At 44.2% G+C, this 288,358-nt stretch overlaps 5 protein-coding genes across 7 annotated transcripts; 3 read left to right on the forward strand and 2 right to left on the reverse strand.

The window, feature by feature from the left end:
- Positions 1–2,441: 2,441 nt before the first annotated feature.
- Positions 2,442–117,094, forward strand: LOC121532314 (solute carrier family 45 member 3-like). The gene is made up of 5 exons (XM_041838181.2): positions 2,442–2,519; positions 99,054–99,387; positions 105,070–105,903; positions 108,652–108,917; positions 114,934–117,094. The coding sequence occupies exons 2-5, from the start codon at positions 99,240–99,242 to the stop codon at positions 115,375–115,377; spliced, it is 1,692 nt and encodes a 563-aa protein (XP_041694115.1). The 5' UTR covers positions 2,442–2,519; positions 99,054–99,239; the 3' UTR covers positions 115,378–117,094.
- A 1,444-nt stretch (positions 117,095–118,538) lies between these two features.
- Positions 118,539–133,318, forward strand: LOC121532315 (fibroblast growth factor 6). Its single transcript, XM_041838183.2, has 3 exons — positions 118,539–121,222; positions 121,741–121,844; positions 129,788–133,318. The coding sequence occupies exons 1-3, from the start codon at positions 120,913–120,915 to the stop codon at positions 129,962–129,964; spliced, it is 591 nt and encodes a 196-aa protein (XP_041694117.1). The 5' UTR covers positions 118,539–120,912; the 3' UTR covers positions 129,965–133,318.
- Positions 133,319–134,008: 690 nt separating this feature from the next.
- Positions 134,009–159,650, forward strand: LOC121532318 (fibroblast growth factor 23). Of its 2 annotated transcripts, XM_041838187.2 has the most exons (5): positions 134,009–134,352; positions 138,537–138,640; positions 138,797–139,090; positions 150,318–150,410; positions 159,564–159,650. In XM_041838187.2, the coding sequence occupies exons 1-5, from the start codon at positions 134,145–134,147 to the stop codon at positions 159,606–159,608; spliced, it is 744 nt and encodes a 247-aa protein (XP_041694121.1). In that variant the 5' UTR covers positions 134,009–134,144; the 3' UTR covers positions 159,609–159,650. The 2 variants fall into 2 exon arrangements, with proteins under 2 accessions (XP_041694121.1, XP_041694122.1); XM_041838188.2 differs by lacking the exon at positions 150,318–150,410 and having other exon boundaries at positions 134,014–134,352; positions 159,564–159,646.
- tigara (TP53 induced glycolysis regulatory phosphatase a) lies at positions 145,921–150,322 on the reverse strand. Of its 2 annotated transcripts, none has more exons than XM_041838185.1 (6): positions 150,197–150,322; positions 149,659–149,696; positions 149,155–149,276; positions 147,298–147,375; positions 146,819–146,929; positions 145,921–146,629 (listed from the first exon to the last, which is right to left on the reverse strand). In XM_041838185.1, exons 1-6 carry the CDS (start codon positions 150,226–150,228, stop codon positions 146,261–146,263), a joined length of 750 nt encoding a protein of 249 aa, XP_041694119.1. In that variant the 5' UTR covers positions 150,229–150,322; the 3' UTR covers positions 145,921–146,260. The 2 variants fall into 2 exon arrangements, with proteins under 2 accessions (XP_041694119.1, XP_041694120.1); XM_041838186.1 differs by lacking the exon at positions 150,197–150,322 and adding an exon at positions 149,918–150,190.
- Positions 155,282–199,438, reverse strand: LOC121532316 (G1/S-specific cyclin-D2). Its single transcript, XM_041838184.2, has 5 exons — positions 198,655–199,438; positions 197,079–197,294; positions 191,255–191,414; positions 170,619–170,767; positions 155,282–159,736 (listed from the first exon to the last, which is right to left on the reverse strand). Exons 1-5 carry the CDS (start codon positions 198,847–198,849, stop codon positions 159,566–159,568), a joined length of 891 nt encoding a protein of 296 aa, XP_041694118.1. The 5' UTR covers positions 198,850–199,438; the 3' UTR covers positions 155,282–159,565.
- Between the last annotated feature and the right edge of the window lie 88,920 nt (positions 199,439–288,358).

The following is a 288,358-nucleotide window of genomic DNA, read 5'->3' on the forward strand; positions in this document are numbered from 1 at the left end:
GACTCTTTGTCATCAGCCAACTCCACCCCAGTAACAGCAGAGGGCACTGTTTACAGTTACAGTTTAGTCATTTAGCAGACGCTCTTATCCAGAGCGACTTCCAATTAGTGAGTGCATACATTTTTCATACTGGCCCCCGTGTTCTCAGAGATAAAGACCCCACACTGAAAGATGATGTTTAATCTACTGCGTGCCAAAACATTGACTTAAACATTTACTATGAGACACAGAAAGTTGGCTTCTTATGTTGTTGCAGCTTAAACTCTATAGATCATACCCCTGAATGTTTGCCAAACACATTTTCAGCACTTCAACTTATTTTTGATGTGCCATTCCAATTGACTGATCACGACGCACTGTACACTGATCATAATGTACTGTTTACACCGATATCTGTACTATATGTTTTTAGTAGAAATGTATGTAAAAAGTGTTTAAACTTTATATTACTGGTCAATGCGACTCTATCCTGAATCTCTGTGAAATAATGTTTCAGATTTTACATTCATTTGTTTTTTTACTGGGCCTGTAAACATTGGAGTATAGCCTACTGCATATTGCAGTTTGTGCACAATTTAATTAACTGTTTATGAGTAATCCACGATCGGCTAATATACCTGAAGCTAATATGACATAGTAATTACATTCCTCCATGTCTGTTTGAATTAAGTCATTTTAGTTGGATTAAATCATTTCTGCTTGTCAGAGGTTTGCCTGCCATGATGATCAGCGACAGTATTAAGATGATTAAACGGATCAAGTGCACCATCAAAAGTGTCTTCTTTCAAGTGAAAACAGATGGCTGTGGCTGTGGGCATTCTCCCCAGAGCGCCCCAGTCGGTGTCGTGTTAAAACCTGCTGCACTGTTAATACCGTACTGCACTGGTGAGAACCCGCAAAATGCTACGGAAATGTGTCACCGAATGCCTAGCATTCTTGGCATTGGTCTCGGTGGCCTTAAGTATTGGGTTCCCTGGGGCAGAGGGACCATGGTGCCGACTCAGCAGCATCATGCCCCGGCCGGACCCCGTGCCTGTCCCTCCTCCTTCCTGGTGTTGTGTGCAGCAAGGCAGCCTAGATGTCAGAGCAACACACACACACACAGGTTCTTTGACGAGGACAGCAAATCCCTGGAACAGCTGACCCCCTAGGGGGCTGATTGGCTGATCAGGTTCCTGGGTTTAGGTACACACCAACAGTGAAACCTACAGTACAGGGCCCTATTCAATCAAACCTACAAATAATTGTTTCCGAAGACATGATTCCTCTTGCACAGCAAGAAATGCATGAATTTTAGATTATTTAAGTTTCACACTGTTGACTGATGGGAAAGTGGGGCTTCTTCTCTACCAAGCAGCGTTCATATATAACCCTCTGAGTATGAACTTGTATCTTGGTCTTATATCATTTTAGTAACACAATTTAATAATTGCTTTGTTATTGTGTAGAAATTGAGTTTAGGGGTTATTGTTACTACAAGTTGAATAAGGACCATTCAACAATGTGTTAATACAATGTTATTCCTATTGAATTACTACACAGATATGAGCTACTCAGTGAAGTTGTACCCCTTCTGAATAGCACAATATATCCTGTCTGCAGAAGAGACTCCTCTATTGGCTCAGAGAAGCCAACAACAGTGTTTTGTGTTCTGTTACTGTGCCCATGTGGATGCTTGACACAAGCTTATGATGGTCATGCATATAAATGATAAGAAACTAGAACAATTATACAGTGAAGATTAATTTAAATGGAATGTTCCCAACCTCACCAGCTTGTAATTGAAGTCTAGGGAATGGCCTCCGGGGGGCTAGATGTGAATGCATTACACAAAGCATGGAGGTGACCACAAAGCTATTCAACTCTGCCTACTTTGGCTTAATTAATGTTAAATAAAGACTATAGGCTAGTCTATTATTAATATTAGTAGTAGTGTTAGTAGTTGCCCAACTCCTTAAACCTCTGGTCAGGCAACATGATGGTTCAGATGGCATTCAAATGTCTTCTGAACTTGTTTGACAATGAAGTAGAGGGAGTGTAATAGAAAATAGTTGTGAAATACAGTATATGTCCCCTCTCTTTGCGCTTGAGTCAGTATTTAGAAATAATGCAGAATGTGTCTGTTGAGTTCAACACACATTTCACCCTAAAGATAAAGTGATTCAACTGTCCCTGTTACATTGAGTCAGTATCTGATACTACATTGTATAATTGATAGTTGATACATCGTGTCATCATGTTATTACAAGTGGACTGAAAAATAAACAGGAGGATACTTTGTAGAAAAGATATCGGCTCCATAGAAACCAGCATGAAGTCTAGCATACCACTGGGCGTCCCCGCATTCCTCAGGAAAACAGACGCCTCCATCCTCCCATAATCTCTCTACTCTGTTCCCCGCTCCATAGTATCCTTCAACGTCACAGCAGAGTCCCAAATTCCTACAAGTTGGGCAACGACTGAACATCAAGAAAAGTGGACAAGTTGCTGCATGGATTTACGGGAGTTTTGTAGAAAAGGTAGGCCTACAGTATTTCGCTATTCTATCTAAGAATTTGCCGTTCTTATATTTTTGGGGTGTGCAATATACTTTCTGCTTGTTTCCAGATGTAGCGCCGCATCTCGCTATAACTGAACTACTAAAATGTAAAACGTATTCATTGTGTCTTTATAACTTCCGCTTTATATAATGGAAATTTGGCGACTGCGTGGGTTTGCTTTTGAAAAACATAATGCTTTGAAGTCCTCTTGCGGTTATGGTCTGTCTATCGAACCTAAATCAATGTGATGATGATGTTCCACAGTCGAAATGATCACAACGTTGTGGCTTTTGACGTCCTGAAGTTTTATACAGTCTTAGTTGGCATATAGGCTACTTTGATTTATATTGATTGATATTGTGCCAAGTGCCATGGTGGCAACGATTGCGTACATTTAGTCTTTGATGTAAACATTTGGTGCTGTTGGCGAGAAACCTGCTGTTTTGACACATGAATGTGGTGGAGGACCCATTTGAAAATACACTATATATACAAAAGTATGTGAACACCCCTTAAAATTATCGGATTCGGCTATTTCAGCCACATCCGTTGCTGACAGGTGTATAAAATTGAGCACACAGCCATGCAATCTCCATAGACAAACATTGGCAGTAGGATGGCCTCAGTGAAGAGCTCAGTGACTTTCAACGTGGCACCGTCATAGGATGCCACCTTTCCAACAAGTCAGTTCATCAAATCTCTGCCCTGCTAGAGCTGCCCCTGTCATCTGTAAGTGCTCTTATCTTGAAGTGGAAATGTCTAGGAGCAACAACGGGTCAGCTGCGAAGTGGTAGGCCACACAAGCTCACAGAAAGGGACCGCCGAGTGCTGAAGAGCATAGCACATAAAAAAGTCAGTTCATCAAATCTCTGCCCTGCTAGAGCTGCCCCTGTCATCTGTAAGTGCTCTTATCTTGAAGTGGAAATGTCTAGGAGCAACAACAGGTCAGCTGCGAAGTGGTAGGCCACACAAGCTCACAGAAAGGGACCGCCGAGTGCTGAAGAGCATAGCACATAAAAATAATCTGTCCTTGGTTGCAACACTCACTACCGAGTTCCAAACTGCCTCTGGAAGCAACGTCAGCGTTGCAAAATACATTTACACATACATGTTATTCAATCATTGCATCCAAACTGCTCGCGTGTGTCAATGAGCGTCTGCGTAGCCAGGGACTAAAATAGAACTTGGTTCTATTTGTGACGCTTGACGTGCTGCAAGTCCCGCCTCTCCCATCTCCTCATTGGTTTTTAGTAGCATAAACCCACCTGGGTGATTGAAAGATGAACTGAGGTCCCTACTCCAGTCCAGTTGGTGGTGGAAATGCACCTTAAAGTTGGTTGCCAACCGCCATATAAAGTCAAAAGAAGAAGACTGACGGAGGAGAGATTACTAGAAACTAACTCGGTTTACCCTTTTATCTGTGGATTAATTGTCGGAGTAGAGGACCTTGTGCATTTCAGTTAAAATAACAAGCCAATGTTTATATCCCAGGACAAATTAGCTAGCAACAGCAATCTAGCTAGCTAAATTGCCATGAATGTTTAATGCATTTAGACCTGTCCCCAAATTAATATAGTTGGTTCAGAGTTCGTTTTGATATTTCAACCTGCGTGTCCTGATCTTGTCTGGTGTGGATGGACAAAATCAACATGCGCGGGAAGGCGCACGTGGACGCCCGCACTCCTGGTCTAGTCAGCATGAGTGGTGCTCTGTCGCAAGGGGGAAAAAAACGCTCTGTGCTCACAGGAAAAAAAAAACTCCCGCTCCAAATTTGCTCCATTCATTAAAATCACAATAACCAACACCTATCTATTTTTGTGACTACCTGGACCTACAATTGGTTTTTATGTTTAGAAACCAAACCATATGGATTTGAATTAAAAGTATTTGAATAAACATGAAAAGGTGAATGTAAGAAGCGAACATAATTTCAAATGTCATATTAAACAGCATATAAACACTCTAAATAGGTCAGGAGCCAGACAGGGAGCCTAAGAAGGAATGAAAATGAATTATTTAGGCTATATTATTTCAAGGCTATAGCCTACAAAGATATACACACTAGGCTGGTAGGGACATAAAACGCTCAGCATTTAAACAACATTTCGTTGTATTAAATCATTATAGTCTATAAATTGTGCATATAGACTGTGACTTACTTAGAATTAAATACAAATTAAACAAAAAATGACTTAGTGCCTTTGAATTAATTTTTAGAATTAATTTTTAGTTTGGCCAGTCTGTGGCTTCAGGCTCATGTGATGGTGCCTGGAGAGCCGGCCAGCAGCGGAGAATATCCTCTCCACACTTGCAGAGCCACTGGGGATGCTAAACATCCTTTTGGGCACTCTTGCCAGGCTGGGCAGAGATGCAAAGTTTTTTTTTTTCTTTCTATAGGTAGGCCTAAAGGTTATTAGGCAAAATAACCCAATCAAAATGGAAAGCTCCTTGAACGTGGGAATATGCCAGGCATATTGGGCCAAAATCAATTATGGCCTATTGTATAGATAATAGAACGAAAATTAACGAAACGTTTAAGAGATCTGATTTTTAGTTTATAAATACTTTACTACAATGACACACCCACCTCGTTCCTTTCTTTTAGCATGTGCACATAGTAAGTACACCATGATTATTTAGTTGTGGACACTACATCACCACACTCCATCTCTTGCTCTTGGTCCTCATCTTTGTAAGTCACCTTGATTTAGCACCTGTGTGTTTTATCAGTTTCTTTATGAAAATATTTTGTGAACTCCATGACAGTAGCTAAAGCAAGGGGCTATAGCAGCACACAAGTAGACTGCAAATGCTTGCTGGGGCGGGCATGCCCTGAGCTCGTGAAGTGATTGCTACTGGAGCGCTACTGGAGCGAAATTGGAGCAGGCGAGAAGGCCGACGCTCCAGCCTTTGGGAATCTCGCTCCACGCTCCAGTCAAATTGGGCACGCTCCGCTTCTCGCTCCGCTCCAGCTCCTCTCCGCTCACATACTCTGGCCCCAATGCATAGTGCCAACTGTAAAGTTTGGTGGAGGAGGAATAATGGTCTGGGGCTGTTTTTCATGGTTCGGGCTAGGCCCCTTAGTTCCAGTGAAGGGAAATCTTAACGCTACAGCATACAATGACATTCTAGACGATTCTGTGCTTCCAACTTTGTGGCAACAGTTTGGGGAAGGCCCTTTCCTGTTTCAGCATGACAATGCCCCCATGCACAAAGCGGGGTCCATACAGAAATGTTTTGTCGAGATCGGTGTGGAAGAACTTGACTGGCCTGCACAGAGCCCTGACCTTAACCCCATCAAACACCTTTGGGATGAATTTGAACGCTGACTGCGAGCCAGGCCTAATCGCCCAACATCAGTGCCCAACCTCACTAATGCTCTTGTGCCTGAATGGAAGCAAGTCCCCGCAGCAATATTCCAACATCTAGTGGAAAACCTTCCCAGAAGAGTGGAGGCAGTTATAGCAGCAAAGGGGGGACCAACTCCATATTAATGCCCATGATTTTGTAATGAGGTGTTCGACAAGTAGGTGTCCACATACTTTTGGTCATGTAGTGTATTTTGAGGTCATAGAGATATAACGTTTTTAAACGTCACTCATTGGCAAAGTGAAAAACTGTATTCTAACACAGTAGTAGACATATTATTTTCCAATTACGAGGAATAGTTTTTAATACATTTCCATATAGGGGTAGGCTTAATACAATAACAAATCATTCACCAGGGAAAGTCAATTGGATACCAGTGCCACATGACACAAATGTCCAAAACAATTTCTACCCCATAAATCTGTAGATACAGTGCCTTAGGAAAGTATTCAGACCCCTTGACTTGATTGATTTTGTTACATTACAGCCTTATTCTAAAATGGACTCCGAGACAGGATTGTGTCGAGGCACAGATCTGGGGAAGGGTACCAAAAAATGTCTGCAGCATTGAAGGTCCCCAAGAACACAGTGGCCTCCATCCTTAAATGGAAGAAGTTTGGAACCACCAAGACTCTTCCTAGAGCTGGCCTCCCGGCCAAACTGAGCAATCGGGGGAGCTCCAGAGTTCCTCTGTGGAGATGGGAGAACCTTCCAGAAGGACCACCATCTCTGCAGCACTCCTCCAATCAGGCCTTTATGGTAGAGTGGCCAGACGGAAGCCACTCCTCAGTAAAAGGCACATGACAGCCTGCTTGGAGTTTTCCAAAAGGCACCTAACAAGATTCTCTGGTCTGATGAAACCAAGACTGAACTCTTTGGTCTGAATGCCAAGCATCACGTCTGGAGGAAACCTGGCACCATCCCTACTGTGAAGCATGGGGGTGGCAGCATCATGCTGTGGGGGTGTTTTTCAGCAGCATGGACTGGGAGACTAGTCAGGATCGAGGGAAAGATGAACGGAGCAATGTACAGAGAGATCCTTGATGAAAACCTTCTCCAGAACAATCAGGACCTCAGACTGGGGAGAAGGTTCACCTTCCAACAGGACAACAACCCTAAGCACACAGCCAAGACAACGCAGGAGTGGCTTCGCGACAAGTCTCTGAATGTCCTTGAGTGGCCCAGCCAGAGCCCAGACTTGAACCCGATCTAACATCTCTGGAGAGACCTGAAAATAGCTGTGCAGCGACGCTCCCCATCCAACCTGACAGAGCTTGAGAGGATCTGCAGAGAAGAATGGGAGAAACTCCACAGATACAGGTGTGCCAAGCTTGTAGCGTCATACTCAAGAAGACTCTAGGCTGTAATCGCTGCCAAAGGTGCTTCAACAAAGAATTGAGGAAAGGGTTTGAATACTTATGTAAATGTGATATTTCAGGTTTTTTATATTTAATAAATTTGCACAAATGTCTAAAAACATGTTTTTGCTTTGTCATTATGGGGTATTGTGTGTAAATTGATGAGGAGAAAAAAACTATTTAATCAATTTTAGAATAAGGCTGTAACGTAACAAAATGTGGAAAAAGTCAAGGGGTCTGAATACTTTCCGAATGCACTGTAACTTCACATTTTTAATGTTAGGCCTGCTGATGCAAGACTGTAGGCTACAGAGTAGCCACTTTTTTCTTCTTTTAGAGTAGGTGTCAAGGTGTGCTGTATGTGGAAGGTGCGGGAATCAGGCGCAGGACACAGAAGCTTCGTACAACAGTCTTTAGTGAATAAATACGAGCAAAAGTGCCCGGAGACGAGCGATACGCACACAGGCGTAAACAAACAGGAAAAATACTAACGTGCACACCAAGTGCGAAAACCTCTCCTAAAACACAAGGAGGGAAAACCAATACCGACACGAAGACAGGAAGCTCAATAACACACAACACATGACTAACAAAACGAGAACTTATAGGACACATAATCAACGCTAACTAACCACAGGTGTACAACAATCAGACAAAAGCAAACGAACATAGAAACATACAACGGTGGTAGCTAGTACTCCGGGGACGACGACCGCCGAAACCTGCCCGAGCAAGGAGGAGGAGCAGCCTCGGCAGATTCCCTGACAGTACCCCCCCCCCTTGACGTGCGGCTCCAGCCGTGCGCCGACCCCGGCCTCGGGGACGACCAGGAGGACACGGTGCAGGGCGCGTAGGGTGACTACGGTGGAACTCAGTCAGGAGAGACGGGTCTAGGATGTCCCTCCTCGGCACCCAGCACCGCTCCTCCGGGCCGTACCCCTCCCACTCCACAAGATATTGGAGACCCCCATCCGACGTCTCGAATCCAAGATGGACCGAACTGTGTGCGCCGGAGCCCCCTCGATGTCCAATGGGGCGGAGGAGTCTCTGCTATCTCACCTTCCTGGAGTGGACCAGCTACCACTGGCCTGAGAAGAGACACATGGAACGAGGGGTTAATATTCTTATACTCAATAGGTAGTAGTAACCTGTAACACACCTCGTTCAATCTCCTCAGGACTTTAAAGGGCCCTACAAACCGCCGACCCAGCTTCCGACAGGGCAGGCGGAGGGGTAGGTTTCTGGTCGAGAGCCAGACTCGATCTCCAGGTGCGTACACCGGCCCCTCACTGCGGTGGAGATCGACGCTCGCTTTTTGTCAACGGATGGCCCGCTGCAGATGGACGTGTGCAGCGTTCCACGTCTCCTCCGAGCGCCCTACCCACTCATCCACCGCAGGGGCCTCGATCTGGCTCTGATGCCACGGTGCCAGAACCGGCTGGTAACCTAACACACATTGGAAAGGGGTTAGGTTGGTGGAGGAGTGGCAAAGAGAATTCTGGGCCATCTCTGCCCAGGGAATATACCTCGCCCACTCCTCCGGCCGGCCCTGGCAATACGACCTCAGAAACCTACCCACATCCTGGTTCACACGTTCTACCTGCCCATTACTCTCCGGATGGTACCCCGAGGTAAGGCTCACCGAGACCCCCAGGCGCTCCATGAACGCTCTCCAGACTCGGGAGGTGAACTGGGGACCTCGATCAGACACTATATCCTCGGGTACCCCGTAATGCCGGAAGACGTGGGTGAATAGTGCCTCAGCGGTCTGCAAGGCAGTGGGAAGACCTGGCATTGGGAGAAGACGACAGGCTTTAGAGAACCGATCCACAACGACCAGTATGGTGGTATTCCCCTGAGAGGGGGAAGGTCTGTAACAAAGTCCACCGAGAGGTGAGACCAGGGTCGTTATGGGAACGGGCAGGGGTTGTAACTTACCCCTGGGCAGATGTCTGGGCGCCTTACACTGGGCGCACACCGAACAGGAGGAGACATAAACCCTCACATCCCTGGCTAACGTTGGCCACCAGTACTTAGCGCTAAGGCAGTGCACTGTCCGGCCAATACCTGGATGTCCAGAGGAGGGTGACGTGTGAGCCCAATAAATAAGTCGATCCCGAACCTCGAGCGGAACGTACGTCCGACCCACCGATTTCAGCATCGACCTCCCACACTACCGGTGCCACTAGACAAGACTCCGGCAGTAAGGAAGTGGGCTCAACGGACCTCTCCTCTGTGTCATACCGCCGGGACAGGGCGTCTGCCTTACCGTTCTGGGACCCAGGGATGTACGTGATTTTAAATACAAACCGGGTTAGAAACATGTTCCACCGAGCCTGGCGAGGGTTCAGTCTCCTAGCTGCCCGAATGTACTCCAGGTTACGGTGGTCAGTCAAAATGAGAAAAGGGTGTTGAGCCCCCTCAAGCCAATGTCTCCACACCTTTAGGGCTTGAACCACGGCTAACAGCTCCCTGTCTCCTACGTCATAATTCCGCTCCGCCGGGCTGAGCTTTTTAGAGTAGAAAGCACAGGGGCGGAGTTTAGGTGGCGTGCCGGACCGTTGTGATAGCACGGCCCCTATACCGGCCTCAGACGCGTCTACCTCTACCTGAAATGGTAAGGCGGGATCCGGATGCGCAAGCACTGGAGCCGAGGTAAACAGGGCCTTCAGTCTCCCAAATGCCCTGTCCGCCTCCGCTGACCACTGCAATCGCACCGGACCCCCCTTCAGAAGAGACGTTATGGGAGCTGCCACCTGTCCAAAACCCCGGATAAACCTCCGGTAGTAATTAGCAAAACCCAAGAACCGCTGCACCTCTTTCACGGTGGTTGGGGTTTGCCAATTAGGCACGGCTGACACCCGGTCAACCTCCATCTTCACCCCTGACGCGGATAACTGATAACCCAGAAAGGAGACCGACTCCTGGAAAAACAGACATTTCTCTGCCTTGACATACAGGTCGTGCTCCAACAGCCTACCCAACACACGACGCACCAGGGCTACATGCTCGTCTCGGGTAGGCGAGTAAACCAGGATGTCATCTATGTACATGACCACACCCTGCCCCTGCATGTCCCTGAAAATCTCATCCACGAAGGATTGGAAGACTGAAGGAGCATTCATCAACCCGTATGGCATGACGAGATACTCGTAATGACCCGAGGTGGTACTAAATGCTGTTTTCCATTCATCGCCCTCCCTAATGCGCACCAAGTTATATGCGCTCCTGAGATCCAGTTTCGTGAAGAAACGGGCTCCGTGCAAAGACTCAGTCATGGTCGCAATCAGAGGGAGTGGATAACTGTACTTCACAGTGATCTGATTGAGACTACGGTAATCTATGCACGGGCGCAACCCTCCATCCTTTTTTCTTCACAAAAAGAAGCTCGAGGACGCAGGAGAAGTGGAGGGCCGTATGTATCCTTGTCTTAGAGATTCGGCTATGTAAGTTTCCATAGCCCTCTTCTCCTCTTGGGACAGAGGATACACATGGCTCCGCGGAAGCGCTGCTCCTGCCTGGAGGTCTATCGCACAATCCCCCTGTCTATGAGGAGGCAAACGCGTCGCCCTCGATTTACTAAACACAAGTGCCAAATCCTCATACTCAGTGGGAATGCGCAGTGAGGACACCTGGTTTGGACTCTCCACCGAGGTCGCCCCCACGGAAACACCCAAACATCTCCTCTCACACTGGGCAGACCACTCCTTAAGAGCCCTCTCTTGCCACGAAATAGAAGGATCATGGGTACTCAACCAGGGAATTCCCAGCACCACCGGATACGCAGGAGAGTCGATAAGATATAGCTGGATAGTCTCCTCATGACCCCCCTGCGTACACATCCTAAGTGGCGCTGTGACTTCCCTGATCAACCCCGATCCCAACGGACGGCTATCTAGGGCATGAACGGGAAATGGGATGTCAACAGGAAGTAGGGGAATCCCTAATTCTAAACAAAATTTACGATCAACAAAATTCCCAGCTTTGCCTGAATCTACTAGCGCCTTATGCTGGGAATGAGGTGCAATCTGTGGAAATCGCACAGGTATACAGAAGTGCACAACAGAGAGCTCTGGGTAAGTGGGACGCCTACTCACCTGGAAGGACTCCCCAGTGCAGGGCCTGCCGTCCTCTCCCCTAGGAGACCCTCCCCAACACCTGGCCGCGGTGTGTCCTCCACGGCCACAGTTGGTGCAGGGGATGGCCCCCCTCGTGCTCCTTCCCCTCTTCTCTCTAGCGCCAGCACCCCCAAGCTCCATAGGGCTCGGCTCGGAGGTGCTGGAGGGTGGAATGGACGAACCCCACTCAGAACGTCCGCGGGTGGCCAGCAGGGTGTCCAGCCGGATGGACATGTCCACCAACTGGTCGAACGTGAGACTAGTATCCCTGCAGGCCAGCTCTCGACGGACGTCCTCCCGAAGACTACAACGATAATGATCGATGAGGTCCCGCTCATTCCACCCTGCGTCAGCCGCTAGAGTCCGGAACTCCAGTGCAAATTCCTGGCGCTCCTCCTCCCCTGCCGGAGGTAGAATAGACGCTCCCCCGCCGCTTTCCCCTCAGGTGGATGGTCGAACACAGCCCTGAAGCGGCGGGAGAACTCCGCGTATGTGATCGTGGCGGCATCTATCCTCCTCCATTCGGCGTTGGCCCACTCCAACGCCTTGCCGGTGAGACAGGAGATGAGGGCGGAAACGCTCTCGTGTCCCGAGGGCGCCGGGTGTACGGTGGCCAGGTATAGTTCCACCTGCAGGAGGAACCCCTGACACCCGGCAGCGGTACCATCATACGCCCTCGGGAGCGAGAGCCGAATCCCACTGGGTTCCGGAGCTTGGATGGGCGGACTGGCCGATGGTGATGGCAAGGTAGGGGGAGATGTGGGTGCCCCTCTGTTCTCCCATCGGTGCAGAGTGTTTATTACGTCCTGAAGGGCGGTCCCGATGTGGTTGATCTGGTCGTTCTGCTCGCGGACGCGCTCCTCCAGGAACTCGGATGCTAGTGCTGCTCCTGCTGATTCCATCTTGGTGTGTTATTCTGTCAAGGTGTGCTGTATGTGGAAGGTGCGGGAATCAGGCGCAGGACACAGAAGCTTCGTACAACAGTCTTTAGTGAATAAATACGAGCAAAAGTGCCCGGAGACGAGCGATACGCACACAGGCGTAAACAAACAGGAAAAATACTAACGTGCACACCAAGTGCGAAAACCTCTCCTAAAACACAAGGAGGGAAAACCAATACCGACAGGAAGCTCAATAACACACAACACATGACTAACAAAACAAGAACTTATAGGACACATAATCAACGCTAACTAACCACAGGTGTACAACAATCAGACAAAAGCAAACGAACAAAGAAACATACAACGGTGGTAGCTAGTACTCCGGGGACGACGACCGCCGAAACCTGCCCGAGCAAGGAGGAGGAGCAGCCTCGGCAGATTCTGTGACAGTAGGCCACAAAAAGGGACATTTTCATAGTTGTCCTCCTATCTTACCTACATCAAAAGTAATTAAGGCCAATTTCATACGTTCCTGGAGATCAAACATACTTTTTTGATGGTGGATCCTAGACATTCAATCCACCTGTTGATGCTTAGGCCTATAGTTTCAACTCAGTGATTGGAGTGACACATTTTCTCTGTTTTAGATTTGAGAGAACTGCACCCTTAGCTACACATAGGACTCATTACACATAGAGTCATTAGTCAAATGATCTGTTTCTATTCAAACTGCCCTGGCCAGAGAACAAAATAACAAAATAACAGGAACTGTGTTTTCCATTAGGCTAATTCTGTAAACAGAGGTTGTCACATTACATGCATATAAATGGCAATTACAGCTAAAAGTTTCCCAAGGTTTTTTCTAGGCTATATCTGGTGCTTTGCTCTTACCAGGAACTGAATGGCCAAACCCACAGTACTTACAAAGAGGATAAAAAAGGTAAACAACTTCAAATGATGACAGAGGGACTTGTATTGTCTTTGTGGCCATGATTCTACCTTCATACAAAGGCTTCTTTCCCTCTGCAAAATCCACTTGAGTGTGTTATTCATGTTTTAGCGAAATACAGACTTCCTGTCAGTCCTATATCCAGAGTCTATCTCTCCTCTTCTGTCCTTATCTGTTTTGCTCTGTTCTCGGCTAGTTTCTGTACAGCAAATTAGCATCTCATTTCTCAACCTATTCTTCCTTCCTAGCATTTAACAAGTATTGAAATTAACTAGGGTTACATTTTATGATCCTGTTATTAACGTGTATTAGGCTAAGCATCAACATCCAATAATCACTCAGCCTGCTAAGTAAAAGCTGATTATCCCCTTGTAATAACACATTGGGATTTTTTCAGAATATGCCTGCAGGGCCTTCACTCCATATGTATGGCACAAATTGGTAGACACTGACAGACACAGTATGTACAGTACCTTGAGCTATGGTTGTTCACCAGAGCCTGTAGCAGCTAGTCAGAGAGCCTTAGGGCCACATCTGCTCCATCCTGGAAAAACGTCCTTCACCCCGAATGCTCCTGCTGGACCAGCTGCAATCTGCTCCCTGTTGCTGTAGAGAGCAGGATAATCACACACCACCCGGCAAGATACTTAAAGCTACTCAAGACCTTTAAGCACACACATATTGGCCTAGCCCTAGGTCTATATCTCCTGATGTTAACTGTAGCTGCATTTATTAGTGAAGTCTAAGATAAGTTTAGCATGACCACTGTGAGTGAAATTAACTCAATGCCTTTCACTAAGAGCAGCTGAAAAAAGTGTTTCGGTGGGCTAAGAGGCTATTCACACCACTAAGCTCTTCCTCCTGTTTAAAGCATTGTATGCTATGCTCGTATCATACACTACATGACCAAAAGTATGTGAACACCTGCTTGTCGAACATCTCATTCCAAAATCATGGGCATTAATATGGAGTTGGTCCCCCCTTTGCTGCTATAACAGCATCCACGCTTCTGGGAAGGCTTTCCACTAGATGTTGGAACATTGCTGCGGGGACTTGCTTCCATTCAGCCACAAGAGCATTAGTGAGGTTGGGCACTGATGTTGGGCGATTAGGCCTGGCTCGCAGTCGGCGTTCCAATTCATCCCAAAGGTGTTGGATGGGGTTGAGGTCAGGGCTCTGTGCAGGCCAGTCAAGTTTTTCCACACCGATCTCGACAAACCATTTCTGTATGGACCTTGCTTTGTGCACGGGGGCATTGTCAGGCTGAAACAGGAAAGGGCCTTCCCAAACTGTTGCCACAAAGTTGCAAGCACAGAATCGTCTAGAATGTCATTGTATGCTTTAGCGTTAAGATTTCCCTTCACTGAAACAAAGGGGCCTAGCCCGAACTATGAAAAACAGCCCCAGATCATTATTCCTCCTCCACCAAACTTTACAGTTGGCACTATGCATTTGGGTAGGTAGCGTTCTCCTGGCATCTGCCAAACCCAGAAACATGCGTCGGACTGCCAGATGGTAGAGCGTGATTCATGACTCCAGAGAACGCGTTTCCATTGATCCAGAGTCCAATGGCGGCGAGCTTTACACCACTCCAGCCGACTCTTAGCATTGCGCATGGTGATCTTAGGCTTGTGTGCGGCTTCTTCGCCATGGAAACCCATTTCATGAATCTCCCAATGAACAGTTATTGTGCTGACGTTGCTTCCAGAGGCAGTTTGGAACTCGGTAGTGAGTGTTGCAACCGAGGACAGACGATTTATACGCGCTACACGCTTCAGCACTCGTCGGTTCCGTTCTGTGAGCTTGTGTGGCCTACCACTTCACGGCTGAGCCGTTGTTGCTCCTAGCTGTTTCCACTTCAAAATGACAGCACTTACAGTTGACCGGGGCAGCTCTGAGGCCATTCTACTGCTAATGTTTGACTATGGAGATTGCATGGCTGTGTGCTCGATTTTATACACCTATTAGCAACGGGTGTGGCTGAAATAGCCAAATCCACTAATTTGAAGGGGTGTTCACATACCTTTGGCAATGTAGTGTATGATCCCATGAATAATCAGTGGTATGCAATCTACAGGTTGTCTAGCTTCTAAGAACTACATAGTTGGCTCGCATGGAAATCTGTGACAGCACTCTCTGTTTGTTCATGGAATTGAATTTCATAGTTTTGTTTTGTTTTTGAGACTTTTACTTGTTGTCCAGTTAGAAAAGCTTTAATATTAGGACCTCCAGTATGACTATTTTACATTGTGTTCTCTAATATTACTGTTTATTATGTATATTTTTCTTCTATTTAATGCAGGAAGTGTTTGCCTTTTTGTCCAAATGAGACCTTATGTTTGACCATATGTCACGGATTCAGCCGAGGCTGCCCCTCCTCCTTGCTCGGGCAGGCTTCGGCGTTCGTCGTCACCGGAGTACTAGCTGCTACCGATCCATGTATCAATGTTCACCTTGTTTTGTCTTTATTGGTCACACCTGTTTCCCATTATGTACAGTGGGGAAAAAAAGTATTTAGTCAGCCACCAATTGTGCAAGTTCTCCCACTTAAAAAGATGAGAGAGGCCTGTAATTTTCATCATAGGTACACGTCAACTATGACAGACAAATTGAGGAAAAAAAATCCAGAAAATCACATTGTAGGATTTTTAATGAATTTAATTGCAAATGATGGTGGAAAATAAGTATTTGGTCACCTACAAACAAGCAAGATTTCTGGCTCTCACAGACCTGTAACTTCTTCTTTAAGAGGCTCCTCTGTCCTCCACTCGTTACCTGTATTAATGGCACCTGTTTGAACTTCTTATCAGTATAAAAGACACCTGTCCACAACCTCAAACAGTCACACTACAAACTCCACTATGGCCAAGACCAAAGAGCTGTCAAACAACACCAGAAACAAAATTGTAGACCTGCACCAGGCTGGGAAGACTGAATCTGCAATAGGTAAGCAGCTTGGTTTGAATAAATCAACTGTGGGAGCAATTATTAGGAAATGGAAGACATACAAGACCACTGATAATCTCCCTCGATCTGGGGCGCCACGCAAGATCTCACCCCGTGGGGTCAAAATGATCACAAGAACGGTGAGCAAAAATCCCAGAACCACACGGGGGGACCTAGTGAATGACCTGCAGAGAGCTGGGACCAAAATAACAAAGCCTACCATCAGTAACACACTACGCCGCCAGGGACTCAAATCCTGCAGTGCAGACGTGTCCCCCTGCTTAAGCCAGGACATGTCCAGGCCCATCTGAAGTTTGCTAGAGTGCATTTTGATGATCCAGAAGATGATTGGGAGAATGTCATATGGTCAGATGAAACCAAAATATAACTTTTTGGTAAAAACTCAACTCGTCGTGTTTGGAGGACAAAGAATGCTGAGTTGCATCCATACCTACTGTGATGCATGGGGGTGGAAACATCATGCTTTGGGGCTGTTTTTCTGCAAAGGGACCAGGACGACTGATCCGTGTAAATGAAAGAATGAATGGGGCCATGTATCGTGAGATTTTGAGTGAAAACCTCCTTCCATCAGCAAGGGCATTGAAGATGAAACGTGGCTGGGTCTTTCAGCATGACAATGATCCCAAACACACCGCCCGGGCAACGAATGAGTGGCTTCGTAAGAAGCATTTCAAGGTCCTGGAGTGGCCTCCAGATCTCAACCCCATAGAAAATCTTTGGAGGGAGTTGAAAGTCGGTGTTGCCCAGCGACAGCCCCAAAACATCACTGCTCTAGAGGAGATCTGCATGGAGGAATGGGCCAAAATACCAGCAACAGTGTGTGAAAACCTTGTGAAGACTTACAGAAAACGTTTGACCTGTGTCATTGCCAACAAAGGGTATATAACAAAGTATTGAGAAACTTTTGTTATTGACCAAATACTTATTTTCCACCATAATTTGCAAATAAATTCATTAAAAATCCTACAATGTGATTTTCTGGATTTTTTTTTCTCATTTTGTCTGTCATAGTTGACGTGTACCTATGAGGAAAATTACAGGCCTCTCTCATCTTTTTAAGTGGGAGAACTTGCACAATTGGTGGCTGACTAAATACTTTTTTTCCCCACTGTAGTTATGTCTTCCCTATTTAACCCTCTGTCTCACACTGTGTGTTGTGCATGTTTGTTCATGTTTCGGTTGTCGTTAGTGTCACGAGTTACAAAGCCAGAACCCAGAAGCAGACCAGGACAAGGTAAGTTGAAACGAAGGTGAGTGTTTATTTACAAAGTCAAGAGTGATGCTGAATAATCCAGGGAACAGAGCGGGCGGCGTTGATTAGTTGTTGGGGGTGCAGTGGTTGATCCAATCATGGCTCGGCAGCCGCCGACCACCAGGCAGAGGTTGGATGAAGGCTCCGGACGAGTGACTGCAGATGGAACAAAACGGAGGTAAGTAAACAACAAACCAACAAGGTGCAAAACAACAAAACTAACGCTAGAAGCCCTAAGACTGATACTCTGGTAAACCTACTGTTCATGGCTAACGATCCGGCAGGGAATGGATGTTAGGCCAGAGCCTAAGAAGGGTGATGATCAGGACCAGGTGTGCAGATTGCTGATGGGATGCAGGTGCGGAAATCAAGAGAGCTCCCCGGAGCGTTCCAGAACCCTCGGGAAACTGGAGATCCCGAGCAGAAAAACTAGTCCACAGACAGGACCCGACTCAGACTGCCGGGATCGTTACAGTACCCCCCTCCGACGAACGCCACCGGGCGGACTCCCGGAGCGCCAGGATGGAGGCGGTAGAAGTCACGGATGAGGTCAGCATCTAGGATCTGTCGCCGCGGAATCCAACTCCTCTCTTCAGGACCATACCCCTCCCAGTCCACGAGATACTGGAAACCCCGGCCCCGCCGTCTGGAATCCATGATGCGTCGCACCGTGTAGGCAGGACCACCTCCGATCATCCGAGGAGGAGGAGGAGGAGGCGGAGGAGGCAACAGAGGACTGAGGAAAACAGGCTTGAGGCAGGAGACATGAAAGGTGGGATGAACTCTGAGCGTCCTCGGGAGTTTGAGTCGAACTGCCACCGGATTGATCACCTTCTCCACCACAAACGGACCAATGAACTTCGGTAACAACTTCCTAGACTCAGTCCGTAAAGGAAGATCCCCGTGTGGCCAACCAGACCCTATCTCCGATGGTGTAGGTGGGAGCGGGGATCCGGCGACGATTCGCCTGGAGCTGATACCGGTCCGAAACTCTAAGAGTGCCTTTCTGGCCCGATGCCAGGTCCGGTGGCAACGACGAATATGGGCCTGAACAGAAGGCACTGAGAGCTCCTTCTCCTGAGAAGGGAACAAGGGAGGTTGGTAGCCATACAGGCACTGGAAGGGAGACATCCCAGTGGCAGATGTAGGGAGAGTATTGTGGGCATACTCAACCCAAGGCAACTGAGAGACCCAGGAGGTGGGGTTGGAAGAGGCCAGGCAGCGTAGCGTGGATTCCATCTTCTGGTTGGCTCTCTCCGCCTGACCATTAGATTGGGGGTGAAAACCAGATGTGAGACTGACTGTAGCTCCAATGGCCAAACAGAAGGACTTCCAGACAGCAGAGGTAAACTGAGGGCCACGGTCGGAAACGATATCACTGGGCAACCCGTGGACCCTGAAAACCTCCCTAACCAGGATCTCGGACGTCTCCGAGGCAGAGGGAAGCTTGGCAATTGGCACAAAGTGGGCGAACTTGCTGAATCTGTCCACGATAGTCAGAACGACCGTGTTCCCCTCAGAAGCGGGCAACCCAGTGACAAAGTCCAGGGCCAGATGCGACCATGGTCGCGGGGAATAGGAAGGGGGTGAAGTAGTCCAGAGCTGGGCCGATTGGTACCCTTATTCTGCGTACACACTGGACAGGCAGCAACATAACCCCGAGTATCCTCGGCCATGGCAGGCCACCAAAAAGCGTCTGCGAAGAAACGCCATCGTCCGAGCCACGCCAGGGTGACAAGCCATCTTGCTGGCGTGGGACCATTTGAGGACCGCAGGACGAACCGACTCAGGCACAAACAACCGACCGGGTGGACCGTTACCGGGACCGGGCTGCGTCCGAAGAGCCGCCATCACCTCCTCCTCAATCTTCCACCTAACAGCTCCCACGACGCAGTTCCGGGGAGAATTGTCTCGGTCTTGGACCCACTCTCCTCCGTCTTGGAGAACATCCGAGACAAGGCGTCCGCCTTGCCGTTCTTAGATCCAGGTCGGAACGTCAGGGAAAAATTGAATCGTCCGAAAAACAACGACCACCTGGCCTGACGGGGAGTTGAGACGTCTAGCCGATTGCACGTAAGCAAGATTCTTGTGGTCAGTCCAGACAATAAACGGTTGCTCCGCCCCCTCCAACCAGTGGCGCCACTCCTCCAAGGCAAGTTTCACCGCGAGAAGCTCCCGGTTACCCACATCGTAATTCCTCTCCGCAGGCGAAAGGCGACGAGAGTAGTAGGCGCAGGGATGGAGTTTACTGTCCGTGGAGCATCGCTGCGACAGGATGGCGCCAACTCCCACATCAGACGCGTCCCACTTCAACGACGAACTGACGGGCCGTGTCCGGTTGAGAGAGAATCGGTGCGTTGGTGAATCGCCTCTTCAAATCCAGAAACGCTCGATCCGCCTCCGGATTCCACTTGAAGCTCCTGATACTGGAAGTCAAGGCAGTTAACGGAGCGGCCACACGGCTGTAATCCCGGATGAATCTGCGGTAGAAATTCGCAAACCCCAAAAATCTCTGGAGCTGCAATCTCGTACCGGGCTGGGACCATTCCAGAACCGCTCTAACCTTCTCCTGGTCCATCCTAATCTCTCCCTTGGAGATGATGTACCCGAGAAAGGATGTCGTGTGGGCGTGAAACTCGCACTTCTCGGCCTTCACGAACAGGCGATTCTCCAACAATCGCTGCAGAACCTGCCGGACATGCTGGACGTGGTCGGAAGGTTCCTTCGAGAAGATCAGAATGTCATCCAGGTAAACAAACACAAAGAGACCGATCATATCTCTCAGGACGTCGTTCACCATACTCTGGAATACCGCTGGAGCATTGGTCAGTCCAAACGGCATCACCTGATACTCGAAGTGACCCATCGGTGTATTGAAACCCGTCAACCACTCGTCTCCCTCTCTGATCCGGACCATGTGATACGCATTGCGTAGGTCTAACTTGGTGAACACCGTAGCACCCTGTAAGGAGTCGAAGGCAGAACTCATCAAGGGCAGGGGATACTTGTTCTTGACCGTGATGTCATTCAACCCCCGATAATCAATACACGGTCGAAGAGAGCCATCCTTCTTACCCACAAAGAAGAATCCTGCCCCCAGGGGTGATGACGAGGGACGAACGAGACCAGCAGCTAGGGACTCCTTGATGTAGGTCTCCAAAGCCTCACGTTCAGGGCGGGAGATACTGTATAACCTTCCCTTGGGGTAGACAGCTCCAGGGAACAGGTTGATGGCACAATCATATGGTCGGTGGGGAGGGAGTGACAGAGCCTTCTGCTTACTGAACACTTCCCCCAAATCGTGATATGTCTCGGGAACCAGGGACAAATCTGGGGGTTTAGCCTCAATCACCTGACTGGGAACCGAATGGGGACAGGCAGTCTTGAGACAGTTAGCATGACAATCAAGGCTCCAACTCGTTACCTTGCCCGTCACCCAATCGAACGTGGGATTGTGTTCCTTCAGCCAGGGGTATCCAAGGACCAGAGGAACATGGGAAGACGGCAGAATGAAGAATGAAATCATCTCCGAATGATTCCCCGACAACAGCATCTTAACCGGTTCAGTCCTCATCGTGATACGTGCCAGACTACTGCCGTTCAGAGTGGTCGCTTCAATGGCTTCCGGCAATTGCTCCTTGGAAAGCCCCAGCTGTTCCACCAACTCGGCATCAAGAAAGCTTCCCATCGGCACCTGAATCGATAAAAGCGTTAATCGCTAAGCTCTGATTCCTGTTCACAAGGGTAGCCGGGAAACGGGGTCTGACAGAGGTACTGAGAGGTTGAAACTGGCTCGCTAAAAGTCCTCCCAATTTTAGCGAGCCGGGCAGTTTGACGACCGCCGGGAACAAGTGGAGATGTAATGTCCCGAGCTACCACAGTAGAGGCAGCAGTTGGTCTTACGTCTATGTTGACGCTCCTCCTTGGTTAACCCGTGCCGCCCCACTTGCATGGGTTCAGAATCGGGAGAGAGGACCTCTCCACTAATCCTTTGTGGTGGAGAATGATCGACGTGTTCTGGTCCACCACCCGACCCGACTGGGAACTGAGAAGCTGATCGATTGGACGGACCCCATTGCTTCTCCCTCCTTCGCTCTCGGACTCGATTATCCACCCGAATAGACAAGGCTACCAAGCTGTCCAGGTCACTAGGCTCCGGATAGGAGATCAACTCATCCTTGAGCTGCTCCGACAGACCCTGGTAAAAGGCCGCTTGCAGAGACTCCTCATTCCACCCACTCTCCACAGCCAACGTCTTGAACTCGATCACGAAGTCGGCCACGCTGCGAGTTCCTTGGCGAAGCGAAAACAGGCGCCTAGCTGCGTCCCTCCCTCGGACGGAATGGTCGAAGAGCTTCCTCATCTCGGCCGTGAACCCCTGGTATGAAGCCATGCAGGGATCCTGTCGTTCCCAAACGGCTGAAGCCCACTCCAGCGCTCGACCACGCAGCAACTCAATCACAAAGGCTATCCTAGCCTTGTCTGTGGCATAAGAGTAGGGCTGTAGATCGAACACTAATCCACACTGCATAAGGAAGGAACGGCATCTTCCCAGCTCCCCTCATATTTATCCGCGTCGGAACCTTGGGCTCACGGAAGGACACAGCTCCAGAAGCGGCAGGCGAGATGGGTGAAACCGGTAGTGGATCCTCCACCGGAAACTTGCGTTGGTTCTGGACCTCCGTCAGACCGGTAGAAAGGTTCCGAACTGACAACGCGATCTCCTGTAGTACCGTGCTATGATGGCCCAACATCTTCTCCTGATGGGTAATGGCATGGCGAACAGAGTCCAGGTCCGCTGGGTTCATTACTGGCCGGATCGTTCTGTCACGAGTTACAAAGCCAGAACCCAGAAGCAGACCAGGACAAGGTAAGTTGAAACGAAGGTGAGTGTTTATTTACAAAGTCAAGAGTGATGCTGAATAATCCAGGGAACAGAGCGGGCGGCGTTGATTAGTTGTTGGGGGTGCAGTGGTTGATCCAATCATGGCTCGGCAGCCGCCGACCACCAGGCAGAGGTTGGATGAAGGCTCCGGACGAGTGACTGCAGATGGAACAAAACGGAGGTAAGTAAACAACAAACCAACAAGGTGCAAAACAACAAAACTAACGCTAGAAGCCCTAAGACTGATACTCTGGTAAACCTACTGTTCATGGCTAACGATCCGGCAGGGAATGGATGTTAGGCCAGAGCCTAAGAAGGGTGATGATCAGGACCAGGTGTGCAGATTGCTGATGGGATGCAGGTGCGGAAATCAAGAGAGCTCCCCGGAGCGTTCCAGAACCCTCGGGAAACTGGAGATCCCGAGCAGAAAAACTAGTCCACAGACAGGACCCGACTCAGACTGCCGGGATCGTTACAGTTAGTGTGCGGGTTTGTTCCCTCCCTGCGTGGAGGTTGTTGTTCATTCTTTTACCTTCGAGTAAAGTACGCCTTTTGATTAGCTCTGTGTCCTGCGCCTGACTTCGCCTACCGCATTACACTGACGCCTTGACAGAAACACCCTCTACATGGAGTCAGCAGGTACAGCTATGCCAGCCGGATCGATGGAGGAACGCGTCCAACAACAAGCGGCCATGATCCAGGCTCTCGGCACCGCTATGGAACGAGTTGTGAACACTATGGAGCGATGGGAGAGAGGAAGTATCCCTATACCTCCTCCGATTACACCACCACCTACACCGATGTCCATCGCTTCACCCTCTGGGTCCAGTGGGATTCGGCTCTCGCTCCCGAGGGCTTATGACGGTACAGCTGCCGGGTGTCAGGGTTTTCTGCTCCAGGTAGAGCTCTACCTGGCAACTATCCACCCGGCTCCCTCGGGATACGAGAGCGTGTCCGCCCTCATCTCCTGTCTGTCCGGTAAAGCGCTGGAGTGGGCCAACGCAGAGTGGGGGGGAATAGACGCCGCAACTGTAAGCTATGCAGAGTTTACCCGCCGCTTTAGGGCGGTATTCGATCATCCACCAGAGGGGAGAGCGGCGGGTGAGCGTCTATTCCACCTCAGACAGGGGAAGAGGAGCGCGCAGGATTTTGCACTGGACTTTCGGACTCTGGCTGCCAGCGCAGGATGGAATGAGAGGGCCCTTATCGACCACTACAGTTGCAGCTTGAGGGAGGACGTTCGTCGGGAATTGGCCTGCAGGGACACCAACCTAAACCTGGACCAACTGGTGGATATGTTGATTCGACTGGATAACCTGTTGGCTACCCGCGGACGTCCGGATCAGGGGCCGTTCATTCCATCCCCCAGCACCTCCGACCCTACCCCTATGGAGCTCGGAGGTGCTGCTATGAGGGAGACCGGTAGAGGGGCCGTCCCCTGCACCAACTGTGGCCGCAGAGGACACACTGCTGGTCGGTGCTGGGGAGGGCCTTCAAGGAGTCGAGGCAGTAGGCAGCGCACTGATGAACCGTTTCAGGTGAGTAGGCACCCAACTCACCCAGAGCTCCCTGTTGCGCATATGTGTATTAATGTTGTATTTCCCGAGTTTTCTTCTCATTCCCAGCATAAGGCGCTAGTAGATTCAGGCGCAGCTGGGAACTTTATTGATCGTCAGTTTACCCGCACGTTAGGGATTCCTATTGTTCCAGTCGATGTGCCCTTCCCTATCCATGCCCTAGATAGTCGCCCTTTAGGGTCAGGTCTGATTAGGGAGGTCACAGCGCCACTCTGGATGAAGACGCAGGAGGGGCATGAGGAAATAATTAGTCTATATCTGATTGATTCTCCTGCGTTTCCCGTGGTGTTGGGGCTTCCCTGGTTAACTTCTCATGACCCCACTATTTCATGGCAACAGAGGGCTCTCAAGGGATGGTCAAGTCAGTGCTTGGGGAGGTGTGTAGGTGTTTCCGTAGGGGCAACTACGGTGGAAAGTCCAAACCAGATTCCCACCATGCACATTCCGCCTGAATATGCCGATTTGGCTCTCGCCTTCTGTAAAAAGAAGGCGACTCAATTACCACCCCATCGACAGGGGGATTGTGCGATAAACCTCCAGGTAGGCGCTGCGCTTCCCCGGAGTCACGTGTATCCTCTGTCACAGGAAGAGACGGCGGCTATGGAAACATATGTCACCGAATCTCTGAGACAGGGATACATTCGGCCGTCCACTTCCCCTGTGTCATCGAGTTTCTTTTTTGTGAAGAAGAAGGATGGTGGCTTACGCCCGTGCATTGACTATCATGGTCTAAATCAGATCACTGTAAAAAACAGCTATCCATTACCTCTGATTGCGAGTATGACAGAGTCATTGCACGGGGCGCGCTTCTTCACTAAATTGGATCTCAGAAGCGCGTACAACCTGGTGCGTATCCGGGAGGGAGATGAGTGGAAGACGGCATTTAGTACCACCTGGCACAATCGGAATGGCCACACCACCTGCACCGTGATTGAGAAAACCGTTGTGTTCTGGAGTGCACATTATTGGATTCCCATCCATAACTCACAGCAGGGCCGTCTGGTCCATGAAATCTCCTACTGGACCATTCATTATGAGGAGCTGAAGAGCACAAAAGCATTTCTCAGCCCTCTCCAGTCCTCAAGGTCAGAGTCTACACAGCTTCCCTCTAATAGTCTGCTGTAGCCAGCTGGGATGAGGAGAGTGCAGTCTAGCTGTGGCTTCTCTAATCGTCCAAATCAATAAGCCAGATGACAGCTAACCTAGCTCGTAAAGTCACCTTTCTGGAATCCAAAAGGGTTCTGCGGCTGTCCCATAGGAGATCCCTTTTTGGTTCCAGGTAGAACCCTTTTTGGTTCCACATAGAACTCTTTTGGATTCCAGGTAGAACCAAAACTGTGTGGAAAATATTCTACATGGAACCCAAAAGGGTTCTACCTGGAATCAAAGGGGTTTTACCTGGAACCAAAAGGGGTTCTTCATAGGGTTCTCCTATGGGGACAGCTGAAGAACCCTTTTTGGTTCTAGATGGCACCTTTTTTTCTAAGAGTGTACCAACTGCTAAACTCTTCCATCTTTATGTTTTTAATTACTTTGTAGTTTCAACTTCATTACATGTGTTAATCCAGCTTCTTCTTTTTAAGTAGATATTGTATAAGGAAAAGATGGTAGCAGATTGGCAAATAAATGTCACACACAACCATGACCATTACGTTCGAAGTCAATCTCTGAAAATATACATTTTTATTTAGGGAGCATTTTAATCGCTTTCAAATAGGACTGGCAGACAAATCCAATTATTTAGGCCATGCGTTGTGGTCCCTGTGCTTGTGTATGCTTGGGTGTTCAAAATAACCACCCCCATGTGTAATTAATATATATTTTTAGTGGTTGGGTAGCTAGACAAGATTTTGTTGATTACACAGTGGTTAATGCTATGGTTCTTCACTAATGTTATAAACATACATGTCACGCCCTGACTCAGGGGACTCATATATGTTGAGTCAGGGTGTGTATATTCTTTGTTGTGTATGTTCTATGTTGTATTATCTAGTATGTGTATTTCTATGTTGGCCGGTGTGGTTCCCAATCAGAGGCAGCTGTCGCTCGTTGTCTCTGATTGGGGTCCATACTTAGGCAGCCTATTGGCACTGTGTAGTTGTGGGATCTTGTTCCGTGTAAGGTTTGTTTTGTGTACTACCTTGGACTTCAAGTTTCGTTTCGTTTATTGTTTTGTCGTGGTGTTTATTCAGTTATAATAAACATGTATGCAAATCACGCTGCGCCTTGGTCTGTCCCGTCATTACGAACGTGACAGAAGATCCCACCAAACGAGGACCAAGCAGCGTGCCCAGGCGGAGCGAATAGCCATGTCACAGGTGGGCAAATTGTGGTCATGGGAAGAGATATTCGCTGGGAAAGGATCATGGGCTAAGGTAGATGCCCAGGCAGGAGAGGAGCAACGGCAACACGGAGGAGGCCGGTCGAGGAGGAAGCCCGAGAAGCAGCCCCAAGAAAATGTTTGGGGGGGGGCACACGGGGTGGTTGGCGGAGCCTAGGGTTAGAGCAGAGCCAACTCCCCGTACTCACGCGAGGAAGCTTATGACTGGGCAAGCTCTGTGTTATGCGGAGCTACGTACTGTGTCGCCAGTGCGCCGGCACAGTCCTGTACGTCCTGTGCTTGCACCACGCACGTGCCGTGCGAAGATGGGCATCCAGCCAGGACGGGATGTGCCGGCTCAACGCTCCTGGTCTCCAGTACGCCTCCTCGGTCCCGCATATCCTGCGCCAGTTCTACGAACTGTATCGCCAGTGCGCGTGCACAGCCCAGTGCGTCCTGTGCTGATGCCTCACACGTACTGTGCGGAAGTAGGCATTCAGCCAGGACGGGTTGTGCCAGCTCTCCGCTCCAGACCTCCAGTCCGCCTCCACAGCCCGGCCCGGCCTGTTCCTGCTCCTCGCACCAAGCCAGTGGTGCGCGTCGCCAGCCCGGCCTGCTCCTCGCACCAAGCCAGTGGTGCGCGTCCACAGTCCGGCCCGGCCTGTTCCTGCTCCTCGCACCAAGCCAGTGGTGCGCGTCGCCAGCCCGGCCCGGCCTGTTCCTGCTCCTCACACCAAGCCAGTGGTGCGCGTCGCCATTCCGGCCCTGCCTGTTCCTGCTCCTCGCACCAAGCCAGTGGTGGCGTCGCCAGTCCGGCCCGGCCTGTTCCGGCTCCTCGCACCAGACCAGTGGTGCGTTTGTCCAGTCCGGCACGGCCCGTGCCCGTTCCACCGGTGCCTGGTCCGGCACCGGTCAGCTGCTCCACTCCGGATCCAGAGCAGTCCGCTCCACCGGTGCCTGATCCAGTTCCGGTCAGCTGTTCCACTCCAGAGCCAGAGCAGTCCGCTCCACCGGTGCCTGATCCAGCTCCGGTCAGCTGCTCCACTCCGGAGCCAGAGCAGTCCGCTCCACTGGTGCCTGATCCAGCTCCGGTCAGCTGCTCCACTCCGGAGCCAGAGTAGTCCGCTCCACCGGGGTTTCAGTCCAGCTCCGGTCAGCGGCTCCACTCCGGAGCCAGAGTAGTCCGCACCACCGGTGCCTGATCCAGCTCTGGTCAGCGGCTCCACTCCGGAGCCAGAGCAGTCCGCTCCACCGGTGCCAAGTCCAGCTCCGGTCAGTGGCTCCAGTCCAGACCATGACGTCAGCCCCTCTCCAGGTTCGGGGTCTCCCACACCAGGGTCCAGACAGGGCCTGGCATATCGTGGGAGGAAGGAGAGGGGAAGTAGCGCGCAGAGGTCCAGACCAGACCAGGGGCGCAACAGGGAGGCGGAGATTGAGAGGTCGTCACCCCCCCACCCGGCCCCTACCCTGTTATGTTTATGTTGTGCGGTCGGAGTCCGCACCTTTGGGGGGGGTTACTGCCACGCCCTGACTCAGGGGACTCTTATATGTTGAGTCAGGGTGTGTATATTCTTTGTTGTGTATGTTCTATGTTGTATTATCTAGTATGTGTATTTCTATGTTGGCCGGTGTGGTTCCCAATCAGAGGCAGCTGTCGCTCGTTGTCTCTGATTGGGGACCATACTTAGGCAGCCTATTGGCACTGTGTAGTTGTGGGATCTTGTTCCGTGTAAGGTTTGTTTTGTGTACTACCTTGGACTTCACGTTTCGTTTCGTTTATTGTTTTGTTGTGGTGTTTATTCAGTTAAAATAAACATGTATGCATATCACGCTGCGCCTTGGTCTGTCCCGTCATTCAACGAACGTGACAATACAAAAGCAGAGCCTTAGTATGTATCCATTGAAAACCTATCTGTGTCACGATCGTCAGGGAGAGAAATAGACCAATGCGCAGCGTGATGAACGAACATGTTACTTTATTTAATAAAGCACGAAACAAAACAACAAACGACTCGTGACGTCCTTGGTAACAATGACCAACACGGAACAAAAACCCACCAAACCAAAGGAAAAACAGACAGTTTAAATATGGCTCCCAATCAGAGACAACCAGCCAACAGCTGACACTCGTTGCCTCTGATTGGGAGTCACTCAGGCAAAACATAGAAATAGACGAACTAGAACCCCCAACATAGAAACACACCACATAGAACAAACACACCCTGGCTCAACAACTAGAGTCCCATAGCCAGGGTGTGACAGTACCCCCCCCTAAAGGCGCGGACTGCGACCGCGCCTCAAAAAGAGCAAAACAGGGGAGGGCTGGGTGGGCATACCTCCTCGGTGGCGGTTCTGGCTCCGGGCTTGACCCCCACTCCTTCTCTAACCCCCCAAAGTACCCCTGGTCCGGTCTGGCCCTGCTGGCCGGAGCTGGACTGAACACTGGGGGAGCGGATTGCTCTAGCTCCGACGTGAAGCATCTGACCGGTGCCGGACCAGCCACTGGTGGAACAGGCACGGGCCGTGCCGGACTGACGACGCACACCACTGGCTTGGTGTGGGGAGCAGGAGCGTGCCGAGCCGGGCTGTCGAGCGCACCCCCTAACTTGGTGCGGGGAACAGGCACGGGCCGTGCCGGACTGGCCGACGCACACCACTGGCTTGGTGTGGGGAGCAGGAGCGGGCCGAGCCGGGCTGCCGAAGCGCAACCCTGACTTGGTGCGGGGAGCAGGAACGGGCCGAGCCGGGCTGACGAAACGCACCACTGACTTGGTGCGGGGAGCAGGAATGGGCCGGACCGGGCTGACGACGCGCACCACAGACTTGGTGCGGGGAGCAGGAATGGGCCGGACCGGGCTGACGACGCGCACCACAGACTTGGTGCGAGTGGCAGGAACAGGCCGGACCGTACTGGGAACACACACCACTGGCCCTACGTGGGGATCAGGAACAGGCCGGACCGGACTGGCAACACACGCCAGTACCTCTCGCCGTGCCTCTACAACCTCCTTCCCCCTGGTGACCAGTGACTCCCGTAACCTGGCGTCCTCCTGCTGCCCCGTCGTCCACGGCGTTAGCCCCCCCTAAAAAATTTTCTGGGCGTCTCCCCTACCCGTGGACCAGGTCTCCATGTCCCTCGCCAGCCTTTCGCCCTTCTGCCACAAGGTCAAGCCCTTCTCTTCCTCACTCGGCTTGACCCAGTCGAGGAGGCGAAGGAGATCTGTTAGGGATCTCCCTGGCGATGGCTCCTGGACACGCTGCTTGGTCACATCTTGGTGGGTTTTTCTGTCACGATCGTCAGGGAGAGAAGTAGACCAATGCGCAGCGTGATGAACGAACATGTTACTTTATTTAATAAAGCACGAAACAAAACAACAAACGACTCGTGACGTCCTTGGTAACAATGACCAACACGGAACAAAAACCCACCAAACCAAAGGAAAAACAGACAGTTTAAATATGGCTCCCAATCAGAGACAACCAGCCAACAGCTGACACTCGTTGCCTCTGATTGGGAGTCACTCAGGCAAAACATAGAAATAGACGAACTAGAACCCCCAACATAGAAACACACCACATAGAACAAACACACCCTGGCTCAACAACTAGAGTCCCATAGCCAGGGTGTGACAATCTGTCTCTCCCTCACGATCCCCCAATGCTTTTGAGAGTAGGCTGAATTACTCACACAACGATGCTCACTTCCTGGTTGAGAGAGAAATCAAATCTAATTGTTCCTCGTGCCTCATTGCAGTCTTACACCCCCTCTCTCGGGCATAATTGAATTTAGCGACTTTACTCAGTTTCACAAACTTGGTAAAGTGTTTTCATGGGCTTGGCGTCTGAGGAGAATGCTGCAGGCCCAACTCTCACGAAGGCGGGAGGGTACAAGGCACAAATTCTCCAGTAATGAGAAGCACATCTTCAGTCTGTTCAAATCAAACCCCACACCACACTAATGGCTGTCATGGTGTGCCAGACTGAGACTGGGCCCCGCAGCTAGGATAACACAGAGTCTTGTCCTCTGACATTTTCCCATGGTGATAAGGACTTGGCCAGATGTTTGCAATACACACAAAGCCCCAGCCACACTACTTGAGTGAATTGTGGTAGAGGGTGCTATAAGTGTACTAGGGCTGACCCCATTTAGTCGACTGGTCGATTGTTTGGTCGATAGGCTGTTGGTCGACCGAGATTTCTTTAGTCGAGCAGTCGCAATTTGTACCTTTTTTCATGATGCACAAGACACCTGTCTGATTCGCTCCTGTCTCAGTGGACTAATCCATTGCGGAGGCCACAGGGATGGCACAGTCCATCACTCTAAGATGTGATACTGAAATTGTATATGGTTATATTATGTACAAATAATGGTGCAACACTAATAAATCGATTATTTTGTAACAAATGCGCTTTCTCCCGCGTTGGATATGGTCGCTGTCCACAGTTCTGAAACATAATCTTCAGTGGGCCGTAGAATTGGCTCCTTTCCCTATATTGCTATGTGCATAATAGCAAAATTAACCAGCATATTGGGATTGAGAACAATATGGCGGAGGCAGCAGCAGCGGAGACGAGGAAACAGCCCTTGCTTTAAGCCCTATTCGGACGGGATTCGTTTTACTGGGGGTGGTCGGGTAATGTAATTATGTGCACAAGCACAAAACACCACATCTGTAATTTAAGTCCCCTCAGAATATGCTATGTCAGTAATTTGTACATGGCAGGAGAGTAACAATTCCAGCCAGAATAACTCCAAGGTCCTCTGATAATCAACATCCCTGTGTTTTGAGAGAAATGTCTAAGTTTGACAGGTGTTGCTCACGGTTTGAGCAAGAAAACAATATCTGATTTGTTAAATTGAAAGTGCTGTGAATAGCCTATATATGAAGGGCCTACATGTATCACCTTTCCCAGTGAATGCTTTTGTTCATATGTTTTGTGCGTATGAGTTGAATATTGCAAAATGCATCAGTAAAAAATATTGTGCCTATTTAATGTAACCCTTGCTGTTAATAGATCTTAAAGCAGCATACAACTGACCTAAACGTTTGGAAATGAAAAAAAAGTTCACTTTCCATCCATAGCCTTAAAACGCATCTCAAGTGCAAGTGCACTGTTTAGTTCACATCTGAAGTCTGGGGGGCATTTAGGAGGTCTACTGCTGATCGCTAAAATATCCTAATGATTATGATCACACTTCCTCAATTCAAATATTATGGCGACACTATACCAAAGATGGTTTGGTATGGTTTAGAAACTTGGGAACCAAGCTCGAGTTATCAGTGTAGCCCTGTTATCGCCTGGACCTCCAGGCTTCCATCATAACTGTTAATTTATTGGAAAAAAAGTAAGAATTACAGGGGGCAGTTTGGAAAAAACGAATCCCGTCCGAATCGTCCTCAGGTATAACGAACATTCTGGGGTAATAATTACATAACCAACGTTCTCTAGTAATACCAGTCCCGTGCAAATAGGGCTTAGCCTAATTGTCTAAGAAAATTGAGGAGAGAGCAAACCCCAACTTAATTAGGTCTATAATCAATAGCCTAACTGTTAAATGTGCCTGGCTTTATAAATCATCCATATCAATTATATCTACAGAAATAAGACAGATCTTGCTTCTGTTGCCTGTTAGAGTGTTTTTTTATTTTATTTTTTATTTTATTTTTTCGGGGGGATGGATCAGCTCAATATTGCAGATAGATTGTATCTTCTATCAATGTAATTGTCTGCATCACTTCCAATCCGCCATGTTTATTTTTATTTTTTATATATATATTCCCCTTTATTACTTTTCAACCCCACCATCCTTTCCCTACTTGGAGTAAATTAGTGAACAACAACGCCCAGGCCTCTACTTCCGGTCTATACTTACTATCTACACCTTATAGACAGAGTTAATTTTACAATAATTCTATATCTATCTATATATATATATATATATATATATATATATATATATATATATATTTTTTTTTTGCTCCTAAACTTCTTCTACTCTCAACCTCTCCGATCATTTTCATGATGTCCATCCGGTTTGCTTCTAAATGCCATATCTTTCTAACTGTGCTCTTTCCCAAAAGCTCCCAACATACAACCTATATACTTATTATGGACACAGTATGCTTACATTATTAGCTATCTTTGTTATTATTTGTTGTTATTTGTTATTAGTCCCATCCTTCAACTCTATTCAATACCTCCCATCTATCTCTTAACACCATCCATATAGGATTTCTATTTGCCATATATATTTCAACCATACTGTGATGTTTTACAAAAGTTCTGAACCTTTCTATTCTCATTGCTTCTACAGATTGTGAATTAAAAATAAACATTTTTGCTAAAAGTATTATTATATTATTGATTGATTGACTATGACTTTTCAGATCACCCAGTAATGCTATCTGCAAGGTTAGTTCCAGGTAAATATTGCAATCCTTTAGCCATTCCTGGACCTGTGTCCAAAAACAAGCTACAAATGGACAGAACCAAAACAAATGATCTAATGATTCTATCTCTTCACAGCAAAATCTGCAGAGCTGGGAAGATTGTATCCCCCATATAAATAACATTCTATTGGTAGCAAGAATTTTATATAATAATTTAAATTGAAAGATTCTAATTTTTGAATCCGGTGTCGTTTTGCGTGTCAGTTCATAAACACTATGCCATGGGATCGGTACGTCAAAGATCTCTTCCCAACTATTTTGCAATCTATATGGGACTGCTGTCAATCCTTTGGTCCTTAAGTGAAACTGATATACTTTTTTATTTATCACAGTTTTCCTTAACCAATTATGTTCTTTAATGCAAGGCCGACAGACAAGTTCCTTACTTTCTCCCCCTTCAACTTTCCTCTTCCACTTTTGCGGTAAGGCTGCAATTATTTGGTTGTAATTTTGGGTAGAGCAGACATTTCCATATGTTTTTGTTAGCTGCATGTGCGACATAACTCCACCAGTCCTACCGATGATATCATTTACGAAGATTATACCTTTTTTAAACATTCTGTCAAAAAATAAAGGTTTTTTGTCAATTAGTATATTTGAATTTAACCACAATATTTGTTGCATTATTTGTTCTGTCGTTTCTGGAGGATTAAATTGAAATTGCAACCAACTTTCTATGGCTTGTTTTAGAAATAGTGACATTTGGGAGATTATTTCCTTTTCAAATAACTGAAAGTGAGAGGTTGTAATCTGAATAAAGGGAAAAAGGCCTTTCTTGAACAGTGGGTGAGACAATCTTACTAATTTGCTTGAGAACCAGTTCGGATTTAAGTATAACTTTTGGATGACTGAACATTTTAGTGATAGGTCTAATGCTTTAATATTTAATAATTTCTGTCCTCCGAATTCATATTCATTATATAAATATGCTTTTTTAATTTTGTCTGGCTTGCCGTTCCAAATAAAATTGAATATTTTTTTCTCATATAATTTAAAAAACTGTTTGCTAGGCGTAGGCAAGACCATAAGCAAATAGGTAAACTGGGATAATACTAAAGAGTTAATCAGGGTGATTTTTCCACAAATTGACAGGTATTTTCCTTTCCATGGTAGTAAGATCTTATCTATTTTTGCTAACTTTCTATTAAAATTTATTGAAGTGAGATCATTTATTTCCTTTGGGATATGTATTCGAGTATATCCACATCACCATCAGACCATTTTATTGGTAAACTACATGGTAATGTAAAAATTTTATTTTTTAGTGATCCAATACGTAATATAGTACATTTGTCATAATTTGGTTTTAATCCAGAGAGGTTAGAAAATGTATCTAGATCCTCTATGAGGCTGTGGAGGGATTCTAGTTGTGGATCTAAAAGAAAACATGAATCATCTGCGTACAATGACACCTTTGTTTTTAAGCCCTGTATTTCTAATCCTCTGATATTATTATTGGATCTGATTTTAATAGCTAACATCTCGATGGCCACAATAAATAGATATGCCGATAGTGGACAACCTTGTTTCACTCCTCTTGACAGTTTGAAACTTTCTGAGAAATAGCCATTATTTACTATTTTACACCTAGGGTTACTATACATGATTTTGACCCATTTTATAAGAGATTCTCCAAAATTGAAATGCTCCAGGCATTTATATATAAATTCCAGTCGTACTTTATCAAATGCCTTTTCGAAGTCTGCTATGAATAGCAGGCCTGGTTTCCCATATTTTCCATAGTGTTCTATTGTTTCCAATACTTGCCTTATATTATCTCCAATGTATCTTCCATGTAAAAAACCTGTCTGATTAGAATGAATAATATCCGACAATACCTTTTTAATTCTATGCGCTATACATTTTGCTAGGATTTTTGCATCACAACACTGAAGTGTAAGGGGCCTCCAATTTTGTAAATGGACTGGATCTTTATATTTTCCACTTGTATCCTGTTTCAGTAATAATGAGATCAGACCTTCTTCTTGAGTGTCAGATAATCTACCATTTACATAGGAGTGGTTAAAACATGCTAATAACGGTCCTCTTAGTATATCAAAAAGGTTTGGTATACCTCGATTGGTATGCCATCCAACCCTGGAGTTTTCCCGGACTTAAAGTCTTTAATTGCATCCAGAAGTTCCTCCTCTGTAATTTCACCTTCACATGAGTCTTTCTGTGTGGCTGTTAATTTGACATTATCAATAGGAAAAAAATCTCTACAATTAGCTTCAGTTAGAGGAGATGGAGGCGACTGAAAAGAAAACATATGCTTAAAATACTTTGTTTCTTCCTTCAAAATATCATTAGGTGAATTATGGGTGACTCCGTCAATTGTAACCAGTTTCATTAAGTTCTTTTTGGTAGCATTCCTATGTTGAAGATTAAAAAGAATTTTGTGCATTTTTCCCCATATTCCATCCAGTTTGCTTTATTTTTATAATATATTACACTTGATCTTTCTTGAATAAGTTTTTCCATTTCTTTTTGTTTTTCCTCTAATTTATTCTGAGCCTCTATGTTACAGTTTTTATTGCCATCTATCTGTTCTGTTAGACTTTCTATTTCCTTTCTTAGTATAAACTCTTTTGACCTAAATTGCTTTTGTTTTCGAGATGAGTACTGAATTGCATGGCCTCTAAAGGCACATTTAAAGGTGTCCCATACAATGAGGGGATTCGCTGTACCTATGTTATGTTGGAAAAAGTCAGTTATAAATTCATTTGTTCTAATTATAAATAAATTATCAAGCATCTGACCGGTGCCGGACCAGCCACTGGTGGAACAGGCACGGGCCGTGCCGGACTGACGACGCACACCACTGGCTTGGTGTGGGGAGCAGGAGCGTGCCGAGCCGGGCTGTCGAAGCGCACCCCTAACTTGGTGCGGGGAACAGGCACGGGCCGTGCCGGACTGACGACGCACACCACTGGCTTGGTGTGGGGAGCAGGAGCGGGCCGAGCCGGGCTGCCGAAGCGCAACCCTGACTTGGTGCGGGGAGCAGGAACGGGCCGAGCCGGGCTGACGAAACGCACCACTGACTTGGTGCGGGGAGCAGGAATGGGCCGGACCGGGCTGACGACGCGCACCACAGACTTGGTGCGGGGAGCAGGAATGGGCCGGACCGGGCTGACGACGCGCACCACAGACTTGGTGCGAGTGGCAGGAACAGGCCGGACCGTACTGGGAACACACACCACTGGCCCTACGTGGGGATCAGGAACAGGCCGGACCGGACTGGCAACACACGCCAGTACCTCTCGCCGTGCCTCTACAACCTCCTTCCCCCTGGTGACCAGTGACTCCCGTAACCTGGCGTCCTCCTGCTGCCCCGTCGTCCACGGCGTTAGCCCCCCCTAAAAATTTTCTGGGCGTCTCCCCTACCCGTGGACCAGGTCTCCATGTCCCTCGCCAGCCTTTCGCCCTTCTGCCACAAGGTCAAGCCCTTCTCTTCCTCACTCGGCTTGACCCAGTCGAGGAGGCGAAGGAGATCTGTTAGGGATCTCCCTGGCGATGGCTCCTGGACACGCTGCTTGGTCACATCTTGGTGGGTTTTTCTGTCACGATCGTCAGGGAGAGAAGTAGACCAATGCGCAGCGTGATGAACGAACATGTTACTTTATTTAATAAAGCACGAAACAAAACAACAACGACTCGTGACGTCCCTTGGTAACAATGACCAACACGGAACAAAAACCCACCAAACCAAAGGAAAAACAGACAGTTTAAATATGGCTCCCAATCAGAGACAACCAGCCAACAGCTGACACTCGTTGCCTCTGATTGGGAGTCACTCAGGCAAAACATAGAAATAGACGAACTAGAACCCCCAACATAGAAACACACCACATAGAACAAACACACCCTGGCTCAACAACTAGAGTCCCATAGCCAGGGTGTGACAATCTGTCTCTCCCTCACGATCCCCCAATGCTTTTGAGAGTAGGCTGAATTACTCACACAACGATGCTCACTTCCTGGTTGAGAGAGAAATCAAATCTAATTGTTCCTCGTGCCTCATTGCAGTCTTACACCCCCTCTCTCGGGCATAATTGAATTTAGCGACTTTACTCAGTTTCACAAACTTGGTAAAGTGTTTTCATGGGCTTGGCGTCTGAGGAGAATGCTGCAGGCCCAACTCTCACGAAGGCGGGGAGGGTACAAGGCACAAATTCTCCAGTAATGAGAAGCACATCTTCAGTCTGTTCAAATCAAACCCCACACCACACTAATGGCTGTCATGGTGTGCCAGACTGAGACTGGGCCCCGCAGCTAGGATAACACAGAGTCTTGTCCTCTGACATTTTCCCATGGTGATAAGGACTTGGCCAGATGTTTGCAATACACACAAAGCCCCAGCCACACTACTTGAGTGAATTGTGGTAGAGGGTGCTATAAGTGTACTAGGGCTGACCCCATTTAGTCGACTGGTCGATTGTTTGGTCGATAGGCTGTTGGTCGACCGAGATTTCTTTAGTCGAGCAGTCGCAATTTGTACCTTTTTTCATGATGCACAAGACACCTGTCTGATTCGCTCCTGTCTCAGTGGACTAATCCATTGCGGAGGCCACAGGGATGGCACAGTCCATCACTCTAAGATGTGATACTGAAATTGTATATGGTTATATTATGTACAAATAATGGTGCAACACTAATAAATCGATTATTTTGTAACAAATGCGCTTTCTCCCGCGTTGGATATGGTCGCTGTCCACAGTTCTGAAACATAATCTTCAGTGGGCCGTAGAATTGGCTCCTTTCCCTATATTGCTATGTGCATAATAGCAAAATTAACCAGCATATTGGGATTGAGAACAATATGGCGGAGGCAGCAGCAGCGGAGACGAGGAAACAGCCCTTGCTTTAAGCCCTATTCGGACGGGATTCGTTTTACTGGGGGTGGTCGGGTAATGTAATTATGTGCACAAGCACAAAACACCACATCTGTAATTTAAGTCCCCTCAGAATATGCTATGTCAGTAATTTGTACATGGCAGGAGAGTAACAATTCCAGCCAGAATAACTCCAAGGTCCTCTGATAATCAACATCCCTGTGTTTTGAGAGAAATGTCTAAGTTTGACAGGTGTTGCTCACGGTTTGAGCAAGAAAACAATATCTGATTTGTTAAATTGAAAGTGCTGTGAATAGCCTATATATGAAGGGCCTACATGTATCACCTTTCCCAGTGAATGCTTTTGTTCATATGTTTTGTGCGTATGAGTTGAATATTGCAAAATGCATCAGTAAAAAATATTGTGCCTATTTAATGTAACCCTTGCTGTTAATAGATCTTAAAGCAGCATACAACTGACCTAAACGTTTGGAAATGAAAAAAAGTTCACTTTCCATCCATAGCCTTAAAACGCATCTCAAGTGCAAGTGCACTGTTTAGTTCACATCTGAAGTCTGGGGGGCATTTAGGAGGTCTACTGCTGATCGCTAAAATATCCTAATGATTATGATCACACTTCCTCAATTCAAATATTATGGCGACACTATACCAAAGATGGTTTGGTATGGTTTAGAAACTTGGGAACCAAGCTCGAGTTATCAGTGTAGCCCTGTTATCGCCTGGACCTCCAGGCTTCCATCATAACTGTTAATTTATTGGAAAAAAAGTAAGAATTACAGGGGGCAGTTTGGAAAAAACGAATCCCGTCCGAATCGTCCTCAGGTATAACGAACATTCTGGGGTAATAATTACATAACCAACGTTCTCTAGTAATACCAGTCCCGTGCAAATAGGGCTTAGCCTAATTGTCTAAGAAAATTGAGGAGAGAGCAAACCCCAACTTAATTAGGTCTATAATCAATAGCCTAACTGTTAAATGTGCCTGGCTTTATAAATCATCCATATCAATTATATCTACAGAAATAAGACAGATCTTGCTTCTGTTGCCTGTTAGAGTGTTTTTTTATTTTATTTTTTATTTTATTTTTTCGGGGGGATGGATCAGCTCAATATTGCAGATAGATTGTATCTTCTATCAATGTAATTGTCTGCATCACTTCCAATCCGCCATGTTTATTTTTATTTTTTTATATATATTCCCCTTTATTACTTTTCAACCCCACCATCCTTTTCCCTACTTGGAGTAAATTAGTGAACAACAACGCCCAGGCCTCTACTTCCGGTCTATACTTACTATCTACACCTTATAGACAGAGTTAATTTTACAATAATTCTATATCTATCTATATATATATATATATATATATATATATATATATATATTTTTTTTTTTTTTGCTCCTAAACTTCTTCTACTCTCAACCTCTCCGATCATTTTCATGATGTCCATCCGGTTTGCTTCTAAATGCCATATCTTTCTAACTGTGCTCTTTCCCCAAAAGCTCCCAACATACAACCTATATACTTATTATGGACACAGTATGCTTACATTATTAGCTATCTTTGTTATTATTTGTTGTTATTTGTTATTAGTCCCATCCTTCAACTCTATTCAATACCTCCCATCTATCTCTTAACACCATCCATATAGGATTTCTATTTGCCATATATATTTCAACCATACTGTGATGTTTTACAAAAGTTCTGAACCTTTCTATTCTCATTGCTTCTACAGATTGTGAATTAAAAATAAACATTTTTGCTAAAAGTATTATTATATTATTGATTGATTGACTATGACTTTTCAGATCACCCAGTAATGCTATCTGCAAGGTTAGTTCCAGGTAAATATTGCAATCCTTTAGCCATTCCTGGACCTGTGTCCAAAAACAAGCTACAAATGGACAGAACCAAAACAAATGATCTAATGATTCTATCTCTTCACAGCAAAATCTGCAGAGCTGGGAAGATTGTATCCCCCATATAAATAACATTCTATTGGTAGCAAGAATTTTATATAATAATTTAAATTGAAAGATTCTAATTTTTGAATCCGGTGTCGTTTTGCGTGTCAGTTCATAAACACTATGCCATGGGATCGGTACGTCAAAGATCTCTTCCCAACTATTTTGCAATCTATATGGGACTGCTGTCAATCCTTTGGTCCTTAAGTGAAACTGATATACTTTTTTATTTATCACAGTTTTCCTTAACCAATTATGTTCTTTAATGCAAGGCCGACAGACAAGTTCCTTACTTTCTCCCCCTTCAACTTTCCTCTTCCACTTTTGCGGTAAGGCTGCAATTATTTGGTTGTAATTTTGGGTAGAGCAGACATTTCCATATGTTTTTGTTAGCTGCATGTGCGACATAACTCCACCAGTCCTACCGATGATATCATTTACGAAGATTATACCTTTTTTAAACATTCTGTCAAAAAATAAAGGTTTTTTGTCAATTAGTATATTTGAATTTAACCACAATATTTGTTGCATTATTTGTTCTGTCGTTTCTGGAGGATTAAATTGAAATTGCAACCAACTTTCTATGGCTTGTTTTAGAAATAGTGACATTTGGGAGATTATTTCCTTTTCAAATAACTGAAAGTGAGAGGTTGTAATCTGAATAAAGGGAAAAAGGCCTTTCTTGAACAGTGGGTGAGACAATCTTACTAATTTGCTTGAGAACCAGTTCGGATTTAAGTATAACTTTTGGATGACTGAACATTTTAGTGATAGGTCTAATGCTTTAATATTTAATAATTTCTGTCCTCCGAATTCATATTCATTATATAAATATGCTCTTTTAATTTTGTCTGGCTTGCCGTTCCAAATAAAATTGAATATTTTTTTCTCATATAATTTAAAAAACTGTTTGCTAGGCGTAGGCAAGACCATAAGCAAATAGGTAAACTGGGATAATACTAAAGAGTTAATCAGGGTGATTTTTCCACAAATTGACAGGTATTTTCCTTTCCATGGTAGTAAGATCTTATCTATTTTTGCTAACTTTCTATTAAAATTTATTGAAGTGAGATCATTTATTTCCTTTGGGATATGTATTCCGAGTATATCCACATCACCATCAGACCATTTTATTGGTAAACTACATGGTAATGTAAAAATTGTATTTTTTAGTGATCCAATACGTAATATAGTACATTTGTCATAATTTGGTTTTAATCCAGAGAGGTTAGAAAATGTATCTAGATCCTCTATGAGGCTGTGGAGGGATTCTAGTTGTGGATCTAAAAGAAAACATGAATCATCTGCGTACAATGACACCTTTGTTTTTAAGCCCTGTATTTCTAATCCTCTGATATTATTATTGGATCTGATTTTAATAGCTAACATCTCGATGGCCACAATAAATAGATATGCCGATAGTGGACAACCTTGTTTCACTCCTCTTGACAGTTTGAAACTTTCTGAGAAATAGCCATTATTTACTATTTTACACCTAGGGTTACTATACATGATTTTGACCCATTTTATAAGAGATTCTCCAAAATTGAAATGCTCCAGGCATTTATATATAAATTCCAGTCGTACTTTATCAAATGCCTTTTCGAAGTCTGCTATGAATAGCAGGCCTGGTTTCCCATATTTTCCATAGTGTTCTATTGTTTCCAATACTTGCCTTATATTATCTCCAATGTATCTTCCATGTAAAAAACCTGTCTGATTAGAATGAATAATATCCGACAATACCTTTTTAATTCTATGCGCTATACATTTTGCTAGGATTTTTGCATCACAACACTGAAGTGTAAGGGGCCTCCAATTTTGTAAATGGACTGGATCTTTATATTTTCCACTTGTATCCTGTTTCAGTAATAATGAGATCAGACCTTCTTCTTGAGTGTCAGATAATCTACCATTTACATAGGAGTGGTTAAAACATGCTAATAACGGTCCTCTTAGTATATCAAAAAAGGTTTGGTATACCTCGATTGGTATGCCATCCAACCCTGGAGTTTTCCCGGACTTAAAGTCTTTAATTGCATCCAGAAGTTCCTCCTCTGTAATTTCACCTTCACATGAGTCTTTCTGTGTGGCTGTTAATTTGACATTATCAATAGGAAAAAATCTCTACAATTAGCTTCAGTTAGAGGAGATGGAGGCGACTGAAAAGAAAACATATGCTTAAAATACTTTGTTTCTTCCTTCAAAATATCATTAGGTGAATTATGGGTGACTCCGTCAATTGTAACCAGTTTCATTAAGTTCTTTTGGTAGCATTCCTATGTTGAAGATTAAAAAAGAATTTTGTGCATTTTTCCCCATATTCCATCCAGTTTGCTTTATTTTTATAATATATTACACTTGATCTTTCTTGAATAAGTTTTTCCATTTCTTTTTGTTTTTCCTCTAATTTATTCTGAGCCTCTATGTTACAGTTTTTATTGCCATCTATCTGTTCTGTTAGACTTTCTATTTCCTTTCTTAGTATAAACTCTTTTGACCTAAATTGCTTTTGTTTTCGAGATGAGTACTGAATTGCATGGCCTCTAAAGGCACATTTAAAGGTGTCCCATACAATGAGGGGATTCGCTGTACCTATGTTATGTTGGAAAAAGTCAGTTATAAATTCATTTGTTCTAATTATAAATAAATTATCATCTAATAGGCTTTGATTAAATTTCCAATATCCTCGCCCACGTGGAAATTCAGTCAGAGTAATGTATATGCCTATTATATGATGGTCCGACCGCATTCTGTCCCCTATCAACACTTTTTTTTACTTTTGGTGCCAACGAGAATGAGATAAGAAAGAAGTCAAGACGACTAGCTTGATTGAGTCTCCGCCATGTATATCTCACTAGATCAGCATATTTAAGCCTCCATATATCTACTAGTTCTAATGTATCCATGACATTCACAATTTCCTTAAGAGCATGTGGGTGATTGTTTGTGGTGTGATTTCCTTTTCAGTCCATTGAGCTATTTAAAACAGTATTATAATCCCCCCACCATAATAATATTGTCTTGAGTTGCTTGCAGGCTTGATAATTTATTATATATATTGTCAAAGAATTGTGGATCATCATTATTTGGTCCGTAGAGGTTAATGAGCCATATCTGTTTATGGTCCAATACTATATTTAAAATAATCCATCTACCTTGCGTATCTATTTGGACAATTTGCACATTCGGATCGAAATTACTATTAATTAATATCATCACCCCTTTTGAATTTCTTTGCCCATGGGAGAAGTATATTTCCCCCCCCCATTCTTTTTTCCACGCTACTTCATCTCGAATTGTTGAATGAGTTTCCTGTATACAATAGATATTATATTCCTTCTCTTTGAGCCATGTAAATATTGTTCTTCTTTTGTTATTATCAGCTAAGCCATTACAATTATAACTGGCTATACTTATTTAACCATACACCATAATGAGATACAAGTTTCAAGTCTATTTATCATTATATATGTTTGTAAATGTACCAATAAAAAATAGCGTAATGATTGAGTGTCCATATAGCTGTACCGTGATATTTGCATTGCTACGGAGTAACCCTTCAATTGTTCTCCACTAATTCCCCCGCTAAAGCCCCTCCCCATCCCAAGTTGAGCCGTCATCCCAGTGATCAGCATCCCCCCCACGTCCCTCCGTATCCCTAAGGCCCCGAGAGGCCAGGACCCATCCATCGAAAACAGCACACAGTGCCACCCACAAAACAGAAGCAGGTTAACCGCCAAAAGCATTTCCAATGCTTTCACCTCTATATATATATATCTATATAACTATTATTATTATTATTTATTTTTTATTTTTATTATGCATATCCTATTTTCCATCATTATCAATTAATATGCGTAATAATGTCGGCAGTTCACGCATAGGATTCTAACATATAACCAGGATTGCCATTGTATTACATTTAATTCATTGACAAGCAATTATTATCCTAGCAAATAATTCCCGCGGTCCATCCCATACCCCCCAACATCCCCACCCCCCACAACAGATGCCAGACCAGCACACACGCACATACTCACATACTCCAACACACTCAACCCCCTCCTCCACAATCCACCATAAAATCCGATACTCAACGGCTGTTATATCCCAGAGCCCAACTCGAGAAATAACTTGATCTACGAGTGCACATACAGTTAAAGCTGATTGAGAAAGCATGCAAATTGAGCAGAAATTGACAACAATGTGAGATTTGATTAATCTACTTAATCTATGTCAAGTCCTAGGTGATGGAGATCAGATCCACCCTCTTCACCTGAGACACAAACACTCTGATCCCCTGTTGTAACCATTTTCCCAAGCATCTCCATGCGGTCAGACCTTTGATTATTTTGTGCCACCTGGGCCACAATGTTAAACCCCCTCTCTGATTGTCCGAGTGTGACCCCCTCCCCATGGGTTACTGCAGCCAGTGTTGCCAGCACTGCCACTACCTGGGTGGGCGTACCCCACCGGAATCCCCACCGGCTAGGTAAAAGGTCGTCAAGGTTCTCATTAGCAGCTTTGAGAATTTCCTTGTATATTATGCTCTCCCATCAGGGGGCTCTGGCTTTGTAGGACCAACCCTGCCAGGCAGGCTCAGAATCTTGAGGGGGCGGTGCTGCTCAAGTAGGTCTCTGACCGCATTTATTTCTCTATTTAGGCTGCATACTCACAGCAGGTCCATAAAATAGATGGGAACTTCTCTTTGGTGTATGGGTCGCTCAGGTGGGTGTCCAGGTTATAGGGTTAGGGATCTTTCCATCATGATAGGACAATGAATAATTAGATTAGATGTATACTATATTTAAAAATGTATATCCCTCATCTACACAAAATTGAAAGCTCTCTCTCTCACTACCCCTGTTCATAGACCCCCGGTCGGCTCTGGGATATGCAACCATTTCCCCTCTCACTCACTTAACGCCGTACCTTTTCAAACACAAAAATGCACACCACATGGTTGACTGCGGAAGAAATGGGCCGAGCGTGCAAACGCACCCGCATCCACATCTGCTGCAAGGGGGAAAGGACGCCAGAGAGAACACAGGACCAACCACAACAACCACCCGCCAAAACAACAACCTCCCCGCCAAAAAATCCATGTTCTAATTATTTGTATATAAAGATGTATTATTCTGCTTGTTATATAGTTTTATCCATTTATAAAATACTATACTTACTATAAATATTATTTAATATTACAATCCCTATCATTGCTAGTATCAGGTGCTCCAATATTTGACTCCTCCATTACAACTTTTAGAATAGCCATGGAGTAGTCTTTGTGTCTCTGAACATTTGGTTGTCAATATATAATTTATCCACCACTAGTGCAACACGTTTCCCTTTTAATCTGTTTTCCTTGAAGATTGGATACAGAACTTTGCGCCTTTCTACAATCTCCTTCGGGAACTGATCATTCATGCCTATTTTCGTGCCAGCAAGTCTTTTTCCCAGGCTTTTCACCATAGCTTTGTCCTTAAAAAAAGCAAATTTGGCAACGATTGGGCGCTCATATTTCTGTCCTCTTTTTCCCGAAACGATGTACACGTTCGAGTTGGATTTTATCGACAGCCTCGAGTGGGATTTGTAGCGCTGTATGCAGGAAGTCCTTCATAATATTCTCTGTTATTTCTCCCTCCTTTTCCTGAATACCCGTAAGTACTAGATTTTCCCTCATCGATCTAGTTTGGATGTCTAGTAAGGCTTCTCTCAGAAGATTGTTCTCCTTTTTAATTCCCTAACGTCCGTTTCCATTTTAGAGACTGTCACTTTTATTTCTTTGGTTTCTTTCTCCATTACCAAAGCTTTTTCGTCACTCATTTGAAGACTCGCTTTCAACTCTTTTACGTCTTTACTGACCAGTTCTAATATGCCCAATTTGTCATTTATCGACTTCAACAGGTCGCTTTCCACACTTACCATACCTAGTGGTGAAAAGCATATATCATCTGTATCTGTCGATGAGTCGCGTTTTCTTTTTGGGGATCGGCTCTCACGCTTGTCTTCAGTCATGTTTGGGTGTTGCTTGTTGTAGTAATATTTGTCGATATATTTCTCTAGCCTTATGATCTTATTTCTGTTATTATCCAGATTGAATTATATTAACTGCGAATATATGAAATGCTAATATTTAGTCTAACTTACTGATTTTGAATATTATGTTTTTGTCTTGAGGTGTTTTGTACCGATTTCTATTCAATACGCCATCTTGTTTACGCGCCTACTCTGGTCTTGGCACCTGCGCTCTCTTTTCTCTCTCTCCTCTGGGCGGCGCACAATTGGCCCAGCGTCGTCCAGGGTAGAGTGTTTGTTTAATAGCCTACTGATTCCGTGAGCACCAAGCCTCATGCAACGCAAAATGTCGGATAAAGCAATTTCACAGATTTGGCTGTTTTTAATCTTTGCTATGCTGTAATAAAGACTTTGCAATTTATTTTTTGTTAGAACGGACTGGTATTACTTCTAATTTATTTAGTGTTGTTTACACTGTTCCAAACAGACTGAAAAATTATATTATAATCTAACAGCACCTGTTTGTCACACATAATATGCACACAGCTCTTGCTCCTATACCCTGCTTTTTCTTGATCTACTTCTTATTGTTATTATTACAATTATTATTATGATCATCATTATAATAAGTAATGTCATTATCATTAGTAGGCTTAGTATATCAGCCTTGTATAACCACCATTGAGCTGTAGGCCTAAGAGCGCGTCCTGTTTAATCTTAATACCGTAACTTACTTAGGCCTATATTTCAATACAGTATATAGGCTACTGTATCAATCATTCATTCGTTCATGCCATGACACAGCATATGAGACATTCATGCTTTGAAATGCAATCAAGCATTTTAGTTTTACAATTAAATAACAAAAGGAGCTTTGAATAATTAGCCTAACCAATAAGTAAACTGCAATGGCTTAATATATTTTTTGTTTCGTTTTGTTAGAACAGACTCTGTGGTATACTTATTTATTTAGTGTTGTTTACACTGTTCCAAATGGTCCGAAAAAATTATAATATTGTAATCTAACAGCAACTGTTTGGCACACAAAATACTCACACAACGCTTGCTCATAAACCCTCCTTTTTCTTGATCTCCAGTAGTTTCCACAACTAAATCAAATGTCTTCCACAGATCTGACTTCCCCTTTCCCTCCTGAGCAACCAGTAAACATTCGCCCATTTCGAGTTTCTTTTTCATGTCCTCCGCGTCCATTTTGCTGTCGACATTACTGTGTTCGGAGTTTGTTATAACCAATTTATTGATGTGATTATGATAGGCTATAGGTCAGGCCCTATTGGTCACATGCATACGATGCTTACATTTTTCATGTAAAGAGAGCAAGGGTTGAGGGAATAGGGAAAGTTTTGCTCTCTTTACAGGGAATAGGTGTATACAGTTGAAGTCGTAAGTTTACATACACCTTAGCCAAATACATTTAAACTCAGTTTTTCACAATTCCTGACATTTAATCCTAGTAAAAATTTGCTGTCTTAGGTCAGTTAGGATCACCACTTTATTTTAAGAATGTGAAATGTCAGAATAATAGTAGAGAGAATTATTTATTTCAGCTTTTATTTCTTTCATCACATTCCCAGTGGGTCAGAAGTTTACATACACTCAATTAGTGTTTGGTAGCATTGCCTTTAAATTGTTTAACTTGGGTCAAACGTTTCGGGTAGCCTTTCACAAGCTTCCCACAATAAGTTGGGTGAATGATGGCCCATTCCTCCTGACAGAGCTGGTGTAACTGAGTCAGGTTTGTAGGCCTCCTTGCTCACACACGGTTTTTCAGTTCTGCCCACAAATGTTCTATAGGATTGAGGTCAGGGCTTTGTGATGGCCACTCCAATACCTTGACTTTGTTGTCCTTAATCCAATTTGGCACAACTTTATATATATATATTTTAATATATCCACATAATTTTCCTTCCTCATGATGCCATCTATTTTGTGAAGTGCACCAGTCCCGCCTGCAGCAAAGCACCCCCACAGCAAGATGCTGCCACCCCGTGCTTCATGGTTGGGATGGTGTTAATCGGCTTGCAAGCTACCCCCTTTTTCCTCCAAACATAACGATGGTCATTATGGCCAAACAGTTCTATTTTTGTTTAATCAGACCAGAGGACATTTTTCCAAAAAGTACGATCTTTGTTCCCATGTGCAGTTGCAAACCGTAGTCTGGCTTTTTTACGGCGGTTTTGGAGCAGTGGCTTCTTCCTTGCTGAGCGGCCTTTCAGGTTATGTCGATATAGGACTCGATTTACTGTGGATATAGATACTTTTGTACCTGTTTCCTCCAGCATCTTCACAAGGTCCTTTGCTATTGTTCTGGGATTGATTTGCACTTTTCGCACCAAAGTACGTTAATCTCTAGGAGACAGAACGATGTAAACTCCCGACTTCAACTGTATATACTGAGATCATGTGACAGATCATGTCACTTAGATTTCACACAGGTGGACTTTATTTAACTAAAAATCCATTTAAATGACAGGTTGTAATGCAACAAAATAGGAAAAACGCACAAGGGGATGAATACTTTTGCAAGGCACTGTACCCTCTGAAAGGATCAAGCCCATGATTGAAGTCAATATGTGTGACTGCTTTGATGCCTGTTTTAGCTGGAGTGGACTATTGCTTTGTCAGAAATGGTTTCAAACCACAGGCTAATGGGATCTGCCCCGAACCCGATGATGGGTCAGTAAATGCCTGGAAAGAAGTGGAAGGTGCGCAACCAACATGAGTCGAGTTACAATACATTTTAAAATATAATTCAAAATATATATACACTACCAGTCAAAAGTTTGGACACACCTACTCATTCAAGGGTTTTTCTTTTTACTATTTTTTACATTATAGGATAATAGTGAAGACATCAAACTATGAAATAGCACATATGGAATCATGTAGTAACCCAAAGAGTGTTAAACAAATCAAAATATATTTGAGATTTGAGATTCTTCAAATAGCCACCCTTTGCCTTGATGACACCTTTGCACACTCTTGGCATTCTCTCAACCAGCTTCATGAGGTAGTCACCTGGAATGTATTTCAATTAACAGGTGTGCCTTCTTAAAAGTTAATTTGTGGAATTTATTTCCTTCTTAATGCGTTTGAGCCAATCAGTTGTGTTGTGACAAGGTAGGGGGGGGGGGAAGATAGCCCTATTTGGTAAAAGACCAAGTCCATATTATGGCAAGAACAGCTCAAATAAGCAACGAAACGACAGTCCAACATTACTTTAAGACATGAAGGTCAGTCAATACAGAACATTTCAAGAACTTTGAAAGTTTCTTCAAGTGCAGTTGCAAAAACCATCAAGCGCTATGATGAAACTGGCTCTCATGAGGACCCCCACAGGAATGGAAGACACAGAGTTACCTCTGCTGCAGAGGATAAGTTCATTAGAGTTACCAGTCTCAGAAATTGCAGTCCACATAAATGCTTTACAGAGTTCAAGTCACAGACACATCTCAACATCAACTGTTTAGAGGGGACTGTGTGAATCAGGCCTTTATGGTCTAATTGCTGCAAAGAAACCACTACTAAAGGAAACCAATAATAAAAAGAGACCTGCTTGGGCCAAGAAACACGAGCAATGGACATTAGACCGGTGGAAATTTGTCCTTTGGTCTGGAGTCCAAATTTGAGATTTTTGGTTCAAACCGCTGTGTCTTTGTGAGACGCAGTGTGGGTGAACGAATGATCTAGTTCCCACCGTAAAGCATGGAGAAGGAGGTGTTATGGTGTGGGGGTGCCTTGCTGGTGACACTGTCTGTGATTTATTTAGAATTAAATACACACTTAATTAGCATGTCTACCACAGCATTCTGCAGCGGTACGCCATCCCATCTGGTTTGGGCTTAGTGGGACTATCATTTGTTTTTCAACAGGACAATGACCCAACACACCTCCAGGCTGTGTAAAGGCTATTTTACCAAGAAGGAGAGTGATGGAGTGCTGCATCAGATGACCTGGCCTCCACAATCCCCCGACCTCAACCCAATTGAGATGGTTTGGGATGAGTCGGACCGCAGAGTGAAGGAAAAGCAGCCAACAAGTGCTCAGCAAATGTGGGAACTCCTTCAAGACTGTTGGAAAAGCATTCCAAGTGAAGCTGGTTGAGAGAATGCCAAGGGCTGTCATAAAGGCAAATGGTGGCTATTTGAAGAATCTCAAAAATAAAATATGTTAACCTTTTTGGTTACTACATGATTCCATATGTGTTATTTAATAGTTCTGATGTCTTCACTATTATTCTACAAAGTAGAAAATAGTAAAAATAAAGAAAAACCCTTGAATGAGTAGGTGTGTTCAAACCTTTGACTGGTACTGTATATATTACAGTGCCTTGCAAAAGTACTCATCCCCCTTGGCGTTTTTCCTATTTTGTTGCATTACAACCTGTAATTTAAATTGATTTTTATTTGGATTTCATTTAATGGACATACACAAAATAGTCCAAATTGGTGAAGTGGAATGAAAATAATTACTTTTTCAAAAAATTATAAAAAATAAATAACGGAAAAGTGGTGCGTACATATGTATTCACCCCCTTTGCTATGAACCCCCTAAATAAGATCTGGTGCAACCAATTACCTTCAGAAGTCACATAATTAGTTAAATAAAGTTAACCTGTGTGCAATCTAAGTGTCACATGATCTGTCACATGATCTCAGTTTATATACACCTTTTCTGAAAGGCCCCAGAGTCTGCAACACCACTAAGCAAGGGGCACTACCAAGCAAGCGGCACCATGAAGACAAAGGAGCTGTCCAAACAGGTCAGGGACAAAGTTGTGGAGAAGTACAGATCAGGGTTGGGTTGTACACACAAAAAAAATGTATGCACGCATGACTGTAAGTCGCTTTGGATAAAAGCGTCTGCTAAATGGCATATTATTATTATTATAAAAAAATATCCGAAACTTTGAACATCCCACGGAGCACCATTAAATCCATTATTAAAACATTTAAAGAATATGGCACCACTACAAACCTGCCAAGAGAGGGCCGCCCACCAAAACTCACGGACCAGGCAAGGAGGGCATTAATCAGAGAGGCAACAAGGAGACCAAAGATAACCCTGAAGGAGCTGCAAAGCTCCACAGCGGAGATTGGAGTATCTGTCCATAGGACCACTTTAAGCTGTACACTCCACAGAGCTGGACTTTACGGAAGAGTGGCAAAGAAAAAAGCCATTGCTTAAAGAAAAAAATAAGCAAACACATTTGGTGTTCGCCAAAAGGCATGTGGGAGACTCCCCAAACATATGGAAGAAGGTACTCTCGTAAGATGAGACTGAAATTGAACTTTCTGGCCATCAAGGAAAACGTTATGTCTGGCGCTAACCCAACACCTCTCATCACCCCGAGAACACCAGCGTGAATAGTTATGCACGCTCAAGTTTTCAGTTTTTTTGTCTTATTCCTTGTTTGTTTCACAATAAAAAATATTTTGCATCTTCAAAGTGGTAGGCATGTTGTGTAAATCAAATGATACAAACCCCCCAAAAATCAATTTTTATTCCAGGTTGTAAGGCAACAAAATAGGAAAAATGCCAAGGGGGGTGAATACTTTCGCAAGCCACTGTATATTATATATATATATATATATATCAAATAATATAAAAAATGTTTGATGATAAGCGAGCGTTGCACCTTTTCTTTTCAGTAAATGTCTGACCAGTGAGTGAATCACCAACATGCGTGTGTCAGTCAAAATGTATCAACTACACATGCACACACCTGGACTTTTTGTTACTTTCACACACAGAAACTTGTATTACTACTATACAAATGATTCATATTCCCCATTGAATGTGTCAGAAAGACCCCTGAATGACGGGGGTTAGGAGTGGAATGCAAAGGAATTATAATAATTTGGTTGTTGTTACATTGTATCAGATAGGCCTATGTGCTGTGCTGGATTGAGCAAGATCGTAGACCTAAAGAAATGTTATTGCTCACGTGTTCCTGACATGTTTTTCTCCTGTATTAGACCTGTAATTCCCCATCAGAAACTGGATGAATGGCCATCGTGCTCCTCTGCCACATGGCTTCTGCTCCTTCTCACTCTCATGTACCTGGAATGGAAAGGAATTTCTGTACTCTGTGAACCATGAGAGAGGCCTATTTAGTGAGGGGATTTTTGAAGTCTTTCTTTACAATAAGGTTAGGCCCAGTGATGGGATTTCTGCCAATTCCAGCAATAGACAACTTGATATGATGTCTAGTAAAGGGTCTGTGTTTATGAGAGGCTAATGAAAAGAAAGGAAGGAAATACAGTGGGGAAAAAAAGTATTTAGTCAGCCACCAATTGTGCAAGTTCTCCCACTTAAAAAGATGAGAGAGGCCTGTAATTTTCATCATAGGTACACGTCAACTATGACAGACAAAATGAGAAAGAAAAATCCAGAAAATCACATTGTAGGATTTTTAATGAATTTATTTGCAAATCATGGTGGAAAATAAGTATTTGGTCAATAACAAAAGTTTCTCAATACTTTGTTATATACCCTTTGTTGGCAATGACACAGGTCAAACGTTTTCTGTAAGTCTTCACAAGGTTTTCACACACTGTTGCTGGTATTTTGACCCATTCCTCCATGCAGATCTCCTCTAGAGCAGTGATGTTTTGGGGCTGTCGCTGGGCAACACGGACTTTCAACTCCCTCCAAAGATTTTCTATGGGGTTGAGATCTGGAGACTGGCTAGGCCACTCCAGGACCTTGAAATGCTTCTTACGAAGCCACTCCTTCGTTGCCCGGGCGGTGTGTTTGGGATCATTGTCATGCTGAAAGACCCAGCCACGTTTCATCTTCAATGCCCTTGCTGATGGAAGGAGGTTTTCACTCAAAATCTCACGATACATGGCCCCATTCATTCTTTCCTTTACACGGATCAGTCGTCCTGGTCCCTTTGCAGAAAAACAGCCCCAAAGCATGATGTTTCCACCCCCATGCTTCACAGTAGGTATGGTGTTCTTTGGATGCAACTCAGCATTCTTTGTCCTCCAAACACGACGAGTTGAGTTTTTACCAAAAAGTTCTATTTTGGTTTCATCTGACCATATGACATTCTCCCAATCCTCTTCTGGATCATCCAAATGCACTCTAGCAAACTTCAGACGGGCCTGGACATGTACTGGCTTAAGGAGGGGGACACGTCTAGCACTGCAGGATTTGAGTCCCTGGCGGCGTAGTGTGTTACTGATGGTAGGCTTTGTTACTTTGGTCCCAGCTCTCTGCAGGTCATTCACTAGGTCCCCCCGTGTGGTTCTGGGATTTTTGCTCACCGTTCTTGTGATCATTTTGACCCCACAGGGTGAGATCTTGCATGGAGCCCCAGATCGAGGGAGATTATCAGTGGTCTTGTATGTCTTCCATTTCCTAATAATTGCTCCCACAGTTGATTTCTTCAAACCAAGCTGCTTACCTATTGCAGATTCAGTCTTCCCAGCCTGGTGCAGGTCTACAATTTTGTTTCTGGTGTCCTTTGACAGCTCTTTGGTCTTGGCCATAGTGGAGTTTGGAGTGTGACTGTTTGAGGTTGTGGACAGGTGTATTTTATACTGATAACAAGTTCAAACAGGTGCCATTAATACAGGTAACGAGTGGAGGACCGAGGAGCCTCTTAAAGAAGAAGTTACAGGTCTGTGAGAGCCAGAAATCTTGCTTGTTTGTAGGTGACCAAATACTTATTTTCCACCATAATTTGCAAATAAATTCATAAAAATCCTACAATGTGATTTTCTGGATTTTCTTCTCCTCAATTTGTCTGTCATAGTTGACGTGTACCTATGATGAAAATTACAGGCCTCTCTCATCTTTTTAAGTGGGAGAACTTGCACAATTGGTGGCTGACTAAATACTTTTTTCCCCACTGTATTTGACTTGGTTGCTCTTGCCATTCTGTGGCCTCCTTTGTGTGTTGGAGCTGACGATTGACATGCCTTCCCTGCTAGCCGACTTTGGCTTCCCCGCTGTGTCTCTGTTATGGGTTGGGCTTACCATGCCAGTTATGTTTCAAAGGCTCCTTTATGTCTTGATTCTGTTTTGCAATTACTTTATGTCTGTATGTCTGTGAGGGAGTGGTTGTGTGATGAGAACGCTGCTGCTAATATACACGCAAAGCAATTTTGTGTGTGTGTACGTACATGAATATCTGTATGGGGCAGAGCAGCCCTTCCAGCCCTCGTCCCTGGGTCTCACCGTCTGGTTTTGTGTTGCGTTTGACTGAGGCGTTAATCATTGGGCCCTGAGGCTCTCTGCAGTCTGACAACAGCTGGAGACATGGACCTGTGGATGTCCCACCAATACCGAGCCACAGCCAAACTCCGGGTCCCTCTCTTTCTGAAGACAGATCTGTGTGAGGTCGCGGCCCTACACTCCCAGCTTCCCTAACAGAAACATCTAGAAGGGTTACTCCCAAGCCCAGGAACTTCACACCGGCAAACACATGTTTAAGTGTTCCCCAACGCATCAGAGATACAGTTGAAGTCCGAAGTTTACATACACTTAGGTTGGAGTCATTAAAACTCGTTTTTCAACCACTCCACAAATTTCTTGTTAACAAACTATAGTTTTGGCAAGTCGGTTAGGACATCTACTTTGTGCATGACACAAGTAATTTTTCCAACAATTGTTTACAGACAGATTATTTCACTTATAATTCACTGTATCACAATTCCAGTGGGTCAGAAGTTTACATTCACTAAGTTGACTGTGCCTTTAAACAGCTTGGAAAATTCCAGAAAATGATGTCATGGCTTTAGAAGCTTCTGATAGGCTAATTGACACCATTTGAGTCAATTGGAGGTGTACATGTGGATGTATTTCAAGGCCTACCTTCAAACTCAGTGCCTCTTTGCTTGACATCATGGAAAAATCCAAAGAAATCAGCCAAGACCTCAGAAAAACAATGGTAGACCTCCACAAGTCTGGTTCATCCTTGGGAACAATTTCCAAACGTCTGAAGGTACCACGTTCATCTGTACAAACAATAGTACGCAAGTATAAACACCATGGGACCACGCAGCCGTCATACCGCTCAGGAAGGAGACGCGTTCTGTCTCCTAGAGATGAATGTACTTTGGTGCGAAAAGTGCAAATCAATCCCAAAACAACAGCAAAGGACCTTGTGAAGATGCTGGAGGAAACAGGTACAAAAGTATCTATATCCACAGTAAAACGAGTCCTATATCGACATAACCTGACTCCAAGATGGCGTAGCAGTGCGGTCGTGTTTTTTTCTGTGTCCTAGTGTAAATAGCCCGTTTCTAGTTTTTTGTCTATTTTGTATATATTTCTCAATTTTACTTTTCATTCTTTAACTAAATATACTTTCCTGCAACCCGCCTCACCCAACGTGGAAAGGATTCTACTATTTCTTTATAACTTTTATCAAGAACCTTAGCTGAAACTAGGCTAGCTGCAACCGAATGGCTACTTGCTATTAGCCACCGTTAGCGTCTTCACCATTGTCCGTGGCCTGCACTACCCACCAGCCAGCTCTAGCTCTAGCCTGGACAATTCGTCGGCCAGTCTGCACAGCGTGCTATCGACCCAGAGCATTTCGGATTTCCTGCCGGAATCACTGGACCCTAACGCCGGATCATCGCAACCAGCTAGCTGCAACCTGTTGTTGGCTAATTACCATTGCCCCTTAGCAGCACCAGTTAGCCTTGAGCTAGCCTCGAGCCAGGCCCATCACCCGGCTATCTACCTCTCTGTCAACCGGACGGGACCTCCTAGTGTTGACACTGAGCCCCGCCGATCCAACACGACTGGTTTGCCGACGAAATCGTCTGATGTGGTTTCAACAGGCTTCCCGTTACGACGTCGACCACGAAGATCCATCTGCTATCCCTGGCCCGCTAGCACACGCAAACAACAGCCGTGCTTCCTGCTAGCCTGTGCTTTAGCACCAATTCGAACTGCTCTCGGACTCACATATTGCTGTTCACTGGACCTTATGATCACTCAGCTGCACAGCTGATGCCTGCTGGACTGTTCCTTTACACGGTACCCTGTCCTGTTTATTCTGTTTTGCCTCAGCCCAAACTTTATCGCCATTACCAGTTGTTGTCTTAGCTCTCTCTAATAACACCTGTGATTGCTTTATGCCTCTCTCCCATGTCAATATGCCTTGCCTATTGCTGTTCCAGCTAGTTCTTATTATACAATTTCACTGTTGAACCCCAAGTCCCTCTCAAACTGCCTCAAATAGTTCCTTTGTTCCACCCCCCATACACGCCGAGACCGACTCTATAGGTGCCTCCAGTGATGCTATCTCTTTCATTGTTACCCAACGCTTAGGTTTACCTCAACTGTACTCATATCCTTCCATATCCTTTTCTGTACATAATGCCCTGAATCTTTTCTACAACGCCCATAAATATGCCCCCCTTTATTCTCTGTACCCAACGCACTAGAAGACCAGTTCTTAAAGCCTTTAGCCGTATCCTTATTCTACTCCTCCTCTGTTCCTCTGGTGATGTAGAGGTTAACCCAGGCCCTGCAGCCCCCAGTATCACTCCTACTCCCCAGGAGCTACCATTTGTTGACTTCTGTAACCGTAAAAGCCTTGGTTTTCTGCATGTTAATATCAGAAGCCTCCTTCCTAAGTTTGAGTTATTCACTGCGTTAGCACACTCCGCCAACCCTGATGTTCTTGCAGTGTCTGAATCCTGGCTTAGGAAGGCCACCAAAAATTCTGAAATGTCCATCCCCAACTATAACATTTTCCGTCTAGATAGAACTGTTGCAATCTACTGTAGAGATAGCATGCAGAGCTCTATCATACTATCCAGGTATGTGCCCAAACAGTTTGAGCTTCTACTTCTAAAAATCCACCTTTCCAGAAATAAGTCTCTCACTGTTGCCGCTTGCTACAGACCCCCCTCAGCCCCCAGCTGTGCCCTGGACACCATATGTGAATTGATTGCCCCCATTTATCCTCAGAGTTCGTACTGCGTGACCTAAATTGGGATATGCTTAACACCCCGGCCATCCTACAATCCAAACTAGATGCCCTCAATCTCACACAAATTATCAACGAACCTACCAGGTACAACCCTAAATCCGTAAACATGGGTACCCTCATAGATATCATCCTGACTAACTTACCCTCTAAATACACCTCCGCTGTCTTCAACCAGGATCTCAGCGATCACTGCCTTATTGCCTGCGTCTGTAACGGGTCTGCAGTCAAACGACCACCCCTCATCACTGTCAAACGCTCCCTAAAACTTTAGCGAGCAGGTCTTCCTAATTGACCTGGCCCAGGTATCCTGGATGGATATAGATCTCATTCCGTCAGTAGAGGATGCCTGGTTGTTCTTTAAAAGTAATTTCCTCTCAATCTTAAATAAACATGCCCCATTCAAAAAAATACAGAACTAAGAACAGATATAGCCCCTGGTTCTCCTCAGACTTGACTGCCCTTGACCAGCACAAAAACATCCTGTGGCGTACTGCATTAGCATCAAATAGCCCCCGCGATATGCAACTTTTCAGGGAAGTTAGGAACCAATATACACAAGCAGTTAGGAAAGCAAAGGCTAACTTTTTTCAAACAGAAATGTGCATCCTGTAGCACTAACTCCAAAAAGTTTTGGGACACTGTAAAGTCCATGGAGAATAAGAGCACTTCCTCCCAGCTGCCCACTGCACTGAGGCTAGGGAAACACTATCACCACCGATAAATCTACAAGAATCTAGAATTTCAACAAGCATTTTGCTACGGCTGGCCATGCTTTCCACCTGGCTACCACTATCCCGGCCACCAGCTCTGCACCCTCCGCTGCAACTTGCCCATGCCCCCCCCGCTTCTCCTTCACACAAATTCAGACAGCTGATGTTCTGAAAGAGCTGCAAAATCTGGACCCCTACAAATCATTTGGGCTAGACAATCTGGACCTTCTTTCTAAAACTAGCCGACAAAATTGTCGCAACCCCTATTACTAGCCTGTTCAACCTCTCTTTCGTAACGTCTGAGATCCCCAGAGATTGGAAAGCTGCCGCGGTCATCCCCCTCTTCAAAGGGGGTGACACTCTAGATCCAAACTGTTACAGACCTATATCCATCCTGCCCTGCCTTTCGAAAGTTTTTGAAAGCCAAGTTAACAAACAGATCACCAACCATTTCGAATCCCACCGTACCTTCTCCGCTATGCAATCCGGTTTCCGAGCAGGTCATGGGTGCACTTCAATCAATCAATCAATCAATTTTATTTTATATAGCCCTTCTTACATCAGCTAATATCTCGAAGTGCTGTACAGAAACCCAGCCTAAAACCCCAAACAGCTAGTAATGCAGGTGTAGAAGCACGGTGGCTAGGAAAAACTCCCTAGAAAGGCAAAACCTAGGAAGAAACCTAGAGAGGAACCAGGCTATGAGGGGTGGCCAGTCCTCTTCTGGCTGTGCCGGGTGGAGGTTATAACAGAACCATGCCAAGATGTTCAAAAATGTTCATAAGTGACAAGCATGGTCAAATAATAATCAGGAATAAATCTCAGTTGGCTTTTCATAGCCGATCATTAGAGTTTAAAACAGCAGGTCTGGGACAGGTAGGGGTTCCATAACCGCAGGCAGAACAGTTTAAACTGGAATAGCAGCAAGGCCAGGCGGACTGGGGACAGCAAGGAGTCACCACGGCCGGTAGTCCCGACGTATGGTCCTAGGGCTCAGGTCTCTCAGTTGGCTTTTCATAGCCGATCATTTAGAGTTGAAAACAGCAGGTCTGGGACAGGTAGGGGTTTCGTAGCCGCAGGCAGAACAGTTGAAACTGGAATAGCAGCAAGGCCAGGCGGACTGGGGACAGCAAGGTGTCATCATGCCCGGTAGTCCTGACGTATGGTCCTAGGGCTCAGGTTCTCAGAGAGAAAGAGAGAACGAGAGAATTAGAGAGAGCATACTTAAATTCACACAGGACACTGGATAAGACAGGAGAAGTACTCCAGGTATAACCAACTAACCCCAGCCCCCCGACACATAAACTACTGCAGCATAAATACTGGAGGCTGAGACAGGAGCGGTCCGGAGACACTGTGGCCCCATCCGAAGAAACCCCCGGACAGGGCCAAACAGGAAGGATATAACCCCACCCACTCCGCCAAAGCACAGCCCCCGCACCACTAGAGGGATATCCCCAACCACCAACTTACAATCCTGAGACAAGGCCGAGTATAGCCCACAGAGGTCTCCACCACAGCACAAACCAAGGGGGGGGCGCCAACCCAGACAGGAAGATCACGTCAGTAACTCAACCCACTCAAGTGACGCACCCCTCCCAGGGACGGCATGAAAGAGCACCAGCAAGCCAGTGACTCAGCCCCTGCAACAGGGTTAGAGGCAGAGAACCCCAGTGGAGAGGGGAACCGGCCCGGCAGAGACAGCAAGGGCTGTTCGTTGCTCCAGCCTTTCCGTTCACCTTCACACTCCTGGGCCAGACTACACTCAATCATATGACCTACTGAAGAGATAAGTCTTCAGTAAAGACTTAAAGGTTGAGACCGAGTCTGCGTCTCTCACATGGGTAGGCAGACTGTTCCATAAAAATGGAGATCTATAGGAGAAAGCCCTGCCTCCCGCTGTTTGCTTAGAAATTCTAGGGACAATTAGGAGGCCTGCGTCTTGTGACCGTAGCGTACGTATTGGTATGTACGGCAGGACCAACTCGGAAAGATAGGTAGGAGCAAGCCCATGTAACGCTTTATAGGTTAACAGTAAAACCTTGAAATCAGCCCTTGCCTTAACAGGAAGCCAGTGTAGGGAAGCTAGCACTGGAGTAATATGATCAAATTTCTTGGTTCTAGTCAGGATTCTAGCAGCCGTATTTAGCACTAACTGAAGTTTATTTAGTGCTTTATCCGGGTAGCCGGAAAATAGAGCATTACAGTAGTCTAATCTAGAAGTAACAAATGCATGGATTAATTTTTCTGCATCATTTTTGGACAGAAAATTTCTGATTTTTGCAATGTTACGTAGATGGAAAAAAGCTGTCCTTGAAACAGTCTTGATATGTTCGTCAAAAGAGAGATCAGGGTCAAGAGTAACGCCTAGGTCCTTCACAGTTTTATTTGAGACGACTTTACAACCATCAAGATGAATTGTCAGATTTAACAGAAGATCTCTTTGTTTCTTGGGACCTAGTACAAGCATCTCTGTTTTGTCCGAGTTTAAAAGTAAAAAGTTTTCAGCCATCCACTTCCTTATGTCTGAAACACAGGCTTCTAGCGAGGGCAATTTTGGGGCTTCACCATGCTTCATTGAAATGTACAGCTGTGTGTCATCCGCATAGCAGTGAAAGTTAACATTATGTTTTCGAATAACATCCCCAAGAGGTAAAATATATAGTGAAAACAATAGTGGTCCTAAAACGGAACCTTGAGGAACACCGAAATGTACAGTTGATTTGTCGGAGGACAGACCATTCACAGAGACAAACTGATATCTTTCCGACAGGTAGGATCTAAACCAGGCCAGAACTTGTCCGTGTAGACCAATTTGGGTTTCCAGTCTCTCCAAAAGAATGTGGTGATCGATGGTGTCAAAGGCAGCACTAAGGTCTAGTAGCACGAGGACAGATGCAGAGCCTCGGTCTGACGCCATTAAAAGGTCATTTACCACCTTCACAAGTGCAGTCTCAGTGCTATGATGGGGTCTAAAACCAGACTGAAGCATTTCGTATACATTGTTTGTCTTCAGAAAGGCAGTGAGTTGCTGCGCAACAGCTTTTTCTAAAATTTTTGAGAGGAATGGAAGATTCGATATAGGCCGATAGTTTTTTATATTTTCCGGGTCAAGGTTTGGCTTTTTCAAGAGAGGCTTTATCACTGCCACTTTTAGTGAGTTTGGTACACATCCGGTGGATAGAGAGCTGTTTATTATGTTCAACATAGGAGGGCCAAGCACAGGAAGCAGCTCCTTCAGCAGTTTAGTAGGAATAGGATCCAGTATGCAGCTTGAAGGTTTAGAGGCCATGATTATTTTCATCATTGTGTCAAGAGATATAGTACTAAAACACTTAAGTGTCTCTCCCGATCCCAGGCCCTCGCAGAGCTGTGCAGATCCAGGACAGCTAAGCCCTGGAGGAATACGCAGATTCAAAGAGGAGTCCGTAATTTGCTTTCTAATGGTCATGATCTTTTCCTCAAAGAAGTTCATGAATTTATCACTGCTGAAGTGAAAACCATCCTCTCTTGGGGAATGCTGCTTTTTAGTTAGCTTTGCAACAGTATCAAAAAGAAATTTTGGATTGTTCTTATTTTCCTCGATTAATTTGGAAAAGTAGGATGATCGAGCAGCAGTGAGGGCTCTTCGGTACTGCACGGTACTGTCTTTCCAAGCTAGTCGGAAGACTTCCAGTTTGGTGTGGCGCCATTTCCGTTCCAATTTCCTGGAAGCTTGCTTCAAAGCTCGGGTATTTTCTGTATACCAGGGAGCTAGTTTCTTATGACAAATGTTTTTCGTTTTTAGGGGTGCAACTGCATCTAGGGTATTGCGCAAGGTTAAATTGAGTTCCTCAGTTAAGTGGTTAACTGATTTTTGTCCTCTGACGTCCTTGGGTAGGCAGAAGGAGTCTGGAAGGGCATCAATGAATTTTTGTGTTGTCTGAGAATTTATAGCACGACTTTTGATGCTCCTTGGTTGGGGTCTGAGCAGATTATTTGTTGCGATTGCAAACGTAATAAAATGGTGGTCCGATAGTCCAGGATTTTGTGGAAAAACATTAAGATCTACAACATTTATTCCATGGGACAAAACTAGGTCCAGAGTATGACTGTGGCAGTGAGTAGGTCCAGAGACATGTTGGACAAAACCCACTGAGTCGATAATGGCTCCGAAAGACTTTTGGAGTGGGTCTGTGGACTTCTCCATGTGAATATTAAAATCACCAAAAATTAGAATATGATCTGCTATGACTACAAGGTCTGATAGGAATTCAGGAAACTCAGAGAGGAACGCTGTATATGGCCCAGGAGGCCTGTAAACAGTAGCTATAAAAAGTGATTGAGTAGGCTGCATAGATTTCATGACTAGAAGCTCGAAAGATGAAAACGTCATTTTTTTTTTGTAAATTGAAATTTGCTATCGTAAATGTTAGCAACACCTCCGCCTTTGCGGGATGCACGGGAATATGGTCACTAGTGTAACCAGGAGGTGAGGCCTCATTTAACACAGCAAATTCATCAGGCTTAAGCCATGTTTCAGTCAGGCCAATCACATCAAGATTATGATCAGTGATGAGTTCATTGACTATGACTGCCTTTGAAGTGAGGGATCTAACATTAAGTAACCCTATTTTGAGATGTGAGGTATCACGATCTCTTTCAATAATGGCAGGAATGGAGGAGGTCTTTATCCTAATAAGATTGCTAGGGTGAACACCACCATGTTTAGTTTTGCCCAACCTAGGTCGAGGCACAGACACAGTCTCAATGGGTATGGCTGAGCTGACTACACTGACTATGCTATTGGCAGACTCCACTAAGCTGGCAGGTTGGCTAACAGCCTGCTGCCTGGCCTGCACCCTATTTCACTGTGGGGCTAGAGGAGTTAGAGCCCTATCTATGTTGGTAGATAAGAGGAGAGCACCCCTCCAGTTAGGATGGAGTCCGTCACTCCTCAGCAGGTCAGGCTTGATCCTGTTTGTGGGTGAGTCCCAGAAAGAGGGCCAATTATCCACAAATGTTATCTTTTGGGAGGGGCAGAAAACAGTTTTCAACCAGCGATTGAGTGCTGAGACTCTGCTGTAGAGCTCATCACTTCCCCTAACTGGGAGGGGGCCAGAGACAATTACTCGATGCCGACACATCTTTCTAGCTGATTTACACGCTGAAGCTATGTTGCACTTGGTGACCTCTGACTGTTTCATCCTAACATCGTTGGTGCCGACGTGGATAACAATATCTCTATACTCTCTACACTCGCCAGTTTTAGCTTTAGCCAGCACCATCTTTAGATTAGCCTTAACGTCGGTAGCCCTGCCCCTGGTAAACAGTGTATGATCGCTGGGTGATTCGTTTTAAGTCTAATACTGCGGGTAATGGAGTCGCCGATGACTAGGGTTTTCAATTTGTCAGAGCTAATGGTGGGAGCCTTCGGAGTCTCAGACCCCGTAACGGGAGGAGTAGAGACTAGAGAAGACTCAGACTCAGACTCCGACTCGCTACATAATGGGGAAAACCGGTTGAAGGTTTCTGTCGGCTGAATGAGCGACACCGGTTGAGCATTCCAACAGTATTTCCCTCCAGAAGCCATGAGAAAGTTGTCCGGCTGCGGGGACTGTGCGGGGGATTTATACTAACATTACTGTCTGTACTTACTGGTGGCACAGACGCTGTTTCTTCCTTTCCTACACTGATATTACCCTTGCCTAACGATTGCGTCTGAAGCTGGGCTTGTAGCACAGCTATTCTCGCCGTAAGGCGAGAATTCTCCTGTATATTATGAGTACAGCGACTGCAATTAGAAGACATCATGTTAATGTTACTACTTAGCTTCGGCTGTTGAAGATGTTGATGAACCATGTCCAGATAAAGCGTCCGGAGTGAAAAAGTTGAATAAGGGAAAAAAGTTGCGATGGAAAAAAGGAAAATAACGTAAAGTTGGCAGCTAAAACGCACAGGAAAAGACTCTTCTGACTCTTCTGTCTCGGGATAAACGTCCGGGGTGAAAAAGTTTAACGAAAAAAGATGAGTGAGGACAAAACTAAAAAGTTGGTAAATTTGTTGAACACAGAGATTGATTAAACGTTTATTAAAAGTAAAACGTGAATAGTTTGTTAGGTAGCCAAGTAGCAACAAACAGCAGAGCAGCACGGAGACAATGCGGAAGCGAGACGGAAGTCACGTGTCACGTAACAACTTCAGCCACGCTCAAGGTCCTAAACGAAATTATAACCACGATCGATAATAGACAGTACTGCGCAGCCGTCTTCATCGACCTGGCCAAGGCTTTCGACACTGTCAACCACCGCATTCTTATTGGCAGACCTTGGTTTCTCAAATGACTGCCTCGCCTGGTTCACCAACTACTTCTCAGATAGAGTTCAATGTGTCAAATCGGAGGGCCTGTTGTCTGGACCTATGGCAGTCTCTATGGGGGTGCCACAGGGTTCAATTCTTGGGCCGACTCTTTTCTCCGTGTATATCAATGATGTCGGTCTTGCTGCTGGTGACTCTCAGATCCACCTCTACGCAGACGACACCATTTTGTATACATCTGGCCCTTCATTGGACACTGTGTTAACAAACCTCCAAACGAGCTTCAATGCCATACAACACTCCTTCAGTAGCCTCCAACTGCTCTTAAACACTAGTAAAACTAAATGCATGCTCTTCAATCGAACGCTGCTGGCACCCGCCAACCCGACTAGAATCACTACTCTCGACGGGTCTGACCTAGAGTATGTGGACAACTACAAATACCTAGGTGTCTGGTTAGACTGTAAACTCTCCTTCCAGACTCACATTAAGAATCTCCAATCCAAAGTTAAATCTAAAATCGGCTTCCTATTTCGCAACAAAGCCTCCTTCACTCATGCTGCCAAACATGCCCTCGTAAAACTGACTATCCTACCGATCCTTGACTTCGGGGATGTCATTTACAAAATAGCCTCCAACACTCTACTCAACAAATTGGATGTAGTCTATCACAGTGCCATCCATTTTGTCTCCAAAGCCCCATACACTACCCACCACTGTGACCTGTACGCTCTTGTTGGCTGGTCCTCACTACATATTCGTCGCCAAACCCACTGGCTCCAGGCCATCTATAAATCACTGCTAGGCAAATCCCCGCCTTATCTTAGCTCATTGGTCACCATAGCAACACCCACCCGTAGTATGTGCTCCAGCAGGTATATCTCACTGGTCATCCCCAAAGCCAACACCTCCTTTGGCCGCCATTCCTTCCAGTTCTCTGCTGCCAATGACTGGAACGAATTGCAAAAATCTCTGAAGCTGGAGACTCTTATCTCCCTCACTAACTTTAAGCATCAGTTGTCAGAGCACCTTACCGATCACTGCACCTGTACACAGCCCATCTGAAATTAGCCCACCCAACTACCTCATCCCTATATTGTTATTTATTTTGCTCATTTGCACCCCCAGTATCTCTATTTGCACATCATCTCTTGCACATCTATCATTCCAGTGTTAATACTAATTGTAATTATTTTGCACCTATTTATTGCCTTACCTCCATTACTTGCTACATTTGCACACACTGTATATATATATTTTTTTGTATTTTTGACTTTATTTTGTTTTACCCCATATGTAACTCTGTGTTGTTGTTTTTATTGCACTGCTTTGCTTTATCTTGGCCAGGTCGCAGTTGTAAATGAGAACTTGTTCTCAACTGGCTTACCTGGTTAAATAAAGGTGAAATAAATAAATAAAAATAAAAAACCTGAAAGGCCGCTCAGCAAGGAAGAAGCCACTGCTCCAAAACTGCCATAAAAAAGCCAGACTACGGTTTGCAACTGCACATGGGGATAAAGATTGTACTTTTTGGAGAAATGTCCTCTGGTCTGATGAAACAAAAAATAGAACTGTTTGGCCATAATGACCATCGTTATGTTTGGAGGAAAAAGGGGTCCTTGCAAGCCGAAGAACACCATCCCAACCATGAAGCAAGGGGGTGGCAGCATCATGCTGTGGGGGTGCTTTGCTGCAGGAGGGACTGGTGCACTTCACAAAATAGATGGCATCAAAAGGAAGCAACATTTTGTGGATATATTGAAGCAACGTCTCAAGACATCAGTCTTCCAAATGGACAATGACCCCAAGCATACTTCCAAAGTTGTGGCAAAATGGCTTAAGGACAACAAAGTCAAGGTATTGGAGTGGCCATCACAAAGCCCTGACCTCAATCCTATAGAAAATGTGTGGGCAGAACTGAAAAAGCGTGTGCGAGCAAGGAGGCCTACAAACCTGCTTCAGTTACACCAGCTCTGTCAGGAGGAATGGGCCAAAATTCACCCAACTTATTGTGGGAAGCTTGTGGAAGGCTACCCAAAACGTTTGACCCAAGTTAAACAATTTAAAGGCAATGCTACAAAATACTAATTGAGTGTATGTAAACTTCTGACCCACTGGGAATGTGATGAAAAAAAAAAAAGCTAAAATAAATCATTCTCTCTACTATTATTCTGACATTTCACATTCTTAAAATAAAGTGGTGATCCTAACTGACCTAAAACAGGAAATTTTTACTAGGATTAAATGTCAGGAATTGTGAAAAACTGAGTTTAAATGTATTTGGCTAAGGTGTATGTAAACTTCTGACTTCAACTGTATACAGATTTCATTCGGCAGTGGACTCTTATGAATGCATCTCTGTTATAGGCCCATGAGTGCTGTCTGTTGGGTCTGTAATAGGTAGTGAGTTATCAAAATGGTGGCCTGTTTTTTTTCCCAGCATCTTATCTCATGTCCTGCAGTGAGGCTCCTTTTCACTGATAAGTGTTGTTTTTCTCTGGGGCCAACAGTACTCCTTCATTGTCACCGTCTCTCATGAGCTCTCCCCAACTAATAAGTTATCTATTTAGAGCAAGCAGAGAACAATATAGCTGGTTACTTGCAAGGCAATCTCTAAGTATGGAAGCCAGGATCTGTGCTTAAGCTAATGAATGTGCAGAACTGCGTTTTACCATCAGAATCATGTATTTAACGTAGGTTAATTTGCTACGGGAACACACAATGAGTGATTGATCCTTCCTCTGTCCAGCGACTCATCTGTAATGTGGGTGACATTTAAGTTTTATTGGGTCCTTCCTCTCGATGCCAAGAGGAGTAGCACTTCTGGTCTATTTCTGACATGGTCACTTTCGTCTCCTCCTCAGTTATCAAAGTGCAGAGAAGTCTGTCATAGCTTATTATGGATACTTTGGATTCGGCTTTTAGTCCTGGAGCAGGGTTTGCAGAATACTCAAACCCACATTGCCTAGCCTGCTGATATGTCTTCAGCCAAGACCTGCTGTAATGAACCATGAACAACTTCAATTAGGCTAGATAAACATCTACAATTCTGTGGGATAGTGCTTCTAGGAAATTCCAGATTCTACTGACTGTTTGCAGGCCTAAGATACTGTGGTCTTATATCTAGAGCTGTGTCTTTAAATAAATGGTCTATAGTCTTAAGGTGTAGGTCTATGTATACTTGTCATATGCTCTGATTTTAGTCCTTTGGGCATTGTGGAGGAAGAGTCCAGCTGGATATAGAAATGAGACTGGGTGGAACTCTAGTTCCTTGGTGATTTGACTTAAGGACATTTACTCAGCACCAACCTCATTATTTGTTAAAGACCCATATTATGTCTTCAACTCTGTGTCATACTGAAAGGCTTTTTACGATCTGCTTTTACTCTGTTAATGAATAGCAAAAGAGGTATGTTTAGACTAACTAGCGTTCAGTCGTATAAATATCTCATACTTATGACTGGGGACTGACTATACATTGAGCTTGCTGGATTTGCGTAGAATATAGTTGTTAATATTATGAGAAGTAATAATTTCAAGATATCCCTATATGCCCATGGTACTTTTGTAAAACAGAATCATTTTGTTCCATTGTGTTAGCCCAATGTATCTAAATGGAAAACGATACTAGAAGAGGCTTTTGATAGTCAGGAAACAGTCTTCTAACAAACTCGAATCATTCCCTAAGCTGTGAGCTCTCTAAAGCTCATCTAATTCAATGCAAGCCACTCTTGTGGGCAAAGGGAATTGTTACTAGCAGACAATTGCTGCCCTCTGTCTTCATATTGATCTGCCCCTGGTCACCAGGCTGCAGGAATGGAGATTCCTTAAACTACAGGCATGCTCTAATGAGTTACTGTCTCTGATTCCACTCCACGCCACTCCACTTCTCTTGTCGGTTATCAAATTAAAAGGTTCTCTGTGGGAGGTTGAGCCTGCCTGCAGGCGTGAGGAGAAGACATGTCAGCTGACGGGGGGTTAGTGGAGTTAGTGTGTGTGAATGGACCTGTGACTGAGGCAGGGGTATGGATTAAGGTGTGTGTAAGTGCGTGTGTGTGTGTGTATGTGTCGGTTGGTTCTTCTATAGAATTTTCCTTGTTTTACTATCCTTGTGGGGACTTTGGGCAAAGCCCCCACAAGGATAGTAAAACAAGGAAAATTCTCCCTCATAGGGACATTTCCCACGTCCCCATGAGGACAAAGGCTATTTTAAGCTTAGGGGTTAGGTTTAGGGTTACAATTTGGGTTCGAATTAGTCTTCGGGTAAGGGGTTATTAGTTAGGTTTAGGGTTATGGTAAGGGTTAGGGATAGGATTAGGGTTATGGGTTAGGGAAAATAGGATTTTGAATGGAAATTAATTGGATAGAAGGATAGAAGAACATAACGTGCGTGTGTGTGTGCGTGCGTGTATGGGTGTGTGTGTGTGGTGAGTAATGAGTAGGTGAGTGGGTTTTAGGAAGAGGTTTGAGCCAGCATTCCATATCTTTTCCTCAAGGAGAAGATTCCTGAAGTGCTCAGGGTTTTTCCACCTTACAGGCTGGGACAGAGAGAAAGAGTGAGAGATAATAGAGGGAGGGGCAGTAAGAAGGAGGAGACATAAAGGGAGAGAGCAGAAAGTAGATATTCACAGTTTGACTAGGTAGTCAGAAGAGGGATCTATGTAGCTGTCCTCTAGTTGAGTATTGGTTGGATAAGGTGTGCATGTGCATCCAGTGGTCTTTGTGTGTGTGTGAGTGGCTAGGGGACAAGACTGTGATGGTCAGATAGTGGCAATGCAATTGTCTTGGTCTTCAGCTGTACTTCTCTACTTTACATAGTAAGTAAATTCTACTACCCATTACTTTGAATTATGATAAAGTTTCCTAATTGAATTTGCTAACTGGTCAGAAACATCAGACTGTGAATTCAAAGAATTCAAAGATGCAAATACTGTTCTTATATGATCCTTTTGTAAGTGTGACAGTTATCAAACAGACAGTCACTCAGTTGTGTATGTTAATTGACATTTGGGTTTTTTACATTATTGTCAGCCATGCATGATGCCAGTCAACGCAGTGCTGATTGTACTTGATGAGGCGTGACTACACCGATTATTTGCTCACAATGAGGGAACTGTGCCAGCCCTGCCAAGGAGGCATGTATGGACTTTTTGAGGGCAAACTGTTGGAATGCTCTGTTTTAGTTAATACTACAAATATGAGCAAGATCAATTTTCTTCAACTCTACAGCAAAAACATTTAGGCTTAAAATCAGATTTTTGACATCTCAATTAACTTTGTGCAAATAAATCTGTTGTCATTCTAATGAAAGGCAATTTACTCATATTAGTCATTTCAGCTTTACATAATAGGCTTTGAGGCACTGAAAGGCAGAGGTCCTCAGGGACGTTATCAGACATTGATTCACAAAAGGCTACAGGACTGCACTCTGTGGCGATCCATTGTTGTGCTATTTGCGTGTCAAGAGGGATAACGGTTACCTCCCAGATCTCTTACTGGCTCCATTCAACAGTTTGAAAGGACTGGGAGGGGTGCTGATCCTCCTCTCCTCCACTTCCAGGTCAGTCATCCCCAGCCTACATTCCTCTCCTCTGGGTTCACCTGATAAGTGTCTGTGTCTGTCTGTCCATCTGTCTGTCAGATGTGCTAACTAGCGCTGCTTCCCCGGGAAGGTCGCTAGCTCTGCCAGGACTCTGAAAGGAGAGCTGATTGGGTTTCAGGCAGCCTTTCTCATGTGATGCCGTTCCAAATAAAATTGAATATTTTTTTCTCATATAATTTAAAAAACTGTTTGCTAGGCGTAGGCAAGACCATAAGCAAATAGGTAAACTGGGATAATACTAAAGAGTTAATCAGGGTGATTTTTCCACAAATTGACAGGTATTTTCCTTTCCATGGTAGTAAGATCTTATCTATTTTTGCTAACTTTCTATTAAAATTTATTGAAGTGAGATCATTTATTTCCTTTGGGATATGTATTCCGAGTATATCCACATCACCATCAGACCATTTTATTGGTAAACTACATGGTAATGTAAAAATTGTATTTTTTTAGTGATCCAATACGTAATATAGTACATTTGTCATAATTTGGTTTTAATCCAGAGAGGTTAGAAAATGTATCTAGATCCTCTATGAGGCTGTGGAGGGATTCTAGTTGTGGATCTAAAAGAAAACATGAATCATCTGCGTACAATGACACCTTTGTTTTTAAGCCCTGTATTTCTAATCCTCTGATATTATTATTGGATCTGATTTTAATAGCTAACATCTCGATGGCCACAATAAATAGATATGCCGATAGTGGACAACCTTGTTTCACTCCTCTTGACAGTTTGAAACTTTCTGAGAAATAGCCATTATTTACTATTTTACACCTAGGGTTACTATACATGATTTTGACCCATTTTATAAGAGATTCTCCAAAATTGAAATGCTCCAGGCATTTATATATAAATTCCAGTCGTACTTTATCAAATGCCTTTTTCGAAGTCTGCTATGAATAGCAGGCCTGGTTTCCCATATTTTCCATAGTGTTCTATTGTTTCCAATACTTGCCTTATATTATCTCCAATGTATCTTCCATGTAAAAAACCTGTCTGATTAGAATGAATAATATCCGACAATACCTTTTTAATTCTATGCGCTATACATTTTGCTAGGATTTTTGCATCACAACACTGAAGTGTAAGGGGCCTCCAATTTTGTAAATGGACTGGATCTTTATATTTTCCACTTGTATCCTGTTTCAGTAATAATGAGATCAGACCTTCTTCTTGAGTGTCAGATAATCTACCATTTACATAGGAGTGGTTAAAACATGCTAATAACGGTCCTCTTAGTATATCAAAAAAGGTTTGGTATACCTCGATTGGTATGCCATCCAACCCTGGAGTTTTCCCGGACTTAAAGTCTTTAATTGCATCCAGAAGTTCCTCCTCTGTAATTTCACCTTCACATGAGTCTTTCTGTGTGGCTGTTAATTTGACATTATCAATAGGAAAAAAATCTCTACAATTAGCTTCAGTTAGAGGAGATGGAGGCGACTGAAAAGAAAACATATGCTTAAAATACTTTGTTTCTTCCTTCAAAATATCATTAGGTGAATTATGGGTGACTCCGTCAATTGTAACCAGTTTCATTAAGTTCTTTTTGGTAGCATTCCTATGTTGAAGATTAAAAAAGAATTTTGTGCATTTTTCCCCATATTCCATCCAGTTTGCTTTATTTTTATAATATATTACACTTGATCTTTCTTGAATAAGTTTTTCCATTTCTTTTTGTTTTTCCTCTAATTTATTCTGAGCCTCTATGTTACAGTTTTTATTGCCATCTATCTGTTCTGTTAGACTTTCTATTTCCTTTCTTAGTATAAACTCTTTTGACCTAAATTGCTTTTGTTTTCGAGATGAGTACTGAATTGCATGGCCTCTAAAGGCACATTTAAAGGTGTCCCATACAATGAGGGGATTCGCTGTACCTATGTTATGTTGGAAAAAGTCAGTTATAAATTCATTTGTTCTAATTATAAATAAATTATCATCTAATAGGCTTTGATTAAATTTCCAATATCCTCGCCCACGTGGAAATTCAGTCAGAGTAATGTATATGCCTATTATATGATGGTCCGACCGCATTCTGTCCCCTATCAACACTTTTTTTACTTTTGGTGCCAACGAGAATGAGATAAGAAAGAAGTCAAGACGACTAGCTTGATTGAGTCTCCGCCATGTATATCTCACTAGATCAGCATATTTAAGCCTCCATATATCTACTAGTTCTAATGTATCCATGACATTCACAATTTCCTTAAGAGCATGTGGGTGATTGTTTGTGGTGTGATTTCCTTTTCAGTCCATTGAGCTATTTAAAACAGTATTATAATCCCCCACCATAATAATATTGTCTTGAGTTGCTTGCAGGCTTGATAATTTATTATATATATTGTCAAAGAATTGTGGATCATCATTATTTGGTCCGTAAAGGTTAATGAGCCATATCTGTTTATGGTCCAATACCATATTTAAAATAATCCATCTACCTTGCGTATCTATTTGGACAATTTGCACATTCGGATCGAAATTACTATTAATTAATATCATCACCCCTTTTGAATTTCTTTGCCCATGGGAGAAGTATATTTCCCCCCCCCATTCTTTTTTCCACGCTACTTCATCTCGAATTGTTGAATGAGTTTCCTGTATACAATAGATATTATATTCCTTCTCTTTGAGCCATGTAAATATTGTTCTTCTTTTGTTATTATCAGCTAAGCCATTACAATTATAACTGGCTATACTTATTTCACCATACACCATAATGAGATACAAGTTTCAAGTCTATTTATCATTATATATGTTTGTAAATGTACCAATAAAAAATAGCGTAATGATTGAGTGTCCATATAGCTGTACCGTGATATTTGCATTGCTACGGAGTAACCCTTCAATTGTTCTCCACTAATTCCCCCGCTAAAGCCCCTCCCCATCCCAAGTTGAGCCGTCATCCCAGTGATCAGCATCCCCCCACGTCCCTCCGTATCCCTAAGGCCCCGAGAGGCCAGGACCCATCCATCAAAACAGCACACAGTGCCACCCACAAAACAGAAGCAGGTTAACCGCCAAAAGCATTTCCAATGCTTTCACCTCTATATATATATATATATCTATATAACTATTATTATTATTATTTATTTTTTATTTTTATTATGCATATCCTATTTTCCATCATTATCAATTAATATGCGTAATAATGTCGGCAGTTCACGCATAGGATTCTAACATATAACCAGGATTGCCATTGTATTACATTTAATTCATTGACAAGCAATTATTATCCTAGCAAATAATTCCCGCGGTCCATCCCATACCCCCCAACATCCCCACCCCCCCACAACAGATGCCAGACCAGCACACACGCACATACTCACATACTCCAACACACTCAACCCCCTCCTCCACAATCCACCATAAAATCCGATACTCAACGGCTGTTATATCCCAGAACTCGAGAAATAACTTGATCTACGAGTGCACATACAGTTAAAGCTGATTGAGAAAGCATGCAAATTGAGCAGAAATTGACAACAATGTGAGATTTGATTAATCTACTTAATCTATGTCAAGTCCTAGGTGATGGAGATCAGATCCACCCTCTTCACCTGAGACACAAACACTCTGATCCCCTGTTGTAACCATTTTCCCAAGCATCTCCATGCGGTCAGACCTTTGATTATTTTGTGCCACCTGGGCCACAATGTTAAACCCCCTCTCTGATTGTCCAGTGTGACCCCCTCCCCATGGGTTACTGCAGCCAGTGTTGCCAGCACTGCCACTACCTGGGTGGGCGTACCCCACCGGAATCCCCACCGGCTAGGTAAAAGGTCGTCAAGGTTCTCATTAGCAGCTTTGAGAATTTCCTTGTATATTATGCTCTCCCATCAGGGGGCTCTGGCTTTGTAGGACCAACCCTGCCAGGCAGGCTCAGAATCTTGAGGGGGCGGTGCTGCTCAAGTAGGTCTCTGACCGCATTTATTTCTCTATTTAGGCTGCATACTCACAGCAGGTCCATAAAATAGATGGGAACTTCTCTTTGGTGTATGGGTCGCTCAGGTGGGTGTCCAGGTTATAGGGTTAGGGATCTTTCCATCATGATAGGACAATGAATAATTAGATTAGATGTATACTATATTTAAAAATGTATATCCCTCATCTACACAAAATTGAAAGCTCTCTCTCTCACTACCCCTGTTCATAGACCCCCGGTCGGCTCTGGGATATGCAACCATTTCCCCTCTCACTCACTTAACGCCGTACCTTTTCAAACACAAAAATGCACACCACATGGTTGACTGCGGAAGAAATGGGCCGAGCGTGCAAACGCACCCGCATCCACATCTGCTGCAAGGGGGAAAGGACGCCAGAGAGAACACAGGACCAACCACAACAACCACCCGCCAAAACAACAACCTCCCGCCAAAAAATCCATGTTCTAATTATTTGTATATAAAGATGTATTATTCTGCTTGTTATATAGTTTTATCCATTTATAAAATACTATACTTACTATAAATATTATTTAATATTACAATCCCTATCATTGCTAGTATCAGGTGCTCCAATATTTGACTCCTCCATTACAACTTTTAGAATAGCCATGGAGTAGTCTTTGTGTCTCTGAACATTTGGTTGTCAATATATAATTTATCCACCACTAGTGCAACACGTTTCCCTTTTAATCTGTTTTCCTTGAAGATTGGATACAGAACTTTGCGCCTTTCTACAATCTCCTTCGGGAACTGATCATTCATGCCTATTTTCGTGCCAGCAAGTCTTTTTCCCAGGCTTTTCACCATAGCTTTGTCCTTAAAAAAAGCAAATTTGGCAACGATTGGGCGCTCATATTTCTGTCCTCTTTTTCCCGAAACGATGTACACGTTCGAGTTGGATTTTATCGACAGCCTCGAGTGGGATTTGTAGCGCTGTATGCAGGAAGTCCTTCATAATATTCTCTGTTATTTCTCCCTCCTTTTCCTGAATACCCGTAAGTACTAGATTTTCCCTCATCGATCTAGTTTGGATGTCTAGTAAGGCTTCTCTCAGAAGATTGTTCTCCTTTTTAATTCCCTAACGTCCGTTTCCATTTTAGAGACTGTCACTTTTATTTCTTTGGTTTCTTTCTCCATTACCAAAGCTTTTCGTCACTCATTTGAAGACTCGCTTTCAACTCTTTTACGTCTTTACTGACCAGTTCTAATATGCCCAATTTGTCATTTATCGACTTCAACAGGTCGCTTTCCACACTTACCATACCTAGTGGTGAAAAGCATATATCATCTGTATCTGTCGATGAGTCGCGTTTTCTTTTGGGGATCGGCTCTCCACGCTTGTCTTCAGTCATGTTTGGGTGTTGCTTGTTGTAGTAATATTTGTCGATATATTTCTCTAGCCTTATGATCTTATTTCTGTTATTATCCAGATTGAATTATATTAACTGCGAATATATGAAATGCTAATATTTAGTCTAACTTACTGATTTTGAATATTATGTTTTTGTCTTGAGGTGTTTTGTACCGATTTCTATTCAATACGCCATCTTGTTTACGCGCCTACTCTGGTCTTGGCACCTGCGCTCTCTTTTCTCTCTCTCCTCTGGGCGGCGCACAATTGGCCCAGCGTCGTCCAGGGTAGAGTGTTTGTTTAATAGCCTACTGATTCCGTGAGCACCAAGCCTCATGCAACGCAAAATGTCGGATAAAGCAATTTCACAGATTTGGCTGTTTTTTAATCTTTGCTATGCTGTAATAAAGACTTTGCAATTTATTTTTTGTTAGAACGGACTGGTATTACTTCTAATTTATTTAGTGTTGTTTACACTGTTCCAAACAGACTGAAAAATTATATTATAATCTAACAGCACCTGTTTGTCACACATAATATGCACACAGCTCTTGCTCCTATACCCTGCTTTTTCTTGATCTACTTCTTATTGTTATTATTACAATTATTATTATGATCATCATTATAATAAGTAATGTCATTATCATTAGTAGGCTTAGTATATCAGCCTTGTATAACCACCATTGAGCTGTAGGCCTAAGAGCGCGTCCTGTTTAATCTTAATACCGTAACTTACTTAGGCCTATATTTCAATACAGTATATAGGCTACTGTATCAATCATTCATTCGTTCATGCCATGACACAGCATATGAGACATTCATGCTTTGAAATGCAATCAAGCATTTTAGTTTTACAATTAAATAACAAAAGGAGCTTTGAATAATTAGCCTAACCAATAAGTAAACTGCAATGGCTTAATATATTTTTTTGTTTCGTTTTGTTAGAACAGACTCTGTGGTATACTTATTTATTTAGTGTTGTTTACACTGTTCCAAATGGTCCGAAAAAATTATAATATTGTAATCTAACAGCAACTGTTTGGCACACAAAATACTCACACAACGCTTGCTCATAAACCCTCCTTTTTCTTGATCTCCAGTAGTTTCCACAACTAAATCAAATGTCTTCCACAGATCTGACTTCCCCTTTCCCTCCTGAGCAACCAGTAAACATTCGCCCATTTCGAAGTTTCTTTTTCATGTCCTCCGCGTCCATTTTGCTGTCGACATTACTGTGTTCGGAGTTTGTTATAACCAATTTATTGATGTGATTATGATAGGCTATAGGTCAGGCCCTATTGGTCACATGCATACGATGCTTACATTTTCATGTAAAGAGAGCAAGGGTTGAGGGAATAGGGAAAGTTTTGCTCTCTTTACAGGGAATAGGTGTATACAGTTGAAGTCGTAAGTTTACATACACCTTAGCCAAATACATTTAAACTCAGTTTTTCACAATTCCTGACATTTAATCCTAGTAAAAATTTGCTGTCTTAGGTCAGTTAGGATCACCACTTTATTTTAAGAATGTGAAATGTCAGAATAATAGTAGAGAGAATTATTTATTTCAGCTTTTATTTCTTTCATCACATTCCCAGTGGGTCAGAAGTTTACATACACTCAATTAGTGTTTGGTAGCATTGCCTTTAAATTGTTTAACTTGGGTCAAACGTTTCGGGTAGCCTTTCACAAGCTTCCCACAATAAGTTGGGTGAATGATGGCCCATTCCTCCTGACAGAGCTGGTGTAACTGAGTCAGGTTTGTAGGCCTCCTTGCTCACACACGGTTTTTCAGTTCTGCCCACAAATGTTCTATAGGATTGAGGTCAGGGCTTTGTGATGGCCACTCCAATACCTTGACTTTGTTGTCCTTAATCCAATTTGGCACAACTTTATATATATATATTTTAATATATCCACATAATTTTCCTTCCTCATGATGCCATCTATTTTGTGAAGTGCACCAGTCCCGCCTGCAGCAAAGCACCCCCACAGCAAGATGCTGCCACCCCGTGCTTCATGGTTGGGATGGTGTTAATCGGCTTGCAAGCTACCCCCTTTTTCCTCCAAACATAACGATGGTCATTATGGCCAAACAGTTCTATTTTTGTTTAATCAGACCAGAGGACATTTTTCCAAAAAGTACGATCTTTGTTCCCATGTGCAGTTGCAAACCGTAGTCTGGCTTTTTTACGGTGGTTTTGGAGCAGTGGCTTCTTCCTTGCTGAGCGGCCTTTCAGGTTATGTCGATATAGGACTCGATTTACTGTGGATATAGATACTTTTGTACCTGTTTCCTCCAGCATCTTCACAAGGTCCTTTGCTATTGTTCTGGGATTGATTTGCACTTTTCGCACCAAAGTACGTTAATCTCTAGGAGACAGAACGATGTAAACTCCCGACTTCAACTGTATATACTGAGATCATGTGACAGATCATGTCACTTAGATTTCACACAGGTGGACTTTATTTAACTAAAAATCCATTTAAATGACAGGTTGTAATGCAACAAAATAGGAAAAACGCACAAGGGGATGAATACTTTTGCAAGGCACTGTACCCTCTGAAAGGATCAAGCCCATGATTGAAGTCAATATGTGTGACTGCTTTGATGCCTGTTTTAGCTGGAGTGGACTATTGCTTTGTCAGAAATGGTTTCAAACCACAGGCTAATGGGATCTGCCCCGAACCCGATGATGGGTCAGTAAATGCCTGGAAAGAAGTGGAAGGTGCGCAACCAACATGAGTCGAGTTACAATACATTTTAAAATATAATTCAAAATATATATACACTACCAGTCAAAAGTTTGGACACACCTACTCATTCAAGGGTTTTTCTTTTTACTATTTTTTACATTATAGGATAATAGTGAAGACATCAAACTATGAAATAGCACATATGGAATCATGTAGTAACCCAAAGAGTGTTAAACAAATCAAAATATATTTGAGATTTGAGATTCTTCAAATAGCCACCCTTTGCCTTGATGACACCTTTGCACACTCTTGGCATTCTCTCAACCAGCTTCATGAGGTAGTCACCTGGAATGTATTTCAATTAACAGGTGTGCCTTCTTAAAAGTTAATTTGTGGAATTTATTTCCTTCTTAATGCGTTTGAGCCAATCAGTTGTGTTGTGACAAGGTAGGGGGGGGGGGAAGATAGCCCTATTTGGTAAAAGACCAAGTCCATATTATGGCAAGAACAGCTCAAATAAGCAACGAAACGACAGTCCAACATTACTTTAAGACATGAAGGTCAGTCAATACAGAACATTTCAAGAACTTTGAAAGTTTCTTCAAGTGCAGTTGCAAAAACCATCAAGCGCTATGATGAAACTGGCTCTCATGAGGACCCCCCCACAGGAATGGAAGACACAGAGTTACCTCTGCTGCAGAGGATAAGTTCATTAGAGTTACCAGTCTCAGAAATTGCAGTCCACATAAATGCTTTACAGAGTTCAAGTCACAGACACATCTCAACATCAACTGTTTAGAGGGGACTGTGTGAATCAGGCCTTTATGGTCTAATTGCTGCAAAGAAACCACTACTAAAGGAAACCAATAATAAAAAGAGACCTGCTTGGGCCAAGAAACACGAGCAATGGACATTAGACCGGTGGAAATTTGTCCTTTGGTCTGGAGTCCAAATTTGAGATTTTTGGTTCAAACCGCTGTGTCTTTGTGAGACGCAGTGTGGGTGAACGAATGATCTCCACATGTGTAGTTCCCACCGTAAAGCATGGAGAAGGAGGTGTTATGGTGTGGGGGTGCCTTGCTGGTGACACTGTCTGTGATTTATTTAGAATTAAAGACACACTTAATTAGCATGTCTACCACAGCATTCTGCAGCGGTACGCCATCCCATCTGGTTTGGGCTTAGTGGGACTATCATTTGTTTTTCAACAGGACAATGACCCAACACACCTCCAGGCTGTGTAAAGGCTATTTTACCAAGAAGGAGAGTGATGGAGTGCTGCATCAGATGACCTGGCCTCCACAATCCCCCGACCTCAACCCAATTGAGATGGTTTGGGATGAGTCGGACCGCAGAGTGAAGGAAAAGCAGCCAACAAGTGCTCAGCAAATGTGGGAACTCCTTCAAGACTGTTGGAAAAGCATTCCAAGTGAAGCTGGTTGAGAGAATGCCAAGGGCTGTCATAAAGGCAAATGGTGGCTATTTGAAGAATCTCAAAAATAAAATATGTTAACCTTTTTGGTTACTACATGATTCCATATGTGTTATTTAATAGTTCTGATGTCTTCACTATTATTCTACAAAGTAGAAAATAGTAAAAATAAAGAAAAACCCTTGAATGAGTAGGTGTGTTCAAACCTTTGACTGGTACTGTATATATTACAGTGCCTTGCAAAAGTACTCATCCCCCTTGGCGTTTTTCCTATTTTGTTGCATTACAACCTGTAATTTAAATTGATTTTTATTTGGATTTCATTTAATGGACATACACAAAATAGTCCAAATTGGTGAAGTGGAATGAAAATAATTACTTTTTCAAAAAATTCTAAAAAATAAATAACGGAAAAGTGGTGCGTACATATGTATTCACCCCCTTTGCTATGAACCCCCTAAATAAGATCTGGTGCAACCAATTACCTTCAGAAGTCACATAATTAGTTAAATAAAGTTCACCTGTGTGCAATCTAAGTGTCACATGATCTGTCACATGATCTCAGTTTATATACACCTTTTCTGAAAGGCCCCAGAGTCTGCAACACCACTAAGCAAGGGGCACTACCAAGCAAGCGGCACCATGAAGACAAAGGAGCTGTCCAAACAGGTCAGGGACAAAGTTGTGGAGAAGTACAGATCAGGGTTGGGTTGTACACACAAAAAAAATGTATGCACGCATGACTGTAAGTCGCTTTGGATAAAAGCGTCTGCTAAATGGCATATTATTATTATTATAAAAAAATATCCGAAACTTTGAACATCCCACGGAGCACCATTAAATCCATTATTAAAACATTTAAAGAATATGGCACCACTACAAACCTGCCAAGAGAGGGCCGCCCACCAAAACTCACGGACCAGGCAAGGAGGGCATTAATCAGAGAGGCAACAAGGAGACCAAAGATAACCCTGAAGGAGCTGCAAAGCTCCACAGCGGAGATTGGAGTATCTGTCCATAGGACCACTTTAAGCTGTACACTCCACAGAGCTGGACTTTACGGAAGAGTGGCAAAGAAAAAAGCCATTGCTTAACGAAAAAAATAAGCAAACACATTTGGTGTTCGCCAAAAGGCATGTGGGAGACTCCCCAAACATATGGAAGAAGGTACTCTCGTAAGATGAGACTGAAATTGAACTTTCTGGCCATCAAGGAAAGCGTTATGTCTGGCGCTAACCCAACACCTCTCATCACCCCGAGAACACCAGCGTGAATAGTTATGCACGCTCAAGTTTTCAGTTTTTTTGTCTTATTCCTTGTTTGTTTCACAATAAAAAATATTTTGCATCTTCAAAGTGGTAGGCATGTTGTGTAAATCAAATGATACAAACCCCCCAAAAATCAATTTTTATTCCAGGTTGTAAGGCAACAAAATAGGAAAAATGCCAAGGGGGGTGAATACTTTCGCAAGCCACTGTATATTATATATATATATATATATCAAATAATATAAAAAATGTTTGATGATAAGCGAGCGTTGCACCTTTTCTTTTCAGTAAATGTCTGACCAGTGAGTGAATCACCAACATGCGTGTGTCAGTCAAAATGTATCAACTACACATGCACACACCTGGACTTTTTGTTACTTTCACACACAGAAACTTGTATTACTACTATACAAATGATTCATATTCCCCATTGAATGTGTCAGAAAGACCCCTGAATGACGGGGGTTAGGAGTGGAATGCAAAGGAATTATAATAATTTGGTTGTTGTTACATTGTATCAGATAGGCCTATGTGCTGTGCTGGATTGAGCAAGATCGTAGACCTAAAGAAATGTTATTGCTCACGTGTTCCTGACATGTTTTTCTCCTGTATTAGACCTGTAATTCCCCATCAGAAACTGGATGAATGGCCATCGTGCTCCTCTGCCACATGGCTTCTGCTCCTTCTCACTCTCATGTACCTGGAATGGAAAGGAATTTCTGTACTCTGTGAACCATGAGAGAGGCCTATTTAGTGAGGGGATTTTTGAAGTCTTTCTTTACAATAAGGTTAGGCCCAGTGATGGGATTTCTGCCAATTCCAGCAATAGACAACTTGATATGATGTCTAGTAAAGGGTCTGTGTTTATGAGAGGCTAATGAAAAGAAAGGAAGGAAATACAGTGGGGAAAAAAGTATTTAGTCAGCCACCAATTGTGCAAGTTCTCCCACTTAAAAAGATGAGAGAGGCCTGTAATTTTCATCATAGGTACACGTCAACTATGACAGACAAAATGAGAAAGAAAAATCCAGAAAATCACATTGTAGGATTTTTAATGAATTTATTTGCAAATCATGGTGGAAAATAAGTATTTGGTCAATAACAAAAGTTTCTCAATACTTTGTTATATACCCTTTGTTGGCAATGACACAGGTCAAACGTTTTCTGTAAGTCTTCACAAGGTTTTCACACACTGTTGCTGGTATTTTGACCCATTCCTCCATGCAGATCTCCTCTAGAGCAGTGATGTTTTGGGGCTGTCGCTGGGCAACACGGACTTTCAACTCCCTCCAAAGATTTTCTATGGGGTTGAGATCTGGAGACTGGCTAGGCCACTCCAGGACCTTGAAATGCTTCTTACGAAGCCACTCCTTCGTTGCCCGGGCGGTGTGTTTGGGATCATTGTCATGCTGAAAGACCCAGCCACGTTTCATCTTCAATGCCCTTGCTGATGGAAGGAGGTTTTCACTCAAAATCTCACGATACATGGCCCCATTCATTCTTTCCTTTACACGGATCAGTCGTCCTGGTCCCTTTGCAGAAAAACAGCCCCAAAGCATGATGTTTCCACCCCCATGCTTCACAGTAGGTATGGTGTTCTTTGGATGCAACTCAGCATTCTTTGTCCTCCAAACACGACCGAGTTGAGTTTTTACCAAAAAAGTTCTATTTTGGTTTCATCTGACCATATGACATTCTCCCAATCCTCTTCTGGATCATCCAAATGCACTCTAGCAAACTTCAGACGGGCCTGGACATGTACTGGCTTAAGGAGGGGGACACGTCTAGCACTGCAGGATTTGAGTCCCTGGCGGCGTAGTGTGTTACTGATGGTAGGCTTTGTTACTTTGGTCCCAGCTCTCTGCAGGTCATTCACTAGGTCCCCCCGTGTGGTTCTGGGATTTTTGCTCACCGTTCTTGTGATCATTTTGACCCCACAGGGTGAGATCTTGCATGGAGCCCCAGATCGAGGGAGATTATCAGTGGTCTTGTATGTCTTCCATTTCCTAATAATTGCTCCCACAGTTGATTTCTTCAAACCAAGCTGCTTACCTATTGCAGATTCAGTCTTCCCAGCCTGGTGCAGGTCTACAATTTTGTTTCTGGTGTCCTTTGACAGCTCTTTGGTCTTGGCCATAGTGGAGTTTGGAGTGTGACTGTTTGAGGTTGTGGACAGGTGTATTTTATACTGATAACAAGTTCAAACAGGTGCCATTAATACAGGTAACGAGTGGAGGACCGAGGAGCCTCTTAAAGAAGAAGTTACAGGTCTGTGAGAGCCAGAAATCTTGCTTGTTTGTAGGTGACCAAATACTTATTTTCCACCATAATTTGCAAATAAATTCATAAAAAATCCTACAATGTGATTTTCTGGATTTTTTTCTCCTCAATTTGTCTGTCATAGTTGACGTGTACCTATGATGAAAATTACAGGCCTCTCTCATCTTTTTAAGTGGGAGAACTTGCACAATTGGTGGCTGACTAAATACTTTTTTTCCCCACTGTATTTGACTTGGTTGCTCTTGCCATTCTGTGGCCTCCTTTTGTGTGTTGGAGCTGACGATTGACATGCCTTCCCTGCTAGCCGACTTTGGCTTCCCCGCTGTGTCTCTGTTATGGGTTGGGCTTACCATGCCAGTTATGTTTCAAAGGCTCCTTTATGTCTTGATTCTGTTTTGCAATTACTTTATGTCTGTATGTCTGTGAGGGAGTGGTTGTGTGATGAGAACGCTGCTGCTAATATACACGCAAAGCAATTTTGTGTGTGTGTACGTACATGAATATCTGTATGGGGCAGAGCAGCCCTTCCAGCCCTCGTCCCTGGGTCTCACCGTCTGGTTTTGTGTTGCGTTTGACTGAGGCGTTAATCATTGGGCCCTGAGGCTCTCTGCAGTCTGACAACAGCTGGAGACATGGACCTGTGGATGTCCCACCAATACCGAGCCACAGCCAAACTCCGGGTCCCTCTCTTTCTGAAGACAGATCTGTGTGAGGTCGCGGCCCTACACTCCCAGCTTCCCTAACAGAAACATCTAGAAGGGTTACTCCCAAGCCCAGGAACTTCACACCGGCAAACACATGTTTAAGTGTTCCCCAACGCATCAGAGATACAGTTGAAGTCCGAAGTTTACATACACTTAGGTTGGAGTCATTAAAACTCGTTTTTCAACCACTCCACAAATTTCTTGTTAACAAACTATAGTTTTGGCAAGTCGGTTAGGACATCTACTTTGTGCATGACACAAGTAATTTTTCCAACAATTGTTTACAGACAGATGATTTCACTTATAATTCACTGTATCACAATTCCAGTGGGTCAGAAGTTTACATTCACTAAGTTGACTGTGCCTTTAAACAGCTTGGAAAATTCCAGAAAATGATGTCATGGCTTTAGAAGCTTCTGATAGGCTAATTGACACCATTTGAGTCAATTGGAGGTGTACATGTGGATGTATTTCAAGGCCTACCTTCAAACTCAGTGCCTCTTTGCTTGACATCATGGAAAAATCCAAAGAAATCAGCCAAGACCTCAGAAAAACAATGGTAGACCTCCACAAGTCTGGTTCATCCTTGGGAACAATTTCCAAACGTCTGAAGGTACCACGTTCATCTGTACAAACAATAGTACGCAAGTATAAACACCATGGGACCACGCAGCCGTCATACCGCTCAGGAAGGAGACGCGTTCTGTCTCCTAGAGATGAATGTACTTTGGTGCGAAAAGTGCAAATCAATCCCAAAACAACAGCAAAGGACCTTGTGAAGATGCTGGAGGAAACAGGTACAAAAGTATCTATATCCACAGTAAAACGAGTCCTATATCGACATAACCTGACTCCAAGATGGCGTAGCAGTGCGGTCGTGTTTTTTTTCTGTGTCCTAGTGTAAATAGCCCGTTTCTTGTTTTTTGTCTATTTTGTATATATTTCTCAATTTTACTTTTCATTCTTTAACTAAATATACTTTCCTGCAACCCGCCTCACCCAACGTGGAAAGGATTCTACTATTTCTTTATAACTTTTATCAAGAACCTTAAGCTGAAACTAGGCTAGCTGCAACCGAATGGCTACTTGCTATTAGCCACCGTTAGCGTCTTCACCATTGTCCGTGGCCTGCACTACCCACCAGCCAGCTCTAGCTCTAGCCTGGACAATTCGTCGGCCAGTCTGCACAGCGTGCTATCGACCCAGAGCATTTCGGATTTCCTGCCGGAATCACTGGACCCTAACGCCGGATCATCGCAACCAGCTAGCTGCAACCTGTTGTTGGCTAATTACCATTGCCCCTTAGCAGCACCAGTTAGCCTTGAGCTAGCCTCGAGCCAGGCCCATCACCCGGCTATCTACCTCTCTGTCAACCGGACGGGACCTCCTAGTGTTGACACTGAGCCCCGCCGATCCAACACGACTGGTTTGCCGACGAAATCGTCTGATGTGGTTTCAACAGGCTTCCCGTTACTGACGTCGACCACGAAGATCCATCTGCTATCCCTGGCCCGCTAGCACACGCAAACAACAGCCGTGCTTCCTGCTAGCCTGTGCTTTAGCACCAATTCGAACTGCTCTCGGACTCACATATTGCTGTTCACTGGACCTTATGATCACTCAGCTGCACAGCTGATGCCTGCTGGACTGTTCCTTTACACGGTACCCTGTCCTGTTTATTCTGTTTTGCCTCAGCCCAAACTTTATCGCCATTACCAGTTGTTGTCTTAGCTCTCTCTAATAACACCTGTGATTGCTTTATGCCTCTCTCCCATGTCAATATGCCTTGCCTATTGCTGTTCCAGCTAGTTCTTATTATACAATTTCACTGTTGAACCCCAAGTCCCTCTCAAACTGCCTCAAATAGTTCCTTTGTTCCACCCCCCATACACGCCGAGACCGACTCTATAGGTGCCTCCAGTGATGCTATCTCTTTCATTGTTACCCAACGCTTAGGTTTACCTCAACTGTACTCATATCCTTCCATATCCTTTTCTGTACATAATGCCCTGAATCTTTTCTACAACGCCCATAAATATGCCCCCTTTATTCTCTGTACCCAACGCACTAGAAGACCAGTTCTTAAAGCCTTTAGCCGTATCCTTATTCTACTCCTCCTCTGTTCCTCTGGTGATGTAGAGGTTAACCCAGGCCCTGCAGCCCCCAGTATCACTCCTACTCCCCAGGAGCTACCATTTGTTGACTTCTGTAACCGTAAAAGCCTTGGTTTTCTGCATGTTAATATCAGAAGCCTCCTTCCTAAGTTTGAGTTATTCACTGCGTTAGCACACTCCGCCAACCCTGATGTTCTTGCAGTGTCTGAATCCTGGCTTAGGAAGGCCACCAAAAATTCTGAAATGTCCATCCCCAACTATAACATTTTCCGTCTAGATAGAACTGTTGCAATCTACTGTAGAGATAGCATGCAGAGCTCTATCATACTATCCAGGTATGTGCCCAAACAGTTTGAGCTTCTACTTCTAAAAATCCACCTTTCCAGAAATAAGTCTCTCACTGTTGCCGCTTGCTACAGACCCCCCTCAGCCCCCAGCTGTGCCCTGGACACCATATGTGAATTGATTGCCCCCCATTTATCCTCAGAGTTCGTACTGCTTGGTGACCTAAATTGGGATATGCTTAACACCCCGGCCATCCTACAATCCAAACTAGATGCCCTCAATCTCACACAAATTATCAACGAACCTACCAGGTACAACCCTAAATCCGTAAACATGGGTACCCTCATAGATATCATCCTGACTAACTTACCCTCTAAATACACCTCCGCTGTCTTCAACCAGGATCTCAGCGATCACTGCCTTATTGCCTGCGTCTGTAACGGGTCTGCAGTCAAACGACCACCCCTCATCACTGTCAAACGCTCCCTAAAACTTTAGCGAGCAGGTCTTCCTAATTGACCTGGCCCAGGTATCCTGGATGGATATAGATCTCATTCCGTCAGTAGAGGATGCCTGGTTGTTCTTTAAAAGTAATTTCCTCTCAATCTTAAATAAACATGCCCCATTCAAAAAATACAGAACTAAGAACAGATATAGCCCCTGGTTCTCCTCAGACTTGACTGCCCTTGACCAGCACAAAAACATCCTGTGGCGTACTGCATTAGCATCAAATAGCCCCCGCGATATGCAACTTTTCAGGGAAGTTAGGAACCAATATACACAAGCAGTTAGGAAAGCAAAGGCTAACTTTTTCAAACAGAAATGTGCATCCTGTAGCACTAACTCCAAAAAGTTTTGGGACACTGTAAAGTCCATGGAGAATAAGAGCACTTCCTCCCAGCTGCCCACTGCACTGAGGCTAGGAAACACTATCACCACCGATAAATCTACAAGAATCTAGAATTTCAACAAGCATTTTGCTACGGCTGGCCATGCTTTCCACCTGGCTACCACTATCCCGGCCACCAGCTCTGCACCCTCCGCTGCAACTTGCCCATGCCCCCCCCCGCTTCTCCTTCACACAAATTCAGACAGCTGATGTTCTGAAAGAGCTGCAAAATCTGGACCCCTACAAATCATTTGGGCTAGACAATCTGGACCTTCTTTCTAAAACTAGCGACAAAATTGTCGCAACCCCTATTACTAGCCTGTTCAACCTCTCTTTCGTAACGTCTGAGATCCCCAGAGATTGGAAAGCTGCCGCGGTCATCCCCCTCTTCAAAGGGGGTGACACGCTAGATCCAAACTGTTACAGACCTATATCCATCCTGCCCTGCCTTTCGAAAGTTTTTGAAAGCCAAGTTAACAAACAGATCACCAACCATTTCGAATCCCACCGTACCTTCTCCGCTATGCAATCCGGTTTCCGAGCAGGTCATGGGTGCACTTCAGCCACGCTCAAGGTCCTAAACGAAATTATAACCACGATCGATAATAGACAGTACTGCGCAGCCGTCTTCATCGACCTGGCCAAGGCTTTCGACACTGTCAACCACCGCATTCTTATTGGCAGACCTTGGTTTCTCAAATGACTGCCTCGCCTGGTTCACCAACTACTTCTCAGATAGAGTTCAATGTGTCAAATCGGAGGGCCTGTTGTCTGGACCTATGGCAGTCTCTATGGGGGTGCCACAGGGTTCAATTCTTGGGCCGACTCTTTTCTCCGTGTATATCAATGATGTCGGTCTTGCTGCTGGTGACTCTCAGATCCACCTCTACGCAGACGACACCATTTTGTATACATCTGGCCCTTCATTGGACACTGTGTTAACAAACCTCCAAACGAGCTTCAATGCCATACAACACTCCTTCAGTAGCCTCCAACTGCTCTTAAACACTAGTAAAACTAAATGCATGCTCTTCAATCGAACGCTGCTGGCACCCGCCAACCCGACTAGAATCACTACTCTCGACGGGTCTGACCTAGAGTATGTGGACAACTACAAATACCTAGGTGTCTGGTTAGACTGTAAACTCTCCTTCCAGACTCACATTAAGAATCTCCAATCCAAAGTTAAATCTAAAATCGGCTTCCTATTTCGCAACAAAGCCTCCTTCACTCATGCTGCCAAACATGCCCTCGTAAAACTGACTATCCTACCGATCCTTGACTTCGGGGATGTCATTTACAAAATAGCCTCCAACACTCTACTCAACAAATTGGATGTAGTCTATCACAGTGCCATCCATTTTGTCTCCAAAGCCCCATACACTACCCACCACTGTGACCTGTACGCTCTTGTTGGCTGGTCCTCACTACATATTCGTCGCCAAACCCACTGGCTCCAGGCCATCTATAAATCACTGCTAGGCAAATCCCCGCCTTATCTTAGCTCATTGGTCACCATAGCAACACCCACCCGTAGTATGTGCTCCAGCAGGTATATCTCACTGGTCATCCCCAAAGCCAACACCTCCTTTGGCCGCCATTCCTTCCAGTTCTCTGCTGCCAATGACTGGAACGAATTGCAAAAATCTCTGAAGCTGGAGACTCTTATCTCCCTCACTAACTTTAAGCATCAGTTGTCAGAGCACCTTACCGATCACTGCACCTGTACACAGCCCATCTGAAATTAGCCCACCCAACTACCTCATCCCTATATTGTTATTTATTTTGCTCATTTGCACCCCAGTATCTCTATTTGCACATCATCTCTTGCACATCTATCATTCCAGTGTTAATACTAATTGTAATTATTTTGCACCTATTTATTGCCTTACCTCCATTACTTGCTACATTTGCACACACTGTATATATATATTTTTTTGTATTTTTGACTTTATTTTGTTTTACCCCATATGTAACTCTGTGTTGTTGTTTTTATTGCACTGCTTTGCTTTATCTTGGCCAGGTCGCAGTTGTAAATGAGAACTTGTTCTCAACTGGCTTACCTGGTTAAATAAAGGTGAAATAAATAAATAAAAATAAAAAACCTGAAAGGCCGCTCAGCAAGGAAGAAGCCACTGCTCCAAAACTGCCATAAAAAAGCCAGACTACGGTTTGCAACTGCACATGGGGATAAAGATTGTACTTTTTGGAGAAATGTCCTCTGGTCTGATGAAACAAAAAATAGAACTGTTTGGCCATAATGACCATCGTTATGTTTGGAGGAAAAAGGGGTCCTTGCAAGCCGAAGAACACCATCCCAACCATGAAGCAAGGGGGTGGCAGCATCATGCTGTGGGGGTGCTTTGCTGCAGGAGGGACTGGTGCACTTCACAAAATAGATGGCATCAAAAGGAAGCAACATTTTGTGGATATATTGAAGCAACGTCTCAAGACATCAGTCTTCCAAATGGACAATGACCCCAAGCATACTTCCAAAGTTGTGGCAAAATGGCTTAAGGACAACAAAGTCAAGGTATTGGAGTGGCCATCACAAAGCCCTGACCTCAATCCTATAGAAAATGTGTGGGCAGAACTGAAAAAGCGTGTGCGAGCAAGGAGGCCTACAAACCTGCTTCAGTTACACCAGCTCTGTCAGGAGGAATGGGCCAAAAATTCACCCAACTTATTGTGGGAAGCTTGTGGAAGGCTACCCAAAACGTTTGACCCAAGTTAAACAATTTAAAGGCAATGCTACAAAATACTAATTGAGTGTATGTAAACTTCTGACCCACTGGGAATGTGATGAAAAAAAAAAGCTAAAATAAATCATTCTCTCTACTATTATTCTGACATTTCACATTCTTAAAATAAAGTGGTGATCCTAACTGACCTAAAACAGGAAATTTTTACTAGGATTAAATGTCAGGAATTGTGAAAAACTGAGTTTAAATGTATTTGGCTAAGGTGTATGTAAACTTCTGACTTCAACTGTATACAGATTTCATTCGGCAGTGGACTCTTATGAATGCATCTCTGTTATAGGCCCATGAGTGCTGTCTGTTGGGTCTGTAATAGGTAGTGAGTTATCAAAATGGTGGCCTGTTTTTTTCCCAGCATCTTATCTCATGTCCTGCAGTGAGGCTCCTTTTCACTGATAAGTGTTGTTTTTCTCTGGGGCCAACAGTACTCCTTCATTGTCACCGTCTCTCATGAGCTCTCCCCAACTAATAAGTTATCTATTTAGAGCAAGCAGAGAACAATATAGCTGGTTACTTGCAAGGCAATCTCTAAGTATGGAAGCCAGGATCTGTGCTTAAGCTAATGAATGTGCAGAACTGCGTTTTACCATCAGAATCATGTATTTAACGTAGGTTAATTTGCTACGGGAACACACAATGAGTGATTGATCCTTCCTCTGTCCAGCGACTCATCTGTAATGTGGGTGACATTTAAGTTTTATTGGGTCCTTCCTCTCGATGCCAAGAGGAGTAGCACTTCTGGTCTATTTCTGACATGGTCACTTTCGTCTCCTCCTCAGTTATCAAAGTGCAGAGAAGTCTGTCATAGCTTATTATGGATACTTTGGATTCGGCTTTTAGTCCTGGAGCAGGGTTTGCAGAATACTCAAACCCACATTGCCTAGCCTGCTGATATGTCTTCAGCCAAGACCTGCTGTAATGAACCATGAACAACTTCAATTAGGCTAGATAAACATCTACAATTCTGTGGGATAGTGCTTCTAGGAAATTCCAGATTCTACTGACTGTTTGCAGGCCTAAGATACTGTGGTCTTATATCTAGAGCTGTGTCTTTAAATAAATGGTCTATAGTCTTAAGGTGTAGGTCTATGTATACTTGTCATATGCTCTGATTTTAGTCCTTTGGGCATTGTGGAGGAAGAGTCCAGCTGGATATAGAAATGAGACTGGGTGGAACTCTAGTTCCTTGGTGATTTGACTTAAGGACATTTACTCAGCACCAACCTCATTATTTGTTAAAGACCCATATTATGTCTTCAACTCTGTGTCATACTGAAAGGCTTTTACGATCTGCTTTTACTCTGTTAATGAATAGCAAAAGAGGTATGTTTAGACTAACTAGCGTTCAGTCGTATAAATATCTCATACTTATGACTGGGGACTGACTATACATTGAGCTTGCTGGATTTGCGTAGAATATAGTTGTTAATATTATGAGAAGTAATAATTTCAAGATATCCCTATATGCCCATGGTACTTTTGTAAAACAGAATCATTTTGTTCCATTGTGTTAGCCCAATGTATCTAAATGGAAAACGATACTAGAAGAGGCTTTTGATAGTCAGGAAACAGTCTTCTAACAAACTCGAATCATTCCCTAAGCTGTGAGCTCTCTAAAGCTCATCTAATTCAATGCAAGCCACTCTTGTGGGCAAAGGGAATTGTTACTAGCAGACAATTGCTGCCCTCTGTCTTCATATTGATCTGCCCCTGGTCACCAGGCTGCAGGAATGGAGATTCCTTAAACTACAGGCATGCTCTAATGAGTTACTGTCTCTGATTCCACTCCACGCCACTCCACTTCTCTTGTCGGTTATCAAATTAAAAGGTTCTCTGTGGGAGGTTGAGCCTGCCTGCAGGCGTGAGGAGAAGACATGTCAGCTGACGGGGGGTTAGTGGAGTTAGTGTGTGTGAATGGACCTGTGACTGAGGCAGGGGTATGGATTAAGGTGTGTGTAAGTGCGTGTGTGTGTGTGTATGTGTCGGTTGGTTCTTCTATAGAATTTTCCTTGTTTTACTATCCTTGTGGGGACTTTGGGCAAAGCCCCCACAAGGATAGTAAAACAAGGAAAATTCTCCCTCATAGAGACATTTCCCACGTCCCCATGAGGACAAAGGCTATTTTAAGCTTAGGGGTTAGGTTTAGGGTTACAATTTGGGTTCGAATTAGTCTTCGGGTAAGGGGTTATTAGTTAGGTTTAGGGTTATGGTAAGGGTTAGGGATAGGATTAGGGTTATGGGTTAGGGAAAATAGGATTTTGAATGGAAATTAATTGGATAGAAGGATAGAAGAACATAACGTGCGTGTGTGTGTGCGTGCGTGTATGGGTGTGTGTGTGTGGTGAGTAATGAGTAGGTGAGTGGGTTTTAGGAAGAGGTTTGAGCCAGCATTCCATATCTTTTCCTCAAGGAGAAGATTCCTGAAGTGCTCAGGGTTTTTCCACCTTACAGGCTGGGACAGAGAGAAAGAGTGAGAGATAATAGAGGGAGGGGCAGTAAGAAGGAGGAGACATAAAGGGAGAGAGCAGAAAGTAGATATTCACAGTTTGACTAGGTAGTCAGAAGAGGGATCTATGTAGCTGTCCTCTAGTTGAGTATTGGTTGGATAAGGTGTGCATGTGCATCCAGTGGTCTTTGTGTGTGTGTGAGTGGCTAGGGGACAAGACTGTGATGGTCAGATAGTGGCAATGCAATTGTCTTGGTCTTCAGCTGTACTTCTCTACTTTACATAGTAAGTAAATTCTACTACCCATTACTTTGAATTATGATAAAGTTTCCTAATTGAATTTGCTAACTGGTCAGAAACATCAGACTGTGAATTCAAAGAATTCAAAGATGCAAATACTGTTCTTATATGATCCTTTTGTAAGTGTGACAGTTATCAAACAGACAGTCACTCAGTTGTGTATGTTAATTGACATTTGGGTTTTTTACATTATTGTCAGCCATGCATGATGCCAGTCAACGCAGTGCTGATTGTACTTGATGAGGCGTGACTACACCGATTATTTGCTCACAATGAGGGAACTGTGCCAGCCCTGCCAAGGAGGCATGTATGGACTTTTTGAGGGCAAACTGTTGGAATGCTCTGTTTTAGTTAATACTACAAATATGAGCAAGATCAATTTTCTTCAACTCTACAGCAAAAACATTTAGGCTTAAAATCAGATTTTTGACATCTCAATTAACTTTGTGCAAATAAATCTGTTGTCATTCTAATGAAAGGCAATTTACTCATATTAGTCATTTCAGCTTTACATAATAGGCTTTGAGGCACTGAAAGGCAGAGGTCCTCAGGGACGTTATCAGACATTGATTCACAAAAGGCTACAGGACTGCACTCTGTGGCGATCCATTGTTGTGCTATTTGCGTGTCAAGAGGGATAACGGTTACCTCCCAGATCTCTTACTGGCTCCATTCAACAGTTTGAAAGGACTGGGAGGGGTGCTGATCCTCCTCTCCTCCACTTCCAGGTCAGTCATCCCCAGCCTACATTCCTCTCCTCTGGGTTCACCTGATAAGTGTCTGTGTCTGTCTGTCCATCTGTCTGTCAGATGTGCTAACTAGCGCTGCTTCCCCGGGAAGGTCGCTAGCTCTGCCAGGACTCTGAAAGGAGAGCTGATTGGGTTTCAGGCAGCCTTTCTCATGTGATGGGAGTCCGAGGCTCCGAGCCCAAAGAGAAGGCCTTTCACTTCAGCGATCCTCCCCAGCCTAGTCCCCAGCCTGCCCAACCTCAACTAGAATCCATCTGGAATTCACTGTCTGGAAGACTGGAGGTTAAAGCCACACAGGCGGCCTGCTGTTGTGGACACATCTCTGTTCCTTTGTCTCCTGCCAGCAGTCCCTGAACAGGAACACATAGGGAGAGAACTAGTGTGCTGCAAGCCTGCAGCCATTCAGAGGGAAACAGAACGCCACAAGAGCCTCCTCTTGAGGTTTCTTCATCTACTGCCTAAGCGGCTCTTGTGGTTCTGATGTCATGTCGCAGCAATTCTCCTGCTCCTCTCTCAGACTCACAGACACAGACTCTCCAGTTGCAGTTTTTTTATACCATTTTATATGAACCCCCGCATTAATAAAAGCCCCAATTGAACGGGCCTTCAAAAAATCTACCAAAAGTGCTACTACTCAGACTGGCACAATGTACACAAAGCCTTTGGTGTTGTAATAATACTCCTCAGAGCCATTAAGGCTGATTTGGTGGGCTGGGCCTGAATGGGCCTGGTAATGGCACAAAGGGTCCCTGGCTAGGCCACTCCAGGACCTTGAAATGCTTCTTACGAAGCCACTCCTTCGTTGCCCGGGCGGTGTGTTTGCCCCATTCATTCTTTCCTTTACACTGATCAGTCGTCCTGGTCCCTTTGCAGAAAAACAGCCCCAAAGCATGATGTTTCCACCCCCATGCTTCACAGTAGGTATGGTGTTCTTTGGATGCAACTCAGCATTCTTTGTCCTCCAAACAGAACGAGTTGAGTTTTTACCAAAAAGTTCTATTTTGGTTTCATCTGACCATATGACATTCTCCCAATCCTCTTCTGGATCATCCAAATGCACTCTAGCAAACTTCAGACGGGCCTGGACATGTACTGGCTTAAGCAGGGGGGACACGTCTGGCACTGCAGGATTTGAGTCCCTGGTGGCGTAGTGTGTTACTGATGGTAGGCTTTGTTACTTTGGCCCCAGCTCTCTGCAGGTCATTCACTAGGTCCCCCCCGTGTGGTTCTGGGATTTTTGCTCACCGTTCTTGTGATCATTTTGACCCCACGGGGTGAGATCTTGCGTGGAGCCCCAGATCGAGGGAGATTATCAGTGGTCTTGTATGTCTTCCATTTCCTAATAATTGCTCCCACAGTTGATTTCTTCAAACCAAGCTGCTTACCTATTGCAGATTCAGTCTTCCCAGCCTGGTGCAGGTCTACAATTTTGTTTCTGGTGTCCTTTGACAGCTCTTTGGTCTTGGCCATAGTGGAGTTTGGAGTGTGACTGTTTGAGGTTGTGGACAGGTGTCTTTTATACTGATAACAAGTTCAAACAGGTGCCATTAATACAGGTAACGAGTGGAGGACAGAGGAGCCTCTTAAAGAAGAAGTTACAGGTCTGTGAGAGCCAGAAATCTTGCTTGTTTGTAGGTGACCAAATACTTATTTTCCACCATAATTTGCAAATAAATTCATAAAAAATCCTACAATGTGATTTTCTGGATTTTTTTTCCTCAATTTGTCTGTCATAGTTGACGTGTACCTATGATGAAAATTGCAGGCCTCTCTCATCTTTTTAAGTGGGAGAACTTGCACAATTGGTGGCTGACTAAATTCTTTTTTTCCCCACTGTAAGGACGCAGCTAAGCGTCTGTTCTCGCTTCACCAAGGAGCTCGCAGTGTAGCAGACTATGTTATTGAATTCAGGACATTGGCTGTGGAGAGTGGGTGGAATGAGGAGTCACTACAAGCAATTTTTTATCAGGGGTTGTCGGAGCAACTCAAGGATGAGCTGATCTCCTATCCTGAGCCTAGTGACCTGGACAGTTTGGTTGCATTATCCATTCGGGTGGATAACAGAGTCCGAGAGAGAAGGAGGGAGAAGCAATGGGGGCCGTCCAATCACTCAGCTACTCGGTTACCATTCGGGTCAGGAAGTGGACCAGAACGTGCCGATAATTTTTCACCACACGGGATTAGAGGAGGGGTCCTGCCTCCAGATCCAGAACCCATGCAAGTGGGCGGCACGGGTTAACCAAGGAGGAGCGCCAACGTAGACGTGAGACCAACAGCTGCCTCTACTGTGGTAGCCCAGGACATTACATCTCCGCTTGTCCCCAGCGCTCGTTAAACTGTCCGGCTCACTACGTTTGGGAGGACTTTTAGCGAGCCAGTTTTTAGCCTCTCGATAGCCCTGTCCGACCCCGTTTTCCTGCAACCCTCATTAACAAGAATCAGAGTTTAGCGATCAACGCTTTTATTGATTCAGGTGCTGATGGCAGCTTTATCGATGCCGACTTGGTGGAACAGCTGGGGCTTTCCAAGGAGCAATTACCAAAAGCCATTGAAGCTACCACTCTGAACGGCAGTCTTTTGGCACGTATCACTATGAGGACTGAACCGGTGAAGATGCTGTTGTCAGGGAATCATTCAGAGGTTATCTCCTTCTTCATTCTGCATTCTCCCCATGTTCCCCTGGTTCTTGGATACCCCTGGCTGAGAGAACACAATCCCACGTTCGATTGGGTGACGGGTAAGGTAACTAGTTGGAGCATTGAGTGTCATGCTAACTGCCTTAGGACTGCCTGTTCCCATGCTGTTCCCAGTCGGGTCATTGATTCTGCCCCCCCAGATTTGTCCCTGGTTCCAGAAACATATCACGATTTGGGTGAAGTGTTCAGTAAGCAGAAGGCTCTGTCTCTTCCTCCCCACCGACCTTATGATTGTGCGATTAATCTGTTTCCTGGAGCTGTCTTTCCCAAGGGACGTTTATACAGTATCTCTCGACCTGAACGTGAAGCCTTGGAGACCTACATAAAGGAGTCTCTTGCTGCTGGTCTCATTCGTCCCTCGTCATCACCCCTGAGAGCAGGATTCTTTTTTGTGAGTAAGAAGGATGGCTCTCTTCGACCATGTATTGATTATCAGGGTTTGAATGATATTACGGTCAAGAACAAGTATCCCCTGCCCTTGATGAGCTCTGCTTTCGACTCTTTACAGGGTGCTACTGTGTTCACGAAGCTTGATCTACGCAATGCGTATCATCTGGTCCGGATCAGAGAGGGGGACGAGTGGTTGACTGGGTTTAATACACCTATGGGACATTTCGAGTACCAAGTGATGCCGTTTGGACTGACCAACGCCCCAGCAGTGTTCCAAAGTATGGTGAATGATGTTCTGAGAGATATGATCTGTCTTTTTGTGTTCGTTTACCTGGATGACATTCTCATCTTCTCGAAGGAGCTTTCCAGCCACGTCCAGCATGTCAAGCAGGTCCTGCAGCGTTTATTGGAGAACCGCCTGTTTGTGAAGGCAGAGAAGTGGGATTTTCACGCCCACACTACATCCTTCCTCGGGTACATCATCTCCAGGGGAGAGATCAAGATGGACCAAGAGAAGGTTCGGGCGGTTCTGGATTGGGCCCAGCCCGGTACGAGATTGCAGCTCGAGAGGTTTCTGGGGTTTGCGAATTTCTATCGTAGATTTATCCGTGATTACAGCCGTGTGGCCGCTCCACTAACTGCTCTGACTTCTAGCACCAGAACCTTCTGTTGGAATCCTGAGGCAGACCGAGCGTTTCTGGACTTGAAGAACCGATTCACCAACGCCCCGATTCTCTCTCAACCTGACACTTCCCATCAGTTTGTCGTAGAAGTGGACGCGTCTGATGTGGGGGTTGGCGCCATCCTGTCCCAGCGTAGCTCCACTGACGGTAAACTCCATCCCTGCGCCTTCTACTCTCGTCGGCTTTCGCCTGCGGAGAGAAACTACGATGTGGGTAACCAGGAACTTCTCGCGGTGAAACTTGCCTTGGAGGAGTGGCGCCACTGGTTGGAGGGGCCGGAGCAACCGTTTGTTGTCTGGACTGACCACAAGAATCTTGCTTACGTGCAATCGGCTAGACGTCTCAACTCCCGTCAGGCCAGGTGGGCTTTGTTTTTTGGACGCTTTAATTTTCCCCTGACGTTCCGACCTGGTTCCAAGAACGGCAAGGCGGACGCCTTGTCCCGGATGTTCTCCAAGACGGAGGAGAGTGGGGCCAAGACTGAGACGATTCTTCCTCCGAACTTCGCCGTGGAAGCAGTTACATGGAGGATTGAGGAGGAGGTTATGGCGGCCCTTCGGACGCAGCCCGGTCCCGGTAACGGTCCACCCGGTCGGTTGTTTGTGCCAGAGTCTGTCCGTTCTGCTGTCCTCCAATGGTCCCACGCCAGCAAGATGGCTTGTCACCCTGCCGTGGCTCGGACTATGGCGTTACTGCGCAGACGATTTTGGTGGCCTGCCATGGGAGAAGATACCCGGAGGTTTGTTGCTGCCTGTCCAGTTTGTGCGCAGAATAAGAGTACCAATCGGCCCAGCTCTGGGCTTCTTCATCCCCTACCTATTCCCAGGCGACCATGGTCGCATCTGGCCCTGGACTTGTCACTGGGTTGCCCTCTTCTGATGGGAACATGGTCATTCTGACTATTGTGGACAGATTCAGCAAGTTCGCCCACTTTGTGCCCATCTCCAAGCTTCCCTCTGCCACTGAGACGTCCAAGATCCTTGTTAGGGAGGTTTTCAGGGTCCACGGTTTGCCCAGTGACATAGTGTCCGACCGTGGTCCTCAGTTTACCTCTGCTCTCTGGAAGTCCTTCTGTTTGGCCATTGGAGCTACAGTCAGTCTGACATCTGGATTTCACCCCCAATCTAATGGTCAGGCGGAGAGAGCCAACCAGAAGATGGAGTCCACGCTGTGCTGCCTTGTCTCCTCCAATCCCACCTCTTGGGTCTCTCAGTTGCCCTGGGTCGAGTATGCCCACAATACTCTCCCTACATCTGCCACTGGGATGTCTCCCTTCCAGTGCCTGTACGGCTACCAACCTCCCTTGTTTCCTTCTCAGGAGAAGGATCTCTCGGTTCCCTCTGTCCAGGCCCACATTCGTAATTGCCACCGGACTTAGAGTTTCTGACCGGTATCAGCTCCAGGCGAATCGTCGCCGTATTCCAGCCCCCGCTTATGCCATCGGAGACTCCACAGGATCTTCCTCTGCGGACTGAGTCGAAGAAACTGTCACCGAAGTTCATTGGTCCGTTTGTGGTGGAGAGAGTGATTAATCCTGTTGTGGTTCGACTCAAATTGCCTAGGACGCTCAGAGTCCATCCCTCCTGCCTCAAGCCTGTTCTCCTCAGCCCTCTGCTGCCCCCTCCACCTCCTCCTCCTCGGATGATCGGAGGTGGTCCTGTCTACACGGTGCGCCGCATCATGGTTTCCAGATGGCGGGGTCGGGGTTTCCAGTATCTCGTGGACTGGGAGGGGTATGGTCCTGAGGAGAGGAGTTGGATTCCTTGGCGTCAGATCCTTGATGCTGACCTCCTTCGTGACTTCTACCGCCTCCATCCTGGCGCTCCGGGTAGTCCGCCCGGTGGCGTTCTTCGGAGGGGGGGTACTGTCATGAATCCCGCTTCCTGAGTCTGTTTCTGCCTGAGTTGCCTGTTTTCTGTCTTGGAGTCTGTTTCCTGAAGGTTCCTGAACGCACCCTGTCTGGTTGCCGGGCGATGAAGCTAGGCGGGAGATCTCTCGATTACCCTCACCTGCATCTCATCAGCTATCTGCACACCTGGTCCTGATCATCACCTCTTCACTTCATAAGCTCTGACCTGACATCCATTCCCTGACGGATCGTTAGCCATGAACAGAATGTTGTGTCAGCGTATCAGCCTCAAGTTTTCTAGAGTTAGTTTTGTTGTTTTGTACTTTTTGTTTGCCGTGTACTTACCTCCGTTTACTCTGTCTACAGTTATTCTCCCGAAACATTCACTCCACCCTTGCCTGGTCGTCGGTGGGTTCTGTAACATCATTGGATCTGCCTATTCACTTCCACCAACTCACCTCCGCTGCCCGCTCCGTCTCCTGAATTATCCTGCTTCCACATTTGAGTCGTTAAATAAATACTCCCCTTCTGTCTACTCACCTTGTCCTGGTCTGCTTCTGGGTTCTGCTTTAGAGAATCGTGACAGTCATCTCGTTGAATGATAACAAAGACTTTATTGAAGAATCTTTACAGTTGACCAATCATGGACGAAGGGGCGTAGATTTTGGCTCCCGAACTTCGGCTGGCCTTGATAAAAAATGTTGTATGCCCGAACAGACGAAAAAACCCTTACTGAAGTCCAAAACGAACAAAAACATAACAAAAGGTTGTCATTATATATGCACAAACTCTTCCGAACTGTTTAGGCTGGGAAGCATGCGGACGTCTTAATAGTCCCTGTCTCTACCTGTTGGAATCCTCTTCCTTGTCTTGTGAGAAAGCCTCTTCGCTGCAGCAGCTATCAAGCAATCTCTGTGCCTGAGGCGTCTGACCACCAGGTGTTTAGCCTGAGAGTGACCTGTCTGGCTCAGCATGCGTGGGCCCTTTTCTCTCCCGGCGTCCCTCCCTCCTCAGGCCGGTCTTAGCTATCAGCCTCCATGCTTTCCAACGTGAGTCAATATGTTATTTTGTTTTTCTCAACGCCTCTCTCTCTCTCCTCTGTTCTCTTCTTTCAGATCCAGAATGCTGAAGCTAGGATGGATCCTCCAGGTCATCTGAGACGGTCTGTGTGTTCTCCCTGCTCTCCGTCCGCGACAGCCCCTTCGTCCCCGAGTCTAGTCCCGCGGGGCCCCATCTGCCTCTCCCTCTCCCGGCAGCAGCCCCCAGTAGTGGGGTAGCAGTGGAAAGGCGACCCTGTAAATATGTCTGGATGGAGGTCTCAGTGGCGTCTCGTCCTGCTGAACTCCCTGACCTGCGGCCTGGAGATCTGCGTGGCAGCTGGGATCACGTATGTTCCCCCCCTGCTGCTGGAGGCTGGGGTAGAGGAACAGTACATGACTATGGTGCTAGGTAAGCCAGCTCTGGTTACTCCCCCTTTGTCCCCTCTCTCTGAAAGGACATTAATTAGACATGAAAGAGTCTTCATCTAAGGGGAAGATGAGAGAGCCCTCCCCCATTAGCTATATATCACCCCAACACACACACATGCATGCATGCATGCACACACACACACACACACAAACAGGCGTGTGCACACACCCATGCTCACACGCACGTGCGCACACACACACACACACACGCCCTTGGGGGGAGAAACTGGAGAATAGGATCCATCCGTCTCTTCTGTTGCTCTCTAGCTGACCACTTGAGGGATTGTTGGGTGTCAACTGGATAAGAGCGTCTGCTAAATGACTAAAATGTAAATGTAAACTGTTTCCCATTATTTATTACATTATACACTTCTCTCTTTTCCCAGTGTCTCTGCTGTTACTTTTTCATGTTTTATGGTAGAAAATATGATTATACCCCATCGCATAATTTTTATGTCCCTTTTTATTGCAGTTAAACTGTCTGCAGATTGCAGTGCCAATCTAATTTGAGACTCATTAATGTAGTCCAAGGAAATGTGTAACGCATATAAAAGCCAAACAAATTGAAACGTATTCTGCGGGTTGGTGAACAACTGTGTAGCATCCATGAATGATTTATCAGTTGTTGGTGGCTCAGACTTGATATTCAAATTGATTATATCCTCTGTAGGAATGGTAAAGGATAGGAGACAAACCTCTTATTAAAGTGTGTGTGTGTGTCTGCCTGCTAGCGTGCACGTGACTGTGTGTGTCTGCCTGCTAGCGTGCACGTGACTGTGTGTGACTGTTTTTGTGAGATAGGGTGGGGCAGGGCCACAGGTCTCTCGCTATTAGTCCATTTCCCACTGGCCTTGCAGGCGTCATTGAGGCCATTACCTAAATCAGAGGCCAAATCACCTGTTGCTTTGTTCAGGTCGTAATCAGGTGCTAATTGAAAGGCAGTGGGAGACAGAGAGAGGGAACGGCTGGAGGCAGCAGCCCTCCGTTTCACAGGCCTAGTTTTACTGATTATACTCTTTACATGAGTTGCACTTCAGAACTCAAAACTGAAATGAAGCAGGTCATTTGCTGTGCAGCTAGGGTTTTTACTGGTGAGGGTTGTCAGAGGGCTTAGTGTGGAGGTACAGAGGCCCAGTGCTCTGGAGGGGTCCTGTCCTGCTGGAAGTTGAAAGGTCAGTGCCCCAACAGCCCGTTAGAAAATGTATCTAAAACAGCCTGCTGTCTCCTGTGGCTGCTGGCCTGCTGGCACAGGACCACATTTACAAAAACAAAAACATACTAACTGTTCTGTCCCCCTGATGGAACAGGCTCATTTTGTAGTCCCTGATGTAGTCTCCTGAGTGGCGCAGTGGTCTAAGGCACTGCATCGCAGTGCTAACTGTGCCACTAGAGATCCTGGTTCGAATCCAGGCTCTGTCGCAGCCGGCCGTGACCGGGAGACTCATGGGCGGCGCACAATTGGTCCAGGGTAGGGGAGGGAATGGCCGGCAGGGATGTAGCTCAGTTGATAGAGCATGGCGTTTGCAACGCCAGGGTTGTGGGTTCGATTCCCACGGGGGGCCAGTATAAAAACAATATATATGTATTCACTAACTGTAAGTCGCTCTGGATAAGAGCGTCTGCTAAATGACTAAAATGTAAAATGTAAATGTAATTTTAGATCCCCATAGTTGAGTTTCTAATCTGGTTCTGGACAGTGGCTGTGGGTTTGTTCTACACTAACAACAGCAGAACAAATCTAAAGATGTGGAGCAGAGGCCTACTGATAGATACAAAGAGGGGTTGTTGTTGTTAGATCTCATTGCCTGCAAAAAGTGGCATGCTGTTATGTTTGACCTAACATTAATACATTTATTTTATTATTACCCCTTTTTCGTGATATCCAATTGGTAGTTACAGTCTTGTCCCATTGCTGCAACTCTCGTACGGACTCGGGAGAGGCGAAGGTCGAGAGCCATGCAACCTCCAAAACATGACCCTGCTAAGCCGCACTACTTGCTTAACCCGGAAGCCAGCCGCACCAATGTGTCGGAGGAAACACTGTACAACTGGCGACCGAAGTCAGCGTGCATGCGCCCGGCCCGCCACAAGGAGTCGCTAGAGAGCGATGGAAGAAGGACATCCCGGCCGGCCAAACCCTCCCCTAACCCGGATGACGATAGACCAATTGTGTGCCGCCTCATGGATCTCCCGGTCACGGCCGGCTGCGACACAGCCTGGGATCGAACCCGGGTCTGTAGTGATGCCTCAAGCACGGCGATGCAGTGCCTTAGACCGCTGCACCACTCGAGAGGCCCACAGTTGTTCAGGTTTAAATATAGACACCACACCACTGGCTCTGTGTATATATAGTCAATGTGCTGCAGTGGATTCTTTGTGTAGGCGATGTGAATAGTTGCATTATCCTGTCGCCAGCAAATAGCAATTACAGCTCCAATGGACGGATAATATGATGTCTTAACGTACACTCCACTCTCCCTCTCTGTAAACAGCTGCATGCAAACGGGAGAAGAAATGTCTTTGTATCGTTCCGACACAACCCGTAAACCTGATCTGGAAATGGCACAAAACCTTGTTCACTTTCCCCCTTAGCTTCTTCTAATGGAACGGCCGAGTGTTAAGTGAATGGAGATGGATATTGTGTCCTGGAGGCTGAAGGCAAATTTTCCTAGCAGTAGTGTCAGATTCTCAGATGCACTCCATCTACTTTATCTAATGGCTACTTCTCTGGATTTATACTTCCCAGTTGCCTCTCTTTAATTCTTTAATCTACTCTTCTCTGTCTCTGTCAGGCTTTCTGGAGAGTGGCTCAGGGGCATGTCTCATGTTAGAAAAGCACATTATAGTGTGTGTCCTGTATTTGAGTTGCAAAGCACATGGTGGGGTGTGTATGCTGCTTATAAGTTAGAGAGCACATGTGGTGTGTGTGTGTATTCTATATGAGAAAGCACATTGCTGTGTGTGTACATACTGGGATTGTATGTCAAATCAAATGTATTGGTCACATACACATATTTAGCAGATGTTATTGCGGGTGTAGTGAAATGCTTGTGGTGTGGTGAGGGAAAGAGAGCTCATATTTAGCGGAGTAGGACTGTGTGTGAGAGTTCAGACTGTACCATCATGCTCTACAGTCATGGTCAAAAGTTTTGAGAATGACACAAATATTAATTTTCACAAAGTCTGCTGCCTCAGTTTTTATGATGGCAATTTGCATATACTCCAGAATGTTATGAAGAGTGATCAGATGAATTGCAATGAATTGCAAAGTCCCTCTTTGCCATGAAAATGAACTCATGTCAGTGATTCTCTCGTTAACACAGGTGAGAGTGTTGACGAGGACAAGGCTGTAGATCACTCTGTCCTGCTGATTGAGTTAGAATAACAGACTGGAAGCTTTAAAAGGAGGGTGGTGCTTGAAATCATTGTTCTTCCTCTGTTAACCATGGTTACCTGCAAGGAAACACGTGCCGTCATCATTGCTTTGCACAAAAAGGGCTTCACAGGCAAGGATATTACTGCTAGTATGATTGCACCTAAATCAACCATTTATCGGATCATCAAGAACTTCAAGGAGAGAGGTTCAATTGTTGTGAAGAAGGCTTCAGGGCGCCCAAGAAAGTCCAGCAAGCGCCAGGACCGTCTCCTAAAGTTGATTCAGCTGCGGGATCGGGGCACCACCAGTGCAGAGCTTGCTCAGGAATGGCAGCAGGCAGGTGTGAGTGCATCTGCACGCACAGTGAGGCAAAGACTTTTGGAGGATGGCCTGGTGTCAAGAAGGGCAGCGAGGAAGCCACTTCTCTCCAGGAAAAACATCAGGGACAGACTGATATTCTGCAAAAGGTACAGGGATTGGACTGCTGAGGACTGGGGTAAAGTCATGTTCTCTGATGAATCCCCTTTCCGATTGTTTGGGGCATCCGGAAAAAAGCTTGTCCGGAGAGGACAAGGTGAGCGTTACCATCAGTCCTGTGTCATGCCAACAGTAAAGCATCCTGAGACCATTCATGTGTGTGGTTGCTTCTCTGCCAAGGGAGAGGGCTCACTCACAATTTTGCCTATGAACACAGCCATGAATAAAGAATGGTAACACATCCTCCGAGAGCAACTTCTCCCAACCATCCAAGAACAGTTTGGTGACGAACGATGCCTTTTCCAGCATGATGGAGCACCTTGCCATAAGGCAAAAGTGATAACTAAGTGGCTCGGGGAACAAAACATCGACATTTTGGGTCCATGGCCAGGAAACTCCCCAGACCTTAATCCCATTGAGAATTTGTGGTCAATCCTCAAGAGGCGGGTGGACAAACAAAAACCCACAAATTCTGACAAACTTCAAGCATTGATTATGCAAGAATGGGCTGCCATCAGTCAGGATGTGGCCCAGAAGTTAATTGACAGCATGCAGGGGCGGATTGCAGAGGTCTTGAAAAAGAAGGGTCAACACTGCAAATATTGACTCTTTGCATAAACTTAATGTAATTGTCAATAAAAGCCTTTGACACTTATGGAATGCTTGTAATTATACTTCAGTATACCATAGTAACATCTGACAAAAATATCTCATAACACTGAAGCAGCAAACTTTGTGAAGACCAATACTTGTGTCATTCTCAAAACTTTTGACCACGACTGTACACACTGGATTGTTATAAAGGGCCTCCAAAGCTGTGGCAGCCAGGCAGAAATGTGACTGAGGGTCTGACTGCAGTGACCCATTCTGTATGTCTCTGTCTCTGTCTCTGGCCTTCCGTACGCCTGTCTTTCCGTCCGTCTGTCTGTCTGTCTGTGGGGCTGCTCCACTGAGAGCCTGTCAACATGAACTAAACCCCCAACCAACAAACCAACCACATATTCTTTACCTTAGGAAATGTTTTCCTGGGAACCATTACACAACTTAATGCCAATAAAATAGTATCTGGTTTCTTTCATTTCATTGTGTAACAGTTTCCAACAAAGTGTTGTTGTCAGATATCCATCCAGGTAGATAAAACCCATACATAAAAGGTAATTGTCTGGGAATGGAGTAATGGAATTTCTCTATTCATACAGTATACTCTCCAGTCTCCACACATATTTCATCAGCATGACACTTATGGCATCCCTCATGTGGATTTAGTTAATATAATTGTATTTTTATTCTCTATGGAATTTGAAACCATGTTTTTAAAAGAAGCATTCCTTGCATGCTCCCATTGTAAAACCAGAGGCGTACATCTGGCCATTGTGGGGAATGTGAGTTGAATGTGAGCTGTGTTGCTCCACAAGCAGCCTTTCTCATGAGGTGTTCCAATTAGCCCAAGCTAGCAGTGGGGAGCAGTGGGGAGGAGAGGGAGGTTGATGGTGAGTTAGCTTGGGGCACAGAACCATTGGTAGTCAGCCTTCACTAGCACTCAAAGAGATGGATGGAGCAGTGAGGGGGCCAGTGGGGCCACAGAGCCTGCCTCCAAGCCCTGTCAGCATAGGGAAGGTAGTGAAATAGTAAGCTGGAAGATACCAGAAAACATCAGATGCAGCCAGGACATTTGTTGGATTGCAGATTTCCCAGTTCACAGGTAAATATTGTGGTAAAACTCAAATCCAATAACTATTATGTTGGCTTTGACTTTGATACTGACAACCAATTAATCAACATCACTAATTCCCTCATTTTTCTCCCCAGGTATTGGCCCAGTGTTAGGTCTCATCTTCATCCCTCTGATTGGCTCAGCCAGTGACCATTGCAACAGCAGCTACGGCCGCCGCCGGCCCTTCATCTGGCTGCTGTCCCTGGGCGTCCTCTTAGCCCTCTTCATCATCCCCCATGCCAACCTGCTGGCTGCCTACTTCTCCTGGGGCGGACGCACCCTGCAGGTGGCCTTCCTCATTCTCGGTGTGGGCCTGCTCGACTTCTGTGGCCAGGTGTGCTTCACGCCGCTGGAGGCGCTCCTGTCTGACCTGTACCGCGATGAGGAGGACTGCAACCAGGCCTTCGCCATGTTCTCCTTTATGGTCAGCCTGGGAGGCTGCGTGGGCTACCTACTGCCTGCACTGGACTGGAGCCGGGGCCTGCTGTCCGTCTACCTGGGCGGCCAGGCAGAGTGCCTCTTCTTCATGCTCATCCTCATCTTCGTGACCAGCGTGCTGATCACCATGAAGGTGTTGGAGGAGTCGCCGTGTGCCGGCGCCGCGGCCCTGGAGCCCGGTCCTCTCTTGGAGGCAGGCCGCTGTGGCGTGCCGCGCTCCTGCTGCTACCTGCTCAAGTGCAAGCTGCGGCTGCTCAAGTTGGATCCGCTGCTGTGCCTGCTGAGGACGTGCTGGTCCATGACGCCGGTCATCTACCGCAGCTACTGCCACGTGCCCCGGGTGATGAGGCAGCTGTGTGTGGCCCAGCTCTGCAGCTGGATGGCCGTCATGTCCTTCATGCTCTTTTATACAGACTTTATGGGGGAGGGGCTGTACGAGGGCATGCCCAGCGCTGCCCCCGGGACCGCCTCCAGGCAACGCTACGACGACGGTGAGTTGACTCTCTTTTTGTAGATATACTATGTGATTCTATCACTAACTTTGGCAGGGCAAGCTTCAGAGTGCCTCTCCATCTCTCATGTAGACACTATTTGATATTATCACATAAATACTTTGGCTGGGCAAGCTCTGCTTCATTGGGACTAGATCCTTGATCGTTGATGGATTCACAATCAGAGAACCCAAAGTTCTCAAATGCCCAATAGAGCAGTGGTGTAAAGTAACTAAGTAAAAATAAGTTGAAGGACTACTTAAGTCGTTTTTTGGGGTACCTGTACTTTACTTTACTATTTATATGTTTGACAACTTTTAATTTTACTCCACTACATTCCTAAATAAAAAATGTGTTTTTTACTCCCATACATTTTCCCTGACACCCAAAAGTACTTGTTGCATTTCGAATGCTCAGGCAGGACAGAAATATGGTCCAATTCAAGCACCTATCAATATAACGTGTTGCCATCCCTACTGCCTCTGGACCATAAATTATGTCTGAGTGTTGGAGTGTGCCCCTGGGCTGTCCCTAAATTTAGAAAAACAAGAACATTGTGCTGTCTGTTTTTTTCTTAATATAAGGAATTTGATGTATAGCATTTACTTTTACTTTTACTCAAGTATGAAAATGTACTACATTTCCACCACTGTACACTGTACATTTCAATCCAGATACTGTATGTGCTTTTACGAAGATAAAAAAAACATGTAGGCTATGAGGATTACACGTTTATATTCGTAGGTACATCCATCGTAACAAGAAATAGATGACAATGGTGGTCATTTCAACTTGTTGTATTTTTTCCCAACCGCTATGACTGATTGGTGGCACTGTCCGCTAAGACAGTTGGCTCATAGTTGTGAGTTCTAATCCCACATGGGGCAGATATATATTTTTTCTTCAAATCCTTTATTTACAATATTCATCCTGTGCCCACACACTTCTAATTCTGAAAAGTGAAAGCATACCTGTGAGAGGGGTTGCCCTGGTAGTAGTTGTAGGATTTTATACAGTACCCAAAACCAATCTATGAGTTAATTTGACTACTGGAAAAAGAGCTACTGCAGTGGGGTTTGGATTGAATTGAGCGCCTAATCTTCATTTTCAAGGTGACGATTGCACTTTTCTTCCCAACACAATACCGCAATACATTTTAGTCCACATTTCAAATATTTTGTTGAAACTAACTGTCAAGAGCCGTATTTGCTTGTAATGTACATCATTTTATTATCAGAGCGTGCCAGTGGTCTTCTAGTAAGTATGTTTTAGTGAGAAAGTGTTGGGATCAGGTACAACTATATTTACCCACCCCCAAAATGAATATGTATGATCAATTCCCCCCACCCACAACTTCTCACCTCAATGCATTTTTTTTTGTTTGAAGGGTTTGGGCAAAGGCTGAAATTGGGGTTGAGAGTAAAAGGCGCTGCATGGTCAATCCGACGTCTGGATTGGCCGTGCAGCATTTACGGTGATAAGGCCTCTGCAGAAGTCAGGGCATTCATACGTATTGTGCTTCTCAGAGCAGCACAGAGCTGTTGTGCAGAGCTGTTGTCAAGGAAGTGAGTTTGTGTTTACACAGGACCTCCTGCCCCCACCTACCATCAACCAATCATGTCAATGCGGAGCTATACGTAGCTATATGGAGCCCTCCGCGTTGTTAAAAAATGTGGGAAGTGCATGACGATGCGGTATGGAGCTCAATTTGGCCTCTGCATGCCTCCAGAGGCTCCACAATTGCGTCACACCCTCCATACGGAGCCTCCGACCACATTTTCAGATCAACCATAAATTGGCTTTTACCCTTTAATAGTGTGGTTCATAATCCCCTACACGCTTAGAAAAAAGGTTGGTTATAAAATAGAACCCTTTTTGGTTCCAGGTAGAACCCTTTTGGGTTCCATGTAGAACACTCTGTGGAAAGGGTTCTACATGGAATCCAAAATAGTTGGTGGGACCCAGACCTGGGTTTAAATACTAGTTGAATTCTTTGGAGCGTTTGCTCTAGCCTGCCTGGAGTGCCAGATGGGCAGGGTTTTCAGTTTTGGGACTATTCTATTGGTCCATTAAGCCATGCAAGCTCAATCAAGCACAGCTTAAGTATTTGAAAATATATCATATAGTTTTTTTACCTAGATCTGGTGGGACTGGAGCAAGAGCTTCCTCGCCCGCAGAGCTCTCACTCAGGGTTTATTTAATGTTAATTTGGTCTGTGATGGTTTCCGATACAGTCCAGTCAAACTGTTTGCTGACTCAACCGTTTGCTGGTCTTTAAATTCCTCACAGAGCACATCTGTTCTGTGTGTTGATGGCTTGTGCAAACAGAATTGCAAAACACATAAAGAACCATTACATATATAGGTTAATCTGTGGTGCTGTATCTTTAGACAGGTTGAAAGTATGATGTGAAATGGAAAAAACACACTTATAACACAAATCATAACCCGGCTCCTACAGGGGTATTTTTGAATACTTAGTGTCCGGATTAGGTTACTGGTTGTATTTTACATTTGCAACCGCAGCAGGTTGTGGTGTATTAGTACTGTGTTTGACCTTGTTCTTGGGTTGTGCCTGTTTGTGTATGCATGAACCAAGGACGATTAGTAATCTAATGGCTAGCTAACTAACCAGAATTAGAATAATGTAGAATTACTGTAACCAATAACCTAAATGTTAGGGCATAGAATTAATATAACATAATATTTTATCTTAATTTGTTGCCACAATTTCAATCCTGTCTTGCAGGCATCCGTATGGGCAGCCTGGGCCTGTTCCTGCAGTGTGCTACCTCAACTGTCTTCTCCCTGCTCATGAGCCGACTGGTCCGCCATTTTGGCTCGCGCCGGGTCTACCTGAGCAGCATGGTGAGCTTCACCATCTCTGCCCTGGTCATATGTATGTCCAAGAGCGTGGTCCTGGTCACCCTGATGTCAGCTCTGACAGGCTTTGCCTACGCCACGCTGCAGACGCTGCCCTACACCCTCACCTGCCACTACCACAAGGAAATGGAGGTAAGGACAGAAAGGCACACATACATAAAGGACTCTGCGGTCCCTGCACTGAGAATCGTGTACAGCTCTGGAAAAAAGTTAATTATCAGTTTCTCTGGTTTTACTATTTATAGGTATGTGTTTGGGTAAAAATAACATTTTTGTTTTATTCTATAAACTACTGACAACATTTCTCCCAAATTCCACATTTTTTTGTCATTTAGAACATTTATTTGCAGATAATGACTGGTCAAAATAACAAAAAAGATGCAGTGTTGTCAGACCTCGAATAATGCAAAGAAAATTAGTTCATGTTCATTTTTAAACAACACAATACTAATGTTTTAGTTCAGAAATCAATATTTGGTGGAATAACCCTGATTTTCAATCACAGCTTTCATGCGTCTTGGCATGCTCTCCACCAGTCTTTCACATTGATGTTGGGTGACTTTATGCCACTCCTGGCGCAAAAAATCAAACAGCTCGGCTTTGTTTGATGGCTTGTGACCATCCATCTTCCTCTTCCTCACATTACAGAAGTTTTCAATGGGGTTCAGGTCTGGAGATTGGGCTGGCCATGACAGGGTCTTGATCTGTTGGTCCTCCATCCACACCTTGATTGACCTGGCTGTGTGGCATGGCGCATTGTCCTGCTGGAAAAACCAATCCTCAGAGTTGGGGAACAATGTCAGAGCAAAAGGAAGCACGTTTTCTTCCAGGACAACCTTGTATGTGGCTTGATTCATGCGTCCTTCACAAAGACAAATCTGCCCGATTCCAGCCTTGCTGAAGCACCCCCAGATCATCACCGATCCTCCACCAAATTTCACAGTGGATGCGAGACACTGTGGGTTGTAGGCCTCTCCAGGTCTCCATCTAACCATTAGACGACCAGGTGTTGGGCAAAGCTGAAAATTGGACTCATCAGAGAAGATGACCTTACTCCAGTCCAATCCTTATGGTCTTTTGCAAACCTCAGCCTGGCTCTTCTTTGCTTCTCATTGATGAAGGGCTTTTTTTCTAGCTTTGCATGACTTCAGCCCTGCCCCTAGGAGCCTGTCTCGAACCGTCCTCACCGTGCACTTCACCCCAGCTGCCGTTTACCATTCTTTTTGTAGGTCACTTGATGTCATCCTACGGTTGTTGAGTGACATTCAAATGAGTTGGCGGTCATCCCGGTCAGTAGAGAGTCGTTTTCGCCCTCTGCCGGTCTGTAGCTTTGTTGTCCCCAATGTCTGCTGCTTGACCTTGTTCTTATGAACCGCCGTCTTTGAAATTTTAAGGATGGAAGCAACCTGACGCTCACTGTATCCCTCTGCCAGTAAAGCCAGAATTGAAACCTTCTTTTCCTCACTCAAAACTTTCCTTTTCAACTCTTTTGGCATGGTCAATAGTTATTTTTTAAAATTAATATTACTTTTGAGGTACGATTAGCACTGTTTTTGCCATCCAGCTGGTCCTATTGCAAGAGGATAGTGACGACCACAGCAGTGGTTTTTATACTTTTCCTCGTTAAATAGGATTTGGTTCAGGTGATAACCTAATCAGTACCTAATTCAGTAGAATGAGGTGTGCCTGTGTTGGAATTCAACAGACACTGGAATGGAATGGCTGTCATACATGTAGAGATGCTGATTTAAGAACATTTTGCAGTGGTCTCTTAATTTTTTCCACAGCTGTATATGGGTAATTCTATAAACTAGGATTCCTACAATGAACAACTTGTTACAGCTGTTGATAAATCATTGATAATAATCTGCCTTTTTCATGTCATTACATTAAGATATAAAGGGGGATCATAGCTATATTCAATCAAATTAACAAGTTGATTTAAAACCTATGTTTAACCCTTCATCATTGTTGGTGTCTTGACAGATTTGTCCAAAATCATGAGCCATAAAACATTACTTTTCTGTCCTTGCATTTAGGGCAGTGTAAATTGTCCTTATCATATATTAAGCATTAATCAGTTAAATTAGACATTGAACTTGAACCCTGTAAGAATCCTGGATCTAGGCCTCCCGAGTGGCGCAGCGGTCTAAGGCACTGCATCACAGTGCTTGAGGCATCACTACAGATCCGGGTTCGATCCCGGGCTGTGTCGCAGCCGGCCGCGACCGGGAGACCCATGAGGCGACGCACAATTGGCCCAGCGTCGTCCGGGTTAGGGGAGGGTTTGGCCGGCTGGGATGTCCTTGTACCATCGCGCTCTAGCGACTCCTGTGGCGGGCCGGGCGCATGCACGCTGACACGGTCGCCAGTTGTACGGTGTTTCCTCCGACACATTGGTGCGGCTGGCTTCCGGGTTAAGCAAGCAGTGTGTCAAGAAGCAGTGCGGCTTGGCAGGTTTGTGTTTCGGAGGACGCATGGCTCTCGACATTCGCCTCTCCCGAGTCCGTACGGGAGTTGCAGCGATGGGACAAGACTGTAACTACCAATTAGATATCACGAAAAAGGGGGTAAAAAGTACCATAAAAATAAAATAGAATCCTTGATCTAGCAGTGTAAGTACAGGTACATAACATTTCGTGTCTCCTTATGTTATGGGGTGAAAACAGTTTTCATGGGCACACAAATCCAAAATAATGTATGCATTGCAAAATCGAATGCTTCTAACCAATAAAGAGTCACCTTACCTTGATACTTAACACCTACATCGATACTGTCATTAACGTGGTTCTTCAATAATTATATAATATACACCGTGATATTTTCACACATCATCATCTGATCCAGGAAGGAATTTTCCGAATGACAGTCAAGTGAGGAACAGCTGTTATGATAGCACATGCCATGCAACAACAGCCCAAGTGCTGGATAAAGGAATGCAAGGAATGTCCAGAATATTTTGGTGTCTCATTCGTTTCACTGGTGAAGAAGGTTGTGTCTGGATCCACTGTTGGATCTAATATTCCTAGCGAATTGATGTTGATCATCTGTTGTTGTCTGCTTGATTTACAGCAGGGTCTCCTTAGATTTAACAGAGAAAGCATCAAGGTAATGAGTTCATGTTTTCATATGTTTTTGTGCCTCGGATTGGACACTGAGTCTACTGTGTGCAATTGTATAGGATAGACTTGTGCAACACCCAACACTATTCCTATTAATTATTCTGGATATAATGACAACAAATTACATAGTCTAGTGGGCTTATTCACAAAATGATCTGGTAATGAAATAACATGACAAATACATTTTGTTTTCCATGTTAGACCTGCAATTTTAAACAATACAAGGGGCTTGAAGTAGCCTTCTTCAACTAGAATTTGGAGCTCAGAAATTCAAGTACTGGAATAGGCCTACCTTGAAAATCAGACATTTCCTCAATTTGGTACTTGAAAAGTCCTTGTAATTATTGTAGGCAATTTATGTTCTCCTGCTCCTTTATAATTATCTGTGATTTCATTTTTGATCAATTTTTGTGAGAGATGTGGCCACTTGATTCCCGCCGCTTCAATTGAAGGGTGTTGCGCTACTCTGTTGCGGTAAAACCACGTGGATTATTATGAGGACGACAACATCTAATGTTGGCTCCAACTTGGCTTTCCATACAAATCCTTCCATTAAAAAAGGAACCTACTTTTTGGTCACTTTCTCATTATAAAAACAGCGATGGTGAGATTCAAATGGTGAGATAAATGCTACCGCTATTCATGGCTTTATTATGTGTGCCTGCGTCGGCCACATAGGCTACAAAAGAATTGCAGTGCATGCATCCAATCTATTTAGTCAGGCAATGTCCACATTATTCACACATATTTTAGAATGTAATAATACTTTGAATATCAATGCATTGGCAAGGCCTAAAATATTAATTATTCTTAAAGTGGTAATGGCCTACTTTTTTGACACTTTTTGCATGCACTTTGTGGGGACGGGGGGTTCTATATTAGGCCCTATATGTACAATTATATAAATTGTACAATTGTATAACTTTGAGGTCCTTGAAAATTACAATTAAGTGCTTGAAAAAGTCCCTGAAAGTCCTTGAATTTGACTTGCCAATGTCGGTATGAACCGTGCTTAAAGGATGTATAGTCCTAGGCCTATGTTGTTGTATACAGTGAGGGGAAAAAGTATTTGATCCCCTGCTGATTTTGTACGTTTGCCCACTGACAAAGACATGATCAGACTATAATTTTAATGGTAGGTTTATTTGAACAGTGAGAGAAAAGCGCATGTAAAAAAAAGTATAAATTGATTTGCATTTTAATGAGGGAAATAAGTATTTGACCCCTCTGCAAAACATGACTTAGTACAAAACCCTTGTTGGCAATCACAGAGGTCAGACGTTTCTTGTAGTTGGCCACCAGGTTTGCACACATCTCAGGAGGGATTTTGTTCCACTCCACTTTGCAGATCTTCTCCAAGTCATTAAGGTTTCGAGGCTGACGTTTGGCAACTTGAACCTTCAGCTCCCTCCACAGATTTTCTATGGGATTAAGGTCTGGAGACTGGCTAGGCCACTCCAGGACCTTAATGTGCTTCTTCTTGAGCCACTCCTTTGTTGCCTTGGCCGTGTGTTTTGGGTCATTGTCATGCTGGAATACCCATCCATGACCCATTTTCAATGCCCTGGCTGAGGGAAGGAGGTTCTCACCCAAGATTTTACGGTACATGGCCCCGTCCATCGTCCCTTTGATGTGGTGAAATTGTCCTGTCCCCTTAGCAGAAAAACACCCCCAAAGCATAATGTTTCCACCTCCATGTTTGACGGTGGGGATGGTGTTCTTGGGGTCATAGACAGCATTCCTCCTCATCCAAACACGGCGAGTTGAGTTGATGCCAAAGCGCTCAATTTTGGTCTCATCTGACCACAGCACTTTCACCCAGTTCTCCTCTGAATCATTCAGATGTTCATTGGCAAACTTCAGACGGGCATGTATAGGTGCTTTCTTGAGCAGGGGGACCTTGCGGGCGCTGCAGGATTTCAGTCCTTCACGGCGTAGTGTGTTACCAATTGTTTTCTTGGTGACTATGGTCCCAGCTGCCTTGAGATCATTGACAAGATCCTCCCGTGTAGTTCTGGGCTGATTCCTCACCGTTCTCATGATCATTGCAACTCCATGAGGTGAGATCTTGCATGGAGCCCCAGGCCGAGGGAGATTTACAGTTATTTTGTGTTTCTTCCATTTGCGAATAATCGCACCAACTGTTGTCACCTTCTCACCAAGCTGCTTGGCGATGGTCTTGTAGCCCATTCCAGCCTTGTGTAGGTCTACAATCTTGTCCCTGACATCCTTGGAGAGCTCTTTGGTCTTGGCCATGGTGGAGAGTTTGGAAATGGATTGATTGATTGCTTCTGTGGACAGGTGTCTTTTATACAGGTAACAAACTGAGATTAGGAGCACTCCCTTTAAGAGTGTGCTCCTAATCTCAGCTCGTTACCTGTATAAAAGACACCTGGGAGCCAGAAATCTTTCTGATTGAGAGGGGGTCAAATACTTATTTCCCTCATTAAAATGCAAATCAATTTATAACATTTTTGACATGCGTTTTTCTGGATTATTTTGTTGTTATTCTGTCTCTCACTGTTCAAATAAACCTACCATTAAAATTATAGACTGATCATTTCTTTGTCAGTGGGCAAACGTACAAAATCAGCAGGGGATCAAATACTTTTTTCCCTCACTGTAGGTGGAGTTCTGGGCTAATTTGCATATATTCACTTTTATTCCTCTAAGTACACACGTGGAACTGCATAAAAATCATTTTTATTTTTGTTTCAAACCATTTTGACATTTTGGATCCCAATGTCACACACTGGCCCCATTATTTATAGAAAGACCCATATGGGATCATATTCTAACCCTGATACATTTCTGTTGACTCCTTTAGACGCCATGTATCGGCTGAGTCAACAGCCATGTATATTACTCATATTCCAATACAAACAAACGCTCACATCTTGCTCATAATTTTTCTACCTCTCTCCTGACACATATTCAAATCTAGCCCTACACACACAAACTCCCTTGCACACAATGCCTAGGCCTAGACTGTATATTGAATGTACTTATATCTCCTTGCATTTCAGGTTTACATGCCAAATAAGAAAACCCAAAACATGCTTAAGAATGGGATTGCGATCAAGCGGGACTCGATCACGCATTTGACAGCCATGGACGAGGAGGGGTGGCTAACCCACAAACTGGGTTGCACCAATGGGCATGCCTTCTTCAGCCAGGACGGCTCAGACTACTACCCCCCTCCCCACGGCCAGAATGGATCGTCCCTCAGCGCCACGGGCCCCGAGCAGGATGAGCCAGAGGGCTACGAGAAGCGCGGCGTAGGATTGGACTTTGCCATCCTGGACAGCACCTTCCTCCTCTCTCAGGTCTTCCCCACTCTCTTCATGGGCATGATAGTTCAGTTCACAAAGTCTGTCACTGCCTATATGGCCTCCTCCGCCATTTTTGGCATCATTGCTATTTATCTGGCCAACCAGATCATCTTTGACCAAAAGGACCTCAATAGCTGAAAGAACCAGGAACCAGTAGTGAAGGAATGCACCCTTGGATGCACGACTGCTTCCAGCATGTAACGCTCCAGTGTTGTTGCTGGCCGTTGCCATGGCATCACCAATGCATTGCAATGAGGCAGCCGTCTGTACGTTTGTATGTATGTGTGTGGCAGAATTAAAGGAAAATGACAATTGTTACCTCCAGAGATTACTGCAGGCAGTTACTATGGCTACGAGAGAGAGGCATTAGCTGGTCTGTCGACGCTGTCTGTGTACTTAAGAGTGTCTCTCACCTTGTTCCCCTCAGTCACATAGAAGGCCGCTCAGAGAGGTCCCTTCTCCTTCTCCTCGGGTACAACTAGCTACACAGCTTGATCAGACTCCATCAGACCTTAGACAACTGAAATACAGACGTATTAACATTTTACTCTCATCTATGTGTGAAGTGGTGGAGTTTGTCAACATTATATCTTTAAAATAGTCTGCTCTTAGTCGAAGTCAACAGGAGATTATTGCTCACTTCTCATTCAGACTGGCCGCGGGAGATAGGAACAAGCCAATCTGGAGAGCCCATTACCTGCTTGGGAAAGAATCCGGTCTCACATAGCTACATGCTGCTACTCTAGGGCCATGTTTTGTTTGTTCTTATCAGCCAGGTTGTGCTTGCGGTCACAATTAGTGAGTTATGCATTACTCACAGAGACTTACATGTTATCACACACAAGTGATAAGTCAAATGAGATCATTGGACTTGTTCCTTGAAGAAACGGCGAATAGAAAAATTGGGAATGATAAGTGTCACTTGCCCCTAGTGTTGGATGTTTTTTGGTAATTAACAGGTTTATCATATATATTTTGCATATGAATACAGATATGTATATCCCTATGGGAATTTCTTATGTAACCTTTTTGGTAGAGGTCATCTATGAGGTCATCTGTGAGGTCATCTGTGTAACTGAGATGTTAGGATGAAGTTGTTCAAAGGTATCATTGCTTTTTTTTTAAGAACGTCTCATCTCAGGATATTCCCCTCTTTTCTAGAAATATCAGACAGTGCCATATAGTGCCATTCATTACAGAATCTCTACTGCCATTATGTTCAACATGATATGACAATCTAGGAAAGTAAATGAGGTTAATTATCCAACACTTTAAAAATCGAGGTACACTTAATATTCCCATGAGCAAAATACCAAAAAGTCAACACTGCAGCGATACTGTGAACTGGGTTACTGAAAATAGTTTTGGTATGATGACAGTTTTCTGTGTTCTGTTAATTTTTTTTAGACTTTGTTCTGTGTACCATACATCTCTTCTGAAGGTCAACGTGTGTGTGTGTGTGTGTGTGTGTGTGTGTGTGTGTGTGTGTGTGTGTGTGTGTGTGAAAGAGAGAGAATTTCAAAGTGCAAGTGTGAGTGCTGTGAAGAGAGCAGGGCAACATGGTATGACTTTGGATAAGTGCAGTCTCTCCTCACCTAAGAGAATACTGCAGACTTTCTGTATCTCATCCGTTGATGTATATTTAAATAGTAATTTACATTTTAGTAATTTAGCAGATACTCTTACCCAGAGCGACTTATAGTAGTGAGTGCATACATTTTCGTACTTTTTCGTAACCAAACATAATTTAATAGCCCATTTATGCAATGATGAGGTTGCTAAATACAGTTGGCCCTATTGGATATACAGTGCATTCGGAAAGTATTCAGACCCCTTGACTTTTTCCACATTTTGTTACGTTACAGCCTTATTCTAAAATTGATTAAATTGTTTTTTCCCCCTCATCAATCTACACACAATGCCCCATAATAACAAAGCAAAAACAGGTTTTTATAAATTTTTGCAAATGTATATATTTTTTTAAAACCGGAAATATCACATTTACATAAGTATTCAGACCCTTTACTCAATACTTTGTTGAAGCACCTTTGACAGCGATCACACCCTCGAGTCTTCTTGGGTATGACGCTACAAGCTTGGCACACCGGTATTTGGGCAGTTTCTCCCATTTTTGTCTGTAGATCCTCTCAAGCTCTGTCAGGTTGGATGAGGAGTGTTGCTGCACAGCTATTTTCAGGTCTCTCCAGAGATGTTTGATCGGGTTTAAGTCCGGGCTCTGGCTGGGCCACTCAAGGACATTTAGAGACTTGTCCCGAAGCCACTCCTGCGTTGTCTTGGCTGTGTGCTTAGGGTCGTTGTCCTGTTGGAAGGTGAATCTTCGCCCCAGTCTGAGGTCCTGAGCACTCTGGAGCAGGTTTTCATCAAGGATCTCTCTGTACTTTGCTCTGTTCATCTTTCCCTCGATCCTGACTAGTCTCCCAGTCCCTGTCGCTGAAAAACATCCTCACAGCAAGATACTGCCACCACCATGCTTCACCGTAGGGATGGTGCCAGGTTTCCTCCAGACGTGACGCTTGGCATTCAGGCCAAAGAGTTCAATCTTGGTTTCATCAGACCAGAGAATCTTGTTTCTCATGGTCTGAGAGTCTTTAGGTGCCTTTTTGGCAAACTCCAAGCGGGCTGTCTTGTGCCTTTTACTGTGGAATGGCTTCCGTCTGGCCACTCTACCATAAAGACCTGATTGGTGGATTGCTGCAGAGATGGTTGTCCTTCTGGAAGGTTCTCCCATCTCCACAGAATAACTCTGGAGCTCTCTGAGTGACCATCAGGTTCTGACCAAGGCCCTTCTCCCCAGATTGCTCAGTTTGGCCGGGCGACCAGCTCTAGGAAGAGTCTTGGTAGTTCCAAACTTCAGAAATGTTTTGGTACCCTTCCCCAGATCTGTGCCTTGACACATCTGTCTCGGAGCTCTACAGACAATTCCTTCGACCTCATGGCTTGGTTTTTGCTCTGACATGCACTGTCAACTGTGGGACCTTATATAGACAGGTGTGTGCCTTTCCAAATCATGTCCAATCAATTGATTTTACCACAGGTGGACTCCAATCAAGTTGTAGAAACATCTTTAGGATGATCAATGGAAACAGGATGCACCTGAGCTCAATTTCGAGTCTCATAGCAAAGGGTCTGAATACTTATGTAAATAAGGTATTTCGTTTTAAAAAATGTAATACATTTGCAGAAAATCTAAAAACCTGTTTTCGCTTTGTCATTATGGGGTATTGTGTGTAGATTGATGAGGGAAAAAAATATTAATCAGTTTTAGAATAAGGCTGTAACGTAACAAAATGTGGAAAAAGTCAAGGGTTCTGAATACTTTCCGAAGGCACTGTATACTCTCATTTTGAGAATAGAGTCGAAAAGAATGTGTTTTTTTGCCTCAAGTGTAATATTTATTGGCAGTTAGTGACACTCTTAATCAATGAAAACCAATTAGTAGACAGACAGGTTAACTTTTTTTAAAAATAAAAGATGACTGAGGAAATTCCCCCCACACACAGACAATACTTATCTGACTTACTGTAGAACATAAGGACATACTGCCAGACCGCTTGGAAAAATAAGTCAATTTTGCAAGTGCCTCTACTACAAATGTCAGCATTTTTTGTACATAAATATGTATTTATTGTTCTTTAAAAATCATAAGCACATATTAAAGTATTTTTCCTTATTTTCATTGCATCTGTCAAAGGTGTAAGGTGCAAAAGCTATTTCTGTGAAAAAATGATAAATTATAATTTTGTATAGATGTGGCATAAAGACATCTTCTGCGCTATAATTTATTGGAATATTCTTCCATCCCACTCTTTCATCGTTGGCTGCTTACTCTCAGATAGCTTATTGATCTCGACTGCTGTCAATATTTCCCTATAGGATTGCAAATAAATAATAAATACATTTCATTTTAGTTCTGTAGGTTGTGAGGAATCGAACTCAAGTCACAAAGTTGATGATTTACTGGTTGACCATGCAGAATAGTACACTCATAATATTTAAAAACATTGTTTTGTTTTGTTTTTAAGTTGTTTTTCTTTTTTTTCATCCTGACCATTTCCTGTATTAGTTCTGGTTTTAAGGGAGCAACTTTGCTGAATGTGCATTTCCTGATGATGACTAATGCCTGTGCAAAGTATGGTAAACACCTCCTGTATCATTATTTATTTGTAAATATGAAGTAGTCAATACTGTTGCATCTGGATCAATTATAACCATTATTCCTCTGTTTTGAGTTCCTCCCATATTAAGTTTCGTTGATATTTCTTAGACATAAGTAACCATTGAATTTCAACAAGTTAGCAAGTGTTGTGGTCCTTTATTTGTCCAAATGCCCAGTGTTTGAGTTAGTTGTGCTTCATGATAGCAAGTGCCAAGGATCTTCACATTGGGCCTATTTGCCGATGACTGTATGATTATGAATCTGCTATTATGTCCTCAGTTTTCACTGATACTCCAAATGTGTTGTCCTTGGCGTTTTCAGCCTTCATAGAAATCAAATCATTTTTATTATAAATCCAGATTGGGTATCATTGTGCAGTCACCAAATATATTTGTATACAAATAAATGTACTGCATTGTAAAATGCTTGTCAGAGATGTTGTATGTCACTAAGAAGAACTTTGTACAGTCTGTGAAAATGATTTGAACTATGGTCAATGATGGTTGCGCATGAAGCACAGTTAAAACCTTGGAAATAGCGCCATCCATCGGAATTTCCAACCAAATGGATGACATTTATTAAGGGGTCCGGTGGAAGCGCGCAAATGTATATAATCTATTGATGTATAGGCATGCTCCATGGTGGCGTTACAAAGAAAATATGATATGCTTTTATGTTTCAGGCCAGGGGAAGGAATAGGCTATGAGAGACGTTTCGGGGTAACCGAAATACGCACCACAGTGCTCATGAATGCAACCTACTTTAATTGTAGCTAAAATAATAATTGGTTGAAAAAGTTAATAAACATGCAGCATATGATGTGGCCTGCAAGGGTGCCATTGCTCTCCGGTGACAAGTGGACCGTTTTTTACACCTTCCTTCTAAATAAGGAAGCAACCTGTCAGACATATGACCACCGACCCAATTTGGGAGCTGCCAAAGTGTCCATCGTGTCCCGCAGTTGCTTAACGCCACCCAATGAGGTCTCTCCCTTCCTCGGTTTCACGGGCGCTGTGACAGTGTTCCGTTGAACTCTCCACAGACTAGGCACTGCAGTTCAGCGACTCTTTTCTTGCTTGCTTGCAACTTCACTCTCTCCATCCTCGGCCCTTGTATTATTCGACTGGGCAGCGGTGAAGTCAGCATGACGTCATCTAGAGATGCGATAGCCTGGCAAGGTGAAACAAGGTTTTGGTGAGTGCTATTCTCCACGGCCTGCGTTGCCTACAGAGAGAGAGAGAGAGGCGCGGAGCTGCAAAACATGGTAATCATCATCGCCACCACCTCAAGATCTGCCGTGCACTCTCCTATTTCTACTCCTCTGCACTGGGGCTCTCGTTTCATACCCAGAGTTCAGATCTGCGTTACAAAAATAATCCTCTGCCAGCATGCCGAAGGAAGAAAAACAAGAAGAGTGGTATTTTTAGGGCCATTAATTCTGACCACGTGCCCCGAAGGTACACCGGAAGGCCATTGCGCAAAGTCTCCTCATCAGTATGTCCTACGAGGCCAGCACGCACTGGACGTTGATTGCGACTGTTCTCTTGGGGTTCCTAGTGGGGATTGCGTCATCATATCCTATTCCAAGCAGGACAAATGCAACTTTATTGGAGAAAAGATGGGAGACCCTCTTCTCCCGCTCCATTCTGGGCATCTCGGGGGAGAGATCGGACCTGAACTGGGAGAGTGACTATTTGCTAGGTATCAAAAGAGTCCGGAGGCTCTACTGCAACGTGGGCATCGGGTTTCACCTCCAGGTCCTCCCAGACGGCAGGATTAATGGTGTACATAATGAAAACCAGTACAGTGAGTTGCTTCCACAGATGTAGTAATGCAATAGACATCACATGAAGGGGTCGTCAATAATTATGCATCTAACAGCGGCTATAGCCCATATTTTGCATGATGTGTAATAAGCCGCGAAGGGAGCATTGGATTACTTCTAGAGCAAAGACAGATCTATTAAAAACACTATCCACCAGTGCTAAATATCTCCCAAAGCTCAAACATGACATGAATGTATGGACGTATTTAGACACTGGCTCCTACAGCGGCCCAGAAACGAACAGTCACCGACACCGTACACTTCCAAAAGGGCAATTATTACATGATAGCCTAAGCTCTGCAAATATCGAAAATTGGACGTGGGAATGAATATAGAACAAAGACTCAGCATCCTGCGTAGCAACCTGCAAGGTTACACCCACAGACGTATTGCACATGCTAGCTATAGCCTAGCCTACAACCATTTTGAACCATATTTTGTGCCAATCTGATCGGATGTGTTTTTCCAATATCTAATATCTGGTATTTTGTTCAATTAGGTCTATTAGAGATCTCAACTGTAGAGCGAGGAGTGGTTAGCTTGTATGGGGTGAGAAGTGAGCTGTTTGTCGCAATGAATGGCCGAGGAAGGTTATACGGAACGGTAGGTATGCACAGTATTACATTTATTGTCCTGCAATATTTGTTTTAATGGTTCCGCGTGGCATTTGCTATTATGACTGATCGGGTTTTATTTGCATGTCATTTAAAGCGATTGGGTGTGCCGATCTTAACATGTGCCGTAAATTATGTGATAAGACATATGCTAGTGGAATGCTATTTTGTTATTTTCGATGGTTCATTATATATATATATATATGTTTACCCTTTCTTATTATGCATTCGTATGAAATTGTAGGCAGTAAATGAGCTAGGGGCCTGTTCATGGTCGACTTGCCTTGGGCAATAATGATGAGGTTAACAGACGCATAATTGTGTCACGCTCTGTAATATGGCCCTGCGTGCGGGGGAAAGACCCCCGACACTCCAGAACCTGTCATCGGGACTTGGGACCATATGAAATTCATCCTTTGAAGATTAATATTATTTACATGTTAGGTTACACTTGTAGGCTATGCCTATCACTGAAGCCCCGTTTATAATTGGTGCTAATATGGGACCTTTGTCCTGATCTTGTCTACATTCTGATTGTGCCCACATTTCCAGAAATCTGTCTACACATGGTATTAAAATGGGTCTTATCCATCCACTGTGTCTGCATTGTGACCAGATTTCCTGGTCCCTTCATTTATGCAAATTATTTCAAACTAATATTTATTTATTGTAAGACACATATTGATGTAATCAGGCAATGGTGCCACCTGTCAATGATTTTAGAGGGCGGAATAATGATGATAATGGTTTCTTTGTCCAGATCTGTCTATACTTGTAAGATATCCACACACAATGCGTCACTGACTACCTCCGGAGATGGGCAGGATGACCTGATCACAATCAGATCACAATGTGTCTTTTGATTGTCTACACCTGTCTACAAATGTGGGCAAAATCAGAATGTGGACAAGAGCAGGACAAAGGACACAAGTTAGAACCAGGTATAAACGGGGCTTGAGTGAAGTGCGTCCTATGGACATTGAACCAATAGTTTTGAGTTTGAGTTAGTCTCCAACAGGTCGATCAAGAGCTACCAGTAGCTCGCAGCCCACCTATGAGTAGCTCACCAAACAATTCTGAAACTACACTGAACAAAAATATAAACGCAACATGCTACAATTTCAAAGATTTTTACTGAGTTACAGTTCATATAAGGAAATCAGTCAATTTAAATAAATTCATTAGACCCTAATCTATGGATTTCACATGACTGGGAATACAGATATGCCTCTGTTGGTCACAGAAAGGTAGGGGCGTGGATCAGAAAACCATTCAATATCTGGTGTTACCACCATTTGCCTCATGCAGCGCAACACATCTTCTTCACATAGAGTTGATCAGGCTGTAGATTGAGGCCTGTGGAATGTTGTCTCACTCCTCTTCAATGGCTGTGCGAAGTTGCTGGATATTTTTTGGGAACTGGAACACGCTGTCGTACACGTTGATCCAGACCATCCCAAACATACTCAATGGGTGACATGTCTTGTGAGTATGCAGGCCATGGAAGAACTGGGACATTTTCAGCTTCCAGGAATTGTGTACAGATCCTTGCTACATGGGGCCATGCATTATCATGCTGAAACATGAGGTGATGGCGGCAGATGAATGGCACGACAATGTCCTCAGGATCTCTTCACGGTATCTCTGGCATTCAAATTGCCATTGATAAAATGCAATTGTGTTCATTGTCCGTAGCTTATGCCTGCCCATACCATAACCTCACTGCCACCATGGCCACTGTGTTCACAGCGTTGACATCAGCAAACCACTCGCCCACACAACGCCATACGTCTGCCATCTGCCCGGTACAGTTGAAACCGGGATTCATCCGTGAAGAGCACACTTCTCCAGCATGCCATTGGCCATCGAAGGTGAGCATTTGCCCACTGAAGTCGGATATGAAGCCGAACAGCAGTCAGGTCAAGACCCTGGTGAGGATGAGGAGCACGCAGATGAGCTTCCCTGAGATGGTTTCTGACTGTTTGTGCAGAAATTATTAGGTTGTGCAAACCCACAGTTTCATCAGCTGTCCGGGTGGCTGGTCTCAGACAATCCTACAGGTGTTTAAGACAGATGTGGAGGTCCAGGGCTGGCGTGGTTACATGTGGTCTGCGGTTGTGAGACCGGTTGGACATACTACCACATTTTCTAAAACGACGTTGGAGGTGGCTTATGGTAGAGAAATTAACATTCAGTTCTCTGGCAACAGCTCTGGTGGACATTCCTGCAGTCAGCATGCCAATTGCATGCTCCCTCAAAACTTGAGACATCTGTGGCATTGTGTTGTGTGACAAAACTGCACATTTTAGAGTGGCCTTTTATTGTTCCCAGCACAAGGTGCACCTGTGTAATGATCTTGCTGTTTAATCAGCTTCTTGATATGCCACACCTGTCAGGTGGATGGATTATCTTGGGAAAGGAGTAACGTTCACTCATTGGGATGTAAACAAATTAGTGCACAAAATTTGAGAGAAATAAGCTTTTTGTGCTTATGAAAAATGTCTGGGATCTTTTATTTCAGCTCATGAAACATGGGACCAACACTTTACATGTTGCGTTTATATTTTTTGTTCAGTATACATGCAATTTTCACGTGTTCTCACAAGGATCAGACACCGCAAGCTCCCAGCTGGCCTGCTATCTAATCAACGCAACATTGACATTATCCTACCCCTGGTTAGCCACTATTGGCCAAACCTAACACAAACCTGCCAATTAATTTCCAGCAATATTACCCGTCTGTCTGTGGTGCGCGCGTTTGTATATCACTCCGGGTGTAGCCAGTTGACCTGATAACCGTCTTGTGGCTTGACAGAAATACTTTCCCCAAAACCTTATAAATTAAATGTTAACTGCACTGCAAAGTAGGCTTACCTGGTAGAAGTATATCATGAATAAGTATATCATTTGTATGTGTTATTTGCAAACTTTGCCATTAAATGAGCAGCAGCAGTACAGAACCATGCTAGACCCACACGTTAGATGGCACATTCCTCACTTGCTAGATGCGCAATTAAAGGGGAATTACACTCATATCAAAATGTGTTCGTTTCTTCCAGACCCCCCAAAAAATTGTCTTCTGATGTGATTTAAGCATTGACATGGACTCAGAACGTTCCAATGTCATTGTTTCTCTATGAACAATTGTAATTTTGAGAGTTAAAAACAGAAAACATCTAAAACCAGGAAAAAGAAAACTGAGAAAACATAATTTGAGAAAAAAAATCACTGATTGTATAGGGCCCCCCTTAGAGTTGTTTATTAACCATTATTGTTCCAGGTATATTGACAGAAACAGTGCACTACTTTCTCTTGTACAGTCGTGGTCAAAAGTTTTGAGAATGACACAAGTATTGGTCTTCACAAAGTTCGCTGCTTCAGTGTTATGAGATATTTTTGTCAGATGTTACTATGGTATACTGAAGTATAATTACATGCATTCCATAAGTGTCAAAGGCTTTTATTGACAATTACATTAAGTTTATGCAAAGAGTCAATATTTGCAGTGTTAACCCTTCTTTTTCAAGACCTCTGCAATCCGCCCTGGCATGCTGTCAATTAACTTCTGGGCCACATCCTGACTGATGGCAGCCCATTCTTGCATAATCAATGCTTGGAGTTTGTCAGAATTTGTGGGTTTTTGTTTGTCCACCCGCCTCTTGAGGATCGACCACAAGTTCTCAATGGGATTAAGGTCTGGGGAGTTTCCTGGCCATGGACCCAAAATGTCGATGTTTTGTTCCCCGAGCCACTTAGTTATCACTTTTGCCTTATGGCAAGGTGCTCCATCATGCTGGAAAAGGCATTGGTCGTCACCAAACTGTTCTTGGATGGTTGGGAGAAGTTGCTCTCGGAGGATATGTTGGTGCCATTCTTTATTCATGGCTGTGTTCTTAGGCAAAATTGTGAGTGAGCCCACTCCCTTGGCTGAGAAGCAACCCCACACATGAATGGTCTCAGGATGCTTTACTGTTGGCATGACACAGGACTGATGTTTTTCCTGGAGAGAAGTGGCTTCTTTGCTGCCCTTCTTGACACCAGGCCATCCTCCAAAAGTCTTCGCCTCACTGTGCGTGCAGATGCACTCACACCTGCCTGCTGCCATTCCTGAGCAAGATCTGCACTGGTGGTGCCCCGATCCAGCAGCTGAATCAACTTTAGGAGACGTCCTGGCGCTTGCTGGACTTTCTTGGGGACCCTGGCGCCTTCTTCACAACAATTGAACCTCTTTCCTTGAAGTTCTTGATGATCCGATAAATGGTTGATTTAGGTGCAATCTTACTAGCAGCAATATCCTTGCCTGTGAAGCCCTTTTTGTGCAAAGCAATGATGATGGCACGTGGTTAACAGAGGAAGAACAATGATTTCAAGCACCACCCTCCTTTTAAAGCTTCCAGTCTGTTATTCTAACTCAATCAGCATGACAGAGTGATCTCCAGCCTTGTCCTCGTCAAACACTCTCACCTGTGTTAACGAGAGAATCACTGACATGATGGCGGCTGGTCCTTTTGTGGCAGGGCTGAAATGCAGTGGAAATGTTTTTTTGGGATTAAGTTCATTTTCATGGCAAAGAGGGACTTTGCAATTAATTGCAATTCATTTGATCACTCTTCATGACATTCTGGAGTATATGCAAATTGCCATCATCAAAACTGAGGCAGCAGACTTTGTAAAAATTAGTATTTGTGTCATTCTCAAAACTTTTGACCATGACTGTACACTAAGGACCCGGGAAAGAGTTGCAGGGGAGAAGGGTAGAATGTGCCTATTTGAAAGCTAGAAAAAAAATAGTAGCTTGCGACATTTTTCATTTTTTAAAAGTTGCTTTCAAAGGTTGGAGACCCCTGCATTAGGGTATCTCTGACGGACGTCATCAGCTCCCTGTCTTGTCGATATTCCCAGCACATGCTGTCTTTTCACAATTTATAATAGCAGAAAATTGTCAAAAAGGTTCACACATCATGTATATCCAATAAACACTCTGAAAAATATTGTTAGTGAAATGTTTATTAAGATAGACAAATACGATTCACAATGAACAACGTGCAAGGTGAGCAAAAGAAGGCCCATGCAGCTCTCCAATTGCGCATGAATGAACATCACCAAAAGAATACAGTTACATAGTGTATGCAATTAACAACATGTTTACATTAAAATACATACAGTGGCTTGCAAAAGTATTCACCCCCCTTGGCATTTTTCCTATTTTGTTGCCTTACAACCTGGAATTAAAATTGATTTTTTGGGGGGGGTTGTATCATTTGATTTACACAACATGCCTACCACTTTGAAGATGCAAAATATTTTTTTGTGTGAAACAAACAAGAAATAAGACAAAAAAACAGAAAACTTGACCATGCATAACTATTCACCCCCCCAAAGTCAATACTTTGTAGAGCCACCTTTTGCAGCAATTACAGCTGTAAGTCTCTTGGGGTATGTGTCTATAAGCTTGGCACATCTAACCACTGGGATTGTTGCCCATTCTTCAAGGCAAAACTGCTCCAGCTCCTTCAAGTTGGATGGGTTCCGCTGGTGTACAGCAATCTTTAAGTTATACCACAGATTCTCAATTGGATTGAGGTCTGGGCTTTGACCTTAAACCACTCAAGTGTTGCTTTAGCAGTATGCTTAGGGTCATTGTCCTGCTGGAAGGTGAACCTCCGTCCCAGTCTCAAATCTCTGGAAGACTGAAACAGGTTTCCCTCAAGAATTTCCCTGTATTTAGTGCCATCCATCATTCCTTCAGTTTCCTAGTCCCTGCCGATGAAAAACATCCCCACAGCATGATGCTGCCACCACCACCATGCTTCACTGTGGGTATGGTGTTCTCAGGGTGATGAGAGGTGTTGGGTTTGTGCTAGACATAGCATTTTCCTTGATGGCCAAAAAGCTCAATTTTAGTCTCATCTGACCAGAGTACCTTCTTCCATATGTTTGGGGAGTCTCCCACATGCCTTTCGGCGAACACCAAATGTGTTTGCTTATTTTTTTTCTGGCCACTCTTCCATAAAGCCCAGCTCTGTGGAGTGTACGGCTTAAAGTGGTCCTAAGGACAGATACTCCAATCTCCGCTGTGGAGCTTTGCAGCTCCTTCAGGGTTATCTTTGGTCTCTTTGTTGCCTCTCTGATTAATGCCCTCCTTGCCTGGTCCGTGAGTTTTGGTGTACGGCCCTCTCTTGGCAGGTTTGTTGTGGTGCCATATTCTTTAACATTTTTAATAATGGATTTAATGGTGCTCCGTGGGATGTTCAAAGTTTAGGATATTTTTTTATAACCCAACCCTGATCTGTACTTCTCCACAACTTTGTCCCTGACCTGTTTGGAGAGCTCCTTGGTCTTCATGGTGCCGCTTGCTTGGTGGTGCCCCTTGCTTAGTGGTGTTGCAGACTCTGGGGCCTTTCTGAACAGGTGTATATATACTGAGATCATGTGACACTTAGATTGCACACAGGTGGACTTTATTTAACTAATTATGTGACTTCTGAAGGTAATTGGTTGCACCAGATCTAATTTAGGGGCTTCATAGTAAAGGGGGTGAATACATTTGCACGCACCTCTTTTCTGTTATTAATTTTTTTGAATTTTTTGAAAGAAGTTATTTATTTTTATTTAACTTCACCAATTTGGTCTATTTTGTGTATGTCCATAACATGAAATCCAAATAAAAATCAATTTAAATTACAGGTTGTAATGCAACAAAATTAGAAAAACGCTAAGGGGGATGAATACTTTTGCAAGGCACTGTACTCCAGTATTTTGGCAACTAATAAAGTATTTTTTAAACCTCCCGCTTTGGGCTGGATGTGTCAATGTGTAGTTCATACATGCATAATCTATGAGCAGAATTACTGTCTTACCTCAATCACCCACGAAATCCCTAGTTTGAAAGTGACTGTTTTCTTGAAGCTGTGTCGTGCCATTTTCCCTACATTTCCTGCCACGTGGGCCAGCCCCCTAGCATTTCGATTTCTAGCCAATGAGCTTCAGCCCCTCAAGCATTTGAGTGACAACTAGCAAGAGGTCTGCCCAGCGTTATCCAATGAGGTTGCAGGGTGGGCCTAAGGGCTCAGTGGACACAGCAGAGCGAGAGCAATGACGTGGTGCACATATCTGCACATATGTGACGTAGTACGCAATCTTCGGGGACCACTTTTGGTTTGTGAGTGCTACTTTCAGAACTACTGGCTAAAAAGTATACAAAAGTACCGGATCATCTCTTTAATTATTGCACTAATAACCCATTGGTGAATAGGCTAATTAATGACCCATATGGTTGAGAAATAAGTTGTACAGCAGTGCTACCTGTATGTAATACTCAGTCATTGACGTTTTAAAAGGAGAGTTCACCCAGGGAATAAGCAAACCAACATTTGTTTTTGTTCAGTTAGCTGCAGCTTAGCATTGTCTTCATCAAGCACAAACTATGGGAGTGGTAGGCAAGGCCCCTGTTAGTATGCTCCCAATAGCATGTGTAAACCACTCCAAAACAGCAACATTCACAGTACTTTTTTTATATTTTTATATTGAGGGAGTATGATATTTCAGGATGATCTCAGTCGATTCCAAGTTTTTATTGTAGTTTTCAATAAAAAAGAGAGCATGCTGTAATTTTGGTTAGGTATCCCCTCAAGGACATACATGTACGGTCTGATAAACAATTTTGTTTATTAGGAATTTTGGATGGAGCAAGAGATGTGCTAATCTTCAGAGACAAAGGTTTACAGGTTCTTCCATCAACCCCAAATTTGCTACAATATGTTAGTGTATGGCTCCCCTACTTTACATGTGAACCAATTCTGGATGAGGATGAAATGTATGCATGGCGAGTATTTTTTCTGTGCATCTTGTACAACTGTATCAAACTGGTAACTGTGAAACTAAACTTGGCCATACTTTTTTCTTTGACCTTTTCTCCTTTGCTATTTTCAGACAGTCTTCCATGATGAGTGCAAGTTCAGAGAGAGCATGCTGCCAAACAACTACAATGCCTATGAGTCTTCCGTTTACAGAGGCTCCTACATTGCTCTCAGCAAGCATGGCCGTCTGAAGAGAGGCAACAAGGCCACCACTGCCATGACTGTCACACACTTCCTCCCCCGAATATGAGCAAAACTGGCAATAACTCACTTATTTGCACATGTGGATTGTTGTCCAGGTAACATTATACTGTATACACCAATACAAATGGACTGCAAAAGAAAGAAATACCATTATATGATAGTATTTATTCAGTCTTTATATGTATATTTCGGTAGCTTACTTTGTATTAGAACTCATGGAAATGCCATTAATTGCTGCTTATTATTTTAATCAGTATTATATAAGGGGATGGAGAAGCTTCATCTGTCCCCTTCACTTTATATGGGTGCTTGCCATACATAAATGGTGGAGACCTTGCCCTGTCAGTGGATGACAGCTAAGCTCAGCCTCTAGAAGTGAAATGGATACTTTTTATTACCTCAAAGCGCCACGTCCCAAATTAAATAATGTGTGCATGATATTTCTACTGAGAAGAATGCCTGTTTACTTTGAACTTTTGTGATTATCCATCAAGGACTCTACATTTTCCATAATCTGTGTCAACATTATATCATTGTCTAGTAAGGGCAACTAGAGCGCTTACCAAATATTTGTTTTCTTGCTTTGTGATGAGGTGGTGGCTGCCTTTGATTCCTACTTGCGGCTCCTTCCCTTGCATGCGAGAAACGCTCCCCTCAGTCAGAAATAGGGATGACATGCAAGTCATCACTCCCTCATGCTCCGGGGGGCTTTAGCCCAATTCCTAGAGGGCCAAAAGTATCTTCAGTTTATTTTCTTTCCAGAATGAGATCAGTTAAGTAATTGAGACTGTGTCAGATAGGCCAGGCCCCTCAGGAGCTCACAGCCATTGGTGTGGGAAGCTAGAACTGGAGACCCACCATCCTAGGGGGACTTTGACAATCCTGACTTTTATGAGGCTAGATGGTTTTATGAGGCTAAGTGTGAGATGGTTTGATGTTTAGACCAGATTGAAATGTGTGTGTGTCTTGTCTTGGACTAACTGGGAGCCTGCTGTATCGATCAAACAGTTTGATTAGTTTTTAAACTGATGAGGGTTGAAACCTTAACTTATCCGCTGGTTTGAACATTTTTTTTTAGCACTTTTACAGTATCTCCATTTCTGCAGTAAATGTCGAGCTGCATAAAAATAGTGCTTGTTTTCACGTTCACTCAACATTATTTGAAATAATGTAAATATTCCTATTAATTTTTTTTGAGAAGGGATGCTTATTTCATGCAACTAAGATTTGCTAACAATATTTCAGGTAACTCAATCTGGCTAGTATATCTAATATCTGATATTTAGATAATAAGGATTGTACTCATACGTACCTGTTTCTCTCTTTCATTGTTTAAACTGGTTATGAAGTTGTAAGATCTTGTGTGAAAGAAAAACAGAAGCAATGTCTCAAAGCAATTCACCAAAGGCTTACAGTAGTGATGTTTGGACTTTGTACAGTATGCAGCATACTTGAAGTCAATGCTTGCTTGCTCTCCTCCTCGAATACTGTACGTTTCCATAGTGGAGGGAAACAAATATACAGGGCTGTACTGACATGCAGAAGAGGGCTTATATGGGACCGTGCATGTGGCACCCATTGTTGTTTTAACCTACTGAAGATGCAGATTATGTTGGACAAGCTACTCCCCAAATACCTGAGCAGACCCCCCTTGGCCAGTTGACACTGTAAAACCCTTTGTTCAACAGCGGTCTTGAGATTCCAGAAGTATCCTTCCTCTCCCATCTGGAGCCATTTTAGTCCACGTCAGAGTCATAGACCTCTTTCACTGTGTCTAAGCACGTGGTGTTCAGGTTGACCCGGATCACTTTGCCCTTTTGACGCCACTTTGACCTACATTTGCTCTGTTATTCCTTTATTTATTTATGGATGGTGTGTAGCTCGATGAAAACCTTGCATGAATGACATAAGGTGATTTTTAGGTGTAAGTGGTTTGATTCTGTATCTCTCTTTGACTGGTCGTCAATGAGCATGGACTTATTGGGAATGGAGTGGCAAAATCTGATTTAAAGATTTCTCTTTGGCTATTACAATGCTATAAGTATGTTTAGTGCATCTGAGTAAAATCCATAGGAAAGGTCATCTTTGACCTCTTTTACCAACCTTTAACTTTACGCCTGTTAAATTCTTATTCCAACACAAGTACTTACAGTAGTAAGAAGAGACAGGCTGAGGCTTGATGCAGTGTCTGGTTGTGATGGAACACGGGAAGTATCTGCGTGAACAGCCATCATACTCCGTATTTGCCACAGCCAAAGAGAAAGCAGAGTTCCTATCAAATCAATTTACCAAGCTGAAATTGTCTCCATGTGCAAGCAAGGCACTGCTTCCATCAAGGAGGATAGCAGACAATGAAAATATGTAACACAAAGGCTGTTTTGGATGTGGACCGTTATGAGACAAAACATGATTTTATATGGATAACAAGTAGTGCTGTTGCTTGAACCATGGTGCTGAAGGGGTCTATGCCTTGAAAACAATTGGTGCTCCCAGGAGATATAGCTACTGTAATAGTTATGCAAGTTAAAAGTGTTGCTCAGTCTGCCAAGTAGAGTTATCTCTACAGCTAGCACCAGATCAAGCCCACTTTCATTGTCACAATGGAACTGAAACATATCCTCACCACCACCTATTCAGGATGATGATCAGTGATTGAGGAATGAATGAAAACAAGCTTTTCCACTGTCTTGCATGTGTCTGTGTGGGATGATAACGTAGCAGGATTCATGGTTTCGTTGAATTTGGATGGTGCGACATCTTATTTTCCATCCGTTCTCCCCAAAATGTAATCATAATAAGACATGCAATGTGAATGTTCATGAAGGTGAATAATATTTGTTTGGATTACAACATCCTTATCATTCTTTTTTTTTTTTGCTGGTCCATATGGGCAACAGGAAATTATCATGACAACAAGCAAATACGTGAACTGAAATAGAGATATTTGGAAGTGTGAGAATGTGTCTCTGTCACAATGGCTTTTCATGTCATAAGGGGCACCTAGTTCAGTGTACACCTGTTAGGCCTAACCATAGGTCTTTGTACCAAATGTATTAAAGCTGCTTAAAGAGTGTTAGATACTCAAATGGTGTTCAAGCCTACAGTAACTTACAATACAGTGTGTTGCAGGCTCTCCAACTTGTGCAAAGGTGCTATGGGTGGTAGTGGATAAGGGAAGGGTGGTAGCGATTCTGTGTGTGTCCCTGTGTGTCAGCAGCCTAAGTTTGTGTGTCTCTGTTTTATATTCCTGCACTGAGGGTAGTGTGCTTCCTTCTGAATCCCCCTCCTCTTTTTAACATATACCTCACCTTCTGCCTTAGTTCCGATTTATTGAAATGATTGTAAATTAGTTTGAAATAACAGACTTCTCCAATCATTTGTTTCTGAAAAAAAATATGATGACAAGTAAGAATACTAATATATTAAAAATGGTTTTCCTTTTATTTTTGTACGTATGTGCTGTGCACAGCAGTCAACTGTATTCCTGAAATAATAATTAAAAAAATGTTTTTTATGGGTTGTTATTTTATGCCTATGGTTCATGTCAATTGTGAACTGGATTTAGAATGATTGAACCTCCCTATGTGTTGATTTGGTCAAGGCCACCCTGAGTATTTTAGATTGAGAAGTAGGTTATACAGTATTCAAGACAAAATATGCCAGCGAGTTACATGGTTCTTTGTGGCAGTTGATAAGTAAATTGCACTATTTCAAGGAATATACTGCAATTCTCAACACACTCAAATTCCTTTGATATATGTGAGGCTGGGGCTCCCTCCTCTGGCAAAAATAAATATGGCCACGTTTTGGGAAGAATATGGTTCCCCCAAACCACTGTGAAGGCGATTAGCAGAGAGCAGGAATGGCACATGGGCCAATTACCTTTAACCTTTAAGGTGAGGAGCGGTGGTGAAATTCCCTCGAAATGTAGGCTAAACGATTACATAATACATACATAATTTCCCTCACATCATTCTGTTGAGCGTGACACCTGTTTTTTTTTTTTTGGTTAAAGGGAGCATAATGTATTGTTAGCCGTGTTATCTAAAGAGTTTCTGAAACTCAAACTCACGTCCGGTCAGCCAATAAAGTCTCGACAGGGTTGGGCCAGTCACAGAGCTGTCAGTCTTCAAATAGGACCTTTAGCCTCTTTTCCCGTCAATTGTGTTCAACACTGCAGCTTGAGCACCTCAGGATTGGCGTGTGAACCGGAACATTTCCCCACCATGCACCCGGCTTTCTTCGTGATCTGGCTGGCGGCTCTACAACAATCCATTCCGGTGAATTGTTTCCCTGTACACCTGGACCAGTCGACGCTACACAGGACAATCAAAGGAACCCGCACGCGCTCGGAGTCTGTCGATACAGAAGATTATTTATGGAAGGTGAATTTGAATGGACATGTAAAGAAAGCCATCTCCACAAACTCTCTCAGTAAGTGTATTTTTTATTAATAAACTATTTTCATACTACCCAGCTAGCACATTTGGTTCCTTGGAGGTTGTGGGACCTATATTTTTGGTTCAGATGTGGCACCGCAGGTTCTAAAGTGGTGTGACAAAATTATTGTGTGTCTTTTCTGGGGCCTGGAGTTTTTCCTGATCTCATGACCTGGGCCCGGTTTCCTGATAGTGATGAAACTTAGGCTTACTAGTGTTTTAACAATGCATCTGTCCTACAGCATGCGTTTCCCCAAACACCACGCAGCGAGAATGTTCAGTAAGTGTGTGGTTGAGGCATGTGTCGATACTGATAGGATCAAAAGAAAGATCACTGCTCTTGGATCAGCATTCTCCCTTTCCAATCTTACCTTAACATTTGAATTATTACACAATACTGACGATGGAACAGCTCCTAAAGATATTATCACCCATGGCATGGCAGGCTCTGTTGTAGCCGGCCGCGACCGGGAGACCCATGGGGCAGCGCACAATTGGCCCAGCATTGTCCAGGGTAGGGGAGGGAATGGCCGGCAGGGATGTAGCTCGGTTGGTAGAGCATGGCGTTTGCAACACTAGGGTTGTGGGTTCGATTCCCACGGGGGGCCAGTATGAAAAAAATAAAAATAATGTATGCACTCACTAACTGTAAGTCGCTCTGGATAAGAGCGTCTGCTAAATGACTAAAATGTAAATGTACAAATATTGAGGCGGCTTATTCTAATGCTTACCTTATAATAATGCACTAAATCAAGATTTGGCACATCATTGCATACATTACACAACATGAAATATATTGAGGCAAAAATGTCAGTAGTGTACAAATGGCTAAATAAAACTAAATTGAATTAACATACATTTATTTCAATATCATTCAAATATATAGGTCTATGTAGCCTATACTGTATTTATTTTAATACAGTCATCTGGGTTTTCATTTGAAGCGTCTTTATATCCTTCGCTTGTTATGCAAAGAAATGGGAAGCTTTGTATTTGTAGTCACATTCATTCTAAAGTTATCAGCAGTCACAAAGATTAATCTTGATTTTGTGTTTAACTTAAATATTTTGTGTATAAAGTGACACGGAAGGGCAAAAAAGCATTCACAAAGTACTTAGCTGTTCGAGTGGTCTGAGGCAGTCGTTAAATAATGAGTGTTTTCAAGAGCAACTTTAGTAACGATGGTTTTATGAAACAGCTCGGAGGTCTAACGATGCTCCTACGAAGGTTCTAACGATGAACGTAGCCTTTAAATGGTTTTGGGAAACTGGGCCCAGGTCAGGTAAAACTCGGTCCTATTCGTAGGCTATGACAAAGTAGTATTATTATAGATACAGTAGCTTCCCTTTTCATCTGTGCTATGACTATGGGTCTGGAGGCTGTGCCATACACATTTATACTGTGCCATACACATTTATACTGTGCCATACACATTTCAAAATTATAAATGTTAGCTGCTGGCTGCATTACATTATTTTTACATTTTAGTCATTTAGCAGACGCTCTTATCCAGAGCGACTTACAGTTAGTGAGTGCATACATTTTCATACTGGCCCCCCGTGGGAAACGAACCCACAACCCTGGCGTTGCAAGCGCCATGCTCTACCAACTGAGCTACAGGGGACTGCATGATTGCGTCAATCTAGCTAGCTTATGTTAGCTAGCTATGAAGGAAGGAAAGGGGATACCTAGTCAGTTGCATAACTGAATGCATTCTACCGAAATGTGTCTGCCGCATTTAACCCAACCCCTCTGAATCAAAGATGTGCGGGAGGGCTGCCTTAATCGACGTCCATGTCATCATCGCAAGGGGAGCAGTTGTTGTTGGGGGTTAACTGCCTTGCTTAAGGGCAGATATCTAGCTAGGCTACTAAAGCTAAAGTTAGTAGTTTTGTTAGCTAGCTATAGATAATTCTAACTAGTTTTAGAGGACAACTAAACTGCTTTTATTAACACATACCTTGTTTTCCATGAACATTTGTATACGCTCTCTCATGAGGCAGGCAGGAGAGGAGTCGTCACCAGTTAACACAGCCACAAAGTCATACACCCCGCCTATTTCTACATTTTCTCATCTTAAAATCATATTTTAACCCTAACCTTGACCACACTGCTAACCTTGTGCCAAACCCTAACCTTTAATGAAGACCAAGAAGCACATGTTTGTTTTCATGAATTTTTACGATATAGGCAATTCTGACTTTGTGGAGAGGAGCGTTCGCGAAGAAAGAAATCAAGTGCAAAGTCAAACAACGAGGTGCTAGTGCAATCAAACTAGTTGTTGAGAGGCGTGGTTGATGAGGCTCTGTAGGCTGTAGCTAGGAGACCACTGTGACTGAACCCACCTGTCGCAGCGAGCGTGGGGGTTACCACGTGAAATCCCAGGGACTTGACAAAACAGAAGCAAACGGGCTGTAATTGGGGGAGGTACTATGTCAACTCGTCCAATAACAAACGCCAGCTTTCTTTTCCATTGCAAAACGTTTTTAAACCTGTTTGGTGCTGCTGCTTTGAAAGTGGTGCCACACCAGATTGGAAAGTACTGGGGCAAAAGCTGTCTCGCCACATGTTTCACATTGGTTGTAGGAACGAAGCCATACGTTTCCTGACTTGTAAAACATCACTTATTTTTTCTTTTTTTACGTTCTGAGAGCAGAAATGAACATTTCGCCTGTTCTGGGAACGTTTATTTTTAGGTTGCAGGTGTAACAGTGTTGCTTCCGTCCCTCTCCTCGCCCCTACCTGGGCTTGAACCAGGGACCCTCTGCACACATCGACAACAGTCACCCTCGAAGCACCGCTACCCGTCGCTCCACAAAAGCCGCGGCCCTTGCAGAGCAAGGGAAACAACTACTTCTAGGTCTCAGAGCGAGTGACGTCACTGATTGAAATGCTACTAGCGCGCACCGCTAACTAGCTAGCCATTTCACACCGGTTACACAGGAAGGTTCTGAACGTTTTGCTCTGGTTCCTTAAATGTTTTCCTGGGAGGTTTTATTAACGCTCTGAGAACGGAAATTATAGGTTATTTTGAGTTTTCTGAATAACTTCCTTTAAAACTTTCATTGAATGTTTCAATAAGACTTTTAATAATGCTGCTAGCTTATTTTGGGTTAACCTTTTTTGAACTCCAAGCACAGATGGGACAATGGAAATTCATTTCCTTAAGCATTTTTATTGTGACAAGGCATCAGTGAGATTCTAAACTATACTTTTCTGTTCTCTATCCATGGAATTAGTCCACTGCGCCACCAGGATGGAGCTAGCATGTCATGTTTTCTTAACAATACATAGCTGTTCTTTTTAGTTGATTCAAACAGACCCTATTTCAAAGGAAACAAGCACACATTAAGATCAGGTGTGGCCAATTAGTGGGCATGGCCAACACACAAGATAGAGGATGGAGAGTTTTGTTGATGCTGAGAACGGAATGTATGTTTTTCAATAACATTCTTAAAACGGTCTCTGAAAGTTTTTTTGTGGTTTTTATGGAAAGCTTTCTTAACATTCTCTTAACTATTTGAGAACATGACTTTTAAATAGAACCATGAGGAAACCTGTAGGAAACTTTATCCTTAAGTACTGAAATTCCCACAGAAGAATATTGTTTCTTAAAGTTCTTGGAACAATTTGAGAACACAACTTTAAATAGAACCACGAGGAAACTTTATGCTGAAGTACTGAAATTCCCACAGAAGAATGTTGTTTCTTAATGTTCTCTGAACTATTTCAATATTCCAAAACAGTTGGAGAACGTTCCTAGAACATTACCAAAATTGAAATTAATTGTAACCATGTTTGGAATTTTAGGAAAGGTTCTGTTAAAAACATTTTCTTGGCATTTCATTACTTTAACAGAACCTTTCCTAAAATTCCTGCACCATTCCCAGAAAGTTGTGGGAAGGTTGTATGCAAAATAACCGTAGGACAACCACACTCTCACCAAGCTCTAAGAAACATATGGTTCTCAGAAAGTTGTGCTAGCTAGCTGGGTATGCTTTATTTTATAGTTAACTTAATTTCACACACAGATTTCATTCAAGTTTTCACACACAATCTAAAGCAACTGTCCTGATGTCAAAATGAACTATTTATGATTGTTTAATCATTTACCAAAAGGAATAAATTGTCTGTCTATTTACAGTATGAAATTGTGACATGTTTTTTATTTTTCCATAGTTGTCCTCCCAATAAGAACGGAAACAAGTGACTTTGTGTCAATATTGGACTTGAAAAGTAAACGCTTCTTATGTGTGGACGTCGAGGAAAAGTGGTTCAGTTCTGTAGGTATTGCATGGCAAGGTCAACCATGGATGGCCACTCTGGGAACAGTCAAATCTGCTCTCCCAACTCACTATTCACATTCATTTATTTTTGTAGAGTCACTTAACCTATTCATGTGAAATTAAAGTTGTGTTTCTGTTGTCACTCCCCACAAGATGATGTTCAGCAGGAAAGAGTGCCTTTTCCAGCACATGCGTATGGAGAACCATGTTGACGTGTTCTATTCATCCAGCAACGGACTGTTGCTCCTACTGGAAGGGGCTGAGATCCCTGTTAAAGGGTATGACTTGTTAAAGAGACGCATGGTTTACAGAAGGAAGAGGAGCCAACAGGAGAACTCCGATGCAGAGGACATCAAGGAGGATCAGGACCTGGCTATGCAACAGGACCAAGAACGAGCTGCCGCCATTTCCAAGGAGACCATCACTTCTTGTGACGACCCTTTGCAGGTATTGCATTCCAATAGCCCAGGCAGTCCTATCAAAATGGCTGTGGAAAAGACAGAGAAAGTGGCCCAGGGTGGTCTAGCGGTCTAAGCCGATGCATTCGGCACACGTCTATGGAGTCTGCATAGGTTTGAATCCGACCTACTGCCCTCTCTCTATCTTCCCCCACTGTCATTCTCTCTGTCTTAGGGGTAGGCAACCCTGTTCCTGGAGTGCTTGCAGGATTTTGTCCCAACTAGGCATCACACCAGACCAAATGAGCTAATTGATCAGTTCAGTGATTGATTAAATTCAACACACCTGGTCTTCCAGGTTGGTTAAATCAAAAACATGAAGTGCCTGCGGCACTCCAGAACCAAGGTTGTCTACTCCTGCTCTATCTGTTCAATAAAGTCAGAAAATAGCTTAAATATATATTTTATAAAAGGAAAAACTTGACTGGAAAGGCTAGAGAAATGGGCTATGAATTTGAAGCTGGTCTGGAAAATGTTTAAACTTTTTGCTAGATAACATTAAGGGATATACAGTATCTCCATGCACTAGTGCATCAATCCTCGTGAGTTTGTGATTTGGCAATCGTAGTCTGGATTGAGGGGGTCACAATACAACATGAGAGGGAGCATGTTAGATTGAAACAAGGAGGTGAATTAGAAAGATGATCAGTGATGGTCATGAGAAAGTCTTACAGTATATACTGAGGTAGTGCTTCCTAAGGTCAGGAATGAGTGGATGAGGATGGGTGGATGACACCATGTGTTTAGTGCAGTGACAAGCCAACCTTTTGGTTATGCAAGGGTGTGATGCACTTTTTCAGGGGCGGACTGGGACCAGAAATCGGCCCTGGCATTTGTAACACACCGGGCCATTTCTTTCCTCGAGGCCCTGACAGCGGCCAATTAATTGTTTTCCTTGTGGCCGCTATTCTTAGCCAGATAATGATCATTTTGAGCAAAAAAAAACTATTTAGGCAGGCCCACAAGGTTAAAAAAAATCGACTGGCCCATCTGGCATTTTGCCCAAAATGCCAGATGGCCAGTCCGCCCCCTGCACTTTATAAATATTGACATTGCAAAAGACTTTCAAACAGTTTGGTTTTCTCTCTGTCAAGGATGAAAGTCCAATCAAATTTATTGTAACGGCTGATCCTGAAAATGTGCAGGCTCATTATGAAATGGGCACTTCTTGTTTTTACGACAGCATATAAACAGTTCAGGTAGGTCACCCATCATTTCCTTTTCTACATTACTTAGAGTCTTATATCAATTCATACAGAGAGACGTTTGAGTAGCAGTTGATGAGGGGCCTGTTAGGCAACATTCAACATCATTTTCCCTTTTTAGGGTAAGACTGGGTTGAACCAGTGTCATGATGTCCTTTAACCCCTTTAAAAAGTTACATTTTAAACTGGTTTGGCATTTAGCCTGATTATGTCGCAATAATTTGTTTGCATTAGATTTTGCTATGCATGTCAAAATGGACCAACATTTCTGTATGAATTATTGTAATTTACCAGTAAATGTTATTTGATACAACATTGCATTAATGCATTGTAACTTCTATTAATTGCAGACCATTTTTCAATAGATATGTAATGGATTTCCTATATTTTGTCAATCTATAGGTTGTGGTGGATGTTCACAATGTTTAAATATGGTAAATACATTATAAAAAAGTATGTGGACACCCCTTCAAATTAGACAGGCGTATAAAATCGAGCACAGCCATGCAATCTCCATAGACAAACACTGGCAGTAGAATGTCCTTACTGAAGAGCTCAGTGACTTTCAACGTGGCACCGTCATGGCTCAGCCGTGAAGTGGTAGGCCACACAAGCTCACAGAACAGGACCGCTGAAGCGCGTAGTGAATAACAATCGTCTGACCTCTGTTGCAACATTCACTACCGAGTTCCAAACTGCCTCTGGAAGCAACGTCATCACAAGAACTGTTCGTCGGGAGCTTCATGAAATGGGTTTCCATGGCCGAGCGGCCGCACACAAGCCTAAGATCACCATGCGCAATGCCAAGTGTCTGCTGGAGTGGTGTAAGGCTCGCTGCCATTGGACTCGGGAGCAGTGGAAATGCGTTCTGGAATAATGAATCACGATTCACCATCTGGCAGTCAGACGGACTAATCTGGGTTTGGCGGATGCCAGGGTAACGCTACCTGCCCCAATGCATGGTGCCAACTGTAAAGTTTGGTGGAGGAGGAATAATGGTCTGGGGCTGTTTTTCATGGTTCGGGCTAGGCCTCTTAGTTCCAGTGAAGGGAAATCTTCAGCATACAATGACATTCTAGACGATTCTGTGCTTCCAACTTTGTGGCAACAGTTTGGGGAAGGTCCTTTCCTGTTTCAGCATGACAATGCCCCCAGCATGACAATGCCCCCGTGCACAAAGCGAGGTCCATACAGAAATGGTTTGTCGATCGGTATGGAAGAACTTGACTGGCCTGCACAGAGCCCTGACCTCAACCCCATCGAACACCTTTGGGATGAATTGGAACGCCGACTGCGAGCCAGGCCTAATCGCCCAACATCAGTGCCCAACCTCACTAATGCTCTTGTGGCTGAATGGAAGCAAGTCCCCGCAGCAATGTTCCAACATCTAGTGGAAAGCCTTCCCAGAAGAGTGGAGGCTGTTATAGCAGAAAATGGGGGACCAACTCCATATTAATGCCCATGATTTTGGAATGAGATGTTCGACGAGCAGGTGTCTACATACTTTTGGTCATGTAGTGTATATCAAGGTTGTGTTTCGCAGTCACCCAGACCAAATGTTAGCTGGTGCTGGACACCATTAGGAGAAAGCAATGACCCATCACAATATAATATGTATTTATTAAATGTATTCACATATTGTTATTTATATTGTGTAATGTTTTGTATGGATGCACTGAACAAAAATATATAAACACAACATGCAACAATTTCAAAGATTTTACTGAGTTACAGTTCATATAAGGAAATCAGTCAATTGAAATGAATTCATTAGACCCTAATCTATGGATTTCACATGACTGGGAATACAGATATACAGTTTAAGTCGGAAGTTTACATACACTTAGGTTGTAGTCATTAACTTGTTTTTCAACCACACCACAAATTTCTTGTTAACAAACTATAGTTTTGGCAAGTCAGTTAGGACATCTACTTTGTGCATGACACAAGTAATCTTTCCAACAATTGTTTACAGACAGAGTATTTCACTTATAATTCACTGTATCACAATTCCAGTGGCTCAGAAGTTTACATGCACTAAGTTGACTGTGCCTTTCAACAGCTTGGGAAATTCCAGAAAATGATGTCATGGCTTTAGAAGCTTCTGATAGGCTAATTGACGACATTTGAGTCAATTGGAGGTGTACCTGTGGATGTATTTCAAGGCCTACCTTCAAACTCAGTTCCTCTTTACTTGACATCATGGGAAAATCAAAAGAAATCAGCCAAGACCTCAGAAAAAAATGTGTAGACCTCCACAAGTCTGGTTCATCCTTGGGAGCAATTTCCAAATGCCTGAAGGTACCACGTTCATCTGTACAAACAATTGTACGCAAGTATAAACACCATGGGACCACGCAGCTGTCATACCGCTCAGGAAGGAGACGCGTTCTGTCTCCTAGAGATGAATGTACTTTGGTGCGAAAAGTGCAAATCAATCCCAGAACAACCGCAAAGGATCCTGTGAAGATGCTGGAGGAAACAGGTACAAAAGTATCTATATCCACAGTAAAACGAGTCCTATATCGACATAACCTGAATGGCCGCTCAGCAAGGAAGAAGCCACTGCTCCAAAACCGCCATAAAAAAGCCAGACTACGGTTTGCAACTGCACATGGGGATGAAGATCGTACTTTTTGGAGAAATGTCCTCTAGTCTGATGAAACAAAAATAGGTCAGTTTGGCCATAATGACCATCGTTATGTTTGGAGGAAAAAGGGGGTAACTTTCAAGCCGAAGAACACCATCCCAACCGTGAAACACAGGGGTGGCAGTATCATGCTGTGGGGGTGCTTTGCTGCAGGAGGGACTGGTGCACTTCACAAAATAGATGGCATCATGAGGAAGGAAAATGATGTGGATAAATTGAAGCAACATCTCAAGACATTAGTCAGGAAGTTAAAGCTTGGTCGCAAATGGGTCTTCCAAATGGACAATGACCCCAAGCATACTTCCAAAGTTGTGGCAAAATGGCTTAAGGACAACAAAGTCAAGGTATTGGAGTGGCCATCACAAAGCCCTGACCTCAATCCTATAGAAAATGTGTGGGAGCAAGGAGGCCTATAAACCTGACTCAGTTACACCAGCTCTGTCAGGAGGAATGGGCCAAAATTCACCCAACTTATTGTGGAAGGCTCCCCAAAACGTTTGACCCAAGTTATACAATTTTAAAGGCAATGTTACCAAATACTAATTGAGTGTAGGTAAACTTCTGACCCACTGGGAATGTGTTGAAAGAAATAAAAGCTGAAATAAATCATTCTCTCTACAATTATTCTGACATTTCACATTCTTAAAATAAAGTGGTGATCATAACTGACCTAAGACAGGGAATTTTTACTAGGATTAAATGTCAGGAATTGTGAAACACCTTAGCCAAATACATTTAAACTCAGTTTATGTAAACTTCTGACTTCAACTGTACATCTGTTGGTCATAGATACCTTAAAAAAAAGCTAGGGGTGTGGATCAGAAAACCAGTCAATATCTGGTATGACCACAATTTGCCTCTGCAGCGCAACACATCTCCTTTACATGGAGTTGATCAGGCTGTTGATTGTGGCCTTTTGGAATGTTGTCCCACTTGAATGGCTGTGCGAAGTTGCTGCATTATCGTGCTGAAACATGAGGTGATGGGCCTCAGGATCTCGTCACGGTATCGCTGTGCATTCAAATTGCCATCAATAAAATGCTATTGTGTTTGTTGTCTGTAGCTTATGCCTTCCCATACCATAACCCCACCACCACCATGGGGCACTCTGTTCACAACGTTGACATCAGCAAACTGCTTGCCCACACCACGCCATACACGCTGTCTACCATCTGCCCAGTACAGTTGAAACCGGGATTCATCCATGAAGAGTACACTTCTCCAGCATGCCAGTGAGCATTTGCCCACTGAAGTCGGTTACGAAGCCTAACTTCAGTCAGGTCAAGACCCTGTTGAGGACGATGCGCACGCAGATGAGCTTCCCTGAGATGGTTTCTGACAGTTTGTGCAGAAATCCTTCGGTTGTGCAAACCCACAGTTTCATCAGCTGTCCGGTGGCTGGTCTCAGACGATCCGCAGGTGAAGAAGCTGGATATGGAGGTCCTGGGCTTGAGTGGTTACACGTTGTCTGTGGTTGTGAGGCCTATTGGACGTACTGCCATTCTCTAAAACGACATTGGAGGCAGTTTATGGTAGAGAAATTAACATTACATTCTCTGGCAATAGCTCTGTGGACATTCCTGCAGTCAGCATGCCAATTGCACACTCCCTCAAAACTTAAGACATCTGCTGTATTGTGTGACAAAACTGCACATTTTAGAGTGGCCTTTTGTTGTCCCCAGCACAAGGTGCACCTATGTAATGATCATGCTGTTTAATCAGCTTCTTGATATGCCACACCTGTCAGGTGGATGGATTACCTTGGCAAAGGAGAAATGCTCACCAACCGGGATGTAAAGAAATTTGTGCACAATTTGAGAGAAATTAAGCTTTTAGTGGGTATGTTTTATTTCAGCTCATGAAACATGGGACCAACACTTTACATGTTGCGTTCATATTTTTGTTCAGTGTAAATGTAAACAGATCTAAATATGACTAATTCTGACGTAATATTACTACTGTACATAGCATTTAAAAGAATTGTTTCACACTAGGTTCATAATCATACCTTGTTCACACTGTTTTCAATGCAGCTCTCAGTAACACTTTACATTAGTAGTAATGCTGTAATTAGTAGTCACAACATTGTTGTTACGTAAACATTTTCTAATAGCATAGTAATGGGGTTGAGTGGTTTTAGTTATTTCGGCAGTAGAATGAAGAACGGTCCATCTCCCTCTTTTGTAAAGGCAAAAACTAAATTACTATGCAATTAAAATGTAAGTATCCTACTGTCCTGACTATGTATTACTGGTGTAATTACAGTGTTACTACATAGGTTTAGACAACTTAATATAAAGTGTTACCCAGCATTCATTCATTAACATGGTGGTTGGATTCCAAGAGGTAAAACTGTGGTCAATCACAAATAGCCTTTCATGAGCATGAAGTTCTGTTTTTCATGACAAAAACAGATAGAACCTGATGTGAGTAGTTGCAAGAAGGAGATGTGATGTTAAAAGATGCATAAAGAAATACATTAGAGCCCGGGCTGTATCACAACCGGCCGTGATCGGGAGTCCCATAGGGCGGTGCACAATTGGCCCAGCATCGTCTGGGTTAGGGGAGGGTTTGGCCGGGGGGGCTTTACTTGGCTCATCGTGCTCTAGCAACTCCTTGTGGCGGGCCGGGCGCCTGCAGGCTGACCTCGGTCGTCAGGTGAACAGTGTTTCCTCCAACACATTGGTGCGGCTGGCTTCCGGGTTAAGCGGGCGGGTGTTAAGAAGCGCGGTTTGGCGGGTCATGTTTCGAAGGACACATGACTCGACCTTCGCCTCCCGAGACCATTTGGGAGTTGCAGCGATGAGACGATCGAAATTGGGGAGAAAAAGGGGGTAAAAAATAAAACAATAAAAATAAGCTCTTCAACTCAAGTTATGAACGGCTGAATTTAGGACAGTCCTGTAGGTTTTTAACAAGTCAGCTGGTTATGCACTGTGCAGTGATGAGATGGAATGAGAAAGCTTCAAAATATGATTGTTTATTTTCTTCATTGTTTTACAGAATGTACATTTTAAGATACTTTCAGACAAAACATACATATATGCCTTAAAATAATTTCAAATAACTAAACCAGATTCCTATGTGGAGTCTGTGTATATCTTAGTCAGCCCGATTCACACTCTAGAGGCCAAGGCGAGTCAGGCCAAGCTGTACTAGGCTGGCCTGGTTACGATATCTACCTTAGTTGCTGGAACCATGCTGGAAAGGACAATGTGAAAAGAAAATATCCTAAACGGCACAGTACGGTTCTAGTCAGCCCTATAGTGTGAACCAGGAGATGATTTCCTTCAACCCCCTCCTCTTAGATGTGCTCGCACCTGTTGATGAAGACACAGCGGATGGCTGAGAGGGTGATGCCCGCATCCCCTTTTGTCACAGTGAAGATAAACCGACATATGCCCGTGTTGGGACAGAGAGCGATCACATGGGACATGTCCAACCCCTGGGGTAAAGGACACTTTAGCTCGTCCACAAGGTAGCGCATGGCCACACGTATGAGGGCCCCATGGCTGACCACCAGGGCATGGGCAGGGACATTTCTGATCCCATCGTCCGGCTTGCCTGCGAGAGCCCCCTCTGGCATCACTGTCTCCCTCTGTCCTGGTCTGCAGTGGTCAGCCACCATGCGCTGGAACAGGTGCTCCAGAAACTCTTTGATCCGCGTCTTCATCTAACACAGAACAAAGCACTCTTATTCACAACACAGACTCATGCTTCCCGTTCCCTTCCTCCACCCACAAAATAGACTGCTTGACACCATCCTGATGGAGGGGCCTACAGCTTGCTTTGGGTGGCTAGAGTAGTATTTCAGAGAGCGAGAGAGAGAGCGATGCACTCAGGATCCCCCAGAGTGACTCACCTGTTCTATAGTCTCTCCCCCTGGAGGAGTGAAGTCCAGCCACGACTGACCAGCCGCTGTAGCCATGTTCTTCATGTCCACCACCAGGCCCCCCTCGGCACTCCCAAAACTCTGAAAAATAACAGGCTCTTTACTGGATGGCTTTGAGTACAAAAACACACATGGTCATAGAACTGTACACACACACACACACACACACACACGTGCATCCTTGCACACAAACAAACAAACAAACAAACAAACACACACACGCGCATCCTTGCACACAAACAAACAAACACACGCGCATCCTTGCACACAAACACACACACAAACACACACACACGCATCCTTGCACACAAACAAACACACATACAAACAAACAAACAAACACGCATCCTTGCATACAAACAAATACATACACACACACACTGAGAATGAGAACAGCATCTATGGAAATAAGATATTGACAACCTTTAGCCCAGAGAAAGGGTACTCACCCTCTCTTTAAGTGATGGCTCGGTGACAATTTCTAGGCCTGAGCAACTACTGTTGTGTTTTACAATCGCTTCGCAAGTCTGTAACAAAACAGATTAAAACAACCATTCACATACAGTGGGGAAAAAAAGTATTTAGTCAGCCACCAATTGTGCAAGTTCTCCCACTTAAAAAGATGAGAGGCCTGTAATTTTCATCATAGGTACACGTCAACTATGACAGACAAAATGAGGAAAAAATTTCCAGAAAATCACATTGTAGGATTTTTAATGAATTTATTTGCAAATTATGGTGGAAAATAAGTATTTGGTCAATAACAAAAGTTTCTCAATACTTTGTTATATACCCTTTGTTGGCAATGACACAGGTCAAACGTTTTCTGTAAGTCTTCACAAGGTTTTCACACACTGTTGCTGGTATTTTGGCCCATTCCTCCATGCAGATCCCCTCTAGAGCAGTGATGTTTTGGGGCTGTCGCTGGGCAACACGGACTTTCAACTCCCTCCAAAGATTTTCTATGGGGTTGAGATCTGGAGACTGGCTAGGCCACTCCAGGACCTTGAAATGCTTCTTACGAAGCCACTCCTTCGTTGCCCGGGTGGTGTGTTTGGGATCATTTTCATGCTGAAAGACCCAGCCACGTTTCATCTTCAATGCCCTTGCTGATGGAAGGAGGTTTTCACTCAAAATCTCACGATACATGGCCCCATTCATTCTTTCCTTTACACGGATCAGTCGTCCTGGTCCCTTTGCAGAAAAACAGCCCCAAAGCATGATGTTTCCACCCCCATGCTTCACAGTAGGTATGGTGTTCTTTGGATGCAACTCAGCATTCTTTGTCCTCCAAACACGACGAGTTGAGTTTTTACCAAAAAAGTTACATTTTGGTTTCATCTGACCATATGACATTCTCCCAATCCTCTTCTGGATCATCCAAATGCACTCTAGCAAACTTCAGACGGGCCTGGACATGTACTGGCTTAAGCAGGGGGACACGTCTGGCACTGCAGGATTTGAGTCCCTGGCGGCGTAGTGTGTTACTGATGGTAGGCTTTGTTACTTTGGTCCCAGCTCTCTGCAGGTCATTCACTAGGTCCCCCGTGTGGTTCTGGGATTTTTGCTCACCGTTCTTGTGATCATTTTGACCCCACGGGGTGAGATCTTGCGTGGAGCCCCAGATCGAGGGAGATTATCAGTGGTCTTGTATGTCTTCCATTTCCTAATAATTGCTCCCACAGTTGATTTCTTCAAACCAAGCTGCTTACCTATTGCAGATTCAGTCTTCCCAGCCTGGTGCAGGTCTACAATTTTGTTTCTGGTGTCCTTTGACAGCTCTTTGGTCTTGGCCATAGTGGAATTTGGAGTGTGACTGTTTGAGGTTGTGGACAGGTGTCTTTTATACTGATAACAAGTTCAAACAGGTGCCATTAATATAGGTAACGAGTGGAGGACAGAGGAGCCTCTTAAAGAAGAAGTTACAGGTCTGTGAGAGCCAGAAATCTTGCTTGTTTGTAGGTGACCAAATACTTATTTTCCACCATAATTTGCAAATAAATTCATAAAAAATTCTACAATGTGATTTTCTGGAAAAAATATTCTCAATTTGTCTGTCATAGTTGACGTGTACCTATGATGAAAATTACAGGCCTCTCTCATCTTTTTAAGTGGGAGAACTTGCACAATTGGTGGCTGACTAAATACTTTTTTCCCCCACTGTACATCTTTCTAATGAGTTTTTTTTTTCATAAACTTCTACCTACACAATAAAATCTAATCCGCAGGCCATCCCAACACACAATAATGGAGTTGAATTGTATTCTAAAAGATGCTATGATGTCTGTGACGACATCACCACTCACCTGGCGGGCACGGGCCATGTCACTGACAAACACGTTGGTGAACTTGACGTCTTCCAGGTATTTTCCTGCAGCCTCTGCCTGCTGCATCCCTATGTCTGATAGAGACGAGTCTATCGCCTGGCCTGGGGATTGGGAAATGCCCAGGATTGGAGTGATACTTTAGGCCTCACAGTGATATGCCATTGAAACAATAATCTATTGGGATGATCTGTTCCAAATATTTTACTTTGTGCTGTTTGACACGTTTCATCCATGTCTTTCTAATGCAGTGGTTCCCAACCAGGGGTACTAGGACCACAGGTGTTACTTGAGAAGGCTCATGAGACCATAGGCTTACTGGTAAAATGTACGGGGGGAGGTACTTCGGGGGTACTCCGGGGAGAGCAAAATTCAGTTGGTAGTACAGTAAACGAAAAAGGTTGGAAACCACTGCTCTAATGTATCCAAAACAGTATCAAAACAGTAGCACCAAAGACACAGATGTGCTTTTATAGTAAATCATACCTTGTAGGAGGCCTTTTTTATTCCATTCTGTTTCACCACTGGGGAAAAAAACAATAACATAGAATAATACAATTCAATTCAGAAGACATTAGACCCATCTAATGAGAAATACATCTAAATGCATCGTTTAGTTAGTAGTAGGGTATTTATCTTTAGTCATACTGTATTACTATAGAAGCAATGATCGACTTGAACAGGACTGCTGTAACGTTTTGACATTTCATGAGAAGCAGGGCTGAACATTCGCACTCAGTCTGACCTTTATCTGGACTTCCACTCCAGCCCCTGGAGACCGGAGTAATGTGACACCAGCTCAGCGCCGTCTGTGGCGGGGGCCGTGCACCGATAGCATGCAAGCCATTCAAATTCAAAATTTGACTATGATAAGCATTCAGCCGTTTTTGACTAACACGTTGTCAATAACCATTCACTGTAGGTCGCAACAGTATCGGACAACAGTTACATTGCAAATGGAAACAGACATACACTGAATAGTAATGAAGCGACCGCTAGTATCTTCTGAATAATGCACACTTACTGTCGAACTATCGTTATGCCAAAGGTAAGCATTGTTATGCTTTAAAATTTGAGGTAGTTGATGGAACTTCAAATCACAATTCTTCAATATGAACTTTCTTCCTGTCACCGACAAAACACAGCACGAGCACGTCTGTGTATACGGTAATGACGTAAAGACGCTCTGCAATATGATTGGCCACGTCCCTTCTAGTTCAGGAACCGACATCAAAAAGGTAAGAGAGCATTTTATACGGTGTATTTAATGTCAAATGCAGTAAAACAAATTGTCTATACATCATTATTAGTGGTTCACAGCAAAGCTGTGAAACCTATTGTTAATCTTAGATTTGTTTTATTTTCCTATAGTCAAATCACTAAAGCATAGATTGGTAACTTTTTTTCTTCTTCTAATTTGGCACACAGAAAGTAGAGGCCATGAGTAACTTGGTGAGAAATAATGGCACCGACTGGCCTATAGGTGGCGCTGTTATAAGCAGTCACTTAAACAGTCATATCTGCCGCCCCGTTTACCTAGAGACTTTAAACTTTGTGTGTACATATCTTTCCTCATGCTGAACAAATTTGTCTCAATGACCCACAAAGTCCGTCAGGATAAATTGTCCTCCATTTTGGAAAAACTTTGAAAAACTGCTTCTCATGAACCATAAGTCCAAACAACACAAATCGGTATGTAAGCCCATGGTACTTAGTTGGAGAAAAGCTAAGGGATTGGTTAAGAGATAAGTTATTGATAAATCAGGAAATCTGATTTTACGTGTCCATTTAAATCCTTTGTAAATCCACTTCACAGTGGCCTATCAACTTGTCATCGCTATCATGGACGTCTCTAAGACGAACCACATTGAATTTGGTATTCATATATATTTTTTAAACAAGGAAATTTAACTCATTCTTAAGATATGTAACGCTAATGCTCAAAATCATCTTCTCATGAACCATACATCAGATTCACTCCAGATTTTGCATTTTGACTCATGATTGCACATTAATAGCGAGAGTTCTGCACATGAGAGTGCCTACTTTACAGTTTTTTACAATCACTTTGGCACTAATTTCAGAACCTTGACGTCATTTTTCAAAACTCTAGACACAAAACTCAAAACGGTCATCACTTGTAACACAGGCTGTCCAATGTTCAAAACATTTCATTGTGCATTCATATCTTTAAAGAAATCTTGCACTTGCACAATCATTGGTTCAAAAAACAATTAGATCACCCACACACAAGCAACTGATAGTTTCACTGTCATTGTACGAACAATCATTAAATATTGTAGTACAAAATAGGTGATGCATGTTTCATTATGGTACTACATGTAAATACATCCCTGTAAAAGTACTGCAGTAGTAGAGAGAATACTACAGACACAGTGGAATCATTGAACAAAATCTGAAATATATTGATGAAAAACAATACAGTACTGTAAAACATCAAATGCAGTGTTCCTCAACTTGCTTGTACTGTAAAAAGCAAAACATAGGAGTGATTACTGTACTTCTACATTTTCATCAACTCTGTCTTGTGGATTTGGCCACAGGTTCTCATCTACATCACAATGGATGTTTTCATTAGCCAAACATCTTGGAAAAAACCTTCGGGCATGGCGAATCCAGGCCTGACACTGGTCTGCCGGGATGTCATTGCATGCGTCATCCATGGCCTGGAGAAGAGTGACTTGTTCATGAGGGCGCCTATCATAAACCTTCCATCTCCATGTGGAGAAAAATTCCTCAATCGGGTTAAGGAAAGGAGAGTATGGGGGTAAATACAGGGTGGTAAATTGTGCATGGGCCTGAAACCATGCTTGTACCATATGAGCATGGTGGAACCTGACATTATCCCACACAATGACATAGGTCACGCCATCAGCTCTACAGACCTGATCGAGCTCATCAAGGAAGGTTACAAGGAGAGCTGCATTATATGATCCAATACGAGGTCTGCGTCCCACCACACCATCTTCTGATATAGCCGCACACATGGTAATGTTGGCCCCACGTTGTCCAGGTACTTGGATGGTTGCCCGCTGGCCAATGAAATTCTGACCTCTCCTCCTTGTCTTGGCCAGGTTAAAGCCTGCCTCATCCAAATATATGAATTTGTGATGGTTGTCATCAGCATCCAGCTCCATCACCCTCTAAAAATACATTTTGGAAAGAGATTTACTGATTACTGTACAATGTAGAATTATAACAGCCATCTTGAAACTGAACATACCTGAACATACTCAGTCCTCATTTGCTTCACTCTGTCTGCATTTCTTTCAAAAGGCACACGGTATAGTTGTTTTAAAGACACCTGGTGCCTTTTCAGCATGAGTGCAATAGTCGGCAAACTTATGGATTCCACATTGTTAAACATGTCTTCATTGTCCAAGATATGCTAGCGAATTTCTGTAAGGCGAATATCATTTCTGGCCCGAACCAAATCGACCACAGCCTGCTCTTGTTGGTCAGTCAGAATTTTCCTCTGCCTCCCCTATTTGGCCTAGTCTCAATTCTACAGGGAACATTACAGTAAGAAGACACTTGGTCACATCACATACTCTGTGATACACATTGGTATGCAGTCATTTGACAATTGAGAGTAGCATAATGTTTAGTGCATGCTGACGATTTACCGGTTCTCATTGCGGAAAGTTCTGATTATTGAGGCCACGGTTGACCTTCTGAGGTTTGGTTGTATCATTGTAGCCACCTCAGTCCTTGTCATGCCATGATTTATGACATGGTCTCCAACTATTGCTCGGATTTCATTGGACACTCTTTGCTGTTGCTGCCGCTTACATTTACATTTACATTTTAGTCATTTAGCAGACGCTCTTATCCAGAGCGACTTACAGGAGCAATTAGGGTTAAGTGCCTTGCTCAAGGGCACATTAACGTCATTTAGCAGACGCTCTTAGCCAGAGCGACTCACAAATTGGTGCGTTCACCCTATAGCCAGTGGGATAACCACTTTACAATTTGGGGGGGGGGGGTTAGAAGGATTACTTTATCCTATCCCAGGTATTCCTTAAAGAGGTGGGGTTTCAAATGTCTCCGGAAGGTGGTGAGTGACTCCGCTGTCCTGGCGTCGTGAGGGAGCTTGTTCCACCATTGGGGTGCCAGAGCAGCGAACAGTTTTGACTGGGCTGAGCGGGAGCTATGCTTCCGCAGAGGAAGGAGCCAGCAGGCCGGAGGTGGATGAACGCAATGCCCTCGTTTGGGTGTAGGGACTGATCAGAGCCTGAAGGTACAGAGGTGCCGTTCCCCTCACTGCTCCATAGGCAAGCACCATGGTCTTGTAGCGGATGCGAGCTTCAACTGGAAGCCAGTGGAGTGTGCGGAGGAGGGGGGTGACGTGAGAGAACTTGGGAAGGTTGAACACCAGACGGGCTGCGGCATTCTGGATGAGTTGTAGGGGTTTAATGGCACAGGCAGGGAGGCCAGCCAACAGCGAGTTGCAGTAGTCCAGACGGGAGATGACAAGTGCCGCTGTCTTGGTCCGTGGCCTTGTCCTCTACCACGTTCCCCCACACCTCTCAAACCAGGCCCACGAGTACCTCTCAGAAGGGGTGCTTGTCCCCTGCCATTCCTTTGACCAACACGTCTTCTTCCCACCACTCTTGTGACCTGGATCACCTGCCGGCTCCATGTTACAGTACGTATCGCTATGTTGTTGCAAGTGGATCCCAATCAATTCTTGATATACTCGTTCCACAATGTGAAGTCAATCATCATTAACGAGTTGGCAGAATTGGACAAGCAATTACAAGGGCCTGCATCCATACAGTGCAGTACTGTCAATACTGTAAATAGTCTGAAAAGGTGGTACATGGGACCATAGAAACAGTGTCTGATAAAGAATGATGATTAAATATTACATCTATAGATAATGTAGTCTAATTGGTTCATGCTCCACGCTAATTGGTGACAATGAATCTCGTTATCTTGAAACTTTCATGATCTAAACATGGAATATTGTTTGTCTGTTTCCATACAACTATACATTAAGAGTAATGCAACAGTCATTTTGAGCAGTTGTATCAATTGATAGTTGGATAATTGTAATGAAATAAATAGACACTCATCTGAAATGTAATGTGTGAATTGCCTTTTGAAATAGTAGTACTTTGATGTTAAGTTGTGTCATTGAACAGGTGATTTTTGTTAAATGAACAAATTATCTTAGTTTTATGTGTATTGTATCCAAGCAATTGAAAAATTTGCATTTTGATCATTGGTTGTGAGTTTTGTGTCTAGTTTTGAAAAATGACGTCAAGGTTCTGAAATTAGTGCCAAAGTGATTGTAAAAAACTGTATTATCCAACTGATCTTGTGTAGTTTCTGTCATCCTGTGAACCCTGTTCATATCTGTTTTTTTGTTGTATTTTTTGCTTTAAAGGACCAATGCAGACGTTTGTATCTAAATATCATATCATTTCTGGGTAACAATGAAGTACCTTACTGTTATTTTTGTCAATATAAATGGTTAAAAAATAGGAAGACATTTCTCAATCAAGAATTTTGTTAGGACTGTCTGGGCGTGGCCTAATTGGATAAGCCTAATGGGAGGGCTATGTAACCTGAAAACTAGCTGTTATTGGCAAAGAGGTATGAAACTCTTTGTTATTGGTCTATTAACTTATAATGCATGTTGATGTCGCCAGGCAGGCCGAAACTCCATCCCACCAAAACATGCTGAAATTTCAGGCTGTCTTTTCAAACAGGTCTTACACTAAAATGGCATTATCATAACTTTCACAATTTCACAGTATTATTCCAACCTCAGTGTGGAGATATATAGCTCAGTTGGTAGAGCATGGCGATTGCAACGCCAGGGTTGTGGGTTCGATTCCCACGGGGGGCCAGTATGAAAAATGTATGCACTCACTAAAACTGTAAATCGCTCTGGATAAGAGTGTCTGCTAAATGACTAAAATGTAAATATAAAACACAGGAAAATCACGTTTTTGACTGCACTGGCCTTTTAACAGTTTGCAATAAAAAGGTCCTCCAAGATTTTATGAGTGAGAGAAGATTTTATGAGTGAGATAATAAAGCAATTTGTCATTAACATAAAAAGAGCAGGGACAATGGATTTCATTCATGGTGAGTTTATTGATCATACAGCATGCCTTGATCCTTAACAACACTTTAACTGATCCTTTCAAACAGACCAATAAAGAGCTGATTAATCATAAACAGAAGTTATCAATACAGAACTTTGAAACCAACTTATTCACTTACTAGGCCTACATGAACCAGTCCCCCCCTCAAAAACAGCCTAACAAGCTGCATAAGAGTGCCTTAGGGCCCCAGAGTCAGTGGACAAACTCAGACACCAATCCCCCACTTGCCTGAAACTGGACTGATTAGAGTGTGTTTAAACTTCAGAGGATGTCATACAAGGGAAGCAACAGAAATAACCACATTCACCCAATTTGTTTGTCTACCGCCCAATTGATTTAAGCTGTCTATGTTCTTAATGGGATGTTTTTCAAGCAGGGGGTAAATATGATGTCTGTCTTCTTAGCTTTTGTTTTTAATGAGAATTTATTTTAGCCCTTCATAATACTGCGGTCTGCCACCCGCCACACAATCTCAGCGCCACTCCACTAACATCTCCCCAGTCCTCTTGGTTTCATGACTACAGCAACCTCTAATGTTCACCTCACTGTATGTTCACAATCACAGCCCACAATCTGCTCCACTAACCATAATGACATACAAAAAGAAAGAAGTGAGAATAACATTGGACTGATATGGTGTCACACTCTTTAAAGCAGAAGTTTATTGAACAGAGGTTGTGCAACAGACATTTGAGGTACATGATGTAATTCCTAGTGGAAGGGGACAACTAAAGAGAAATCCACGCTGTTGAAACACACTTCCTCATGTCAGATACAGTATGTGGTGAGGTGTTTGATTGGTTTAGCCATTTTGTATTGGTTTTCCAGACAATAAAACCTGGCACACACCAGGTCAACTAAGCTCATCAAATCAAGCGTAGGAACCAAAATCTATTGACATTCAATGTAAATGTTACAAACCATGTAATCATCAATGATATTTGAGACATTTTCACATTTGTCTTTGCAATGAACGCCACATGAGTCTCACATTTAGCACCACCATGAACATGGTATCACTTTAAACTGACCGAGGAAGTGGTGACTGGTTGTTGTGTCCCCTCCACTAGGGTTTAAGTCCAGGTGGGAGCCTTGCATTGTATGCCGCCCAACACGGTCAGTACATTTCACAACAGACAAACTACTGTGCTTTCTGCTGTACTGTTACCCTTCCCAGGCTCCCTAAACTGTAGAGTTGAGAGGTATTGAGATATGATTTTTTTTTTGTCCAGTAAACCTGAGGTATAGAGATACCGCATTTGCAGAATGTGACCGAGAAAGGAGAGCAAAATAGATCCAATGGAAAAGAAAACATGCTATCTAAGCAAACTGTACAAAGAACATTTCCAGTCGAATACTTATTTCATGGTTTTCTATCACCATCTACTTCAGTATTCTGAATGTATCTCTTAAGCAGTAAAATCATTATATTATAATACAAATGTTTATAAAATAGCAGCACACTCAAGTGACATCACAACTAAGTCATGTTATTTTTTTTATATATAAGAATGAAACAAAATCATAGCTATTAGCAGCGCAAAAAGACAATAATAATAATAATAACTCAATACAAATATTGACACTTTGTGATGTCTTCACACCACCTCCATCTCTCTTCACTTTGGAATACAGTATCTAACCCCTTACAAACACTCCACAAACTCTTTTGGGTCTGGACACCCCATAAAATAAAACAAACACAACTTTTTAAGGAGGTGTATTTACAAATTCAAACCTAACACAGTCCAAAAACAAAACAAACCATAACCTTTGCTCAGAATAGAGCTTGCAAAAAACAAAAAAAGGCTGACATTCTTGACAATGATGAACAGGGGCTAGTTTTGTTGAGAGGTTGAAAATGGCTTGGTTTATAGGATTCGTTTCTCGAAAACGTTAGCCTGCTAAAACACTGAATCCTCAACTTCCCCTCATACCTACCACACACACACCCACACACACCCACACACACACACACCAAAGCCCCAATCCCCCTTTAAATGTAGCATTGAGAATTTTGTGTGAGTCAAAGGAAAGCTACCTTGTGCTGGCGATGTACCCTGTTGTCAGTCTTGGAAGTGAATTTGTTTAATTCTGACGTTTGGGTAACTGATTGAACCCCATGCCAATGAAGTGACTGAAGCAGCAAATCACTCTGGAGGAGAGGGATTCACAGAGACCGCTACACATGGGCATCACCATAGACAACAGGCCAGGCTCTACGAGCAAAACAATCGATAAGGTAGCCTTGAATATAGACCAGCTTCATCTGTTTGAAAGAATACCTCAATTGCCCTCAGAACATGTGCAAAGATCAGATGTTATGGTAACATTTTCTTTATAGTTCATCGCCCATGTGACTTTTTTTGTTGCTGTGAAGCAGATCAAATAGAAAATTCAAGTATAACAAATATTTCATAATGTGATAACTTCTAAAACAAAATCATAAAACTGAAATCATAAAGGTCTGTAGCCTTTTTAAAATTGGCATTGGCACTAATTATTTGCTAAAACACACGAAATGGTCAAGATGGCCCTTTCACCTTGCACTTTCTTTCGGAATGTTTTTCAATCGGAATGTCCTCATATCGTAAGGTGTTAGGCCTTAATGTGGGGAAACCAGCCCTACAAATTAAATCAAAGAAAAAGCTCACAAGAAAACAGAAAACATCCATAGATCCCCACACCGTAACCATTTAATTTGTCCCTTGGGGAGTGTGTTTTCAAAGTGCTTTGCTGTTGAAATCATAGGCGTGTTGAAATAACTATGAGGGACTACAGATGCATTGATCACAAATCTTCCCCTGCTCCAATACATTTCTCTGTCCTCTAATGAACCAATAAAGTTCATTCTCAAATAATGCGGTGGCAGCGTAAAGTCTGGTTTTGATCCTAATTCGTCATCCGTGGCCTCGATCGGCCCAAAACGCAGAAATCGGATAGATATCATATGAGGCCTTTTAGGCTCCTCTCCTGTATCTTTCAGCAACTCACCTACACCTCCTCCCTCTTCTACACAGCAGCATGTCCACCCCCCAAACCCCTCCATCCACCACCTAGAGGCACATACTCCTCCTTACTGACACTAAACAGCCTGAAGCTCCTTCCATAACTCCAAAAGAACAAAACAATAACATGAAAATACAAACGCTATCTGCCTATATTTGATTGGTATGTTGGCAGTGAAAAACAAACACCTAGAAATGAAACTTCTAAAACAGAGGGTCCACTGCTGACTCCTCCAAACAAAACGAGGGAAAACAGCCACCCCTCTCTCCTCTCTCTCCATCCCTCTCACCGTTCCTCTACCCACTATGTGGACTCAGACCCCCTGCTTTTTGTCGGCTGACAAAGCATATTAACTGAAGGCAGTGATTTAACATAGATGCCCTGCAAAGAATCCCGGTCTCCTGCCTGTTCCATAGTTTATCACTAGTCTAGTCTTCCCACTCAAGTGCAAAGCCATAACGCTTCAACACACACACACGGCAGTCACACCAACCCACTCACACACAGAGATGCATGCCCACACACATACGAACAAGCAGCCTGACAAAAAGAGCTTATTGACGTCTATTACTCTTTATTCACGAATATGTTTCTTAATAATAATAATAATAATGTAATTCACTATTATATACTTGGCTGTTCCCTGGACTTGGGACCCTACTTGTCTCTTTCTTAGCACAATATGCCGCAATTCATGCAAAGTGCTCCACTCAACACCAACACACAGCCAAACCATGTCATGTTGAGCCCTGCCATTCACTCTCAGTGTAGCCCATATGGGGCTCCTATCTCAGGCAGACCAACATGTACCAAAAAAAAAAAAAAAAAAAAAACAGAAAAACCTTGCCCCAAATGTGATCCCATATATGCAAGCCTTGAATGGACTCACCACTACTTTTTAAAAAGCCTTATTAAGCTATTGTTTTCATATTCAATATAACTTTATTATGATTAAACAATCAAAAACAGAACTCAAAATATGATTGGCTTCCCGTCTGTATATCTGAGGCACCATTGAGCTTTCTTGTATCAAGTCAGAGCTTTTAAAGGATATCTATTTTATATCTAAAAATAGCTTTGATATATCGTAAAATACATGGGCGCATGTTTTTGTGGTACATTTTTTTTAACATCTCTACAAAAACTAGCAAGCACTTTTTTCGAGGGGGAGTTTGTTTTTTGTTTTTTGTTTTTTTAATGTTGATTTGATGCTTATTTCGGATGTGCTACTGCTCCTTGCAGGCTCACAAGTTGATGTCACGAACATCCGTTGGGGTGCTGGACTGATCCAGCTCGTCCATGGTCTTACTGCAGGGGCCATGCTGGACCTGCTGCTGCTGCTGCTGCTGCCGCCCCTCACGCAGGCTGCTCACCAAGACCCTCTCAATCTGCTCCTGACACTCCTTCAGACAGTCCTGCAACACACAACCAAACAGACATGTCCGTCAATATAGGAAGATTGCACAGTACACAAGGAGATGGAAATAAATATCTAAATAGTCAGACTTGTGTGTGCATTTACATATACACACGCACAAACATATAAAAATGTTTCACATTGACATTTTAGTAATTTAGCAGACGCTCTTATCCAGAGCGATTTACAGTTAGCGCATTCATCTTAAGATAGCTAGGTAAGACAACCACATATCATAGTATTAAGTACCATTTTCTCAATAAAGAAGTTATCAACAAAGGAGGGGGGGAATAAGACTGTCAGTACAAATATAAAAACCTTCCAAGTTACAGCCAAAGCAAACACTGGAATATTTAGTAGATTACTGGATTAATATATTGCGTCACAGCCACTTATCTGCCAGATATTTGATAAGGTTACATATCCTTTTCATAGTCCATAACCCCAGCCCTGACCAATGATGTACAGTACCAGTCAAAAGGTTGGACACACCACTCATTCCAGGGTTTTTCTTACATTTTTACTGTAGAATAATAGTGAAGACATCAAAATAACACTTATGGAATCATGTAGTAACCAAAAAAGTGTTAAACAAATCAAAATATATTTTATATTTGAGATTCTTCAAATAGCCACCCTTTGCCTTGATGACAGCTTTGCACACTCTTGGCATTCTTTCAACCAGCTTCATGAGGTAGTCACCTGGAATGATTTTCAGTTAACAGGTGTGCCTTCTTAAAAGTTAATTTGTGGAATTTCTTTCCTTCTTAATGCGTTTGAGCCAATCAGTTGTGTTGCGTCAAGGTAGGGGGGGTATACAGAAGATAGCCGTATTTGGTAAAAGACCAAGTCCATATTATGGCAAGAACAGCTCAAATAAGCAAAGAGAAACAACAGTCCATCATTACTTTAAGACATGAAGGTCAGTCAATGCAGAACATTTCAAGAACTTTGAAAGTTTTTTCAAGTGCAGTCGCAAAAATCATCAAGCCACAGGAAAGGAAGGTCCAGAGTTACCTCTGCTGTAGAGGATAAGTTAATTAGAATTACCAGCCTCAGAAATTGCAGCCCAAATAAATGCTTCACAGAGTTGAAGTAACAGACAGATTTCAACATCAACTGTTCAGAGGGGACTGTGTGAATCAGGCTTTCATGGTCGAATTGCTGCAAAGAAGAGACCTGCTTGGGCCAAGAAACACGAGCAATGGACATTAGACCAGTGGACATTTGTCCTTTGGTCTGGAGTCCAAATTGGAGATTTTTGGTTCCAACTGCCGTGTCTTTGTGAGAAATGGTGTGGGTGAACGGATGATCTCCGCATGTGTATTTCCCACCGTAAAGCATGGAGGAGGAGGTGTTATGGTGTGGGGGTGCTTTGCTGGTGACACTGTCTGTGATTTATTTAGAATTTAAGGCACACTTAACCAGCATGGCTACCACAGCATTCTACAGCGATACGCCATCCCATCTGGTTTGGACTTAGTGGGACTATCATTTGTTTTTCAACAGGACAATGACCCAACACACCTCCAGGCTGTGTAAGGGCTATTTGACCAAGAAGGAGAGTGATGGAGTGCTGCATCAGATGACCTGGCCTCCACAATCCCCCGACTTCAACCCAATTGAGATGGTTTGGGATGAGTTGGACCGCAGAGTGAAGGAAAAGTAGCCAACAAGTGCTCAGCATATGTGGGAACTCCTTCAAGACTGTTGGAAAAGCATTTCAGGTGAAGCTGGTTGAGAGAATGCCTAGAGTGTGCAAAGCTGTCATCAAGGCAAAGGGTGGCTATTTGAAGATTCTCAAATATAAAATATATTTTGATTTGTTTAACACTTTTGTTTACTACATGATTACATAGGTGTTATTTCATAGTTTTGATGTCTTCACTATTATTCTACAATGTAAAAAATAGTAAAAATAAAGAAAAACCCTTGAATGAGTAGGTGTGTCCAAACTTTTGACTGGTAGTGTATGTGTAAAATACTGTAAAATCACCAGGAATTCAGCAAAAAATGTGTTTAATTTGGGAAATCTAAGATATGTGATCGTGTGTCTCAATGTAATCAAGGTATGAAATTATTATTTTCAAATACAATCTATTTTCAGGCTTAGTTGTGGTCAATTTGCAGTTTACAATTAAGTTATAATGCCAGAGAAGCCGGTGTTTGGAGGATATATTGGCACGGGTGTTGGCAAACCGTGCCAATATATCCTTCAAACACCGGCTTCGAGGGCATTATCACTTTTATACAAAGGGTTACCAACATATTCAAATAATGATTGACATACTTTCATTAAAAACGTTATTTTGATTCTGTCTCGTCCCGACATGTTAATTCCTATGGGAATATTGAAACAATGTTGCAAATGTCGGAGAGACAGACAGCAAGGTTTATACAAATCTTCGCTATTGAAAACTAAATGTTAGTCTAAAAGAAATGTGAGATAATGTCTAGATGCTTTTTATAGTGGAGATCACGTTTATAAATAGCTTTGGCTATTGGAACAGAGTAAATAGGCATTTTAACGTCATAGATTTAGCCGGTGGTAACTTGTGGAGTAGACACCGGCTGGAATGCGGTTTTAACCAATAAGCATTCAGGATTAGACTCACCCGTTGTACAGTGAGGGAAAAAAGTATTTGATCCCCTGCTGATTTTGTACGTTTGCCCACTGACAAAGACATGATCAGTCTATAATTTTAATGGTAGGTTTATTTGAACAGTGAGAGACAGAATAACAACAAAAAAATCCAGAAAAATGCATGTCAAAAATGTTATAAATTGATTTGCATTTTAATGAGGGAAATAAGTATTTGACCCCTCTGCAAAACATGACTTAGTACTTGGTGGCAAAACCATTGTTGGCAATCACAGAGGTCAGACGTTTCTTGTAGTTGGCCACCAGGTTTGCACACATCTCAGGAGGGATTTTGTTCCACTCCTCTTTGCAGATCTTCTCCAAGTCATTAAGGTTTCGAGGCTGACGTTTGGCAACTCGAACCTTCAGCTCCCTCCACAGATTTTCTATGGGATTAAAGTCTGGAGACTGGCTAGGCGACTCCAGGACCTTGAGCCACTCCTTTGTTGCCTTGGCCGTGTGTTTTGGGTCATTGTCATGCTGGAATACCCATCCACGACTCATTTTCAATGCCCTGGCTGAGGGAAGGAGGTTCTCACCCAAGATTTGACGGTACATGGCCCCGTCCATCGTCCCTTTGATGCGGTGAAGTTGTCCTGTCCCCTTAGCAGAAAAACACCCCCAAAGCATAATGTTTCCACCTCTGGTGTTTGACGGTGGGGATGGTGTTCTTGGGGTCATAGGCAGCATTCCTCCTCCTCCAAACATGGCGAGTTGAGTTGATGCCAAAGAGCTTGATATTGGTCTCATCTGACCACAACAATTTCACCCAGTTCTCCTCTGAATCATTCAGATGTTCATTGGCAAACTTCAGACGGCCCTGTATATGTGCTTTCTTGAGCAGGGGGACCTTGCGGGCGCTGCAGGATTTCAGTCCTTCACGGCGTAGTGTGTTACCAATTGTTTTCTTGGTGACTATGGTCCCAGCTGCCTTGAGATCATTGACAAGATCCTCCTGTGTAGTTCTGGGCTGATTCCTCACCGTTTTCATGATCATTGCAACTCCACGAGGTGAGATCTTGCATGGAGCCCCAGGCCGAGGGAGATTGACAGGTCTTTTGTGTTTCTTCCATTTGCGAATAATCGCACCAACTGTTGTCACCTTCTCGCCAAGCTGCTTGGCGATGGTCTTGTAGCCCATTCCAGCCTTGTGTAGGTCTACAATCTTGTCCCTGATATCCTTGGAGAGCTCTTTGATCTTGGCCATGGTGGAGAGTTTGGAATCTGATTGATTGATTGATTGCTTCTGTGGACAGGTGTCTTTTATACAGGTAACAAACTGAGATTAGGAGCACTCCCTTTAAGAGTGTGCTCCTAATCTCAGCTCGTTACCTGTATAAAAGACACCTGGGAGCCAGAAATCTTTCTGATTGAGAGGGGGTCAAATACTTATTTCCCTCATTAAAATGCAAATCAATTTATAACATTTTTGACATGCGTTTTTCTGGATTTTTTGGTTGTTATTCTGTCTCTCACTGTTCAAATAAACCTACCATTAAAGTTATAGACTGATCATTTCTTTGTCAGTGGGCAAACGTACAAAATCAGCAGGGGATCAAATACTTTTTTCCCTCACTGTATAAATTATTATAATTATGTTTTGTCCCCCGACCATCAGCTCTGAATCTATAGTTGCCTACCCCTGATGTATAAACCCTGGATTGCTGATGCTATGTAATGGCCAATGAGAGGCTTTGAAGCCACCGGTCGGCCATATTGGCACTCCCCAGCAGAAGCACTCCTCCATAGGAATGAATAGAATTTTACAGTATTTCAATGAAATGGTATCTATTTAAGTATTTTTTGTATTGGGGACAGTAACATTAGAACTTTATAAAAAATTATACTTTAAGGAAAAAGTTATATTTTCTTTTTTTATTTGTATAGCTCACATAATTTAATGTAAAAGTATGCATTAAGGTGTCTGTTAAGGTGTAATCGAATAAATGAAAAAACAAATGGGAGACATTAATAAATACATTTCTATAGGCTAGCTTCCAAAATATTATTTTACATAATGGGGGAGTGCCAAGATGGAGGCACGGTGGCTTCAACACAGCACCCCTTGTCAGTGATCTAGTGTATATATAAATAATTGGCCCTGACAGAACAGAAGTGACACTGACACAGACCTCCAGTTTCCTGACTGTACTGTGCTTTACTGTGGGAACATGGCCCATGCAGAATTTGGATGACCGCTACCCTGACTGCCGCCCCCACAGACAGAGAGTTCCGGCTGAGAGGTGATTAGGACCAGGCCAAGCATTACCTCAGCCCACTAGGGCCCAGCACTGAACGCCTCCCCATCCCCCCCATTCATCTCCCCAGCACACACAACTCACCAGTAGCCTTGACAACGGTGAAAACACAGGTATAGGCCCCAGTACTGAAGCTAAGCTATGTTAATTACATCCACGTCCTGTGGGAACACAAAGGTGGTGCTTTTTTAACGAGCCAGTCTCTGCCTGCAGGGAATCCACCTGAGAGCGGGCCGATCGGGTTTCAGCATCAAAGAGAGCTGGAAGAACCTGAGAATCCTCCAGAGAAAGCAACCTCTCAACACCCCTGACCCCCCGCCCCGTCTCAGACCTCGTCTCCGCCACGATGGGGAGATGATGGAGGGGACATGAGGAGACCAAAGGAAAGGAAAGGAAGAGAGGAGGACTGTGATTTGTTTTTACAGGATTGGGATTTAGGAATCTGCCTCAAAGGTTGTGGGAGAGATGAGATTTCCAGTAGTTCAGCCTGCTGTGGCCCCAAGATGCAGCTCTCAGGTTGGAAGTATTAGAGAAGAAGAGTTCTGATCTGACTATTAACCTCTTAATGATCTGACCTGTTTTTCAATTTTTGCCTAAAATGACATACCCAAATCTAACTGCCTGTAGCTCAGGACCTGAAGCAAGGATATGCATATTCTTGATACCACTTGAAAGAAACACTTTGAAGTTTGTGGAAATGTGAAATTAATGTAGGAGAATATAACACATTAGATCTGGTAAAAGATAATACAAACAAAAAAACATGTGTTTTCTATAAAAAAAATGTTTCCATCATCTTTGAAATACAAGAGAAAGGCCACTATAATATTGCAGTTTAGGCGCAATTTAGATTTTGCCCACTAGATGGCAGCAGTGTGTGTGCAAAGTTTCAGATTGATCCAGTCAAGCGTTGCAATACTGGACTATTTTGTATCAAGTCTGCCCAAATGTGCCGAATTGGTCAATTGATACATTTTCAAGTACATAACTATAGAAAACATACAAAAATGATATGTTAATACAAAATGTAAGTTTACACACTCCCAGGAATGTCATACATGATGGATCATTAGCTTATACACTAACTTTCACACAGATGGCCGGGCGGGGTGGGTGTGGAGCCAGAGACAGCAAGGGTTCAAACTGTAGAACCCAGTTCCTACATTTGAATATAAAAATTGATTTTATCAAACAAAACTATGCTACATTTTATCTCTGGGACTCTTAGGATGACAAATCAGAGCAAGATGACTGAATGTAAGTACATTATTTACCTTCAGAGGTGAATGTATCAAACCAGTTGCCGTGATAAGTTTTCTGTTGTTGTGCACTCTCCTCAAACAATAGCATGGTATTTCTTCACTGTAATAGCTACTGTAAATTGGACAGTGCAGTTAGATTAACAAGAATTTAAGCTTTCTGCCCATATAAGACATATCTATGTCCTGGAAAGTTTGCTGTGACTTACAACAGTCATGCTAATCACATTAGCGCACGTTAGCTCAACCGTCCCGTATACGGGACACCGATCCCGTAGAGGTTAACATATTAGTGCCCTGTAATAACTATGATTATGGCTTGCAGTGTATGACAGTGCAGCCCTCTGGTGGTACACAACAGTAATATACCCTTACCTCTGTTGGAACAGCCGGGCGGCTGTGGGAAATAAGACAGAGAGCCCCACGGCCAGGAGCTTTAGACTTGTGAGGAGGGGAACATTCCTTAGACATTTACAGCTAATTTAAACCTGATGGGCCATGGTTTGAACCTGTGTAATGGCTTCTGGGCCTGGGCAAGTGCTGCCTGCTGCCTTGGTGAAATGAGAACAGAGGCCTATCACATGGGAATTGCTCCTCAGGAGTTGAACACAGCTGAGTTATGAAAGGTCAAAGGTCACAGTGCAAACATTTCCAGGAAAAGCCTTGTGCAAATGACTGCTAAATCAAAAATGCACTACATAGACTAGATATATGATCCTAGTGAATTACTCATGAAATAATTCAAATTCTGTATTTGGGCTCAATCGAGGACGAGGCAAATGTATCTGATAAATGGACTCACTTCATACCTGAATAACTCAATATTTATTCTGTATTCTACATATAGTGGCCCTGGATGTGGACAGATGTGAGAAGGCTGTATGAGGGCTAGGGGGCCTAAGAATAGGGCTGGAAGAGCACTAACATGTTGAGGAGCCTCAGGGAGGGCGTCTCCCATGGTCGCTAACTGGCTGCGCTGACGTGGAGGAAACATGACAGTCGCCCAGCGTCCCCATTTTCTGCTTCAGAGGTCCCCAACTTCCCACCAACATGTGCTCCATTAGTCATAAAAAATCTACTCCTCCGAGATTAAGTAAAACACAAAACATGTAAAGGAACTGCCTGTGTCTTACCGCAAGAATGCAGGCCTTTACTTCTTAAAAGACATTCCCCTCTACGCTGCTCTTTATAGCTGCAGTTTGGATCCCATGCCAAGGCCCACAGGCTTAATTTGAGAACTTTTAATGGCTTCAACATGATTACTGAAAACAAAAATATGGTTTTCAGAAAGGTTTTTTGGTACTTAGATACAAGGGAAGGCAGCACTTGGAATACACTGGGAATGAATCCCCCATTCCCCCACTATTACATCTTAAACTCAACCAAAATAAATCAAAATGTATTACAATTATTTTGACAATTCAATCAAGGGTGTGAGGAGGAACCACAAGACAAACGCTGCTGGGATTATTCATGAGCGTCCATTGTGATGTCACAGTGCCTCAAGAAGGAAGTCGAGCAGACGGACAAAACCAGAGGAAGAAATGTGTGAAACCATGGAATTTTTAAACTACTGTACCACACACCACAGTGCTACTCTGTGCAGACAGCATGGTCTGTGTGTGTGTGTGTGTGTGTGTGTGTGTGTGTGTGTGTGTGTGTGTGCGTGCGCGTGCGTGCGTGCGTGCGTGCGTCTGTGTTTAGGAGGGGGATCATGCCATACCCCGGAGTTGGTCAGACCAACCCATGACCCCATGTACACAAGCTCAACGTTAGCTCAAATGTGATGTGTCTCTGTCTCGCTGTTCAATCTGCTTTGAGCAATGTCATGTTTGAGCATCACAAGGAGCATTCCCATTGGCTATATTTCTGGGTTACACCCACATTATTACACACATGATTGTTCAATAGACTAAACTTCCAGATTAAAATGGAAACAACTTTGGCTAAAAGAAGATCTCAATGTGAGTCAGGAGGGGTGGATGATGAGTGGAGGGGCGCAGGAAGGGAAGAAAAGGGAGCGAGGGTCAGGGGAGGAATGAAGGGGATGTGGAGGACAGGGGTGTGTGTGTGTATCTGGTGTACTGTGAGCTACTCCGAGAGAAAAGACGAACGGGAGAGAGTGAGAGTGGATGCTTGCCAAGCAAAGCAGGCAAAAAACGGGGAAACAGTTTTCTAGCCCCTTCCTCTCTTCCTGTTTCAGCCTGCTGTGTGCTAGAACAGAGAAGGACCTTCTGCGCATTGAGCTTCAATTGAAGGTTTCACATTTAATGAGCTACATTACGTTTTATGTTAATCCACTTTCTTTCGTCCTAGCTTTCAGCTTCTTGGAGAATCAAAACAGAAGCAGCAAACAACCGACGGTAGCCCAGCAACAGAGAATCCCTTAAGTCTTACAGGAATCACAACCAATCGAAACCTCCTAGTAACAACGTTTTAATTATTCCTCAGTGCCAGCCTCTCCCATCATGGCTTGGCCTGAAGGCTCAGTGACCGGGCTGCTGTGCCTGACTAACCACTCTCTGTGCCACACCAGGTGTATCTAAGGCTATATACACATTCCTCGGGGTGGCGGGAGATGGTAACTTGGCCCTATCACATGTCCTCTCTGAAAACCACACTCTGGATACCAAATATTCCAGTGGGGTGCCAGGGGGTGTTGTTGGCATCAGCAGCCAGGCTGGCAAGAGCTCACTTTACTTCATATTTTGCCTGGCCATCTCCATCCCAGCTCCGTGCCATCTCCCCAGCCAGAGCGCCAAACCAAATGTGTGTACATTCTCACACTCCGTTTCATACCAAACTGACGACCGCATTCAAATTGATATAATTGAGGTGGTTTTAGCCATTAGGTGTGGGATTGACATTAAGTGGCTGAGCTTGGAAAAGGTAGGGTAAGTGTGAAATGACACACCAATTCCTCTTTTGCTTTTATAGCGAGACCATAGACAGAGCAGTGCTAACCCACTGGGCATAGACGTCATTTCAACATCTAGTTTTAATTTACATTTGGTTGAGTTGTCAACTAACGTGAATTCAACAAAAAAATTATTTGGATTTAGGTTAAAAGTTGGGTGAAGAAAAATACAAAATTCCCTTATGTTGACAACTTTTAGCAAATCCCAATCAGTTTTCCACATTGATTCAACGTCAACACACTGATTTTTCTGTTGTTGAAATGACGTGGAAACAACATTGATTCAACCAGTTTTTGCCCAGTGGGAAGTAATCGTCAAGCATCTTCTTTCCAAAAATGCTATTCTGGCAGGCCAGTCTACTGTAGCAGAGGGCCTGTGCTGCTCAGGCCAGCTATCTGTTGTTCATCGGCTACGGAGCATGACGTCACACACCACACACTGGGGAGGGAGCCTCTCCAGCAGATACGCGTTATGGGGCATGAGAGAGAGAGGGGGTAACCATCACAAGTGAGGCGGGACACTGGCTATGCTCCCCTGGTGTCCATTTTCACACTTCAACAGCTTTCTCCCCTCCTCCTCCTCTCCTATCCTCTCCCACAGCGGGACAGGCCTTGTGAAGCTCAGAGTCTGTCTCTTGCTCTGTCTGGCAGTAAGTTTAGCAGAAGAGAGCCAGAACAGAGGCCAATGCAGCTCAGGCAGCCTCGGCCCCCCCACCCTCATGCCCCTAGGTTTCCTCTCCCCGCCAACCACAGCAGGGTGGACTGGCCTTACAGGTTCAAGGACTCCGGTCAGGACAGGCCAGGAAGCCCTCAGGTCACTCAGTCCTGCCTCAAACGAGGAGGAATGCCCACGACACATGCCCCAGGAATATTAGGAAGCTACCAACAGAATGGAGGTTAGTGCCTGCCATCAGGGAGTTTTAAATGACAGCACTGTTACCACCCCCCTGTACACCCGCCCTCCTTCACCTACCCCCATCCTGCAGACCCTTCACCAACCCACCCCTGAAGCTACCCCAGCTAGCTCCCCATGCTCCCCTCCTGACGAAAGCCAGGCACGGGAGCCAGCTGAGGCCCAGCCTGCCTGCCTGTGTTTGGACTGAACTGAGCACCCCTCCACCTCCAATCCACCACGGCGCTGCTAACCCCAGAGCAACACAGAGGGCCGCCTGGCCTGGCTCTGCTTCCTCAGTTTGCATCTGAGCACCACATTCTGCCTGGATGAACAGATATTTTATGTCGGGGACCTGCAAGGCCCTGGGCTGCTGACTAGGCTGTGGGAAACTAACCTGGATTGAAGGGGGAAATCACAGGATGACATTTCACTACCTTTGCATAGCAGCTCCACGCAAATGTGGCATGTGACCATTTGGGATGAATTAGATGGAATGTTGCCACAGAGTACTAGGGAACTATGAAAGGGTTGGGAAAGAGACAATGATCTACATTTAGATTGACAGACCCAGTCAAATGCTGTCTATCAATCGTAATCAGTGGTTGAGGTATTTCTGTATGGGCTGGTTTTTCCGGAGAGGCTGATTGGCTGAAGAGATCAAAGACTTGTGATTTTACTGGTGGTTCAACCTTGACTCACATACAGGCCTTGACTCAAATATTTCAAATGAACTTTACTGAGAGTGTAGGTACAGATATACCTAAATGAATAATGCTTCTGAGAAAGATTCTGTGTAGACGTCAACCTCTGCTCTTACTCATACTGATTAGGCTGAGAAAATAACCAGAAGAAAAACATTTGAAGGAGTTTTCTCTCAAGTCAGATTTGGCCAGAAAGACAGGTCACTCACCACTTCTGTGTTTGTGATTTTTGCCAGCAGGTCTGTGAGACTGTCCCCCCACTGAGACTGGTCACCCGAGTCCAACTGAAGGCCACTGATAGCCGCTCCAACACTGCCCGTTGCGATCATGGATGGGGGGTACATGGCGAAGTTGAAGTCTGTTGGAGGACGAAAAACATGCTGAAGTCATATGAAAAAGTATTATTCTAAGACTACATGGCTGTAATGGAGGATACATTAGTCTGTCAAAAACAGTTATGATGGAGGTAAAACTGATTTTAAAAGGTACCCAGCAATAACGCTATAAAACATGTCAATTTTATAGAGCATATCCCCAGTTAAAACTCATTTACACTTACCAACTCATCCAGACATACACACTACACACACTCCAGGTGAGCCAGCAAAGGCCACTACATTTAATGAGTGAGACGTGAATCGTTTTCTTAAATTCACAATTGACACAACAGGGGTACAGGCAGACACGTCCCCCTAGAGACAATCTGATTGGCTAATCTGGTGGTCATAAATAATCCCCTTTAGCGCTGGCTCCCACTAATGACCAGGGCCCTGGGTAATGAGGGTTCACTTGGCTTGTAAAGGAGCTGAAAGGCTAGCCCTCCACCCCCCTGTCCCAGTCAACCTCCCCGGTCGGCCCCTTTTCTTCCAGCTCCTGAGTAAACCGTGTGCTGTCTGAAAAATGCCCCATAGCTCTTGGAAAGGGTGGAATAAAGAGCCACAGTCCCTCTGCCAATGCTCACTGCTGTAGGTCCTTTTTCCACGTGTGGTTGCAGGCGTGCGTCTCAAAGACCAATAACCTTGTTAGCTCCCCTCACTGTCATTCATAATGCAAATAAGATAGCTTGTGAACGGGCCACTGGCCACCAGGAAGGCCACTGGCCACCAGGAAGGCCACTGGCCACCAGGAAGGCCACTGGCAGAGAGGGAGGGAAAAGAGAAAATAAACTCCTAGGTTAAGACTCCTTCTGGGTTGTTACACGAAAAGAGTGCCTTTTGCATCCCTTTGATATTTTAAGTAGAAATGTGCACCAATATTGCATTTTAAAAGCCTGTTATATTAAACGATGTACCCTTTAAAGTGGAACTGACAGCATTTTAGCAACATAAAATCTTATTAAAATCTGTTTATACAGTGGGGAAAAAAAGTATTTAGTCAGCCACCAATTGTGCAAGTTCTCCCACTTAAAAAGATGAGAGAGGCCTGTAATTTTCAACATAGGTACACGTCAACTATGACAGACAAAATGAGAAAAAAAAATCCAGGAAATCACATTGTAGGATTTTTAATGAATTTATTTGCAAATTATGGTGGAAAATAAGTATTTGGTCAATAACAAAAGTTTCTCAATACTTTGTTATATACCCTTTGTTGGCAATGACACAGGTCAAACGTTTTCTGTAAGTCTTCACAAGGTTTTCACACACTGTTGCTGGTATTTTGGCCCATTTCTCCATGCAGATCTCCTCTAGAGCAGTGATGTTTTGGGGCTGTCGCTGGGCAACAGGGACTTTCAACTCCCTCCAAAGATTTTCTATGGGGTTGAGATCTGGAGACTGGCTAGGCCACTCCAGGACCTTGAAATGCTTCTTACGAAGCCACTCCTTCGTTGCCCGGGCGGTGTGTTTGGGATCATTGTCATGCTGAAAGACCCAGCCACGTTTCATCTTCAATGCCCTTGCTGATGGAAGGAGGTTTTCACTCAAAATCTCACGATACATGGCCCCATTCATTCTTTCCTTTATACGGATCAGTCGTCCTGGTCCCTTTGCAGAAAAACAGCCCCAAAGCATGATGTTTCCACCCCCATGCTTCACAGTAGGTATGGTGTACTTTGGATGCAACTCAGCATTCTTTGTCCTCCAAACACGACGAGTTGAGTTTTTACCAAAAAGTTATATTTTGTTTTCATCTGACCATATGACATTCTCCCAATCCTCTTCTGGATCATCCAAATGCACTCTAGCAAACTTCAGATGGGCCTGGACATGTACTGTCTTAAGCAGGGGGACACGTCTGGCACTGCAGGATTTGAGTCCCTGGCGGCGTAGTGTGTTACTGATGGTAGGCTTTGTTACTTTGGTCCCAGCTCTCTGCAGGTCATTCACTAGGTCCCCCCGTGTGGTTCTGGGATTTTTGCTCACCGTTCTTGTGATCATTTTGACCCCACGGGGTGAGATCTTGCGTGGAGCCCCAGATCGAGGGAGATTATCAGTGGTCTTGTATGTCTTCCATTTCCTAATAATTGCTCCCACAGTTGATTTCTTCAAACCAAGCTGCTTACCTATTGCAGATTCAGTCTTCCCAGCCTGGTGCAGGTCTACAATTTTGTTTCTGGTGTCCTTTGACAGCTCTTTGGTCTTGGCCATAGTGGAGTTTGGAGTGTGACTGTTTGAGGTTGTGGACAGGTGTCTTTTATACTGATAACAAGTTCAAACAGGTGCCATTAATACAGGTAACGAGTGGAGGACAGAGGAGCCTCTTAAAGAAGAAGTTACAGGTCTGTGAGAGCCAGAAATCTTGCTTGTTTGTAGGTGACCAAATACTTATTTTCCACCATAATTTGCAAATAAATTCATTAAAAATCCTACAATGTGATTTTCTGGATTTTTTTTTCTCATTTTGTCTGTCATAGTTGACGTGTACCTATGATGAAAATTACAGGCCTCTCTCATCTTTTTAAGTGGGAGAACTTGCACAATTGGTGGCTGACTAAATACTTTTTTTCCCCACTGTATACACCCCCAGGAAGAATATAACAATTTTATTTTACATTTTCTGACAAGCGAGCACTTCAATATGGTCATTTTCACGTTTTCATAAATTCTTAGAATATTTGGGAATGACGTATAGTAAGGCATTTGTGAAAATTCTATAGCAATATAGTGGGAAAGCAGCCATGCGTTTGGACAATTAATAGACACAGCAGTAAATAAAACCTAATAAAAACATCTGTCTCGTCCAGGACCGGAGTCTACGCAGACCGGTGCGCCATAGCCAATCAGAGCTACACTCATCAGAACTGAACTCTCGTTTTAGTATGGTGAAACTATTCCTTTTTAAATATTATTTTCAAAAGAAACATTGAACATCTAATAGTCAAATCATAGTGTAAAAGCAGTTGAGCTGGCCATTTTCTGGTGTTTTGTGGTGGAAAACTGAGCGGTCAAGCATAACACGTCAACCCTGTTACCCATAGATAGGCTAGAAATGTTTTAACAATAAAAATGTTCTGTGAAGCTTGCACTCCCTGTTGCACACAATAAGCTTTCATTATCCATGTAACAAGGGGATTTATGGCTGATTTAAGATGAAATTGTCAACCCTGTTACGGTCAACCCTGTTACTTTAATAGGCACTTACTATAGTAATTTTCTGACACTGGAAAACATGTTTTTTAATGATGTTGAACGTGTGCTCTTTATGGCAGAATGTACACATTTTGTGAAATTAAACAATTGTTGTTGTTTTTTTTACCAAGTTACACTTCTCAAAAGGCCCCGAATTGGTGGAACACATCTTCTACTCCTTTAATTTGTCTGTCTGCTCTCTGCCCCCCTTTCCCCCCAGTTTCAATTCCTTCTCCCTTTTGCTCCACTCACTCATTCTCTCTCATTCTTATCTTTTCCTGTATATTTAAATTATTTTTTAAACAAGCTCCTCTAGTTGGGGTGGCTGAATGGCACACATGCCCAACAACAGCCAGTGATTTGTATTAGCGGAGCGCCTATTTATTTTTTTGCATATTAATTGAGTGCAGCCAGTGGCTGAGAGAGGTAGGCAGGAGAGTGTGGCTCCATTGTCTGATGTCATCACCTCATCTCACCCAATTGAGAGACCCGGCAACAGACCCTCTCCGCTGATACCAATTAAATCCGACGGCTGTGCAAAGAGTAGTGGAGGGGGAACTGTGGTTCTGGGGAGAGTAGGGACAAGGGGGAGAGTAGTGGGAGAGGTGGGGGGGGCATCGCTCCGCTGCACATCGCTCTCTAGTCTGTGTCCAGACCCTTGTGAGTTTTTGGAAGAAGAAAAGAGACGGTCTCCCTCCCACGTCCTCCTACCTCCATCCACAGCTATTCCTCTGTAGCCGGGCCACCTTTGGGCTTGAGGAGTGGACAGAGCCATAGAGAAACAGCCGATGCATTAACATATTGCCATATTCAATAGCAAAAGCAAACTGTGTGTGTGTGCAACGGCCCTGAAGGGGAGTTTCTCTCTTTTTTCTCTCTCCAAATCAAAGAGGTAGGTCCTTTGAGAGCTGCTGCAGCAGCCCCTCGCTGCCTTTTTAACATGCAGAGCCAGGCGCTTTCTCATCTTGTGGCTCAGTGTTGACAAATAAATTAACTTATTATACACCCCTGTGTTAGCTGCTGGGCCACTGCCACGGGCTGATTTATTAATGACAACCTCCACAAAACAGGAAAGAGGGCACAGAGCCCTGAGCACTACATCAGCACCTTACCAGCACAGTTTCTTATAGTGAAAAAGGGACAAAGACATACAGAACCGGTCAAAAGTTTGGACACACCTACTTGTTCAAGGGTTTTTCTTTATTTTTTACAACTATTTTCTACATTGTAGAATAATAGTGAAGACATCAAAACTATGAAATAACACATTTGGAATCATGTAGTAACCAAAAAATATTTTATATTTGAGAATATTCAAATAGCCACCCTTTGCCTTCATGACAGCTTTGCACACTCTTGGCATTCTCTCAACCAGCTTCACCTGGAATGCTTTTCCAACAGTCTTGAAGGAGTTCCCACATATGCTGAGCACTTGTTGGCTGCTTTTCCTTCACTCTGCCATCCGACCCATCCCAAACCATCTCAATTGGGTTGAGGTCGGGGGATTGTGGAGGCCAGGTCATCTGATGCAGCACTCCATCACTCTCCTTCTTGGTCAAATAGCCCTTACACAGCCTGGAGGTGTGTTGGGTCATTGTCCTGTTGAAAAACAAATGATAGTCCCACTAAGCCCAAACCTGATGGGATGCCGTATCGCTGCAGAATGCTGTGGTAGCCATACTGGTTAAGTGTGCCTTGAATTCTAAATAAATCACAGACAGTGTCACCAGCAAGGCACCCCGACACCATAACACCTCCTCCTCCATGCTTTACGGTGGGAACCACACATGCGGAGATCATCCGTTCACCCACACCGCGTCTCACAAAGACACGGCGGTTTGAACCAAAAATCTCAAATTTGGACGCCAGACCAAAGGACAAATTTCCACCGGTCTAATGTCCATTGCTCATGTTTCTTGGCCCAAGCAGGTCTCTTCTTCTTATTGGTGTCCTTTAGTAGTGGTTTCTTTGCAGCAATTTGACCATGAAGGCCTGATTCACACAGTCTCCTCTGAACAGTTGATGTTGAGATGTGTCTGTTACTTGAACTCTGTGAAGCATTTATTTGGGCTGCAATTTCTGAGGCTGGTAACTCTAATGAACTTATCCTCTGCAGCAGAGGTAACTCTGGGTCTTCCATTCCTGTGGCAGTCCTCATGAGAGCCAGTTTCATCATAGCGCTTGATGGTTTATGCGACTGCACTTGAAGAAACTTTAAAAGTTCTTGACATTTTCCGTATTGACTGACCTTCATGTCTTAAAGTAATGATGGATTGTTGTTTCCTTTGCTTATTTGAGCTGTTCTTGCCATAATATGGACTTGGTCTTTTACCAAAAAGGGCTATCTTCTGTATACCTTGTCACAACAAAACTGATTGGCTCAAACGCACTAAGAAGGAAAAAAATTCAACAAATTAACTTTTAAGAAGGCACACTTGTTAATTGAAATGCATTCCAGGTGACTACCTCATGAAGCTGGTTGAGAGAATGCCATAAGTGTGCAAAGCTGTCATCAAGGCAAAGGGTGGCTATTTGAAGAATCTCAAATATAACATATATTTTTATTTGTTTACTACATGATTCCATATGTGTTATTTCATAGTTTTGATGTGTTCACTATTATTCTACAATGTAAAAAAAATTACAAATAAAGAAAAACCGTTGAATGAGTAGGCGTGTCCAAACTTTTGACTGGTAGTGTATGTGTGCACACACACTGGGACACACACACACATACACACACACACACACACACACACACACAAACACACTAAGCATGGGGCCTAAGTGAATTTTGGCCCCGGAGGACAAGACAGGTCTGTTGCAGAACAAGGGTCATCGACAGAGGCTGCCACTCTGGGGCTGGTGAGCCAGTGGTGGGTGCTGCGTATGGGGGGGGGAGAATGGCTGTATTTTAGGCTAGCCTCATTGATATTCACGCAGAGGATAAAACGTGTATGTAGCTAAGTGGGGACGCCTGCGATGGAAAGCTCACTGTGAGCAGCGGCTGGCTGGCCCGGCCTGCAGGCCTCTCACCCCCTTCAATGCCCCCCCCCACAGCATCCATCCCCAGGCCTCCTCTCCACTCCACTCTGCTCACCCAGCCTGCCTGCCTGGTCCTGCCATGCTCACCAGGGCCAACTCCTGGGTGGGTGAGATGGACTGTATACACATTTAACTTGTAAATTAATTAAAGCTGGAAACTTGAGTAACAGCCAAAAACAAAAAGCATTTTTTTTCTAGTGCAGTAAATCAAGAGACTGTGTTCTATACAGAAGTAACGTATTTTTTTTTGTTGAATGGGTTCCATTTTGAGGACCTGGGCCCTGTTGATTGATTAAGGTCATAGACAAACATCATTTTGGGCCTGGTATTATGCCATTTCTCACCACTAATGGAGTGGACCAGGTAGTCAAAACAACGTTTCCAGACGTTTAGCCAGACTGTAAGTTACCTCTTTGGGTCAGAGAGGAGAGGCACTACAAACAACTGTGAACCTCCTGACTTTTATTGCAGTATGTCTTGCTACTGCTGCATAGAAAGTGAAAGAGTTCATTTTCTAGGAAAGAATCATCTGACACTCTTATCTTGGCAGGTTTCAAAACTTTGCTTATTCCGTAATAACACATCTACTCCCAACAACAAAAAAAAAGGATAGAAGAAATGGGTTTGGGTCACCACAGCAAAGCCTCAAAGGCACATTGATTTGCCAGAAACAAAAACAGGAATCCTCCTTAACGGTTGGATCCTGTAACAACTTGCTTCAGTGTTGCACCACTGCGACCCAGAGACTTGAGCAACAGCACTCAGGCCTGGCGTGGGAGGAAGCAGACCCCTCTGAACTGGAAGAACATGAATTGGCAGCTTTCGTTTGGAGCCCAGTTAGAATCCCTCATCCATGACTTTCTATGGTTGTGTTTCGTTTCCAGACAGTATTCGACCGATAAAATTGTATAAACAGCTGAGGAGTAGCCGACCGATGCATCTTTACCCAGAAACTCCAGGTGTGCTCAGGGAGACGTCTTGTGTCATGAGAACAACATTCATGTCAAACTCAAAACCCACCAGCCACTAACATTTACTTTATTTCTAAACCTCAGATGTTATTTTTTGTGGTTAATGTCTGAGCCCTTAGAAAATCACTTCTTGCTAGGACAACTGCAACGTCCACACATTCATTATTTGGCATTATGGTGGATGTTAAAAGGCCAGCCCTTACGGTACGTTTCAACCAGAAGCGGTGCCTCCGCTTGACAACTCTATAGCTCCAAAAGATTGGCCACTTTGTGGACGTGGGTGTAGGCGTGAATCTATTCAAGTAAGTAAATACATCTTGAAAATGTTAAAAATATATATATTATTAGCTAGCTAACTACAGCAGGGCACTCTGTGTAGGCTTATGAGCTGCTCGTTAGCTAGCTAGCTAACCAACTTTATATACTACAGCTAGTTAACTTCATATTAGCTTATTATCTTGATGCAAGCCTATCATTGTAAAGTAAAAACTAATGCTCCAAATGCATTTGTAGATAACAGCAATGGAAGAGGGTGAAAGGATGTTCTGCTCCAGCTGTCAGAAAAGGGAGTAGGTATACTAGTTAGATGGGGTTGTGGGATGACATTATGCTAATATTCTCCAGCTTTAGTCCCTAGAGAGGAAAACTATGAAGACAGACAGAGAGATAATAGTCAGGACTATCTAATGGTAATAAAAGTAAGCCTGTTTCTTTGTGATGTCTGTCCTCAGATATGGAGAGCTGTGAAAGCCTGTCTGCAGATGAAGAGGTCCCAGTGAATGTCACATCCTTGTATGCCATGGGTTGTATGTGTACTTATGTTAGCAAATGTTGTATACAACAACACAGTTAAAAGTCACACACAAATTATAGGCTACAAACATTTTACAACTGTAGCAGGCCAATCCTTCTCCTGGAGGTACACTGTAAGCTGGGTGTGCAGGCTTCTGTTACAGCCCAGCACTAACACACCTGATTCAACTTATCAAACCTAATGGATTGATAATAATGTGTATTATTGCTGGGCAATAGAAGCCTGCTCACCCAGTAGATCAGGGAGTGGAGTAAGGTTGGCCACCTCTGGTATGGACTTTTTTGTTCACCTGAAATTATGCTTTAGTAATAATAGCCTACTTATTACTAAGATGTCTAACGTTTACAAAAGTTAGATTATTTGTACATTTTGAAATTATATATTTTGATTCACTCAGTGTTGGTTCATTGAAGTGAAGTGTTTAAACTTGTTTTATTTGTTTAAAAACATTATTCAAGATGAACTAGTGTCAATGTTCAATCATCACAGATCACAATTCTGCAATAAAAATATGTGAAGGGGATCTGTCTCTAATTTGTGTTTATGTGTTGCTTTATCAAATGAACATTACCTTTTTGTCCAGTTGTGAGCTCTCCAATTTAGATAATGTATATGAGGCTAACGATAAGACAGCTTTTCGACATCCTTTTTCTGACATTAAATGGTTTAGTGCAAATCCAACCCTTCTATTTTAGGTACAGTACTGTACATGAAAATAAAGAACTGGCAATTTGTACGCTAATTAAACATATCAAAAAGGAAACTAATGTGGAGTGGGGAGCGTTGTAATTCTACCTCGTTTATTTGCTGAGAATTCTTTTAGAATACAGAGACAAAATCAGAAGGTCAACGGGATGGAGGAGGATTGCAGACATTTTGCTGTTGATGGTGGGTAAAGAGAGATTTGCACAACAATGTTTGCAAGTCAAAGCCACAATTACCTTTTCCCAAAGTGCCCATTCATGTGCATTTAGACCTATGTATTTTACTGGAAGTGAGCTATAATCATCACTGGCATGTCACAAGTATAATGAAAGAGCCAAAAGCTATGCTATATGAGAATCATAATGTCAAGATACCATAATCCAATTGGTACCATATTACATGGGAAAGTCATGCTTAGTGTATCATTTACAATGCTATAATGTGTGTTACTGGTGATTTCTATCCTTTGGTGGGCACATTTCACAATAAAATGTACTCAACACATTTACAAATGGTGGCTTTGATCACAGTTTTAAGGTTTAGGTTGCTTGATGTTCATAGCTAGCTAGCAGCACAAGCAAACATTGTTGTGCAAATCTCTCTTCACCCACCATTAACACCAACAATCTCTGCAATCCTCCATGCCATTTACCTTATTTTGTCTCTGTATTCTAGCGAAGCAAAATCATATAGAATTGGAAAACCAGACACAGCGATGATTGGCTTTCCTCCATCTTTTTTGGTTGTGCTTGCCCGGAGATAATGACAGGCGGAACAATGTTTCAGGAACGGAAGATTTTCAAGCAAACATCTGCAGTGGTGGCCGCGTACAATTTGCATAAAGTAGAGCAGAGCTGAACTTTTTCTATCGCTGCGCTCACCTTCCCACAATCCCATGCGCATTGCTCTGCGTGCTCCCGTTGAAAAGGAATGGGCGCTGTCTACCACATGCCTCATTTAGGATAGCCTATTATATATTCTGTTCATACTGTCTGGTTAATAGCCGTGTTTATGGACATTTAGTGTCGTTATGTAGCCTCATGCTATCGTGTACTGTGTTTAGCCTTATGTAGCATGTAGCCTAATTTAGCCTGTGCCTTTCCTTGTGGCGCAGTTACTATTCCACGTTGGTCGTGGTCTCGTGTGCATGTGCATACCCTGGTTGCGGTACGGTCACGTTTTCAGTTATATGCTTAACAACAGTACACATTTTTGTTGTAACCCCGGACAAAAACACCTGATTCAACTTGATGATTAGTTGACAAGTAGAATCAGGTGTGCTTGTCCGGGGCCACCACAAAAAATATGTACTGTTGGGTGTACTCGAAGATCGGAGTGTACTATGCTAAGCCAGTCTATTTGTTGTATACAGGCCATACTACTATGCTAAGCCAGTACAGGCCATAGTATGTGCTGAGCTAGTTTACCTATTAGAGGCCATTTGTATGTATCTGTGTATGCAAGTATGTAACTGTATTACTCCCAGGACTCTGCATACTCATTACTGTACACTATTTATATTATTTATCCATAGAACCACTTCCGTTAACACACTCTCACTTTTACTGTGAGCCATCAATACAGAGGAGTGTGGTGTGTTGAACCCAATATGTGCAATAAACGTGTTCTGAAGACATCTGACTTGTTCTTGCCGGATTGACTCATAACCCGCAGTCCCCGCGGTTATATCCATGTGGATGAAGGGCGGGTGGGTGACGGGCGGGTTGAATAAAGAGAAAACAATACCTATAAAAGTCCATAAATGTATCATTCTTGTACAATTTATATCTATAGGGTACTTTGAGGTTTTTCTTTAATTATTTTAGGCTATCTGGCATTAGTGCATAAGCCTAAGCTATAGGGCCTAACTGTACGCGCGCCGAAAAGCCTACACGCCAATTGCCCAAACATTTTGGGAACGGGCTGAAAAAGTTAACGTCAATCCAAGGAGGTATAAAAGACAATGTCAGAGTTTAATTCCATAAGATAAAAGCTGTAAAAGGAGAGTTGAAAATAAAGAGAAGGGAGGGCCAGGAAAAGTCATGTTTGAGAAAGATTTGGTGAAGAGGTTTAAGAGGATGATGGCAGTGCCAGCTATGTTATGTGTGATGATTGTGAGACGCTATGCAAATTTGACAGTCACAAAACGGGGACTTCAAATAGGCCTATGGCATGTCAAGGGAACTGTAGCCTACTGTTCAAATGGGTTAATGGAAACTGAAATATGGACACAGACTGTAGGTCTATAACCTCTCACATAGCCTTAATATTAACTCCTGCAGAATTAAGCATTTCTTGCAATAAAATGATACACCAAATGTGGGCAAAATTTTGACCTGGGAACTGGAGTGAAGAAATATGATTTTTCTTTCAGCATCTTGAAATAATGCGAATGCTCAGTTAGATACCATATGTAGAGGTGCTATCTTTATCAGCATCATAAAAGCTGACAGTATTTCAACCACATAAAATATGCATCCAAGCCAAATTGAAATCTTATAAGAAACATGTTGGGTCGTTTTCACAGCTTTCTATTTCCTTAAAACCGGTCAAACTGATGTCATTTGTCGTTTTTTTTTTTTGTTATTGCATTTTCTCTCTGGCCCCTAAATGTCTTTGCTCCGTGAAAGAAGATGACAGAGAAAGGTTTACAGAGGTCAACTAGATTGAAGCATTCATTCTATCAATGTATGACATTATTCTGGTGAGCAAGGGTTTATTTAGTCTTCTTAGGGTAACATACACTGAGTATACCAAACATTATGAACACCTTCCTAATATTTAGTTGCACCCCCCTTTTCCCTCAGAACAGCCTCAATTAATCGGGGCATGGACTCTACAAGGTTTCGAAAGCGTTCCACAGGGATGCTGGCCCATGTTGACTCCAATGCTTCCCACAGTTGTGTCAAGTTGGCTGGATGTCCTTTGGGTGGTGGACCATTCTTGATTCACACAGGAAACGGTTGAGCATGAAAAACCCAGCAGCGTTGCGGTTCTTGACACAAACCGGTGCGCCTGGCACCTACTACCATGCCCAGTTCAAAGGCACTTAAATAATTTGTCTTGCCATTCACCCTCTGAATGGCACACATACACAATCCATGTCTCAATTCTCTCAAGACTAAAAAATCCTTCTTTAACCTGTCTCCTCCCCTTCCTCTGCACTGATTGAAGTGGATTTAACAAGTGACATCAATAAGGGATCATAGCTTTCACCTGATCATTCTATGTCATGGAAAGAGCAGGTGTTCTTAATGTTTTGTATACTCAGTGTATAATGACAGAAGAGAAGCTGCAATGTATCTAATTATTGCCAAGGTGACTAAGAAATAGCCTCCCAAAATGTTGGAAATTATAAACAGAAATATACAGCACCAGTCAAAAGTTTGGACACACCTACTCATTCAAGGGTTTTTCTTTATTTTTACTATTTTCTACATTGTAGAATAATAGTGAAGACATCAAAACTATGAAATAACACATATGGAATCATGTAGTAGCCACAAAAGTGTTAAACAAATAAAAATACATTTGAGATTTTAGATTCTTCAAAGTAGCCACCCTTTGCCTTGATGACAGCTTTGCACACTCTTGGCATTCTCTCAACCAGCTTTTCCAACAGTCTTGAAGGAGTTCCCACATATGCTGAGCACTTGTTGGCTGCTTTTCCTTCACTCTACAGTCCAACTCATCCTAAAACATCTCAATTGGGTTGAGGTCGGAATGCTGTGGTAGCCATGCTGGTTAAGTGTGCCTTGAATTCTAAATAAATCACTGACAGTGTCACCAGCAAAGCACCCCCACACCATCACACCTCCTTCTCGATGCTTCACGGTGGGAACCACACATGCAGAGATCATCCGTTCAACTACTCTGCGTTTCACAAAGACACAGCGGTTGGAATCAAAAATCTCAAATTTGGACTCCAGGCGAAAGGACAGATTTCCACCGGTCTAATGTCCATTGTTCGTGTTTCTTGGCCCAAGCAGGTCTCTTCTTCTTATTGGTGTCCTTAGTAGTGGTTTCTTTGCAGCAATTTGACCATGAAGGCCTGATTCACGCAGTCTCCTCTGAACAGTTGATGTTGAGATGTGTCTGTTACTTGAACTCTGTGAAGCATTTATTTGGGCTGCAATTTCTGAGACTGGTAACTCTAATGAACTTGTCCTCTGCAGCAGAGGTAACTCTGGGTCTTCCTTTCCTGTGGCGGTCCTCATGAGAGCCAGTTTCATCATAGCGCTTGATGGTTTCCGGATTGACTGGCCTTCATGTCTTAAAGTAATGATGGACTGTCATTTCTCTCTGCTTATTTGAGCTGTTCATGCCATAATATGGACTTGGTCTTTTACCAAATAGGGCTATCTTCTGTATACCACCCCTAACTTGTCAAAACACAATTGATTGGCTCAAACGCATTAAGAAAGAAAGTCCACTAATTAACTTTTAACAAGGCACACCTGTTAATTTAAATGCATTCCAGGTGACTACCTCATGAAGCTGGTTGAGAGAATGCCAAGAGTGTGCAAAGCTGTCATCAAGGCAAAGGGTGGCTACTTTATAAAATATAAAATTTGTTTAACACTTCTTTGGTTAGTACATGATTCCATATGTGTTATTTCATAGTTTTTATGTCTTCACTATTATTCTACAATGTAGAAAATAGTAAAAATAAAGAAAAACTTTGGACTGGTACTGTATCTAAATCAGGCAACAACAAAAAATCTGTACCCTCACTCAAAAAATCGTTCCGCCATCTTTGACTGTAGCCTATAGCACTTTTTTTTTTTACATTTACAGGTTTGGGTCGGGTGTGGTCCTCAGACTTTCACTTTATCACATATAGTCGGGCGGTTGCGGATTGATTATTAGGAATTGCGGGCGGGTGCAGGTGAACAAACAGCTGACCCGCGCACCACTATCCCCAACCCCTCCTTTACCTCTATAGAAAGAGAATGGGACAGGAGACCAGGGGGAAACAAGGGGACAAGGAGTGCTTGGTGTCTCTTTTTATTTTTTTATTTCACCTTTATTTAACCAGGTAAGCCAGTTGAGAACAAGTTCTCATTTACAACTGCGACCTGGCCAAGATAAAGCAAAGCAGTGCGATTAAAACAACAACACAGAGTTATATATGGGGTAAAAAAACATAAAGTCAAAAAATACAACAGAAAATATATATACAGTGTGTGCAAATGTAGCAAGTTATGGAGGTAAGGCAATAAATAGGCTATAGTGCAAAATAATTACAATTAGTATCAACACTGGAATGCTAGATGTGCAAGAGATTACGTGCAAGTAGAGATACTGGGGTGCAAAAGAGCAAAATAAATAACAATATAGGGATGAGGTAGTTGGGTGGGCTAATTTCAGATGGGCTGTGTACAGGTGCAGTGATCGGTAAGGTGCTCTGACAACTGATGCTTAAAGTTAGTGAGGGAGATAAGAGTCTCCAGCTTCAGAGATTTTTGCAATTCGTTCCAGTCATTGGCAGCAGAGAACTGGAAGGAATGGCGGCCAAAGGAGTTGTTGGCTTTGGGGATGACCAGTGAGATATACCTGCTGGAGCGCAGACAACGGGTGGGTGCTGCTATGGTGCATAGGCGGCAGGTAGCTTAGTGGTTAAGAGCATTGTGCCAGTAACCGAAAGGTGGCTGGTTCTAATCCCCGAGCCGACTAGGTGAAAAATCTGTCGATGTGCCCTTGAGCAAGGCACTTAACCCTAATTGCTCCTGTAAGTCGCTCTGGATAAGAGCGTCTGCTAAATGACAAAAATGTAAATGTAAAAAATGTGACCAATGAGCTAAGATAAGGCGGGGATTTGCCTAGCAGTGATTTATAGATGGCCTGGAGCCAGTGGGTTTGACGACGAACATGTAGTGAGGACCAGCCAACAAGAGCGTACAGGTCACAGTGGTGGGTAGTGTATGGGGCTTTGGAGACAAAACGGATGGCACTGTGATAGACTACATCCAATTTGCTGAGTAGAGTGTTGGAGGCTATTTTGTAAATGACATCGCCGAAGTCAAGGATCGGTAGGATAGTCAGTTTTACGAGGGCATGTTTGGCAGCATGAGTGAAGGAGGCTTTGTTGCGAAATAGGAAGTCGATTCTAGATTTAACTTTGGATTGGAGATTCTTAATGTGAGTCTGGAAGGAGAGTTTACAGTCTAACCAGACACCTAGGTATTTGTAGTTGTCCACATACTCTAGGTCAGACCCGTCGAGAGTAGTGATTCTAGTCGGGTGGGCGGGTGCCAGCAGCGTTCGATTGAAGAGCATGCATTTAGTTTTACTAGTGTTTAAGAGCAGTTGGAGGCTACTGAAGGAGTGTTGTATGGCATTGAAGCTTGTTTGGAGGTTTGTTAACACAGTGTCCAATGAAGGGCCAGATGTATACAAAATGGTGTCGTCTGCGTAGAGGTGGATCTGAGAGTCACCAGCAGCAAGAGCGACATCATTGATATACACTGAGAAAAGAGTCGGCCCAAGAATTGAACCCTGTGGCACCCCCATAGAGACTGCCATAGGTCCAGACAACAGGCCCTCCGATTTGACACATTGAACTCTATCTGAGAAGTAGTTGGTGAACCAGGCGAGGCAGTCATTTGAGAAACCAAGGCTATTTAGTCTGCCAATAAGAATGCGGTGGTTGACAGAGTCGAAAGCCTTGGCCAGGTCGATGAAGACGGCTGCACAGTACTGTCTCTTATCGATCGCGGTTATAATATCGTTTAGGACCTTGAGCGTGGCTGAAGTGCACCCATGACCAGCTCGGAAACCGGATTGCATAGCGGAGAAGTAACAGTGGGATTCGAAATGGTCGGTGATCTGTTTGTTAACTTGGCTTTCAAATACTTTCGAAAGGCAGGGCAGGATGGATATAGGTCTGTAACAGTTTGGATCTAGAGTGTCACCCCCTTTGAAGAGGGGGATGACCGCAGCAGCTTTCCAATCTCTGGGGATCTCAGACGTTACGAAAGAGAGGTTGAACAGGCTAGTAATAGGGGTTGCGACAATTTCGGCGGCTAGTTTTAGAAAGAAAGGGTCCAGATTGTCTAGCCCAAATGATTTGTAGGGGTCCAGATTTTGTAGCTCTTTCAGAACATCAGCTGTCTGAATTTGTGTGAAGGAGAAGCGGGGGGGGGGCATGGGAAAGTTGCAGCGGAGGGTGCAGAGTTGGTGGCCGGGGTAGTGGTAGCCAGGTGGAAAGCATGGCCAGCCGTAGCAAAATGCTTGTTGAAATTCTCGATTATTGTAGATTTATCGGTGGTGATAGTGTTTCCTAGCCTCAGTGCAGTGGGCAGCTGGGAGGAAGTGCTCTTATTCTCCATGGACTTTACAGTGTCCCAAAACTTTTTGGAGTTAGTGCTACAGGATGCAAATTTCTGTTTGAAAAAGTTAGCCTTTGCTTTCCTGACTGCTTGTGTATATTGGTTCCTAACTTCCCTGAAATGTTGCATATCGCGGGGGCTATTTGATGCTAATGCAGTACGCCACAGGATGTTGACATAGGCTGGTCAAGGGCGGTCAAGTCTGAGGAGAACCAGGGGCTATATCTGTTCTTAGTTCTGTATTTTTTGAATGGGGCATGTTTATTTAAGATAGAGAGGAAATTACTTTTAAAGAACAACCAGGCATCCTCTATTGACGGAATGAGACCTATATCCATCCAGGATCCCTGGGCCAGGTCAATTAGGAAGGCCTGCTCGCTAAAGTGTTTTAGGGAGCGTTTGACAGTGATGAGGGATGGTCATTTGACCGCGGACCCGTTACGGACGCAGGCAATAAGGCAGTGATCGCTGAGATCCTTGTTGAAGACAGCGGAGGTATATTTAGAGGGTAAGTTAGTCAGGATGATATCTATGAGGGTACCCATGTTTACGGATTTAGGGTTGTACCTGGTAGGTTCGTTGATAATTTGTGTGAGATTGAGGGCGTCTAGTTTGGATTGTAGGATGGCCGGGGTGTTAAGCATATCCCAATTTAGGTCACCAAGCAGTATGAACTCTGAGGATAAATGGGGGGCAATCAATTCACATATGGTGTCCAGGGCACAGCTGGGGGCTGAGGGGGGACAGCCCGGCCCGGCCTGTTCCTGCCCCTTGCACCGAGCCAGTGGTGCGCGTCGCCAGCCCGGTCCGGCCTGTTCCTGCCCCTCGCACCAAGCCAGTGGTGCGCGTCGCCAGCCCGGTCCGGCCTGTTCCTGTCCCTCGCACCAAGCCAGTGGTGGGTGTCGCCAGCCCGGTCCGGCCTTGTTCCTGCCTCGCACCAAGCCAGTGGTGCGCGTCGCCAGCCCGGTCCGGCCTGTTCCCCTCCCTCGCACCAAGCCAGTGGTGCGCGTCGCCAGCCCGGCCCGGCCTGTTCCTGCCCCTCGTACCAAGCCAGTGGTGCGCGTTGCCAGCCCGGTCCGGCCTGTTCCTGTCCCTCGCACCAAGCCAGTGGTGCGCATCGCCAGCCCGGCCCGGCCTGTTCCTGCTCCTCGCACCAAGCCAGTGGTGCGTGTGTCCAGTCCGGCACGGCCCGTGCCTGTTCCACCGGTGCCTGGTTCGGCACCGGTCAGCTGCTCTACTCCGGAGCCAGAGGAGTCCGCTCCACCGGTGCCCAGTTCAGCTCCGGTCAGCTGCTCCACTCCGGAACCAGAACAATCCGCTTCACCGGGGTCCAGTCCAGCTCCGGTCAGCGGCTCCACTCCGGAGCCAGAGCAGTCCGCTCCACCGGTGCCTGATCCAGCTCCGGTCAGCTGCTCCACTCCGGAGCCAGAGCAGTCCGCTCCACCGGGGTCCAGTCCAGATCCGGTCAGTGGCTCCAGTCCGGAGCCTGAGTAGTCCGCTCCACCGGTGCCCGGTCCAGCTCCGGTCAGCGGCTCCAGTCCAGACCCAGACGTCAGCCCCTCTCCAGGTTCGGGGTCTCCCACACCAGGGTTCAGACAGGGCTTGGAGTATAGTGGGAGGAAGGAGAGGGGAAGCAACGCGCCGAGGTCTAGACCAGACCAGGGGCGCAACAGGGAGGCGATGAGTCAGAGGTCGTCACGCCCTGAGCCGGATCCGCCTCCGAGGCGGAATGCCCACCCAGCCCCTACCCTGTTATGTTTATGTTGTGCGGTCGGAGTCCGCACCTTTGGGGGGGGGTACTGTCACGCCCTGACTCTGGGGACTCTTATTTGTTGAGTCAGGGTGTGTATTTTCTATGTGGTGATTGTCTATGTTGTATATTCTAGGATTTGTATTTCTATGTTGGCCGGTGTGGTTCCCAATCAGAGGCAGCTGTCGCTCGTTGTCTCTGATTGGGTACCATACTTAGGCAGCCTATTGGCACTAGTGTGTTGTGGGATCTTGTTCCAGTTAAGGTATGTTGTGCTGTGCTGCCTTGGACTTCACGTTTCGTTTCGTTTCGTTTTGTTTGTTGTTTTGTCGTTGTGTTTAATATTTAATAAACATGTACGCATATCACGTTGCGCCTTGGTCTGACCTGTCTGTAAGCGAATGTGACACCTGGATAGTATGATAGAGCTCTGCAGGCTATTTCTACAGTAGATTGCAACTCCACCCCCTTTGGCAGTTCTATCTAGACGGAAAATGTTATAGTTGGGGATGGAAATTTCAGAATTTTTGGTGGCCTTCCTAAAACAGGGTCACAGATTCTCTGTGGAAGAAGGAGGCCATAATCTCCCTTAATGGGCTTGTTTCTCCACCATTATCCTGTAAGCTTCCCTGGGGAGACGCTGGTGTTTCCTATGGAGTGCCCCCGCTGTGCTGACCCTTACATGCCTCTGCATATGAAATGTAGAGCCGGTTCTTTGTCTCCTTTCTCCGGCCGCTAGCCGAGCCCTAGCCCATTTGCATAGTGCTGAATGAACCCTCCCTCATTATTAATTAATACTGAACCGGCCTGTGCCGCCCGGCCCGCAGCCACCTAACCAAATCCCCACAGAGTCCCTCGAACATAACTTTTCCATGAAAAGAGAGGAACCATTAAAAATGAGAGGATTTTTTCCAAGAAGAGGGGGTGGAGGTGGGGGTGAGTCGAATCACTTCTATGCATGAAATACTGAGACCCCAAGTGATCTGTTGTCAACTGTCTTGCAAATAGCAAAGCCCTAGAAACTTCCTCCTCCAGCTTCACCTTCTAAGCATGTCTAGAGGGGGATACTCAGGGAGGATTCTCACCAGATAGTTGAGTTGATTTATGGCTGGGAACGTTGCACAAAATGGGTTTTGAATTCCCACAGATGCACCAAATTGTTCAACTCGCTCTTTGCCTGGATATGAATCTGAAATCTGAGAAGAGTATGCAGACAAAATGGCCTGCTGCTAATCCTAGTTATCTGCAGCAAGGCTACCTTCTACAAGATGTCAGGAAGACATCTCCCGCCACAAGACTCATAAATGTATATCCACTGCCTCACTGAAGCAATTGTGGACAAAGTGCACTGGGAGCCTTGCACAATGTTGCTTTGGGAATAGGTCCGATCACTGACACAGTCGTTCCTCACAGTAATCTCTCCATTGGCACAGAACAGAAAGGAGAGCATGAAGAGAGAGAGAGAAAGAGGGAGGAAAAGAGAGAGACAGAGACAAATGGAGAACAATGGAGCCAGTTCCCATGGAGACCATCAATGTGCTCTGTCTTTCACAACATACAATATCCATTGCACAATCAGAAAAGGGATTCCACATCAAAAGTGGCAATGTTTAGAGACCTGTCACCGTAGCTCCCTCCCTCCCTTCCATCCATACACACACACTCCTCTAACACCACATGGATCTCACCCATGTGGGGCCAGAGATGGGACCCTGGGGTGGAGTCCAGAGGGGCTGGGAGGGAGAGGAGAGCCTTGCTGCAGCAATGTGTGCTGGGAGAACCTGCGCCACAAACACTCCCTGAACATGGGAAAGTCATCATGCCCTCAAGCAGTAGGGAGGCGTAAGAGAGGGAGACGGAGAGATATGAAAATATGACATGCCTCACTATTCGGCACTGCAGGAACAATATACTCCTCCTCTCTTTCTTTCTTTGCTCTTACCCTCCTCCTCTCCAGTTTTTCAGATCATATTTAGAGAATCTCCTCTCACTCCCACAACTCGATGTTTGATCTTGAAGAAACAATCCACCCTGGAGAGCAGAGGAGACAATGCCCAGTCCCACCCCCGTCAGATCCTCCCTCGGTCCCGGAGCACACAGGAACATGGGAATGTCCTTTAAACCAGGCCGCTGCCCTTTGAAATGTCACTCTATTTTCTGTTAGCCTCTGATATCCTTCAGAATATGACCGTACCAGCCGCCGCAGCCGTAAGAGAGAAAGATGATGGACGTGGACATGAGACTCTCACAGACACGTCCTCCATGACACATGCTTTTCTAAGCCCCACATATTTTCACATTGAGGTAATACATCTCACTTAAGTTACAAGGCGTCACGACACCGCATGATGGGGGGGCCACAAAGCCACCTGAATGGGGTCTCCTCCAGACATTGTTCCTCAGAAAGGAGATTTTGATGTAGAGACAAGGATATTTTGCAACAGCCGCAACTATGTTGACGCAAGACATCAGCACCTAATTGACTTGGCAGCACATCCGTTATCGTTTTGACTTACAAAATGTGGCATGGGAGCCAAAAGTGATATCAGATGGCAACCCACATCCCCATTGGCTCATCTTTTGATGACATAAATGTTTCAAATCAAAGGCTGTCATTGTCTCCCAGTGAGACTTCAGTATCAATAAAGGATGCAACATACCTGTGGCACAGAGGGCGATGAAGGTCTGCACATGTTTACGTATCAGCGCCAGCTTGTCCTCGGGCAACGGCAGCTTCCTCACGATATGTTCGATGAAGTCGTTTGGTGTGACAGCCGCCAGGTTCCACTTCAACTTCCCCAGCACCACCAGCTCCCACTCCTGAAACAGATAGAGAGAGAGAGCGAGAAAGAGTGAGTGAGAGAGCGAAAGAGAGAGAGCGAAAGAGAGAGAGAGAGAGAAAATAGAGAGAAAAAGAGAGAGAGAGAGAGCGAGAGAGAGAGAGAGGGGGGCAAAGAGAGGTAGAGAAAGAGAGGGAGAGAGAGAGAGACTGTTTTATGATGAGAGCAGCTATAAGGGGGGGGGGAGCGGGGGGTGCTGTGGGATTATCTAAAATAGGGGGTAGGGTTTCAGATGTTTTCGGAAGATGGGCAGGGACTCTGCTGTCCTATCTTCAGGGGGAAGCTGGTTCAACCATTGGGGTGCCAGGACAGAGAAGAGCTTTGACTAGGCTGAGCGGGAGCTGCCCTCCCGTAGGGGTGGGAGGGCCAGGAGACCAGAGGTGGCAGAACCGAGTACTCGGGTTGGGCTGTAGGGTTTGAGCAGAGCCTGAAGGTAGGCAGGGGCAGTTCCTCTTGCTGCTCCGTAGGCAAGTACCATGGTCTTGAACACAGTATAAATTATACATGTACAAATGCATGACAAAATGCACAGCAAATAGGTTAGCACAGGATAGCATAGTTTTACCTTTGTCATAACCTGTTGAAAGCCATTAAGTTTTACCACAGTTAGGGCCTGTTTTGCTACTTTGAGCACCTAGCTATATTCAAATTGACGCTGTCTCTGTATTCGATCGATAACGTTAAACAAACGCCAAAAAAAGACCAACAGACCTAATTTACAACGATTTACAGCTCACCTGGCACACAGACAAAACAAGTGTATACCTAATGTTTGATGTGAACAGCATAAAAGGAGAGGCTTAAAAAAAAGATATCCCCACCTAGCATAACTATAAACTAAACAACAGTTTCCCTAAAACTAATCAACTTGAACTTGTTCAATTGTGAGCAGTATCCTCAACTGCACATTCCAAATGTCTATTAGTAGTAGCCAATGACATACAGTGAGGGAAAAAAGTATTTGATCCCCTGCTGATTTTGTACGTTTGCCCACTGACAAAGAAATGATCAGTCTATAATTTTAATGGTAGGTTTATTTGAACAGTGAGAGACAGAATAACAACCAAAAAATCCAGAAAAACGCATGTCAAAAATGTTATAAATTGATTTGCATTTTAATGAGGGAAATAAGTATTTGACCCCCTCTCAATCAGAAAGATTTCTGGCTCCCAGGTGTCTTTTATACAGGTAACGAGCTGAGATCAGGAGCACAGTCTTAAAGGGAGTGCTCCTAATCTCAGCTTGTTACCTATATAAAAGACACCTGTCCACAGAAGCAATCAATCAATCAGATTCCAAACTCTCCACCATGGCCAAGACCAAAGAGCTCTCCAAGGATGTCAGGGACAAGATTGTAGACCTACACAAGGCTGGAATGGGCTACAAGACCATCGCCAAGCAGCTTGGTGAGAAGGTGACAACAGTTGGTGCGATTATTCGCAAATGGAATGGAAGAAACACAAAAGAACTGTCAATCTCCCTCGGCCTGGGGCTCCATGCAAGATCTCACCTCATGGAGTTGCAATGATCATGAGAACGGTGAGGAATCAGCCCAGAACTACACGGGAGGATCTTGTCAATGATCTCAAGCCAACTGGGACCATAGTCACCAAGAAAACAATTGGTAACACACTACGCCGTGAAGGACTGAAATCCTGCAGCGCCCGCAAGGTCCCCCTGCTCAAGAAAGCACATATACATGCCCGTCTGAAGTTTGCCAATTAACATCTGAATGATTCAGAGGAGAACTGGGTGAAAGTGTTGTGGCTCAACTCGCCGTGTTTGGAGGAGGAGGAATGCTGCCTATGACCCCAAGAACACCATCCCCACCGTCAAACATGGAGGTGGAAACATTATGCTTTGGGGGTGTTTTTCTGCTAAGGGGACAGGACAACTTCACCGCATCAAAGGGATGATGGAAGGGGCCATGTACCGTCAAATCTTGGGTGAGAACCTCCTTCCCTCAGCCAGGGCATTGAAAATGGGTCGTGAATGGGTTTTCCAGCATGACAATGACCCAAAACACACGGCCAAGGCAACAAAGGAGTGGCTCAAGAAGAAGCACATTAAGGTCATGGAGTGGCCTAGCCAGTCTCCAGACCTTAATCCCATAGAAAATCTGTGGAGGGAGCTGAAGGTTCGAGTTGTCAAACGTCAGCCTCGAAACCTTAATGACTTGGAGAAGATCTGCAAAGAGGAGTGGGACAAAATCCCTCCTGAGATGTGTGCAAACCTGGTGGCCAACTACAAGAAACATCTGACCTCTGTGATTTCCAACTAGGGTTTTGCCACCAAGTACTAAGTCATGTTTTGCAGAGGGGTCAAATACTTGTTTCCCTCATTAAAATGCAAATCAATTCATAGCATTTTTTACATGCATTTCTTTGTCAGTGGGCAAACGTACAAAATCAGCAGGGGATCAAATACTTTTTTCCCTCACTGTATAGGCCTAGCTTAAATTACATGGTTTTATTTTTCTTGGGGGGGTGAGAGGTTATGTTTGAGTTGTACGGTTGCCCTTGTTTCTTAGAGAAGAAAGGGTGAGTAACGGAAGGAGCTGGTGACTAATTTGGGAGAAATTGTGTGGTTTGCGACTGTCCTTGTGACTGGGACCTGGGATGCTAGTGATTTTCCCCTTCAGAGAGTCACATGGTTCTGGTTCTTAGCCATGAGACGGCACCGGTCCAATGTGGCAGCCATTAACTGCCTTCAAAGCTCCATGACACGGTAATTCTGAACCGATGACCAAATCTCATTCCCAATATCAGGTGAACTGTATCTCTCTCTCCTCTTCTCTGAAAGAGGACCACACACTATAGATGGCGCAAGCAGCACTTCATATCCCTATGATACATCCCTATGATATCCCCACTTCAGTTTCACAGGGTGTTGTGTTTCCCTATCAACTTACAAAAACAGTTAAAAACTGCTAAGGTTCAGTGAGTCACTTCTTAAGAATGCCACAGATACCGCTGAGAAAGAGGCCGTTGACAAAATAGATGCTGCGGTTAGAATTCAAGGAATCAATGAGGAATCGTATAGATAGATGGCCCTGACTGTGACCTAACTCTTGTCCACACTCTGCAGTGTTTCCCCTCTCTATCATTAGAGGTCTGCTTTCTGCTGTGGTAGAAAACAGACACGAGCTGACAGACAGAGAGAGAGAGAGAGAGAGAAGAGAGAGGAGAGAGAGAGAGAGAGAGAGAGAGAGAGAGAGAGAGAGAGAGAGAGAGAGAGAGAGAAGAGAGAGAGAGAGAGAAGACAGACACAGAGAGAGAGAGAGAGAGAGAGAGAGAAGACAGACACAGAGAGAGAGAGAGAGAGAGAGAGAGAGAGAGAGAGAGAGAGAGAGCAGACACAGAGGAGAGAGAGAGAGGAGAGAGAGAGAGCGAGAGCGAGAGAGAGAGAGAGAGAGAGAGAGAGAGAGAAAGAAAGAAGACAGACACAGAGAGAGAGAGAGGAGAGAGCGAGAGTGTGAAAGAGAGAGAGAGAGAGAGAGAGAGAGAGAGCATGAGAGAGAGAAGACAGACAGAGAGAGAGAGAGAGAGAGAGAGAGAGAGAGAGAGCTGTGGCAAAACCTTGCAACACACCCTCCATGCAGGCACCCACTTCCTTCTGCTGGTGCCTCCGGTCCCACCTTCTGGGTGACATTGTGGTTTCTTTTACAAGAAATTGTTACCAAAGATGGGGACAAAAAAACGATCACATGGGCCGAGCAGCTGATCTCCTGTTTCCTGTATCTATCTGTCAGCCAAAAGATTGCCTTATAGAGAAGCTAATTGTGAACACGCCCAGGCAAGCCTTGTGAAACCATCTCAGGAACATGGTACTCCTCTGACCCATGCCTAAACAACATGTATGGTAGATACAGCCCAGTCCTGTCCAGTCCAGCCCAGTTCCCAGCAAAAGGTGGCTCTTCACCTGATGTTGATCATGCTTTTGTCAGCAAGTAATACAGTAACAACCAATGAGAGTGATAGGAGCTAAGGCTGTCCCTCCTCCTAAGACCACTGATGCAGGGCCTGTCATCACAGGCAATGGCTGGCCTCTCAAACCCATACATACTTAGTACCACAGCATCGGGATCAGCAATCAACTGAGGAGGTGGGCCAGGCCCAGGCAGCCCCCAAGCTCTCAGCCTACACAGCTGAATAATATGTGGCCTCTTTCACAACATGGGTGGGATTGACTGTTGTTTACTAAAGAATGTTTATGTAGCGTCGCAGAGGAAATACTTTTCTGATGTGAGAAACTGACTATTTAAATGTTCACCACCACTTGGGGTTGAACTAGCTAACAACAGACGTCTGGTCCACCATGACCCTATGAGCTTGCCAAAGGCTCTAACTTTGGGGTACCAATGACTACAGCAGTAACCCTAACCAAGACAAGCAGGATGTGCCCACACCAGGTCAAGTGAAACCTTGTTGTGAGTGCCTACAGCCAAGACATCCAATCAGTGAACAAATCCAATGCAAAATTGTAATGTACTGTATGCAAGTAATAAGCATTGTTTTCTAACACATTGGAAAAGGTGCTTTTTGAAGCGGGATCTACAAAAACCTGTAACAGTGTCCATTCTGTGAAGACATTTATGTCAAACCTTGAGTAGAGCAAACTTGAGGTCAAAGACAAAACTCTGTTTGGCAGGACCATCAATATGTGAGTCTTCCTCTCTGTAGACTTGAAGCCTCTAAAGATCACTCACTCCTCAGATCTAAACCTTGGCTTCAGTTCAACGGCTGACCTCGTTCTACTGCAGATATTTGCCACTAGATGGCGATAGAGACCACTGTACAAAAACCTACTGTACAGTCCAATATACAGGTAACTGCCAAAATAAAGGAAACGCTTGAGTAAATGAAGGATACAAAGTATATTGAAAGCAGGTGCTTCCACACAGGTGTGGTTCCTGAGTTAATTAAGCAATTAACATCCCATCATGCTTAGGGTCATGTATAAAAATGCCCAGTTTCCCATAATTTTGGCTACCATGGCTAGAAGAGATCTCAATGACTTTGAAAGAGGGGTCTTAAAGGAGCATGGGGGGTTTAAAGGGTGTGTGTGTGTCTCAGTCACCAGATCTTAACCCAATTGAACACTTATGGGAGATTCTGGAGCGGCGCCTGAGACAGCGTTTTCCACCACCATCAATAAAACACAAAATTATAGAATCTATTGTGGAAAAATTGTGTCGCATCCCTCCAATAGAGTTCCAGACACTTGTAGAATCTATGCCAAGGCGCATTGAAGCTGTTCTGGCAGCTTGTGGTGACCCAACGCCCTATTAAGACATTTTATGTGGGTGTTTCCTTTATTTTGGCAGTTGCCTGTAGTATGGTACAGAACTCTTGGGGGACAAAGCACTCTGGGTCATTCCTAGAGTGATGGGGCCCAAACATTTAATCTAGGTTTGCTGATGATTTCAGTAAATTATATTCCATAATAGTTTATCCTTAGAGAAAATGGACAGTAGCCTATCTAATATGAATACATATAAAACATATATATGCAAATAGTTTTTGAGGTATGGCCCATAACATTAACATTGACAATTAGCCATGAGTTTCATATTTGACAAAGCCTCAATAACAATCTGAAATGTAACTCATACTTTTGTTGGCAGAAACCAACTGTTGCTTACCAGCAGCTCCTGTGGTCTGATGGAGTTATCTGTGTAGATGCAGAGTTTGTCTGCAGTTAATGGACGAGTTTCTTTCAATTTGGATGCAAGGAACATACAAACTGCTCCAAGAAGTTGCAGATTACACTTTCTGGTTGGAACCACGGCTAAAAATCTGTCCAAGTAGTTCATCGCCAAGGGAAAAACTTCTTCCTCACACTTCTGTTCTTCACAAACCTAGAGAGAGAGGCGACTTGTGACAATGTGCAGCATTTGGCATAATCAAAATCCAGTTATTTCAATTACCTAAAATGTGTTCAATACATGTGAAACATAAAAATTATAACGAAATGAAGGAAATAATGTAATAGCCAGATATGCATATAAATTCGTCGAAACCCTTTGGGACCTGTCCAAGAATTGAGCCCCACCCAGAGTTGTTGCGACATCATCAATAAATTCTAAATAGATTATTTTCAATGTTTGAAAAAGCTCTCAGGCACAGGCTGTCAATAGACTCGCATTCCTTCAGTAAGAAATGAATTCAAGTCACAATCACCCAGCCAAAAAACACCCATGGAACACAGTACCGAACCTCTTTTTCTTTCCTTCGTCATATTTTCATAAAATATTTAAAAATATAAATAAATTGTCTACACCTAAAATGTTCACATCATAATGAACACCAATGTCTTTCACATCAGACCCGACAATTGATAAACATGTAATTTGAAGATAAATGCGAAATAATTGTCAAATGTAAAACGAAGTAGCATATGGCTGCTCTCGAGTGCGTCACCGCCAGGTCGAAATATATTTTCAAAAATTAATATAAAATATTTAATGAATCATAGTAAAATAACTCTTACATGAAAATAAAGCTCTGACGGTCAGGTTTCTATTCAGACCATTCCCAACAGATTATGTCAAACAAAGTGTAAAAAATCTAACTTAATTCCTGGGTGACGGATTTCAATGAGGAGACCAAAGGGACAGATAGGCCCGCGCCCCTTCCGCGATCCAATATTTAAAAAATAAATAGAAAATGTTTGATAAATATTTCGCATTCATTTCAATGATGACTATGTAGTTTAGACACTGCACTTTCATTTCTGCCACGTTTCAACTACTGTTATAGCGTTTATGACCTGTAAAATCGTCAGAAAAATTGCAACAGTTCCTGAAAAAACAACATGGCGTTAGAATATAGGCTAGAAAAGGGCTAGCATTGAACTGCATACGTGTGCATGGAAATATTTAGACAATTTTTTTTTTAAATAACAAAGAATCCCGTGCACCTTTCCTAGATCAGACCTATGCAAAGAAAAGCTTTATCTTGTGATAGACTACACCGCTGTAACCACCTGTCAATGTATCTCAGACATAATCGTCAGTGACTTGGTTCAAAAAATACAACCATATAAATAAGAGAAGCTAATTATAGGCTATCAGGATTGTATATTCGGCAATGTGATGTGCAACCCTCCTCTTTCTCACACCATGCAAACTGGACAAAATGACAGAGCGAAAAGTCAGATTTTAGTGTTTTGAGATGAGTAGTGAGAACAAATTGCCTACAGAGTGTTTCGGTACAAACCTCCAGCATCCAAGTAGCAACCATCCTCCGCATAAATGGCTGAATATCTTTCTGAACGCACTTGAAATAAGAACATTGGGGAATAAATCGTTCTTCAATGGTCAACAGGCTTTGTAAGACCCTGTCATCACACAGAAGATTCGGATCAGGACGAGCTCTTAAGATGGTGTCCATTTCGAGGCAAAGCAGCTCCATGGTCGTTTCAGTTTTTAAAAAGTCAGGTTATTCTTGTGAAAATACTATAACAATATTGCTAGATGCAAAGAAACTGGAAGGAAAGTATTTTGGAGGCATAAAAGTGAGACTGCAGGGCTCCCAAGAGTAGTCCTGCCTCTCCTTGCGAACTTCTTCCTCTCCCCCTCAGTACGCTTCTACTTTCTTCTGGCGATACATTTTAAGCCTGCCTTTTCCGACCAAGTGTCGCGAGCAGCAGCGCAGACCTCCCTATGTTGAGCAGTTACTCAAACATTTGTTCCTCTTTTGTCTCCACTTTTACATGACAACTTTATACTTCATATTTATTTTATTTTATCATGACAAAAAGCTATATTACCACAATCAAAACCCCACCCATGCGTCACATGAACAAATAGAGAAAATGTACTTGGATAGTATAGGCTATATAATTGTAACAATTCTTCATGTATTCATAAATAATCCCTTTACAGTTTTTCTGCCTTCAGAGGGGATGTAGTCTAGTGCTAAACTATGCATGCAGGAATAGCAATGTACCCAATTTGACAACTTTATAAACATGCATTAGGCTAATATTATTTATGTATTTCAGTTTATCAACAAAAAAAACGTATCCTTGTTGATTTGCTTGCTCTTTTTTTTCTAATGCACTTGATTAACTTCTAATCGTCCCCACCCTCCCTCCCAGTCGCTCTGTTTTTTCTAATGCACTTGATTAACTTCTAATCGCCCCCACCCTCCCTCCCTCTCGCCCTCCCCGACACATACACACACACACACACACACACAAAGGACTACCATAACTATCTTTTATATAGCAACAGCTCGCTTGTGGTTGAATGAGATAGCTTTCTAGGAAATGCAATGCAGCATAAAAAAGTTGTTGCGACAAACTTCTCTTATAGATAACACCACGATGACAGCCTATGCTCTGTATTGGACAACTGCATGTATTAATATATACATATAATCCATATTGTTGAGGTTGTGATCATTACACTCATATGCAGAAATATACACATAGGACCCATGTCCAATACTTAATTATAGGCATCTTGCCTTGATAAAGAGCTGTTAAATATGCTACAGTGTAATGTTGGAGGAGCACTAAGCAGAGCTGATAGTTTGCCAAAAAAACTTAGTCTCTAATTATATTCTACACCCAAAGGTATGGATTGTGTTTTAAATGCAGAGTGGGCAGTCTTTTGCTGCGCTCAAAGTTGTTAAATTCCATTCGAGTGGGTGTCTCTATTGGTCTGAATAGCAACACTTTTGTTATTGTACTTGTGAGAGAAGTGGGAAATGTCTCTTTAAAGCATTTTTTGTCTCGAGATAGTTTCCTCCCCTTGTCAACATTTGCATATAGCCAATAGGTATTCTGCGCGTGACCGAGGCTTGCCGATTGTTACTGGGCAGACTTCTATTACATAGGATATCTTCGGAGAGCCCGGGCGGTCCAACTCCTGCAATAACTAACTATTTATCAATTCACACCATTAGCTGATGTTATTGCCCCCCTAGCATAGATAGAAATCGTAAAATGACATCCAACAATCAAGCAATCAAGACATGGCAAAGCAACACATTCCAAATGGATGGAACCTCCACATCACACAAGTTTTAAAGTTTGAAGTAAAAAACTATTTTACTTTTAAAAGTAAGAAGTTCGAAAAGCAGACTAAGCTACTACAATGAAGATGAACATTTCTATAACTTGTTTATTATACCCCAAAATGAGAGAAATATAGCCTAGGCTGAGGCTATTACAGTAAGCAACCGTTTCTTAATTGGTTCCATGATAACCAATTATGTTGTTATGACAACCACAAATCTTAAAACTACATAAACGAGGCACTGAGTGATTAACCCCCCCCTCCCTTTTCTGTCGGAATGTTTTGGACTACAAGAAAGACAATCTTTTAGTAGGCTACATCAAAGACAATAAGGGAGGTTTTTCAACGAACAAATAGTTTAGCCTACTAGCCTACACATCCAGAAAGTTGCTCGTTTTGTGGCAGTGTGTAGGGAGTCCCTGACGCATTTCAATGAATCACTCTGTGATAAATTAATTCCCTCAGAGAAACAGAATAAGCAATCAAAATTCTACCTCGTGCAAACACATCTGTGCTATAATGACTGATCTTAAAGACTACATTGAGCCAAAATGCGCACAATCATGTCCAATGGAAGTTTATACTTCGCCAGACTGATACGCTTGTGATGCGCCTTGATGGCCATGCTTCTCAACCACCTCCTCGGGTGACAATATGCATTTGTTATAATATCCATTAATTTATATTTCAACCTATTTATCATATTTCTGCTTTCAAAATTGGGACTTATTTTAGGCTGTTCGTGTTCTAATTGCCTCTGCATCTCATGACTTGCTCATTCACCTGTCACTGCCATCAGAAATTACTTTTTTATGTCCATTTCTTGGACAGCATGTTTAACAAAGTGAAAAATAAAGACTGCCCAATAAGCCCATTTGTTTTCTTACTTCCAACAAAGACAAACGTTTTGCTGCAGCTATTATCAAATGGAAAATGTAGTGTTTAAACTCTCTTGAGAACACAACACTTTGAAAATTAAGATCCCCAAGTGGTAGATTTCTTATGACGATAAGGTTAAAGTTTACAATGTCTTCGAACAAATGCACACAAAAAAACGGTAAATCAGCAAACGCATACCATTCGACAATCACTCTACGGCTACAGTAGCGGCTCAGCACCATAGCCTGAAAGAACCATGCTGTATTTTCGCGGAATAATGACGTCACCGCAGGCTCTGAGGAGCGTCAAACGCAGCGGAGGCGCAACGTTATTTCCCGGATGCATGACATTTACATGATATCCAATGGGACACACACTCAAGAATATTGCAACATTTGTTTCAAACTTTATTCTGAGTTGATAGGGAAGTTTGAAAAGATATCTCACCTCATATCTCACCCGTGACTGCAATGGTTAGTCTCAAAGTTTACTCACTCAAAGGGGTATGAAGCAGCCTACATAAGGTTTTGAAATAACGGGAAGATAATGCAAGAGTGTGGGGTAGGCTAGACAGCATCCTTAATGTACAAGTGGGTTGCTGCCATCAAAACAGGAATTATGATGTTTTTAAAATGTGTCAAATAAACAGACATGGGCATTTTGGAAGGAACTTTATGAGTTTAAGGTTTCAATGTTCTACAAACGACAGCAATAGACTAAACAATCTAAAGAAAAATAAACCTTTTAACATTCAAAATTCTGAAAATTGACATATTTGAACTGAAAACCATCTAGAATTTCTATACCAACAAACATAGGTTATACTTTCAAATTCATAAATGTTGATAATTTTCCAACAACTGTTCATAGTATATTTCTGAGAAATATTGTTTATCTTCCCTTTGAGCATGTTTACAGATAAATTATATATAAATTAAACAACCATAATGTGTTCATTGGGCTGCTACATGGAACTGTATTTGAAACTACTACAAAATAATTATCAAACAGGTTCAAAAAGGAATTCTGAAAATAAGTCATTTCCACAATGTTACTAAATTAGGTTGTGTGAAAGTTGGCTGATTTCTAGATAAACCCAATTAAGGCAGGTGATAGAAGTATGTTTTGAAAAACACATGGAATGTGGCTTCCGATAGATCATTCTAACACACCTGCAGCCAAGTGCAACAGCTGCAAGCTGGTATTAGTGCAGTTCTGCAATGAAAAAATAACATATTTCTAACCAGATAATTAACATAGGTCTATATGGAAACACAAAAACACATTTTGTTATTCACATACACATGAAAAATCTAATAAATGGAACAAGTAACTAGATGTCTCACAGATTATATTAGAGGGCAAAAGGTAGAACGTGGCAAATCCACTTGGTTTGAATGCCTTCATATCATTTCAGACTGTATGTACCAATATATATATTGTATTTGTCCTTTTTAAAAGACTGTGTCGATGTTAACAATAACCTTGTTAATAGTGTTTAAAGAATGGGTTGATTAAATATAAATACATTAAACCATTCAATTATTTATAACATAATAACATTAATAAAGTTCACTATTTAATTTCCTAAATTAATATATATACTAATGTTATTTATAGAAATAGCTTTTGTTCTCCTATTCCATACCTTTGGCCTGGTGTGAACATTTTAACAGTAGCCTATATGTTGTTATAAAAGCAGCAATTGAAACCCAAAAAGTGTTGTGTTACATGTGACAACTGTGAAAAGCAGAGAAAATATTCCCTAAAAATTACCAAATAAATAGAACATATAGTTAATGTAATAAAACATTACAATAAATCAACCATGACAGGGTCAGAAATGTTGTATGACAAAAATCATGTGCATATACTGTTAATGCCAATTGATAGGAGGTCCAACTAGTGACTCCGACCCACTCTGTGTTTACATGTGTTCACCATTCACTAACTACCTCACTGGCTGACTCCAAACACTGTAAAGTAATGTACTGGTGTAACAAACTCACCATTCACTCTTATGGTAATTCAAATAGTTCATTAAGACGTTTTAACACTAGGAACTCCTCTGGCATTGTCATCTAAAAAATTGAATCTATGGAGTATAAAGCAGAACCTTATCAGGCAAGTTATGTAGTTGACACTTACAAAGCAATGCAAACTCTATTTCCTGCATTAACCTGAGCTTGGACATCTGTTATAACTCAACAAGTCTCCTTAGCTTGTCACACACAAGCAACACAATATATTACATTACTACTCCATGTAGTAACAACCATGTAGTAAGACTGCACATTAGGCAGTTAGGATGCCAACATGCTGAACGTGGTAGAGAGCTCCATCCATCCATCAGCCCCTGACCATGTTGTTATTGTTATTATTATTGTTATTATTAGGATGACAAAGATGCTACCAATAATATACACTAAATGTTTCAGTTCAAAACATCTTATGCATGTTTATAATTTGCTTAAATCACACATGCTCATAGCTTATAACAGCATTTCTGTTATTTTGTTGTGGTTGAACAACTGCAGATGTCTGAGTAAAACAATAACAAAACAGAAATAACTTGTCCATCCATACCACAATACCAGGCTGTTTGCAATGCTCCATTGGTTAGACTTATTTACATAACAGTAATGTTATTGCTGATATCAACAAAGAAGTGCCAATACAACTGTGTGATAATAGTGTCCTGTATCCCTCCTAATCGTAGAGTGCAGACACAGTACAGTATGTAGACTATCTGGACAATAGACAGAACCAGAAAGCCAGTTAGCCATAACTGTATAACCACCCAACACTGTGTATTTCACACAATTCAAATTGTCTGCTTTAAACACAACACACTAGATTAGGAACACATACATCCATGTTTGATTCAGCCCAACATATTCATTTGATTCGATTATAATATGTTTCGACCACATTTCTCAAAGATGAAGTGGCATAACATCACAGCAAAAGAGACCTGAGTTTGGTCTACACTCTTAGAAAAAAAGTGTTCTCCTACGGCTGTCCCCATAGGAAAACCCTTTGAGGAACCCTTTTTGTTTCCAGGTAAAAAAACTTTTGGGTTCCATGAAGAACCCTTTCGACAGAGGGTTCTACATGGAACCCAAAAGGCTTCTACCTGAAACCAAAAAGGGTTCTACCTGGAACCAAAAAGGGTTATCCTATAGGGACAGTCACAGAACCCTTTGGAACCCTTTTTTCTAAGAGTGTAGAGAGAGCAATGGATAAAGGAGTAAAAGCTATTCCAAACCACACACATGGAAAGAGGATAGGAGGGATATCTAGAGAGCCAGCTCTTGCAGAATATACCCACCAGTCATTTCACTATTTAGTGAAAATAACTATGTGTAATGGATTGATTAAAAAAAAGAAAAAACGTTTATTGGTCGAATACACAGATTTGCAGATGTTATCGCAGGTGCAGCGAAATGCTTGTGTTTCTATCTCCAACAGTACAGTAATAATACCTAGCAATACACAACAATATGCACCTAATCCAAAAAGTAAAAATAAAGAAATTAAGAATAATTAAGAATAAATTAAGAATAATCAAATGCTACAGGCTACATTCTCAACCCCTTTCCATACTCTGACGTGTTTTAGAAACCAACTTACTAAATTCACGAGGGTTGTCCCTGGAAGCTCATGCACCTGTGGGATGTTTTTATTCTTTATTCTCACCATTATATTACTGCTGTTAAAATGCAACTTTGACTCACAGCCAAACTCCCTCAGACATTCTTTATGCAAAGATGTCCTCCTGCAAATTCTTTAAATGTGCTCTTATATTAAGTCCAAAAACAGGGCAAGAGCAAAATACCTACGTTTAATTATCATCTCCCGATGTCTCGGGGGCGAGGGGTGGGCGTCGGGGGGGCAAGGTGAATACCCTCCCTGTTAGAGAGATGAATTGATGCTGCAGACAAGAGGTACATGCTTCAGACCTTCTCATATGCTATTTGGGGGGTGGTTACAATCAGTTACAAAATTGCATTAGTGAGGACCTTGTATCATATGACTGATATTACAATATTTGCAGGTGCATGCCACAAAAAGCTTGGGAACAGATGTGCTCTAGACACGGACAAAGAGAAATGAATAACACGTAGCTGTATTCTGGTTGTCATGCAACAAATCTTAAAAACACCAACTTCAGCCACATTTCTTCCCTTATTTTTTCGAAGCAAAGCATTATAATCAATCAAAGAAACAGCTCTTGAAAAGTAAAACAAAAATACAAGCTAAAGCATCATTTATAACTAAAAGCGATCTATCAAAGGGGTTGCTGACAGCACATTGAGGGATGTATGGGTTCTCTCCACAGAGAGGACATAGTTGGTGTTGTTCTACCTGCATGGGACATACAATAAGGATGTCTGTAGAGCACCAGCTAGCCAAACCCTCCCTCTGCCAACAGAGAAGAGCCAGTCTGCTATTAATGGACCTTTATTTACCCTTCCCTCCTCTCTCACATGCTTGACCCTGCCTTTTGAACTCCACCAACAATCTTTCATGAACTCATCAGAGGAGAGGAGATGAGAGGAGAGGGAAGATCTGGGGCACAGCTTGCCAAGGAGAGTAAATATTCCCTTGCCCATCCAGAGGATACTTTATATAGGTTTTCCTTTCTTTCTCACACTTGTCGGATAACACAACAGCACATTTTTGAGTGGAGCAGATCAGCTGCTGCTGTGTCTTCACCCCACTGTTTCCCTAGGATTTTCATATCGGTAGCCATTAAGTTTGTCACTCATGCAACAGCTGCTTACCAATATCATACCAGAGCCTAAGCTTTTTTCCCCTCCCTTCCTTTGCAACCCACACATAAAAACAAAGGCATTGTTGGTCAGAGGGGCCTTGATACAGAATCCAGGACTCTCTGGGGGCAGGTTGTGTCCCTCATGGTGTAATTCTGCACAAGAAGGCACTCCTGATTCCTGGTAATTTAAAACGTTGGTCCAGAGGGAGCAAAAACACCCACATGTCCAGACCAAATGTGCATCATCCCAACCTTTTATTGTACTGCAGGACAGTCCCCAATGGGTAGTGTTCATTAGGCACCAAACAGAAGAAAACTGACCCGAACAGGGAGAGACCACCTGGACCTTAAAAACATTTTCTGTTGTGTGCCTTAATGAACTGATGACTCTGATGGCTAGTTCCTAAGGAATGTGTTCCCTTTGTTGTCTGAGTGGAAACTTCAAACTTCAGACTTTAATGTATCCTCAATATGTTCTCTCAGACAGATGTCAGTTTGAGACAGACAGAGAGACAGATGGAATGAAAGGCAGCCAATCCCCTGGGAGGTTTAATTACATTTTGTCTCTGAAGATCAAGACATACAGTCAGGTCCAAAATTATTGTCACCCTTGATAAAGATGAGCAAAAAATACTCTATAAATCAAATAATTCAAATACTGAGCTATATTACATGCTCAGAAAATTTTTCAGTTATATTATTTTATATTTGGAACTGTATATTAAACTATAGAGTACTTTGGCATTAATTGACGCCAATGCTTCAGAAACATCCAAAGGAACAAATACAAGGATTGATAACTTATTTGTCTACACGTCAAATGTAATCCTGATCATACAGCATACAGTTTAAGTTGAGTGACACCCAATGTTGACACCTGCTGCAAATTGCCCAGAGAAAGAAACGTTGCCTCTGAGTGAGGCATTCATGCGAATCATGTTTAATGTATGATTCATGCACCTCTCCCTGTTGGGAACGAAGAAAAATGCTGCCTATTGACATTATGTTTGTCAAACAGACAAAAAGCTGTGCTCATTGTGCTCATTGTCGTGTCATTGCAAACACCTGAATTTTGCGCGCGCACACCCAGTGGGTAAGGGCCCCATATTCACTGCAGTGTGTGTGGTTAGGTTAGGGCCCCGAAGATCTCCAGCACTAACAGATGTTACATGAGAGTAGGACCTGGGTATAGCAAAGATGAACTAGATTACTTAAACAATTATACCGCTCTCATTTTCCATCCATACCCATCAGGTGTTGACTCATCTGGTATATCTAATATTAACATGGAACAGTCTGGGAAGATAAAAAAAGAACCATAACACACATGTTGCTGGTTGAAGACAGACACTGACACAGATGTAGACATGACAGAATTTGGCAGTACGTCCAAACACGTGTATGGCGTCGTGTGGGTGAGCGGTTTGTTGATGTCAACGTTGTGAGCAGAGTGCCCCATGGTGGTGGTGGGGTTATGGTATGGGCAGGCATAAGCTACAGACAACAAACTAGGGCTGTCCCCGACAAAAAAAAAATCTTGGTTGACCAAGAGTCATCTGTTCTTTCGACCAATCGGCTGGTCGAAATGTTTAAACGTGTTTTTCCATATATAGACACACCCAATGTGTTTTAATAAAAGCAACTATATGTAGGCTACTGAGCTTGTCTGATGCTTTAAACACACTGTGATTAAATAAATAAGACACACAAAAGAGAGCCAGAGATCAAGATAGCCAAACCAGAAGAAAAAAAACAGTTCCCGAACCTCCTCCTCCCACTGCTGCTGGCCTTTGCAGATTCTGCCATTAAGCTCCTGAAGTTGCCGGTAATAGGCTACTCCAGGGGACAGCAACCTTTTCCATTTGGAGTGCCAATTTATCTTACCATTTCTACCGATCTGCGTGCCAGTTTTGATTTTCATATGCACATTTTCATGGAACAGTTTCATTTATTTTATAATAAAGTCTTCGTATCTCAAAATCATTGATATGTGATTAATAAAAATGATATCTAAATGAAAATGATACAAATCTAAAAGTAACTTCTATTGCCATTGCCAACTATGTAAAAATAGCCTACATAAAGCCAACAAATAAAAACATTGCAGCCTGCAGGTAGAAAATATCCTTATAAAAATAAATCAAATTGGCTACGCATGGCCTGTCTGCAAGGAACTTGAAACACTATCAACTATCAACCTGGTCCAGCCCAAAGCTTGTGCTAATAAAATATTCTGGACCCTCAGAGTTTCCGGTGCCAGTGAGCTCCGGACAGACACAGACAGCTGTAGACTATTTGTGCAAGGGATAAGAAGTAATCAGGTACAGTAGGCCTATTTTATGATGTTTCCACCAGATCAGAGCATTACATTTTTTTCCTCTTTCACACTGAGTGGTTATCGAAAGGGAGAGAGCTGGAAAGATTTTTCAAATAGGTTACATAGAGGAACTATTGTCATTCTCAATGGATGTAAAAACAGACTTTGTTTACTTGCTGTTTGAGTTGAAGAAGAAATTACTTTGAGAAGCTCCACAGCTCATTACTGGTCGTGAGTTAAGACAATCAGAAATACTATCAGATCCCCAAATGGGCACATTTATAGGCCTACATTTGCGCGTAGGCCAGGTAGCCTAGGCCTAGTTCTATGCGTAATCAGGTGCGTGTCTTTACTCAACATTGACAGTAGCGCTCCAAACAAAACGCAATGAATTAATTGACAACTCGTAAATGGAATAAAATAAACCAAAACTTGTTTCTCGCAAGTATAGCCTAGGTTGTGCGCTCTGCAAACAACTTGTCCACTCCGACAATGAGAACTGTAAAATACTGTAATAATAAAATATTGAATGCATTAACAGAAATTACGGTAACCAAGCAAATATTGTAGATTAGAAATGATGGAAATTAATGGTAAATGTACTACTGGTGATACTGGTCTACCATCCCCGCGGCCGTCGCAATGGATTAGTCCACTGAGACAGGTATCAATCAAGACGTGCCATATTTATTAATTTTTTTTGCAACTGCTCGACCAAACAATTGACCAGTCGACTAAATGGGGTCAGCACTACAACAAACACAATTGCATTTCATCATTGGCAATTTGAATGTACAGAGATACCGTGACAAGATCCTGAGGCCCATTGTCGTGCCATTCATCCGCTGCCATCACCTCATGTTTCAGCATAATAATGCATGGTCCCATGTCGCAAGGATCTGTCCACAATTCCTGGAAGCTGAACATTTCACAGTTCTTCTATGGCCTGCATATTCACCAGACATGTCACCCATTGAGCATGTTTGGGATGCTCTGGATCGATGTGTACAACAGCGTGTTCTAGTTCCCGCCAATATCCAGCAACTTCGCACAGCCATTGAAAAGGAGTGGGACAACATTCCACAGGCAACAATCAACAGCCTGATCAACTCTATGCGAAGGATATGTGTCGCGCTGCATGAGGCAAATGGTGGTCACACCAGATACTGACTGGTTTTCTAATCCACACCCCTACTTATCTGTGACAGATGCATATCTGTATTCCCAGTAATATGAAATCCATAGATCAGGGCCTAATTAACTTATTTAAATTGACTGATTTCCTTATATGAACTGTAACTCAGTAACATTTTTGAAATTGTTGAATGTTGCGTTTGTTGCATGTTGCGTTTCTTCAGTATAATAAGAATACACTTTCTTATCTTCATTGTATCTGATAAGGACAAACGAGAGGCCCCTAGCCTGGCCTCCCTCCCAAAACTTTGGACCTCTGCAATGACAAACCAAACTCCCTTCATCATTATTACAGCACCACCCATCAATTCACTGCACCATCCCACACTTGGATCAGCCTGCAATAATCGGATCCTTTTGGGAAACTGGAGTGTCAGATGGTAATTCATAAACAATACCTTTCAAGTTGTTCCTTTGACCCGCTGGTGACGTCAGCTCTGTGGGCTGCAGGGCTGCTGTGTGTGTTTAATGGCAACATGTGTCGCTCCCTATCTCGTTCTCCAAGTGGCACAAAGGTAAAGGGAAGCTTAACAGCGTGGGAAAATGCTGAACAGTGTGAAATTACCTTGATCCAAAGATTCCTGCTGCATACCAGCACAACGAATCCATAACAGCACAGGCACTAACTCAGTCAGCCTGGCTGTGCAAAGAACAGCTGAGAGAGAGAGAGGGGGAGAGAAATAGAGAGAAAAAAAAGAGAGAAAAAGAAAGAAAGAAAGAAAGAAAGAAAGAAAGAAAGAAAGAAAGAAAGAAAGAAAGAAAGAAAGAAAGAAAGAAAGAAAGAGAGAGAGAAAGAAAGTAAAAGAGGCCCCTCCAGTAATATCCGGCAACAGCCAGAAGATCAGAATTCCATTATCTAATGTATATCCCATATAGACCTACATCCCACAATAAAGTTGTATATTATAGATCTACATCCAATGATAAAGGGGTATCTATCTACTACAGTGCCTTCGGAAAGTATTCAGACCCCTTGACTTTTTCCACATTTTGTTAGGTTACAGCCTTATTCTAAAATTGATTAAATAGTTTTTTTCCCTCATCAATCTACACACAATAACCCATAATGACACAGCAAAAACTGGTTTTTAGAAAAACAGAAATATCATATTTACATAAGTATTCAGAACCTTTACTCAGTACTTTGTTGAAGCACCTTTGGCAGCGATTACAGCCTCGCGTCTTCTTGGGTATGACGCTACAAGTTTGGCACACCTGTATTTGGGGAGTTTCTCCCATTCTTCTCTGCAGATCCTCTCAAGCTCTGTCAGGTTGGATGGGGAGCGTTGCTGCACAGCTATTTTCAGGTCTCTCCAGAGATGTTCGATCGGGTTTAAGTCCCGGCTCTGTCTGGGCCACTCAAGGACATTCAGAGACTTGTCCCGAAGCCACTCCTGCGTTGTCTTGGCTGTTTGCTTAGGGTCGTTGTCCTGTTGGAAGGTGAACCTTTGCCCCAGTCTGAGGTCCTGAGCGCTCTGGAGCAAGTGTTCATCAAGGATCTCGCTGTACTTTGCTCCGTTCATCTTTCCCTCGATCCTGACTAGTCTCCCAGTCCCTGCCGCTGAAAAACATCCCCACAGCATGATGCTGCCACCACCATGCTTCACTGTAGGGATGTTGCCAGGTTTCCTCCAGACGTGACGCTTGGCATTCAGGCCAAAGTGTTCAATCTTGGTTTCATCAGACCAGAGAATCTTGTTTTTCATGGTCTGAGAGTCCTTAGGTGCCTTTTGGCAAACTCCAAGCGTGTTGTCATGTGCCTTTTACTGAGGAGTGGCTTCCATCTGGCCACCCTACCATAAAGGCCTATTTGGTGGAGTGCTGCAGAGATGGTTGTCCTTCTGGAAGGTTCTCCCAACTCCACAGAGGAACTCTAGAGCTCTGTCAGAGTGACCATCGCGTTCTTGGTCACCTCCCTGACCAAGGCCCTTCTCCCCCGATTGCTGAATTTGGCCAGCGGCCAGCTCTAGGAAGAGTGGGGGGGGTGATTGCTGCCTGTACCTCAGTCACAACAGCAAGGGGCTAACTGCAACAATGGCGGATGTAATCTGTGGGCCGGAGCAGAGCTGAGAGTCAAATAACTCTCCCTGCTGCATGCATTTTCTCTCTGACACCTACTGTCTTCTGAGATGCCATTTTGATAAGAACATCTTTAACCCTCACTAAAAACTGCTGTGTATGTATGTGTATGCTTTTGGTTTGTTTTGTCACTTTGTAAACACAAAGTCTTCAATGATTCAATGTACGGTACCCTTTTATCTTGTGTATGAGAATGGGGTTCTATTCAATACATTTTTTATTAATAAGACAATTCCCGCCACCAACGGAAAAGTTAAATGCAAAACTGCAAATGAACAAATGCCTTGAAGTGCAATGCCACACACATGAAATGCACCTCTACAGTTCTTGCTGCACCCTATAAAAACATCAAACATTGATCACAGACTGAGGCGACACACCCACACACACACACACACACACACACACACACACACACACAGGCTACTTCCATGTCCCATTATCACCTAGCGAGTCGGGCCTGAATGATTGTCTTTGATCCCCTGCCAAGTGTCAGTAGATATTTATCAAAGGATACCTACATTCACAGGGAAACAGTTCTAGTTTCTCTACCTCTTTTTCCTGGGAACAGTCTCTTTGCATTGCTTCATCAAGATACTATAGAACATGGAGGCGGTGTAGGCAGGGGTGGATAGGGTCTCCTCACACCTGCCATAGCTTCACCAGACAACTGTCTCAGCCATGACAAAAAGGCATTCAGCCCAGCTCCCAGGCTGCCTTTCACAATGAGCCCAACAGAGCTCAGTTCTATGGCATGCTGATCATGCTGGGCTCATGCAGCCCTCTCTTCGAGCAGACACTCTGCACCAGGCTGACAGTTCAGCACAGCATGCTTAGCAGACCAGCCATGCAACAATACAGGGACAGAGTTCATCACGGTTCAGTATCAGTAGCTCACACAAGAATAGGCATCAGAACCGGATCCAATGTCGGAGAGGTTTTAAATGCAATACAATCACTCAATGAAGATGCTACAGTACTGACCATCTACAAAAACATACAGTTGTTTTCCTAGTAGAACATATTTGTCACTATGAGGGAGAATGGTAGAGATGCCAGTTTACTGAATCAGTTCTGTGAATGGGGGATGATCTGATCTCCTGCATGGCTCTGTTGAGAAGTGACTCTGGTGTCGTTGGGTCTGTGTTGATTGACTTTCTCCCCTCACCTTGGGAAAACACTAACTGGCATTTATAATTGATCAGAAACGGGCCATAATTAGTTTGATTGGCCCACTGACAACTCTATTCATTTTTTTCTTCAGATCAAATGCCAGGGTCTTGAGGGTTGAGGGACAGGGAGAGGCAGCATGATAGGGGTGAATGGGTAAGTTGAGCCAAAGGAATAAGTTGAGACTCTTGTTTCTAGGAAACCATACACAAAATGTATCATTTGTTCTAAATATTTAGGAAGAGGTCATCATTTCATGGAGTCTGTGAAGGAAGAAACCACATGGAAAAAGTGGTAAGCAAGTTAGGTCCAAAAAAACAGATTTTCACCAAATCAAATGTATTGTGTTAGAAGTTTCATGATGCTTGTATCTAAACCAAAGTAGATCATTTTAAGATTGTTCTATACATCAGTTGTGGTCTCAATAAGCTTCAATATAGCTTGAAAGTGCATCCTTGTAGCTGTGTGGGCTAATTTAGTACAAATGTTTGCCTTGGGGTAAGTCGAGCCAATGGCCATGGGGTAAGTTGAGCCAATGGTTGAGCCAATGGCAAGTCGAAGAACTTGAAGTGTTTTCTTCCCAGGCATAATGCAAGGCATTATCGCTGGGATATGAGGTAACAACAGGGCCTGGCCTATGTTAAAAGTGTTTAAAAACTACAAAGTGTTTGTTAAGCGTTAAGCGTTAAGCCTAAAGTTGCTTAAAATGATTAAAAGGCAAAACGCGATTGTGATTTGGGAAATAAAGATCGACATGGTTTTAAAAAGGTAGTGGTAATATTTAATTCAGTACAGAAATGTGTAGGCTGCTTAACTTACCCTGTCTCGCAGCTCAACTTACCCCATACCCGGGGTAAATTGTGCCAAGAGACCACTTTCTTTGGACAAGTTTTGTGTTTTCAAAACTGTAATGTTTACATGAATTCTGATTATTTCCGGGGATACACAACATCCTGAAATACAGTTGAAGTCGGAAGTTTTTCACAATTCCTGACATTTAATCCTAGTACAAATTCCCTGTCTTAGGTCAGTTAGGATCACCACTTTATTTTAAGAATGTGAAATGTCAGAATAATAGTAGAGAGAATGATTTATTTCAGCTTTTATTTATTTCATCACATTCCCAGTGGGTCAGAAGTTTACATACACTCAATTAGTATTTGGTAGCATTGACTTTAAAATGTTTAACTTGGATAAAACGTTTCGGGTAGCCTTCCACAAGCTTCCCACAATAAGTTGGGTGAATTGTGGCCCATTCCTCCTGACAGAGCTGGTGTAACTGAAGCAGGTTTGTAGGCCTCCTTGCTCGCACACACTTTTTCAGTTCTGCCCACACATTTTCTATAGGATTGCGGTCAGGGCTTTGTGATGGCCACTCCAATACCTTGACTTTGTTGTCCTTAAGCCATTTTGCCACAAATTTGGAAGTTTGCTTGGGGTCATTGTCTATTTGAAAGACCCATTTGCGACGAAGCTTTAACTTCCTGACTGATGTCTTGAGATGTTGCTTCAATATAGCCACATAATTTTCCTTCCTCATGATGCCATCTATTTTATGAAGTGCACCAGTCCCTCCTGCAGCAAAGCACCCCCACAGCATGATGCTGCCACCCCCGTGCTTCACGGTTGGGATGGTGTTCTTCGGCTTGCAAGCAACCCCCTTTTTCCTCCAAACATAACGATGGTCATTATGGGCAAACAGTTATATTTTTGTTTCATCAGACCAGAGGACATTTCTCCAAAAAGTACGATCTTTGTCCCCATGTGCAGTTGCAAACTGTAGTCTGGCTGTTTTATGGTGGTTTTGGAGCAGTGGCTTCTTCCTTGCTGAGCGGCCTTTCAGGTTATGTCGATATAGCACTCGTTTTTACTAAGGTCCTTTGCTGTTGTTCTGGGATTGATTTGCACTTTTCGCACCAAAGTACGTTCATCTCTAGGAGACAGAACGCGTCTCCTTCCTGAGCGGTATGACGACTGCATGGTCCCATGGTGTTTATACTTGCGTACTATTGTTTGTACAGATGAAGGTGGTACCTTCAGGCGTTTGGAAATTGCTCCCAAGGATGAACCAGACTTGTGGAGGTCTACAATTTTGTTTCTGAGGTCTTGGCTGATTTCTTTTGATTTTCCCATGATGTCAAGCAAGGAGGCACTGAGTTTGAAGGTAGGCCTTGAAATACATCCACAGGTACACCTCCAATTGACTCAAATTATGTCAATTAGCCTATCAGAAGCTTCTAAAGCCATGACATCATTTTCTGGAATTTCCCAAGCTGTTTAAAGGCACCGTCAACTTAGTGTATGTAAACTTCTGACCCACTGGAATTGTCATACAGTGAATTACAAGTGAAATAATCTGTCTGTAAACAATTGTTGGGAAAATTACTTGTGTCATGCACAAAGTAGATATCCTAACCGACTTGCCAAAATTATAGTTTGTTAACAAGAAATTTGTGGAGTGGTTGAAAAACAAGTTTTAATGACTCCAACCTAAGTGTATGTAAACTTCCGACTTCAACTGTATATGTAGATATCTTTGTTAGAAAGAATACTATATTTCCCTTGACGGAATGATGCTTAATGTAAAAAATGGCTCAACATACCCCACTCTCCCCTAACTGGTTCTTGGCAGCATCCCATTATAATATTTTAAATTTTAGTCATTTAGCAGACGCTCTTATCCAGAGCGACTTACAGTTAGTGAGTGCATACATTTTCATACTGAAGAGGTGAGGGTGCTCTGGCTCCACCTAGATCCTCCTGCCCTTCTCCTGCCCCGTCATGGCCGCCCAGTCCACCGCCTGTCTCCATGTACTGAAGAAGCCTCCATTCATGATCCTTTACCTGTGGAATTCCAGCAGTGGAACAAGGGAGCAGGGCTATATCACAGGCCTGCATTCACCTTTCAATCACTGGGCCGCTGTAATCACGTTAGCTCATACATAATCGTATTTCAAGTACTGACAGGAGTGTGACCCTTGCCTTCCACCGGACTAATCTAATACATGTGTTTCCTCAAAGACAGAGGGACGGGTTGTTTTTGGGGGGAGGGAAAATAGGAAAGAAGAGAGATCTAGCATGATGTGTCATGCCATGGCTATAAAAAGGGATGCTGGTGTTCTGGCTGAATCAGCCTTTGAACTAAACATCTATTTTTAGCCTATGTAAAGAGCAAGGAGTACTACGTGTAAACAGTCCCCAGGGCTTGGAGCTGCCCTGGGCTCGAAGAGACAGCGAGTGAGGGGGGGGGACGGGGAGAGGGGAGAGGGGAATGGGGAGAGGGGAGCGGGCAGAGGGACCTAGATGACTAACAGGCCCTCCTGGATGCTTGTCTGTCTGTCTGTCTGTTGGGGCTGAGCTGCCTGCTGCTGAGGGGCCTCTGGAATCCTGCCCTCACAGGGGCTCCAGGGTCAGCAGAGTGGGGAAAAAACTAGGTTGTAAATCTCGCTCTCTCTGCCCCCTCTCCCTCTCTCTGCCCCCTCTCTCTCTCTCTGCCCCCTCTCTCTCTCTCTCTCTCTCTCTCTCTCTCTCTCTCTCTCTCTCTCTCTCTCTCTCTCTCTCTCTCTCTCTCTCTCTCTCTCTCTCTCTCTCTCTCTCTCTCTCTCTCTCTCTCTCTCTCTGTACTTAGCAGGCTCGCTCTGTGCTGCTTGGTTATATGCTGTGTCTGTGTCATTATTACGGGGCAATTCATGCTCATGCTAGCGTTCCATTCATCATGGAGAAAGGCTGGGTCCCAGGGTCTTAAATGCCTAGGCCCTCACAGGTTCACCATGGTGGCATCCTGCTCTCTCCCAGCAGGTCAGAAAGAGCCCTAGATCTCCTGAGTGATCACTACCCCTCTTCCGTCTCCCCCTCTCCCGTCTTCAAGATTCCTTCCCTCCTCCTCACGCCTATCTCCTCTCCTCCCTCGTGCCACCTCGTCAAGATCCACTCTCTCTCTCCCCTTATTCCCCCGTTCCCCTCTCCCCTCTCCCCGTTCCCCTCTCCCCGTTCCCCGTTCCCCTCTCCCCGTTCCCCTCTCCCCTCTCCACATTCCCCTCTCCCTCTCCCCGTTCCCCTTTCCCTCTCCCTGTTCCCCTCTCCCCGTTCCCCTCTCCCTCTCCCCGTTCACCTCTCCCCATTCCCCTCTCCCTCTCCCCATTCCCCTCTCCCTCTCCCCATTCCCTTCTCCCTCTCCCCGTTCCCCTCTCCCTGTTCCCCTCTCCCTCTCCCCATTCCCCTCTCCCTCGCCCCATTCCCCTCTCCCTCTCCCCGTTCCCCTCTCCCTCTCCCCATTCCCCTCTCCCTCGCCCCATTCCCCTCTCCCTCTCCCCGTTCCCCTCTCCCTCTCCCTGTTCCCCTCTCCCCGTCCCCCTCCCCCTCTCCCCGTTCACCTCTCCCTCTCCCCGTTCCCCTCTCCCTTCTCCCCGTTCCCCTCTCCCCGTTCCCCTCTCCCCTCTCCACATTCCCCTCTCCCTCTCCCCGTTCCCCTCTCCTTGTTCCCCTCTCCCTCTCCCCATTCCCCTCTCCCTCTCCCCGTTCCCCTCTCCTCGTTCCCCTCTCCCTCTCCCCGTTCCCCTCTCCCCGTTCCCCTCTCCTCGTTCCCCTCTCCCTCTCCCCGTTCCCCTCTCCCCGTTCCCCTCTCCCTCTCCCCGTTCCCCTCTCCCCGTTCCCCTCTCCCTCTCCCCGTTCCCCTCTCCCTCTCCCCATTCCCCTCTCCCTCTCCCCGTTCCCCTCTCCCCGTTCCCCTCTCCCTCTCCCTGTTCCCCTCTCCCCGTTCCCCTCTCCCTCTCCCCGTTCCCCTCTCCCTCTCCCCGTTCCCCTCTTTCTCTCCCCGTTCCCTTCTCCCTCTCCCCGTTCCCATCTCCTCATCTCCACATAGGAAGCCTGGCTTTCATTGTCCTAATACTGTAGGTAAGAAGGGAACAGATTAGGAGCAGACTCAGACAAGTAGAACAAAGCTGGTCCAGAGACCAGCTCAGACCTTTCTACGCTGTCACCCAGGATGCTTTAGGTAGGGGACTGTTGAGAGACATCTGTACCATGCCCCATTTACCTCCCTCCTCCCTCCCCCCCACTATCCCACATCACATTAATGGCCGACAGCCTTGACTTTCCCTAAGCAGCCATACAATGCGGGTTGTGAATGAACTACCCAGAGGAAAAAGTGCATTCCTAGCGCAGGGTGGTGAAAGGAAGCAGCTGGTTGGTCAATTCATGTCAAGCCGTGTTTTATGTATTTGTTCTCCATACAGGAAAAGCACATTTCCAGGAGATTATATAGTGGAAGGTAATGAATTTTCATGCTCCGTCTGTCATGCCACCTGAAGTTGTCCTCAGTGAATCAGAGCGTCTCTGGACCACCGTGGACCAGCACAAAGGAGGGATTGAAGACTCAGGTCAGGGCAAGAGGTCACCGAAGGAGCATCCACTCTGGGTCAAACAGTATTTTCTTAAACTTCTTTCACATGTCCAATCAAAAATATCTCACAGATAATGTGGTTACATGTATCCGATTAGTGAAATTAAGACATGGACCATGTTTAGCCAGCTTGCTGCCATAGGGTTCACGTAAACAGCTGACCATGGGTTTACTATAGAATGGCTAAGCATTTGTGGCATAGGAGTGCTGTGGGGAATTCCAAACAAGTACATCATGTCAAGTCAAGACAACACACCAACAAACATACCAACCTTTAAGATACTAAACAAACAAACACAATTGACGGATTTCATTTTAGCCAACATTTTCAGAAGCAATACCAACCAAGGGTTAAAAACTAAGTTTCCCATACTGCATGTTTAGAGGCAGTATATTTGCTGTATATATCTTGGCTCCAGGGAGGCACCAGCCAGGCAGGCAAGGTGAGGGGAGCATGAAGGCAGGCAGGCAGGGGGAAGTAAGGCATGTGCAGTCCAGCTCCTAATTACGCCCAATTACACCTTGAACACAAATGGGCTGCTGTGGACGTTTCTCAGGGTGTGAGGTCAAGCATTTCCTGTGAATGGCTAACATCGGGGGAATTGTCTTGCAGACGAGGCTCCCTCTCTCCCTCTCCCTCTCTTCTTCCCTCCCCCTCCCCCTCCACCACCAAACCTCCACCATTCATTCAAAAGGCCATGGACACTCTCGCTGGACCTCTCTCCCTGGCTGCTATGTATTAATATGCATGTTGTTGATTTGTATTAAAGCGTTCAGACACAATTCTAATATATTCAAGTATTGGGGTTGTGATTAATTGGACCCAGTTTTTCAAAAGTTATCTATCTGGATTTCGCCTATCGAATAGGATTAAATGCATATAAATAGAATGAATAGAACAGGAGTCCCCATTCAAGTCAATGATTCGTCCATTCTATTTATATGCATTTAATCCTATCCAATAGGCGAATTTAACTGAATTTTTTTTACTGTATCCTATTTTATCTCCTCCAAGTACCTATTGGCACACGACCCATCTATAGAAACAGGGTGGTTCTGTCTGTGTCCAGTTTGTTAGGGATGTTCCCTCCTGTGTGCCAAGGAGATAGGTTTTCCCCTTTTTATGCAACGTTTTTCTCTTAATATCCACCACTAATTACAATACACCTTGAGCTGGATCTAGAGCTGGATCTAGTTCCTATATTTGTTAATTGGAGATGTAATCTCCAAGTCTAGTGAGAACAGCGTGAGACACTACTTCCCCCAGCAGAGAATCACCCCTGCTGAGCTGAACCAGAAAGCAGCCTCAGTCACAATGGTAGTGTTCCAACAGGTTCGGTTCCCACACCCAGTAGAAAAAATAAATACTGCATAATCACTGCCTATCACAACACGCAACACAGGCTGAACCCAAAATGTGCATTCCATGGGAAATCCATAGCGAGCAAGTACATGCTCGCTCCTCCGCACTGACATTTCAGAGACACAAGGGAGAGATTAGCGGCACATATGGGAGGGTCAGAAAGCAGGATGAAAGATGGTCTGGGGAGATGGGGGTTAGGCCCCTTTTAAGAGATGAATAGGTGGCCATTTTAGATGAGAAGAAGCTCATTGGCTGAGAGGTGTACTTTGAACACCCCTTTTTCTGACTTCCAGACGCCGCCCCCCGCCCACCCACCCACTCGCCTACGGATGGTCTGCAATGGCCCCCGTGGCCGTCCGCCCGCCTGCCCTCCCCGCCAGAGGAGATTGAGTTACAGTTATGATCTTGCAGTCTGCCCTGCCAGAAAAACAGGAGTGGAAATAAATACAAGAAAAAAAGGGAAAATAAAAAAGTCCAGGGAAAAATTGGTATTTTAAATGCTGAGTAGAGGAGTTTGGATAATATTGGAAAAAAATAACAAAGAGCCCAGATATGAGGAAACTGAAACAGTCCTGGACACCGTGCCAAGTCCTGCCTCAGCTCAGCTGTTGTTACAGCCCCTGCATCTATCATACAGAAATTTCCCCAGCGAGAGAATACTTTGGATGCATCCCAAAGGGCACCCTATTCCTTATATAGTGACCTACTTTTGAACAGAGCCTTATGGACCCTGGTCAAAAGTAGTGCACTATAATGGGAAAGGGAGTAAGATGCCGTTTGGGATGTAGCCTTTCACAGTCACACAGAGGCAGCATGTCTGTCAAGCCAAGTGTCCAGACAACCCTAACTGCTGGGGAAGTGCAGGTCCAGGTCCCAGCCTGGGATGAAAGGGGACCTTGTCCAGTGGGCTCTCTAAGTGTGGCTCTAAGTGGCATCCCAGTTCAGGTAGAGCGAATCCTAAAGAGAGACAAAGTACCTGGCAAATATTTGTGTATTGAATTCACATCCAGGGCCACATCAAGGAGGAGAAAGTGAACTTGGTGGAATATGGCCTAAAGCTATCCAACACACATTACTTTACCTCCCTGCATTCTTCACCTTGGAAAAAAATACAAAATAGAGAGGGAGAGAGGGAGAGAGGGAGATAGGGAGAGAGGGAGAGACCGAGCTAAGGTCTTGTGTTCAACATGTCAGTGGCTAACGATTATAAGAAAGCTTTTCCAGGTTTTCACCATTTGTCACTTTTATGAACAGCAGAGTAGGAAATTGGGTATTTTCGGTTGTTTGGCCAGATAATAATGAGCCTACTGAAAATAATTGTTTAATTGTTTCAGATGACCTCTCAGCACCATCCTCATTTGGACCCAATCGAGCCGCATTCCGCCAGCTCCTAACGATCCGGGATAAATCAATCGGATGTAATGGCAAAAGGGGGAGGGAGCACGGGAGTCTGGATACAAGGTAACGACATCCGCTGTGCCCTGGCATAAAAGTGCTGGAACTGCTCTCAACCAATAAGAGTGCAGCCTCAGGGCTGCGGTGCTGAGAAGGGGGCGGAGGGAGAGGGAATCTGCAGCCTGTTTCAGCTCAGACCCCTATTTCAGCAACATGGGATTCAAGTCATATGTAGGCTTTGTTTTGGAAGTGGGGGACTGGATGCCCCTCAGACAAAATACTAGATAAGACTGATTGTGAGACACATTCCTTCAAAGGACAATGAATATCCAATGAAATGCCATTGAGGGCACTCTACCAGGCTGAGAACACTTTATTAATTCTAGTATGAATTGTGAAGCTTCCAGATATACACTACCGTTCAAAAGTTTGGGGTCACTTAGAAATGTCCTTGTTTTCGAAAAGAAAAGCAATTTTTTTTACCATTAAAATAACATCAAATTGATCAGAAATACAGTGTAGACATTGTTAATGTTGTAAATGGCTATTGTAGTTGGAAACGGCTGATTTTTAATGGAATATCTACATAGGCGTACAGAGGCCCATTATAAAAATGTAATGCCGCAGATGTCTCAAGATTTGATGGAGTGTGCAGTTGGCATGCTGACTGCAGGAATGTCCACCAGAGCTGTTACCAGATAATTGAATGTTCATTTCTCTACCATAAGCCACCTCCAACATCGTTTTTGGAGAATTTAACATTCCACAAGCGAAGGAAATGTGTCGCGTTGTACGAGGCAAATGGTGGTCACACCATATACTGACTGGTTTTCTGATCCATGCCCCTACCTTTTTTTAAGGTATCTGTGACCAACAGATGCATATCTGTATTCCCAGTCATGTGAAATCCATAGATTAGGGTCTAATTTATTTATTTCAATTGAACTGTAACTGAGTAAAATCTTTAAAATTGTTGCATGTTGCGTTTATATTTTTGTTCAGTGTAGAATTTTTTTGTAAAGCTTGCATTCAATTGCCCCTCCTTGTTGCACACAACAAGCTTCCAATCCCCCTGTCACGAGGGGATGTTACGAATCCAATTCGTACTATATGTTACAAATTTGTTGTGCTTAAGATCCTGGAGTGTATCTTTAATATGTATTTACTATAGTAGTTTTTATTAAGTTGAACATGTGCTCTTTATGACAGAATGTAAACATTAGGTCAAATAAAACTACTTTTTTTGGACGAAGTCAGACTACCCAAGATGTACTCATTTGGTGGAACAACACAGAATCATGGGTAAGATAAAAGCCACCAGACTTCCTCGATATTTTCCTAGAGTGTTGTTCAGCCAGAATGCACCGCAGATTGAGCCTCCCTGTTCCTCCAGTTAAAAAAAATTGTATTTACATTTACCTGATTCTGAATACAGTAAGGTCAAGTATGCTCCAGCAGAATCCGTGAGAGAGGTGTGGGGGCCTGGGGATAGCTTCCTGTCAGAACGTTTGACAGTTTACCCTGTAGCCCTGATGCAAATTCAAAGCCCTCCGAACGCTAATCAATCTACACTTTGATATATGCAAAGCAATAACATAGGTATGTGTGTCATATTTTACCGGCCCTGAGACTACAGAGGCTCCCATCTCACTCACTATTACTACCCCTATATACAGTATACTGTACATATACAACCCTGAATTAACCCCATCTCCAATCCTACCGTTCCCTCTCATCTTTTGGTTTCTTTATCTTTACAAACTCCTCCTGATCAGTTTCCCCCTCCGCTCCTTTATGGTAACCTGCACCCTTCATCCCTGTCTTGTAAACTCTCACCCACAGGGGGACCCTCCGGGCAGCAGACTACTACACCCCCACTAGGGAGTGAGGTGGGGGGGAAGTGCACGGCTGGTCTGGGGGGGGGGACTGGAAGTTAGAGTCGGTCCCCGCCACTGGAGGTGTTGGGCCCCAGCCGTCGAGTGTCTCTGTCTGGTGCATCTGCTACAGCTACACCATATATCTGTGACCCTGGCTGACTGACAGAGCCCCTAAGCCAGGAAACACAAGCTGGCGTACCACATCCCAGCAGTGCTATCCCTCTCTTTGTGGGCTTGAGTTATGACGTGCCACAATCATTTGCCGCTCGCAGACAGCTGCTCTGACAATTGGTGACAAGTGAGGCAGTGTATGAAGGGTTGGCATGGCTGATCATCACTGGACAGACCAGAGTGTGGGGTCACTGGGGGCATATAGGAGAGAGCCAACAGATAGACACAGCCTGTTGGTTAAGTCTGTAAAAAATAAGAACAGTTAACCATGAAACAAAGAATACTGAGTGTTGGGCACTGGTCCTGTCAGCAGTCTTTTGTATTAGAGCTCAGAGCATTCCCATATGTGACCATTTCAAGAAACTAGGCATATGTCACACGTCACTACTTCACAGGAGAGGCATTTGAAGGTTTTTTAAATGTTATTTTTAATCAAAGGGTCATGTTTAGGAGGACGCATGACTCGACCATCGCCTCTCCCGAGCCCGTTGGGGACTTGCAGCGATGAGACAAGATCGTAACTACCAATTGGATATCACGAAATTGGGGAGAAAAAGGGGGTCAAAAAATTAATAAAATAATAAATGCCTTCTGGAACATGTGAACTTTCATGTGCCTTAATAACAAACATGTATGCCATCTGTAAATATGAATAAAATTGTTAAATTACGAGCCTAGTTGGTTTAGCCACAGAAAAATGCAGGAACCTTCCCGCTAGCCATGATTGGATGAGATAATGGCTGGACATGCCTAGAGATGAGTTTGGATTGGTCTGCCATGTAGCATGCTTCTGTCTATAACATGAGCTGTTAAGTATGTGTGGATAATCCTTTCTACTGCGGCTTTTTTTGAAAGATATCATGAAGAACTGAAAAAGTTTTGCTACTGCTCTCAACATTGCTGCCCTGAAGTTAATTGCGCTATCGACAAAGCTCAGTGGGAAAAAGTTGTGATGGACTACTTTCTGGAGGATGATCGTGCCATGCTGACTCTCTCTGACTCTGAAAATGAATCTGACAATGAGGAAATCCTCATCTTTTCAGATATTATACGTTTCTAATTTTGTCCGAAAGTCGTTTTCATTGCCAGTTAAAGCGAACTGTTAGCTAGCTAGCTAACGTTACGCATATGATCTGTGTTGTAATATTATTCATATCTCAGAAATCCATTTCCATTGCTAGTTATAGCCTAATGTTAGCTAGCTAGCTAACATTGAACCTAGTTGGTTAGCTTTAGCTACCTGCAGATTCATGCATGGTAGTATTGCAGAGTTCAAAACAACTGGGAAAAATACGAGGTTAAATCATGACGTCAGTGATCTTCAGGTCGGAAAGTCGGAGCTCTAGAAAGAGGCCAGAGTTCCCGAGTTGGAATTCCGAGTTGGATGACCGTTCAAATCAATTTTTCCCAGTCTGAGCTCTTTTTTTCTTCTTCGAATTCCCAGTTCTTTTGAACGGAGACTTCTGAGTTCCCAGTTGTTTTGAACATGGCATTAGAGTTGGGATTATGGTTAATTGTTTAGCTAGCTAGCTACATGTCTAAACAAAAGACTCCATTATGCAAATAACCATTTCACTGTACCGTTTACACCTTCTGTATTCTGTGCATGTGACAAATAAACTTAGATAGTATTTTATATAGTGTGTGTTTACCAGAGATGGTAATGTTAAGAACAACATGACCTGCTTCAAAGTCAGATTAGGATATAGGCCAAGGATGAGATAAAGTGTATTTTTACTACTACTTTTTGCTACTACTTTCACCACTTTCAGTCTTGAAATCTTTGGTTGTTTACTACACTGTGAATCCTTAAAGAGATGGGTGGGGCTAAGGCTTAAGAGGGTGTGAACGATGCTGAATGGGTGTAGACAAAGAAGAGCTCTCCAGTAGGTGTATCAAAACATTTACTGGCCATTTTCTCAAAAGTGGGTTTACAAGTTTATCAATTTTCAAAGCAGAATTACTTTCCCATTGTTCCTCAACTGCAGTGTATGATATACCATTTTCTAGCTCGCAGTCTCCACTTTTATCCAATGTAAAAAAAAATGTTTTTAAATCTAATTTTGCTATATAGGACCGAATCCAGGTGGTGGGTCACATATGTTCACTTGTCATTAGTTCTGACACACTGGTAGCTAATGCACCCTAGCCTTGTAGCGTAGCATTACTTCGCTAATACTGAATAAAGGCATTAGCAAAATGTTCAATGCAAAAGGTACTAATCGCTCAGCACACAATTAATGTTCTTTGCACATGAGGACTCCACATCTTGTATAAGAAACAACCAATTAAAAACAATAACACATAATCAATCCAAGAGATGAGTTGGTCTAGTAAGTTTGCGTGACTGTAAACAACTCGGTTTACCAAGTTTAATGAACGATGAACTGCATGCTGTCCAATGTAATTAGGGTCATTAGTCAATCAGAGACACTTGGGCCCCTACTACTTAGCCTGTTACATTGTTACAGTACACAGCTGGGAGAGTGAAGGTCACATAATAACATTGCGATACAGTGCTGCTCAGTAGCGTACAGTACAGTGAACAACACTATATAGTGGGTAATTGAACTCAACAACAAAAGTTTCCTCTGCACACCTATGCTAGCCTAGATCCTCTGCCCCCCAAAGCATATGCTCAGAAACACACCAAGAACCACCAGCAAAGGGCCCCTGCATCTTACTCTCCTCTATTTCTTACAGTACAGACAGGAACTAGAAAAAGAGGCAGCGGGGGAGAGAGAGAGAGGGAGAGAGCGTTAAAGAGAGAGAGAGAGCGGGAGAGAGAGGGAGTAAGGAAAGGGGAGAAGAGAGAGAGGAGGGTTCTCTGCACAAAAGAGAAGCCTGGATTAAGTCATGAGCAGCAAGCGACATAGGTTGGATTTTTAACGAATGAGATCACATCCTCTACCCTAAACAGTAGAGGAACTCATCCTCAGTCGGACAGTGGAGCGCCAAGCAACAAAGGCTGTGGACATCCATTGCAGGGACAGTGCCATGCAGCCGTGCAGCAAGCAGGGCGGTCAGATCCACCACACGTCAGCAGTCAGTACAAGAGGGACAGACATCCAGTGTGTATGTTTCTGTGTTTGTGCATGCATGTGTCTACGCATGCATGTGTTTGTGGGTGCGTGTGAGTGTGTGCCTATGCATGCATGTATGTGTGTGTGTGTGTGCATGCACGTGTATGTGTGTGAGCGTGCTTGTGCGTGTGGGTGTGTGAGACTGAGTAGGTGGGTGGTGGTGGGTGTTTAACCTGTGGGGGTCTCAAGGTTACATCACTGAGAAGAGGGGCCCCCTGCACTGTTCCATATGGGGGCACCAAAGCTTTCTCTCTCTTTCACCAAATTCCATCTTGAGACCAATACTCCACTGACGATTCATATGGACAGAACACAAAGGACAGATTCCAGGGAGAACGCGAAGTAGCATGATAATGCAGCATGGCAAGGCTTCCTTATAATATATAGATCATAACTAATCGCTATTTCATGATATCATTAGATCACATAAACAATCTAGTTGACGCAGATCCAATTTGATTAGTTCTAAAGTTGCATTCTGTCGCCTATTTTTCAGAAGTCATTTAAATGTAAAGATGCATTATAAAAGTTTTGTATAATTTCAGCCAGTAGTTTTAAAAGTAGCACTCACGAGCCAAAACAAAAATTCCCCGAAAATTATGCACAATTGTGTACAACGTCATCCATTTCGAGATGTTACGAATCCCATTTCGTACAATATGTTACTAATTTCTAAGTGCTTAAGATCCCGTTCAATCTCGTTAAGGCTGAAAGCACCGATTTGGATCAATTGATCCAAATAGTATTCCTTTATCACAATTGATGCAATGGATGAGCCTTTGGTAATTGAATAAGGAAACAAATGTTAAGTCTCTGGAACAGAAGTGGAATGCAGTTCTAATCGAGATCTTTGTCGAGGAAATCAAGGGAGGGAGGGGTTTGCCTCTCATCAACTCCAATTGATGTGCTAATTCCAGTGCGGTGGAAGTGTCGACCCACTGTTCACCCGTCTTGGAATACCTGATAGTCAAATGCCGACCCTTCTACCTCCCGAAGGAGTTTTCAGCTGTTATCATGACTGCTGTATACATTCCACCTCAGGACAATACAAATAACAAGCTGGCACTTAACAAACTGTACAAGGCTATAAACAAGCGTGAAACCCTACACCCAGAGGCTGCCTTTCTGGTTGCCGGCGATTTTAATTCGATGTCACTAAGACACTTGCCCAACTTCCATCAACACGTCTCCAACGCCACTAGGGGCGATAAAGCCTACCCACAAGAAAGCATACAAGGCCCTCCTTCGTCCGCCATTCGGCAAATCAGATCATGACTCCGTACTCTTGCTTCCTGTTTACAAGCAGACGCTGAAACAGGAAGTACCCACGATTCACTCCATTGAGAAATGGTCACCAGAATCGTTGATTGGAATATGTTTCAAGACTCCACCGATAACATCGACGAGCTAACCACCTCCGCCACCGGCTTCATTAGAAAATGCGTCGGAGACGTTATACCCATGGTGAGGGTTCACTGCTTCCCCAATCAAAAGCCCTGGATTAACACAGAGGTTGGTGCTAAACTAAAGAACGTGGCTACCGCACACAGAGCTATCGTAGACAACCCTGATGCTACGGCCGAATACAGGAATAAGTACAAGAAGGCCCACTATGACCGCGGCAAAGTCATCAAATGAGCAAAAAGTCACCGACCCAGAGGACTGGGTGATCTCGCTCTCCGAGGCTGACGTGAGAAGGGTCTTTAATCAGGTCAACACCCACAAGGCCACGGGCCCCGACGGTATTCCAGGGCGCGTTCTCAGAGCATGTGCAGAACCGCTGGCAGGCATATTCACAGTAATTTTCAACCTCTCCTTGTCCCAGTCTGTAATCCCCAGATGTTTTAAGACGACCACAATCATTCCTGTTCCTAAGAACTCTAAGGCTTCATGCCACAATGATAACCGCCCTGTAGCACTCACTTCTGTAATCATGAAGTGCTTTGAGAGGCTGGTTATGGCACACATGAACTCCACCATCCCAGCCACCATAGACCCAATCCAATTTGCATACTGCCCCAACAGATCCATAGATGATGCAATCTCGATTGCTCTCCACACTGTCCTCACCCACCTAGATAAGAGGAATACCTATGTGAGAATGCTGTTCATTGACTACAGCTCAGCGTTCAACACCATTATCCCCTCCAAGCTCGTCACCAAGCTTAGGACTGAACACCTCCCTCTGCAACTGGATCCTGGACTTCCTGAAGGGCCAACCCCAAATGGTGAGGGTAGGCAACATCACCTACACCATGCTGACCCTTAACACAGGGGCCCCACAGGGGTGTGTGCTTAGTCCCCTCCTGTAGTCCCTGTTCACCCACAACTATGTGGCCACGCACGACTCCAACACCATTATCAAGTTCGCTGATGACATGACGGTGGTAGGCCTGATCACCGGTGACGATGAGTCAGCCTACAGGGAGGAGGTCAGTAACCTGGCAGTGTGGTGTCGGAGCAACAACCTCTCCCTCAACATCAGCAAGACCAAGGAGCTGATCGTGGACTACAGGAAACTTGGGGCGGCAGTGGAGCAGGTAGACAGCTTCAAGTTCCTCGGTGTCCAAATCACTAAAGACTTCAAATGGTCTAAACACACACACGCACAGTACGACAGTGCCTCTTCCCCCTCAGAAGGCTGAAAAAGTTTGGCATGAGCCCTCAAATCCTAAAAAGGTTCTACAGCTGTACAATTGAAAGCATATTGACTGGCTGCATCACTGCTTGGTATGGCAATAGCACCGCCCTCGATCGCATGGTGCTACAGAGGGTTGTGCAGACAGCCCAGTACATCACTTGGGCAGAGCTCCCGCCATCCAGGACCTCTATATCAGGTAGTGAGAAAACTATAGACTATTTTCTCTGCTGCCGCATGGCAAGAGGTACCAGTGCATCAAGTCTGACACCAACAGGCTCTTGAACAGCTTCTATCCCCAAGCAATACGACTGATAAATAGCTAACAAAATAGCTAGAGTTGACCTTGTATCTTTATTGACCTTTTATATCAATATTTGCACTGCCTCTATGCACACTCACAGGGCCCTACACACTCACACACACGGTCACTCCAACACACACACAAACACTCACTCCATAATTTGCTCACATAATATGCACATACATTTATACTGACTCTTCACACCCGCACACCCACTCACATGCAAGCTGCTGCTACTCTGTTTATCTTATATCCTGTTTCCTAGTCCCCTAACCCCTATTACATATCTACATCCATCACTCCAGTATCACCTGCACATGTAAATATGGTATTGGAACTGAATTTTTTAATATTTCCTGTATATAGTATGCTTACTTACTTATTTTGTTCTTCATATTTATTCTTATTTCTCGTGAGTTTTTTTTTCTAGTATTACATTTCTGTTGATTATTGCATTGTTGAGTTTTGAGTTAGCAAGAAAGGCATTTCACTGTACTTGTGCATGTGACATTAAAACTTGAAACTTGAAACAATGTCAAGAATGCAAACATTTAAGGACGGTGTCCCAGATCCGGTTTAAGCCTATTCCTGTACTAAAAAAGCACTTTTACATAACTAAGATGATCAAATGAGCATGTGTTGACACAGGTAGGCTTAATCTGGGTCTGGGAAACTGTCCTTAAGAACAGCAAGACCTTGGATTGTGTGGCGGCAGGTAGCTTAGTGGTTAAGAGCGTTGTGTCAGTAACTGAAAGGTCGCTGGTTCTAATCCCCGAGCCGACTAGGTGAAAAATCTGTCGATGTGCCCTTGAGCAAGGCACTTAACCCTAATTGCTAATGTAAGTCGCTCTGGATACGAGCGTCTGCTAAATGACTAAAATGTGTGGAGCAGAACTGTGTGGACCTCTTTCCCCCCTCCCTTCTCATCCCCAGACATGACCCTATGTCTAGAAACTAAAGGGTGGGGTAGTGAAATTCTGGACTGGTGAGCTGAGTGGAGATGGTGCACAGATGGAGATACTCTCCCCTTACAGACTCAATGCCATAAAAAAAATGAAGGAGGGGAGATACACCCCCCCCAGAAAAAGAAAATGACCACAGTGTGTTGTGGGAATTTTCCTCCCTTCCTCAAATATTTCCTGTATGGACCAGTTGCCTGTTATTCATTCTCGCTCTCCCTCTCTCTCTCAGCCCCCCAGCCTCTCCTCTCCAGACTGGCTTTCACTTTGGGGGGCCCTCAGCCTCCCTGTACTGACCAGGGAGCTTTCAAGGTACCCTGATGGATGCTAATGCCAGACTCTTTCAGATCGTTTTACAGGGAGGCCCTTTGATGTGCCAGCAGGCCTCTCTCGCTCTCTTCTCCCTTCTCTCTCTTTTTCTCTCTCCCTCTCCCTCTCTTTCTCACTCTCTCTCTGAGAAAAAAGATACGTTGATTCCAAACGGGGTATAACTTTAGATGAGATAGTGTTGAGGAGAGAGAGAGAGAGAGAGAGAGAGAGAGGGAGAGAGAGACAGAGTGAACAACAAAGAGAGACAGGGAGATAGAGACAAACAAAACAGAAACAGAAAGGACATGCAGGAGAATAGAGGAGGAGGTGGAGGAAATGTTAAAAGGATAAAGAGAGAGAAAGAGAGAGACAGAAAGAGGAAATACAGAGGCAGGGTCGAGCACATTGGGGAGGAACAATGTCGGCGAGGCAGTTCGGTCACAGCCAGGGGCGGATGTGTCTGTGCAGTTGAGAATTTAGGAAGGAAGAATTGAAAAAGAAAGTCCGGTGAAGGAACTCCAGTCAGTAGCAGCAGCGGCTACAGCAGATCTCTGAATGGTGAGGGTGCCGGGCGGACAGCTGGAGGCAGCTGATTGGCTAAGAGGCTGTGGAACTCAGGGCTGCTGCTGCTTCCTGCGGCCAGCTGCTGTGCACAGGGCTCCCAATGACAAGGCTTATAATTGATAACTAGCTGGCAGTTCAATGGGGTGGCCCGAGTGCACAGCACAGAGACGATAAAGTACTGTACAGAAAGACTCACTGTATCCTCTTTTCAAGAAAACAAAGAGAGAGCGAGAGAGAGAGAGAGAGAGAGAGAGATTCCTCTGCAGCCCTCTGTGAGATCACTCTCTCTGGCTGCTCCCGCAGCGTGGCCTTACATGTGCTCAGACCGCTCTCAGCCAGGCAGGCATTTTTCTTCCTCCTTCCCTTCCTTCACCACGCCAGCGTTTCACTCCTTCGTTTCTTTACCTCCAGAGAACGAGATGAAAGTGCATTGAAAAGTGCTTAACATCAAAGCGGCTCAGTGAAGGTATATGGATGGCTTGCAGGTATTGCTGCACAGAGCTAAACATAGCTGGTTTGCATTGCTGGAGACTGTAGAGCTTCCTGTGTGCAGCCAGCAGTGCATACTGCTAGCCCTGGGCCCCATACTTAATCCTTACTGCAGACAGATATAAAGAGCTCTTGTGAGGCAAATTCAGCAAAGGCCCTAATTAACTTTATTAGTTTCATTGCTTTATTATTTTGTAAAGCGGGGAAGAATCATGTATGTAAAAAAAAAAAAAAAAAAAAATCCTGGAGGCAGAGCAGACGGCCGGGCTGATTATAGCATTCTGGAGGCCCAAGGCTGGCCTCACCAAGCGAACGCACCTCCGCTGGGGTAATACTCCTGTCTATCTCCTTCTCTTACCCTCTCCCGCTCTCCTTCCCTTCGTCCCTTCATCCCTCCCTCCCTAACACACTTTCATGATGTCATCTCTGTGGTTCCAGGAGGAGAGCAGGAAGCAGAGTGGTCCTCCTCCTTGTTGCTTTTATACAGTAGCAGCATCCCCCTCTGTTCCCCTCTCCAGGACAGATCCGGCCCCCAGGGGCCTCTCACTATATCAGGGGGAAGGAAGCAGCATCTCCAGCCTCCAGCCACCAGAGAGGAAAGGAAGTGTCAAAGGCTTGTCTGAGCTGGAGCTGATCCACTTCACTGAAGCCTCTCACTATAGAGAGACTGATTGTGTGAGAGGGGACACAGCCAAGCAGGAGGTGTGAGTGGGTATGTGTGTCTCCACACCAACAACCGCAAAGAACAGTAGAGGACAGATAAGCATGTTAATGTTAGAAACAGTACTAGCTACTGTTCATTTGAAAAATGTCCAGTCCATCAAATAAAACATTTTGTTCAGTACATTGAACGTGTTGGGTTATGATTGTGACTGACAGACTCACTGTTTCTGTGGCTGAAATATCCTCTCAGGGCTTGTGCTCCATAAGTCGAATGTAAACCAGACAGTAACAGCTTACTTCAGTGGAAATTTCCCTGAGTCATCACTTTGAATGGCAGCATTGAACAGGGGGCGGTTTTCTTCTAACAAAGCCGTCTCCACCTACACCTATGTAATGTAGCTATCTCAAACTAGGCTGTGCACCCACATCTCCTGAAATGATGAGGTAAGCATAAATACATCACATGTTTGCTTCTCAAGAAGTCGCTACCTACAGTACCAGTCAAAAGTTTCGACACACCTACTCATTCTAGGGTTTTTCCTTATTTTTCCTATTTTCTACAGTCGTGGTCAAAGGTATTGAGAATGACACAAGTATTGGTCTTCACAAAGTTTGCTGCTTCAGTGTTTTTAGATATTATTTTCAGATGTTACTATGGTATATACTGAAGTATAATTACAAGCATTCCATAAGTGTTAAAGGCTTTTATTGACAATTACATTACGTTTATGCAAAGAGTGAATATTAGCAGTGTTGACCCTTCTTTTTCAAGACCGCTGCAATCCGCCCTGGCATGCTGTCAATTAACTTCTGGGCCACATCCTGACTGATGGCAGCCCATTCTTGCATAATCAATGCTTTGAGTTTGTCAGAATTTGTGGGTTTTTGTTTGTCCACCCGCCTGAGGATTGACCACAAGTTCTCAATGGGATTAAGGTCTGGGGAGTTTCCTGGCCATGGACCCAAAATGTTGATGTTTTGTTCCCCGAGCCACTTAGTTATCACTTTTGCCTTATGGCAAGGTGCTCCATCATGCTGAAAAAGGCATTGGTCGTCACCAAACTGTTCTTGGATGGTTGGGAGAAGTTGCTCTCGGAGGATGTGTTGGTACCATTATATATTCATGGCTGTGTTCTTAGGCAAAATTGTGAGTGAGCCCACTCCCTTGGCTGAGAAGCAACCCCACACATGATTGGTCTCAGGATGCTTTACTGTTGGCATGACACAGGACTGATGGTAGCGCTCACCTTGTCTTCTCCGGACAAGCTTTTTTCCAGATGCCCCAAACAATCGGAAAGGGGATTCATTAGAGAAAATGACTTTACTTCAGTCCTCAGCAGTCCAATCCCTGTACCTTTTGCAGAATATCAGTCTGTCCCTGATGTTTTTCTTGGAGAGAAGTGGCTTTCTCGCTGCCCTTCTTGACACCAGGCCATCCTCCAAAAGTATTCGCCTCACTGTGCATGCAGATGCACTCACACCTGCCTGCTGCCATTCCTGAGCAAGCTCTGCACTGGTGGTGCCCCGATCCCACAGCTGAATCAACTTTAGGAGACGTCCTGGTGCTTGCTGGACTTTCTTGGGCACCCTGAAGCCTTCTTCACAACAATTGAACCTATCTCCTTGAAGTTCTTGATGATCCGATAAATGGTTGATTTAGGTGCAATCTTACTAGCAGCAATATCCTTGCCTGTGAAGCCCTTTTTGTGCAAAGCAATAATGACGGCACGTGTTTCCTTGCAGGTAACCATGGTTAACAGAGGAAGAACAATGATTTCAAGCACCACCCTCCTTTTAAAGCTTCCAGTCTGTTATTCTAACTCAATCAGCATGACAGAGTGATCTCCAGCCTTGTCCTCGTCAACACTCTCACCTGTGTTAACGAAATAATCACTGACATGATGGCAGCTGGTCCTTTTGTGGCAGGGCTGAAATGCAGTGGAAAAGTTTTTTTGGGATTAAGTTCATGGCAAAGAGGGACTTTGCAATTAATTGCAATTCATCTGATCACTCTTCATAACATTCTGGAGTATATGCAAATTGCCATCATAAAAACTGAGGCAGCAGACTTTGTGAAAATTTATATTTGTGTCATTCTCAAAATTTTTGACCACGACTGTACATTGTAGAATAATAGTGTGAAGACATCAAAACTATGAAATAACACATATGGAATCATGTAGTAACCAAAAAAGTGTTAAACAAATTAACATTCTTCAAAGTAGCCACCCTTTGCCTTGATGACAGCTTTGCACACTCTTGGCATTCTCTCAACCAGCTTCATGAGGAATGCTTTTCCAACATTCTTGAAAGAGTTCCCCCATATGCTGAGCACTTGTTGGCTGCTTTTCCTTCACTCTGCGGTCCAACTCATCCCAAACCATCTCAATTGGGTTGAGGTCGGGTGATTGTGGAGGCCAGGTCATCTTATGTAGCACTCTATCACTTTCCTTGGTCAAATAGCCCTTACACAGCCTGGAGGTGTGTTTTTGGGTCATTGTCCTGTTGAAAAACAAATGATAGTCCCACTAAGCGCAAACCAGATGGGATGGCGTATCACTGCAGAATGCTGTGGTAGCCATGCTGGTGAAGTGTGTCTTGAATTCTAAATAAATCACAGACAGTGTCACTAGCAAAGAACCCCCACACCATCACACCTCCGCCTCCATGCTTCACGGTTGGAACCACACATGCAGAGATCATCCGTTCACCTACTCTGCATCTCACAAAGACACGGCGGTTGGAACCAGAAATCTCAAATTTGAACTCATCAGACCAAAGGACAGATTTCCACCGGTCTAATGTCCATTGCTCGTGTTTCTTGGCCCAAGCAAGTCTCTTCTTCTTATTGGTGTCCTTTAGTAGGGGTTTCTTTGCAGCAATTCGACCATGAAGGCCTGATTCATGCAGTCTCCTCTGAACAGTTGATGTTGAGATGTGTCTGTTACTTGAACTCTGTGAATCATTTATTTGGGCTGCAATCTGAGGTGCAGTTAACTCTAATGAATTTATCCTCTGCAGCAGAGGTAACTCTGGGTCTTCCTTTCCTGTGGCGGTCCTCTTGAGAGCCAGTTTCATCATAGCGCTTGATGGTTTTTGTGACTGCACTTGAAGAAACTTTCACATTTCAAAGTTGCTCTTTGCTTATTTGAGCTGTTCTTGCCATAATATGGACTTGGTCTTTTACCAAATAGTTATATCTTCTGTATACCACCCCTACCTTGTCACAACACAACTGATTGACTCAAACACATTAAGAAGGAAAGAAATTCCACAAATTAACAAGGCACACCTGTTAATTGAAATGCATTCCAGGTGACTAACACATTAAGCTGGTTGAGAGAATGCCAAGAGTGTGGAAAGCTGTCATCAAGGCAAAGGGTGGCTACTTTGAAGAATCTCAAATATAAAATATATTTTGATTTGTTTAACACTTTTTGGGTTACTACATGATTCCATGTGTTATTTCATAGTTTTGATGTCTCCACTATTATTCTACAATGTAGAAAATAGTAAAAATAAAGAAAAACCCTGGAATGAGTAGGTGTGTCCAAACTACTGTAGGTGACAACACAGGAAACACTTTGGAAACACCTTTGTCGATTGAAGTAACACCTCTAAAACAAAAATTAACATATTCAAAAGCTTGTTTCTGTCTCTGTCACAATTCTCCACTTCTGCAAAATGAGAAAGTAAGAGAGAGAGAAACAACTGTGGTCAAGAATGTATCTATTTTCTTTCCCTTGGCTTTGTCATTGAAGTGCACAGATGAGTAAGTGAATTGGAGAATAAGCTGGAAAAAGGAGTTTCCTGGTGAGAGGCAGTGGTAATGTCCCGAATGTCACCCTATTCCCATATAGTGCACTACTTTTGACCAGAGCCCTATGGGCCCTGGTCAAAAGTAGTGTGCTATAAAGGGAATAGGATTCCATTTGGAATGTATCCTCAGTGAGAGCAAAGGGCGGGCTGTGCATTCACTGCCAGGCCGAGAGATGCATGCTTAGCCTCGGTCCATAGGCCAGATCTGTTTCTATAGGCATGGTGTCTGCAGGCTGCAGGGCTGCAGCTGAAGGTAATCCTGCTGGAAGGAGCCCAGTTAGGGAACACTCCCAGTTTGCACCCTGCAGAACCTGGCCCTCCCCACTCCATGGTCTCGGCCCCATTGCAAGACAGCACAGATACTGTATACAGTACTACAAAAGAATGGACCCGTCCGTCTAAGAGAGAAGTCATATTAATCACATCCAACTACTAGCCCTATAACACCACTCTCCTATATGTCTCAAACCTGTCTCTAGATGGGAATATCCTATAGTAAAAGTTGACAAGTAACATTGGTTCCATACCAAGAATGACAGAGAATATTTGCTGTAAGAGAGAGACAGCATTCTTTCCTTATGCTACAGTCTGCCAGTTACAATTAATGTGAGGCTACATCATTGCATCACTTCCTATTTCGGGCATTATTGTTTTGTTTTATTTATAATTTTTAAAAATTTTTGTGTGTGGTATTTTCTGCTGATAAGACGTGGTTTTGCAGAGGCACACCCTTGCCTGCTCTTGTTCTGTGACTAAATATAAGCAGGGAAGTAATGTGAAAAACTCTATTTACATTCTGGTGAGTTAGGGCTGCAGAAGTGGCGTCTCTGTTGAGATGTGGAATCTGTGCTAGATGACTGTGGAAGAATTACACTCTGGCTGCACTGTGCAAGCAAGCAGGCAAGAGACACAGAGAGAGAAAAGGAGAGCGAGAGACAAAAATAAACATTGAGAAGCGAGAGAGAGGGACACAGAGAGAAACAGAGAGAGAGGGAACGAGAGAGGAACACATACGGAAAGAAAGAGAGAGAGAAAGAGAAACACAGAGACAAACCAAAAAGAGAGAGAAATTAAATAAAATTGTACTTGTCACATGCGCTGAATACAACTGTTGTAGACTTTACCGTGAAATGCTTACTTACGTGCCCTTTCCCAACAATCCAGAGTTAAAAAGTAAGAACAATTAGCAAAAATAAAAAAGGAAATCGTAACACAATAAAATAACAATAACGAGACTATATACAAGGAGTACCGGTACCGAGTCAATGTGCAGGGGTACGAGGTAGTTGAGGTAATTGAGGTAATATGTACAGGTGAAGTCGGAAGTTTACATACACCTTAGCCAAATACGTTTAAACTCAGTTTTTCACAATTCCTGACATTTAATCCTAGTAAAAGTTCCCTGTCTTAGGTCAGTTAGGATCACCACTTTATTTTAAGAATGTGAAATGTCAGAATAATAGTAGAGAGAATTATTTATTTCAGCTTTTATTTCTTTCATCACATTCCCAGTGGGTCAAAAGTTTACATACACTCAATTAGTATTTGGTAGCATTGCCTTTAAATTGTTTAACTTGGATAAAACGTTTTGGGTAGCCTTCCACAAGCTTCCCACAATAAGTTGGGTGAATTTTGGCCCATTTCCTCCTGACGGAGCTGATATAACTGAGTCAGGTTTGTAGGCCTCCTTGCTCGCACACGCTTTTTCAGTTCTGCCTACTCATTTTCTATAGGATTGAGGTCAGGGCTTTGTGATGGCCACTCCAATACCTTGACTTTGTTGTCTTTAAGCCATTTTGCCACAACTTTGGAAATATGTTTGGGGTCATTATCCATTTGGAAGACCCATTTGCGACCAAGCTTTAACTTCCTGACTGGTCTTGAGATGTTGCTTCAATTTATCCACATAATTTTCCTTCCTCATGATGCCATCTATTTTGTGAAGTGCACCAGTCTCTCCTGCAGCAAAGCACCCCCACAGCATGATGCTGCCACCCCCGTGCTTCACGGTTGGGATGGTGTTCTTCGGCTTGCAAGTACCACCGTTTTCCTCCAAACATAACGATGGTCATTATGGCCAAACAGTTCTATTTTTGTTTCATCAGACCAGAGGACATTTCTCCAAAAAGTACGATCTTTGTCCCCATGTGCAGTTGCAAACCGTAGTCGTGCTTTTTTATGGCGGTTTTGGAGCAGTGGCTTCTTCCTTGCTGAGCGGCCTTTCAGGTTATGTCGATATAGGACTTGTTTTACTGTGGATATAGATACTTTTGTACCGGTTTCCTCCAGCATCTTCACAAGGTCATTTGCTGTTGTTCTGTGATTGATTTGCACTTTTCGCACCAAAGTACATTAATCTCTAGGAGACAGAACACGCCTCCTTCCTGAGCGATATGATGGCTGCGTGGTCCCATGGTGTTTATACTTGCGTACTATTGTTTGTACAGATGAACGTGGTACCTTCAGGCGTTTGGAAATTGCTCCCAAGGATGAACCAGACTTGTGGAGGTCTACAATTTTGTTTCTGAGGTCTTGGCTGATTTCTTTTGATTTTCCCATGATGTCAAGCAAAGAGGCACTGAGTTTGAAGGTAGGCCTTGAAATACATCCACAGGTACACCTCCAATTGACTCAAATTATGTCAATTAGCCTATCAGAAGCTTCTAAAGCCAGGACATCATTTCCTGGAATTTTCCAAGCTGTTTAAAGGCACAGTCAACTTAGTGTATGTAAACCTCTGACCCCCTGGAATTGTGATACAGTGAATTATAAGTGAAATAATCTGTCTGTAAACAATTGTTGGAAAAATTACTTGTGTCATGCACAAAGTAGATGTCCTAACCGACTTGCCAAAACTATAGTTTGTTAACAAGAAATTTGTGGAGTGGTTGAAAAACGAGTTTTAATGACTCCAACCTAAGTGTATGTAATCTTCCGACTTCAACTGTACATATAGGTAGGGATAAAAGTGACTAGGCAATCAGGATAGATAATAAACAGAGTAGCAGCAGCATATGTGAAGAGTGTGAAAGTGTGTATGTGTGTATGTGTGTGTGTGAGTGTGTGTGTGTGTGTGTGTGTGTGTGTGTGTGTGTGTGTGTGTGTGGCGTCAATATGCATGTGTGTGTGTGTTTTCTGTGTGTGAGAGTATGTAGTGTGTGTGTGTGTGTGTGTGTGTGTGTTGGAGTGTCAGTGTGTATGTGTGTGTGTGTGTGTGTGTGTGTGTGTGTGTGTGTGTGTGTGTGTGTGTGTGTGTGTGTGTGTGTGTGTGTGTGTGTGTGGCGTCAATATGCATGTGTGTGTGTGTTTTCTGTGTGTGAGAGTATGTAGTGTGTGTGTGTGTGTGTGTTGGAGTGTCAGTGTAGTATGTGTGAGTGTGTGGGTAGAGTCCAGTGTGTGTGCCTAGAGCCGGTGCAAAAGAGTCAGTGCAAATAAAAAGGGGGTCAATGCAAATAGTCCGGGTAGCCATTTTATTAACTGTTCAGCAGTCTTATGGCTTGACAATTTTTAGGGCCTTCCTCTGATACCCCCTGGTATAGAGTTCCTGGATGGCAGGGAGCTCGGCCCCAGTGATGTACTGAGCCGTACGCACGACCCTCTGTAGCGCCTTATGGTTGGATGCCAAGTAGTTGCCAGTCAAGATGCAGCCAGTCAAAATGCTCTCAGTGGTGCAGCTGTATAACTTTGCCAAATCTTTTCAGCCTCCTGAGGGGGAAGAGGCATTGTCGTGCCCTCTCCACGTCTGTGTTGGTGTATTTGGAACATGATAGGTCCTTCGTGATGTGGACACAGAGGAACTTGAAGCTCTCCACCCGCTCTACTACAGCCCCGTCGATGTGAATGAGGGCGTGCTCGGCCCTCCGTTTCCTGTAGTCCACGATCAGCTCCTTTGTCTTGCTGACGAGGGAGAGGTTTTTCTCCTGGCACCACACTGCCAGGTCTCTGACCTCCTCCCTATAGGCTGTCTCATCGTCGTCAGTAATCAGGCCTATCACCGTCTTATCGTCGGCAAACTTAATGATGGTGTTGGAGTCGTGCGTGGCCACGCAGTCGTGGGTGAAAAGGGAGTACAGGAGGCCACGCAGTCGTGGGTGAAAAGGGAGTACAGGAGGGGAATAAGTTCGCACCCCTGAAGGGACCTGTGTTGAGGGTCAGCGTGGAGGATGTGTTGTTGCCTACCCTCACCACCTGGGGGAGGCCTGTCAGAAAGTCCAGGATCCAGTTGCAGAGGGAGGTGTTCAGTCCCAGGGTCCTTAGCTTAGTGATGAGCTGGGAGGGCACTATGGTGTTGAATGCTGAGCTGTAGTCAATGAACAGCATTCTTACATAGGTGTTCCTTTGAATCCAAGTGCCGAATAGGTGAAAAATCTGTTGATGTGCCCTTGAGCAAGGCACCTAACCCTAATTTCTCCTGTAAATCGCAGGTAATGATGGTAATGAAGAAATCAAACAATCTCACAGGGAATTAAACCCCCCCACCACTCAATAACATAAAAGGAGCATGTTTGCGCTTATCTACAGGAAATAGCATTAGCTGAAAGTGGACTCTGGGGCCAGGGCATGAAAGGGATGGCATGGCCCAGGCGATCATTAGCGCTGTCCCTCTACGCACAGCCTGCCCTTGATCCTGAGCTGGGCCCTGGTGAAACGCGGAAGGTGGGCAGTGGGTGGGCTCCCCATTTGGCCCTCGCACTGGGACTGACCCCCATCAGCCTGGTATGTCGGTATGCATGATTAGGATGCTCCTATGCCCATGTCAGTGGACTCTGCCCAGCGAGCCAGCTGAACGCCACCTTGTCCACCGCCGCATCACAGCACATCTCTGAAGGAATTCAAGCAAACACAACTAAATGTAAACTAGTCCTGGTGAACTGGGACTGCAGCTGGGTGTCACGATCGTTTATGGATGAGACGGACCAAGGCGCAGCGTGATAAGCGTACATATTTATTTAGTACTGAACACGAACAAAAACAACAAACAAACGATACGTGAAGTCCAAGGTAGACTAATAACATACCTATACGGAACAAGATCCCACACAGACTGGTGCCAAACGGCTGCCTAAGTATGGTCCCCAATCAGAGACAACGAGCTACAGCTGCCTCTGATTGGGAACCACCCTGGCCAACATAGATCTACACGATCTAGACACTCCACATAGAAAACTAAACATAGAAACTACACACCCTGGCTCAACATTTAAGAGTCCCCAGAGCCAGGGCGTGACAGTACCCCCCCAAAGGTGCGGACTCTGACCGCGCCCCATAAACATAACAGGGTAGGGGCCGGGTGGGCATTCCGCCTCGGAGGCGGATCCGGCTCCGGGCGTAACCACCACTTTCTCTCCACCTCCCTGTTAAGCCCCTGGTCTGGTCTGGCACCGCTGACTGGAGCTGGACCCGACGACGGTGGATCGAACTGTACAGGCTCCGGACTGGAGCCGCTGGCCGGAGCTGGACTGGGCACCGGTGGAGCGGATTGCTCTGGCTCCGGAGTGGATCCGCTGACTGGAGTTGGACCGGACCCCGGTGGAGCAGATTGCTCTGGCTCCGGAGTGGAGCAGCTGACCGGTGCCGGACCAGGCACCGGTGGAACAGGCACGGGCCGTGCCGGACTGGACACACGCACCACTGGCTTGGTGCGGGGAACAGGAACGGGCCAAACCGGGCTGACGACGCGCACCACTGGCTTGGTGCGGGGAGCAGGAACGGGCCGGACCGGGCTGACGACGCGCACCACTGGCTTGGTGCGGGGAGCAGGAACGGGCCGTACCGGACTGGCGACGTGCACCACTGGCTTGGTGCGAGGGGCAGGAACAGGCCGGACCGGGCTGGCGACGCGCACCACTGGCTTGGTGCGAGGGGCAGGAACAGGCCGGACCGGGCTGGCGACGCGCACCACTGGCTTGGTGCGAGGGGCAGGAACAGGCCGGACCGGGCTGGCGATGCGCACCACTGGCTTGGTGCGAGGGACAGGAACAGGCCGGGCTGGACTGGGAACACGCACCACTGGCTTGGTGCGGGGAGCAGGAACGGGCCGGGCCGGACTGGGAACACGCACCACTGGCTTGGTGCGGGGAGCAGGAACGGGCCGTACCGGACTGTGGAAACACACCACTAGCTTAGTGCGGGGAGCAGGAACGGGCCGGACCGGGCTGACGACGCGCACCACTGGCTTGGTGCAGGGGAGCAGGAACGGGCCGGACCGGGCTGACGACACGCACCACTGGCTTGGTGCGGGGAGCAGGAACGGGCCGGACTGGGCTGACGACGCGCACCACTGGCTTGGTGCGAGGGGCAGGAACAGGCCGGACCGGGCTGGCGACGCGCACCACTGGCTTGGTGCGAGGGACAGGAACAGGCCGGACCGGGCTGGCGATGCGCACCACTGGCTTGGTGCGAGGGACAGGAACAGGCCGGGCTGGACTGGGAACACGCACCACTGGCTTGGTGCGGGGAGCAGGAACGGGCCGGGCCGGACTGGGAACACGCACCACTGGCTTGGTGCGGGGAGCAGGAACGGGCCGTACCGGACTGTGGACACACACCACTGGCTTAGTGCGAGGAGCAGGAACGGGTCGGGCCGTACTGGGAACACGCACCACTAGCTTAGTGCGGGGAGCAGGAACGGGCCGGACCGTACTGGGAACACACACCACTGGCCTTGTGCGGGAAGCAGGAATGGGTCGGGCCGTACTGGGAACACGCACCACTGGCTTAGTGCGGGTCAGGAACGGGCCGGACCGGACTGGCGACACACACCACTTGCTTGGTGCGAGGAGCGGGACTGGGTTCCCTTATAAACCTCCGCTCCTTCTGCTGCCTAACCAGCTCCTCTCGCCGTGCCTTTACACTCTCCTTCTCCCTTATCGCCTCTTGTAGCTCCTCCCTCTGACCCAATAACTCCTGCTCCCTCTGGACCAATAGCCCCCGTAACCTGGTGGCCTCCTCTCCTAGTCTGCAGATTCGCCCTGTCGCTGCCTCCTGCTGCCTCGTCGTCCACGCCGTGTGCCCCCCCAAAAAAATGTCTTGGAGTTGCCTCTCGGGTGTCCGTCGTCGGCACGGTTGGCGCCGTTTCTCCTCTCCTGCCTGGGCATTTACCTTCGCCCATGGCCCTTTCCCCGCGAATATCTCCTCCCATGACCACCATTTGCCCACCTGAGACATCGCTATTCTCTCTTCCTGGGCACGCTGCTTGGTCCTCATTTGGTGGGATCTTCTGTCACGATCGTTTAAGGATTGGTCGAACCAAGGCGCAGCGTGATAAGCGTACATATTTATTTAGACTGAACACGAACAAAAACAACAAACAAACGATACGTGAAGTCCAAGGTAGACTAATAACATACCTATACGGAACAAGATCCCACACAGACTGGTGCCAAACGGCTGCCTAAGTATGGACCCCAATCAGAGACAACGAGCTACAGCTGCCTCTGATTGGGAACCACCCTGGCCAACATAGATCTACACGATCTAGACACTCCACATAGAAAACTAAACATAGAAACTACACACCCTGGCTCAACATTTAAGAGTCCCCAGAGCCAGGGCGTGACACTGGGCCTGTTGGCCTGGTTAAGTGTCTGTGTTTCATGTCCGTTCCTCCATGTTTCCTTTTCACCGGGTGGGTACTCAGCCAAAACATTCTCAGTCCCGTCTCACAATGCCCTGCCCCACTACTAGTGGTGTCCGTCTCTCAGTGTTTTCCTAGCATATGTGAACTCCAGCAATATTTTCCCATGGTCGCTTTTCAGGGAATCTACAGTATTTAGGCAGTCTATCAAACAACGCTGAAAAAAAGCTTTCAGAAAATCTGCAATAGAAGGTCACTTTCAGAAGCCCACGCTAAATTTACATATTAATGAGTTGATTCTCAATCTGCACAATGGTTCTCCACTTCCTCAATGGCTCAGCTTTCAGCAAGCATTATTATCCAACTCATGTATTGTTGTGAATAGGAGATTGAACCGAGTCAACCAACCATTTACATGATGTATACAATATTTCCTGTGCATTCAGGGACAATAGGCAGTTTGTACAGCAGAAAGCCTGTAGCTATACATCATTTTGTGACCAGTGTATAGGAACAATGGTAGATGTCAAGCAATGTATATCTGAGACAGGTTCCTCACCCTGGCTCCCATCGTGTCAATTAGTGACAAAAATTGTCCCAGAGCTGCAGGGCTCGATGTGACGTCACAGCCCAACACAAACCCACAGACACATGTCAAAGTCCCGGTGTCGGGTTGTCCCTGATATAGGCTACCACAATGTGTCACACATTGTCAACACATACTCACATAGTATTGTACGAGTGACATGATGTACAACTCATTGGGCTGAACAAAAAAGGAAGGAGGCAGGGAAATGTATTGTCACTAAGATCTCTTTGATTCTATATCAAGAGGTTCTCACAACAATTCAAGATGCTGTAACACCGCTGGCTTATCAGAGGCACTATTAATGCTATGGGACCTCAGGAAACAACGACTCTGTCCCCCATTCCTGGAGAAAGAAGGAGGAAGTCATTGATTCTATGGACTTCATCCAACATATTACTGGGACCACCCATAACCGCGGCCATACTCTGGACCTGGTTATTACCAAGGGGCTTTCTATTGACATATCCTCTGTTGTTGATGTTGCTTTATTTGATTACCACTGTGTATTTGTTACTACCTTGTTGCCCATAGCACAGGGTAATACTGACCGCATTATTAAGAAACACTATCTGACCTCTGAAGTTGCTACATATTTTATTGAGTGTATGAACAATTCTCCATCACCTATTCTGCCTTCCTCTTGTGATGATTTAGTTGATAACTTTAATAGCAAATTAAGAGCAACGATTGACGCCATAGCTCCAGTAAAGTTGAAAAAGGCCACACCCAAATGGAGAGCCCCTTGGATGAGTGAAGAAACTAATCAATGCAGAAAGGCAGAGCGGAAGTGGAGAAAGCCAAAGTTGCAGGTCCATTATGATATTCTGAGAGAGCAACTTGGCAAATATAAGGCAATTAGAAATGCCAGACGGGCACATTTTTCTAACTTCATCACTATTAATCAGAAAAATTTGACAGTGCTCATCTCGACCATTGATGGCCTGATAAATCCTACCCCCCGCAAACCTACAGTATGTGAACTTTCCTCCACATCTAAATGGGATGAGTTTGCGGCATATTTCAGAGATAAGATAACCAACATTAGATTGGGTATCAGTCAAGCAAAACCTGATGAGAAGTTTGATGATATGTGCCCTAGCCTACCACGCAAAGGAACAATGGATTTATTTTTCCTGGTTGACACAGACATGCTCAGGAAAGTGATATAACAACTTTAGCCTTCTACCTTCCTTCTCGATCCTATCCCCACCACCTTCTTTAAAATAGTTTTTAATTGCATATCTGAAGAAGTGCAAGCTATTGTTAATCACTCCCTGTTCACAGGCACTTTCCCCACTGCACTAAAAACTGCTATGGTGAAACCCCTTCTGATGAAAAGTAATCTAGATTCTTCAGCTCTTAGCAATTTTCGGCCAATCTCAAACCTTCCATTCTTAAGCAAAATTCTGGAGAAATTGGTGTTCAAACAGCTAAATAATGTATTTAATGCCAACTGTATTTTAGAAAAATTCCAATGTGGTTTTTGTGCCCAGCACAGAGACAGCCTTAGTAAAAGCGGTAAATGATCTTAGAGCCAACACTGACACGAAACAGCTCTCTGTCCTTGTACTCTTAGATTTAAGTGCTGCATTCAACACTGTTGACCATGATGTCCTTCTGGACAGACTGGAGAGGTGGGTTGGCCTTTCCGGTCCAGTTCTAAATTGGTTTAGGACCTATTTAACCGGTCGAGAGTTTTTTGAAAATACATATCACATGTGGCGTGCCACAAGGTTAGATTTTGGGTCCGGTACTGTTCAGTTTATATATATTACCCCTTGGCAGCGTTATCAGAAAGCACAGCATTGATTTTCACTGCTACGCAGACGATACACAACTTTACATTTCTGTGTCACCAGAGGATTTTAGCTCCACGGATAAATTATTAGACTGTATTAGTGATTTAAATACTTGGATGGCTCACAACTTTCTCCAGCTAAATCAAGACAAGACCAAGGTACTTATTGTTGGAGCCAAAGCACAGAGAGAGAATCTATCATTTTAATTCACGGGCAATCCAGGTAAAAAACCAAGGTGTTATTTTAGATTCTGAAGTAAATTTTGAATCATACATTAGGAATGTGACCAAAATAGCTTTTTACCACCTGAGGAACATTGCCAAGGTGCGGCCGTTTCTCTCTCAGGCTGATACAAAGACACTCATCCATGCTTTTATTACAAGCAGGCTTGACTACTGTAATGCTCTCCTGTCTGGTATACCCAAGAAAGCCATTGGTCAACTGTAAAACATACAGAATGCTGCAGCATGGGTACTGACCAAGACCAGACGGAGAGCACAGATTACACCGGTTTTAAGATCTCTGCACTGGCTGCCTGTGAGTTCTATTGGTTTTTAAATCAATCCACGATTTTGCACCCCAATACATGTCAGATATGCTTTTCAGTTATGTACCCAGTAGGTCCCTCAGGTCCGCTGACACTGGCCTTTAACCTATCCCAAAGCCTAGGACCAAGAGGCATGGAGAGGCAGCCTTTAGTTACTATGCCCCCTTGCCAGAGAACCTGAGGGGGGCTGAAACTCTGGACATGTTTAAAAGAGATCTTAAAACACATATTTTTTGCTTTGCTTTTCCTCAGGGTGCTTTTTAGTTGTTCAGTTTGTGTCATTCTTTTGTTTTTTATCTTATGTTTATTGTATAGTAAATATTTTAGCTTTTATTTCCATTGTTTTTTATTTGTTTTTTTCTGTAAAGCACATTAAGTTGCATTTTCACAGTCGCAGCCTCTGTGCTCCATACCTCCATAGCCCTAGGATGTAATGTATAGAACAGCCCAGTGACCTATATGTTGTGCATCACCCAGATCATGCAGAAGACATGTCATATTCATGAGCTACACGTTTATTATTAGCAATGACATGTTACAGATATCCATGACAAGGACAATAGCTGATCTATGGTTAGTGATCTATCTGAAGTCACATCTTGACAGGTTTGGGTTATGGCTAACGTATGTTTAACTAACCAATTAGCCTCCCATAAGATTGTGCAACTGTCTAAGGAATTTTTGAGTCTACTAACTATGGAATTAGGAGACTTTTCCACTCTGACACAAAACATATCTCAATACAGCTGTAGGTCCAAGGGATCTTAGCTCCCTGTCCAAGGTGCACTGGGATGAGTCAGCATTAGCTACCCCTTCTTCGCTCATTCTCTCCTCACACTCATTGAATGGGGGATTTCCGCTGAGAGAACCAATGTTTGATGGGAGCCCCCCTAACAATTCAAGATACACACCAAAACCTGCACTCACTTAAATGTATGCACGTGTGCACAGCTGAGTGAGCACAACTGCTTGGGCTAGGGATAACAGTAGTATGCATGTGCAGAGGCACATCTTTGCTCAGAGAGAGCGAGAGAGATGGTTGCCGCTGCATTGATCCAGGGGCGGCAGCTGTTATGGTGGGGGGCTGAGGGACTGAGGGGGTGGGGGTGGTGGTAGTGGCTGAGGCGGGGTGAGGGGGAGACAGCAGCAGTTGCTCCAGAGCGGAGCGACGTGCACAACGAGCTGCTCTTCCTCCTCCAGCCCAGGGCCTGTCTGTCTGGATCTAGTGCAACCAGCAGTGCTGCAGAGGAGCAGATGTTTCCTTTATTTAGCCACCGAGCTACAGACAAACTGGGGGTTAACCTGGCAGACTGTTTGACGTGATGACATGGCCCCAGAGTGGAGCTAGCGACTAGCGGCTAACAGCGGCTCATGCACAGATTGGCCTTCGCTCTGGAAGCCCTAAACAACAGAAAGTACTCTGACAGGAGCACTGAATCCCAGAGACATGAGTGAGATAACCAGAGAAAGATAGACAGGAAGGGAGACAGTCAGGCACAGTGGACTAGGTGCTCAGTAATGCCATTGGCAGTATAAGACAAACTTAATATATTGCTAGTAAACATTAAGCATGGATTCAGATTGCTCACACACAAATAGACATCTCAAATCAGACAAAACGTAAATCGTTCCATGTTGTCACTGCCTATTAGATGAACTTGAAACAGGAAACAGACAACTGGTCCCGAGGTCAACGGGGCCAGAGAGGGTACAGTAGTAGCGGCTGCCCAGGCTGGCTGCTGCGGGACAGATGTGGGGGCTCCACCTCTGTTCTTGAGCCCCGGTCGGTCAGCTGTGAGGAGGCAGCTGCTGCAGAGTCTAATCCCAAAAAACTAAACGTATCTGAGCGACACTAGTCACTCTGAGCAGATCCACTTCACTGAGGAATGCCCTGACACACTGGGTGCCTGTGCTGTGCCTCCATCCATAGACCCTTCCTCTTCGGGAGCAAGATAAATCTGGTGGAAAAGACTCAGGCAAAGGTGTGATCCTAGGAAAGTGCCTGTTTCTGATGTAATGACCCAAATAATATAATATAATATGCCATTTAGCAGACGCTTTTATCCAAAGCGACTTACAGTCATGCGTGCATACATTTTTTTGTGTACGGGTGGTCCCGGGGATCGAACCCACTACCTTGGCGTTACAAGCGCCGTGCTCTACCAGCTGAGCTACAGAGGACCACCAATGTAAGCAGCAAAGTTTACTGAGGCCTATCAGTTTGATACCTGAGTGAATTATTTTGTGAAAATAATTTCAGGACAGTTAAGTGGATGGTCTTTGATACATAAAAAATACTCTACAGCTGCTGTATAACATCAAATGTTTAAAATAAGTTAAAATCATCATGAGATATGAGAGTGCTGGATGAGAGAGAAACCACCTGACCATCATTTACAGGAATTCAAGCCTGTGGAGTTTTGTGGTCGAGAAAGAAAGACACAGTGCTGGTATCAGATCATTTGTGATAGTGAAAATGACAGTAACATATGTGACCACTAATAGATTCTCATATGACCTTTACCTTCAAAGTGGGCCTCGGCTCCCATGCAGCCTTGTTGAATCTGTTGGTGAATCTGACTACTGCCATTGATCAATTGACCACCAACTATAGAGTATCTTCAATGTTCTGTAATGGTTTGGTATAGTTATGAGAATTAGATACCAGTGGGTAGATTGATCGTGTTGAAATATTGTTGTTGATCCATTTACAGTTCATAATACACATTTTGCAAACAGCCCCCACCACCTCACAGAGAAGTACAGACATGTGAAATAGTTATATACTAACAGTCAGACCTGATGCACAGTGACAGGGTAGGAAATACCCAACCTTCTATTTGCAGTACCTGGTTCATGATCACAAGAATTATGGACAATTAATCAAGAATAGAGAGTTTCATTTCCACTGTAACATTACAATCAGACACACTCATTGTTATTTCCAACAATGCTGCATATGAACAAAACTTTCCATCAATGTAGACAGAAGGCTAGAATCATGATAGATTTTCATTTGAAACCACCATGAATGAACACGAATATAAAGAGGCATATGAAAGCTCTTGAACCTCATCCCTTAGCACAAGAATAAGACAAGCAAGAGAGACTGGTTTCAATCAAAACAACAGTGCAGAAACAGCATCCCCTATTTATTGTCAACAATATGAGGTGCCATCTAATTATACTGTAGGTGTTCATCAAGAGAGTGTATACTCTGAAAAGTAGAATGGCACACATGCACTAGAGTATGTGCACACGCACACCAAAACACGCGTACACACACACCAGAGGCATTTCCCAACGCATTATTGATTTCCTCTATGGTTATTTCCATGAAAAAAACCCATGAGCACCAACATGTGAAGTTCATAGGAGCATGTCAAATTGGGTGTCAAATAAAAGCTAAGAGTCTATTTTTGAGAAATTAAGGCATATGTACATTTTTCAACAATTTTCCATCCCAAAAACTTCGGAATAAGCAAAAGCTTTGATTTCTTGTCAAACAGATGGAAAAGGGGTCTTAGAAAACATCTACCAGAAAAAGTCTTAAAAGGTATTAGAAATACATCAACACACAATAATGTTGAACTAAAGACCCCTGCCAACTAATATCAACAGTTATATCTAGTTTACTTAGGAAAAACTATTCTGCCTTCTGTAAGTTTAAGAAACATTGCCTTGGGTTTGAAATTCCGTTTACAAAAACCCACATATCTTTAAGATATTTTCTAATTTCTCTCCCTCATTAGGAGGGAGTATAATGAACGTTCACAGAAGTAACAAGTAAAGGTAGACCTATAAATTAGTTATAGTGTTTTTACTGATATCAATTTTGTTAATTAATTATTAAGTGACTAAAACTCAAAATTCTGATACCAAATCGGTAACAGAATTTCTGAAAAATCTGTAACAGAATTTCTGCAATTGAATTGGCTAGTAGTAGTAGTAGTCACAAATCACAGTTGGGTCACCTGCTACTGTCCTCCCTTCCACTGGCATACTGTTATGTTCAGCTGATATATTTTTTTCTTCTTCTGTCGTCTGGTGGTCAAAGCAAGAGTGTGAAAAGTCTGGATAACCCCTCCCTCCCTCTCTCCAATTAATGTCACCTCTCCCGGCTCTTATATATGAGCCCCCTCTCTTTCCATTTACTGTAACCATTATCCTCACCCATTGAGCACTGACCGAAACCGTTAGATGGACGTTGAAAAGTAGTTGAAATTTGGATAGGTGCTATTCCGTTCTGTTACCGTGGAATTGCCCCTATACAATATAATTTACATATATATACAGTGGGGAGAACAAGTATTTGATACACTGCCGATTTTTCAGGTTTTCCTATTTACAAAGCATGTAGAGGTCTGTAATTTTTTATCATAGGTACACTTCAACTGTGAGAGACGGAATCTAAAACAAAAATCCAGAAAATCACATTGTATGATTTTTAAGTAATGAATTTGCATTTTATTGCATGACATAAGTATTTGATACATCAGAAAAGCATAACTTAATATTTGGTACAGAAACCTTTGTTTGCAATTACAGAGATCATACGTTTCCTGTAGGTCTTGACCAGGTTTGCACACACTGCAGCAGGGATTTTGGCCCACTCCTCCATACAGACATTCTCCAGATCCTTCAGGTTTCGGGGCTGTCGCTGGGCAATACGGACTTTCAGCTCCCTCCAAATATTTTCTATTGGGTTAAGGTCTGGAGACTGGCTAGGCCACTCCAGGACCTTGAGATGCTTCATACGGAGCCACTCCTTAGTTGCCCTGGCTGTGTGTTTCGGGTCGTTGTCATGCTGGAAGACCCAGCCACGACCCATCTTCAATGCTCTTACTGAGGGAAGGAGGTTGTTGGCCAAGATCTCGCGATACATGGCCCCATCCATCCTCCCCTCAATACGGTGCAGTTGTCCTGTCCCCTTTGCAGAAAAGCATCCCCAAAGAATGATGTTTCCACCTCCATGCTTCACGGTTGGGATGGTGTTCTTGGGGTTGTACTCATCTTTCTTCTTCCTTCAAACACGGCGAGTGGAGTTTAGACCAAAAAGCTATATTTTTGTCTCATCAGACTACATGACCTTCTCCCATTCCTCCTCTGGATCATCCAGATGGTCATTGGCAAACTTCAGACGGGCCTGGACATGCGCTGGCTTGAGCAGGGGGACCTTGCGTGCGCTGCAGGATTTTAATCCATGACGGCGTAGTGTGTTACTAATGGTTTTCTTTGAGACTGTGGTCCCAGCTCTCGTCAGGTCATTGACCAGGTCCTGCCGTGTAGTTCTGGGCTGATCCCTCACCTTCCTCATGATCATTGATGCCCCACGAGGTGAGATCTTGCATGGAGCCCCAGACCGAGGGTGATTGACCGTCATCTTGAACTGCTTGCCTATTGTCCTGTAGCCCATCCCAGCCTTGTGCAGGTCTACAATTTTACCTGATGTCCTTACACAGCTCTCTGGTCTTGGCCTTTGTGGAGAGGTTGGAGTCTGTTTGATTGAGTGTGTGGACAGGTGTCTTTTATACAGGTAACGAGTTCAAACAGGTGCAGTTAATACAGGTAATGAGTGGAGAACAGGAGGGCTTCTTAAAGAAAAACTAACAGGTCTGTGAGAGCCGGAATTCTTACTGGTTGGTAGGTGATCAAATACTTATGTCATGCAATAAAATGCAAACTGCATGTATTAACTGCACCTGTTTGATTGAGTGTGTGGACAGGTGTCTTTTATACAGGTAACGAGTTCAAACAGGTGCAGTTAATACAGGTAATGAGTGGAGAACAGGAGGGCTTCTTAAAGAAAAACTAACAGGTCTGTGAGAGCCGGAATTCTTACTGGTTGGTAGGTGATCAAATACTTATGTCATGCAATAAAATGCAAATGAATTACTTAAAAATCATACAATGTGATTTTCTGGATTTTTGTTTTAGATTCCATCTCTCACAGTTGAAGTGTACCTATGATAAAAATTACAGACCTCTACATGCATTGTAAGTAGGAAAACCTGCAAAATCGGCAGTGTATCAAATACTTGTTCTCTCCACTGTGTATGTATGTATGTATGTATGTGTATATGTATGTATGTATGTATGTATGTATGTAATTTATGTATGTATATTATTTTACTGCTCTAGGGACATAATTATTCTTTTGGATAACCTTATTTACTTTATGTATTGACCTTAAATTTTTTCACTCTTTATGCGATGCGCACTGCAGAGAACACTGGAAGAAGAATTGTCATTGAATTACCACAGTGGAATTATTGTAATGTTTGTTTATGTGCCAATTTAGCCCATAAGGGATGGGTTGCCAATTGGCGATTTGACACGAAAATAAAATGTCATTCATTCATTCATTACACATCTTGTATAGTAGAACAGTCTAGTGTTTCAGGATATTATATTTCTCAAATGCTAATCAAATCACCAGAGGGACTCTGCAGGGACAGGAAATCGGTCTTCTATTCCTTCCTTACAGTACAACACATGCATCACCCAAAATCTACAGTGATCTGTTTAAAAGGTAGAATTTCTTCATTGAAAACAAAGAGGGGAATTCAGTAGCCTTCCCATGTGAAAACAGCAGCTCACATGTACAAAGTAAACCATAGTAGCTAAAGTCTTACCTGAGATGAGCCATGCCCAGCCAACACCATTCCTGAGACGCTCAGACGCTCCTAGAACAACAAAAACAAAGACACAATTAAATAAACTGAGTGATTGATAGCCATCTTATCAACTCAAAGAAAGTACTGCTCAAACTTAGCTTACTGTTCTCAAGACTTCGTACTTGTTGTACTGATGATGATAATGATGATTATGATGATGATGATGATTGCATGGAAAGTACTATCCCTCTTCAATGAAATGTACCTTTCTAACTGGAATTCCCCTGACAGTAGTCTACTGACAATAAAACAAATGACACTTGAAGTGAACAGTCACTTATCCTACAGACATGTAAATTCCCTCTGTGGGTGACTGGGAGCCCACTGCTTCATGTGTTCACAAAATCACACATAATCTCGTGACATGGCTGAAAGCTCAAATCGAACCCATCTGGTTTACAGTTTTTTAAATGAGCCATCAACTTATGTAAGAACAGGGGTGTATTCATAACGCGGCAGGTAGTCTAGCGGTAACTTTGGGCCAGTAACGGAAAGGTTGCTGGTTCTAATCCCCGAGCCGATGTGCCCTTGAGCAAGGCACGTAACCCTAATTGCTCCTGTAAGTCGCTGTGGATAAGAGTGTCTGCTAATTGACTAAAAATGTAAATGTAAAAATGTAAGGCACCAAATGGAAGAAAATGGACTGAAACCGGGAGGAACTACCTGAACTTCTCCAATAACTAACGCTTATTTTCATTTTACATTAGTGCCCTATATTAATATGATCCTGATCCAGAACAACAAGCCATCACTCCATACCTTCAGTTGAAATAAAATAATAAATCTCATGACGTAACAGTCTCAGGTAACAAAGAAGAAGGGTGCAATTTAGAGGTTCCCTGAGCTGTTATCACTGACAATTACAGTATATGGCTGAGAGGGGGGATTATTCCACAAAAGCATGTGTGAGTTAGAGTTAAGTCTCCTATCAAGACTCCCCCACAGAGATCAGTTTATCTGGGCCAGTGAGGCGTCATGCCCTCCAACCAAAACACGTCTGAGAACTAACTTTATTTCCTAAAGTTAATGCCCCCAATCCATCGCAGGAGGAGAAGAGGGGGGGGAGGAGGTAAGGAGGAGGAGGAGCAGCTTCATTTAACAGTAAGACAAGGTTCAATTCACCTGGAAGGAAGTGGGAGAGGAGGATTTCTCAGGGAAGAAGGGGGGCGCTGTGTCATGAAAGCCAGTGAGATGTGAAGTTGTCAAAACACATATTTATTTTCAAACAAAGTAAATATAGAGTGTGAATATAAAGCGCTTCAATGGCGCTTCAAAAGCGCTTCAATAGATCCCACAACGAAGTCAGGAAATGGGATAAGATAAATGTTGAGGGGGGACATCTAGGATTTAAGTCCCTCCATTGTCCCAAATCTCTTTTTAAAACTGATATTACTTAGAAATGTCTTTGAAATCTGAGCACTTGGCAAAGCAGCACATTGGTTATCATGCACCTGTTTGTCTTCTCCATTTCTGTGAAGGCGTGACTGTAAGGATTTTCTTGATAGGCAAATTTGCAAATAACAAATATAAAAAATCATTATTAAAATCATCAATGGATTACGCATAATATCTGATCAATTATTTATTCTGCATTGTGACAATACAAGCCTAAGATGTTGTAGTTACATTCAATCATACAGGTTTCAAAACATTCATCATGCCCATAGATATTAAAAACCAAAACTATGTATTATGTGAGAAGTAGGCGTTGGTCTGAAGCCGAAAAAGAAAGGAAATACACATGAGCACCACAATGCCTACTCCACCCACGCTCTACTAAGGTTTTCCAGCACACAGCTTTGACCTACTACAGTAGTTATGTTGGTCTATTGTACTTCAAACAATATTGTATGCAGGTTACTTAGGATTCAAACCTTCTCAGGTGCTCCCATAATAATGTTATTTGTACCGCATACAAGATGAAGTATTGGATTCTTCACACACCACACTAATCCCATTCCACTAACTTTTTTTTTATTATATGAAAGCAAGCTTTGTTTTTATACTTACAAGGCCATCATGCTTGATTGAGCAAGCTGTTTTGTCTTGTAGTAATGTGGTGCCTGACTGTATTTCCTTAAACCTTTATCTTAGCAATAGAATAAAGGTATTGAGAAAAATATTTGGCGTTCAGGCCAAAGAGTTCAATCTTGGTTTCATCAGATCAGAGAATCCTGTTTCTCATGGTCTGAGAGTCCTTTAGGTTCCTTTTGGCAAACTCCAAGCGCTCTGTCATGTGCCTTTTACTGAGGAGTGGCTTCTGTCTGGCCACTCTACCATTAAGGCCTGATTGGTGGAGTGCTGCAGAGATGGTTGTCCTTCTGGAAGGTTCTCCCATCTCCACAGAGGAACTCTGGAGCTCTGTCAGAGTGACCATCGGGTTCTTGGTCACCTCCCTGACCAAGGCCCTTCTCCCCCGATTTCTCAGTTTGGCCGGGCGGCCAGCTCTAGGAAGAGTCTTGGTGGCTCCAAACTTATTCCATTTAAGAATGATGGAGGCCACTGTGCTCTTGGGGAACTTCAATGCTGCAGAAATGTTTTGGTACCCTTCCCTAGATCTGTGCCTCGTCACAATCCTGTCTTGGAGCTCTACAGACAATTCCTTCAACCTCATGGCTTGGTTTTTGCTTTGACATGCACTGTCAACTGTGGGATCTTATATAGACAGGTGTGTGCCTTTCCAAATTTGTATTTTTATTTTTTTATTTTACCTTTATTTAACTAGGCAAGTCAGTTAAGAACAAATTCTTATTTACAATGACGGCCTACACCGGCCAAACCCGGAAGATGCTGGGCCAATTGTGCGCCGCCCTATGGGACTCGGCCAATCACGGCCGGTTATGATACAGCCTGGAATCGAACCAGGGGGTCTGTAGTGACGCCTCAAGCACTGAGATGCAGTGCCTTAGACCGCTGCGCCACTCGGGAGCCCAAATCATGTCCAATCAATTGAATTTACCACAGGATGATCAATGGAAACAGGATGCACCTGAGCTCAATTTCAAGTCTCATAGCAAAGGGTCTGAATGTAAATAAGGTATCTGGTTTTTATTTTGTATACATTTGCAAACATTTCTAAAAACCTGTTTTCGCTTTGTCATTATAGGGTATTGTGCGTAGATTGATGAGGATTTTTTAAAATCCATTTTAGAATAAGGCTGTAACATAACAAAATGTGGAGGAAGTCAAGGGGTCTGAATACTTTCTGAATGCACTGTATATAGAGGTCTATAGAGCCTGACTGCATTCCTTATTTCTGTAACCGTTAGTTTACCTGTGAAATATTGACATATGCTCAGAAACACTCCTGTTTTATCAATTGCTGTCTGATGAATGGGCAGTTCATTACCTCTGTCAAATGAATATGTAACTTACTTATGTCTGTATTTGTATTTATTTTTGCAATAAAGATGGTGAAGCTACAATAATACATATTTGCAATAGGCCTATATCTAACAATACATACTGCCTAATGATATACACTCACCGACCAGTTTATTAGGTACACCACGCCGTTCATTAAAAAATTGATCACTCCTACAGACAGTGAGTCACATGGCAGTGGCTTTCTATATAAAGTAGGCAGACAGGCATCAAGGCATTCAGTTACTGTTCGATTGAACATTAGAATGGGCTAAACGAGTGACCTAAGCGACTTTGAGCATGGTATGATCGTCGGTGCCAGGCTCTCAGAAACGGCTGCCCTCCAGGGCTTTTCACACAGGACAGTGTCAAGGGTTTACTGAGAATGGTGCGACAAACAAAAAGCATCCAATCAGCGGCAGTCCTGTGGGCGAAAACAGCTTGTTGATGAGCTCAAAGGAGAATGGCAAGAATCGTGCAAGCTAACAGGCGGGCCACAAACAGACAAATAACGAGTCGATCCTTGTCATGGATGGGCTATTGCAGCAGACGACCACACTGGGTTCCACTCCTATCAGCTAAAAACAAGAAGAAGTGGCTCCAGTGGGCACGCAATCACTAACACTGGACAATTGAGGAGTGGAAAAACATTGCCTGGTCCAACGAATCCCATGTGTCATGCTGATGGCAGAGTCAGGATTTAGCGTAAGCAACATGAGTCCATGGATGTATGGTGGTGGTATACTGGTATGGGGAATGTTTTCCTGGCACACGTTAGGTCCCTTCATACCAATTGAGCAACGATTGAACGCCACAGCGCATCTAAACATTGTTGCTGACCAGGTGCATCCATTCAGGCTGTTCTGGAGGCAAAGAGGGGTCCAACCCGTGAGTGTATATATAAACTCAGCAAAAAAAGAAACGTCCCTTTTTCAGGACCCTGTCTTTCAAAGATAATTAGTAAAAATCCAAATAACTTCACAGATCTTCATTGTAAAGTGTTTAAACACTGTTTCCCATGCTTGTTCAATGAACCATAAACAATTAATGACCATGCACCTGTGGAAAGGTCGTTAAGACACTAACAGCTTACAGACGGTAGGCAATTAAGGTCACAGTTATGAAAACCTAGGACACTAAAGAGGCCTTTCTACTGACTCTAAAAAACACCAAAAGAAAGATGCCCAGGGTCCCTGCTCATCTACGTGAACGTGCCTTAGGCATGCTACAAAGAGGCATGAGGACTGCAGATGTGGCCAGGGCAATAAATTGCAATGTCCGTACTTTGAGACACCTAAGACTGCGCTACAGGGAGACAGGACGGACAGCTGAACATCACACCTGCAGGACAGGTACAGGATGGCAACAACAACTGCCCGAGTTACACCAGGAAGGCACAATCACTCCATCAGTGCTCAGACTGTCCGCAATAGGCTGAGAGAGGCTGGACTGAGGGCTTGTAGGCCTGTTGTAAGGCAGGTCCTCACCAGACATCACCGGCAACAACGTCGCCTATGGGCACAAACCCACCGTCGCTGGACCAGACAGGACTGGCAAAAAGTGCTTTTCACTGACGAGTCGCGGTTTTGTCTCACCAGGAGTGATGGTCGGATTCGCGTTTATCGTTGAAGGAATGAGTGTTACACCGAGGCCTGTACTCTGGAGCGGGATCAATTTGGAGGTGGAGGGTCCGTCATGATCTGGGGCGGTGTGTCACAGCATCATCGGACTGAGCTTGTTGTCATTGCAGAAAATCTCAACACTGTGCGTTATAGGGAAGACATCCTCCTCCCTCATGTGGTACCCTTCCTGCAGGCTCATCCTGACATGACCCTCCAGCATGACAATGCCACCAGCCATACTGCTCGTTCTGTGCTTGATTTCCTGCAAGACAGGAATGTCAGTGTTCTGCCATGGCCAGCGAAGAGCCCGGATCTCAATCCCATTGAGCACGTCTGGGACCTGTTGGATCGGAGGGTGAGGACTAGGGCCATTCCCCCCAGAAATGTCTGGGAACTTGCAGGTGCCTTGGTGGAAGAGTGGGGTAACATCTCATAGCAAGAACTGGCAAATCTGGTGCAGTCCATGAGGAGGAGATGCACTGCAGTACTTAATGCAGCTGGTGGCCACACCAGATACTGACAGTTACTTTTGATTTTGACCCCCCCTTTGTTCAGGGACACATTATTCAATTTCTGTTAGTCACATGTCTGTGGAACTTGTTCCGTTTATGTCTCAGTTGTTGAATCTTATTATGTTCAACAACTGAGGGGGTGTATACAGAATATAGCCCAAACAAGCAAAGAGAAACGACAGTCCATCATTACTTTAAGACAAGAAGGTCAGTCAATACGGAACATTTCAAGAACTTTGAAAGTTTCTTCAAGTGCAGTCGTAAAAACCATAAAGCGCTATGATGAAACTGGCTCTCATGAGGTCCACCACAGGAATGGAAGACCCAGAGTTACCTCTGCTGCAGAGGAAAGTTCATTAAAGTTACCAGCCTCAGAAATTGCAGCCCAAATAAATGCTTCACAGAGTTCAAGTAACAGACACATCTCAACATCAACTGTTCAGAGGAGACTGTGTGAATCAGGCCTTCATGGTCGAATTGCTGCAAAGAAACCACTACTAAAGGACACCAATAATAAGAAGAGACCTGCTTGGCCAAGAAACACGAGCAATGGACATTAGACCGGTGGAAATTTGTCCTTTGGTCTGGAGTCCAAATTTGAGATTTTTGGTTCAAACCGCCATGTCTTTGTGAGACGCGGTGAGAGTGAACGGATGATCTCTGCATGTGTAGTTCCCACCATAATGCATGGAGGAGGAGGTGTTATGGTGTGGGGGTGCTTTGCTGGTGACACTGTCTGTGATTTATTTAGAATTCAAGGCACACTTCACCAGCATGGCTACCACAGTATTCTGCAGCGATACGCCATCCCATCTGGTTTGGGCTTAGTGGGACTATCATTTGTTTTTCAACAGGACAATGACCCAACAAACCTCCAGGCTGTGTAAGGGCTATTTGACCAAGAAGGAGAGTGATGGAGTGCTGCATCAGATGACCTGGCCTCCACAATCCTCCGACCTCAACCCAATTGAGATGGTTTGGGATGAGTCAGATGGCAGAGTGAAGGAAAAGCAGCCAACAAGTGCTCAGCATATGTGGGAAGTCCTTCAAGACTGTTGGAAAAGCATTCCAGGTGAAGCTGGTTGAGAGAATGCCAAGAGTGTGCAAAGCTGTCATCAAGGCAAAGGGTGGCTATTTGAAGAATCTCAAATATAAAATATATTTTGATTTGTTTAACACGTTTTTGGTTACTACATGATTCCAAATGTGTTATTTGATCCTTTTGATGTCTTCACTATTATTATACAATGTAGAAAATAGTACAAATAAAGAAAAACCCTTGAATGAGTAGGTGTGTCCAAACTTTTGACTGGTACTGTATACAGTTGAAGGTGGAAGTTTACATACACCTTAGCCAAATATATTTAAACTCAGTTTTTCACAACTCCTGACATTTAATCCTAGTACAAATTCCCTGTCTTAGGTCAGTTAGGATCACCACTTTATTTTAAGAATGTGAAATGTCAGAATAATAGTAGAGAGAATGATTTCTTTCAGCTTTTATTTCTTTCATCACATTCCCAGTGGGTCAGAAGTTTACATACACTCAATTAGTATTTGGTAGCATTGCCTTTAAATTGTTTAACTTGGGTCAAACGTTTTGGGTAGCCTTCCACAAGCTTCCCACAATAAGTTGGGTGAATTTTGGCCCCTTCCTCCTGACAGAGCTGGTGTAACTGAGTCAGGTTTGTAGGCCTCCTTGCTCGCACACGCTTTTTCAGTTCTGCCTACACATTTTCTATAGGATTGTGGTCAGGCCTTTGTGATGGCCACTCCAATACCTTGACTTTGTTGTCCTTAAGCCATTTTGCCACAACTTTGGAAGTATGCTTGGGGTCATTGTCCATTTGGAAGACCCATTTGCGACCAAGCTTTAACTTCCTGACTGATGTCTTGAGATGTTGCTTCAATTTATCCACATAATTTTCCTTCCTCATGATGCCATCTATTTTGTGAAGTGCACCAGTCTCTCCTGCAGCAAAGCACCCCCACAGCATGATGCTGCCACTCCCATGCTTCACGGTTGGGATGGTGTTCTTCGGCTTGCAAGCGTCCCCTTTTTCCTCCAAACATAACGATGGTCATTATGGCCAAACAGTTCTATTTTTGTTTCATCAGAACAGAGGACATTTCTCCAAAATGTACGATCTTTGTCCCCATGTGCAGTTGCAAACCGTAGTCGTGCTTTTTTATGGCGGTTTTGGAGCAGTGGCTTCTTCCTTGCTGAGTGGCCTTTCAGGTTATGTCGATATAGGACTAGTTTTATTGTGGATATAGATACTTTTGTACCTGTTTCCTCCAGCATCTTCACAAGGTCGTTTGCTGTTGTTCTGGGATTGATTTGCACTTTTCGCACCAATGTACGTTCATCTCTAGGAGACAGAACGCGCCTCCTTCCTGAGCGGTATGACGGCTGCGTGGTCCCATGGTGTTTATACTTGCATACTACTGTTTGTACAGATGAACGTGGTACCTTCAGGCGTTTGGAAATTGCTCCCAAGGATGAACCAGACTTGTGGAGGTCTACAATTTCTTTTCTGAGGTCTTGGCTGATTTCTTTTGATTTTCCCATGATGTCAAATAAAGAGGCACTGAGTTTGAAGGTAGGCCTTGAAATACATCCACAGGTACACCTCCAATTGACTCAAATGATGTCAATTAGCCTATCAGAAACTCCTAAAGCCATGACATCATTTTCTGGAATTTTCCAAACTGTTTAAAGGCACCGTCAACTTAGTGTATGTAAACTTCTGACCCACTGGAATTGTGATACAGTGAATTATAAGTGAAATAATCTGTCTGTAAACAATTGTTGGAAAAATTACTTGTGTCATGCACAAAGTAGATGTCCTAACCGAATTGCCAAAACTATAGTTTGTTAACAACAAATTTGTGGAGTGGTTGAAAAACAAGTTTTAATGACTCCAACCTAAGTGTATCTAAACTTCCGACTTCAACTGTATATAATACATCATCATGTATTATGATGTTTTGCTTGTATAAATCTATGCACAGAACAATCTGGGAGGCCTGAGTAAGTGCACAAGCTCTCTCTCACTCTCTCTCTCTAGCTCTCTCTTTCTCCACTCCTTCTCTCTGTTTCTCCCCTCGGTGTGTGTTTGAAAGTGCTGCTCGTTCTATCGCTTTTCAGGTTCCTGTCACATCATGAAATGCAGGCCGCTGCAGGGACAAGTCACCATGAAAGCAGAGGAATTCCTCACTGTGATGAGACAACACAGGAAAGAGAATCTAGCATTGTGAACAATGCTATACTCATTATCCCCAATCCTCCTTCTCTGGGCCCCTCATCTCTAAAGGAGGAGATAAAGACAGCTCTGTTTTATCAAGGTGACTGGAATGTTGCTCTTTTTTGTTTTGTGTGCGTGTGTGTGTGTCTAATGCAATGCCAAAATGTTATCCAGGTGGATGTCAATAAACAACCCAGGCTACAGGTAGAACCGCCCACTCTTTCTGAGACCTAATCTCTCCATTGAAGCAGCTGCTTTGATTTGTGATTGATGACTTGTTTCAGGAGACTAGGCGTATGTCGCGGGTCACTACTTCACAGGAGAGCCATTTGAACGTAAACTTTTCTTTTTTTATCAAAATGCATTTTTTTGGCAGAAATGGCTTCTGGAACATGTGAACTTTCATGTGCCTTAATAACAAACTTGTATGCCATCTGTAAATACAAATAAATAAATACATTTACGAGCCTAGTTGGATAAGCCACAGAAAAAGACAGGAATCTTCCCACTAGCCATGATTGGCTGAGATAATGAGTGGGCTGGACATGCAGATAGAGGAGTTCGGATTGGTCTGCCATATAGAAGGCTTCTGTCTATTTGAGCTGGTCAGTATGTGTAGGTAATCCTGTCTAATGCGGCTTTAAAACAAATGTTTTGTGTAGTGGAGCTGGCCAGGCATAATGGGACCCATCTCGTCCAAAAAGTTGACTCAAGTTTGCCAAAAAGCACCTGAATGATCATCAAGACTCTTGGAAGAATGTTCTATGGACAGATGATTCAAAAGTATAACTTTTTGGACGACATGGTTCCAGTAATGCCTGGTGAAAACCAAACTCTGCATTCCACAGTAAGAACATCATACCAAAGGTAAAGCGGTGGTGTGATGGTTTGGGGATGCTTTGCTGCCTCAGGACCTGGACGACTTGCCTTAATAGAAGGAACCATGAATTCTGCTCTGTATCAGATAATTCTACAGGAGAATGTCAGACCATCCGTCTGTGAGCTGAAGCGCAGCTGGGTCATGCAGCAAGACAATGATCCAAAACACACAATGAAGTCTACATGAAAATTGCTAAAAAGCAACAAATTGGAAGTTTTGGAATGGCCTAGTCAAAGTCTAGACCTAATCCCAATTGAGATGTTGTGGCAGGACTTGAAACGAGCAGTTCATGCTTGAAAACCCACACGTCACTGAGTTAAAGCAGTGGGCCAAAATTCCTCCACAGCGACGTGAGAGACTGATCAACAACTACAGGAAGCATTTGGTTGGAGTCATTGCAGCTAAAGGTGGCACAACCAGTTATTGAGTGTAAGGGGGCAATTACTTTTTCACACAGGGGAAATGGGTGTTGCATAACTTTGTTTATGAAATAAATATGTAATTGTTGTGTTATTTGTTCACTTATGTTCCCTTTATCTAATATTAGGTTTTGGTTGAAGATCTGATAACATTCAGTATCACAAATATGCAAAAGTAGAGAAAATGCAAGTCTCCCTTGTGGGGCAGTGGTCTAAGGCACTGCATCGCAGTGCTAGCTGTGCTACTAGAGATCCTGGTTCGAATCCAGGCTCTGTCGTAGCCGGCCGCGACCAGGAGACCCAAGGGGCGGCGCACAATTGGCCCAGCGTCGTCCAGGGTAGGGGAGGGAATGGCCGGCAGGGATGTAGCTCAGTTGGTAGAGCATGGCATTTGCAACGCCAGGGTTGTGGGTTCGATTCCAGTATGAAAAAAAAAAAAAAATGTATGCACTCACTAACTGTAAGTCGCTCTGGATAAGAGCGTCTGCTAAATGATGTAAATGTAAATGTAATAAGTGTTGCTCTCCACTTTCTGGAGGATCGAGTTTTGAAATCAGTGGAATTAGAGTATGATAGCTAAAGAGATGGAGAAAACACCTGTCTCCGGATTACATCTTCAAACTACGGGCAACCATGCATGGCATTCGTGACAGGGAGACGTGTCCATCATGCATGATGATGTATACGGGTAAGATAGTCTAGCTAGCTACATTTTCAGATATTACATGTTTCTAATTTTGACAGAAAGTGGTTTAATTTCAAGTTAAAGTGTACTGCTAGCTAGCTAGCTAACGTTAACTGGTTGGCTCGCTAGCTAACGTTACGTGTATGATGTTATTATTCGTATCTCAGAGCCATTTGCTTGGCTAGTTAGAGCCTAATGTTAGCTAGCTAACATTGAACCTGGTTGGGTAGCTACCACTACCAGCAGATTCATGCAAGGGTAATAATGTCATGTTTTGGCACTATGGTTCATTGTTTAACTAGCTAAGATTAGCTGGCTGGCTCGCTAGCTAACATTACGTGTATGATGTTATTATTAATATCTCAAAGGCTGAGCAAACAGCCCGGCCAACGGCACCCAAGGAAGGACTGGAAGTGACTCCCCAGTCAAGTGCTTTAGTCTCCTTTAGGATTTGTTTGGAGGAGGGTTTACCTATCTATTCAGCCCCAGCTAACTGGCTGCATCAGTGGATTAACAGAGTTCTGCATCCCCTCTGTATCTTTGTTTGCGGCCCTGTTAGAATTCCCCCTCTGTGTTTGTCCCTGTCCGCCGTTGTCAAGCAGATGTTCTCTCACTGTAGTCAGGAGACACACTGAGACACACACACTGACACACACAAAGACACACACACACTAAGACACACACACACACACACACTGAGACCGCATTGATGGAGATGTTTCAGCTCATCAAGGAGAAAAACGGAGGGAGGACAAAACAAATGACAGGAGAAAGAGAAAGGTAGAGGAAGATAGAGGGAGGTAGAGGAAGGTAGAGGAAGGTATATTAAGGTAGAGGAAGGTGGAGGGAGGTATATTAAGGTAGAGGAAGGTAGAGGAATATAGAGGTAGCCACTGAGGATAGGCCACATTCCTTTCCTGTTTTTGCAGTCTCTTGTATCCTTTGTTCTGTTCTGGGGGAGTGAGCAGTGAGCGTTGACCATGGGTGAGAGGAGTCAGTCAGTCAGAGAGAAGGGGGAGAGGGGAGAGATACGGACAGATAGAGAGACGGTGGGTGTATAGAGAAAGAGAATGAATGAGAGAGATAAAGAGAAAGAGAGAGAGAATGGAAGAGAGAGAGAGCACTGAGCGGGAAGAGAGAGTGGAGGTGTGGAGTGCCGATCTCTGGCCTCACAGAGTGCCAGGCCTCCACTAAACCATGCAGCCATCAACATCCCTCACAGCCCACTTAGGCTGACACCTGCGCTGACAGCTCTGTCAACTAACTACAGCCCTGAGGGTGGGAACACAGGCAGAGACAGGAAGTGGACGGTCAGACAGGTCAGGGGATTAACAGAGGTCAGCAGATACAATGTCTGTGACTATGTCTAAGTGCATGAAACATGGGTGGGTATTGAGGTATTTGAGATGTTTTGACAGGCATCAGGTAGGAACACTTGTTGGGTTGGGTTAATTTCTCCCTCATTCTGTCCATGCTTTCACATACTGTCACACACATCTGTACACCAGCAGGCAGGTGCAAGGTACCCAGGATGATACCACTTCACAGCTAATGAAATGTTAGATGCTTCAAATATGTTTTATTGCATAATGGGACTGAGCATGACCCTCCAGCGCCTGCAGTACATACTACAGTGCATTCAGAAAGTATTCAGACCCCTTGATCTTTTCCAAATTTTGTTACATTACAGCCTTATTCTAAAATGGATTAAATAGTTTTTTTCCCCCCTCATCAATCTACACACAATACCCCATAATGACAAAACAAAAACAGGTTTTTAGAAATGTGTGCAAATGTATTAAAAATAAAAAACTGAAATAACACATTTACATAAGTATTCAGACCCTTTACTCAGTACTTTGATGAAGCACCTTTGGCAGCGATTACAGCCTCCAGTCTTCTTGGGTATGACACTACAAGCTTGGCACACCTGTATTTGGGGAGTTTCTCCCATTCTTCTCTGCAGATCCTCTCAAGCTCTGTCAGGTTGGATGGGGAGCGTCGCTGCAAAGCTATTTTCAGGTCTCTCCAGAGATGTTCGATCATGTTCAAGTTCGGGCTCTGTCTGGGCCACTCAAGGACATTCAGAGACTTGTCCTGAAGCCACTCCTACGTTGTCTTGGCTGTGTGCTTACGGTCATTGTCCTGTTGGAAGGTGAACCTTCACCCCAGTCTGAGGTCCTGAGCGCTCTGGAGCAGGTTTTCATTAAGGATCTCGCTATACTTTACTCTGTTCATCTTTCCCTCGATCCTGACTAGTCTCCCAGTCCCTGCCGCTGAAAAACATCCCAACAGCATGATGCTGCCACCAACCATGCTTTACCATAGGGATGGTGCCTGGTTTCCTCCAGACGTGACGCTTGGCATTCAGGCCAAAGAGTTCAATCTTGTTTTCATCAGACCAGAGAATCTTGTTTCTCATGGTCTGAGAGTCCTTTAGGTGCCTTTTGGCAAACTCCAAGTGGGCTGTCATGTGCCTTTTACTGAGGAGTGGCTTCCGTCTGGCCACTCTACCATAAAGGCCTGATTGGTGGAGTGCTGCAGAGATGGTTGTCCTTCTGGAAGGTTCTCCCATCTCCACAGAGGAACTCTGGAGCTCTGTCAGAGTGACCATCGGGTTCTTGGTCACCTCCCTGACCAAGGCCCTTCTCCCCTGATTGCTCAGTTTGGCAGGGCGGCCAGCTCTAGGAAGAGTCTTGGTGGTTCCAAACTTCTTCCATTTAAGAATGATGGAGGCCACTGTGTTCTTGGGGACCTTCAATGCTGCAGACATTTTTTGGTACCCTTCCCCAGATCTGTGCCTCGACACAATCCTGTCACGGACAATTCCTTTGACCTCATGGCTTGGTTTTTGCTCTGACATGCACTGTCAACTCTGGGACCTTATATAGACAGGTGTGTGCCTTTCCAAATCATGTCAAATCAATTGAATTTACCACAGGTGGACTCCAATCAAGTTGTAGAAACATCTCAAGGATGATCAATGGAAACAGGATGCACTGAGCTCAATTTCGAGTTTCATAGCAAAGGGTCTGAATACTTATGGAAATACATTTTAGTAATTTAGCAGACGCTCTTATCCAGAGCGACTTACAGTTAGTGAGTGCATACATTTTTCATAATAAGGTATCTGTTTTTTTGTAAATATACATTTGCAAAAATTTCTAAAAACCTGTTTTTGCTTTGTCATTATGAGGTATTGTGTGTAGATTGATGAGGATTTTTATTTATTTAATCCATTTTAGAATAAGGCTGTAACGTAACAAAATGTGGAAAAAGTCAAGGGGTCTGAATACTTTCCGAATGCACTGTATATCTTAGTCTTTTAATCAAGATGCATCCATTACATCCACACACAGCCTTGCACCCACACACAAAGACATGAGATGAGCGATCATACACACACAAGTTCAAACGCGAGCACAAACACACACACAGACACACAGAACCAATTATAAGTACAAATGCGAGCACACAAATTTTTTAAAGCACCCAAGCTTTTGCGCCGACAAGAGGAGTAAGCTAACTAGCCAAGTCTGGGGGGTACATTCTTGCCGTCTCCTCACTCACTGTGAGCACAGCACGTGGCTCTCATTGTGTGTGCTTCCCTCACCGACTGCTTTTAAGAGTGCTTAATGGGTCAAACACAATGTACTTTGTGTTACAGAGCAGTGAACCTCATGTGAGGGGAGCTGCTGTGTCACCAGGGTTCAGGTGGAGGGGTATGAGGGGATACCCAGGATGGGTTTGGAGTAATGGGTCGACAGGGCAGGTCCAAGCAGGCCCCCCTGTCCCCTCTGACTGGGCTGGGGCCACAAAGAGTCAGGGGCCACACAGACCCTCCCAGCTCCGGCCCCTATTCACTCAGAGCAAATGGAGGATGTGACGGGAGAGGACAGGGCTCATTCACAAGGTCAAACACTCCACAAACACATGAAAGAGGCATTGTCGGTTCAGGCCCCACCACCACCACCGTCACCACCACCACTGAACCAACGCACAGTCCAGCACTACATAGCATGCCTTGACCTCCCTCTCCCCCCTTCCTTCCCCTCCTTAGTTCCCCCTCCTCTCTCACTCTCTCCAGTCCTGAACACCCTGAGCAGCCCTGGCCTCTGGGCCCCAGCACCAGCCCCCAGCACACATGGCCCCAGGCAAGCAGGCAGCACACTGAGGGTCGCCCAGCAAGGAAATGTCCAACAGTGGGGAACAGCTGCATGGGCTGGCCTGGACTGGGCCCAGCCACCCCTCAGCCACAAAGGACTGCTTGTGCCCCGACGGGGTGGAACATAAAACACGAGAGATAAGCTTAGCGACAATGTTTGCCAGGACCAGTGGACCTCCCCAAACAGGAACCAAGTGCAAGTGACTGACACACACACACAGCAGGGTCACAGAGGGGCGCAAACAGGCCCCGCCCCCTATAACCCCCCGAGAAAGGAGTTGCACCCCTGTCTTTGTCTGGGGCTTCGAGTGGGAGCCCCCTAGAAGGGGTCAGGGGTGATGGTGCGAAGGGGGTTAAGAATTGGGGAGAGAAGGGTGTGGAGATGTGTAAAAGGAGGTGAGGTCTACTTTCCCATGATCATCCTTTCCTTGAAAAGACGTCCTTCTTCAAGTTCCTAAAAAGTTCCTAATTCTACCACAAATCACTTATTATGAAGAGACGTTGGAGAAGATAGGCTAGTGTCACTCTCTGGCAGCCATGTTTGTCACTGAGTCATCCTCAGTCCGTCTGCGTCGCTCATCACACACAACCATGACACAGCACTGGCTGTGTGTCCAGGCAGCCCGGGCTCAAGGTCCAACCAGGGTGGGAGGGGAATCCCCGCAGAACGTGACTGCTATCTTTGTTTTATCTCTGCCCTTCTTGCCCACCAAATCTATGTCACTATCCCCCTCTCTCTCAATCTCTGGCTCAATCTCTTTCTTGCTCTCTGTAAATACTGCATTGTGTGCATGACACAACACATTCATAAAAGTCGGATCCTTCATATTCTTCCGGGGCTGATTGCATGAATCAACTCGCCGACCTTTGCTGTTTTAAATATTTATGTCCATTACGTCAACAGGGTGTGCGTCGCTGAGGCCAGATGTGTGAGGCACGACTGGAGTCCTGCAGAATAAATGGAGCATCACACGCAGTTTATTTTAATAATTTCCTCCTCATCCTTCAGCTGTCTGTGCTGACCACTCGGCCACGCAGCTGTGGGCCATTCATAACCCTAACCCCCCCACTCCTTTCCCCCGCTCTGCTCTGCTCACCCTCACCGACCCAGAACTGGCTCCTCTCTGCAGGGCACCACAACACACAACCCTACCGCTAGATAGATACAGAGCTCCAACATGAATGAAGGTGTTTACGCAACACACAGGAACACACACACACAGACATACAAACACACACTCACAATGTGAGGGACAAAGTGTCAAGCAGATGATGTGACAACAGGACCTTTAAGGGTGTTTTCACATATAGTCCTCTTTAAAAGAACCGATCTCAGCCCTCTTTAAAGTGAACTCTTTGTATTCACACTTCCCTTGCCTTTGAATGAGGACGCAACTCTTTTGCCAGTTCACTTCTTTTGTAGTCCAAGTCCTCTTCGCATTCACATTGCTATGTTTAGAATGTAACCAGTATCTTTTTCCAACATTCACTAAATGCACTTTTACAAAGTGCAGGACAAGCCGTTCCATCAGAACGTGTTATCGGACAGCTAGATAATATACCTACTTACATATTGGAAGCTAATAGATTGCATTTATTTAAAAGATGAGACATAATAATTGTAATCAGAAGATAATATTAACATGTAAATATTATTGGTAACAGAATGAATAGCAGAAGAATAACTGCAGATGAAATAATTCTGTAATTTAAAATTGTACACCCAATGTAGGCTACTGCCCCTTTAAGAGCTAGAATTGATTTTGTAGTCTATGTTGTGATTCTCGCCAAATATGTTGTCTTCTCAAACGATTTAAACCCCACCATCGAATAAACAGCTTATGAAGCTCTCTTAGCCTATAGATCACATATTGAAAACAAGTCATCTGAACTAAAAACTCATATTTTGGCATTTCTGTGCATCCAATCAATAATCAATATCCAAAAAACAGCACACGTTTTTTCCGCGAACTTGCACATCATCATCTTCTCTCTTTTGTGGCACCAATGTGAGGGGTTATGGCAGGAGAAATAGTATTGCAGTAGTGGTGCGGGAAAAATGACAAGCGAACCTGGGGAGCTTTGTGTTCACATTTACCTAAAAAAGGGAACCGGACCGCAGAATTTCACCTCTTGAGATGGGAAAACATGTTTTTTAGGAAGTTGAACGTGTGCTCTTTATGACAGAATGTCAAAATTCTCAAAAGGCACCGAATTGGTGGAATGACACAAATCTCAAATATAAGAGATTAGCTCTATTTCAAAATGTTACTTTTTCCAAGAATAACCGCTGTTCCATGAGCTCCACACGTGAGCACGCTGCAGACTAAATAAAAAAAACATATATAATTCTTCTCACCCTTCTATCTACACACAATACCCCATAATGACAAAGATAAAACATGTTTTTAGATATGGTTGCTAATTTATTGAAAATGAAATAAAGAAATATCTGATTTACATAAGTATTCACACCCCTGAGTCAATACTTTGTAGAAGCACCTTTGGCAGCTACAGTGGCTTGCGAAAGTATTCACCCCCTTGGCATTTTTCCTATTTTGTTGCCTTACAACCTGGAATTAAAATTGATTTTTTGGGGGGTTTGTATCATTTGATTTACACAACATGCCTACCACTTTGAAGATGCAAAATATTTTTTCTTGTGAAACAAACAAGAAAGACAAAAAAACTGAGCACTTGAGCGTGCATAACTATTCACCCCCCCAAAGTCAATACTTTGTAGAGCCACCTTTTGCAGCAATTACAGCTGCAAGTCTCTTGGGGTATGTCTCCGTAAACTTGGCACATCTAGCCACTGGGATTTTTGCCCATTCAAGGCAAAACTGCTCCTGCTCCTTCAAGTTGGATGGGTTCCGCTGGTGTACAGCAATCTTTAAGTCATATCACAGATTCTCAATTGGATTGAGGTCTGGGCTTTGACTAGGCCATTCCAAGACATTTAAATGTTTCCCCTTAAACCACTTGAGTGTTGCTTTAACAGTATGCTTAGGGTCATTGTCCTGCTGGAAGGTGAACCTCCGTCCCAGTCTCAAATCTCTGGAAGACTGAAACAGGTTTCCCTCAAGAATTTCCCTGTATTTAGCGCCATCCATCATTCCTTCAATTCTGACCAGTTTCCCAGTCCCTGCCGATGAAAAATCCCCACAGCATGATGCTGCCACCACCATGCTTCACTGTGGGGATGGTGTTCTCGGGGTGATGAGAGGTGTTGGGTTTTCGCCAGAACCTTACCTTGATGGCCAAAAATCTCAATTTTAGTCTCATCTGACCAGAGTACCTTCTCCCACATGCCTTTTGGCGAACCCCAAACGTGTTTGCTTATTTTTTTCTTTAAGCAATATCTTTTTTCTGGCCACTATTCCATAAAGCCCAGCTCTGTGGAGTGTACGGCTTAAAGTGGTCCTATGGACAGATACTCCAATCTCCACTGTGGAGCTTTGCAGCTCCTTCAGGGTTATTTTTGGTCTCTTTGTTGCCTCTCTGATTAATGCCCTCCTTGCCTGGTCCGTGAGTTTTGGTGGGCGGCCCTCTCTTGGCAGGTTTGTTGTGGTGCCATATTCTTTCAATATTTTAATAATGGTGCTCCGTGGGATGTTCAAAGTTTCAGATATTTTTTTATAACCCAACCCTGATCTGTACTTCTCCACAATTTTGTCCCTGACCTGTTTGGAGAGCTCCTTGGTCTACATAGTGCCGCTTGCTTGGTGGTGCCCCTTGCTTAGTGGTGTTGCAGACTCTGGGACCTTTCAGAACAGGTGTATATATACAGCGATCATGTGACAGATCATGTGACACTTAGATTGCACACAGGTGGACTTTATTTAACTAATTATGTAACTTCTGAAGGTAATTGGTTGCACCAGATCTTATTTAGGGGCTTCATAGTAAAGGGGGTGAATACATATGCACGCACCACTTTTCCGTTATTGTTTTTGTTGAATTTTTTGAAATATGTAATTTTTTTCATTTCACTTCACCAATTTGAAATCCAAATAAAAATCAATTTAAATTACAGGTTGTAATGCAACAAAATAGGAAAAACGCCAAGGGGGATGAATACTTTTGCAAGGCACTGTATTACAGCTGTGAGTCTTTCTGGGTAAGTCTCTAAAAGCTTTCCAAACCTGGATTGTTCAACATTTGCCCATTATTCTTTTTAATGTTTTTCAAGCTGTGTCAAATTGGTTGTTGATCATTGCTAGACAACCATTTTCAGTTCTTGTCATAGATTTAAGTAGATTTAAGACAATTTAATGAATAACTTCACCATGCTCAAAGTGATATTCAATATTTTTAACCATCTAATATTTTTACCCATCTACCAATAAATGCCCTTCTTTGCAAGACATTGGAAACCCTCCCTGGTCTTTGTGGTTGAATCTGTGTTTGAAATTCACTGCTCGACTGAGGGACCTTACAGATAATTGTATGTGTGGGGTACAGAGATGAGGTAGTTATTCAAAAATCATGTTAAACACTAATATTGCACACAGAGTGAGTCCATGCCACTTCTGTGACTTGTTAAGCACATTTTTACTCCTGAACTTATTTTGGCTTGCCATAACAAAGGGGTTGAATACTTACTGACTCAAGACATTTCAGCTTTTCATTTTTAATGAATTTGTAAACATTTCAAAAAACATAATTCCACTTTGACATTATGGGGTATTGTGTTTAGGCCAGTGACCAAAAATCTCAATTTAATCAATTTAAAAAATCAGGCTGTAACACAACAAAATGTGGAAAAAGTCAAGAGGTGTGAATACTTTCTGAAGGCACTGTAGCTTACAGCAGGGATGGCCAGCTCCAGTCCTTGGGGGCCGGAGTGGTGTCACACTTTTTCCCCATCCCTTGCAAACACAGCTGATTAAACTAATTGCATTCTAAACTGAAAATCATGATTAGTTGATTATTGGAGTCAGGTGTGTTAGCTGGGGCTGGGGCAAAAGTGTGACACCAATCAGGCCTCCGAGGACTGGAGTTGGCCATCCCTGACCTACAGTAACATAAACAAATGAAAATCCTACTGTGTTCTTTGAAAAAATATTTTTTTAGTATTCTAATGTTACCCAAGACCTTCATAAACACAACCAAAGGATACTTTTTCCGATAGCATATATGACATGTATTTATGAGACTGTTAGAATGTTGTAGTCAAAATGGCTGCTCAGTGGCATAGTAAAGAGGCTAGCAAGGCCCGGCTGTTTCAGTATTAAACATCTGTCTATGCAAATGGTTGAGAGGAGGACACTATGATATGAAACACCTGGCACCTGTTCACTTTTGGGGACACTTCCACAGCATGGTCCTGCAGCCTTACAAACATACATTGCTTTGAATGCCTTATCTACATCCAAAATCAAACATTTTGGGTACAAAGGGCCCACACACACACACACAGGTGACCATTCAAAATGAAGGCTGCTGCCACAGGAGGTTCTTGGTATTTGGCATGCATCCCAACAGCCTGGTGACATCCCTCCATCCCTCCTCCTCACTGGTTGATCTCAATACAGGGTTCTTTTTTGTTGGATAATTAGCGTTCATATCAGTCAGCAGACTAGACATCCTCTACACCCTATTTGACAGTATCTAAATCTCCAATAAAGGGTCTACATGACTGGCATAACCATGTGTAAACTATTATGGAGGAAATGCTACCATAAGTTTGTTATATTGATCAACATCAGCTGTTTGTAACAGAAATTGTCAAGCAAAGATATTAATCCATGAATTGCAATATGCATAATTCCATAAGTGACCTGTTATAATTATATATTGAAGCAAATGCAGTATTCAGTAGGCACCCGGATGTTGAAATCATGTGATGATAAACCATAGGCCTGTACTGAAAAATGAGATAGAATGAGATTGCTTTACATAGGACCATGATACTGATGAATGGACTTGAGGTTGGGTCAAACTTGTACTTTCAGATTCCACTCATTCATGTTGTTTAAAGTAGAGAAGTTAAAAAAGGGGAAGTTGTAACAAAAATGCACCAAAATGGAATGTACCACTGATGCTGCACTGATCTGTTCCCTAAAGTTCACTTTTAGAACATAGCCCTTAATGTTTGAGCCATAATGTCATTACTAATGGAGTGAGTCTGGGCTGGGACACACTGAGACAAAGCAACAACATTCTCTAAATGACTTTCTGATTAAAGCTAATTCAGATGTCACCGCTCTGTGTCTTAAAATACCACAAGTTCCCTGGTTCTTTTGGAGGAGGTATTTGCCTGATTTCTCTCCATTTAGCCCGAAAAAGCCTGTGATTAGTCTAAGTGGAATGTCCTTGCAAGAATTCAACTCCACTCTAGCCATGCTGCTTTCACTCAGTGAGATCTGACTTAACTTGAACTGTTGCCAGGCAAAAAAAAGAAGTGCACATGACAGTGGGAGTCATTCCCATGTGATTGGTTGATAATTGCCGTGTTTGGAATGATGGGAAATTCTTTGGGATCAGAGCCGGTCAGTGCTATCCGGGATCCTTGGGACGTCCCTACCCTAAACCTTAACCCCTACCCTAACCTTAACCATAAGTCTTACCTAACCCTAACGTTAACCCTTACCTTAACCATTTTAAATGTAAACTTCAATGAGGTAGGGAAGTCCCCACTGGTGGTCTTGCCATTAGGCCGAAGAGGCAATTGCCTCAGGCCTCACATCATTAAGGAGCCTCATAAGCTGAGTATAAAAAAAACAAAAAACAAATTAAAATAAAAACCTGTAGCTACTGTACTTTGGGTGATTCCATTGCAACACAGTGCATACAAAAACTGCTGTACAGTTATATGACTGTGGTTTACCATTCCAATGCAACACCAACGCGTAGGCAATGTTCTTAAAATGGTATGTCCTTGAGGGCAACACATTTTAGAAACTGTTACAGTATACTACTATCAATAGCTGGGAAAAAATATTGTTGCTATAGTTATGGTACATCACGCACCTCCCCTGTTCTAGCAAACAGGATGTTTCAGTGATGCTGACTCAGATGAGGAGGAGGAAATGAAAGGTGCGACCTACACCCTGCCCCTCCCCCTCCCCCTCTCCCTCCCCCTCCCTGGCCCCTACCCCTCCCCTACCCTTGCCCCATCCCTTGCCCCTGCTCCCGTTGCCCCTGTCCTTGCCCCTGCCCCCATTGCCCTATCCCTGCTCCTGCTCCCGTTGCCCCTGTCCTTGCCCCTGCCCCCATTGCCCTATCCCTGCTCCTGCTCCCGTTGCCCCTGTCCTTGCCCCTGCCCCCATTGCCCTATCCCTGCTCCTGCTCCCGTTGCCCCTGTCCTTGCCCCTGCCCCCATTGCCCTATCCCTGCTCCTGCCCAGGTCTGTGTAGCTGAGCAGTGGCAGAGTATCTACTTCCTGACTCAGCAAACAAGAGCAGCTCTGCTCTGCTCCTCTGTCTGTCTGTGTCTGTCTAGGCAGCCCTGACAGCGTTCAATAGAGAGCTCCACAGGCAGGCTGCAGTTCTGTGGTCGGGGCTCTCCCCTGCATCTGTGTCTGACTTGCTTGTGCCCTCGCAGGTTCCCAAACTCAGTCCTGCCAACCCCCCCCGATTAAAATAATTAAAGCTTGATGAGTTGGTTATTTGAATCAGATGTGTAGTGCTAGGGCAAAAACCAAAACGTCCTGGGCAATGTTCCCTGCTGAGCGCAAACTTGAACTTTGTGAAAATTCTGTGCAACTTCCAGCGCATGTTTACTGTGAACACTGAGGCTGTACCCGCTTTAAGTTACAGCTTCAGACAGTGGTCACGTAGGCTACTGTGGCTACCAGAGTGGCCTAACATAAAAAACAATGGAGAAAATGCATCCCATAACATTTTAATATGGAAATAGCTGTTCTATCATTCAACCTACAGTAGCAGCCAATGTGTGGTATTCAATGTAGGCCTACATTCCATGAGCCTTTTGAAAAAAACATGCAGGGCTTGACATTATGTCACGGTTTCGGCCGAGGCTGCCTCTCTCCCTTGTTCGGGCAGGCTTCGGCGTTCGTTGTCTCCGGAGTACTAGCTGCCACCGTTGTATGTTTCATGTTCGTTTGCTTCTGTCTAAGTGTTGTCACACCTGTTTTCATTCAGTGTCATTAGTGTCCTATTTAGTTCCCGTTGTGTGTGTCAGGTGTTGTGTAATATTGTTTTGTGTCAGATGTGTTTTCGCTCGGTTGAGCTTCTCTCCACTGCGCTGGAGTTACGCACCTGTTTGTGCGCTGTTCTGTTTCGTTTCGCCTTCGTGCGTATTTCGCCTTCGGGCAAGAGTTGTCCGTTTTGCCGTGTTTTCGGCTCAATACAAGTTTGTTGGATTATCCGTCTGCGTCCTGCAATTGATTCCGCCACTACACCTACAGCACACCTTGACAGAATATTACACCACCTATGGAATCAGCAGGAGCCGCAGCAGCCCAGGCGACTCTGGAGGACAGGGTCCGGGAGCAAGGGGACCAGATCCTGCAGATGGGGACCGCCCCTGCAGGAGGTGATCACCACCATCCGAGGCTGGGGGACGCCTCCACCGCCACCCTCCGTGCCAGCACCATCGGCCAGTCAGCCTAGTCCCGCACCAGAAACCCGAGGAGTCCGACTCGCGCTCCCGAGGGCTTACGATGGGACCGCAGCCGGGTGCCAGGGTTTCCTTCTCCAGGTGGAGCTGTACCTGGCCACCGTGCATCCGGCGCCCTCGGGACATGAGAGCGTGTCCGCCCTGATCTCCTGCCTGTCCGGGAAGGCGTTGGAGTGGGCCAACGCGGGAGTGGAGGAGGATCGACGCGGACACCATCACGTACAGCGAGTTCTCCCGCCGCTTCAAGGCGGTGTTTGACCATCCCCGGAGGGGAAAGCGGCGGGGAGCGTCTGGTCTTCCTCCGGCAGGGGAGGAGGAGTGCTCAGGAGTTCGCCCTCGAATCCGTGACTCTAGCGGCAGATGCAGGGTGGAATGATCGGGCCCTCGTCGATCACTACAGGTGTAGTCTACGAGAGGACGTCCGTCGGGAGCTGGCCTGTAGGGACACCAGCCTCACGTTCGACCAGTTGGTCGACATGTCCATCAGGCTAGATAACCTGCTAGCTACCCGCGGGCGTTCCGAGGGGGTCCGTCCATTTCACCCTCCAGCGCTTCCCGAGCCGTGCCCCATGGAGCTCGGGGGTGCTGGCGCTAGAGAGAGGAGGGGTCGGCTTGCTAGGGGGTCCATCCCTTGCACCAACTGTGGTCGGGGAGGACACACCGCGGCTAGGTGCTGGGGATGGCCTCCTAGGGGAGAGGACGACAGGTCCCGCACTGGGGATTCCCTCCAGGTGAGTAGGCGCCCCACTCACCCAGAGCTCTCTGTTGCACATTTTTGTATGCCTGTGCGTTTTCCACAGGTAGCACCTCATTCCCAGCATAAGGCGCTGGTAGATTCAGGCGCGGCTGGGAATTTTATTGATAAAAAGTTTTGTTTAGCGTTAGGGATTCCCCTTCTTCCTGTTGATGTTCCTTTCCCCGTTCATGCCCTAGATAGCCGTCCGTTGGGTACGGGCTTGATCAGGGAGGTCACGGCGCCACTTAGGATGTGTGCGCAGGGGGGTCATCAGGAGATGATTCAGCTATTTCTGATTGACTCTCCTGCGTATCCGGTGGTGCTGGGCATGCCCTGGTTGAGTACCCATAACCCATCCATTTCGTGGCAGGAGAGGGCTCTGATGGAGTGGTCTGCTCAGTGTGTGGGTAGATGTTTGGGCGTTTCCGTAGGGGCTACCTCGGTGGAGAGTCCAAACCAGGTGCCCGCATTGCACGTTCCCCCTGAGTATGGGGATTTGGCTATTGCGTTTAGTAAGGCGAGGGCGACGCAGTTGCCGCCCCATAGGCAGGGAGATTGTGCGATAGACCTCCAGGCAGGAGCTGCGCTCCCACGGAGCCATGTGTATCCTCTGTCTCAAGAGGAGAAGAAAGCTATGGAGACTTACATAGACGAATCTCTGAGACAAGGATACATACGGCCTTCCACTTCCCCTGCGTCCTCGAGTTTCTTTTTGTGAAGAAAAAAGATGGTGGTTTGCGCCCGTGCATCGATTACCGTGGTCTCAATCAGATTACGGTGAAGTACAGTTATCCACTCCCGCTGATTGCGACCATGACTGAGTCGTTGCATGGGGCGCGTTTCTTCACAAAATTAGATCTCAGGAGCGCATACAACTTGGTGCGCATCAGGGAGGGCGATGAATGGAAGACAGCCTTTAGTACCACCTCGGGCCATTACGAGTATCTGGTCATGCCATACGGGTTGATGAACGCTCCGTCAGTTTTCCAATCATTCGTGGATGAGATCTTCAGGGACATGCAGGGGCAGGGGGTGGTTGTGTACATTGATGACATTCTCGTGTACTCGCCTACCCGTGTCGAGCATGTGGCCCTGGTGCGCAGAGTGTTGCGGAGGCTGGTGGAGCACGACCTGTATGTGAAGGCAGAGAAGTGTCTGTTTTTCCAGGAGTCGGTCTCCTTTTTGGGGTATCAGTTGTCTGCGTCAGGGGTGAAGATGGAGGTAGACCGGGTGTCGGCCGTGCGTAATTGGCAAACACCAACCACTGTGAAGGAGGTGCAGCAGTTTTTGGGGTTTGCGAATTACTACCGGAGGTTTATCCGGGGTTTTGGACAGGTGGCAGCTCCCATCACGTCTCTGTTGAAGGGGGGTCCGGTGCGTCTGCAGTGGTCGGCCGAGGCGGACAGGGCGTTTGGGAGGCTGAAGGACCTGTTTACCTCGGCCCCCGGTGCTGGCGCATCCGGATCCCTCTTTGCCGTTCCAGGTAGAGGTGGATGCGTCAGAGGCCGGTCTAGGAGCCGTGCTTTCACAACGGTCTGGCGCGCCACCTAAACTCCGCCCCTGTGCTTTTTATTCTAAGAAGCTCAGTCCGGCGGAGCGGAACTATGACGTAGGGGACAGGGAGCTGTTAGCCGTGGTACAGGCCTTAAAGGTGTGGAGGCACTGGCTTGAGGGGGCTCAACACCCTTTCCTCATTTTGACGGACCACCGTAACCTGGAGTACATCCGGGCGGCGAGGAGGCTGAACCCTCGCCAGGCAAGATGGAATATGTTCTTGACCAGGTTTACTTTTAAGATCACGTACATCCCTGGGTCACAGAATGGTAAGGCAGATGCGCTGTCTCGGCGGTATGACACGGAGGAGAGGTCCGTGGAGCCCACTCCCATACTGCCGGAGTCGTGTCTGGTGGCACCGGTAGTGTGGGAGGTCGATGCTGAACTCGAGCGGGCGGCACGCACCGACCCTAGTCCACCACAGTGCCCGGAGGGTCGGAAGTACGTTCCGCTCGAGGTTCGGGATCGATTGATCTATTGGGCTCACACGTCACCCTCCTCTGGACATCCGGGTATCGGCCGGACAGTGCACTGTCTTAGTGCCAAGTACTGGTGGCCCACGTTGGCAAGGGATGTGAGGGTTTATGTTTCCTCCTGCTCGGTGTGCGCCCAGTGTAAGGCGCCTAGACATCTGCCTAGGGGTAAGTTACTACCCCTGCCCGTGCCACAACGACCATGGTCCCACCTCTCGGTGGATTTCCTTACTGACCTTCCTCCTTCACAGGGGAATACCACCATACTGGTCGTTGTGGACCGGTTTTCTAAGGCCTGTCGTTTGCTCCCCATGCCGGGCCTTCCTACCGCCCTGCAAACTGCCGAGGCCCTGTTCACCCATGTGTTCCGGCACTACGGGTACCCGAGGATATTGTGTCTGATCGGGGTCCCCAATTTACCTCCAGAGTCTGGAGGGCCTTTATGGAGCGGTTGGGGGTCTCGGTGAGCCTCACCTCGGGTTACCACCCGGAGAGTAATGGGCAGGTGGAACGTGTAAACCAGGATGTGGGCAGGTTTCTTAGAACATACTGCCAGGACCAGCCGGAGGAGTGGGCAAGGTACGTTCCCTGGGCCGAAATGGCCCAGAATTCCCCTACGCCATTCCTCCACTAACCTAACCCCCTTTCCAATGCGTGTTAGGTTACCAGCCGGTTCTGGCACCCTGGCAGCAGAGCCAGATCGAGGCTCCTGCGGTGGATGAGTGGGCGAGGCGCTCGGAGGAGACATGGAACGCTGCACACGTCCACCTGCAGCGGGCCCTCCGACGTCATAAGGCGAGCGCTGATCTCCACCGCAGTGAGGGACCGGTGTACGCACCTGGTGATCGAGTCTGGCTCTCTACCAGGAACCTGCCCCTCCGCCTGCCCTGTCGGAAACTGGGTCGGGCGGTTTGTAGGGCCATTTAAAGTCCTGGGAAGGTTGAACGAGGTGTGTTATAAATTACAGCTACCTGTTGAATATAAAAGTATTAACCCCTCGTTCCATGTGTCCCTTCTTAGGCCGGTGGTAGCTGGCCCACTCCAAGACAGTGAGATCAGGGAGACTCCTCCGCCCCCATTGGACATCGAAGGGGCACCGGCGTACTCCGTGAGGTCCATCTTGGATTCGAGACGTCGGATGGGGGGTCTCCAGTATCTAGTGGAGTGGGAGGGGTACGGTCCGGAGGAGCGGTGCTGGGTGCCGAGGGGAGACATTTTGGACCCGTCTCTCCTGACGGAATTCCATCGTGGACACCCGACGCGCCCGGCTCCGCATCCTCCGGGTCGTCCCCGAGGCCGGAGTCAGCGCACGTCTGAGCCGCGCGTCAAGGGGGTACTGTCACGGTTTCGGGCCGAGGCTGCCTCTCTCCCTTGTTCGGGCAGGCTTCGGCGTTCGTTGTCTCCGGAGTACTAGCTGCCACCGTTGTATGTTTCATGTTCGTTTGCTTCTGTCTAAGTGTTGTCACATCTGTTTTCATTCAGTGTCATTAGTGTCCTATTTAGTTCCCGTTGTGTGTGTCAGGTGTTGTGTAATATTGTTTTGTGTCAGATGTGTTTTTGCTCGGTTGAGCTTCTCTCCACTGCGCTGGAGTTACGCACCTGTTTGTGCGCTGTTCTGTTTAGTTTTCGCCTTCGTGCGTATTTCGCCTTCGGGCAAGAGTTGTCCGTTTTGCCGTGTTTTCGGCTCAATACAAGTTTGTTGGATTATCCGTCTGCGTCCTGCAATTGATTCTGCCACTACACCTACAGCACACCTTGACACATTAACCTGTTTATCTACTTGTCCTTCAGACAAAGAGGTGACTGAAAATATTGTTGTGTTGTTTGATGCAAGACACCACTTTACAAAATAAAACGCATTATTATTCCCATCCCATTATTACAGAGAATCAGACAAATTATGCTACCCTCTGCCTATTGGCTACTTAACTTACTCAAGCCTGTCTCAAAATACAACACTGCCCCTTTATCCATATATGGCAATGGTCTATTTGCATATAGGCATACTGCAGCTCTGATTGGTTATGCCGCACCGGTCTGTGTAGAGTACAGGCTGAGTAGTGCGTGTCAATGCAATAGAATCCCACTCAGAAGCGTTCTGCCTAAAACAAAATCTCTTGCATAGTTAGTTTTGCATAGTAAGTCTTGCATTGTTCGTTTTGTTATAGTATGTTGCATTGAAAGTGGCTAATATTGCGTTGATTCGATCACAATTCCCACAGTAAACGTTGATAGTGTTAACTACATTTACATTACATTTACGTCATTTAGCAGACGCTCTTATCCAGAGCGACTTACAAACTAGGGGGAAAACTCTAGAAAGTTGAGTGAAGTTCAATCTCGTGCTTCTCTGAGCGGGCTGATATTTCTTCTGCACGGCAGTCCCGGGGAGCTGCGTGCCCACGCACCCAGGAAACCCTGCTCTATGGGCTGCTTCACAAGCAGCTGCAGCAGCAGTGCTGCCCCCTTTAAACAGCTGCTCTGCTATAGCACTACTATACTGACAGACATAACCGCACAGGAGTTCAGTTTCATACACAATCATGAATTCAGTCATATAACATTTTGATTTAAATTCTAGCTTGGGGAGTTTATGATCAGCAGATGAACGCAACTTTATCATTTGTAAATTGATGGTAAATGGTTTGTGATCAATGCTACTTTTTTAGCATATACTCACACGATTCAAACCATAACTTCTCTTTTTACAAATGTTATCTTTCCTTCGGTATAGTGTGTGTGTGTGTGTGTGTGTGTGTGTGTGTGTGTGTGTGTGTGTGTGTGTGTGTGTGTGTGTGTGTGTGTGTGTGTGTGTGTGTGTGTGTGTGTGTGTGTGTGTGCGTGCGTGCGTGCGCGTGTCCGTGTGTGTGTTTGCGTGAGAGTGTGCGTGTGTTAGTGAGCTATGCTTCACCAAAGAGCAATCAATAAACAAGTATTAGAATGAAAACAACTAGGATGTTCTGTGTTAAAAGTGTTAGTAGAAATTAGTCTATATGGGAGAAGGAGAAATGGAAGGGATAGTTAGGCATCATATACTAAATATGTAGGCCACCAAATCAGGGTTCCCAACAGTGACATTGTCTATTGAAATGACTTACTGTAAGAGGCAGCAAACATGTTTAGGCGGGGGACAACAGCCCTTGGTGGGTGGTGTTCTAGGTAATACTAGGGGAAACACTGTGTCCATATTGTATCCTTTGAGACTGTCTGTGGCAGTTTTATTTAGGCCTTCTTTTCGCTACATTACACTGCATACTTTCATATCCTGGTTGCTGTCATGTCATTCTAGTGTTTTCACTATGTGGTCATTTAAGAGAAAAATCTGTTTCTGCTCACCATTTGTATAGTGGAGCTAAAAGGTCATTGTCAGTCAGCTGTAGGCTCCACATAGGTTCCGCATCTCTCCAAAAGTACAGCAACACGCAAAGACTGACGCTAATTCATTTGAATTGTAAAAAGTGAATTTAAACTTCCATAACACCTTTCTGGGCTAGATTAACCCAGTCCAGTAGGTGAGGAAAGTTACAAAATGACTAAATTCATATAAATTAGCTAATTGTGAAACCTTATCGTTTTGGTAATGTAATTGTATATGCATGATGTACATTCAAGGGAAAATATGAAGGACAATCTTTCTGTGTCTAAGCTCAGAGAGTGTAGGTTCAAAGTCAGAGTGTTTAATCATGGTATTTAGGCAAGTATTTATAGCTTGGTGATAGTATGAAGGATGATCTTGAGAGAGTAAAAAATGTCCAGAAGCCCCCTTGTTATTACCAGAAATAACTTTGAAGATCAACTATGACTTTCCAATAATGATCCAATAACATGAGTCAAATAAGTATTCTATATAGGACATGGAAATCACAAGGCTTGTATCAACATGACTGTCTCAGAGCCTGTCACGTAACGACCACTCATATCTCCATCTCCCTCTTCGCTCTCCTTTACATGAAAACCGGCTCACTTGGTCTGTTATCTCAACCTTTCTGACTGACTGTCTGATATAAACCTGTCAGTATCCCCTTTAAATCTCCCACATGCTCTCTACCTCTAATAATAGTTCTAACATGAGAGGCAGAGCAGTGTGGTGGTATTGTGGAGAGATGGTTGGTGGTGGTGGGGCTGGAGGAGGCTGGGGCAGTGTCCTCTAACTAATCTGCCTCCTGGACAGGGCTCAGTGTTTGGACGGGCCAGTCAGGCCAGATAAAGATGAGGGCCAGTCTAATCTTATCAGCGTCAGCGTTGGGTGTTATTTCCGTTGGCACCCTGTAAATCTGCTGTTTGCTCTGGAATGGCCACTCCGCTACCACGCGGCTGGGGGGCCACTTATCAGTGTGAATAAAGTGCTTCAAACGAGAACGTGACCACCCGGCTGGCCAGTCGCCTCCATGAAAAACATGGAGACCGCAAACAAATTCCCCCTGCACCCGTGCCAGAGCGACCGCCTGGCAGCCAAAAAAATTAAAAATTGGCTCAGCATTGTGCTTATTGTCACATAGGTGCAGTGAAATGTGTTGTTTTACAGGGTCAGTCATAGTAGTACAGTGCCCCTGGAGCAAGTTAGGGTTAAGTGCTTTTCTCAAGGGCACAGACACATTTTTCACCTTGTCAGCTCGGGTATTCGAACCAGCGACCTTTCAGGTTGCTGGCCCAACGCTCCACCCCACTAGGCTACCCGCATCACCAGAGCATGACATTACTGGAAAACAGTACAGTACAGACATTACACACAGTTAAAGAACTGTCATGTAGAAAGAGAGGGAGTGCCTATAGTTTATAGTCATTTCCTTTCTCTCGCTATACCAGACACTGGAGAGCAGGTCACAGATGAATTTTATTTAATAGAGTGATAAAGCAAAAATGTCTAATTCATCAAGCATATGTAAAATATAGTTATATCACATATAATCATACATGACATAGCTTTACTTCAAAAGTCAAACCACCCATGAAAAATTACCAACTCAACTCAACAGTATTGTTGGCCAAGCAGAATATTGGAGCAGCGGATCCTAACAGTTGACAGGCTGACTGCGGTGATCCCCCGATGTGAGTCGTCCTTCATGCGTGCCTCAATAGCCTCCACAGAACCACAGTCCCCAGTCCGGCCCCAGACCCAGACGTCTGTCTAGGCTTCTTCTCCTCTCTCTGACTAACGGCAGCCAGGGTTCAACTGAAACAAAGGAAAACAAGCAGTCCTGTGTCTGTAACAGGTACCATCTGCGTCTGGTTACCCAGCAGTGGCGTCTGTGGGGTCTGTGCAAGGGGTGCAGACCAACCTCCCCCACCTCCAAATAAGGGGTCCGGAACAGCCCCCCAGAGCTGAGAGTCCCACACATAAGCATGCACGCTCACACGCACAGTCGGGAAGTGTGACTGTCTCATGTTTCTGCCACCTTGAAGTTTGAATTATACTGTTAGGTTACTTGAGCTTGAATTTCCAAGTAAACCTCTCCGAATCCATCATTAGAATGGCAATACAACCCAAACACAAACAATCAGTAGATCAACATAGTGGATCAGATCAATCAACCAGTGAATAGTGTGTTTGTAACAAAGGAATTAGAACATGTTGAGACTGTCTCCAATCACCATCTTGTTGTAGCTGGATTTTGGAAGCTATTACAATCATAGTGTGTGCTTGGAGTCATTGTCAGCAAATGTCTGTCAAGTGGATGGATTTTGACAATAAATCCTAAAAATGGCTTGTTTAGCATTTCTAACCACACTTCACATTTCTGTGACCTATTTTCATTCCTGCCTTGATTTAGCAGGCTTCAGATTGTATGTGAACAGTACATTACAGTAACTGCATGACCAGCACACCCACCATCTATCCCTTTTCCTCTTTCCGCAAAAATGTTCAATCAGAATGACACTGTAGACAAACATTTATTGACCATTGCAAAAGTCAGTCGGCCTTTATACGCAATTGTGGTCCTCTGTAGCTCAATTGGTAGAGCATGGCGCTTGTAATGCCAGGGTAGTGGGTTCGATCCCCGGGACCACCCATACGTAAAAATGTATGCGCACATAACTGTAAGTCGCTTTGGATAAAAGTGTCTGCTAAATGGCATATTATTATTATACATCTATACAAGTTCTGCCTCATTGTCATGCTTTGACAGAGCTCTGCACTGAAACAGAAAGAGAGAGAGTGGAGGGCCTTTCCTGGCCACCACAGCAAACATTGTGCTGTCTCCCTGATTAGAGAACATGTCCGATGCTGCAGCACCTTATCTCCCAGTCATGTTACTGGGTGACATACTGTATGAGGGATGGCCTGGAAAAAAGTGATAACACATTCCCTCATGCTGAGGTCATTTCCTGGCCCCATCATGCAGCTGGGTCTGGGTCTGCCTATGGACCAGTTCAGGGGAGATGGGAGATGGGCTTGAAACATACTGCTACGGTAACACAATGGCAGTCAAGAGCATATCATACAGAATGATACACTCTAGAAAGGAACTGCGCCATGGATCTTCTCATATGACCTTAAAGGCCCAGTGCAATCAAAAACATGATTTTCCTGTGTTATATATATATATATATATATATATTGGCTGCATTGGACCTTTAAGACACCTACAGTACCTGAGACAGTTCCTGATTGATGTGGGGATTTTACACAGTCTGATATACAAAATGATACGCAACAGAAATCCAAATAAGTTGTGGTACTGTTGAAGTAGAGGTGCAGCGGGGAGAGGAAAGGAGTTCTTCCATTCTCTTATAACAATTAGGTGGGAGATTGAATGAAATGGCGAGACAGAGAGACAATCTCCCTATCAAGAAGCACAATAAGTAAATCTACTGTCTTTTGGGGTTTAACTCTCTCTTCACTTGCATAATGGGAAGGGAACACAGTATTGTTGATATTTGTTTTGGGCAAAGCATGTTATCAATCATGGTGAATTTACTTGTTGTAAAGCAGCAAGTGTTTTCAATTTGACAGAAATTGGGTAACTGGATTTATATTCATTATTCAGGAATGCAACAGAGAGAAAAGAGCTAACATAATAACCCAGAAGTCCTTGGGAATCTTAGGAATCGCCAAACAGTGAGAACCCCCTCAGTGTTCTTCCAGCAGAGATTCTGATGGGTAGCTGTGTCAGGGAGGAGTCTAAATAGAAACTATGAATTATGATTGTGATTGTGATTGTGATATCATTCACATGCATGATTCTGAAAGTCTAGAGAAAGTCTAAGACAAAAACACACTGTCTAGTCCCGGATCAAGAGCTACAATTTGATATAACTTCAGGCACTTATAAACCAGCATTTTCACACTCACAGCGTCATTGTTTCCATCTTTTTAAAGGCAGCGCAGCCTAGCTGCCCTTTGCCCAAGGTTGATGACTTGCATTTTGCCTCTGGCAAGGGCTGCAAACAAATTCCCGCTTGCAGAACTCTCCTCTCATTCAACCATGGGGGCAGGTTCAACCGTGTGGGTCAGTGTTTTCAGTGAGAAGAGAGAGGGCCTGCTAATGGCTGAGCTCAGACAGACAGGCATAAACAAACAGGACCGCACTTCCTAACATAGCCTTGCCTCTTCTCTCTGACCAGCAGTTCTCTGCTGCAAATGACTGGAACGAACTGCAAAAATCTCTGAAGCTGGAGACACTTATCTCCCTCACTAACTTTAAGCATCAGTTGTCAGAGCAGCTTACCGATCACTGCACCTGTACACAGCCCATCTGTAATTAGCCCACCCAACTACCTCATCCCCCCATATTGTTATTTACATTGTTATTTATTTTGCTCATTTGCACCCCAGTATCTCTATTTGCACATCATCTTCTGCACATCTATCACTCCAGTGTTAATACTAAATTGTAATTATTTTGCACTATGGCCTATTTATTGCCTTACCTCCATAACTTACTACATTTGCACACACTATATAGATTTTCTATTGTGTTATTGACTGTACGTTTTGTTTATTCCATATGTAATCTGTGTTGTTGTTGTTTTTATCGCACTGCTTTGCTTTATCTTGGCCAGGTCACAGTTGTAAATGAGAACTTGTTCTCAACTGGCTTACCTTGTTAAATAAAGGTGAAATAAAAATAAAATAAAAAATATGGTGTTGCATCACATGCCGCGCCACACAACACACGCATCAACAGCCTCTGCTGTCACCACAGATCACAGGGCTCACAGGGCCCCGGGAAAAACAACAATAACACATCATCATGTGTCTGGTTACCCATTTGCAGAAAGCAAGGCAGTCAGAGGGGCGGCATTTAGTTGATGTAAAAAACAAAGAGCCTCATGTGAGGATTTTTGGTCTTTACTCATGCTGAGCCAAGCAGACTGGAGGCCTGGCACTTATTTTCAGATGGGACCTTTGGTATAAGAGATTGGACTCACATGATGTTGTTGTGTTGTTCTTTTTCATAACAGCAATACCACCTTTGATTGCTTTTGATTTGGCCTATAGAGCATGATCTCTCTTGATCCCCTAAACATTTACCATTCAAGTTCCATTGCTGAGCTCCTACATACCTTTCCATGGCTGAGTGCCTTCAGAAAGTATTCACACCCTTTTTACTTTTCCCATATTTTGTTGTGTTACAGCCTGAATTTAAAATGGATTACATTTAGATTTTTGGTCACTGGCCTACACACAATACCCTGAAATGTCAAATTCGATGTATGTTCTTGACAAATTAATTAAAAATGAAAAGCTGAAATGTCTTGAGTCAATAAGTATTCAACCCCTTGTTATGGCAAGCCTAAATAAGTTCAGAACTAAAAATGTGCTTAACAAGTCACATAATAAGTTGCATGGACTCAGTCTGTGTGCAGTAACAATGTTTAACAGGATTTTTGAATGACTACCTCATCTCTGTACCCCACACATACAATTATCTGTAAGGTCCCTCAGTCGAGCAATGAATTTCAAACAAAGATTCAACCACAAAGACCAGGGAGGTTTTCCAATGCCTCATAAAGAAGGGCATATATTGGTAGATGGGTAAAAATAAAAAAGCTGACATTGAATATCCCTT

Source organism: Coregonus clupeaformis, chromosome 19 (assembly GCF_020615455.1).
Source record: "Coregonus clupeaformis isolate EN_2021a chromosome 19, ASM2061545v1, whole genome shotgun sequence".
In the NCBI taxonomy this organism is placed as follows: Eukaryota; Metazoa; Chordata; class Actinopteri; order Salmoniformes; family Salmonidae; genus Coregonus; species Coregonus clupeaformis.

What these genes read in the sequence shown, in the direction of transcription:
- LOC121532315 (XM_041838183.2), top strand. Translation starts at nt 120,913, where the DNA reads ATGTCCTACGAGGCCAGCACGCACTGGACGTTGATTGCGACTGTTCTC. An exon ending in ACATAATGAAAACCAGTACA is followed by an intron (nt 121,223 to 121,740) that starts GTGAGTTGCTTC and finishes TTGTTCAATTAG; the next exon opens with GTCTATTAGAGATCTCAACT. An exon ending in GAGGAAGGTTATACGGAACG is followed by an intron (nt 121,845 to 129,787) that starts GTAGGTATGCAC and finishes TGCTATTTTCAG; the next exon opens with ACAGTCTTCCATGATGAGTG.
- LOC121532318 (XM_041838187.2), top strand. Translation starts at nt 134,145, where the DNA reads ATGCACCCGGCTTTCTTCGTGATCTGGCTGGCGGCTCTACAACAATCC. An exon ending in CATCTCCACAAACTCTCTCA is followed by an intron (nt 134,353 to 138,536) that starts GTAAGTGTATTT and finishes ATTTTTCCATAG; the next exon opens with TTGTCCTCCCAATAAGAACG. An exon ending in CTTGTGACGACCCTTTGCAG is followed by an intron (nt 139,091 to 150,317) that starts GTATTGCATTCC and finishes GACAAAACACAG; the next exon opens with CACGAGCACGTCTGTGTATA.
- LOC121532314 (XM_041838181.2), top strand. Translation starts at nt 99,240, where the DNA reads ATGTCTGGATGGAGGTCTCAGTGGCGTCTCGTCCTGCTGAACTCCCTG. An exon ending in GTACATGACTATGGTGCTAG is followed by an intron (nt 99,388 to 105,069) that starts GTAAGCCAGCTC and finishes TTTTCTCCCCAG; the next exon opens with GTATTGGCCCAGTGTTAGGT. An exon ending in ACTACCACAAGGAAATGGAG is followed by an intron (nt 108,918 to 114,933) that starts GTAAGGACAGAA and finishes CTTGCATTTCAG; the next exon opens with GTTTACATGCCAAATAAGAA.
- LOC121532316 (XM_041838184.2), bottom strand. Translation starts at nt 198,849, where the DNA reads ATGGAGCTGCTTTGCCTCGAAATGGACACCATCTTAAGAGCTCGTCCT. An exon ending in TCAGACCACAGGAGCTGCTG is followed by an intron (nt 191,415 to 197,078) that starts GTAAGCAACAGT and finishes TATCTGTTTCAG; the next exon opens with GAGTGGGAGCTGGTGGTGCT. An exon ending in CATCGCCCTCTGTGCCACAG is followed by an intron (nt 170,768 to 191,254) that starts GTATGTTGCATC and finishes GTCCTCCAACAG; the next exon opens with ACTTCAACTTCGCCATGTAC.
- tigara (XM_041838185.1), bottom strand. Translation starts at nt 150,228, where the DNA reads ATGCTTACCTTTGGCATAACGATAGTTCGACA. An exon ending in TAAAAAAGGCCTCCTACAAG is followed by an intron (nt 149,277 to 149,658) that starts GTATGATTTACT and finishes CCCAATCCCCAG; the next exon opens with GCCAGGCGATAGACTCGTCT. An exon ending in ACATGGCCCGTGCCCGCCAG is followed by an intron (nt 147,376 to 149,154) that starts GTGAGTGGTGAT and finishes GTTTTGTTACAG; the next exon opens with ACTTGCGAAGCGATTGTAAA.